General features: G+C 46.7%; 2 protein-coding genes and 3 pseudogenes across 2 annotated transcripts in view; 1 reads left to right on the top strand and 4 right to left on the bottom strand.

Annotated features, from left to right (window-relative positions):
* The window catches only part of LOC136521579 (BTB/POZ domain-containing protein NPY1-like), a 4,364-nt gene extending 1,667 nt beyond the window's left edge, over positions 1 to 2,697 (bottom strand). The window contains exons 1-3 of the mRNA XM_066515325.1: positions 2,401 to 2,697; positions 1,065 to 1,134; positions 1 to 504 (exon numbers count right to left, since the gene is read on the bottom strand). The exon at positions 1 to 504 is cut by the window's left edge and continues 666 nt beyond it. Coding sequence (XP_066371422.1) covers positions 1 to 504; positions 1,065 to 1,134; positions 2,401 to 2,462 — 636 coding nt within the window. The 5' untranslated portion in view covers positions 2,463 to 2,697. The remainder of the gene's footprint in view (positions 505 to 1,064; positions 1,135 to 2,400) is intronic.
* A 112,368-nt stretch (positions 2,698 to 115,065) lies between these two features.
* On the top strand, positions 115,066 to 234,080 carry LOC136520016 (ABC transporter C family member 13-like; annotated as a pseudogene).
* A 520-nt stretch (positions 234,081 to 234,600) lies between these two features.
* On the bottom strand, positions 234,601 to 235,319 carry LOC136520019 (hydrophobic protein RCI2A-like). Its single transcript, XM_066513421.1, has 2 exons — positions 235,004 to 235,319; positions 234,601 to 234,919 (listed from the first exon to the last, which is right to left on the bottom strand). Exons 1-2 carry the CDS (start codon positions 235,097 to 235,099, stop codon positions 234,782 to 234,784), a joined length of 234 nt encoding a protein of 77 aa, XP_066369518.1. The 5' UTR covers positions 235,100 to 235,319; the 3' UTR covers positions 234,601 to 234,781.
* A 5,324-nt stretch (positions 235,320 to 240,643) lies between these two features.
* LOC136520017 (pentatricopeptide repeat-containing protein At3g25210, mitochondrial-like) lies at positions 240,644 to 242,468 on the bottom strand (annotated as a pseudogene).
* A 9,222-nt stretch (positions 242,469 to 251,690) lies between these two features.
* LOC136523584 (uncharacterized) lies at positions 251,691 to 253,217 on the bottom strand (annotated as a pseudogene).
* Positions 253,218 to 265,915: the final 12,698 nt, after the last annotated feature.

Genomic DNA, 265,915 nt, shown 5'->3' on the forward strand with positions numbered 1-265,915 from the left:
ATCTTCAACCCACCAATCCTTAGGAACCGCCTGCGAGCTTTTGCGAGCTTCAACTATCTCATCAGAGGATGCAGATTTCCTGTTGTAGGTGTATGACCACATCACATTCGATGGGTTAACGGTAGCTTTGGTAGCAATGGAATCTATGCATCTACCGACCAACTTAAGCTCCTCTGACCATGGTAATAATGCATCAGTGGTCTGCAGTGCTATGATTGAGTCCTTCCAGCTCCTGAAGATGCCGGAATTCAGGAACACCTCAATCTTAAATATCAGGTTGCTCTTCTCAACATCCTCGGTCATCCCAAGGTACTCTGCTGCACACCTTGCGGCGACAACATTGTACGCATTGAGGGTCACCACCATGCCATAGCAGAACTTTGCACAGATTTCAAAGGTTTTCACTCCACCAGGAATGTCTTGTATGACAACTTCATCAGTGCCATTCTGACTAGCCTCTATTATCAGCCTTTGTAACAGACTACTCTTGGAAAGAAGAGGGAACTGCAAACAGACAGCAGGGTGACCAAAATTTCAGAGACTAATTTACCAAAACTCTTAACAGTGAAATGGCCATATAATTGGACAGTAGACATTTCTAGATTTGCTGTAGCATTATTATCTGTCAATCAGCCTGTTCGCTGGTTGGTTTAGGCTGATAAACCTGGCTGGTGCTGGTTTGTTGGGAGAGGAAAACACTGTCGGCTGGCTGATAAGCCCTGACTGAAACCATCAAGCGAACAGGCTGAATATATTGAACAAGAGGACATTTGTTAATTGCATGGTACGTGCATTGCTGTCACCTAGCAGAATGAAAGGTGCTCATGGGAATTGAGGCATGACCTAAAGAAACCGTGGGGAAGATTCCGAAAGCAACAAAGATCCAAATTACAAGTGGCGCCTGACAAAAGATGTTACTATTGCAGCATCTTCTAGTGTGCTGATAGCTGTATGTTGGCGGATCCATTGTTTTAACTCTCAAGTACACATGTAGCTTTGGGGCGAAACAATCAGCGATTTAACCTACTTAGGTTCATAACTTAAGTAAAATGGTACGGGATTACCTTGTGCAGATAGAACCTTGCATCGTCGACATGGATGACGATATCTGACGGAAGGTCGGACAGCACGTATCTGCATGAGAATATGGAGATTGACATGGTCAACATAACATGATTGCTAATGAACATTCATAAGAAGAGAGTATAGCATATATGAGGGAAAAAAACGCAGAAACAACATCTAGTACTAGTTAGCACAACACAACGGGTACACCTTTCAGAGCAAGTCAAGTACATGTACAGTATTCACTTTGTTTTTCCTTCAGAATTTTCTTGCACTTGTTCTCAGTTGAAGTGAATGCACTGTAGATCTGATTTCCGTGAGAAAACAGAGACAGTCATGGAAGTACCCAGTTTCTTGCGGCAAAAAAAAAAGGAAGTACCCAGTTTTTTTTTAGAAATGGTGAGTCATTGAAGTACACAAATATATATATTTTTAAAAAAAACAATAGATCTGTTCTCAAGCTGCCTGATCATGTTTTTTTTTGGAAGTCAGTCAAAGCATACTCACATACAGATACAGATTACAGAACAGGGAAAAAAGAAACATGGATGGTGGGTGGAGGGGCTTTAAACAAAAATGGAATGAAAGGATTTGCATGTTAGGAGCAATTCCAAGATCTCCATACAAAGCTGAAGAACATGGATCAATGTGGTCCTCAACACCAGTAAAAAATGTAATCTCATGATCCTCACTGCAACAACTACAACTGCTACGACTTTGTTTGCGCAGCCAAAAGGGACTTTTTGGTGGCAAAAAAGGGTGTGGCGCCCTGGTCAAATCAGCTGCCGTGCAGGGAACCACGTAGCACACGAGCACTCATGACGAGCAGCGGTAGCCCCCACATGTATACATCGCACAACAATCACAGCACGCCAGGTTCTGTAAGACCGTAACCCAACGGAAAAGGCACTCTTTTTTTCGTCGACGAATCAAGAACTCACAGACACGCGCCGAAAGATTCATGCTTGCAGAGCAAGCATTTTGTTTTCCCTCTCTTCATTCACAAGACGCAGCATTGTTTCTGCAGGCAAGAGAAAAGCAGGGACCAAGGAGGCTAGGAATCAACCAAGGAAACATGGGATTGCACTGTTGTTCTTGTTCCTACCGGAACAGAGACGCTACAAGACATGGCAAGAAGTTCACTACCCTTCCTCACTTTCTTCTACAAAGGGAGAGCGAGAACTTTCTCTGAAAGACTGAAAGTGAACGTCCGAGAGCAAAGCCAAGAACGCGCGTCTCCGTTCGATCACGACGGCAAAGACGGAAGTAAGCACGGCCTGCAATGGCGGAAGGCGGATGGAGGAGGAGGAAGAAGATGACGTGGGGCGGGATCACCTGGCGTCGTTGCCGTCGGTCTGGAAGGCGTCCGGCTTGGACCCAAGCTTCATGAACTTCATGGCGGACGGGCCGGAAATGCGACGCCGCTCTCCCTGCTACAGCTACCTCTCTCTCCTTGGAGTGGAGTTGAGTTGACGACAGCTTCTCTGCGGCGTGTCCCTCCCCCTTGCTTACATTTCACGCCTCCTCCTGCCCCGGTCTCTCTCGTTGCTCTGTGGAGGGAGCAGGCCAGGAGGGCCAGCAGGTCGTAGTCCCAAGAAACACGCACGGGGGAAGCCGAGGACAGAGGAGAGAGACGCCGCAGACGGAGTGGCGAGGAGACACGGCTGGCATTTACTTGACTGTCTCCAACGACTATTATCTGACGCCCAAACTTAGCTAAAAAAATACTGCTTCCACTGATTTTTTTTTGAGAAAAAATATTTTTCGGCTGGTTTGGTAAACAGTAACTTGAGAGGGGAAGCAGCCGACTGATTGGTCTGGTTCAGACCAGCGAATGGCACCTAAGATAAAAGACTCATTTTACGTTTTGGTACCACTATAGGTATACCTGGCCATGCAGCCCGAGGCCCCGCAGCCCGGCCCAAAGCCCGGCCTTTTGGCCGACACGAGCATGGCCCGGCACGGAGGCTAGCGGGCCTAGGCTGGCCCAACCCAGAGGGGTAGGCCGTGCTTGGGCCTTACCCCAGACACGTGGGCCGACACGGCACGGCCCGCTACAGAGCGTGCAGCCCGGTGACTACTCGGCCTGCCAACCGCCCGCGCCCCGCATACATTAGCAGGACTCCCCGCTCGCCCACCCAGTCGCCCCTCAGTGGCACCCGACGCCCCGCACCGCACCCGACGCCCCTCACTCGCCGCTCCCTCTCCCTCACCTCTCTCTCTCTCCCATGGCAGCCCCCACCCGAGGCTCCTCCCTCCTCTCCCAGATGCCGTGACCGACCCTCCCTCTCGGTCTCTGAGATGCGGCGCCCGACCCTCTCGCTCTCAGGCCCTCTCCCTCTCCGTCTTCGAGATGTGGCGCCCGGCCTTCACCCTCCAGCGGCGCGGTGGCCCCAGGAGCACGGCGGTGCTGGCCCCAGCCGACCCACGCGCGCCCTCTCTCTGCCTCTCTCCCTTCGGCGGCATGCGCCCTTTCTCCTCCCTACGGTGCCAGAACGGCGCGGGGATGCCAGATCCGGCGACGTCGCTGCGCAGGGAGGCCGGATCCAGGCATCCAACTATGGCGGGCATGGGGAGCTCTCCGGCGGCGCCCTCTCTCCTCTCTTCCATCCGGCGACACCCGCACGTGACGACGGTGGAGACTGGCCAGGTCCAGCAAGGTGGCAGCCGGATCTGGCGAGCAACTACCGGATCCAGCGAGCGGGCGACCTCCTCCAGAGAGCGGTCCATGGGCTGGCACTCAGAGTCACGGACTCGTTTCCCACCAGCTCGCCACCTCGCCGCGACCGCGCCCTGGAAGGCTGGAAGCACAGCCACTCATGGGGGGCTCCTCACCGCCGTGCGGGCGCACCTGGAAGCGCCGCCACCTGCGGGGGAATCGGCCTCGACCGCAGTGGCTTCCTCGGGAGCAAGCGCGCCGACCTAGGGGACGCCGACCCCGAGCTCCGCCCTGCTTCCTTCTCCGCTCACCCCGACGGATTTGGCGTCAAGCGCCCTGGTTGCCTCCCCTCCGCCCGCGCAGCCCCCTCCCCACCAGGGCGAGCGCGCCGATGGCGGCCGTTGCTTCCCGTGCGCCTCTTCTGCCTTCCCCACACGCGACGGCGTCTCCCTCGCACGCCGCACGACATTCGCGGCCAGATTCGAACGGCGATGGGCGGATTCAAGCACGCCAGCAACCGCCGCCTCCTTACCTCCCCGCGCGGCCCCACATCCAGCCTCCAGGGCGAGCGCGCCGGCGGCGGCCGCCGCTCCCCGTGGCTGCCCTTGCCTCCTGCTCTCCCCTTCCCTCTCTCTGTGGGCCTCCGGCCAGCCTGGTACGCTTGCCAGGTCGTGCCTTCTCGGGCCGGCCCGGCCCGAAAAACGGCCCAGCAGGCCGTGCCTGGGCCCTTGGTCAGGCACGACGCCCGGCTGGGCACGGCCCGGGAGGCCCGCGTGCCGTGCCGGCCCGACATCTCCGGGCCGTGCCTAACACGGGCTCGTGCCGTGCCGAGCCGGGCCGACCCGATGGCCAAGTATAACTATAGGTAAAAAGTTTAATATTTATTTTTGTCTTCTTCAACAACAAGATCTAAAAGAGAACTATTTCTGCAAATAAGTCTTTAAAAGAGATGATACTCAGATTTAGATTATATCTCTCTCCTGATACCCAAAATAGACCTTCTATATAAATCCAAAGCTATAAGTATTGCGTCAAACTTATTTTGCCTTACTGCTGCTGTGCTATAGCCTGCTACGCGTGCTCGTCGCGCTCTCCGTCTCGGCTTCCTTGACCTGGGCTCGCTATATAGGTCCCATTCGCTGGTCTGAAATTTGGCTGAAACTCAACCTGTTCGTTTGGCTGTGGCTTGTCGTAAACGATCGTAAATTTCCAGCCGGAACAGTATTTTTCTCTCACACAAACCAGCCAGCAGTACTTCTTCACGAACCAGCCAACCGAACAGGCTGACTAGCTGAAAAACACTGTTCGGCTAAATTATTGTGAGAGAAAAATAAAAAAAGAAGCCGAACAAATTGAATATGGGGTAAGCGCCCGGCCTCAAAATTTCTTTTCTTTTCTCCGTATCAAAAAAAGTTGGGAGTTCTTGCGCTTTGTTTCTTTGTCAGACCGAGGCATGGAAAAGTATAGTGTTTTCATGGTAGCAGTAGTACTAGTACTACTACTGTCATGCAGAATCCAGCTTTTTCACCCCTTTCCAATCCTATTGGGTGAATGTGAATCGATGAATACTCCCTCGTTCCGGTAAAAGAGCCGCCACTGGAGGTTAAACAACTTTAACAAAGTTGATAAAAAATATATGTAATATTTATATCTTCAAATAAATTTATTATAAAAATATATTCAACTATTTACATAATGGTACTAATTAGATAAGATAAATATTAATATTTTATTAAATATATTTGATCAATATTAAAAATTATTGACTTTGTGAAAGCGAGGATAACTTTTTTTTAAAGGACCGAGGCATATTTACTTTTGTGCGAGGTTAAGATCTTTATCCTGCTCGAAATCTGGAGGGTAAAAAAAAAAGGAAAGGCGAAAACCACGTGGGATGATTATGGTGACCAAAGCGGTTGTTTTTACGGCATGTCAGATGTCACCGTTGCTCACGTCACAGGCGGAAATGTGGAATTGCTCCGGACTCATGACACATTGACACTTGAGTGCCATCTTTCAGGAACCGGATTGGGAGTTCAGTGTGATTGGGCCTTCCAGTTCCAGTTGCAACCTCCCTCTCGACGCATATCTCTAGGATAAAAAAAAGCAGTATAAAAAACAAAATATCTATTTTGTACGGTTCTTATTTCCTTGAGAATAGTTTCCATGAGACTTTGAAGAAGTCCAGGACTTATTGTAGGTGATACGAGGTTGACCAGGCTTTATAAATGCAAAGAAGGGTACATAAGAGTGGAATCATAATAAACAAAAAAATGACACCTTTCTTCCTGAGCATTACCGATAAATATTCTTTTTTGCACATTAGGTTTGATTTCAGATGAAGTACGAGTCAGTTCACACTAAAAGCATGTTTAGAACCCAAGAATTTAATACGAGGATTTCATAGAAATCAGTTTAGTTTTACATAGAAAACATAAAAATAAAGCCCCATGTTACAAACACGGCCTATATCGTTATGTCTCTGTTTGAATAACCTACAACTAAAGTTTAGGTGGACTAAAGTTAAGGTGACCACTTTTAGTTAAATAGTATGTTTGGATACATGGACTAACAAACTAAAATATAAAAGATTCCCTAGGCTTTATGGACATCATTTAGTCCACGGTAGTCTATATCTGTCGATTAGTTTTATAATTAATATATATTTAATACTTTAAATTAGTGCATAAACATTCGATGTGACAGGGACTAAAGTGTAGTCCCTGAAATATCCTAATGTCTAGAGATGTGTAGAACTAAAATTTAGTTCGCTTTTAGCCTAGGCCGAATTTATATACTCCCTCGTCGTGTCCAGGTTCAAAACTAGAATTGCTTTTTTCTGGACGGAGGGAGTAGTAATTAGTGGGTGCAAGTGCACCAACACAAAAATGAAAAGAAAAAAAAATATGTTATTACGACTAAATTTTTACTATGTTCGCATTCTCATGACAAAAATCTATGTACCCACCAGGTAAATACACCATCTCAAATTTGCTCTGGCTCCACCTTCTATTTTAGCTCACATGTTTGAATACCAAGGTTTAAAGTTTATGTCGGTGCAGAAAGTGACCAACTAGTAAATATTTATAGTTTTGTTGTACGTTGTGATCGGAGGTGGTCTAGCACTCAATGACACAGGATTTATACTGGTTCAGGCAACGTGCCCTACGTCTAGTCGGCGTTGGTCAGTGACTTTATTCCTGAGCCCAGGTGCTCGAAGTCTGTAGTGGGGTTACAAACAAGAAGGAGAAAGGAGGGGGTGTACAAGAGGTTCGGTTGGCTCTGACCGGAAGGGTTGCGGTCGAAACTTGGTGGTCCTGCGGTTGTAAGGTGTTGATGTCGATCTAGTGAGTCTGAGCTTGAAGAAGTCGATCTCTTTTCGTTGGAGGGAGCGCATCCCCTTTTATAGATGAAGGGGATGGCTTTACAGGTGAGAGGGAGAGAGTACAGATGTTTCTAAGCCTTGTTGCCTACGCTAATGAAAACTGGATAATGGTTGACGCCCTCCAATACTGTTGATGTCGCTGTAGGATGTCAGATGTGCATGGGGGGTCGAGCTATCTTCTTCAGGAAGGATGGACGCCGGTACCTGTAAATACTTCTTGATGCCTAGTGGCATGTGAGGAGCCACGCTATGTTCACCCGGTATGGCAAATCCTGGAGACCATACTGCGATCGATGTCTAGAGACACGCGGGGGGCTTACCGTATGGGAGTTTTTAGCGACTCCTACAATACTTTATGTCAGGGTGGCTGCAGAACACTGTTTCATGTAGGGGTATGGTCCCTGGTACAGTGGTTTTGACTTGTGAGCCATGCCTTGCCTTTCTCCGCACGTCTTCTGGTTCCTTCCGAACGGGGAGCCCCTGGTCGGATGGCTCCAGTCGGCTCTCAGTGCACCACTCGGAGAAGAGCGGTGAGCAGGGCTCCCACGAGCCCCGGTCATGGGGTCGGAGTCACGGGGTCAGAGTAGGAAGCAGCGTTTCAGGCCTTCCGATTGGAGAAACCGCTTGGAGACGGCTGGTGCCCGAAGCGAGCGCTCCGGTCGGAGAGGTGGGCCAAAGAAGTTGACGAGCGGGCGCTTGTTCTTAAGGGTAGACCTTTTGGTCGGCGACCGGACTACCCTTCCGGCCCGCTGTGTTTTAGATTTTTGGGCCGGCCCATGAACTATATGTTGTTTTCCTGAGCCGAGCCCAGGCGTGGAAGCTGGTCCTCGAGGGACCCCGGGTTTATGAACCCGACAGGAGCCCCCGAGCCCCCGGGTGATTTGAGCCGAATCGTCCGGAGGATTTTTTGTCTTGTTGGCGAGTGCACGCGAGCGCACCCGCGGGTGCAGCCCCCAAGCCCCCGGGTAGTTTCGGCGGAACCGGCTGGGGGGTTCTTTGTGTTGTGTCTGTGGGTGCACGTGTTTTGAGTTTTAAGACGTAATTTTAACCATGGCGTCGTTGTGCAGCCGAAGTGTTTTTAAGCGTGGGGATTGGATTGAGACAGAACTTACTAATCCTAGCGTCGGTGCGCGCCAGGGATCGGGCGAGGAAGTTTAGTTTGAGACAAGCCCTGGCGTCGATGCGCGCCGTGAACGGAGATAGCTTAGTTTTGGATGCAATAGAGTTTGATCTTTGGCATCGGTGCGCGCCATGGGATCGGGTGAGGTGGAGTCGCTGGTAGACCCAGGCGTCGGTGCGCACCGTGGATCGAGAGTTAGTTTTAGTTAGTGAAGCCGTTACGTGAGTTCGGAGTCGCGATCCCAAGAGCCGTAGCTAGATGTCACCGATCCAGTCGATGCGAGTTCGGAGTCGTGGTCCCGAGAGCCATAGCCGGATGTCGCCGATCCAGTCGATGCGAGTTTGGAGTCACGGTCCCAAGAGCCGTAGCCGAATGTCGCCTATCCAGTCGATGCGAGTTCGGAGTCACGGTCCCAAGAGCCATAGCCGGATGTCACCGATCCAGTTGACGTGAGTTCAGAGTCATGGTCCCTTGGCATTTGAGCCCCCGAGCCTTGTCGGGCCTTCGCGGGGGTTGGTGTGAGTCTCTTTGCGCTACCCCATTCGGTTCCTCACAACCAGAGGGGCTGAGTTTCATCGCCTGTCCGATCGCTCGGGCTTGAAGACTAGCTCGGTGAGCTCGCTAACGGGTGTGATCGAGCGGAATCTGGGTCCGTCGTTCGTGACGGGGTCAGCATAGCCCTCTTGTGGCATTCCACTACTCCTCTACCTGTAGCTCGGCAGATGCCTAGGTCGTTCCATAGACCGACCCGGGTGGCCTAATGGCCTCCCCTCGATGGAGATTCTGTGGGCTTAGCGAGAGGTTCAGGATCGAACGAGAAGGTTGAGATGACCCGGTTTGCCAGACCGGGCGAAGGTCGCACGGTGCTCATATACGGTTTTCTCCCCTGGCTCTGTTTGGTTGCTCTTGTCGAATGAGGCAAGCCGCCGCTTCATGGCGCAACACAGAGGGTTTTTGTGCATTTCGCTGCACGTGCGATGCTTAGTTCCCGAGCCCCCGGGTGGTTCATGCCCTAACCGTCTGGGGGGTTCAGGCGTATGAGATGAATACACGTATGGATGTATGAATGATTTGTAATGAAATAGAGGGGGTTTTGGTAATGTTTACCTTGACGACTGGAGTGACGGGGCTCGGAGAGCCTTAGTCGGAAAAGTCCGATTGGGACTCTGACGACCTGAGTGACGGGGTTCGGAGAGCTTCAGTCGGAAATGTTCGACCGGGACCCATGCTCGTCGTCCGCGATGGAGTCGGCGTGGCCTACATGGGGCGCCCCTTCGCTTCCTAATCTGTCAATTGGTGTCTATCCTTACCTATCATTCTAGTTCCTTTAGGTCTGACCTGGGGAAGTGGGGAGCCACCCACGTGCGGTGGCGCTTTGGTTCCTGTGCCCGTCGTGTGGTAGTGGTTGATTGTGCGGTAGTGGTGGGCCATGGCCAGGCCACGTCCCGTCCGATCAGGAGCCGTTCCATCTAGCAGGGTGCGTCTTATCTATATTAAATGAAAGAAAGAGAAAATCTTGCCTCATCGTTCTGGCTTCCCCGATCGGTGTGTCCCTCCATAACCGCCGCTCCCTTTTCCTTAAGTAGGAGAGGGGAGAGGGTTTTTGTTCCGCTCTCTTGCCTGTTCTTCGTCTACCGCCGCCTTCTCTCCTCCTCTTTGCCGTTGGCGTTCCTGAGAGCTGCGAAGGTTTCTAGGAAAGAAAGGGAGAGAGCAAGGGAGAAGAGAGGAACTCACTGAAATGTCGGACTAGAGGTCATCCACCATGAGGGCATCGGTGCTGGAGCCGTTCATCGTGAAAGGGTTCCTGCCGCCACAGGAGGTGGCGCACTAGAGGGTCCCTAGGAAGGAGGAGTTCCCACAACCTCGTCCCAATGAGGTGGTCTCTTTCCTTACCTTCCACGAGCGTGGGTTAGGATACCCCACGCACTAGTTCCTGCGTGGGCACCTCAACGAGTGGGGTCTGGAACTGCAGCACCTTAATCTGATGGGGGTGCTGCACATCGCTGGCTTCGTCACCGTCTGCGAGGCTTTCCTCAGGATAGAGCTGCACGTGGACCTCTTCTTCTCTGGGAGAGCCATGGCGGACTGGAGTTCGGTCGAGATCGCTCAGGTCGGAGGCTTCGCCCTATAGAGGAAGCCACACGCGGGAGGCTCGTATCCTGTGTACTCCCCATGTGACTCCAACCGGGGATGGCATGGGGAGTGGTTCTACATTAGGAATCCAGTGGGGGCACCATTTCTGGCATTTACCGATGGGAGGCCGGTGAAGCAGAAGAGTTGGTCGTGGGGCTGCACCCACATGGAGAAGCATAAGGTGGAGGCCATCGAGGAGGAGCTCCAAAAGCTCGTAAGGGTGGCCTCGATGGGGTGCGGGTGTTCCACACCCTTTATCGCTGCCGGGTCGCGCCGTTGGTGGAGAGGACGCACCCGATGTGGAAGTATGACGGCCGGTCGGACCCAGACCGTGTGTCGCCGGAGGAGTTGCCGGAGCGTGCCGGTCGAGTGCTGTAGCTGAGGCCCAAAGAGACGATGGTGGGAAAACCCATACCGTTTAATGCCTCGATCATGTCCACGCTGGTATGCTCCCTTACTTTGCTCATGCTTTTTTCCTTTGCCCCTCTTCTTTTTTTATTTCGGTTCATTCGTTCCATAGGGACTTGGGAGGTACAAGTCCTGGCCGCACCTTCCCAAGGGCCGGCGGGTTGGACCCGGCAGGCCGCCTAGAAGGAGGCGGCAGATGCCCGGAAGAAGAAGAAAACCAAGGAGGTTTATCGAAAAGAAGAGAAGAAGAAGGAGGTCGCCTAGCGCATGAGAGCCGGGGAACATGCGCGCGACGTCGAGTCAGAACTCATGTTGGATGATCCTACGGATCTGGACAACATGGTCTTCTCTGATGAGGAGGAGAGTCAGGAGGTCGTTGCGACCTCGGTGGTGCATCGCGAGCCTGCGACGACATCTGCTAGTGAGGAGCAGGAGGCCACGCGACGCATGGAGGTTCCTGCATCAAGGAAGCGTGCAGCTAGCGCGGACGCCGCTGGCGAGCGAGCGACGAAGCGGACGCGGTCACTGCGCCCCTCGGCGACATTGCTAGCTCCATCGTCGCCTGTGGCGAACGCGACTGGACGAGTCGGGCGGTCCGAGGAGTGGCCCGGCGACTTTGCGGCGACGGAGCCGGTGCCAACGCCGAACTTGTGGCCGGAGGAGGCCCCGCCTGCCTTGGGTGCGGTAGAACAGTTTGGGCGGTCTGAGGGGCAGACTGGCGCCCGGTCGACGCATGACTTGCAGTCGGGGGATGCCCCGCCTGCTGCTCTGATTGGGGAGCCCCAAGCCAGAGGTCGTATGACCCGTAGGCCGGGCAGGAGCGGGTTGGGACGACTCCAACCCTATCTGAAGTGAGGGGGCATGGGTCGCAGTCTAGGAGCGGTCCTCATCCTATGGGCCCGTCATTGTCGGAGCCTATCTTCAGAGTAGTGCCGCTCGCCACCCGGTTTGTTTCCTTTTGTTGCTTCTTCGACTTTTGGTGGTCGAGTCTTTTTAGAGTGTGGCTTACCCATGATTTTTGTCAGTGGCTGGGGGACGCCGAGGTTGAGCATCACCCCGGCCTCCGTGCAGGAGGTTTGGAGGCCCACTCTACAGCGTGTTGCGGCGAGCGAGGGGGGCAGCAGGGTGGCGGCGGCAAAGCCTTCCCTCCTAGGGGTGGTGTCCCCTAGGGCAGCTGCTGGTAACATGACAGCGGTGGTGATGTTGTTGGCAGCGATCCTGATGCCGGTGGCGGAGGTAACCCTTGCGGCCCCTCCTCCGTCGATCGCGGTGGAGGAGACGAGGGGGGCGAGCTCCCCAACTCGCCAGGTGGAGGGCTACACGCCCCATCCCTGCGGTCGGAGCCGAAGTCGCAGGAGGGAAGCATGGTTGGAACAGAGTTGGGACGCCAGGTAGCGTCTCATGCGAACATGGTGGTGGAGATCCCGTCTGACGACGAGGCGGATACCATGGCGGATCCGCCGGTGTCACCGTGGGAGCTAGCAGTGGTCCGATTGGAGGCTAGGCCCTCCGATGGTTCATCAGAGGGTGACCTAGAGTGGCCCTTCCCCAAGGACCCATCGAAGGCGAGGTTCATCCTCTGCGATTCCTGGGAGCACCAGCTCTGGGACATTTTTGGGGGGCAAGGGCATGCCGCGGTGTTCGAGCTCACCGAGTTGTCCGCGAAGCTAGAGAGTGCCCGGAAGTAGGCTCAGTTTGCCTAATAGCTGGTTGAGGTTGACCTGTAGCTCACCGTGGAGGTGAGTTTCTGGTACTTCTCCTTGCCCTTTGAATCTTTCGTCGGTTGTTTTTATCATGCCCGTTTTTCATAGGAAATAAGGAAGGTGTCGTCCCGCAAGTCGCACTTCCTCTAGGCAGAACATGCCCGGATGGCCGAGCTTGAGCGCCGGGTGGAGTCCGCCTGCCGTGAGTCCCAGGCCTAGGCGGCCGAGGCGGCTGCGGCCGAGGCAGAGGAGCAGCGTGTGGCAGAGTGGGCGGCTGCTGCCGAGCGAGGACTCGAGGCGGCAAAGGTCCGCCAGGCAGAGACTAAGGCGGGGCTACGGACGTCCCTGGCGAACACCGAGGTGACGCTCTAAGAGGCCTTGGCAGCCCTTGAGTCGGAGCAAGCCGCCGTAGAGTCGGCACAGAAGGCCCTGGAGGCGGAGCAGAGGACTCGGTCGAAAGCGGATTGGGAAGTGCTCACGCTCTGGGACCAGGTGATGGGGATGGAGGACGCGAGTGCCCGACTGCGCGATCAGGCGGCTTGGCAGGCAGAGGATCTCTCCACCCATGAGGCCTCTCATGTCGGTGCGTACCTTCTTGTTTTCTTGTGGTGTTGATTTCTTTTCCCCCAGCCTGTTTTTGTGCTTGTCGCCCTTCTTGTAGAGCTGGGTGAAAAGGTGAAGACGCTAGAGCGAGACCTGGAGACAACCAAGGCGAACTTCAGCCAGAATGTCGAGGAGCTGGCCAAGTCCTATGAAGAGCGACGTGCTCTCGAAGGGGAGCTTGGCCAGATCCGCAACGCTACCTAGGTCTTCATCTCAGAAGTCTTCGGGTCGGCGCCAAGTACCAGCGCACCCACAGTTTAGCTGGCGGAGGTCCTGGACATGGTCAAGGACCTCGTCAGGAACGTGCTGTTTTATGGAGCATCGGGTGTGCTGACCTTGGTGGTGACGTACCACCCGAATCTGGACTTCGCCACTATCTGTAGTGGGTATGCTGAAGGCCTGAGCATGGAGGACATCCAGTCAATCGAGGTGAGCCTGCTGCCGCACGCGCGGTCGGTGTCAGAGCAAGTCTCTGCCGAGTGGGTGATGGATGTTCGCCATCAAGACATGGTCCGAAGCATGCGTGGAGAGGATGCCTCCAAGCTTGTAGATAGCACGAAGCCTGGTTTGGGGGGGAACGTCACCTTGGCCCTGATCGAGCCAAACGTCGTGCTGCCGGGGAGCGAGCTGCCTGCGCCTTCGTCGGTCGCGCCGTCAGCAGATGCCGCCGGGTCGGTTTAATACCTTTTTAAATATAAGTAGTTAGTAAATGTAAGAAGTTTAAGTTCATGGGGGGGGAACCCCTGTGTAAAACATTCATGTGTGTTTTAATGACCGCAATCGGTTTTTGTTTTTGTGATGGAGTTGCTCTGTTCGGGGAAGCTTGTTCCCTTTCGTTCCTTAGTCCTCCCTTAGCATAATTTTGTTTTAAATTTCTTTCTATCTTGTACCTGCCCGTTTGTTCTGTAGGTTGCAACTTTGCAAGCCTAGGGCATGGCCCGCGAGGCTCGGCCAGTCATAACCGTAGGAAAAGGCAGGGTGCAATCAGTCGGAATGTTTCAAAGCAAAGCTACGTAATGTAAAACAAAGGAACGAACTGCCCTTTCGTTCGGGTAGGAAGGAGTTTTTCCATGCGAAAGTAAAAGAGTACTTAAGGTAAAAACAAAAACAGAGGGGTAGTAGAGCCCCCTGGTGGAGCCCCCGAGCGCCCCGAGCCGAAAAGTGTTCGGGTCGGTGTGCTCTTATAGGAGCGTTCGCTAAGTAAAAGGTAAGACTGAAACTTAGAAAAAGAAGAAAAGACATAGCTATTCCAAGGTTCTCGGAGAGGGCATCGTCGTCATTGTCCTTCAGTCTACAGGCTTCCAGTCGGATCACTTCAGTCGTCTGGATCCTTGTCCGCTACGCCCCTGCCTTTGGTTGCTGCTTCCTCGCCTTTTTCTTTCCTTAGCCTGCCAGCCTACCTCAGCAGGCGCTTGAGGAGCTGGCAGTCCTTGTAGAAGTGCTTGATAGGGTAGTTGTGGTTGGTGCATGGGCTCTCCATGAGATCGTGGAAGTGGCCCAAAGGGTCTTGCTAGGGCTGTGTGCCCACGTGATCGGTCGCGACGACCGACGCGAAGTTAGCCGGTTGGCGATGATCCTTTCTGTTCTTTTTTCCCCTCTACGTGGAGGGGCCCTCATCTTGATTCTGGCGCTTGGCCTTACCTTTGTCATGGCCCCCATTGAAGCGCGGAGGAAAAGGCGCTTGCTGGGGGTGTTGGACAAAGGTCCGTGGTTCTAGGCTATCAGGGCTGGGACTCCGGTTGGTGCTGCGCGCGTCTCGGTTTGGCCCGAGCCGCGCGTAGATAGGCGGTTGACATGGGGTGGTCGTCAAGTCAAGACGAGGTGCGGTTACAGCTTCTTGTGCCACAATCGATGGTTATGGCGGTGACAGGGTGTAGTGCCCCATCTACGGCGTCCCTGTTCCTCGGACGGGGAGCGAGGTCGCAAGTCAGCGTCGCGATACGGAGCACTCCACTTGTTGAACGGCGGTGGTCTCCACTAGTGTCCAGAGGTTCTGGTGGATCGCCTGTTCACGAGGGTCGTTCGGCTCGGACAGGCTGCGCAGGAGCATTGCCACGGCGGCAATGTTCTGACTGGCCCGAGCGAACTGTGGGGGGTCGGTCCCCTGAACTAGGGCATTGTGCTAGGGCTGACGGGCGGGACCCCGAGCACCGCTCGCCGATCTATGCGCATGGGGCACAGTGTGGTGCGTCGAGCGCGCTGGTGCAGTTGGTGGCTGATGCGGCCACTGTCATCGTAGATCCTCCCTGTGCTCACGGGTGAGCTCGGGGGTCTCCGCGTGAGGGCCCGACGGGGCGTGGGTCCGGAAGGACTCCGTTACCCCTAGCGGCTGTTTCAAGGTGTCCGCCACAGTTTACTCCTGGGACCGACGGTGGCTAGGCGCCATGTCACCGATGCTGGAGCCATCGCTCCCGACGTCGTCATCCATGATGTCGAGGAAACAGGTGGGAGCATAGCTCGCCATCCCCACGAACTCAGACGTGAGAGGGTGCGGCGCCAACACCTTTTGGAGTCCCCGGGCGTATGTGTCCGTGGAAGATGCGAGGCCATAGGGGAACCGGCCGTATGGCGGCTACGACGGGGACAACGATAACCCACCGGGTATTTGGTGGAAGATAGAGCGTAGTAAGTAAATAACAGCATGTATATTACTCACAGCGGGGTTTGAGCAGAGAGTTTGCTCGGAATGAAGCGCAGATGCTGCGCCGTCGAAGTCACGCGTCCCGGAGTCGATGGAGGACGTCCCTCCGATGGGTGTCGGATCGTGAGTCTCCTCGCAAAGGTGGAGTACGCCGAGCCAGTCAGCGACGAAGTCTAGGCTTCTGAAGAGGAAGGCCTGGGATGGCTCAAAGATAGGTGGAACCCATGCTCCTGCGAGTGAGAGCGCGAGAAACTCCAACGAGCCGAAGCGAATCGTATCGCTCGAGCCCGCCACGGCGCGGGTGGCGGAAAAATGGGCCATCCGATGACCAAAAGAGTGTTGAACGTACAGCGTCTTCCCCACGGACGGCGCCAACTATCGGTGCAGAAAGTGACCAACTAGTAAATATTTATAGTTTTGTTGTACATTGTGATTGGAGGTGGCCTAGCACTCAATGACACAGGATTTATACTGGTTTAGGCAATGGCGCCAACTGTCGGGGTCGGTCGGTGACTTTATTCCTGAGCCTAGGTGCTCAAAGTCTGTAGTGGGGTTACAAACGAGAAGGAGAAAGGAGGGGGTGTACAAGAGGTTCGGTTGGCTCCGACCGAAAAGATTGCGGTCGGAACTTGGTGGTCCTACGGTTGTAAGGTGTTGATGTCGATATAGTGAGTCTGAGCTTGAAGAAGTCGATCTCTTTTCATTGGAGGGAGCGCATCCCCTTTTATAGATGAATGGGTGGCTTTACAGGTGAGAGGGAGAGAGTACGAATGTTTCTAAGCCTTGTTGCCTACGCTGATGAAAACTGAATAATGGTTGACACCCCCAATACTGTTGATGTCGCTGTAGGATGTCAGATGTGCACGGGGGGTCGAGCTATCTTCTTCAGGAAGGATGGACGCCGGTACCTGCAAATACTTCTTGATGCCTAGTGGCATGTGAGGAGTCGCGCTATGTTCACCCGGTATGGCAAATCCTAGAGCCCATATTGCGATCGATGTCCAGAGACACGCGGGGGGCTTACCGTATGGGAGTTTTTAGCGGCCCCTACAATACTTTGTATTAGGGTGGCTGCAGAGCACTGTTTCGTGCAGGGTATGGTCCCTGGTATAGTGGTTTTAACTTGTGAGACATGCCTTGCCTTTCTCCGCACATCTTCTGGTTCCTTCCGAACGGGGAGCCTCCGGTCGGATGGCTCCAGTCGGCTCTCAGTGCACCGGTCGGAGAAGAGCGGTGAGCAGGGTTCCCCCGAGCCCCGATCGTGGGGTCGGAGTCGCGGGGTCGGAGTAGGAAGCAGCGTTTCAGGCCTTCCGATTGGAGAAACCGCTTGGAGACGGCTGGTGCCCGAATTGAGCGCTCCGGTCGGAGAGGTGGGCCGAAGAAGTTGACGAGCGGACGCTTGTTCTTAAGGGTAGACCTTCCGGTCGGCGACCGGACTACCCTTCTGGCCCGCTGTGTTTTAGATTTTTGGGCCGGCTCATGAACTATATGTTGTTTTCCTGGACCGAGCCCGAGTGTGGAAGCTGGTCCTCGAGGGACCCCGGGTTTATGAACCCGACAATTTATGTGACTAAAGTTTAGTTGGTGGTGTCCAAACGGGTCTAGGATTGGAAGATACTAAGGCCTTATTTAGATCCAGATTGTAAAATTTTATGATGTCACATCGAATGTTACAAGGGATGTCGCATGAGGTGTTCGAATACTAATAAAAAAATAAATTATAGAATCAACCAGTAAAACGCGAGACAAATTTATTAAGCCTAATTAATCCTTCATTAGCGCATGTGTTACTGTAGCACTTTATTGTCGAATTATGGACTAATTAGGCTTAAAAGATTTGTCTCGCAAATTAGTCGAAAACTGTACAATTAATTATTTTTTAGTATATATTTAATACTCAATGCATGTGTCTAAATATTTAATGTGATAGGGTGTAAAGTTTTGAGGTGGAAACTAAAACAGAGCTAAAACAGTTTTTTTTTTTTTTTTTTTTTGCAAAATTCCAGCCTAGTACAGTGGACGCACACAATGGTCCTTGACCTGGGTCAACGTACCGAGGCGCGCACGGCACGGCAGGTCCAGGCCTAGGCCTCCACAGGCCATGGCTCTGGTCTCCGGTGTCCGGTGTCTCCGGTCCCTACTGCTAGTCTGCTACTGGGCACAGCCTCGGCACGCGGCGGGCACCACTGTCGGCATCCAGTGCAAACACTAGGCTCTAGGATCCGATGCGAGGCATATAGCTGTCGCCCCGCATGTGGCCGTGGCCGGGCAGGGCACCTAGCTAGCCTGGCGCTGTAGCGGGGCGGTAGGCAGTAGCCTCCCATTTTAGCCCCTGTAGCAAGGCTGCGGCCGCTGTTGCAGGCAGGCACAGTGGGTCGCTGTTGATGCAGAGGCCAGGGCAGGGCTCGCAAAAAAGCTGCCAGTTTTGCTGGGGAATTGGGGTTCGAGCTGGACCCTGCAGGCCTGCACTGCACTGGCCGCTGGGTGGTGGAAGGCACTGCAGTGGGGCGGCTCGGGTCGGGGCTGGCCGGCCGATGCTGCAATGCTGGCTGCCTGGCTGGCCATAGAGGCCGCCGCAACGGCCAGTGTGGGCGGTGGCTGGCTCAGTGAGTGCTCACTGCTCAGTCACAACACTAACGAGAGAGAGCACGACGGGCGCATCGCTTCGCGCCTTTGAGGGTTGCGGCGTTGCATGCATGCAGAATGCAGGTGCAGCGTCTGGCTGGGTCTCGTTCTTTGCCCTCCACATCCAGAGCACGGTATCGGCCATGTTCGCTTGAATTTATCCGTCGTACTGTTTTAGTAAAATCATGATGTTTTTCTTTCACTATATATCAACATCAGCATCAATATCAACGTAGCATCAGCATCAATATCAACGTAGCATCATCATCAATCGTTTTTCCAATCCACGATCATGGTTTTTGTCAGTCAGACCCCAAAGCTGAGAACGAACAAGGGATTTTACCGGCACGGAGCATCCACGGACTCCACCAGCCGGCCGGACGGGACTAACGAAAACGAAGTAGAAAGCGGGGTGTCCTCCGCAGTGGGGGGCTCGCCGAATCTCTTTTCGGATCACGCAATTGTCATTGCCACCAGTAATCATGGAGGCCACAGGGGTGGGTGGGTGGTGTGCTTGCGCAGCATGCATGCAGCCAGCCTTGCAGCCTTGCAGGAGCGCGTGCGTGCCTCATCCGTATTTCATCCATACATTCAGGGCATTGTTTAGATTGTAAGTTTTTTCATTCTCTTCATCACATCAAATCTTTAGACACATGTATGAAGTATTAAATGTAGATAAAAAAATAACTAATTACACAGTTTGATTGTAAATTAAGAGACGAATCTTTTGAGCCCAGTTAGACCATGATTGAACAATAATTGTCAAATACAAACGAAAACACTACAGTGTCAAATACTGGTTCCTAACCCCAATCTAAACAAGACCTCATCTACTATAGTAGTCCGTACTCCTAGTTTTGTTGCGTGCGTGCATGATACGTCTTGTCAAATGCCAAAACACCGAGATCAAAAAAAAAAAAAAGCCAAAACACCCGTATCCCGTGTCCGTGTTGGAAAAGATCTATCCGTGACCAATATATACTCTTCTTTCAACACGATATTACATATACTGACCAAAATGTTCGCATATATTCATGCAAACTTAGAGCATCTCCAAAAGTATCCGATATTTTCTTTCTAAAAACATGGAGTTTTAGAACTCTACAAAATTATTAAAAGAAATAAAGAAGGTCATCTAAGTATTTCTAATAATCTACTCCTAAAATATAAAAAGACAATTTTACATCAAAAATCCTATATATATTTCTAAATTATCCTAACCATTTTTATATATTCTTTCTCTCTTTTACATTTGCATAAGAAATTTTTTCTACTCTTTATTCTTTCCACGTCCTTCCACTTTTAGATTGGCCGACAAACATGCGCGGGAAGATAAGATACGCGTGACTCGGAAGCGTGTAACTTTACGCGGAATAGGGTAATTTTTCTCAAGTTCTGAAAGATTAGGAGGATGGATTAGAAGGTGTTGGAGAGGGGTTTTTTCTCATCTTGCTAAAACCAATGATTAGGAAGGGACATAGGAAACTTTTGGAGATGCTCTTACCAGGGAACCCGTGTACTAGCTCTATATAAGCGTCTTTGAGAGACTAGGCAAGCAGATTAACATACAAAATCATCACAGAGCGTTCCTACCAAAAATCTAATTGTTGGAGTATAACTTAATTGACCATCTTTCCTCGTCGGTCGGGTGCATGCAACTCAATGATATCAAGATCGAGTTGTCGAGTTCAAGTCATGGCAGCCACAGCTAAATAAAAATAACCGTAGCCGACTTCTAATTTCATGTTTGAGCCGAAAAGAAGCGTACATGTCAGGCAGTATGAGCTTTGGATCTCCTATGCAAACATCCCAAAATCACTTGCTACCAAGCTAATTTTGGTCTCCTATGATTATGAATTACCAATTTAACATGCCATGCTACCAACTTAGCCTCTTAGGCTTTGTTCAAATAATCCTCTCCATCAGGGAATTGGAGGCGATGAGAAGCATTTTGACTTGTAGAGGATTTAATCTCCGCTCAATCATCTTCAATCCACCTCCTCTCCCGTGAAACTGAACAAGGCCTTAGGGATTAAAACAGGGAAAACAGCAACCCCACCACCCACTCATGCCCCTCCTCATCACAACTCGGTTTGTTTAGAACTTTAATAAGTTTTCATACTCCAATCTCTGTGGAAAGTTTTAGATCAGGAGGTTAGAACTTGAATCAAACTTTTGAGATCCCAAACAATTTTGAATGAAAAAAGTTTGAACTAATTGGTTTTAGATCTAATCAAGTACTACAATTTTATTGAGGGTGTATCTCTTCGAGGTCATTTGAGAGAAAATTTTAAAAATGAATTTCAAAATATAAGAAAATCAAATTAAAATTTTCAGATCCTAAATGATTATAAAGGGAAGATATTTAGCTATTGCAGATCTCTTCGAGCTATATAAAAGTTTGTTTTCATTTGATTTTATTTGGAAAAGTTATGAATTGTTTTTATGCACATATTTTTAGAGACGGGACATATTTTGAACCGCCTTGAGAAATTAATTCCTAGAGATGTTAGAAACTCGTATTTCTAGATGTGGTTGGTGTTTCCACCCGTCTCTAAGAATAAAGGGCATTTTTAGGGATAGCTGAAAACACCAACCATCTTTAAAAAGTCGATTTCTAGAGTTGATTTTTTAGAAACGGTTCTTGATAGAGTTGTCTCTAAAAAAATTTAGCGCGTCTAAAAATCATGTTTGTAGTGGTGAGTATAAACAGACACCGATAATAGTGACAACTGCTTTCTCTGATAAAACATATAAATCTGGATTGGTCCTAAGTTAAAATATTTAAATAATTTATAGCAATATATGTACAAAGTGTAGTATCTTAAATGAAAAAAAATCCCTATGCAATTCTACGGTATATATAAAAGTAATTATGAACATACTCAGACTCTTGTGTTGTAAATTTAATTACAAGTTTGAAATAATGTGATTAAAATTTAAAATTTCAATGTAAAACAAATCTTTTTTTTAGATAAAACTAATAAGTGCGGCTTTATCTTTTGCAACCAAAGGGATCAAACCAATTATTGTATATATTTAACATAACAAAAACTATGTCTAACTTAAATCTCAATCTTAACATTAAAATGACATCCAAAGAAAGCAAAGAAGTACAACCGCCACTTCTAACGCTCGACACACATAGATGATGTGCTCCTTTGTTTTCTTCACATTATTCCAATCGTAAACCCATCCATCCCCCTAAATAAAACTTGTAAAAATGTTTTCGATTGACATCTGTCAATGTTAAACAAAATCTAGAGGAGTTTTATATTTCCAATGGAATATGCAGTAGAGCAGTTTCTTGTGCTGCGAAAGATGAAGCTCATGATTAACGACACCGGATAGGATAAAAAGCATTCGATTTGGAAGCGAAACAAATCGCGTCAAACACGCTGTTCCACGTACGTACGTACAAGCAGCGGTCATCACCTTATAGATTTTGCCGATCTTTCGCTGTTATAATGCATGCAGCAGCTAGCTTATAGCTAGCATCTAAATACGGCCAGATGGCCCCATACATACCACCACGCATGTACGACGTACGATTCCTCCTCTCAAACTATTCTAAATTGTCTTGAAAAGATGTTATATATATATATATATATATATATATATATATATATATATATATAATATAATATAAAAATGCATCAATCTAGCTCCACTGGATTCTCCGTGAACAAGCATATGATTAGTTCGCATCCAAGGGCACGCCGTGTCGACGATGGCAGTGCACCTATGTGCCGCTAGCCTTTAACATTTAACAGCAACTAGGAGTACTACTACTAGTGTGGTGGTGGCTGCGGCTAATCACCGGATATAATTGTAAATTATCGGGCTAAACCTATATTAGTGTTGGGTAATCGCTAGACTAATTAACGGGTTGGAAGAATCCGCTGGACCACAGGTCCAATGAGATCGAGCTACTAGCTCGTGATCATTGCCATCTCAATCTCATCACATTCTTTCCTTGTTTCCGATGATCCATGATTAGCGCCTGACGAATGACTGCCGCCGCTACAGAGGCCAGCCGGAGAGGGAGGGGACCATCATAATCAGTAGCTTAATCACTAGAGGCAGGGTCGGTATGGTTATGTTAATGTATGTGGCGACATGGTCCTCACCTCGGCCATTAAACAGTCAAACATGGGAGATTAGCGTCTGGACCACGGAGCCACGGAGGGGGAGGGAGAGGGGAGGAGGATGGTGGCCAAGTGCAGAGCAAGAGCTTTCCTGTCTCCTGCTCCTTTCGATAAAAGGGGTGCCAATGTTCCTTTGTGGATGCAGATCAGGGCTGGCCTACCTATGTGTACCCTGTCGGTTGGTGTGGTCTCCAAAACTTTACATGTTTTTTTCCTTGGTTATTGTATACTGAGTACTCTGTCCCTAAATGTTTGTCGTCGCGATTTATGTGCCGATAACTTTGACTCGATTTATAAAAAATATATGCAATATTTCTATCTCCAAATAAATTTATTAAAAAATTAGATTCAAATATCTATCAATGATACTAATTATGTATCATAAATATTAATATTTTTAATATATATTTAGTCAAAGTTGTTTCTCGATAAACGAAAACGACAGACATTTAGGGACGGAGGAAGTATATATACTACTACCTTCACACTCTTTTATAAGTGCATTCTCAACCATAGAGTCAACTTGCAAACTCATAGTACCTATGAACTAACTAAAGATAAAAATAAAGTAACACAACATGTTAGTATAGAAAAATGTATAAACATAGGCACATACATCATAAAAAAGTGAGCCAGGTCTTCTAGCATTGTTGAGGTGCGCCTTAAGGTGCACATGCATATAATAATTTAACTAACAATTTTTAATTATTATAACACAAACATGATACGGTTAGATTTGTAACTAAATGCAACATCCAGTTATTATGATTTTACGAAGTTAAGCAATATAAAATAAAATAAATAAATAGTTAAAGTGTAGTTTTGATGACCTTGTCATGTTAACCCATGTCTTCTAAAAGATAATAGAGGGAGTCTCCACCGGGCGATAAATATATGAGATTTTTAGTTGTCTCATATAGAGATAAATTAGGAAATTATATAGTTTGCTTCCTAATAGGAAGCTATATAGATGAATTAGGAAACTATATGGTGGAATGTATCTAATAATGCCAATTTGATGTTATAAATAGAACATTATACTCTCTTTTCTATAAACTTGACTTATGCCAAACTTAGATTCATAAATTTAAGGAGGAGGGAGTAATAAACTGAGTTAGAAATGTAAACACCACATGATTTGAAATTTATGGCTTTCCAAAAGTGCATCTTGGTTCTAAGTGGTTTTTGATGGATTGAATGATAACACGATTAAGGGGCTAACATATTTCATGAGATTATATGCAGGTGTTCGATCCTAGGTTGAATATTGTGATTGGACTCAAATGGAGCAAATGACGCGAATATAAGAATGGAGTCCTAGGTTAACATACGAAAAGAATGACACAGATATGTTGGAAATGGCAAAAGAGGCATGAACTGATGCATATCAGATGGTCTTTTATATGAAGCTTGTTAATATTATTTGTGAATATTCAAATTTGGGTTTCATGATTGATCTACAGGCAAGTATAATTAATGAAGGAAGAATGACAAATGAGTGATGGCATATGAGTTTGTCGGTGCAGAAAGTGACCAACACGCAAATATTTATAGTTTTGTCGTACGTTGTGATCAGAGGTGGCCTATCACTCAATGACACATGGTTTATACTGATTCAGACAACGTGCCCTACGTCCAGTTTGAGTCGGTCGGTGACTTTATTCCTGAGCTTAGGTGCTCGAAGTTTGCAGTGGGGTTACAAACGGAAGGGAAAAAGATGGGGGTACAAGAGGTCCGGTCGGACTCTGGTCTGAAAGACCGAGAGTGATGGGAGCCCCGCTATATGCTAAGTGTTCGAGCGTGTGCTCGGTATAACTTTAGAGTGTCTAAAGTTACAGAGGGTGAATCAATGTAGGTGAACTGATCGATCCCCCTGTTGGAAGAGAGCTCATCCCCTTTTATAGATGAAGGGGATGGCCTTACAAGTGAGAGGGAGAGAGTACGCATGCTGCTAAGTCTTGCTGTCCACGCCGACGGGTACAAGATGATGGTAGGCGCCCACAATATTGTTTAATGTCAGATGCACGTGGGAGGTTGCGTCGTCTTCTTCAGGTATGGCTGACGTCGGTGCCTGCCACACTGTTGATACCTTGAGGTATGCAAGGTACCATGTTCGCCTGGTACGGTAAATGCCGGCGCCCACAACACTGTTGATGCCTTAGAGGCACGTGGGGGAGCCTTACCATTTTTGTCTCGTATGGGAGTTGATGGCGCCCACACTGTAGCGGAAAATATCGGCGCCTACAACACTGCTTGAGTTCTTTCATGCTAGAGAGGTCGTAGGGTACTGTCCGGCAGGTGTACAGGGTATGGTCCTCGGTATTGCGGTTGACTTGAGTGCGATGCCTTACTTTCTCCGTCCGTTTCCTGGTCCTTACCGAGCGGGCGTCCCCGGTCGGTTGGTCCTAGTTGGCTCTGAATGCCCCAATTGGAGAAGAGCAGTGAGCAGGGGTTTGGCGCATCCCCAGTCGGAGACGCGGGTCAGAGTTAGAAGTGGTGTTTGGCCAGGCCTTCTAGTCGGAGAGGCTGTCCGGAAGCGGGCTGGAGACCAAAGCGAGCGCTTCGGTCGGAGAGGTGGGCCGGAGTCGGAAGCGGGTGCCGTTCCTCCTCGGCCAGGCCTTCTGGCAGTCGTATAGGTGTTTGGGCCGGTCTAGAAGTTGTGCGTCGTTCACAATGTTGTCTACTGGCCTGAGCCTTTTGTTGGGAAGCTGGTCCATGAGGGATCCCAAGTTTATGAACCCGACAGGAGCCCCCGAGCCCTCGGGCGATTCAGGTAGAATCGTCTGGGGGATTTTTGTGTTGAAGGCGGGTGCACGCGAGCGCACCTGTGGGTGTATCCCCCGATCCCCCGGGCGATTCGGGCAGAATCGTCTGGGGGGTTTTTTTCGTGTTTGCCGATGAGGGAGGTTTTGTTTCGTCAGCGGGTGCGCGCGAGCGCACCCGCGGGTGTAGCCCCCGGGCGATTCAGGCAGGATCGCCTGGGGGGTTTTGTCAGCGGACGTGTGTGCGTGCATTTTAGTCGAGACAGAGTCCAGTTAGTTTGGGATCGGGCGAGACGGAGCTCGCGGATCCTGGTGTCGGTGCAGCCCGCACAGTTGAGGCAGTTAGTTTGGGATGGGGCGAGACGGAGCTCATGGATTCTGGCATCGGTGCAGCCCACGCAGCCGAGGCAGTTAGTTTGGGATCGAGCGAGACAGAGCTCATAGATCCTGGCATCGGTGCAGCCCGCGCAGCCGAGGTAGTTAGTTTACGGATCGGGCGAGACGGAGCTCGTGGATCTTGGCGTCGGTGCAGCCCGCGCAGCCGAGGCAGTTAGTTTGGGATCAGGCGAGACGAAGCTCGCGGATCCTGGCGTCGGTGCAGCCCACGCAGCCGAGGCAGTTAGTTTGAGATCGAGCGAGACGGAGCTCACGGATCCTAGCATCGATGCAGCCCACGTAGTTGAGGTAGTTTCAGGTGTCTTGAGCCCCTGAGCCCCATTGGGCTTGGTAGGGGTTGGTTTGAGTTTTGTGCGTTACCCCGTCCTTAGTTTCTCACAACCGGAGGGGCTGAGCTTTATTGCTTGCCTCGATGGCTTGGGCTCGAGTGACGTGCTCGGTGAGCTTGCTAACGGGTATTATCGAGTGGAATCCGGGTCCGTCATTCGTGATGGGGTCGACATAGCCCTCTTGTGACATTCCACTGCTCCTTAACCTACAACCCGACAGATGCCTGGGTCTTTCCAGAGACCGACCTGGGTGGCCCGCTGGCCTCCTCTCGATGGAGATTCTATGGGTTTGGCGGAGGTTTAAGATCGAATGAGAAGGTTGAGATGACCCTATCCGCTTTGGGGCAGACTGGGCAAGGGCCGCACGGGGCTCATATATGTTTTCTCCCCTGGCTCTATTTGACGTGAGGCGGCCTCAAGCCCTTCGTGGGCTGGCCTTTGAACCCCGGTTGGTCATTGCTCATGTTGAATGAGGCAACTACCGCTTCGTGATGCAACACGGAGCGTTGTGATGCATTTGACTGCATACGCAATTCTTTAGCCCCCGGGCGATTCGGGGTAGAATCATTCGGGGGCCCGGGTGTATGGAATGAATGCGTGTATGGATGTATGAATGATTTATATAAAGAAAGAGCGAGGGTCGGTAATATTACCTTGATGACTCGAGTGACGGGGTTTGAGGAGCTTCAATCGGAAATGTCCGACCGGGATCCATGCTCGTCGTTCATGACAGAGTTGGCATGGCCCATATGGGGCGTCCCTCTGCTCCTTACCTATCTCTCGGCGTTCACCTGAGCTGTTCGATTGACTTAGGAAGCCCGTTGATCTCTCCTGGCGGAGATCCCATCGCTTGGGCCTTTCCATGTCCCGCTTGGGAAGGCAGAGGGCCACCTGCGTGTAGTGGCGCCTTGTTTCTCGCACCCGGTGTGCGGTAGTGGTGGGCCATACCCGGGCCATGTCTTGTCTGACCAGGCGTTGTTCCGTCGGGCATGGTGCGTCTTATCAGTCAGGGCACATCCCATCGTATCCCATCTGCATTGAAAAGGGAGACGGTTTTTTCACCCCTGTCGTTTTGCCTTTCCCCGATCACCGCGCCTTTGCCAACTATTGTGTCCCTTTCTGTAAATAGGAGAAGGGAGAGGGCTTTCACCTTGTTCCTTCACCCATTCGTCATCTGAGTGTCGCGATGGTTCCTAGGAGAGAAAAAGGGGAGAGCGAGGGAGAGGGGAAAACTCACAAATCCATTCATAAATCTGGAGCAAAATGTCGGGCTGGAGGTCATCCGTTGTGAGAGAGTCGATGCTAGAGGCCTTCGTTGAGAAGGGGTTTCTACCGCCGAAGGAGGTGGCGCACTGGAGGGCTCCTGGGAGGGAGGATTTCCCGCAACCCTAGGCCAGTGAGGTTGTTTCCTTCCTTGCCTTCCATGAGCCTGGGTTTGGATACCCCACGCACTGGTTCCTATGCGGGCTCCTTAATGAGTGGGGTTTGGAGCTGCAGCACCTCAATCTGACTGGGGTGCTGCATATCGCCGGCTTCATCACCGTGTGCGAGGCCTTCCTTGGGATGGAGCCGCATGTGGATTTTTTTCGGTGGATGTTTTTTGGGTGAACTTTGTCGGTGGGGAATCCGCCTGAGGTCGCGCCGTTGGGGGGCTTTGTGCTGCAGAAGAAACTAAGTGCAGGGGACTCATACCCCGTGTATATCCCCTATGATTCCAATTGGGGGTGGTACGGGGAATGGTTCTATATCAGGAACCCCGCGGAGGCGCCGTTCCCCCCTTTCACTGGCAAGAGGCCGGACAAGCTAGATAGCTGGTCGTGGGGCCCCGCCAGCCGCCAGAAGAAGGTGGAGATTATCGAGGCGGAGCTTAAGAAGCTCATGTGGCACGGCCTTGATGGGTTATGGGTGTTCCACACCCTCTTCCGCTGTCGGGTTGCTTCGTTGGCGGAGAGGACACGACTGATGTGGAAGTACAGCGGCCCGACGGACCCTGACCATGCGTTGCCGAAGGAGCTACCGAACGACAAGGTCTGGAGCCGCCTCGACAGGGTGCTACGGCTGAAACCCAAAGAGAACATTGATGGAAAGCCCAGACCTCGTAACTCCTCGGTGGTGTCCAAACTGGTATGCTCCCCTCTCTTTACTCCGTGTTGTTTTCCCCTTTGTTTTCTTGTTTTTTGATTGAGTCATCTGTTTTGTAGGGACTTGAAGTTTATAAGTCCTGGCCGCACCTTCCGAAGGGGACGGAGGGCGTGGCTCGGTAGGCCGCCTAGCAGGAGGCGGCGGATGCCAAGAAGAAGAAGAAAGCCAAGGAGGCTCAGCAGTGAAAGGTCCTAATGGCTAGAGGGGGGGTGAATAGCCTAATAAAAATTTCTACAACAACACTTAACAAAAGATTAGACAATTATGAGGCGAAGCAAGTGTTGCGCTAGCCTACTCAAAATGCAAGCCACCTACCACAATTCTAATTTAGATAGTGTCGATTCACACAAGAGGTATGACACTACCCTATGTTAGTGTGCTCTCAAAGGCTAACTAAAGAGCCACACTAACCAAGCAAGCAAGCTCTCACAACTAGTTACACTAAAGAGCTTGTCAACTAGTTTGCGATAATGTAAAGAGAGTGATCAAGATAGTTATACCACCGTGTAGAGGAGTGAACCAATCAATCACAAGGATGAATAACAACGGAGACCAATCACCTCGGAATCAATGAATGAACACAATGATTTTTACCAAGGTTCACTTGCTTGCCAGCAAGCTACTCCTCGTTGTGGCGATTCACTTACTTGGAGGTTCACGCGCTAATTGGCTTCACACGCCAAACCCTCAATAGGGTGCCGCACAACCAACACAAGATGAGGATCACACAAGCCACGAGTAATTCACTAGAGTACCTTTTGGCTCTCCACCGGGGAAAGGTCAAGAACCCCTCACAATCACCACGATCAGAGCCGGAGACAATCACCACCTCCGCTCGACGATCCTCGCTGCTCCAAGCCGTCTAGGTGGCGGCAACCACCAAGAGTAATAAGCGAAATCCGCAGCGAAACACGAACACCAAGTGCCTCTAGATGCAATCACTCAAGCAATGCACTTGGATCACTCCCAATCTCACTATGATGATGAATCAATGATGAAGATGAGTGGTAGGACTTTGGCTAGGCTCACAAGGTTGCTATGTAAATGAAAATGGCCAAAGATGTAAGCCACAGCCGGTCATGGGGCTTAAATAGAAGCCCCCACGAAATAGAGCTGTTGTACCCCTTCACTGGGCACACAGCGCTCTGACCGGACGCTCCGGTCTTACTGACCGAACCCTGGACTCAGTGTCCGGTCCATAGATGAATGCCATGCGTCATCTGCTTCAAATGTTGTTCGTCAGTTTTCAACGGCTATAAAGCTGACCAGACGCTCCGATAAAACTGACCGGACGCTGGAGCCTCAGCGTCCGGTCGAGTACAGTAAGGGTCGAAAGTTGGTTTTCCTCGACCGGACATAGCCCAGCGTCCGGTGGTAAATCCTAGCCTCTGTACCGCCAGTCAACGCGACCGGACATAGCCAGTCAGCGTCTAGTGCTTTTGGATCCAGCGTCCGGTCAGTTGACCGACGCCAGCATCACCTCTGTTTTCACTTCTAACTTTTCCACCCTTGCTCCAATGTGCCAACCACCAAGTGTATCACCTTGTGCACATATGTTAGCATATTTTCACAAATATTTTCAAGGGTGTTAGCATTCCACTAGATCCTAAATACACATGCAATGAGTTAGAGCATCTAGTGGCACTTTGATAACCGTATTCCGATACGAGTTTCACCCCTCTTAATAGTATGGCTTTCAAACCTAAATGTGATCACACTCTCTAAGTGTCTTGATCACCAAAATAAAATAGCTCCTACAAATTATACCTTTGCCTTGAGCTTTTCGTTTTTCTCTTTCTTCTTTTCAAGTTTAAGCCCTTGATCATCGCCATGTCATCACCATTGTCATGTTATGATCTTCATTAGCTTTTCCACTTGAAGTGTGCTACCTATCTCATGATTACTTGATAAACTAGGTTAGCACTTAGGGTTTCATCAATTCACCAAAACCAAACTAGAGCTTTCAATCTCCCCCTTTTTGGTAATTGATGACAACCCTTATATAAAGATATGAATTGAAATTCAATTGAATCCATGTTGCTTGTCCAAGCATATTTACCATGTGCAAAAGGATATGGACAAGTTTCATGAACCCTAAATGGTAGCAATTGCTCCCCCTACATATGTGCTAAGAATTTGGATTGTAGCTTGCACATATGCTTAGATAGGAAATGTAGGAGTCAATATCTACCAAATGATGCTAAGGTATAAAAGATGGACCTTTGAAGCGTGATACCAATCGGAGTGCACCAATATACCATCCTTAGCACCATGGTTAGTTCAATATCATTTGGAAACGTACTTTGAAAAGATATCACTTGTAAAGACTTACTTGGAAATGAAAGTTATCTAGTGATTTCATTTCATCATTCAATCTTACAACTAACATTCATCACACAAGCATGGTTGTGTAAATTTAATACTTATGCCATGCAAGCAAACATATGAAATGCACATTCAAATGCACCATACAAGTTCATGAGCTTGCTCCCCCTACTTGTGTGCTCAAAATTTTAGTTAATCCCTTTCCTTTTTCATATCTCTCCCCCTATGTCATATGTCAAGATAGCTTTATGTTTCTTCTTTGTTTCTTTCCCCCATATCTTTGTTTCTCTCCCCTTTGTCATCAATAACCATAAAGGTTCTAAATATAGATAGTATACTTGTAGGGTCGAGATCTTATCAATGTCAATCAATGGGGTGAGGATTATTTTCCCAAATTTGGTTCAATTCTAGATTATTTCCCAAAGATATTTAACTCGGTTTGATCCAAGGACAAGCTTCTTCACTCCTCCAAATAAGGGTTATCTTGTACCATGTTGAGTTAAACACTTATAGTTCATTTTCTAGATTAAACACTAGGTTTACAAGCCCATAAACATGTTATATGCCATCACTAGATCAAATCAAACATAGAAGCAATAGTGATACCATATAGACATCAAAATCATTTGATTTTCATGAATGAGCCTAATAAGATAGAACCACTTGCAAGGTCCTAATAAGATTGAAAATATGACTAGATGCACTAAACATGTCCTTAGCAAGGATGCATGTCATGCCAATCAACCTTTACCTTAGATAGCTCGAAGGAGAGGCATGTCATATGAGTGGGGGGGGTGCATCAACACATATTTGAGAAATCCAATATGTTCAACTTATTCCTTAGCTTGCAAAACCTTTTCTCATCCAATGGCTTGGTGAATATATCGGCAAGTTGATCTTCGGTGCCTACACTCTCAATGCAAATGTCCCCTTTTTGTTGGTGATCTCTTATGAAATGGTGGCGGACATCAATTTGCTTTGTTCTTGCATGTTGCGCCGGATTGTTGGTTAGCTTGATTGCACTCTCATTGTCACATAGCAATGGCACTTTCTTGAACTTGATTCCAAAATCACTCAAAGTTGCCTTCATCCAAAGTATTTGTGCACAACAACTACCGGCGGATATGTATTTGGCTTCGGCGGTTGATAATGCAACATTATTTTGCTTCTTTGATGACCATGAGACAAGTGATCTTCCCAACAATTGACATGTGCCCGAGGTGCTCTTCCTTTCAACCTTGCATCCCGCATAATCCGAGTCAGAGTAACCAACTAGCTCAAACTTTGCTCCTTTGGGATATCACAAACCAACATTTGGTGTATGCTTCAAGTACCTCAATATTCTCTTTGTAGCCTTCAAATGACTTTCTCTTGGTGAGGCTTGAAATCTTGCACACATGCATACACTAAACATGACATCCAGCCTTGATGCGGTCACATAGAGTAGGCTTCCAATCATAGACCGATACAACTTTTGATCTACCATGTTTCCACTTGCATCACTATCCAAGTTGCCATTGGTTCCCATTGGTGTGCTAATGACTTTGCTATCAATCATGCCAAACTTCTTGATCATGTCCTTGATGTACTTGCCTTGACTCACAAATGTACCATTTTTCAATTGCTTGATTTGAAGACCAAGGAAGTAACTCAACTCTCCAATCATGGACATCTCAAACTCATTAGCCATCATCTTTCCAAATTCATCACAAAATTCTTGATTGGTTGATCCAAATATGATGTCATCAATATAGATTTGCAATACAAATAGATCTTTTCCAATCTTCTTGATGAAAAGAGTGGTGTCAACCTTGCCCATGGTGAACCCTTTAGAGAGTAGGAAATCTCTCAATCTCTCATACCATACTCTAGGTGCTTGCTTTAAGCCATACAAAGCCTTCTTCAACTTGTACACATGGTTGGGCTTCTTGTCATCTTTAAAACCGGGAGGTTGCTCAACATATACTTCTTCATTGATATAACCATTGAGAAATGCACTCTTAACATCCATTTGATAGAGCTTGATGTTGTGAGCACAAGCATAGGCTAGCAAGATTCTAATTGCTTCCAATCTAGCAACCGGGGCATATGTTTCTCCAAAGTCAAGGCCTTCTACTTGAGTATAGCCTTGTGCTACCAATCTTGCTTTATTCCTTACTACTATCCCATCTTGATCTTGCTTGTTTTTAAAGACCCATTTGGTTCCAATCACATTGTGTCCCTTTGGTCTTTCTACCAACTCCCATACTTGATTTCTTGTGAAGTTATTCAATTCTTCATGCATAGCATTCACCCAATCAACGTCTATCAAAGCTTCATCTATCTTCTTTGGTTCAATGGATGACACAAATGAGAAGTGTTCACAAAATGATGCTAATCTTGATCTTGTTTGTACACCTCTTGAAATATCACCAATGATAGTGTCTAATGGATGATCTCTTGCAATACTTGTTGGTTGGAGCAATGGAACTTGATTGCTTGCACTTGCTAGATCATTGGGTTGAGATGATGTACTAGCCACTTGATCTTGATCAAAATCATGACAGTCACTTGCACTAGCTTGATATGTGTCATCTTGCACATTTGAGTTAGAGAGCACTTGCACTTGATCATCTTCATCATCAATCACTTGCCTAGGCCTCAATTCACCAATATCCATGTTCTTCATGGCATTTGAAAGTTGAATGCCTCTAACATCTTCCAAGTTCTCATTCTCTTCTTGTGAACCTTTGGTTTCATCAAATTCAACATCATGAACTTCCTTAAGAGTACCACTATCCAAATTCCAAACTCTATATGCTTTGCTTGTAGTGGAGTAACCAAGTAGGAATCCTTCATCACATTTCTTGTCAAATTTGCCCAATCTTGTGCCTTTCTTCAAGATATAGCATTTACAACCAAAGACCCGAAAATATGCAATGTTGGGCTTTCTACCATTCAAGAGTTCATATGGTGTCTTCTCTTTCAATCGGTGACAATAGAGGCGGTTGCTACAATAGCAAGCTATGTTGATAGCTTCGGCCCAAAATGATTGACTCACATTGTACTCACTAAGCATAGACCTTGCCATATCAATGAGTGTTCTATTTTTCCTCTCAACAAGGCCATTTGATTGTGGAGTGTACTTGGCCGAGAATTGATGTCTAATTCTAAATTCATCACACAACTCATCAATTCTAGTATTCTTGAACTCACTACCATTGTCACTTCTAACTCTCTTGATGGTTGTTTTAAATTCATTGTGAATACCTTTTACAAATTATTTGAATGTTGCAAATACATCACTTTTGTCCACTAGAAAGAATACCATGTGTATCTAGTGTAGTCATCCACTATCACAAATCTATATTTATTTCCACCGATACTAGTGTATTGTGTTGGCCCAAACAAATCCATGTGCAATAACTCAAATGCTTTACTAGTGCTCATCATGCTTTTCTTAGGATGGGTGTTTCCAACTTGTTTGCCGGCTTGACAAGAGCTACAAAGCTTATCCTTTTCAAACACAACATCTTTCAAGCCTTTAACTAAGTCATGCTTAATCAATCTATTCAATTGTTTCATTCCAACATGACCAAGCCTTCTATGCCATAACCAACCCATGCTAGACTTAGTGAACAAGCATGTAGACAATTTAGCTTCACTAGCATTGAAATCAACCAAGTATAGATTCTCATATATAAAGCCTTTGAAGATCAAGTTAGAGCCATCTACACTTATGATCTCTACATCATCTATCCCAAATATGCATTTGAATCCAAGATCACACAATTAAGCCACGGATAGCAAATTGAAGTTCAAGCTCTCTACTAGCAACACATTGGATATGCTCAAGTCATTGGATATTGCAATCTTACCAAACCCTTTGACCTTGCCTTTGCCATTATCACCAAATGTGATACTATCATAACCATCATTGCCATTGGTATTGATTGAGTTGAACATTCTTGCATCACCGGTCATGTGTTGAGTGCACCCACTATCAAGAACCCAATGCCTTCCTCCGGCTTTATAATTAACCTGCAAAAGAAGATCAATTCCTTTTAGGTACCCAAACTTGCTTGGGTCCTTGAAGGTTAGTAACCAAGCTCTTTGGCACCCAAATGGCTTTCTTCTTTGAGCCCATCCATGGTTGGCCAATGAACTTAGCCTTCACACCATTTGTACCCTTAACAAGCATATAGGAAGAATTAAACTTAATGGAGGATACATTAGCATTTTTGCTATTATTGGTGCATTCTTGCTCTTTGTGACCAACTTGCTTGCAACTAATGTAAAACCGACCATTGTTCTTCACAAAACTAGTCTTGTGAGGAGCAAAGGCCGCCTTGCCTTTCTTGGGGATATAGCCCAATCCCTCTTTGTAGAGAGAAGCTCTTTGGCTACCCAAGCACATAAGCAAGCGGTCCTCACCACCATAAGCCTTAGCTAGGTTGTGAGTGAGCTTAGTGACCTCCTTCTTGAGGTTTTCATTCTCAACCGCTAGTGAGGTATCACAAGTGAGACCATCACAACTAGATGAGGTAGAAGTGGAAGTGCTACAAGAAGGGTTAGTAGTAGCAACGATGATAGACATAGATAGTGATGTATCAATTAAATCATAAGTTACACCTACATCATAAGTTTCAACATGCTTCTTTTTATCTTGTTCATTAAGCAAAGTGGAATGAGCTTTTTCAAGCTTTTTGTGAGCCTTGCCAAGCTTCTCATGGGCTACCTCTAGCTTCTCATGAGTTGCTTTGAGCTCATCAAGGGCTTTCTTAAGGGCTTTTACCTCCTTATTCAAGCTCTTGCATTCCCTTCTCTTAATGTTAAAGTGTTCTTTAGCATCTTCTAGCATGTCAAATAATTCGTCCTTAGTAGGTTCATCATCATCACTATCACTATCACTTTCATTTTCATGTTCATTATCATCAACATGTTCTTCATCACTTTCATCATCACAAGATTGTACCTTAGTGGCCTTAGCCATGAAGCATGATGAAGATTCAAAGAGAGAAGGCTTCTCATTGATGGCAATGCTTGCAAGAACCTTCTTCTTGGTGGTCTTGTGATCATCACTATCATCATCATCATCACTTGAGGAGTCATCACTATCCCAAGTGAATACATATGAACCACCCTTTTTCTTCTTGAAGGCCATCTTGTCCTTCTTCTCTTTCTTTTCCTTCTTATCCTTCTTCTTGTTCTTCTTGTTTTCATCATCATTTTCACTATTGTATGGGCATTGAGCAACAAGATGATCTTTGCTTCCACACTTGAAGCACCTTCTTGACTCTTCTTTGTTCTTGAATGAAGATTTCTTTCTTCTTGCATGATAGCCCTTCTTCACCATAAACTTGCCAAATCTCTTGACAAATAGAGCCATCTTCTCATCATCATCATCATCATCCCATGATTCATCTTCTTCACTTGATGTATCTTGCTTTGCTTTGCCCTTGGATGATGTGGCTTTGAATGCCACGCTCTTCTTCTTCTCATCCTTCTTCTCATCTTTCTTCTTCTTCTTTTCTTCCTTCTCATCTTCATCTCTATATGTATCATCGGTCATGATGTCTCCCAATACTTGGTTTGGTGTCATGGTGTCCAAATCGCTTCTCACTAGAATGGTGACCAATGTACCAAATCTTGAAGGCAAGCATCTCAAGAACTTGTGGGAGAAGTCCTTATCCTTCACCTCTTCTCCAAGTGCTTTGAGATCATTGATAAGCACTTGAAGCCTATGGAACATCTCCGGCACACTCTCATCCTCCTTCATCTTGAAGCTTGCAAACTTTTCTTTGAGGATATATGCCTTTGCACCCTTCACGGCTTGAGTGCCCTCAAATGATTCTTCCAACTTCTTCCAAGCTTCATGTGCCATCTCAATATTCTTGATTTGCTCAAATGTTCTTTCATCAATTGCATCATGAATAGCACTTAGAGCAATGTCATTGTTTTGGAGAAGCACTTCTTCGGCGGCGGTGGGATTCTCCGGATCACCAATCTCAATTTTGGTTTCTACCACCTTCCACACCTTTCTATTGATTGACTTGATATGTGTGGTCATCTTTGACTTCCAATAAGGATAATTTCTGCCATCAAATTGGGGTGGCTTCTTGGTGTTGTTGATTTGAGCCATTTTAACACCGAAGGTTGTTAAGCCTCAAATAACGGTGACCTCGGCTCTGATACCACTTGAAAGGTCCTAATGGCTAGAGGGGGGATGAATAGCCTAATAAAAATTTCTACAACAACACTTAACAAAAGATTAGACAATTATGAGACGAAGCAAGTGTTGCGCTAGCCTACTCAAAATGCAAGCCACCTACCACAATTCTAATTTAGATAGTGTCGATTCACACAAGAGGTATGACACTACCCTATGTTAGTGTGCTCTCAAAGGCTAACTAAAGAGCCACACTAACCAAGCAAGCAAGCTCTCACAACTAGTTACACTAAAGAGCTTGTCAACTAGTTTGCGATAATGTAAAGAGAGTGATCAAGATAGTTATACCACCGTGTAGAGGAGTGAACCAATCAATCACAAGGATGAATAACAACGGAGACCAATCACCTCGGAATCAATGAATGAACACAATGATTTTTACCAAGGTTCACTTGCTTGCCAGCAAGCTACTCCTCGTTGTGGCGATTCACTTACTTGGAGGTTCACGCGCTAATTGGCTTCACACGCCAAACCCTCAATAGGGTGCCGCACAACCAACACAAGATGAGGATCACACAAGCCACGAGTAATTCACTAGAGTACCTTTTGGCTCTCCACCGGGGAAAGGTCAAGAACCCCTCACAATCACCACGATCAGAGCCGGAGACAATCACCACCTCCGCTCGACGATCCTCGCTGCTCCAAGCCGTCTAGGTGGCGGCAACCACCAAGAGTAATAAGCGAAATCCGCAGCGAAACACGAACACCAAGTGCCTCTAGATGCAATCACTCAAGCAATGCACTTGGATCACTCCCAATCTCACTATGATGATGAATCAATGATGAAGATAAGTGGTAGGACTTTGGCTAGGCTCACAAGGTTGCTATGTAAATGAAAATGGCCAAAGATGTAAGCCACAGCCGGTCATGGGGCTTAAATAGAAGCCCCCACGAAATAGAGCCGTTGTACCCCTTCACTAGGCACACAGCGCTCTGACCGGACGCTCCGGTCTTACTGACCGAACCCTGGACTCAGTATCCGGTCCACAGATGAACGCCATGCGTCATCTGCTTCAAATGTTGTTCGTCAGTTTTCAACGGCTATAAAGCTGACCAGACGCTCCGGTAAAACTGACCGGACGCTGGAGCCTCAGCGTCCGGTCGAGTACAGTAAGGGTCGAAAGTTGGTTTTCCTCGACTGGACATAGCCCAGCATCCGGTGGTAAATCCTAGCCTCTGTACCGCCAGTCAACGCGACCGGACATAGCCAGTCAGCGTCTGGTGCTTTTGGATCCAGCGTTCGGTCAGTTGACCAACGCCAGCATCACCTCTGTTTTCACTTCTAACTTTTCCACCCTTGCTCCAATGTGCCAACCACCAAGTGTATCACCTTGTGCACATGTGTTAGCATATTTTCACAAATATTTTCAAGGGTGTTAGCATTCCACTAGATCCTAAATGCACATGCAATGAGTTAGAGCATCTAGTGACACTTTGATAACCGTATTCCGATACGAGTTTCACCCCTCTTAATAGTATGGCTTTCAAACCTAAATGTGATCACACTCTCTAAGTGTCTTGATCACCAAAACAAAATAGCTTCTACAAATTATACCTTTGCCTTGAGCTTTTTGTTTTTCCCTTTCTTCTTTTCAAGTTTAAGCCCTTGATCATCGCCATGTCATCACCATTGTCATGTTATGATCTTCATTAGCTTCTCCACTTGAAGTGTGCTACCTATCTCATGATTACTTGATAAACTAGGTTAGCACTTAGGGTTTCATCAATTCACCAAAACCAAACTAGAGCTTTCAAGCGGAAGCATGAGAAGGAGAAGGAGATTACCCGACGTGTGTGGGCTAGGGAGAATAGGAGTGACGTCGAGTCAGAGGACCCCACAGAGGTGGGGGATGACATGATCTTCTTCGAGGAGGAGGAAAGCCAAGAGGTCATTGTGACCTCAGCAGAGTATCGTGATCCTACGACCGTGTCTGCTGGCGATGAGCAGAAGGCGGAGAGGCGCAGCAATGTTCTCATGCTCAGGAAGCATGCTCCGAGCGTGAATGCCGTCGATGAATGGGAGGTGAAGTGGACACGGTCACCGCGCCCTTCGTCGGCATCATTGGCCTTGTCCCCGCCTGCTGTGGATGCGACGGGACAAGCCCAGCGGTCGGAGGAGCGGGCTCGCACCCACGCGTCATTAGGGCCGGCACCAGTGTGCGACCCACAACTAGAGGATGCCCCACCAGCTGCTCCAGTCGGCGTGCCCTGAGCCAAAGGTCATGGTGACTTGTAGGCTAAGCAGGAGCTGGTTGGGTCGACTCCCTCGGTTGAAGTCCTGTGGGCCAAAGGGCACGGGTCATGGTCTGAGAGCGGTCCTCGCCCTGTGGGCCCATCGTCATCGGGTTAGGGTTTCAGAGTCGTACCGCTTTCATCCCAGTATGCCTTTTTGTTCCTTTTCGATCTTGCTGTTAGTTTTTTGGAGTGTGACTGACTTGTACTTTTTTGACAGCGGCCGGATGCTGAAGAGGCTGAGCATCGCCCCAACTCCCATGCCAAAGGATTGGAGGCCCACCTTGCAGCGCGTCGTGGCAAGAGGCTAGGAGAGTAGGGTCATGGCGGTGAGTCCTTCCCTTCCGGGGGTGGTTCCCCCTAGGTCAGTCGCTGGTACGGCGGTAGCGACGGCGATGGTGTTGGCGGCGATCTCGGTGGTGATGGCGGAGGCCATGTCGGAGGTGTCCCTTGCGGCCCCTCCTCCACCGGCTACGGTGGAAGAGGAAAGGGTGACCGGGCTCCCAGCCTCGCTAGGCGGAGGGCTCCACAGCTCACCTTCCCGATCAGCGCTGGAGATGTCGGGGGGAGATGTGGCCGAGATGGAGCCAGAACGCCTATAGTGGCCCGTGAAACCGAGGTGGTGGAGATCCCCTTCGACGACAAAGCAGATGGCGAGGTGGACCCACCGGTGCTATCGCGGGAGCTGGCGGTGGTCCGATCGGAGGCTGGGCCCTCTAGTGGGCTAGAGGAGACCGACCTAGTGTGGCCCTGCCCTGAGGACCCGACAAAGGTTCGGTTCATCCTTTAGGATTCGTTGGAGTGTTAGCTCTGGGACATCCTTGGGGGGAGAGGACTCGCCATGGAGTCCGATCTTGCCAAGCTGTCGGTGAAGCTTGAGGATGCCTAGGAGCGGGTTATGTCCGTCCAACAGTTGGTCAAGGTCGACTTGCGCCACACCACGAAGGTGAGTTTCCCGCGCTTGTCCTTGACCCCTTGGTCTCTCGTTGGTTGCCTCAGTATGCTTGCTTCTCATTTTTACAGGGTCTGTAGGAGATGTCGTGCCGCAAGTCCGGTTTCCTCCGGATGGAGCACACCTGGATGGCCTAGTTTGAGCACCAGCTAGAGTCCGCCTACCTTGAGTCCTAGGACCAGGCGGTAGAGGCAACTGAGGCGTGGGCGGTGAAGCAGCTCATGGCGGAGCGGGCGACTGCCACCGAGCAGGGGCTTGAGGCGGTGAAGGCCCGCTAGGTGAAGACCGAGGCGATGCTATGGAAGTCCCTGGCGGACACCGAGGCAGCGCTCCGAGGTACCTTGGAGACCTTGGAGACAGAGCGGAGTGCCCTAGCATCAGAGCAGAAGGCCTGGTCGGAGGCTGACTAGGAAGTGCTCGCGCTTCGGGGCCGGGTGATGGGGACGGAGGAGGCGCGTGAGCAGGTGACCCAACAGGTGGAGGGACTCTCCATCCTTGAGAACTCCCACCTCGATACGTACCTTTTCTATTTTTTGTCGTGATGGTTTCTTCCTTTAGCTTGCTTCTGAGCTTGTTGCCCTTCTTCCAGAGCTGGGCGGAAAGGTGGAGTCATTAGAGTGGGACCTAGAGATGGCCAAGGCGATGTTTGGCCAGAATGCGGAGGCGCTGGCCAAGTCCCTTGAAGAGCGACGTGCTCTCGAGGGGGAACTTGACCAGATCCGCAATGTTGCCTAGCTTATCGTCTCGGAGGTCTTGGGTCGGCGCCAAATACCAGTGCGCTCGCTATCCGGCTGGCGGAGGTTTCGGATGAGGTCCGAGCCCTCATCACCCACAGGCTGTTCTATGGAGCGTTTGGGGTGTTGACTTCGGTGGCGACGTACCACCCAGACCTAGACTTCGCCACCATCTGCAGTGGGTATGTCGATGGCTGTAGCATGGAGGACATCCAGTCGCTCGGGAGAGCTTGCTGCCACACGCAAAGTTGTTGGCTGAGCAAGTCTCCGCGTAGTGGGTGATGGATGCTCGCCGTGCGGACATGGCCAGAAGCGTGTGTCAGGAGGACGTCACCCAGCATGCGGATGGTGTGGAGCCTAGGTCGGAGATGAATGTCGCCCTACCTCTAACAAAGCCGAATGTCGTCCAACCAGGGAGCGAACAGCCCATGCCTTCACCGGTCGCACCGACAACAGATGCTACCGGGCAGGCTCAATAGCTTGTAAAGTATAAGTTGTTTAGCAGATGTAAAAAGTAAGTTCATGGGGGAGCCTCCATGTAAACGTTCTTATGTACTCAATGAATACAATCAATTTTGTTTTTTTGTGATGGAATCACTCCGTTCGGGGAAGCTTGTCCCATTCGTTCCTTAGTTTTACCTTAGCATAATTTTGTTTTTTATTCTTTCTTTTTCGTACTTGCCCATTTGTCCCATAGGCTACAACCTTAGGAGCCCGAGCATGACCCGCGAGGCTCAGCTACTCGTAACCATAGGTAGAGGCGGGGTGCGATTGGTCGGAATATTTAAAGCAAAGCTACGTAAGGTAATTTAAAGGAACGAACTACCCTTTGGTTCGGGTAGGAAGGAGTTTTACCATGTGATAGTAAACAAAAAGAGAGGTGGTAGTGCACCCTCGTGGAGCCCTCGAGCAACCCGGGCTGAAAGTGTTCAGGTCGGGGCGCTTTTATAGGAGCAAACGTTAAGTAAACAATGGTAAGACTAAATTTTAGGGGAAGAAACGACATAGCTGTTCCAAGCATTGGTGAGAACGTTGTCGTTGTTGTGCTTTAGTCGGTAGGCGTCTAGTCGGATCACCTCGACCTTCAGTCGTTTGGATCCTTGCCCGCTACGCCCCCTTTCTTGGTCGCTGCTTCTTCGCCTTTTTCTTCCTTCGGCCCGCCGGCCTATCGCAGAAGGCGCTTGAGGAGCTCGTAGTCCTTGTAGAGGTGTTTGACGGGGTAGGGGTGGTTGGTGCACGGGCTCTCCATGAGCTCGTTGAAGTGGTCCAAAAGGCCCTGCTGGGGCTGCTTGTCCGTGTGATTAGCCATGGCGACCAACGCGGAGTTGGCCGGTCGGCGACGATCTTTTTTGTTCTTTTTGCCCCTCTACATGAAGGGGCCCTCGTCCTGATCCTCACACTTGGCCTTGACTTTGCCTCGGCCTCCATTGAAGCATTGCGGGAGCGGCGCTCTCTAGATGCGTCGGGCAAAGGCACATGGTCCTGGGCCATCCGGGCTGAGACTCCAATCGTCTGGCCGGTGACCGCGCCTAGGGTGTGTTTCACCACTCCTTGCGATGGTCTGGCCGAGGTCTGTGTCGCCTGCCATCACTTTCGCTCGATGGATGTCATCATCATGCCAGGACCGATGGCGGTTGCTGATGACGCTGCGAGCGTCTTGGTTCGGCCTGAGCCGCTCACGTATAGGCGGTCGGTGCAGAGCGGGCGCTAGGTCAAGCCGGGGCACAGATGCGGCCTCCTGTGCCACGCTCGGCGGCTGTAGCGATGAGTGGGTGGAGCGATTCATATGGTGCGTCCCCACTCCCCTGGTGGGGAGAGAGGCCGCGAGTCGGTGTCATGATGCGGAGCTCTCCGCCTGTTGAACGGTGGTGGTTTCCACCAGTGCCCGGAGGTTCTGGTGGATCACCTGTTTCAGGGGGTCGTTTGGCTCGGGAAGGCCGTGCAGAAGCATTGCCATAGCGGCGATGTTTTGATCAGCCCAAGCCAACTGTGGGGGATCGTTCCCCCCATCCATGATGTAGTGCTAGACCCGGCGGGCGCGACCCCGGGCGCCGCTCGCCAGTTTATGCACACGGGGCGCAATGTGGTGCGCCGAGCGCACCGGTGCAGGTGGTGGCTGGTTCTGCCGCCATTGTTGTAGCTCCTCGCTGTGTTCTCATGTGAGCGCAAGGGTCCCCACACGAGGGTCCAGAGGGGTGTTAGTCTGCAAGGACTCCGCTACCACCAGTGTCTATCCCAGAGCATCCGTCATAGCGCACTCCTAGGACGGACGGTGGCTAGGTGCCATGTCGCCGATGCTAGAGCCGTCACTCTCAACATCGTCATCCATGAGGTCAAGGAAACAAGTGGGAGCATAGCTCACCATCCCCATGAATTCGGACGTGAGTGGGGGCGGCGCCGGCATCCTTCGGAGCCCTCGGGCATACGCATCCGTAGGGGACGTGAGGTCGTAGGGGAACCGATCGCATGGTGGTCGCGGCAGGGACAACAGGGTCCCTCCGGAGAATCGGTGGAAGATAGTGAATAGCGAGTAAATAACAGCATGTACATTACCCACAGCGGGGTTTGAGCAGAGAGTTTGCTTGGAATGCAGCGCAGGCGCCTCATCGTTGAAGTCGTTGGGTGTCCCGGAGCTGGGGGTGCCCCTCTGATGGGCACCAGGATGGTTGCCTCCTTGCGGAGGCGCAGTACGCCGAGCCGGTCGGCGACAAAGTCCAGGCTTCCGAAGAGGAAGGCCTAGGACGGCTTGAAGACAGGTGGAATCCGCATCCCAATAGGTGAGAGTATGAGAAACTACAGTGAGCCAAGGCGAGTCGTATCGCTTGAGCCCGCCATGGCGAAGGTGGCGGAAAAGTGGGCCATCCGATGACCAAAAAGTGTTGAACGTACATCGTCTCCCCTACGGACGGCGCCAACTGTCGGTGTAGAAAGTGACCAACACGTAAATATTTGTAGTTTTGTCGTACGTTGTGATCGAAGGTGGCCTAGCACTCATTGACACAGGGTTTATACTGGTTCAGGCAACATGCCCTACGTCCAGTTTGAGTCAGTCGGTGACTTTATTCCTGAGCCCAGGTGCTCGAAGTTTGTAGTGGGGTTACAAACAAAAGAGAAAAGATGGAGGGTGCAAGAGGTTCGGACGGACTCTGGTCTGAAGGGCCGAGAGTGATGGGAGCCTCGCTATGTGCTAAGTGTTCGAGCGTGTGCTCGGTATAACTTTAGAGTGTCTAAAGTTACAGAGGGTGAATCAATGTAGGTGAACTGATCGATCTTCCTGTTGGAAGAGAGCTCATCCCCTTTTATAGATGAAGGGGATGGCCTTACAAGTGAGAGGGAGAGAGTATGCATGCTGCTAAGTCTTGCTGCCAACGTCGGTGGGTACAAGATGATGGTAGGGGCCCATAATACTATTTAATGTCAGATGCACGTGGGAGGTTGCGTCTTCTTCTTTAGGTATGGCAGACGTCGGTGCCTGCCACACTGTTGATACCTGAAGGTATGCAAGGGGTTTTACCATGTTCGCCTGGTACAATAAATGACGGCGCCCACAATACTATTGATGCCTCAGAGACACGTGGGGGAGCCTTACCGTTTTTGTCTGGTATGGGAGTTGATGGCGCCTACAACACTGTAGGAGAAAATGTCGACGCCTACAACACTGCTTGAGTTCTGTCATGCCAGGAAGGTCGTAGGGTACTGTCCTGTAGGTGTACAGGGTACGGTCCTCGGTATTGCGGTTGACTTGAGTGCGCTGTCTTACTTTCTTTGTCCGTTTCTTGGTCCTTACCGAGCGGGCGTCCCTAGTCGGTTGGTCCCAGTCGGCTCTGAATGCGCCAGTTGGAGAAGAGCAGTGAGCAGGGGTTCGACGCATCCCCAGTCGGAGACGTGGGTCGGAGTCGAAAGTTGTGTTTGGTCAGGCCTTCTGGGCGGAGAGGCCGTCCGGAGGCGGGCTGGAGACCAAAGCGAGCGCTCCGGTCAGAGAGGTGGACTGGAGTCAGAAGCGGACGCCGTTCCTCCTCGGCCAGGCCTTCCGGTCGGAGATTGGATTGCCCTTTTGGCCTGTCGTCTGGGTATTTGGGCCGGCCTAGGAGTTGTGCGCCGTTCGCAACGTTGTCTACTGGGCTGAGCCTTTTGTTGGGAAGCTGGTCCATGAGGGACCCCCCGTTTATGAACCCGACAGAGTTGGTCTCACATGAAGGGCTTGCTAAAAGGAAATCAAGAATATTGATGGTGGATTTCATTGTGGTAAAGAGCAATGGTGAAAATAAGACATTCGAGGAAGGCCCGTGATATTGAAGAAATGGATTTCATTGGATGCTTAATATCGTTTGAAGACATGGTGTGACACAAAGCCCTAAGCAAAAGTGAAAGAAGCAATGGCTTGGCGCCCGAGGTACCATGACCAAGGTGAAGCAGAGAGTACTTGCATTGAGCAAGCTGAACTATAATCAAGCTACGAGTCATGTCATGTGGGGAATCAAATCTCTATTGAATCATATGATCAAGTGACTTATGGATGAATACTGTAGTCTTGATTATATGATCGAAAACATCCAATTCCACAAGCTCAAGGAGGACATGCTCACAGAAATCGTAGTGTTGCAGGCCCTCAAACGATAAAGATCCAAGTGGATAATTTCTTGGAAAATAGAATAGTTCTAAAGGCTATTATTGTTGGTGATGATTAGGAACCTATCAAATTAAAGGATATACCTTTCTGATTATCGTGTGGATTTTTAGGGTTTATCTTTTTTGCTAGCGCGTCTCATGACGATCTCTAATTAGTAATCAAGATTATTAGATAAATAAATTAGAAGTTACTTAATAGTAGGCATATATAAATATAGATATTAAGATTAAGATGTTTTTACCTTTACCCATGGACATGCGACTGCACCAAACTATATGCTTTTGTGCAGTTGATCTCAACAGTACCAAGAAATTCGGCCTGCTGCCGGTCGGCAACGATAAAATCTTCTTGTGTCCGATAAATATTCCCCGCGACGGAATCACATGCGCGAGCCCGGCCGCCCGCCAGGGTCCTGGCCGCTGCCGCCTTCCCCGCACCTCTTTTGAGGCCGCCAGGCGCCAGCCGGCAGGCGGCAGCGACGCGGCCAGGTCTCAGATGAGATGCTCGCTCGCCGCGCACGCCGCTTTGGCTGTCCGGCTGGGCTGCCGGCCGGGACTGCCGGTGCCGTAGCCCGTAGTGGCGTGGCGTGGCCTCGCAACTCACAAAGCCTGCCACGGCGCCCGTGGCCGTGCAAGCATGCACTGCACGCAGACGCAGCAGTGGATGCCTCGCTCGCTGCCTTTGTGCGCTAGTACCTGCTGCGCTGGTGGCGCAGCCAAACTATTCGGCGCCTCCTTTTCCTTTCCCCTCCGCGGCTCCACCAGCCACTGGCACGCGCGCGTAGCAGAGCAGGCAGGACGGCAGGCGGCCACCATGGCCTGCTGCCCTGCTCCTGCTGCGTGCCGCTCGATCGAGCGAGTGCTGACGCTGACGCTTCTGGCTGGCGGTCGCCTGATCTTTGACGTCGCCATCGCCATCGGCGCGGTCCAGGTCCGGCCGCCGCGGTGGACAGCTTTTGCTGTGGCCGTTCGTCACTCGCTGGGGCGCTGTCGATCTTTGCTTGGTGCGCTCTGCCGGCTCACTGCTGCCTCGGACGCATGCAGATGCAGACGGTGGGTGGAACGAATGAGAAGACGTGTGCGTGCGACCACACCCCATGTACGTATCGGCTTCGCTTCGGATACCGTAAATGTACGGTACAGTGTACTTTACTATTAGTAATACCGTGCGGGGCGTGCTCTGTCAGAAATAAAAAGCAGAAAGGGCGTGGGCGCGCTGTGTGTATTTTGTACTGGACAGAATCTCTGCCGTTTGTCTTGTGCTGTGTTGTGCCACCACCATTGCCTAGTATTCAGTCAGTCTGTTCGGCTGGGGCTGAAATGATCGTATACAATCGTGAATTATTAGTGCTGCCTAGTTTAGTGTGAGAGAAAAATATTGTTCTGGCTGAAAATTTATGATCGTTTACGATCAAGCGAACAGGCTGAGTGTCCTTTGCAATCCATCAGGCTCCTTTTAGTTTTTTCATTAGCTGTGCCATTACCACTTTAACTATGTCCATGACCATCTCAAGATTTTTCTTCGTTTCATATTAAGTACGTGTATACTATGCTCTACTCTGCTCTGCAGTACTTACAGCATAAGAATGACAATGAACTTTCGAAAACCTTGCATTGCGGGGTGTTTAATTTGTGCTTCGACCAAATTTTGGCAAAGCCCCTTGCACCGTTATTTACTTGGACAAACTCGCCTCGCCAAAACATATTAGGGCCTGTTTGGTTCGTAGGAACTGAGGCCTGTAACGATTTCTAGGCCTTGTTTAGATCCCATCAAAGTTCTAAGTTTTTTCACTCTCTCTCCATCACATCAATTTTTAACCGCTTGCATGGAGTATTAAATGTAGGTAAAAAAAATAACTAATTACACAGTTTAGTTGGAAATCACGAGATGAATCTTTTGAGCCTAGTTGGTCCACGATAGGACAATATTTGTCAAATAAGACGAAAATAGTACTATTTATCAGGTTGAAAAAAGTTTCAATCTAAACCAGGCCCTAGCCGAATTGCTTGTTAAATTTATATTACCTCTGATGAGCTCAAATTAGGCGGGAACCTTCAAAGTACAGCCATTTGATTTGAACATGATCGTGTACTCTGTGTACTCACACGGAGTTCTTTTTTTTTTTTGAATCCTCACACGGAGTTCATTAGCGAGGGGAAACAGAACATGCATGCATGGAGAATATGTGATGAATGACGTCGTCGGAGAGTAATCAGCTAGGTGAAAACTTGGACGGCAAAAGTTTGGGTGGTCACAAACCAAACAAAATCTTGTTATGCATTTGATTGCTCTAACATTTACACCGGGCGATTCTTGTCCTGACCAGCCTTGATTGCGGTGGACTTTTCTCAATACTACTGTGTTTGATTTACGCCGTGTTTAGTTTCAGGACGTTGGAATTTTGGGCTACTGTAGCACTTTCGTTTTTATTTGGCAAATAGTGTTTAAACATGGACTAATTAGGCTCAAAACGTTCGTCTCGCAATTTCCCACCAAACTATGCAATTAGTTTTTTTTCGTCTATATTTAATGCTCCATGCACGGGCCGCAAACATTCGATGCGATAGCTACTGTAGTACTTTTTGGGATTTTGGGTTGGAACTAAACATGGGCTTAGGGCGTGTTTAGTTCCGAAAATTTTTGGCTTTTGGCTACTGTAGCACTTTCGTTTGTATTTGGCAAAAATTGTCCAATTATGGACTATTTAGGCTTAAAAGATTCGTCTCACGATTTCTCGACTAACTGTGTAATTAGTTTTTTTTTTCGTCTACATTTAGTACTCCATGCATGTGCCGCAAGATTCGATGTGACGGTTACTATGCAAAAATTTTTGGGCCTCAGTAGAAAACAGTAAACCGAAAATGCACAACTGGTACGTACTACTCCTACGTACTAGGCCTGCCTTTGTTTCACCTCTTTTGGGGAGCATAATGCAGGGGGCTGCCACTCCTGCAAGAGACAAAAAGAGGACCCTACCTTGGCAACCTAGCGGGCAGGGCAGGGCAGGCTCCTCACTTCAGCTCTTCTCCAAAGCATCACCACCGGTCTCAAACTTTTGTCACTCGCAAGGAATTCACAAAAAAAACTGCCAAACAGCTTTCGCTGAAAGCTTTGTTCTTGAGTTTCTCGCTTTCTAGTTCTTGCTAGGCCAAGTTTTCCAAAAAAAAAAAATGCTACAGTAGTTCTCACATCGAATTTTGCGATACTTACTTGGAGCATTAAATGTAGACGAAAAAAAACTGATTGCACAGTTTGATTGGAAATCACGAGACGAACGTTTTGAGCCTAATTAGTCCATGATTGAATACTAATTGCCAAATAAAAACGAAAGTGCTACAGTAGCTAAATTCTCAAATTTCACCCAACTAAACAAGGCCCTAGTAGACTCAATTCTGACAGTACTAGACTTCCTTTTCAATTCTTTTGGGTCACAATATTTCCTTTCGAAAAGAGAACGTGCTCTACTATTTTTGTGAAATATGCCTAGTAGTACTCCGTATTCGTGTGTGCTAACTTTTTTTTTTGCGAGTATCGCATGAGGTAACTTTGCGTTTACACGTCAACGCCATCGAACGCTTTCTTTTTCTTATATATAAGAACTGTCCATTTTTAACACCTTTTTCCCCCTTCAGACTTGTTCTTTCTTTTGCAAATAATTTGACCTTGTTTTGACGTTTGATTGCACAAACTTGCAAAAGATGGCACTTTGCTCTGAGCCAAGGTGAGTCTTTATTTGCTGCCAAAGGTTTGTCCTCTGAGCAAAAGGTGTTGAACGATCTGTGTTTGTTTCGCATTCATCTTTTTCTAAAGAAAAAGGTGGTGTGGAGTGTCTGGTTCTTTTTGCTCGAATTTCTATGATCTGGCCTGTGAGTGTGGCTATTTAATTGTTGCACGAGTTACACTGTTCGAAATCATGCTTTGGAAAAAGCAATAAACAGTGTGTTTTATATTACATATAATTGTGGAATCAGTTCAAGTTTTTGAGTCGTGATCATGGTGCAAATCGTTTTTGGAAAGGTGGTGAATGCGATCAAAATTCTGAGAACGACTGCAAGGAAGAAAAATGGCGCACTAGTGAAGATGGGGGTGCTTACTCCCAAAAAAGAAAAAGAAACAAACACGTGTTGCTTGAATAATTAAGGAATTGTTTGGTTCCATGCCACCGCTTGTCATACCCTAGACTACGGCACAAAATCAAGGCTCACCTTTGGTTGATAAAAAGTTGAGGCAGCCACGGTAAAAGAACAGTAAGAAGTTGCACATACTATTTTAAAGTTATGTTCATTTACCCTCAAATAGTCAAATTCCCTCCGAGACACGTGGGGTGTTCATCTAGTTTATTTATTATTTAGTTGTTTGAACTAAGATGATGTTTATTGTTTTTGCATTCTCTTTTAAGTTATTAGCACTGTTTTGTTTGTTGTTACATAGCGTGGTAATGCTTTAGAGTGTTGTTGTCCGCTTGAACTTATCAGTCTAGCTTATCAACCATGGTATAATGTTTCTCTCACAATAAATCAGCTCCAACCCACTTATCAATCGTAGAAACCATCAGCCGAACGGCATGAGTTGTTTCAAATGGAGTCACATGTAGTCTATGTACGCACGGTGCACGAAACATTATTTCCGGAGTTTGAGATTGGATCGATCCAGCTACCAGTACTTGGGGCATTCAACTTGTGAGAGATGGTTTGGATGGTGAAGTCAGCATATCTTATTTTGGAAGATGAGGAATCTGGTGCTCCACACATCTTGATATACAACCGAATGTTTTCAGTTAAAAAATAAAATTGTAAATTAGACTTATTAGGATTCCCCCCTATCACAATCATGGAAGAACACTCAACCCCACTCAACCCCATTGCAGTGGCTACTTTTTTTTTTCGTAAAGGGCAGCTATGGCCTACAGAATTTGATTATGGGTGCAAAGCTAGGCAATGCTGGTACTATGCACAAAGCATGGCACTCCTTCTACCATATTAAATGATATTTTAGAATCTCTTATGGAAAACAATGTTGAAGGCAAAAGATCAAAATGCACCTCAAAAAGTAGAGGTAGAGACGTATTGAGAAAAAAGAGAGTTGCAATAGGAAGTTTGAAGGTCAAATATTTTTGAACAAAATTTGAATATAGTAAGAACATCTATTTTGAAACGGAGGGAGTATGCCACTAGCCACAAGAATAAAAACTTTACTCGCTGGTCTAGGAAAAAAAATGCATAGTTCTAGTTACGTTACTAGGCTGTCTCCAACACAAGACCCATCCGGAGACCTAAACCCAAAATAAGTCTCCAATAGTATACTTATAGCGTCTAACAGAGTACATATACGGAAGATCCATTTTAGGTGTAAAGAGAGATATAACCAAAATCTAAGTATCCTCTCTCCTGGAAACACATTTGCATAAATGGTTCTTTTTTGGGGTCTTGTTGTTGGAGAAGACTAAAAATGAGTACTGAACCCTTTGCATGTAGCGCTACCCAAACGTGGAATGGTTCTTATATTTTGGGTAACGGTGGTTGGAGATAGTCTAAGTCAAGCCATTTTAATTTGATGTTTTTTAAAAAATATTAATACTTATGATATCAAATAGATATTATTAGATTAATTATGAAAGATATTTTCATACTACTAAGGTATTAAGTCTAAGCCATATTTAATTCCATAATGTTTTTTAAAATATTAGAATTTATGGTATCAAATAGATATCATTAGGCTAGTAGTAAAATTTATTGATTCAGATGAGATATTAAATTGTAAATTTTTCATGAAGAAAGTTCCATGGAGAAATGGAGACGAGAGGGTAGGTAGGTCAACCGAAGGCGCGTGATGAGTTGTAGAAAAAACCTAAGGAGCGTGCGTAGGGTGGTAGAGGTGGCTTGCCGTGTCGCCCGTCGAGGAAGGCTACGACAACGAGCTCGGGTATTACCTAGGGGCTAGGGGTGGGGGCGGATCACAGTTTGCCGACAAGCTGATCACTCAACACTCCATCAACGTTAGGTGGTGTTTGGATGCAGTGACTAAAATTTAGGAGGTGTATTAGGAGGATGTTGCATGGGGTGTTTAGATATTAATAAAAAAATAAATTACATAATCCATCAGTACTCCACGAGATGAATTTTTAAGTCTAATTAATCCGTCACTAGCACATGTTTACTGTAGCACCACATTATCAAATCATGGGCTAATTAGGCTTAAAAGATTCGTCTCGTAAATTAGTCATAAACTATTCAATTAGTTTCATAATTAGTCTATATTTAATACTCTATGTATGTATCTAAATATTCGATGGGACAACTACTGAAATTTAGGAGGTAGCCAAACACCACTTTAGATTGTGTTGCCAACTGTGGTGATCTAAGGGCCACGTCATCCTCCACTGCTGACTGCCCTGCCCTCGATTGCCTCGTTTTGTAGTTCTTGGTAGGGTATCCTCTCACGAGTCACGAGCGAGCATCCTCCTAGGCAGGCGCAAGCATGGAAATGAACCATCGATAGGCTTGGGTCTTGTTTAGCATATTAAATATAGACTAAAAAAATAATTAATTATACCGATTATGATTAATTTATGAGATAATTTTTTAAGCCTAATTAGTCTATGATTTAACAATGTGATACAGTAAAGCTACGGTACATGTGCTAATGTTGGATTAATTAGGCTTAATAAATTCGTCTCGCGGAGTACCGATGATTTCTGTAATTTGTTTTATTATTATTATCCGAACACTCCTATGTAACACCCCGATATGACACACGTAAATTTTAGCCGCTGGATTTATTGAAGGCGTTGTTTGATTGGGAGTTGAGAAATAGTGCTACAGCCTACGTACCGGAACGAGAAAATTCTTTACAGTAATGTCCTACAGTCCTAGTAAAGAGCCCGGAATGTGTTGCTTGTAATGTTTTAGGATTTTTACAGCAGTGGTTCAAACTGTTTAAGGCGGATGACGAACTGAGAAAGCGATGGAGATCCTGCAGAAGTTAAAGGACGGCCTCTCTCGAAGTTGTAGTAGAAGTCTAGAAGCTGGTTTGCAGATTTTGTGGCGCTCCTCAAGTGATGGTGTCGTTTTTCTTTTTTTTCTTGTTTTCCTAAGATGCAATGATTTTTTTAGGTGTACTTTTGCTAGGTCTGCTGGTTTTGATGGGTAGAGGTAAGTCGTGTCCGGTGTGGTTATGATTAGTTTGTGTGGGCTTACTTTGTAAACTGGTAATCCAGTGGATATTGTCTATGCTTTCTACAAAAGCGGGATCAATGGAGTTTTTGTTAGAACTGTTGAATCGCTAGGACCATAGATTTAACTGGGATGCTTGATGAAACAAAGACCTAGAACACGTTCTAGTGCAACGATAGAGAGACAGAGAAAGGTGGATGAGGTCTGACGAACCTGACACCGTAGAGGGGTTAGATCCAGAGGCCTCCATTGGGTTCGTTGGTGAAGTCTGCGCACGGGTAGCGACGGTCGAGGAAGACGTATCGGAGATGCGGTGCCGGCGGTGAAGATCGATGATGGCACAGTACTGTGGCGGATGTACTTCCCATCACTGGCTGCGCCCCTCACTTAGATCGGGTTTAGGATTTGTCGGTGGGGAGCTCGGCTCAGGCGAACCTCGTGACTTGAGCCGCCGGCCCCCACCTCTATTTATTGCGTAGTGGTGTGACAGGGCCCTCCAGCCATAGTGGGCTGGGCGCCCCCGATTAGGACGCTGATCAAAGGCCCAACTGGGCCGTTGGGTCCAGTTTGGGATTGAGATTAATCTAACAATCTCCCCCTTGATCTCTTTCCATCTTTCACTTTCATATTATTTACTTTTGTTCATTCCATTACAGATTAGCGTATAGAGCATGTCTCATCGTCACGGTCCATTGCCGATAGACTTAACATTTACAACACACTACTCTATTCTGAAATAGATACTTATCTTTGGGCCTTCTTTTGTCCAAGAATTATAGGCTTTCCCTTAAACCCATGCCATCTACATGTTCTCTGAACACGTTGGGTGGTAAGCCTTTTGTAAGCGGACCCGCGGGCATCTTTACTGTACTTATATGCTCAAGACTTATGACTTGATCCTGGACTTTATCTTTCACAACATAATACTTTATGTCAATGTGTTTGGCAGCACCACTTGACTTATTGTTGTGAGCATACTGTACTGCCGGATTATTATCGCAATATAACTTTAGTGGTCTATAGATGTCGTCAACCATCTTCAAACCGGGTATGAACTTCTTTAGCCAGTTCACCTGCCCCGTTGCCTCATAACACGCTACAAACTCGGCATACATTGTGGACGATGTAGTGACAGTTTGTTTTGAGCCTTTCCATGAAATAGCTCCCCCTGCGAGAGTGAATACATATCCATACGTAGATTTCTATCATCTCCCGCATAATCAGAATCTAAATACCCCACTATATAGAGTGAATCAGAACTTCTATACGTCATCATGAGGCCTTTCGTTCCTTACAAATAACGCAAGACTTTCTTTACTAATTTCTAGTGTTCTATTCCAGAATTGCTCTGGAATCTGCCAAGTAACCCGGTAACAAATGCTAAGTCAGGACGCGTGCATACTTGAGCATATTGCAAGCTTCCGACAGCTGAAGCATATGGAACCGCTTTCATTTGATCGATCTCATATTGGTTCCTGGGGCATTGAAAATCCCCATATCTGTCGTCCTTGACTATAGGAGCAGGTGAGGGACTACATTTGTGCATACTAAATTTCTTTAAGATTTTCTCTATGTATGCCTTTTGTGATAGTCATAATACCCCTTTACTTCTATCTCGGTGAATCTCGATCCCTAGAACGAACGAAGCTTCACCAAGATCTTTCATATCAAATTTTGAGGACAAAAATTTCTTTGTCTCCAGTAGTAGACTGACATCACTACTAGCAAGTAAGATATCATCCACATATAGGACAAGAAAGATAAACTTCCCATTCTTAAACTTTGTATAGACACAATTGTCCTCTACATTCTTTTTAAACCCTAAATTCTTTATTGTCTGATCAAATTTTAAGTACCACTATCTTGAAGCTTGTTTTAATCCATAAATGGATTTTTTTAGGCGACATCCCATTCGTTCTTTTCCTTCCATGACAAAACCTTTCGGTTGTGCCATGTAAACATTTTCCTCCAAGTCTCTGTTGAGAAATGCCGTCTTTACATCCATCTGATGTAATTCTAGATCGTAATGTGCCACTAATGCCATTATGATTCTGAAGGAATCCTTACATGAGACTGGAGAAAAGGTCTCATTATAATCAATCCCTTCTCTTTGCGTAAAGCCTTTTGCCACAAGTCAGGCTTTATATCTCTCTATATTCCCTTGAGAGTCAAACTTTGTTTGTAGACTCATTTACAGCCTACTGTTTTGGCTCTTTTAGGAATTATCTCTAAATCTCAAACTTTATTGGCATTCATTGATTTTATTTCATCTTCCATGGACTCAAGCCACTTTGATGAATGATCACTTCTCATGGCTTCTTCAAATGAGGTGGGATCATCCTCCATTTGAAATTCCTCAGTGTTGTACACTTCATAATCAGCATGAATAGCTGATTTTCTAACTCTTTGAGACCTTCTAGGGGCCTCCACATTTGGCACATCTTCTGTTTGAGGCTGTTGTTACTCCCCCTCATTTGTGGCAATAGGTTCTACAGGATCCTAAAGAACATGTTCCTCATCATCATTCATTGTTGCCACAGGCGGAATAACAACAGGTGCTGGCACCACAGTATCCTGCACTGTCGGTGCAGCGACAACAGGTAGTGAGAAAATGGCTCATGAATCATCGGAGTGGGCGCATACACCTGCTTCTCTTCAAGGTCAATTTCTCGAGCTACCATGCTCCCCCTCATCATTTCATCCTCTAGGAAGACAGCGTGTCTTGTTTTTACAAACTTTGTATGTCTGTTTGGACAGTAGAAACAAAAACCTTTTGACTTTTCTGGGTAGCCAATGAAATGGCAACTCACTGTTTTGGGATCTAGCTTCCTAATGTTTGGGTTAAATACTTTAGCCTCAGCAGGACTCCCCCACACACGTAAGTGGTTTAGTGAGGGTACTCTTCCTGTCCACAACTCATACGGTGTTTTGGGCACCGACTTACTTGGTACTCTATTGAGAATATGAATGGCGGTTTTTAACGCCTCCATCCATAGGCTCATCGGTAAGGTGGAGTAACTTATCATACTGCGCACCATATCCATTAGGATACGATTGCGTCTTTCAGCTACTCCATTCTGCTGAGGTTTGCCCGGTGTAGAATACTAGGCTACTATGCCATTCTCCTGTAAGAACCTTGCAAAAGGTCCAAGAACTTGGCCATATGGGGTATGCCGACCGTAGTACTCCCCCACGGTCGGACCTGACTATCTTAATCTTTAAATTGTGTTGGTTTTCAACTTCTGCCTTAAATATCTTAAATTTATCCAATGCTTCTATTCTGTCTTTGATTGGATAAATGTAGCCATAACGGGAGTAATCATCTGTGAATATTATGAACGAATCATAACCATCCACACTTTTTACAGGAAAGGGACCACAGATGTCTGTGTGAATAATCTATAGAATTCCTACGCTTCATTTGGCATCTTTCTTAATTTTCTTTACATACTTTCCTTTTATGCAATCTCTGCATTGTTCTAAATCTGAGAGCTCTAATGGAGGAAGAATATCATTCTTAACTAGTCTTTATATTCTCCCCCTCGAAATATGGCCTAAACGACAGTGCCATAATTTCGACAACGCATCGTGAGCTCTCTTTCGATTTCTGTTTACATCCGCAGATGAGGATACATTCACATTGTCGCACGCAACGTTCCCATTATCGCATACAACATTCTCATCATCACATAGTGATAACAAATAAAGCTCATTTTGTAAGATAGCAAGACCAACACATGCATCATTAAATGTTATCTTACATTTGCCATTTCCAAAATGGCAATCATATCCATCATTGCCCAAACATGAAACACTAATCAAGTTCCTCTGTAACGAGGGAACATTAAGAACATCTCTAAGTATAAGTTTGAAACCATCAGCAAGCTCTAGAGAAAGATCGCCAACGGCTTCAACTTCTGCTCGGACTCCATTTGTGACTTTAACGTGTCTTTCGCTTCTTTGCGTAGTCCTCGTCGAACGGAATCCCTGTAAAGAATTAGTAACATGAACAGTTGCACCGGAGTCAATCCACCAAGTAGATTTCGAATACTATACATACAGGGATTCATTTATGAACGTAATAATGTTCTCACCTTTCTTTGCCATGATCATCTTTAGGTAATCGGGACAATCTTTCTTATAATGTTTCATCTTCTTGCAGTAGAGACATTGATCTTTCTCTACTGTAAACTTGTTTTGCTGAGGCTGATGCAGCATGAGACCTTTTCCCTTTGACTTTGAGGAGGAGTTAGCATTATTATTCTTTTTTTTATTGTCTTTCAAATAATTGATAGAGCCACCATTGGCAGCTTTTATTCTCTCCTCCTCTTGCACACACATAGCCATGAGCCTCTCCATGTCCTATTTCTCGGGTTGTATGTTGTAGTTGACTAACAAAAGTGTCAAACTCTTTTGGCAAGGAAGCAAAAATCAGATGGATAAGGAACTCATCCTTGAGAGCTAGATCCATTGGTTTTAGCTTGGATGCCAAATTGCTCATCCTTAGTATGTGCTCTCTAATGCCACCATTACCTGAGTACCTCTCTGTTACCAGCTGCTTTATCAGCTGGGTAGCATATGTCTTTAAAGAGCCAGTGAACTGACTCTTTATTCTTTCGAGATACTCGATGACGGTGTCACACTCTAGGATTGAGCCCATAATTACAGGCACAATCATGTTCTTTATCACAGCCACACACTTCTTGTTGGCAGTGACCCACTTCCTATGCTCAAGGTCATACGACATTCTTTGGGATGCAAAATCCCTCTCTCTGGTTGCCCAAGCGGCATTAGCCTCGTTTGTCTCCCTCACCGGCGCCACAGGCTCTGTGGGACACGGTGTGTTGACTACCCAGTCCACCTTAGCCAAGATGAAGGCCAGGTCGATCTTTTTCTTCCAGTCAATGTAGTTATCACCTTTGAGAGTGGGGATTTCTTTGATACAACTCATCAAGTTGTATCCGCCTGAAAACACAATTCAAATAGTGTGAGAACATAAATAATAACAATAACAATTGCATGCCTTAGTTTCAACGTTAGTCAAAATTAAAACATACAATTGTTCTCTACACTAATTCTACATCACCGTTGGGCAGAAATAGAATTAATGCATGACAAAGCATCATAATATTGCCATTAATCAATGTTGGTCAGAATAATAACAATATTATGATCAATTAAAACATATCCATTTTTCAAAATTAAATTCTCCCGTTGGTTCGAATTTAATAATGAAAATAACATCTTTAAATACGCAGCGGAATAAATGAACTCATTTTCTTGAATTTTACCCACAGGGAAAAATACTTTTTCTATTTTCTTTTGAGCCAATTTCCATTTTTCAATTTTCTGCAAAAAGAAAAATGCGAAATCGGGCTCATTCTTTACTGTTTCAGCCCAAAACCGGCAAAAAGCCGGCTCGGCCCATCACCTCCGCGTGCGCGAGCTGCCACCCCAGACCGCAACGTGGGCCTAGGCCGACAAAGCTCCGTGGCGCGCTCGCCCGCCTGGGCCGCGACACGGTCCGTTCGATCTGAGCCGTCCGTCTGCATCGGACGGCTGCGCGGCGTCTTTGGGCGAACAAAACCGCCCCCCCGGCCGTGTCCCCAAACCCTAGCAGCCATTCGGCCTTCACCTCTCTCTTTCTTCGCCGCTCTCTCTTCTCTCCTCACCGCAGCGAGGCGAGCGGCGACCGAGCGGACGCAGTGAGCAAGCGGGCAGCCATGGCGCCGTCGCCGCCCCCCCCCCCCGCAGGCGTGTGTGCCACCGTCGAGCGGCCTGGCCGTGGCGCCCCTTTGGCCGAGCCCGGCGAGCAGCGCCCCGGCTCGACGTTCTTTTCCCCGCGCGCCGGCAAGGCAGTATCGCTGCGCAGCGGCGAGGTAGGCCACCCTTTCCCCTTCTTCCCCTTCGGATTTGGTTCTCTTTTGGTGCTCGGATTGAACCGATTTGGGATGGGGATCGAAGTTAGGGTTAGGGTTTTACTGTTTCTTTTTTTGGAATTGATTGCGGGTTTTAGAGTTTGGTTTAGACGTGAAACCGAGCCCTCCTTCTTTCTTTAACCCAGTTAGGGTTAGGGTTCATCCGAACCCTCCTTTCTTTAACCCAGTTAGGGTTAGAGTTCGGCTTTCTTCCGAGACCCCTTCTTTTCTCAGATCCGAAAGGATCTAGACTGATAAGCTAGATCTATACCTAACCTGGCTCTAGTACCATTGTTAAAACTATTGAATTGCTAGGACCATAGATCTAGCCAGGGTGCTTGATGAAACAATGACCTAGAACACGTTCTAGTGCAACGATAGAGAGACAGAGAGAGGTGGATGAGGTCTGACGAACCTGACACCGCGGAGGGGTTAGACCCAGAGGCCTCCATCGGGTTCGTTGGTGAAGTCTGCGCACGGGCAGCGATGGTCGGGGAAGACGTGTCGGAGATGCGGTGCCGGCGGTGAAGATCGATGACGGCGCAGTGCTGTGGCGGAGGTACTTCCCATCACTGGTTGCGACCCTCACTTAGATCGGGTTTAGGGTTTGTCGGTGGGGAGCTCGGCTCAGGCGAACCTCGTGACTTGAGCCGCCGGCCCCCACCTCTATTTATTGCGCAGTGTGACATGGGCTCTCCAGCCATAGTGGGCTGGGCGCCCCCGATCAGGGCGCTGATCAAAGGCCCAACTGGGCCGTTGGGCCCAGTTTGGGATTGAGATCAATCTAACAGTTCAAACTCCAACCGAATGTACCGTTTTTCATGGAAATTATTGGCATCTTAAGCTGAAGCATCTGGACAGTGAGAAATAATCTGATCTTCAATGGAGTTGCGGCATCTACAGAGAATTGCAAGGCACTTTTCAAAAGCACCATTGGCTTGGTTATCCATCGTCCTAAGAAGAAATATTTCCCTGCTAATCGAGTTTATCTTTTTTTCCTCCTCCCCCCACCCCTGATTTCTCTAATCTGTTCCCTGCTTCTCCCTCTGTTTGCGCTTCTCGCGCTGCCTCTCTGTTTTATGTACTTTTTTTTCTTTCTTGTATTGTTTTTTTATTAATAATAATTTCAGTAGAGGTCGAGGCCCCTCCTATTTTCTAAAAAAAAAACAGGATCAAGATCTTTAATCTAAAAAAAAGAATCGTTATTTGACAACAAAAAAAGTTACAATTTTTCATGACGCTTGAAATCTAAATCTTTCTTATTTGACACTAAACTGAACTTCATGTCTTTTTTTGACACTTCCGTTAGTTTGCACCTCAAAAACGTTCAGTGGATAGTAAAAAGATCAGTTTGCCTTGTTAAATATTTTTATCAGTTTTTATTCCTTTGTCCAGTTCATTGGTTATGTTATTTTTGCTAGTTTTCTTTTTCAGTTTCTTTTCATGTATTTAACTAACCTTTCCCTTGTTCTTTCTCCTTGGCTGGTTTTCTTTTGGAGAATTATACAGTACAACATAGACGTCTACATTACGCACGCACACTTACGTCTATGAACATACGTACGTAACTCTACTCCTTTGAGCACCTCCAAAGGACCTTGAGCCGGTAGATCTCGAGATTCACGAAGTCACCACATGCGCCTCGCTATTGATGGGACGTCGCCTACCATTAAAAGTACAACGCCGTTAGATCCTGGAATAAATCTAGAAAAATACGAACACCTGTGCCCAGTTGTGTACTTGAACCCGGGTGGATAGGTTTCACCACAATTAACCCAACCATGGTTTTGTGTTTGAAGCGAGAGTCACTGCCTCCAGGACACAGGATCCTTTTGGATCAATCGTTCCCCATAGAAGCTTAGAGATATATTTTTTAAAACTTTTAGAAGCAAAGAGATAATTTTATGTTTTAAAATGCTTATCATGTTTTTACCAAATTTTTTAATTAAAAAGGATGTAAGATAGTTAAGAGTCTAGCAATAGTTGAAGTAGAAAAAAAACTTTACCAGGCTAGCTCCCGAACGTCCAGACAAGGGGTTAGCGTATGGACACCCGCGTCTGCTGTGCCTGCCCGCGTCCCATGCTGTTGCGCCTGCTTCATATGGGGGCCAACACCGCTCCTTTTCCCACGCCAACGCACGCCCACGTGGGGGCTGCGTCTCGATCTATGCCTGCTCTATTTCCCGCGTTTGCCGCTCATGCCCCCTCCACTCCCACGTGCGTGCATGCGGACCCAGCAGCTGCAGCAGTGGGTCTCACTGCAATATGTGCAACATCAGATCTAGTTTTGCAACATTTAGATGTAATACTTTGCAACATTCGTTCGAAACAGTTGAAACACTTGCAACATACGTCTGAAACACGAGTAAACATGTTTGTAGCCATTGCAAAACACATGCATCATCTAGATAAAACAGTTACAACATGCGTATGAAACACTCGAAACCTACGCTTAGAACATGCATGTATATGCAACGTCCAGATCTATTTATGCAACGTCTAGATCTACTTTTGCAACATCCAGATGAAACACTACATACGTCTGAAATAGATAAAACATTTGGGACATACACTTGAAAACCCCATTGCAACATGTACAACATCTCGATCAACTTTTGTAACATCGATATAAACACTTGCAACATACCTCTGAAACATTTAAAATAATTGAAAACAGAAGCTTGCAACATGCAGTTTCAGCGCAACATCTCCTTGCTGCTTGGGAGAATGGATCCTCGTTGGCTTGTGTAGTTCTATCCCGAGCGTCGTGGGCTGCACGCGGGCGAGTTCTGCCCGGCCACGTGTAAGTGCATCTAGCCCATTAGTGGGTTTTGGTGAATTAAATGACAATACCATTAAAGGTCTAACAAGTTTGCTAAGTGTTGAACAGCTAGTCCCCGAGCGCCTTGTATCCGCTGAGCAACACCGTCTTGAGCTTGTCCGACCAGTTGAACTAGGAGCCGAGCTATTGAATCAAGCATCCGACCAGTTGAACTGGTAGCCAAGCTGTTGAATCGAGCATCCGACCAGTTGAACTGGTAGCCGAGCTGTTGAATTGAGCGTCCGACCAGTTTAACTAGGAGTGAAATTAATTTTATTGCATACACTTGTGGATTGTGGAATGAGAAGTCTATATAGGTTCAACAAGAAGGCAAACTTGATGATAGTCCACATAATGTTCAAATCAAGGCCAAAATTGTGTATTGTTGTGTTAGAAGACCACAGAAACAATATAGTTCAAGAGAAAGACAATAATGCAAATGTAGTTTATGAAATGGCTTCTATGTTGAGGAATATCATAGTATCATGAGAAAGCAAGCATATTTGGCAAATGTTAAAAGAGACATGAGTTGATGATTTTAGATTGGTCTCAATAATGGCTTACTTTGCTTGAACAAGAAGAGTTTGATAGTGGATTAGCTTTGATCAAGGATTGAAGGATGAGTCAAGAATGCATAAGTGAAGAATTACCAAGCAAAGGTTTCAATGACAAAGCACACAACTCATATTGGATATAAGTCAGTCTTCATGTTGGTTTGGTTGTATGTATAAAGATTTAAAAAATCACTTTGCATTGCTTTGATCAAGCTAGAAGTATGAAGATAGATATTGAAGTGAGTATTAGGAGTGTCAAGCCAAGATGAAGAGGATAATACATGCGATGGTGGAAACCCCCAATTATAAAAGGATGCAGTGACCAAGTCAAAGGTGTTTAAATTCTTTGATGTTTTGAATTTGAGTTTAGGAAAAGCCGTACTATAAAGGGGATACAATGAGTAAGCTAATATGTGCTACCAGGTTCTCAAACATACACATGCATCCTCAGATTCATAGCCAAGACAGTCTACACTTCACTCTTACCCTTGCTGTCTTGCATGGTGCGGCATAGCTGCACTTGAAGAGACGCACTACCGCACTTGAGTCGCGGCATAAGGAAGTTAGCGCCCACGCTGACTTCCCTGGATGGCTTGAGACGTATTAAAAGGTCTCGCCTGACCCCAAGGCCGCGAGCTCCGTCTTACCCGACCTCGAGGCCGTGGGCTCCGTCTCGCCCGACCCCTTGGGTGCGGACTCTGTCTCGCCCGACCCCAAGGACGCGGGTTCTGTCTCGCCCAAAGCCATGGGCTCCGTCTCGCCTAACCTCGAGGTCGCGGGCTCCATCGCGCCCGACCCCTTGGGTGCGGTGACCATTGGGGGCTAGGGGGTATATATACCTTTCCCTTCCTCTCCAACGACTCTCTGCCTCTTCTTCCTCACTTTAGCATGTCCAAAATAGAGCAGGAGCTCTCTCTCTCCCTCCATTGTTGACCTTAAGCCCCCAAGCAAATCCATTGATTTTCCCATCAATCCTTGAGGGAAAAGGGTCTAAAACTCAATTAGAGAGCAGCTTGTAGGATTTCTAGAACACCTAGAGGGGGGGGGTGAATAGGCCTATAAAAATTCAACTCAAACCAAAGTCAAATTCACCCACGGCACCGCCGTAGTGTGAGCGCGGCACTATCGCACCTGCAGGAGAGATTAGTTTATAATTCAAAATCTACCCAACAAAATTTAGATTGGGTAAATTTCTTAGCTTCCTGTAGGGTAGTAGATCACAGATCGATAGCTGAAAGTGGTGGGAACACCACACACAAGTAGATCAGCATCAAACTCTAGAAATCACCTCAATCAACAATATGTCACGCAAGTAATGTAAATTAAGCATAAGTGACACAATAATTTATCCCATGGTACAGCTCGCCACTAAGGCTTGCCTACCTCCACATTGTTGAGGTTAGCCACTAAGGCTTATAGCTTTCCAGCCCTTCCTCGTTCTCAAGTCAAGAGACTTAACTCTTGAGATGAGGGGTGATTTACTAGCTTCAAGAGATGGTTACAAACTATCGACGAAATATGGTCGGCAGTCTACCTAGGGGTATGCCTAAGGTAGTAAATTGTCAGCAGACAGATGCACAAGCTACAAACAAGATGGTGACGCAAGACAGACACGAGGTTTTATCCAGGTTCGGCCGCCGTGAAGGCGTAATACCTACGTCCTGCGTCTGATTGTATTGCTGTATGTCAATGAGAGATGTTTTTTAGAGGGGTCCCCTGCCCGCCTTATATAGTCCGGGAGGCAGGGTTACAGATCTGGAAACTAATCTTAGCCAGTTATAATTGCCATAGGTGGCCGGACAAGGATTCCTATTCTAACCGACCAGGATCTTGCTTGACCTCTAAATCTACCTTGATTCCTTGCGCGGGATTCTGAATAGATTGGCTGGGCCGCGCGTCGTCTTCTAGTGGGCCAGACCCCCTGATCCGAGCCGGCCCAAGCCTAGCCATAAGGGTATAGGGGTTAATACCCCCACAGCTAGTCCTCGAGCACCATGTATTATGCTGCGACACGCCGTTCGATCTCCTTCAACTAATGCGACTGTCTTCATGTCATCTCCAACTGGTTGAAACATTGACCAATCGAATATGCCAGCATTCTGGTCAGAACAGAGAGCAGTAGACCATGATTATAGCCGAAGATTTCGGTTGTCCGAAGAATGCATGGTGCTCTAAAGAAAAAAGAAAAAAGATTTCTTTCCTTATCAAGTGTGCCCACTTGTATTTCTGAAAAGAAATATAAGTGACCCTTGGACAATAGTAGTTTTGGCAAACAGTCAGAGCATAGGGGTCGATAAAATAAGCACATTCACCGCAAGGTGAAGTGTGCCCACTTAGTCCCCGAGCCTGGTAGTAGGTGACGTAGGCACGCGGTGCTAGGGTCCAAAAAGAATTCCCACTGAAGTTGAAAATCCAATCGTCGTACAAGCAATACGAGATGCACCGGTAGGTGCATCGTACCGATGTAGTCCCCGAGCTTGCTGGAAGGCGAGGTATCAGTCTTGTAGCAAGGTCTAAATAAATGCCTCTCGACTATATGCGAGTGTCGACGAAATATGGTCGGCAGTCTACCTAGGGGTATGCCCAAGGTAGTAGATTATCGACAGACAGATGCGCAAGCCACAAACAAGATGGTGACGCAAGACAGACACGAGGTTTTATCTAGGTTTGGCCGCTGTGAAGGCGTAATACCTATGTCCTGCGTCTGATTGTATTGCTGTATGTCAATGAGAGATGTTTTTTAGAGGGGTCCCCTGCCTGCCTTATATAGTTCGGGGCAGGGTTACAGATCTGGAAACTAATCCTAGCCAGTTACAATTGCCATAGGTGGCCGGATAAGGATTCCTATTCTAACCGACCAGGATCTTGCTTGATCTCCAAATCTACCTTGACTCCTTGCGCGGGATTCCGAACAGGTTGGCCGGGCCGCGTGTCGTCTTCTAGTGGACCGGACCCCCTGATCTGGGCCGGCCCAAGCCTAGTCGTAAGGGTATAGGGGTTAATATCCCCATAGCTAGTCCCCGAGCACCATGTATTTTGCTGTGACACGCCATTCGATCTCCTTTGACTAATGCGATCCGTCTTCATGTTATCTCCAACTGATTGAAACATTGACCAATCAAATGTGCCAGCATTCTGGTCAGAACAGAGAACAGTAGACCACGATTATAGCCAAAGATTCCGGTTGTCCGAAGAATGCATGGTGCTCTTAAAGAAAAAAGAAAAAAGATTTCTTTCCTTCTCAAGTGTGCCCACTTGTATTTCTGAAAAGAAATGTAAGTGACCATTGGACAGTAGTAATTCTGGCAATCAGTCAAAGCGTAGGGGTCGATAAAATAAATACATTCACCGCAAGGTGAAGTGTGCCCACTTAGTCCCCGAGCCTGGTAGTAGGTGACGTAGGCACGTGGTGCCAGGGTCTAAAAAGAATTTCCACTGAAGTTAAGAATCCAATCATCGTACAAGCAATATGAGATGCACCGGCAGGTGCATCGTACCGATGTAGTCCTCGAGCTTGCTGGAAGGCAAAGTATAAGCCTTGTAGCAAGGTCCAAATAAATGCCTCTCGACTGTATGTGAGTACAAATCACATGTAGCCGAGGAGAGCGGTCTCCGAGCAGTGGTCGGAACAGTCCCCGAGCATGGTAGTGGTCGGAGCAGTCCTCGAGCACGGTAGTGGTCGGAGCAGTCCCCGAGCACGGTAGTGGTCAGAACAGTCCTCGAGCACGGTAGTGGTCTAGGCAGTCCCCGAGCACGATAGTGGTCTGGACCATCCCTGAGCACGAGACGTGCGGTGAAGAACCAAATGGCACTTGTACTATTATTTGGTGTATTTATTTATCTTCTTACTCTGTCAAGTCCAATCTGACACGTCTGGTAAAAAAAGTAGACGGGTATAGCATGTCATACTGCCTTCTTGTCCTTTCAAGCAAACAGTCACTTGGCACCTGTAAGGAGGTGTGTCAGTGTGGGCCCTCTCACACTGGTAACGAAGAGGCACATACACTGATAACGAAGAGGCGCATATATTGGCATAGATCTCGAGGTTGTGAAAACAACTGTCTGCGGCGCGTGCGCACGTCTCCCAAGAATCTCGGGCAGATGAAATGGCGGAACTCTTGGTTAAATATAGTATAGAATTGGTAAGTTACTTTTTACCGAACCCCATTACCATTCGCCGCCGCAGCCTTCTTCTTCCTCTTGCCAACCCTAATACCTCCAAAATCATCACCAATCACTCCACCGTATCCGCTTTCATCAGCAAGGCCGGATTCATGGCAAAAAGTGACGCCCAGAAGAAAGCCGGAGTCATGGCGAAGGAGTGGTGGAAGTCAAGAAGCAACGAGCATACCATCGAAGACCTCATCATCATGGGAGTACTCCACAACAAGGAACTTGCAGTATGGCGCGCACCAGAGGGTGAGGGGTACCTCGATCCACAACCAGGTGAGATTGTGGTTTTCGAAGATTTCTTCAAGCGGGGTTTTGGGGTTCCAGTGCACCCTTTCCTTCATGGGCTTTGTCTGTATTACGAGATTGGGATTTGCAATCTGCATCCCAACTCGATTCTTCTTGTCTCCACCTTCATTCATCTTTGCAAAGCATATGGCGGCTTCCAGCCCCATTTTGACTTCTTTCGCCATCTTTTCTGTCTACAGAAGAAAGGAAGGGGCGGTTGGAAGATAGCCGGAGGTGTGTACCTCAACCTTCGTGATGGGATGAAGGCCCAGTACCTGCACTGCCCTAGGAACACGTCGCTTGACGACTGGTACAAGAAGTGGTTCTACATCCACGAAGAGCCGAACACGATCACACTGTGCAACGTGGGGTTCATTCCGGAGAAGAGGACCAGCTGGCCGGAGAAGCCCGAGCACCTGGAATAGATCCCAGAACTACTTGGGATGATCCCATGGAAGAAACTGGATGGTTCGAACGTGGTTGGGAACTTCATCAGCTGAAGGATCTAGCCCTACCAGAGGAGGGTACACCCCAGCTACGAGTACCAAGGTAGCACAGACCCAACGAGGACAAGGCAAGAGGCGCTTGACATGATCGAAGTCAGAGCCAGAATTGGAGAGCTATTTAACTTAGCTGATCCAAATTATGTCAGATTGAGCGACATCGAGCACGCTTTCAAGCTCGCCCGACCTCCCCCAAAGGTAAATCATCCTGCCTTGTACCCGTAGTTTTATGTTGTAACAGAAACTTACTGTGTTATCTCCTTTGTGTTTCCTAGATTAATGGTCAGGATAGAGCAATAGTGTTTGTGTTGCCACCCCCTAGTGTAGATTGGCTGCAAGTTGCTGACCCAACTGCCCAAACCAGCACCAGGATCAAAGACGTCGACTGGGCCGTGCTCGGAGTTGGAGAGGAGGCAGTGGCCAAGGCTGCTGGTAAGCGGCCAGCGGCCAGCAAGCGTCGTCAGGTGATCTTCACTCTGTCAGATGATGACACAGAGGAGGGAGAGAATGCAGACATCTTCCGACTCGTCCCTTGAAAGAGGAGGAGGCAACTGGAGTCGATGGAGCAAGGCGGCTCCTCCGTGCCGGTGGGACCCACATCGTCAACCACGGTAGTGCGAAGGACAAGCGGTGGAGGGGTCGAGCACCAAGCCCCAGCATCGGTGCTGGATGTAGAGGGAGACCAGGTGTCACCCGCACATCACGTGGAGCAAGCACGGCCAAAGAGACGTGCCTTTGCCACATCATTCCGCGCTTCCAATATGTAAGTATTTGTAACTTTGATGTAAGCTTGCAATTTTTATTGATTATGGTTGCCTTCTGAACCATATCTCGGATATACTAGGTCGGCGTCCACCGAAAATCCAGATCAACTAGCCGGGAGCGGCATGGCTCCGCCAGCAATTGTAGAGAAGACTGCCCAACAGCCGGCCATGGAGGAAAACATAGCAGAAGGTCCACCGGAGCCTCAGACCACAAGCGGTCAGACAACAGTCCCCGAGCAGGGGGTCGACGGAAGAGCCAAGCCAAGCACAAGTGCTCCGAGCAATAACCCTGCTAAGGGTGACACTTCAGCACCAAGGGTAACGGGACAGACCAAGGAGAAACAGCCGGAGGTGATAGCATAGAGCATGTTTGTCGATGCTACGGCCCGTGGGAAGGCCATAGTGATCGCAGAAGCTACAAACTCCGGACTAGCACCGCTACCCGAAGAAGAGGCCGAAGAGGACGAAGTAGAGGAGGTCCTGGGCCGTCCATAGGACAAACGACAACATGTATATGTGTCGTGCTGGCGGAACAACTAATGGGTTGTTCATGAGGAAATCCCAGAGGTCGAAGAGACCATGAAAGTTGAACGAGCGGCGAAACGACTGGTGACAGAAGTCCAGGTATGCTTTGCTTCACCACCTGATCTTGCTATCCAGTCAAACTGTCTTACTTAGCTTTTTACATGCAGGACTTAATGAAGACCACAAGGTACCAAAAGAAGTGCTTCGACTAGATTGAGGGGATCACAGCAAGCAATAAAGAACTGGCGGCCGAAGTGGAACGCTTGCGCCACCAACTTGAAGTCGCCAACCATGAGAGGATGGAGCAAGAGGTGCAGAACAAGTAAGTAGTCACTTATCACAATGAGTGCATGACAAGTGTTGTTGCGTTGCTGGTAGTAACAGCTGTAGTGCAGGCTTAGAAGCCAAAGTAGTCCATCTCCGAGAGGAGAATAGCCGTGCGGTCGTAGAGTGTGATCGCCTGAAGGAGGACAACAAGAAACTGGCGCACGACCAGTCGCAGCTCCAGGACCACACGACCAAGATGAAAGAGGAACTGAAAAGTAAGTGTTCTAGACCCCCTTGCTCACTTTTGTTGCCCGCCTTATCTTGTCGTGGCATGACATTTTAATGTCTTGTGCGATTTGTAGTTTTAAAAGTCAATGCCAAGAAGCATCTGGAAGCCGTGATAAAAGAACATGACGGCTGGAAGGCGCAGTGCCAAGAGATCACCAAGGATCAGGATGCATGGAAGAAACGGTGCCAAGAAGTGGCAACGGGCATTTTGCCAGTCCTCAACCTTATCGATCCAGCGCTTACAGAGGACGTGCTAAGGACGCCACAGCTCGGACTGGTCGATAGATGCCGAAAGGCATGGGGATGGTTCTAAGAGTTCATGAAGGAGGCAGGTGAGTACACAGGCGCCCATGTACTAAGCATGGTGCGTGCTCACTACCCCTTGATCGATCTCAAATGCCTGGAGGCTGGATACCCGAAGGAGGTAGATCTAGACAAGGCTGAGGAGCTTCAGATGACCCAGCTGGACTTGTCGGCAAAAATAATTGGCGACATTAACCTGTGTGGAGGCGGGATAGCACCTGTACAGGGTACACCATCAACAAGTCAGCTGGAAGGGCCATCAGTTTTAAGCCAACCGGCGAAGCCTGTGGTCTTGACTAGCCAGGCATCGGTGGGGCCATCTTCTTCAGCTCGACCAGTACAAGAGTCCCCGAGACTCGAGCATGATGTTAGGACCAGCGAGCAGCAGGTGCCGCATGCCTCGACCAGCCAATAGGATAGGCTATAGCTGTAGAAGAAGATGTAGTTGTGTTATTGTAAACTTAGACCTTTTCAGGCAAGCTTGTAATAACGTTACTGTATATCATCATAAGCTTGTTTGTTTTGTAGAAAACATATTTAAGCTTGGATCTCTTGTTGGTGTAACTAAGTGAGAACATGTTAGCGTTCTGTTTAGTTGTACCAGTTTAGTCGACACGTCATCCTAACAGGTTTGTATGGCCCTGGTTTGCCCTGTGGTCGGAGTGTGAGAAGCGTAGCCTGTGCACACGTAGACGCGGACAAGTCAAACCAGAGGGGACCTGCCGATCACCCATAGCGTAGAGAGCAGATCCCATGCACGCATTGGGAGGAACCAGAGACAGGGCCTGCTTTGAAAACCTGGGAAGGAATGGTGGTCGGTTTTGACTGGTTGAGTTAGAATAACCATAGACTTCGAAGTGACACATTAGAGTGGTCGGAGAAATCATAATAGCTTTATTAAATTGAAAGTACAAAAGGAGTACATATCTTAGTAGTTAAGCATAAAAACGCCTAAGCTTGTCGATGTGCCATGAATTGGGTACGTCCGTACCGTCCAGGTGAGCTAACCTGTAAGACGTTGGTCGTGTAACTTCCTTGATCATGAAGGGCCCTTCCCATGGAGTTGCGAGTTTGTGAACACCAGCCTGATTCGTCTTCCACTTTAGGACCAGGTCTCCAACCACGAACAACCGCTCCTTAACATTCTTGTTGTAGTACCTGCACAAAACAACAAGGTATTTGGCCGTACGTACGCAAGAATCAAGCCGCTTCTCTTCTGCACTATTCACTTCTAGCTCCCGCACTTCTTTGACCTTGTCTTCGTCGAAGTTCTCTACCCGTGCTGATCTGAAGGCTATATCTGCTGGGAGCACTGCCTCAGCACCGTAAACCATAAAGTATGGTGATACGCCGGTATTGCGACTAGGCTGGGTTCTGAGGCCCCAAACCACGGCTGGTAACTCTTTGAGCCATCTTCCGGGAGCTTTGTCATTTTCTCTGTACATCCTCTTCTTAAGTGCATCCAAGATCATACCATTTGCCCGCTTGACCTGTCCATTAGCTCTAGGGTGCGCCACCGAGACGTATTTTACTACTATGCCCCTTTCATCGTAGAAGTCCCAAAAAGCGTTCCCGGTGAACTGAGTACCCAGATCAGTGATGATGCTGTTGGGTATGCCAAAGCGATGGATGACCTGGTCGATGAACGTGACAGCCTTTTCTGAAGATGCCTGTACCAGGGGCATGTACTCTATCCACTTAGAAAATTTGTCGATCAGCACAAAGACACATGTAAATTTCCCAGGAGCCGGTTTGAAGGGCCCAATCATATCCAGTCCCCAGGATGCGAAGGGCTAAGAGGCTGGTATTGTCTAGATCTCGTGTGCTGGTACGTGGATTCTCTTGGTGAAGAACTGACAACCCTCACAATGATGGACTAGCTTCTCTGCATCGGCTACAGCTGACGGCCAATAGAACCCTGCTCGAAAAGCCTTGCCAACCAGCGTTCTCGAGGCCACGTGGTTGCCGCAGGAGCCAGAGTGGATTTGGTCTAGGAGATGTTCGCCATCCTCCTGGGTTATACACTTCATCAAGATTTCCTCCTTTGTGTTCTTGCGCCATAATTTGCCATCGACGAGCAGATACTGCTTACTGCGATGCATCAGGCGCTCGTTTTCTGTCCCATCAGTGTAACCGCTGCCATTTGTTAGGTACTTGATAAAAGGTACTCTCCAGTCAGGCTCATTAGTGGTTGGAGGTGGCTCGGTGGTGCTTGACACCGTAACCGTAGCCACCAATAGCTGGTCTGGAGGCTTGTCGACCGTGGAAACTTCCTCTTAGATGGAGGGCGTGAGCAGGTCTTGAACGAATACGCCATGTGGGACTTTGGCTCGAGATGATCCTAACTTTGACAGCGCATCTGTTGCTTGATTTTTGTCCCAGACCACGTGTGTGTACTCGATGCCATAGAACTTGCCTTCTAGCTTTCTGATCGATTTGCAGTATGCATCCATCTTTTCGCTGGTCGTGTCCCAGTCCTTGTTGAGTTGGTTAATGACCAGAGCTGAGTCTCCGTAGACATAGAGACGTTTAACACCGAGCTCGACCACAATGCACAAACCATGTAGGCATGCTTCGTACTCGGTGGCGTTATTAGATGCTGGGAAATAAATCTTGAGAACGTACCGGAGCTGCTCCTTGGATGGTGACATGAAGAGGACTCCTGCTCCTACGCCGTCGAAGTACATCTTCCAATACTCATCGGGCCCCTGAGAGGCAGGCGTGCTTAAGTCTGTCCATTCGACGATGAAATCGACGAGTGCCTGAGACTTGATTGTCGTACGACTTGCAAATTCCAAGGAGAAAGGGCATAGCTCCATTGCCCATTTGACGATGTGCCCATTCGCATCCTTGTTGCGAATGATGTCTCCTAGAGGGTACTCGGTCATGACCACCACACGATATTCGTCGAAGTAATGTTTCAACTTTTGGGATGTTATCAATATGGCGTAGATCAGTTTCTGAATCTGTGGGTACCTGGTCTTGGATTCATTGAGTACCTCACTGATGAAATAGATTGGTTGCTGTACCTTGTAGGTGTGGCCAGGCTCATCACGCTTGACCACCATGGCAGTAGAGACCACTCGATTAGTTGCCGCAATGTAAAGTAGGAGGATTTCGTCTTCTCTAGGAGCAGTGAGGACCGGAGGTGATGTAAGGAATTGTTTCAATTGTGTGAAGGCAGCGTCTGCTTCCTCCGACAACTCAAACTTCTTGGAGGCTTTGAGCAGCTTAAAAAATGGTAGTCCTTTTTCTCCTAATCTTGATATGAAACGACTGAGAGCAGCCATGCTGAAAGCTCTAGTTTGGTTATGGTGAATTGATGAAACCCTAAGTGCTAACCTAGTTTATCAAGTGATCATGAGATAGGTAGCACACTTCAAGTAGAGAAGCTAATGAAGATCATAGCATGACAATGGTGATGGCATAGCGATGATCAAGGGCTTAAACTTGAAAAGAAGAAAGAGAAAAACAAAAAGCTCAAGGCAAAGGTATAACTTGTAGGAGCTATTTTGTTTTGGTGATCAAGACACTTAGAGAGTGTGATCACATTTAGGTTTGATAGCCATACTATTAAGAGGGGTAAAACTCGTATCGGAATGCAGTTATCAAAGTGCCACTAGATGCTCTAACTCATTGCATATGCTTTTAGGATATAGTGGAATGCTAACACCCTTGAAAATATTTGTGAAAATATGCTAACACATGTGCACAAGGTGATACACTTGGTGGTTGGCACATTGGAGCAAGGGTGAGGAAGTTAGAAGTGAAAACAGAGGAGATGCCAGCGTCGGTCAAGTGACCGGACGCTGGATCCAAAAGCACCAGACGCTGACTGCCTGTGTCCGGTCGCGCTGACTGGTGGTACAGTGGCTAGGGTTTACCACCGGACGCTTGGCTGTGTCCGGTCGAGGTGGACCGGACGCGTCCGGTCGAGGAAAACTGGTTTTTGACCCTTACTGTACTCGACCGGACGCTGAGGCTCCAGCGTCCGGTCAGTGTTGTCGGAGCGTCCGGTCAGCTTAGTAGCCGTTGAAATATGACAAACAGCGTTTGAAGCTAGTGACGCATGGCGTCCATCAGTGGACCGAATGCTGAGTCCAGGGTCCGGTCAGTATGACCGGAGCGTCCGGTCAGAGCGCAGTGTACCCAGTGAAGGGGTACAACAGCTCTATTTCGTGAGGGCATCTATTTAAGCCCCATGGCCGGCTATGGCTCACATCTTTGGCCATTTTCATTGACATAGCAACCTTGTGAGCCTAGCCAAAGTCCTCCCACTCATTTCCATCATAGATTAAACATCTTTGTGAGATTGGGAGAGAATCCAAGTGCATTGCTTGAGTGTTTGCATCTAGAGGCATTTGGTGTTCGTGTTTTGCTGCGGGATTCGCTTGTTACTCTTGGTGGTTGCCGCCACCTAGACGGTTTGGAGCAGCGAGGATCGTTGAGCGGAGGTGGTGATTGTCTCCGGCTCCGATTGTGGTGATTGTGAGGGGTTCTTGACCTTTCCCCGGTGGAGAGCCAAAAGGCACTCTAGTGAATTGCTCGTGGCTTGTGTGATCCTCATCTTGTGTTGGTTGTGCGGCACCCTATTGAGGGTTTGGCGTGTGAAGCCAATTAGCGCGTGAACCTATAAGTGAGTGAATCGCCACAACGAGGACTAGCTTGCCGGCAAGCAAGTGAACCTCGGTAAAAAATCATTGTGTTCATCATTTGATTCTGAGGTGATTGGTCTCCATTGTAATTCTCTCTTGTGATTAATTGGCTCCTTCCTCTACATGACGGTATAACCTTCTTGATCACTCTCTTTACATTACCACAAACTAGTTGTCAAGCTCTTTAGTGTAACTAGTTGTGAGAGCTTGTTTGCTTGGTTGGTATAGCTCTTTAGTTAGTCTTTGAGAGCACACTAACATAGGGTAGTGTCTTTGCTATTGTGTGAATAGACACTATCTAAACTAGAATTGTGGTAGGTGGCTTGCATTTTAAGTAGGCTAGCGCAACGCTCGCTTTGCCTCATAATTGTCTAACCGTTTTGTTAAGTGTTGTTGTAGAAAATTTATTAGGCTATTCACCCCCCCTCTAGCCATTAGGACCTTTCACATGCATCTGGTAAGCTTCTAAACATCCTTCACCTTTTTGGGTGGCTTCTTGTCTAAGACAGCTTTGACTTTCTCTAAGTTAGGGCGTATGCCATCGTGACTGACGACGTTGCCAAGCAGTATACCAGAAGGAACACCAAAGATGCACTTCTTTGGGTTTAATTTCCATTGGAATGTATTAAGGGCTGCAAAGGTGCGTTCCAGGTTGTCAACAAGGGTATGTGCTTCCTTGGTTTTGACGACTACATCACCAACATAAGCCTCGACGAGGTCGTCTTTTATCTCATCTTTGAGGCAAGCCTGTATGGCGCATTGGTAGGTAGCCCCGGCGTTCTTGAGCCTGAACAACATGGTCGTGTAGCAATAGGCACCGAAAGGCGTGATAAAAGATGTCTTGATCTGGTCGTCCTTTTTGAGAGCGATCTGGTGATAACCAGAGTAGCAATCGAGAAAGGAAAGTAGCTCGCAACCGGCGGTTGAATCTATGACCTCGTCTATGCGAGGTAAACCGAAGGGGTCCTTAGGGCAGTGTTTGTTGAGATCAGTGTAATCAACGCACATTCTCCATTCATTATTCTTTTTGCGTACAAAAACCGGGTTGGCTAACCTCTCCAGATGATACACTTCTTTGATAAATCCGGCTGCCAGTAGTCATGTAACTTCTACCCTAATCGCCTCCTTCTTATCGCGAGCAAACCATCGTAGCTTCTGCTTGATAGGTTTGGCCTTGCCGTTGACATTCAAGGAGTGCTCAATCAAGTTCCGAGGTACACCAGGCATGTCAGCAGGTTTCCATGCGAACACATCCACGTTGCTCCTCAAGAACTTGAAGAGCGCGTCTTCCTATTTGGGATCCAGGTTGGCCCCGATAAAGGCCGTTTTGCTGGGGTCACCGTCGACCAGCTGGATCACCTTGTGCTCCTTGGACTTGATGTTCTTGCATGGAGCCTCGAGCTCTGGGATCTCTAGGTGGTCAGCTAAGGTCTTCTTGGCGTCGAGCATGGTCTTGGCCATGCGAATAGAGAGGTCGTGAGCCTTTGCTATTTTGAAGCTGTCGTCCTCGTAGGTATAAGCTGCGTATACGTTGCCCCTGAGAGTTAGAACCCCTTTCTCGGTAGGTATCTTGAGCACTAAATACCTGTAGTGAGGTATGGCCATGAATTTGGTGAGCGATGGTCGACCAAGGATAGCATGGTAGGTGCCGTCGAAGTCAGCGACCACGAAGTTGACGTAGTTGGTGCGGAAGTGGTCCGGGGTACCAAATTGCACAGGTAGCGTGATCTGTCCGAGAGGTGTAGAGCTCTGTCCGGGGAGGACACCCCAGAACTGTGCCTCATATGGCTTGAGATCCGCCTGGGTTATCTTCAGGGCTGGTAGACTGTTCTTGAACAGTATATCGATGGAACTGCCGCCATCAATCAGCACTCTGTCGAACTGAACCTTGTTGATACATGGATCGAGGACCAGGGGAAAATGTCCTGGCTTAGGTATTGCAGCCCATTGGTCCTTTCTGCTGAAGGAGATCTCACGGTGAGACCAAGGAGGGAGCCGCGGATCGACGATGAGGTTGTCGGTGTTGGCCACGTTCAAGCAGGCGCGGGCGAGCAGCTTGCATTCTCATTTGGTCTCGATGGACACTTTGCCTCCAATGATGGTGTGGACACGATCAGTTGGCTTGACGTACTTGTGACGGGGATCTGCGTCTTCATCATCATTGTTCTCGTTACGCTGTTCCCCTGCGTCGTTAGGCTTGTCAGATGTATCCGGAGCCTGTTGACGCGTGTAGATAGACTTGAGAACACGGCAATTCTCCATGGTATGGTTTTACTTGGGATGGAGCTGGCAGGGCCCTTTCAATACTTTGGCGTCGTCTTCTTCGTAGTTATGACGTCCGCCACCTTTTTTAACGGTGTTGACCTCGCCGTCGTCTTCCTGAGCACGCTTGCCCCTGTAATCGTCACAGCGATTACACCGCTGATTACGTTGGTCGCGGTGGTCGTGGGAGTCGTTGCGCTGGTTACAGCGGTCAAAATTGTTGTTCCGACCATGGTTGCCGTGGTAGTCGTCACGGTGTGGATGGTGGTCGGAGCGTGGAACCCTTGCTGCTTCTTCGATAATTATCTTTTTAGCATCATTGGCATCCGCATATTTCTTAGCAGTGGCTAGGAGCGTTGTGACTGATTCCGGTCTCTTATAGAGGAGCTTGTCCCTTAGGGCATCATGGAAGCGGAGACTAGTGATGAAAGCCTCGATTGCCTCGTTATCGGAGATTGACAGGACCTTGATGCGCATCTCCGAGAAACACCGGACGTACTCGCGTAGTGGCTCATCTTTGCGATCTCGGATCCACTGTAGATCATATTTGTTGCCCGGTTGCTCGCAAGTAGCAATGAAGTTGTCGATGAATGCTTGCTTGAGCTCCTGCCAAGAATCGAAGTAGTTCATCGGCAAGCTAACCAGCCATTGGTGGCCTGCGTGGCCGACAGCGACTAGGAAGTAATTGGATATGACGTGCTCGTCAGCCATGGCTGATCTGCACGCAGTTTCGTAGAGCATGACCCATAATTCGGGGTTCTCCTTACCGTCGTACTTCTAAAGTTTTTTGAGCTTGAAATTCTTGGGCCATATGACTTGGCGAAGGTGTGGAGTAAACTGCTTTAAACCCGGAGGGCCATGGGCAGTATCATATTCCATACGGCGATAGCTTTCATGGGATGCACGATCGTTGGCTCTTTGGTTAATGTGATCGCGCAGATCACGTTCTCTGAGGTAATGGCAGAGATCGTTATTGCCATCACGGCGATCCTGGTTGCCACAGTGGTTAACCCTGCGACCGCGGTTATCACAGCGATTACCGTGATTGTCTCGGCGATTGTCATCCCGGTAGTTGCGGCAGTTGTCGTCCCGACCACCATCATGGCCACCATTTCTGCCTTGACGGTTGTCTGATAGGTTATTGTTGCACGAGCCACGTTGGTTGGGTGGCTGTGAGCAACTTGAGTACTGGCGGCTATGACTCGATTCGACTGAGACAGATGGAGCCCAGGCTTGATTTACAATCTCTACGGTCTGGGCCATAGCAGCCGTTAGGTAGGCTTGTATATCATCATGAACTGCCTAGGTTTCTAGGGTATTGGGTAGTCATTGCATTGTCGCCATAGCAACAGCTACGTTAGTGCTTGGAGTCCTAAAGACCTGCTTGTCCCCCACCCTATCGAAAGCATTGTTAAGGTCACGTGGCTAGACCCTTATGCGTCGTGCCTCCTCTTCTGCCTCGGCTTCGGTTTGTCGGTGATTAAACCGGTCAATATTGCGTGCTTCGTGTGCTAGCCTTTCTTGTTCTATTTCACCAACTGCCGGTGGTTCATCATTACTGACAACATTGATCAAATCCCCTCACCTTGGTGGGAAAGATGGGAATCGTGGGAACCCCAGGGTGTGGTATGGGATACCCAGATTGTATTCAATGCCTTCATCATCATGATGCTGGAGCTCGGTGTGGACGGAGGCATTAGATGCGATGTCGGACGAGGAGCTTGAGTCACCCTCTTGAACTGTGTGGACGGATCCTTCTTGATAATCCTCAATCCAAACCATGTTGACGAAGTTGCACAGGCCGTAGGGCTGGGCCTGGTAGTTCTTCATCGGGGCTTCGTACTCGGAGAGCCGGAGACCCATCGCGGAGGCTGGCCAGCGACGAGTGCAGCGCCCTTCAGGAGTAGATGTGACCACGAGATCCGTACCGAGTCATGCAGGACGACCGGCCCAAGCTGGTCAGGTAGATCTGTTGTGGGTAGTGTTTACCTGCTCATTAGGTTGACTTTGAATCAAACTTACTAGAGCTAGGGTTTCAGCAAGTTTGGTGCCAACCCGATAGATGAAGTCGAGCAGGTCGGTGTTGTCGATCTGCCTCCCTTTGTAGGGAGGAAGCGGACGACGGGTTGTCGGCGTGGCTGAAGATGATGCAGGTGTGGCCGGAGCCAGATCCACCATGGTTGGAGCCGTAGCCAATGCAGGTGAAGCAGTGGTCGACGCAGATTGAATCCGTGCCTCCTCTGTGGTCATGGCGATGAAGTCGTTGGAGCTGGTGGTCCAGGTGATCTGGCCGATGGTGAACGTGAGGCCGTTCGACGTAGCCATGGAGCCGGGGATGATGACCATCTTGTTTGCTTAGAGAGCAGTACGCACACCCCCTACCTGGCACGCCACTGTCGATGAAATATGGTTAGCAGTCTACCTAGGGGTATGCCCAAGGTAGTAGATTGTCGGTAGACAGATGCGCAAGCTACAAACAAGATGGTGATGCAAGACAGACACGAGGTTTTATCCAGGTTTGGCGCCATGAAGGCGTAATACCTACGTCCTACGTCTGATTGTATTGTTGTATGTCAATGAGAGATGTTTTTAGAGGAGTCCCCTGCCCGCCTTATATAGTCCGGGGGTAGGGTTACAGATCTGGAAACTAATCCTAGCCAGTTACAATTGCCATAGGTGGCCGGACAAGGATTCCTATTCTAACCGACCAAGATCTTGCTTGACCTCCAAATCTGCCTTGATTCCTTATGCGGGATTCCAAATAGATTGGCCAGGCCGCGCGTCATCTTCTAGTGGGCCAGACCCCCTGATCCGGGCTGGCCCAAGCCTAGCCGTAAGGGTATAGGGGTTAATACCCCCACACAAACCTCCTGGGGGTGCCACACAAGTTGGCAAGCTCCACAGGCGATGCTCTAGCCGGCTAGGAGCCAAGCTCCAAGAGTAACAAACACAACCGCCAGCTAAAACGTGAACCAAGTGCTCTTTAGAGTTTGGGAATCAATGGAGCTACTCTCTAATCGAGTTTTAGACCCTTATCCCTTATGGATTGATTGGGAAATCAATGGATTTGCTTAGGGGATTGAGGTCAACAATGGAGTGCGAGAGAGAGCTCCTGCTATGTTTTGGGTGTGCTAAAGTGAGAAGAATAGAGCAGATTGGTTCCTTACTGTTGGGAAGGACGGGGAAAGGTATATATACCCCCAACCCCCAATGGTCACTTTAAATCATAGATAGCCATTGGCGAGGAAAGAGAAAGGTATATATACCTCCCAGCCCCCAACGGTCACTACACCCAAGGGATCGGGCGAGACAGAGCCCGCGGTCTTGAGGTCGGGCGACGCACCCGCAACCAAGGGATCGGGTGAGACGGAGCCCATGACCAAGGGGTCGGGCGAGTCGGAGCCCTCAACCTTGGGGTCGGGTGAGACGGAGCCCTCAACCTTGGGGTCGGGCTAGTCGGAGCCCGTGACCAAGGGGTCAGGTGAGTCGAAGCTCGCACCTAAGGGGTCGGGCGAGTCAGAGCTCACATCATGCAAGATAGCAAGGGTAATAGTGAAGTGTAGACTGTCTTTGCTGTGAATCTAAGGATGCATATGCGAAATGTCCTAATATGGCTAGAGGGGGGGTGATAGCCTATTTAAAAACTACAAATCGACTAGAGCAATTTGATTAGTATGACAAATAGCGAAATGCAAACTTGCTCTAGCTCTACAAGGGTTGCGAGCCACCTATCCAACAATTCTAGTTGCAATGATTACTAGGCACACAACTTGCAATGTTACTACTCACTAAGAGCTCACAATCTTGTTACTCTAAAGAGCTCCACTAGATGAACTTAAAATAACAAAATAAGCTCTCAATTCTAATTACACTAAAGAGCTTGCCACAACTAGTTTGCAAGAATATAAATGAGTGAGTAGGGTGATTATACCGCCGTGTAGAGGAATGAACCAATCACAAGATAAATACTAAATCAATCACCGGGAGAATACCAAAGGGCAAGAGACAACCATTTTTTCTCCCGAGGTTCACGTGCTTGCCGGCACGCTAGTCCCCGTTGTGTCGACCAACACTTGGTGGTTCGTCGGCTAAGAGGTGTTACACAAACCTCATCCACACAATTGGACACCGCAAGAACCTATCCACAAGTGAGGTAACTCAATGACACAAGCAATCCACTAGAGTTACCTTTTGGCTCTCCGCTGGGGAAGGCACAAGACCCCTCACAATCACCATGATCGGAGTCAGAGACAATCACCAACCTCTGCTCAACGATCCTCGCTACTCCAAGCCATCTAGGTGGCGGCAACCACCAAGAGTAACAAGTGAATCCCATAGTGAAACACGAATGCCAAGTGCCACTAGATGCAATCACTCAAGCAATGCACTTAGATTCTCTCCCAATCTCACAATGATGATGAAACAATGATGGAGATGAGTGGGAGGGCTTTGGCTAAGCTCACAAGGTTGTTATGTCAATGCAAATGGCTAAGAGAGTGAGCTTGAGCCGGCCATGGGGCTTAAATAGAAGCCCCCAAAAAATAGAGCCATTGTACCCCTTCACTGAGCACAACTCGGGGTGACTAGACGCTCCAGTCAGTTCGACTGGACACAGGACCCCAGCATCCGGTCGCCCGATGTTTGCCACATGTCATCGGCTTCAAATGCCGATTGCCCAATCTTAACGGTCAAGTGATGACCGGATGCGCTGCTACGAAGTGACCGGACGCTGGACCCCTAGCGTCCGGTCGTTTCTAGTGAGCATCCATTCATAGAAATCCACGACCGGACGTGTCCGGTCATGCATGACCGGACTCACCCGGCGTCCGGTCACTCAACGTTTCCTTTGTGCGCCTCACATCAGCATACGTTAGCACTGACCGGACACACCCAACCAGTGTTCGGTCACTCTTCACGCCAGCGTCCGGTCACAAGACCGAGATGTGTGCTCACTGCTACTACTAACCAGACTCTAAACCCAGCGTCCGGTCACTGCTCCACCAGCGTCCGGTCACTCTGTGAACCCCTGTCTTTTCTGTGTAGGGCGCCGATGAATTTTCTAACCCTTGCTCAAATGTGCCAACCACCAATTGTATCACCTTGTGCACATGTGTTAGCATATTTTCACAAATACTTTCAAGGGTGTTAGCACTCCACTAGATCCTAAATACATATGCAATGAGTTAGAGCATCTAGTGGCACTTTGATAACCACATTTCAATACGAGTTTCACCCCTCTTAATAGTATGGCTATCTAACCTAAATGTGATCACACTCGCTAAGTGTCTTGATCACCGAAACAAAATGGCTCCTACTATTTATACCTTTGCCTTTTGTTTTTCTCTTTCTTCTTTTCAAGTTCAAGCATTTGATCATCACCATGCCATCACCATCGTCATGATCTTCGCCATTGCTTCATCACTTGGAGTAGTGCTACCTATCTCATAATTACTTTGATAAACTAGGTTAGCACTTAGGGTTTCATCAATTAACCAAAACCAAACTAGAGCTTTCAATCTCCCCCTTTTTGGTAATTGATGACAACCCTTTCATAAAGATATGAGTTGAAATTTAATTGAATCCATGTTGTTTGCCCAAGCATATTTACCATGTGTAAAGGATATAGACAAGTTTCATGAATCCCAAATGGTAGCAATTGCTCCCCCTACATATGTGCTAAGAGTTTGGATTGTAGCTTGCACATATGCTTAGATAGGAAATATAGGAGACAATTTCTACCGTATGATGCTAAGGTATAAGAGATGGACCTTTGAAGCGTGATACCAATCGGAGTGCACCAATATACCATCCTTAGCACCATTAGTAACTATATATACACAAAAACTAGAATACCCCATGAGATCAACATTACAAGAAAGGGTCTAGTTTCCATAAAATGAACATAAGTCTAGTTACTTTAGCCTATGGATGCTAGTTTTTTATTTCACCATTCAAGCATATGACTAGCATACACCACACAAGCATGGATATTGAAATTTAGAACTTGTGCTATGCAAGCAAGTATATGAAATGCACATCAAAATACAACATACAAGTTTATGAGCTTGCTCCCCCTACTTGTGTGCATTTTTTATTGATCCCCTACAATGTCATTTCATTTGTTTGCTCCTCCTATCTTATTATCTTTGTGAATTTCTCTCCCCCTTTGTCAACAATTAGCACAAAAGGTGAGCTCCAATTATAGATAGGTTGAGGTGAAACCATGTGAAATGAGGATCATTTTCCCAATTTGGTTCAATCTAGATCACTTGCAAAAGATATTTAACTTGGTTTGATCCAAGGACAAGCTTCTTCACACCTCTAAATAAGGGTTATCTTGTACCATGTTGAGTTAAACACTCATAGCTTATTTTCTAGATCAAATACTAGGTTTACAAGCCCACAAACATGTCATATGTTACCACTAGATCATTTCAAACATACAAGCAATAGTGGTACCATACAAGCATCAAACTTATTTGATTTTAATGAATGAGCCTAGGACATGATAGGAATGACTAGATGCACTAAACAAGCCCTTAGCAATGGATGGATGACATGTCAATCAACTTTACCTTGCTTTGCTCGAAAGAGAGGCATGTCATATAATGGGGGTGCATCAACACATATTTGAGAAATCAAGTATGTTCAATTCATTCCTTAGCTTGCAAAACCTCTTCTCATCAAGTGGCTTGGTGAAGATATCGGCAAGTTAATCTTCGGTGTCCACACTCTCAATGCAAGTGTCTCCTTTTTGTTGATGATCACTTATGAAATGATGGTAGACATCAATATGCTTTGTTCTTGAATGTTGAACCGGGTTGTTGGTGAGCTTTACGGCACCCTCATTGTCACATAGCAATGGCACTTGCTTGAATTTAATTCCAAAGTCACTCAAAGTAGCCTTCATCCAAAGTAATTGAGCACAACAACTACCGGCCAAAATGTACTCCGCTTCGGCGGTTGAAAGTGCTACACTATTTTGCTTCTTTGATGACCAAGACACAAGTGATCTTCCCAATAGTTGACATGTGCCCGATGTGCTCTTTCTCTCAACTTTGCATCCACATAATCAGAGTCCGAATATCCAATCAACTCAAATCTTGCTCCTTTGGGATACCACAATCCAACATTTTGTGTATGCTTCAAGTACCTCAATATTCTCTTTGTTTGCTTTCAAATGACTTTCTCTTGGTGAGGCTTAGAATCTAGCACACATGCATACACTAAACATCACATCCGGCCTTGATGCGGTCACATAGAGTAGGCTTCCAATCATAGACCGATATATCTTTTGATCCACCATGTTGCCACTAGCATCACTATCCAAGCTTCCACTTGTCCCCATTGGTGTACTAATAGCTTTACTATCATCTATTCTAAACTTCTTGAGCATGTCCTTGATATACTTGCCTTGACTCACAAATGTGCCATTCTTCATTTGCTTGATTTGAAGACCAAGGAAGTAACTAAGCTCTCCAATCATAGACATCTCAAACTCACTTGCCATCATCTTCCCAAACTCCTCACAAAAATCTTGATTTGTTGACCCAAATATGATATCATCAACATAGATTTGCATTACAAACAAGTCATTTCCAAGCTTCTTGGTGAAGAGAGTGGTGTCAACCTTTCCCATCTTGAATCCCTTAGAGAGTAGGAAATCTCTTAATCTCTCATACCATGCTCTAGGTGCTTGTTTTAATCCATACAAAGCCTTTCTCAACTTGTAAACATGGTTGGGTTTCTTCTCATCTTCGAAACCGGGAGGTTGCTCAACATACACAAGCTCATTGATGTACCCATTGAGAAATGCACTCTTCACATCCATTTGGTACAACTTGATATTGTGGGTAGAAGCATAGGCTAACAAGATCCTAATTGCTTCCAATCTTGCAACCGGGGCATATGTTTCTCCAAAATCAAGACCTTCAACTTGAGTGTAACCTTGAGCCACTAATCTTGCTTTGTTCCTTATTACTATCCCATCTTGATCTTGCTTGTTCCGAAAGACCCACTTGGTTCCAATCACATTATGATCCTTAGGCCTCTCAACTAACTCCCATACTTGGTTTCTTGTAAAGTTGTTTAGCTCTTCATGCATAGCATTGACCCAATCAACATCCTTCAAAGCTTCATCTATCTTCTTAGGTTCAATGGATGACACAAATGAGAAATGCTCACAAAATGAAGCCAATCTTAATCTAGTTTGCACACCTCTTGAAATATCACCAATGATAGTGTCCAAGGGATGATCTCTTGCGACATTGGTTGGTTGAAGCACTTGCACTTGATTGCTTGCATTTGATAGATCACTTGGTTGAGATGATGAACTAGCCACTTGTTGATCTTGCACTTTGTCATCACTAGTTCTTGCTTGAATTTGATCATGAGAACCACTAGCTTGCACATTTGAGTTAGAGAGCACTTGATTCTTGTCATCTTCCACATCAATCACCTCTCTAGGCCTTATATCTCCAATGTCTATGTTCTTCATTGCATTGACCAATTGAGTGCCTCTTACATCATCTAGATTCTCATCTTCCTCTTGGGAACCATTTGTTTCATCAAACTCCACATCATGAGCCTCCTCAAGAGTACCACTAGCCAAATTCCAAACTCTATAAGCCTTGCTAGTAGTGGAGTAACCAAGTAAGAAACCTTCATCACATTTCTTTTCAAACTTGCTCAATCTAGTGCCTTTCTTCAATATATAGCATTTACATCAAAAAACCCGAAAGTATGCTATGTTGGGCTTTCTTCCATTCAAAAGCTCATAAGATGTCCTCTCCATCATGGGGTGACAATAGAGTCGGTTGCTATAATAGCAAGCCATGTTGATTGCTTTGGCCCAAAATGAATGGCTTACATTGTACTCACTCAACATTGATCTTGCCATGTCAATCAAAGTTCTATTCTTCCTTTCAACTAAGCCATTTGATTGAGGAGTGTACTTGGCCAAGAATTGATGTCTAATTCCAAATTCATCACACAACTCATCAATTCTAGTGTTCTTGAATTCACTACCATTGTCACTTCTAACTTTCTTGAAGGTTGTTTCAAACTCATTGTGAAATGATTTGAATGTTGCAAACACATCACTCTTGTCAACAAGAAAGAATACCCATGTGTATCTAGTGAAATCATCCACAATCACAAATCCATATTTGTTTCCACCAATGCTTGTGTATGTGGTTGGTCCAAACAAGTCCATGTGCATGAACTCAAAAGCCTTAGATGTGCTCATCATGCTCTTCTTAGGATGTGTGTTACCAACTTGCTTTCCGGCTTGACATGCACTACATAGCTTATCCTTTTCAAATGTGACATCTTTTAAGCCTCTAACTAAGTCACGCTTAATCAACTTGTTCAATTGTTTCATTCCAACATGACCAAGCCTTCTATGCCATAACCAACCTGATGAGGACATGGCACCTTCGGATATGAACAATGATTATAAGGTGCGCTCGTTCCTACATTTGCATAGTGGCTTTGGTTATAATTCACTTGGTTCCACATGTACATGTCACTATTTGATTGTAGGTTCAAATGTGTTTCATAATGGAAGTTCATCAAAGTTGAACTTTTGGTTCATCGGCAGCCCGACAGTGCCTCATTGGGAAGGCCATAACTCATCCATACGGAGTGCGATCGAGGTGAATGAGCACTTGATGGAAAGCTTGTTTGATAAGCTTTCAAATAGATCTGGTCTTATCTCAATATCACATCAGCAAGTCCTCCAAATCACCAATATATTCTGTCACTATTTCTGGCGGGAGCTACACTGTCGTCATGGGCTTGTTAGACATCCTTGGGACCTAGGCCCAAGTTGGAGCATGCCCCAAGAAGATGGAGAACACCTAATAGATGGCCTTGGACGTCCTCCTCCTTGGCCACCACCTTAGGAGGCCAGCAAGGACGTTCAAGCCAAGCCAGAGGCCCAGTCCAATCCGAGTTCGAGTCTGCCTCGGCCGTCAGGACCAGTCTGCCTTAAACTGGTCGCCCAGGACGCACCCGAACTCCGTTTTCGATGATCCACATATGGATGGAAATCTAATTTGATAAGTAAGCCAATCCAAGTGGTTTCACGTCAATATCTATTCGGAATCAACGGGAATCGTCGAAACAAGTCAGCGTCCAGAATCTGCCAGGGTGCTGCGACACCGTCTTTTGGTCCGTTGGACCATGTATCGAGTTTGGGCCCATTAGGGGCGCGTCCAGGGGTCTTGCATGACCCTAGAGTCTTCATAAACAGCTGCCGCCCCTCCATTAGGGTTGGGTTTTGCTTAGATTATTCTGTCAAGAAACAGTTTCGCCGTTCTTCGGTTTGTGAGACCCCAACTCGTGAGATTAATCATTCATCTGCAATTTGGTTGCTTTCTTTCTTGTTCTTGCTTGTGTTCTTCATTGTGCAGGCAGGGATTAGCCTTCTTGGCGAGGTCAACCTGGTCCGTGACTTGGTTGATAACCAGAGGAGCTATGGTGCTAAGATTGCAGAGTTCGATCTTTCGATCTAAAGCCGGATCGGTGTGTCATTCTCCGCCACAACGATAGTTACCATCACTTGACGGAAGATCGGGATCCCCATCTCCATTACAACCCATGCTAGACTTAGTGATCAAACATGTTGTCAATTGAACTTCTCTAGCATTGAAATCAACCAAGTATAGATTTTCATATCTAAATCCTTTGAATATCAAGTTAGAGCCATCTACACTTATAATCTCTACATCATCGACACCAAATATGCACTTGAAACCAAGATCACACAATTGAGCTACCGATAAAAGGTTAAAGTTCAAGCTCTCTACTAGTAGCACATTGGAAATGCTCAAGTCATTGGATATTGCAATCTTACCAAGCCGTTTGACCTTGCCTTTGACATTGTCACCAAATGTGATACTATCAATCCCATTGCTCTTGTTTTCATTGATTGAATTGAACATTCTTGGATCACCGGTCATGTGTTGTGTGCACCCACTATCAAGCACCCAATGCCTTCCTCTGGCTTTATAATTGACCTACAAAAGAAGATTAATTCTTTTTAGGTACCCAAACTTGCTTGGGTCCTTGAAGGTTAGTTACCAAGGTCTTTGGTACCCAAATGGCCTTCTTCTTTGGGCCCATAATTGGTGTACCAATGAACTTAGCCTTCACACTATTGGCACCCTTAACAAGCATGTAACAAGCATCAAATTTAATTGAGGATACAATAGGTAGCTTGTTCTTGTTAATCTTGCAATATTGCTCTACATGCCCAACTTGCTTGCATCTATTGCAAAACCGACCATTGCCCTTCACAAAGTTAACTTTGGGAGTGACAAAGGCCGTCTTGCCTTTCTTGGGGGTATAGCCTAATCCCTCTTTGTTGAGAGAAAACCTTTAGCTACCCAAGCACTTTAGCAAGCGGGCATCTCCACCATAGGCATTGCCTAAGGCACGAGTGAGCTCATTCACCTCCTTCTTGAGGTCTCATTTTTCACCATTAATGAGGCATCACAAGTGAGACCATCACTCAAAGGTGAAGTAGAAGTAGTAGTGCTACAAGAAGAGTTAGTGGGAGCAACTATAATGGGCTTATAAAAAGATTCATCAATAAGATCACATGTTAGTCCCACATCACATGATACAATCACTCGCTCCTTCTTGGCTTCCTCTTTGACTTGCTCGATGAGAGAGGAGTGAGCTTTCTCAAGCTTAGAGTGAGCTTTGCCAAGCTTCTCATGAGCTTCCATTAGCCTCTCATGAGTGGCATTGAGCTCATCAAGGGATTGCTCAAGAAATTTGACTTTCTTGTTCAATTCCTTGCACTCCTTTCTCTTCATCTCAAAGCAAGTATGCACTTGCTCACACATGTCCATGAGCTCCTCCTTGGAGTACTCATCATCATCATCACTCCTACAAGCATCACTTTCACATTCATCATCATCACTCACATCATATTTTACCTTGGTGGGTTTTGCCATGAGGCATGTCGAAGGAGTGTCAAAGATGGAGGGCTTGTTGTTGATGGCGATGCTTGCTAGTGCTTTCTTGATAGATTTCTTGCCATCATCACTAGAGTCATCACTATCCGAAGAGCCATCACTATCCCAAGTGACCACATAGCCTCCACCCTTCTTCTTCTTTTGGAAGGTCATTCTCTTCTCCTTCTTCTCCTTCTTTTCTTTCTTATCCTTCTTGTGCTTCTTCTTCTCATCCTCATCATTGTCACTATTGTAGGTACAATTTGCTACAACATGATCGAGACTTTTGCAATTGTAGCATCTTCTCACATATTCTTTGCTTTTGGTGTGATCTCTTCTCTTTCTTGCACCATAGCCCTTCTTTTTCATGAATTTTCCCATCTTGCGTACAAAGAGAGCCATAGCTTCATCATCAATATCACTAGATCATCATCATCACTTGATTCTTTCTTGGACTTGCCCTTGTTCTTGTATGATGATGAGCTAGCCTTGAATGCTATACTCTTCTTATTCTTTTCTTTTTCTTCCTTCTTGTCATCCTTGTCATCCCCCTCCCTTTCCACACGGTATGTCTCTTGGGTCATGACACCACCTAGTACTTGGTTAGAGGTAATCTCCTTCAATCCTCCTCTTATGATAAGCAATCTCAACATCTCAAATCTTGGAGGTAAGCACATCAAGAACCTATGAGAGACATCATCATCCTTGATCTTCTCTCCCAAGGCCTTCAAGTCATTTACAATCACTTGCAACCGATGGAACATTTCTAGAATGCTCTCATCTTCTTTTATCTTGAAGCTTGTCAACTTATCCTTGAGAATGTACAACTTAGCACTCTTCACCGCCGGTGTGCCCTCATATGTTTTCTCCAATCTCCTCCACACCTCATTTGCTCTTTCACAATCCTTGATTTGCTCAAACACCTTGGAATCAATGGCATTGTATATGGTGTTGAGAGCCATTGTATTGCATTGCTTGTTGGTCTTGTCTTGGTTGGTGGGGTCATCGGGATCAATGATAGCATAGTCATTCTCGGTCACTTCCCATACTTGATCATTGATTGAACCAAGATACATCCTCATCTTTCTCTTCCAATAATTATAGCATGTGCCATCAAAGAACGGTGGTTTGCCCCCCACATGGTTGAACACAACTTGAGCCATAATTTGACACCGAGGTTGTTAAGCCTTCAATCAAACGGTGACCACAGCTCTGATACCACTTGAAAGGTCCTAATATGGCTAGAGGGGGGTGAATAGCCTATTTAAAAACTACAAATCAACTAGAGCAATTTGATTAGTACGACAAATAGTGAAATGCAAACTTGCTCTAGCTCAACAAGGGTTGCAAGCCACCTATCCAACAATTCTAGTTGTAATGAATACTAGGCACACAACTTGCAATGTTACTACTCACTAAGAGCTCTCAATCTTGTTACTCTAAAGAGCTCCACTAGAAGAACTTAAAATAACAAAACAAGCTCTCAATTCTAATTACACTAAAGAGCTTGCCACAACTAGTTTGCAAGAATATGAATGAGTGAGTAGGGTGATTATACCGCCGTGTAGAGGAGTGAACCAATCACAAGATGAATACTAAATCAATCACTGGGAGAATACCAAAGGGCAAGAGACAACCAATTTTTCTCCTGAGGTTCACGTGCTTGTCGGCACGCTAGTCCCCGTTGTGTCAACCAACAGTTGGTAGTTCGGCGGCTAAGAGGTGTTGCACGAACCTCGTCCACACAATTGGACACCGCAAGAACCTATCCACAAGTGAGGTAACTCAATAACACGAGCAATCCACTAGAGTTACCTTTCAGCTCTCCGCTGGGGAAGGCACAAGAACCCTCACAATCACCACGATCGGAGCCAGAGACAATCACCAACCACCGCTCAACAATCCTCGCTGCTCCAAGCTATCTAGGTGGTGGCAACCACCAAGAGTAACAAGTGAATCCCACAGTGAAACACGAATGCCAAGTGCCACTAGATGCAATCACTCAAGCAATGCACTTGGATTCTCTCCCAATCTCACAATGATGATGAAACAATGATGGAGATGAGTGGGAGGGCTTTGGCTAAGCTCACAAGGTTGCTATGTCAATGCAAATGGCTAAGAGAGTGAGCTTGAGCCAGCTATGGGGCTTAAATAGAAGCCCCCATGAAATAGAGCCGTTGTACCCCTTCACTGAGCACAACTCGGGGTGACCGGACGCTCCGGTCAGTTCGACCGGACGTAGGACCCCAGCGTCCGGTCGTCCGATGCTTGCCACGTGTCATCGGCTTCAAACGCCGATCGCCCAATCTTAACGGTCAAGTGATGACCGGATGCGCTGCTGCGAAGTGACCGGACGCTGGACCCCTAGCGCCCGGTCGTTTCTAGTAAGCATCCATTCATGGAAATCCATGACCGTGCACGACCGGACTCACCCGGCGTCCGGTCACTCAATGTTTCCTTTGTGCACCTCACGTCAGCATACGTCAGCACTGACTGGACGCACCCAGCCAGTGTCCGGTCATAAGACCGAGACATGTGCTCACTGCTGCTACTGACCGTACTCTAAACCTAGCGTCCAGTCACTCTGTGAACCCCTGTCTTTTCTGTATAGGGCGCCGGTGAAGTTTCTAACCCTTGCTCAAATGTGCCAACCACCATGTGTATAACCTTATGCACATGTGTTAGCATATTTTCACAAATACTTTCAAGGGTGTTAGCACTCCACTAGATCCTAAATGCATATGCAATGAGTTAGAGCATCTAGTGGCACTTTGATAACCTTATTTCAATACGAGTTTCACCCCTCTTAATAGTACGGCTATCTAACCTAAATGTGATCACACTCGCTAAGTGTCTTGATCACCGAAACAAAATAACTCCTACTATTTATACCTTTGCCTTTTGTTTTTCTCTTTCTTCTTTTCAAGTTCAAGCATTTGATCATCACCATGCCATCACCATCGTCATGATCTTCGCCATTGCTTCATCACTTGGAGTAGTGCTACCTATCTCATAATTACTTTGATAAACTAGGTTAGCACTTAGGGTTTCATCAATTAACCAAAACCAAACTAGAGCTTTCAATGTGGTTGTTTGAGCACTTGGCAGCACATATTAGCTTAAGCATTGTGCCCCCCTTTATAGTATGGCTTTTCCTATACTCAAATTCAATATATAAAAGAATTTAAACCTCCTTTGAGTTTGAAGCCATCTACATTTATAATTGGGGGCTCCTCCATTTTGTGTAGCATCCTCGAATATAAATTCCCTGCTGTCATCTTGATAAATCTTATTAGTTCTCTAATTGCATGGTCATTATTACCAAAACCCACAATTTAGACTTGATTGTACTTTCAATCTCCCCTTTTTGGTGATTGATGACAACCCAATTAGAGCTTACAAAAGATATGAAATAAATATTGAGATTTTGGAGCCATGGGTGTAGAGCCTCCCCCTAAGCATGTGAATAGAGAATTGAATTCTCAAATTGACATAAGAAGCCAAGATTCATATTTTAGTGAAAGTGATGGGCCTCCCCCAACATCCATGCTTCTGTGGGGTGCTGCATACTGTGTCAGATTTGTAAAACATGATGCAAATGATAGTTTATGCACACATGTGCTTGCTGCTGTATGACAATGCCGCATCTGACTGTACGAGCAAGATAGAGTCAAGCAGCGCACAACTAGCTCAGATAAGAAAGATATGCAACTTAGCACAATAATATGACTTCTAATCCACACAACGATACATGTCCATATCCGATACACAAAGAGTCAAATAGTAGCATTATTTTATAATTTAGAGTTACTTTCCACCTAGCGAAGAATAACACTCATCGAATTGGACATGAAGCGCAACTGCTGCGAAAAGTTGTGTGTTGACCCCTCTAATTTTCTCTCCCTTTGGCATAAAGCACCAAAAAGAGAAGAAAAGAAGAAAGATAAACATCTACTCGTCATCTCCCTAGATGTCCGTCCAATCAATATCATCACCTCCTGCAGCAGTCTCGGCACCACAATCACAATCATCATCGTCGGAGTCAATATGTGCACGGCCCTGATGGTGAGTAGTGGCGGTGTAGCGAGTGGAACGCCTTGGCTCCTGTCTCTGATGGTATCCCTCTAGGGTCTCATCCCAATCTGTTGCTCGTCCCTGCTCCTCCTCCTTATCATCATCATCCTTATCATCTGAATCTATGTCGAAGAGACTTAGAAGGTCATACTATGGAGGAGGTGGAATAGGAGGAAGTGGTGGTAGGTCCTATCCACGCTGCTGATGTTGCTCAAGCTGTGTCTCATATGCTCTATCAGCTGCATAGGTGCACTTGCCGAAGATTGCCTTCAACCACTTACCAAACTTCTTCATCTTGACTCCTATGTGAGACCTAGAGTGGGAAGACTCAGGGATATCTACAAGAGCATAAGAGCTCCCTACTTTCTGAGTAGCTACAGCTGGCTGGGTCTTCTCAATTTAGTAGACAGTATGCATCTCATCCTTCAGAAAATAAAATCCAGTGACCCTCTCAATCATGAACATGAGGTAAGGGCATAGGGCAGACCCCTCCTCCCATCCTCCACTACAAATCTCAACTTAGTCCACATGAATCTAGGGACATTGAACCTGTCCCCACCTAGAGCAAATCTAGCCAACACATTTCCCACATAGCCATTAATATATGAGGCTGCTCTATCCTTTAGGTTAATGGTGTTCCTAATGAGGTTGTTGAGGATGTAATAGAAGCTATGTAGACCACTCCTCTTGCCATCTACAATCCTTCTATCTCTCTACATGTAACTGATGTCACGAATCTCAGCTCGAGGCTCATCATGAATGTAAGTGTAACCTCTGTGCTCCTCCCCAAAGCCAAGAATCTAGCTGAAAGTGACAAAGTCGACTCGGTAGTGCCGACCATTAGTCATCCAGTGAATCTCATCAAAGGTCTAGTCATAGAAGTATGTGGCATGAAACTATGCAAGGACCTCCTCATTCTAGTTATACTAGAAACCCATGATGTCTGAAAGCTAGAACCTATCATAAATTTTGATTACCTTGTCAAACTCAGGCTCCTCCTTCTTCTGCATCTGATCCCAATTAATATACTGCATCTTGATGATCTTGGTTTTCTTGGATGCAAGAATGATAGTGGCATAAAAGTTGGAATGAAACTCATTCCAGAATCTATAATCAATGCCCAAATCCTTACGCACTGCATAGGGATTGATCCTCCTTGCCTCTTCCACCAGCTTCCAACTCTTGGAATAGTTGACAACTGCATGCTGGCGGGAGTCATCTGAAGGTCTCATGATGATCTCACCCTCAAAGTCTCTCATGTATCTACCATCAAACTCAGAGAGATGCTATGGGGTGTCAGGAATGACATTAGTGGTTCACCTATCATCTCAAGCCTCTCCTCATCTTCAATGTATTGAATGCGCCTCCCCCTATCACCAAGTCCCCTTAGAACTATGCTACTGTCTGCTTCTGTTGACCTCCCTTGACCACGGCGAGGTGGATCCTTGTCTCTTTGCTCATTCATCTTCCTTTTCCCCTTTGGTCATTAACTCTGTGCTCCATCTTCTCAAACGAGGAATGGAGAGGAGAGGGAAGAAACTACTTGGGCCAGGGGCAGTAGCAGCCGTCAGCGATGTTGAGGGAGTGTTGATAGCTGCCGTGGCACTGCTAGAGATAGGAAACGCGTGGCTAAGCTACGGTGATGGCATGGGCGCGAGAGGAGAGAAAGGCGCATGCGTCAGCGTTGGTGGGAAGAGAGAGGGAAAGAAGTTACTGCGGACCTGAGGATAAGAGGAAGAATAAATGGGCCCCGTAGTAAAACTGTTTGGGCCGAATCTCAATTGAGATTTAAAGTGTGGCACTGCCGCAAGCTGAGCCTGGCACTGCTGCAGAGCGGCACTTCCACATGGCAGGCACGGCACTGCTGCACTCCCCAAAACAGTGGGAGTTAGGTATAATCTATATGACTCTCTCTGTAAAAGATATGGACACATATCACCTATATACCATGACCAGAAACAAATAATCAATATAGACCATGATTATGATACATAAGTTGCCTTTTATAAATCATTTTCATGTACAATATGAAAATTTTCAACTCTTTTGCCTAGATACTAGTTTATCAAACAGAAGCATGCTAAAATTCAAACCACGTTACGAGAATCAAGTATATTTAGCTCACTACGCAAATTACAAAACCTTGACTCGTCGAGGGGCTTTGTGAAGATATCGGCTAGTTGCTTTTCAGTGCTCACATGGCGAATTTTGATATCTCCTTTAGTTTCGTGGTCTCTCAAGAAATGATGACGGATGTCTATATGCTTAGTTCTAGAGTGGCTTATGGGATTGTTTGCAAGCTTAATGGCACTCTCATTGTCACATAATAATGGAATTTTGGTAAAATGACTTCCGAAATCATGAAGAGTTTGCCTCATCCAAAGTAGTTGGGCACAACATGCACTGGCTGTAACGTACTCAGCTTCGGTAGTGGAAAGGGCTACACAATTTTGCTTTTTAGAACTCCAAGACACCAGGGATCGTTCAAGGAAATGACATGTCCCTGAAGTTCCTTTTTGATCTACTTTGCAACCAGCGTAATTGGAATCCAAATGCCCAAGTAGATCAAACTTAGAGCCCTTAGGATACCACAAACCAAGGTTAGGAGTGTGTACTAAATATCTCAAGATTCTCTTAATGGTCACCAAGTGACACTCTTTCGGGTTAGCTTGAAATCTAGCACACATGCACACACTAAGCATAATATCGGGCCTAGATGCACACAAACAAAGTAGAGAGCCCATCATAGAATGATATACCTTAGTATCCACGGCTTTCCCTTCAATATTGAGATCAGGATGTCCATTGGTTGGCATGGGAGTTTTGATAGGCTTGGCATTCACAATGTCAAACTTCTTTAGCATACCATGGGTGTACTTCATTTGACTAATAAAAGTTCCATCCTTCACTTGCTTGATTTGAAATCCGAGGAAGAACTTCAACTCACCCATCATGGACATCTCAAATCTCTTCGTCATGATCCTACTAAATTCCTCACAAAAAGTATGATTAGTACTACCAAATATTATGTCATCGACATATATTTGGCACACAAATATATCTTTACCAACTTTGTGAGTGAAAAGGGTAGGGTCAGCTTTGCCTATTTCAAAGCCTTATTTAAGCAAGAATTCCTTAAGGCATTCATATCATTCTCTTGGTTCTTGCTTAAGCCCATAGAGTGCCTTTTGGAGTTTTGTAGACTTGGTTGGGGAACTTGGGATCTTTAAAACCCGGTGGTTGCTCAACATAGACAAGTTCTTGAATGGGGCCATTGAGGAATGCACTCTTTATGTCCATTTGATATAGCTTGAAATTGTGATGAGCGGCTAGAAGCATTCGAATTGCTTCAAGTCTTGCCACCGGTGCATATGTTTCCTCAAAGTCCAAGCCCTCTACTTGAGTGAAACCTTGAGCAACCAATCTTGCCTTGTTTCTTGTCACCATGCCATTCTCATCTTGCTTGTTGCGGAAGACCCACTTGGTGCCAATGCCATTGGTGTTGGGTCTCTCCACCAAGGTCCACACTTGATTTCTTTCGAAATTGTTGAGCTCATCTTGCATGGCCATCACCCAATCCGGGTCTCCAAGTGCTTGTTCTACCTTAAGAGGCTCTAAAGAGGAAACAAACGAGGAATATTGGCAAAAGTTTGCTAAATGTGAATGAGTTGTTACCCCCTTTCGAAGACTCCCAAGGATGTTGTCAATAGGATGATCCCATTGTATTATTTGCCTTAGCCTTGGATGATCAATGGCCTCTTGTCCATCTTCTGGATCTTCATTATTTTCTTGCTCGAATATGGGTTGTAGGTTATGTCCTTGAATCGGAGTTGGACTTGGTGCTGCTGTCAGAGGGAGTGCGGCACTGCTGCTTTGCTGATTTGCAGTAGGGGTCAGCTCCCCCTCAGCATCAGGTATGTCAGCGAAACTTTGTTCATCAGCAGCTTAGGAACCTCCACTTCAGTGACTTCATCTTCATATGGTCTTATATCACTAATAGCCAATTGCTTGATTGCTTCACATGATGGATCCTTCTTTCCTACAACACTTGAATCAACTTGCTCTACTTGAGAGCCATTAGATTCATCAAATGTCACGTCTACCGCTATTTCAACCCTTCCGGATGTTTTGTTGAAAACATGATAGGCATGCTCACTTGATCCATAACCAAGAAGAAAACCTTCATCAACTTTAGGTGCAAACTTAGAGGTTTTGGGTTTCTTATTAAGTATGAAACACTTGCACCCAAACACTCTAAAGTAGGACACCTTTGGTTTGTTGCATGTTAGAAGCTCATATGAAGTTTTCTTCAACTTCTTGTGTAGGTAGAGTTAGTTGATGGCATGGCAAGCGATGTTGATGGCTTCACACCAAAAGAGGTCCAACATCTTGTACTCATCTAGCATTGTCCTTGCCATGTCAATTAGTGTATGATTCTTCCTTTCTACTACACCATTTTGTTGAGGGGTGTATGGAGTTGAGAACTCATGCTTGATGCCTTCTTCATCAAGAAACTCCTCAACTTGGGTGTTCTTGAATTCGGTCCTATTGTCGCTTCTCATTTTCTTGATAGGGAGACCGAACTCCTTTTGAGCTCTTCTAACAAAAGTCTTCACTTTGTCTCTAACTTGACACTTATCAAACAAGAAAAATACCCAAGTGAAACGGGAATAATCATCAATAGTAACAAGACCATATTTGTTACCCCCGATACTTAAGTAGGCGACCGGTCCAAAGAGATCCATGTGTATGAGCTCCAATGGTTGTGTCGTGGTCATGATGCTCTTTGGTGGGTGAGGTACGCCAACTTGCTTTCTAGCTTGACAAACGCTACATATCCTATCTTTCTCAAAGTGAACATTTGTTAGCCCAAGGATGTGTTCGTCCTTTTGAAGTTTGGCCAATTTTCTCATCCCAACATGGGCTAGTTGGCGATGCCAAAACCACCGCATGCTAGATTTTGCCACTAAACAAGTCTCAAGATTAGCTTTACTTTTGTTGAAATCAACTAGGTAAAGCTTGTTCTTTAAATAACCTATAAAGACAATAGAGGAATCCTCCCTTCTAAAGACTTCCACACTCTTATCTGTAAAGAGACAATTAAAGTCCATCTCGCATATTTGAGAGATGAACAACAAATTGTAACCTAATGAATCAACATATAAAACATTTGTAATTGAATGTTCAAGGGTTATAGCAACTTTACCGAGACCAATCGCATCCCCTTAGAGTTGTCTCCAAAGAGAATATTTTCATTTGAGTCCATCTTTGAGGTATATGATGAGAACATACTCCTTTCTCTGGTCATATGATTTGTACATCCACTATCAAGCACCCAACTTGACCCACCGGAGGAGTATGCCTGCAAAACAGATTTAGTTGCTTGATTTAGGTCCCTAATTAGACTTGGGGCCTTACATGTTAGTCACAAGAAATTTTGGAACCCAAATAGAAGTATGCCTATATGTGTTGGCTTCCTTTCTAACATATTTAGCAACCACTTTTCCACTGATGTTGTTCCTTAAAACAAAACACAAAGTTAAGCTTTGTCGAGGTGGTTGAAACTTTGGTTGGTAGGCATACTTGTTCATAGTACCCCACACTGAATCCTTTGGCTTCTGTTGAACCTGTTTTTGCTGGGACACCTTCTTCTTGGGCTTAATTTGATTAGGAACAGAATTGGTAGCCTTCCCATTTTTGTGGGGCGTGGCACTGCCGCTATGCGATAATGCTACTCGGGGATGCTACACTATCGCGGTCTGTGCAGGCTGATCTGTACCAATTTTGCCCTTCTTTTCAAATTGCACACACTCATAGCCATTTACTATCCTTCTTCCATTTGTCTTGGCTCCTTTTGTGTGTCTAAGCCCATGCTTGATTGAGGGGTGTCTCCCTTGCTTGAATTAAGGCACTTTTGAATCATTTGCCTTCTTGTCACTTACTTGATCCTTACCACTCAAGTAGCCCTGGCCAACGATCTCATTGAGTCTAGCAATTTCTTTTCTCATTGCCTCCATGTTTGCAAGGTTAGTGGAATAAGCATTCAAATCAATATTATAATATTTTCCACAACCTTGACTAGTGGAGGTAGTAGAGGCATCCTTTACCTTAGAGAGATGTGAGTTGCTATTCCAAAGCGTGTTATATTGCAGCTCAAGTTCTTTGTGCTTTTCATCTAAGTCACAATACTTTTTCTTGAGAGCAATATTTTCTTTCTTTATGATAGTGTGGTCCCCTTATTCTTTGGCCATGGCCTTGCGTAAGGATTCCACCTCACTTCTCTCTAATGCAAGAGCTTCCTTGCTAGCAATGTAGAGATCCTCTTGTTGGATAAGAGTTTCCTCTCTAGATTCTAGCTCGGCTTGGACACTCTCTAAGTCCTCCATTAGTTTAGTGATGAATAGTTTGGTCTTTTCATCTAAGTTCTTAGTTAATTTATCAATTTCTTCATCACTAGATTCATCATCACTAGAGCTATCACTAATATCACTACTAGAGATATCACTAGGAGGTGGAGGTGGAGGAGCTTTGGCCTTGGATTTAGATTTTACCTTCTCACCCTTTGCCATAAGACAAATGTGAGGGGAGTAGTAGTCATCATCAGACATGTTGATGAAGAGTCTTGGTGAAGACGATGGCTCATGGATATCAATGGTTGCAACTTTCTCATCTTCTTCACTTGAGCTTTCAATAGATGAATCCCATTCATGCCCAATGTGAGCTTCTCCCATGTTTTCTTACTTTTTCTCCGGTCGGCCTTGTCCTCCTTCTCTTTCTTATACTTGTTCTCCTTGATCTCATGTGGGCACTTGTCAATAAAATGATTAGTGCTTCCATAATTGTAGCATGTCCTCTTCTTCTTATTTGGAAACTTTCTCTTTACTACCTTGTACCCTTGCTTCTTCAACCCTTTATGAAACCTCCTCATAAAGAGAGCAACATTATCCACTTTCTTATACTGTAGGATCTCTAGAACACCTAGAGGGGGGTGAATAGGCTTGTAAAAATTCAACTCAAACCAAAGTAAAATTCACCCGCGGCACTGCCGCACTGTGAGGGCGGTACTGCCGCACCTGTAGGAGAGATTAGTTCACAGTTCAAAATCTACCCAACTAAATTTAGATTGGGTAAATTTCTTAGCTTCCTGCTGGGTAGTAGATCACAAATCGATAGCTAAAAGTGATGGGAACACCACACACAAGTAGATTAGCCTCAAACTCTAGAAATCACCTCAATCAACAATATGTCACGCAAGTAATGTAAATCAAGCACAAGTGACACAATAATTTATCCTGTGGTATGGCTCACCACCAAGGCTTGCCTACCTCCATGTTGTTGAGGTTAGCCACTAAGGCTTAGAGCTTTCCAGCCCTTCCTCGTTCTCAAGTCAAGAGGCTTAACTCTTGAGATGAGGGGTGATTTACTAGCTTCAAGAGATGGTTACAAACCTCCCCGAGCTACCACATAAGTTGGCAAGCTCCACTGGCGACACTCTAGTTGGCTAGGAGCCAAGCTCCAAGAGTAACAAACACAACCACTGGCTATAACGTGAACCAAGTGCTCTTTAGAGTTTGGGAATCAATGGAGCTGCTCTCTAATCGAGTTTTGGACCCTTATCCCTCAAGGATTGATTAGGAAATCAATGGATTTGCTTGGGGGCTTGAGGTCAACAATAGAGTGAGAGAGAGAGAGCTCCTGCTCTATTTTGGGCATGCTAAAGTGAGAAGAAGAGAGCAGATTGCTTCCTTACTGTTGGGAAGGAAGGGGAAAGGTATATATACCCCAGCCCCCACGGTCACTTTAAATCATAGATAGTCGTTGACGAGGAAAGGGAAAGGTATATATACCTCCCAACCCCCAACGGTCACTGCACCCAAGGGATCAGGCGAGACGGAGCCCATGACCTTGAGGTTGGATGAGGCGCCCACGACCAAGGGGTCGGACGAGATGGAGCCCGCGACCAAGGGGTCAGGAGAGCTGAATCTCGCGACCTTGGGGTTAGGCAAGACGAAGCCCTCGACCAAGGGGTCAGGCGACTCAGAGCCCATGACCAAGGGGTCGGACGAGTCGGAGCTCGCACCCAAGGGGTCGGGCGAATCGAAGCTCACATCATGCAAGACAATAAGGGTAATAGTGAAGTGTAGACTGTCTTGGCTGTGAATCTAAGGATGCATGTGGTTGTTTGAGCACTTGGTAGCACATATTAGCTTAAGCATTGTGCCTCCCTTTATAGTATGACTTTTTCTATACTCAAATTCAATATATAAAAGAATTTAAACCTCCTTTGAGTTTGAAGCCATCTACATTTATAATTGGGGGCTCCTCCATTTTGTGTAGCATCCTCAAATATAAATTCTCTGCTTGTCATCTCGATAAATCTCATTAGTTCTCTAATTGCGTGGTCATTATCACCAAAACCCACAATTAAGGCTTGATTGCACTTTCATAGCTCCATTGATTCCCTAACTCTAAAGAGCACTTGGTTCACGTTTTGGCCGGTGGTTGTGTTTGTAACTCTTGGAGCTTGGCTCCTAGCTGGCTAGAGCGTCGCCCATGGAGCTTGCCAACTTGTGTCATAGCCCCAGGAGATTTGTAATTACCCCAAATAGCTAGTGAAATCACCCCTCATCTCAAGAGTTCATTCTCTTGACTTGAGAACGAGGAAAGGGTTGAAAGAGACCCAAAGCCTTTGTGGCAACCTCAATAACGTGGACATAGGCAAGCCTTAGTGACGAGCTGAACCACAGGATAAATCGGTGTCTCACTTGTGTTCTTATGATTTGCATTGCTATACTTGTATTTGTGGTGATTCTAGGGTTTGGTCCCGATCTACTTGCTCGTGCACTTCTACCAACATCTAGGTAGTGGAATAGGCTCTGTACTACCCCAGGAATATCAGTAATTTGCTCGATCTACTTTTCCTTGGGCGGTTTTTGAATTGTAGTTTGAGCTTGTCTGTAGGCGCGGCAGTGCCACACTTTTGTGAGGTAGTGCCATAGTGCAGCAGTGCTGCACCTTGGGAACAGCAGTGCTGCACCTAGAATTTAACTTCCGCTGCGAGTTTGTTTCAAATAGGCCTATTCACTCCCTCTAGGCGACATCAAGGTCCTTTCAATTGGTATCAGAGCAAGGCTCTCAATTTAGAGCTTAACCGCCTTGAGAGACAACATCAACAAGTGAGGAGGTATCTCTAGAACTTCTACTTTTAGATGGCTCAAATTATGCATCTTGGTCCACTAGTGTGCTTGATGTTTTTAGGGCCAAGAGTCCTCATATTGAGCGGATTGTAGATGTAAGCATTTTACCACCTAGTGATGATTTGACCATCTTATCTAAAGAGGAAGTGAAATGCTTACAACACAATGCTCTAGCTACTACTGTCTTATTTAGTGCTTTGAGTGAAGATGTTTTTGATTTTGTCATATTTGGAGATGATAAGCCACTTGATGATGCTCATATCATTTGGACCACACTAAAAAAATTGACAAGTCCAAATGTAATGAGAAGTTGCTCTCATTCGAGGAACCACTTGAGGAGTGCTCAACTTCACCGACAAATGAAGAGCCTCAAGTGATTCTCCCAAAAGGTCCAAGTGATCATGCCACATACACTTCCTCACCAACATATGACTTAATGGAAGGTAATGAAATGGTTGGTGAGAACAATGCTTTTACATGTGGTACTTCTACTTCCTCCAGTTCTTGTGAGACTAACATTTTGAAGGAAGAAGAAACTTGTGATCAGTGGAGGCCAAATGACGAATCCACCTCACCAAGAAACTCAACTCTCTATGCCACTCCTCATTTGGGTCTCATGGCAAAGAAAAAGAAGAATGTGGCAAGTGAGAGTGAGAGTTAGAGTGAAGATGAAAGTGATGATGATGAGTTCAATCAATACTTGGCATGTCTAACAAAGAAAGATAAGTTGATGGTGCTCAAGCTCATAGAGAAAATTCAAGAGCAAGAAGAAACACTTCACGAGCAAGAAGAGGTTCTCATCAATAAGATCAAATGCTTGGAGAAGTTGACCAAAAAGCATGAAAAGCTTAAGTGCTCTCATGCTAGTTTGGTCAAAAAGTATGAGAACTTGTCAATTGAGTAAACTCGTACTATTAACTCTCTATCTTGTGTTGCCAAATTAGAAGATGAGAATTATGTGCTCAAGGACAAGGTGGAAAGGCTCACTAGCAAGAATGAGATCTTACAAGAAGATCATGATGAGCTTTTGTGCTCTCATGAGAAGCTTATGGATTCTCATCTCATGCTAGAAATTGCTCATGAGGTTGTGGTAACAACGGTAAAATCATACCAACCTCACACTCACAAGTGCACATGTACACAAGTTCCATTTATTTTATCATGTGCTAACAATTGTTGCTATCAAGCAAGCCAACCTTCCGTTGAGCATGTACTTGTAGAAATTTATGATGATTCCATTACAAAAGAAAATGAAGAGATCAAGGAAGAAGTTGAGAGGCTAAGAAGGGACTTGATTCGATGGAAGGGCAAGTGCAATGCTCAACCTTCTCAAGATAACCATAAAGACATGGTGAAGAAGCTTGAGAAGGGATCAACTGAAGCATGCATCAAGCCCCATCAAGAAGGACACAAGTCCAACAGCGCCAAAGTCAAAGGGAAATTTGAAGAAGTGTAATCTGTCCAAAATGCAGCAGTTCAGCTCAAGGCTACAGAGGTTCTAGGATGCGGTAGTGCCGCATCACAGTGTGGCAGTGCCGCACCTAGGTAGAACAGCAAAGCCCCCATGGCCACCAAGGTGCAACTTCAACCAAAGAAGACTCTCATCACTTGCTTCAGGTGCAAGAAGGAGGGTCACCTTGTAAGAGATTGCTCCTTGAAGAAAGAAAACAAAGGCATGAGTAAGATTCAAGAGAAGAAGAAGATGGCTCATGTCAAGTGCCTCAAGTGTTCCAACATAGGACACAATACCTCTATGTGTTCCAACAAGGTTGATGACCAAGCCACACTTCCAAAGAAGAAGACAAGAAGAAACAAGAGGAAGTGTTATGGTTGCAATGAGAAGGGACATGAAATTGGCTCATGTTCTAACAAGAAAAGTGAAAGCCTTGTGTCATCAAGAAAGAGGCTCATTAGCAAGGTAGCAAACAAGAAGCAAGATAAAAAGATGTCTTACAAGATCAAGCGCCGTATTTTCTACACTTGTTGAGGAAAGGGACATCTAAGTATGGATTGTCCCGTGGGTAACACTCCTAAGCTCAACTCATCAATTGATTCAAATTTGCTTAGGAGACCCAAAAATGACACTTGTGCTAGAAAGGTGATTTGTTCACCACGTGCTAGCACAAAGGCCATTTGGTTGCCTAAGTCTCTTGTGACTAACTTTGATGGACCTAACATAGTTTGGGAACCAAGTTGTGCTTGATGAGTGTTGTAGGTACTTGGAGGTGGTATGAAGCTTTGGGGTGCTTGAGCAAGTTAATTGAAAATATCATCTCAAGCTACCAATCTTATTCATAATGTCCATTTTCTCAAGATTGACCCAAGGACAACTTCATGGATATATTTCTAACTTCATACTCACCTCGGTAACTAGTACCTAACCCTTCCTAGGTAGCCACTTGACTTGTGTAGTCTCTAGTAGTTCACAAATATGTGTGTTTGTGAATTGTTAAGAGTGGCTAGAGTATTTCAAGTTTAATGAATCTTTTGCCATATGATGCTTTTAATAGCTCTCTAGTAGAGCAAGATCTTATTCATGTTGTAGGTATGAGGAACCACCTTGCAAGGCAATCAAGCTAATGGCTATTGGTGATATTAGACCACAAGAAATCCAGGCCACTACAGAGGAGGATCCTCAAGTTGTAGCTGCTCCAAAACCAGTTGATGCAGCATCTGTGGCAGTGCCGCACCTCTGAGCGGCAGTGTCACGTAGCAACAAGAAACAACAGTTGACAACAGTCCAGTTCAAGGACAAAACCTACAACCCATCTTTGAGCAAGAAGAAGATGAAACACAAATGGAAAGGTCAACTCAAGACCAATCTCTAGTGCCACAACCAAGAGTTCACTGAAACATTGAAAATGAGCGTATGCTTGGAATTGAATTGATCATCCACACCAAGCAACATACATGACTTGGGTTTTCTTTGTGGACTTCAAACCAAGAATTGCAACAAAGCCAAGAATAAAGAATCAAGCTCAAGTAGAGGCACTTATCACTCACAGTTCAAGAACTCTCTACTTGATGGAATCTTGTCTTATGTCTCACTAAATGAGAACGTGTTTCTCAAATGGAGTGTGCTATCATAGGAAGATCATCAATCAAAACTATGTGACGTGCTCTCTTTAGTTAATTTGAAATTAATTCATCTATTTTAGCCACTCACCATAATATGGCTTAAATCTACCCTTTTGGACTTAATTGACCAACCATGCACATTTACATTTCCATTCCCCTCAAAAGAATGTGCATGAGGATTTAAAGGAGATTTAGTCCATGTTATGAGGTTTCTCTATTTTACTAACCCATTTGCCTTTCACACATAAAAGGTTACTAAATGAGAAACTAGTGTTTGTGTTACTAATGCCCTCTTATGTTGAGCTTATTTATAGAAAATTAAGAAAAAGAGGTTGTACTTGTTTAACTAAATAAATCACAAGCCTATGGTTACTCTTCACCTAAAGAAAGATGAGGTTGCTAGAGGCCAAAGAGACCAAATTTTCAGTTTGGATAAAATCAAGTTTGAGGTTGAGTTGGATAAGCTATATTGGAAGAATTCACAAGACTCTGAGTATCATAAGAGAACTGAATGGAAATAACATCTTGTGGTTCAGCTCAAGATTGGACAAGAAGAAGAGAAGAATAGGAAATTATCAAATCTATCCAGAAAATTGAAATTCTGAATTGGCTGCTTTCAAGCATGGATTTGGAAGTTCAAATACTGATAAATTAGCCTACAATTTTGTGAGCATGCTATAAACACCTAGTACTTATTGTTATACAGTTGGCATGAAGATTGGTTTAGAAGAAAGTCAGTTTTGAGTTGAATTCTGTCAGCTTCAGTAATGTTGTTTTCAGACTCTAGCAGTTGTGATAGAAAATTGATTTGGCTGATCAAATAGAGTCCAAATGAGCTGAAATTTTCACATCAGTTAGAGGATTCATGGTGCACATCTCAGCCAAATTTCATGCATATTTGACTAGTGGTCTGAGGGATATGAATTTTTCTCCAAGGAAAACAGAATCTGAAAACTCATTGTATTGAATTGGATTGCATTGTAACAACAAGATTAAGTTGGCTCTCAAGTTGGTTGTGAAGAATCAATAAAAATGATAAGCATCAGTTTGGTCTAAAGAAGTTGCAATGAAAGAGAAAGACTCACACAAGGGTCCAAATAGTTGCAATCAAAATACAAGAAGCAGCAAGTAATTACAACCGATTGGAACTTGAAGAAATCAGTTGCGGGCTTTTAGAAACAACAGCTGGGATAAATTGAAGCTAGTTGACTTCAGTAGTTACAAGTAGCAGTAATGAGTTACAATCAGTTGGAATTATTTAAAATTAATTGGAAGCAACTAGAATCAGCTGAAACTAATTGGATTACAAATAGTTTAAAGGAGTTTGAATCAGTTGGGGTATAGTGTAAACTTCTCCCTTGACCTTATAATTATTGATGTGCATGAGTGTACTTTGTGTACTCTTGTATGCACAAATTGAGGGGGAGTTAAGCCTATATCTTGTGGGACTAATGGTTTCTTTCAAAGTTAATATTGAGTAGTCTCACACAAATTGGAAAAAGAAGAACATCAAAGGAGGATGGATGGTTCCAATGGAATCCTTGGGTGCTTGAAAGGTTATTCTAGGAAGTCTTGGTCTTTATAAACCAAGTGCTCCTGGTTTATTGTCGAATGCCCTAATCCTTTGGTGAAACTAGATTTGAATGAGTTGGAGAAAAAAATTGAAGAGTGGGCTTTCATTGCTATTTCTCTTCTCTAGAGCTCATCATATGCACATGATCCATCCCATTGACCACCCAGGATCTTATCAACAAAGAGTGGTAACTCCTAGTTCACTATTTGTAAAATTCATGAATTTTACCTTTGCTCTCTGTGTGAGTTACTTTAGGTAAAGAAAGAACTAGGAACCAAATATGGATCTTGGATGATCATAAGAGCTCTAATTCACCATGAGTCATCAAGTGAAGAACTATGGCTATCCAAATCATCAAGTCTCACTTATGATGGTCATATCAATGTGGTGATCTATCTACCTTGGTGGTGGTATGTTCCCTTGGCATAATTTCAATTGTTGCAAATTTATCATGCCTTGACCAAGATATAGGATGAACTACTCTTGATTCTTAAACCGATTAAAGTGCACTTCACAAAGTAATTCGAGTACTTGATGCACATATTAAGGGGGATCCCATTCTATGTCTTATGTCTTTTGAGACTAATCTTTTCTTCTAGTGAATTTATGTAGTCTCTTGGTGAAAATGAATTTCTCATAGGTATGCTACATTGACTCAATCCAAATTGATAAAGTTATCTCTCATATTCATTTGGATTGCATTTTTATCTCTTAAGTAGCTACTCTCCACAATATAGCTTAAACTCCCTTGTTTGGACTTAATTGACCAAAAGTGTCCATATTCTTGCCTTCCACATATATATGTATGCACTATCAAAAAGGGATAATTTAGTCTATGTTATAAGGTTTTGCAATTAGTGATCTACATGCCTTCCACATCCAAAATGATCACTAGTTGTGAAACTCTAGCTTGTGAAATTTAATGCTATCTCTTGTCTTTATGAGCATTCCCTAGGTGACATTATGAGATACAAAAATCCATTCTAATTGGCATCAACTTGTGAAGACTCTCCTTCAAGTGGTGTTAAAACTGTAAAGATCATATTTCAATTGGTATTAGTGGATAATTTTCAATTCAGTATATCAAGAAATATGTCTTTAGTTGATATCTCAAAATGACAAGAAGAGCTTAAAATGGAATTTCAAACCAGATCAAGCACAAGTTTGTGAAATCTTCATGAAGGTCATGATTAAAAGAGATGGGCACAAATACAATCTTTTTGCATTATGCCAAGCCCCTCAAAGCACTAAATTCAAAATATCATGATCACAGTGAAGATTATGAGGCTTAGAACAAAGGTATATCGCTCCATGAACTCTTGTACTACTTTTGTGCATCTAGGCCCTTACATGCTAGTGTGTGCATGTGTATGCAATATTTTAAGTCACACCATGAGTTTGTTCTTGTGGCGACGATTAGAGAATTATTTAGATATTTGGTTGATATCTCTTATGGTGATGGCATGAGTCAGTCTCATGTTAAAAGTGTCATCTAAGTGAGGTATGAGCCAAATATGCCGACTTCTCAAGAATCTTGACTTAACATGATGCATACTTTGTTTGGCAGAAAACTTAGGAGAGAAATCGTATATGCTAAACTTTTACCTACCTCTTGCCCTCACTTGTCTATCATTATTTCCTCCTTTTGGTGGAGAGATCCTTTTGGGAGATTAATGCCAAAGGGGAGAAATATTGGGAGAGAGTGTAAGGGAAAGAGACTGATATGAGGATTCAAAGGGGTAAAAGGGAGGCATATAAGATTTTTCATTTTTATTGTGTGGTGTGTGCAAGGATAGTTTAAATTGATGCTATTGATAAGGACCATATATGCTAATGTGTGATGTTCATGCCTTTAATAATGTGTTGTTTATTTTCTCTGACTGCCACTGTGCCGCAATGTCGCACTCACTCGTGGAAGTGCCGCACATGACAGCTTCTGAAACTTCTTGAATGCATGAACTGCCATGAGCATCACGTTTATCATGATGACACCTTGCACCCCACAGATGCTAAGATAAAGGAAAGTTCCCACACTTTATCTTGAATATGTGCATTTGGCATTTGAGGCCAAAATTTGAATTCCTTTCAATGCACACATTTAGGGGAAGCTCACTATATCATAGGATTCAAAATCTTATTATTTATCAATCTCTTGTAAGCTTTAATTGTGTTGTCATCAATCACCAAAAAGAGGGAGATTGTAAGTGCATCTAGCCCTTTAGTGGGTTTCGATGAATTGAATGACAACACCATTAAAGGTCTAACAAGTTTGCTAAGTGTTGAATAGCTAGTCCCCGAGCGCCTTGTATCTACCGAGCAATACTGTCTTGAGCTTGTCCAACCAGTTGAACTGGGAGCCGAACTGTTGAATCAAACATCCGACTAGTTGAACTAGGAGCCAAGCTGTTGAATCATGCATCCGACCAATTTAACTGGGAGCCGAGCTGTTGAATCAAGTATCCGACTAGTTGAACTGGTAGCCGAGCTATTGAATTGAGCATCTAACCAGTTGAACTGGTAGCCGAGCTGTTGAATCGAGCGTCCGACCAGTTTAACTGGGAGTGAAATTGATTTTATTGCATACACTTGTGGATTATAGAATGAGAAGTGTATATAGGTTCAACAAGAAGGCAAACTTGATGATATTCCACATAATGTTCAAATCAAGGCCAAAATTGTGTAATGTTGTGTTGGAAGATCATGGAAACAATATAGTTCAAGAGAAAGACAACAATGCAAATGTAGTTGATGAAATGACTTCTATGTTGAGGAATATCATAGTATCATGAGAAAGCAAGCATATTTGGCAAATGTTAAAAGAGACATGAGTTGATGATTTTGAATTGGTCTCAATAATGGCTTGCTTTGCATGAACAAGAAGAGTTTGATAGTGAATTAGCTTTGATCAAGGATTGATGGATGAGTCAAGAATGCATAAGTGAAGAAATACCAAGCAAAGGTTTAAATGATAAAGGACACAACTCATGTTGGATATAAGTCGATCTCTATGTTGGTTTGGTTGTATGGATAAAGATTTAGAAAATCACTTTGCATTGCTTTGATCAAGCTAGAAGTATGAAGATAGATATTGAAGTGAGTATTAGGAGTGTTAATCCAAGATGAAGAGGATAATACACGCGATGGTGGAAACCCCCAATTATAAAAGGATGCGGTGACTAACTCAAAGGTGTTAAAATTCTTTGATGTTTTGAATTTGAGTTTAGAAAAAGTCGTACTATAAAAGGGACACAATGCTTAAGCTAATATGTGCTACCAAGTGCTCAAACATACACATGCATCCTCAGATTCACAGCCAAGACAGTCTATACTTCACACTTATCCTTGCTGTCTTGCGTGGTGCGGCACTGCCGCACTTGAAGAGAGGCACTACCGCACTTGAGTCGCGGGACAAGGAAGTTAGCGCCCACACTGACTTCCCCGGATGACTTGAGACGTATTAAAAGGTCTCGCCCAACCCCGAGGCCGCGGGCTTCGTCTCGCCCGACCTCGAGGCCGTGGGCTCCGTCTCGCTCGATCTCGAGACCGTAGGCTCCGTCTCGCCCGACCTCGAGGCCGTGAGCTCTGTCTCGCCCGACCCCTTGGGTGCGGTGACCGTTGGGGGCTGAGGGTATATATACCTTTCTCCTTCTTCCCCAATGGCTCTCCGCCTCTTCTTCCTCACTTCAACACACCCAAAACAGAGCAAGAGCTCTCTCTCTCTCCCTCCATTGTTGACCTCAAGCCCCCAAGCAAATCCATCGATTTCCCCATCAATCCTTGAGGAAAAATGGTCCAAAACTCGATTAGAGTGCAGCTCCATTGATTTTCCAACTCTAAAAAGCACTTGGTTCACATTTTGGTCGGCGGCTATATTTGTTACTCTTGGAGCTTGGCTCCTAGCCGGCTAGAGCATCGCCCGTGGAGCTTGCCAACTTATGTGGCAGCCCCGGGAGGTTTGTAATTATCCCAAATAGTTAGTGAAATCACCTCTCATCTCAGGAGTTCATTCTCTTGACTTGAGAACGAGAAAATGGTTGAAATAGACCCAAAGCCTTTGTGGCAACCTCAACAACGTGGACATAGGCAAGCCTTAGTGGCGAGCTGAACCACGGGATAAATCGGTGTCTTACTTGTGTTCTTGTGATTTGCATTGCTATACTTGTATTTGTGGTGATTCTAGGGTTTGGTCCCGACCTACTTGCTCGTGCAGTTCCGCCAACATCCAGGTAGTGGAATAGGCTCTACACTACCCCAGAAACATCAGTAATATGCTCGATCTACTCTTTCTTGGACATTTTTTGAATTGTAGTTCGAGCTTGTCTGCAGGCGCGGGAGTACCGTACTTTTGTGAGGCAGTGCGGCAGTGCTGCACCTTGGGAGCAGCAGTGCCGCACCTAGAATTTAACTTCCGCTGCGAGTTTGTTTTAAACAGGCCTATTCACCCCCCTCTAGACGACATCAAGGTCCTTTCACCATGGCAAACTGGGTACGCGGACGCGAGATTTGCGTGGACGGGCTCCGCCCGAGCTGCCGTGAGCTCCACGCGGGCGAGTTCCACACCCGGCCACAGCGAGCTTGGCAGGTGGAGGCATAGGTCTTCTTGGCCGCCGACTAGGCGTTTGACCCCCGTGGTGGAGGCGGCAGTGGTGGAGCTCACCACGGCGGGCGGCGCAGCGCGGCTGGTGGAGCTCGTGCGTATGCGGACGGCGGCGACGCTCGTGCGGACGTGGGCGCTAGCTGAGCTCGTGCATATGTGACTGAAGGGCGGGCGGTGTGGTGGAGCCGATGTGAATGGGGAAGATATGATGTCACTCTTTTTATTTTTGGAGAAACCATGTATGCCGATGAGGAGAGCAAGCCTATGGGTCGGTCCGCAGCCCAGCTAGCCGTGTCGGGACTTACCAACGCGAGAAGGACATGCGTGATATAGCATTAGCATAATTTTTTTGGTGCAAACTACTTTTTCCGTCTAATAGGCGGACGAGCTCGCCCTTGCTAGCCCACAAGGCTCGCGAAGCAGTCTTGGCCGAGGCGGGCCAAATGTAATTAGGAATTGTTGGATGCGTTGGGCTAAACTCTAAGCAGGTCTACAGGAGGCGAGGTTGGGTTGGGTTAAGTCTAAGCGGGTAGACATGTGTCCCTGACGCTGCGCGCTCGTGAAAACAAGTTTGAGCCTGGGCCAGCTTGAACACCTTTCTTTTCTTCCCTGATTTATGCCTTCCCTTTTCTCCTTGGGATTTCTAAATATCACTCAGTCCTTGGAGTAGGTTTGTTCTAGGATTGGTATTGGACGAGACGAATTGGTGAAGTCTGTTTGTTCTTTTTAGCAAATGGTGAAGTCTGTTTGTTGTGGGGATGTGTCGTTTTCTTGCAGTCGGCCCAATATATTGTGGTGTTCAGTTATTCGGCCTGTTTTGGTCTGGTGACGGCTTGGGCGCTTAGCGGTGGCCGGTGGAACAGCGCGGACTCCGCGGAGGCATCGCCACTCGCGAGAGATGCATGTCGTTCGTTTTCCGATCTCCCCGTTTCTCCGATGTGCGCGCCACGTGAATGAACAGAAACGACAAAGTGGAGATCCTCATGCGCGACGCGACCCTCTTCGCCTTCAGAGTTCAGATGAAGCAGGCGATCGGCGATCCTCAAGTTAAGACCTACACTGACGGTGGGTCCGTCATTGCACTTGACCCGCATGCCGTGTCACCGTCGCCGCGCTCCACGCCGTCGCCGGCACTCCGGCGCCTCCCCACTCGCCGGCCGCGCGCTACGGCGCTAGTGCGATCGCCGGTTATGCCAAAAGGGGCGCTGCTCTTTATATTACTGCGTGTACTAATCACCTTTAGGACGTGGACTAGATAGTGTGCTCGTGCGTTGCTACGAGATAGCTACTATTTTATACTAAAAACACACGGATCACACGATAAGATAACAATACTGTAAAAATTAAATACCAACGTTAAAGTGACATTTAATCCAAAAAGCAAAGTTTATGAATTTAACACAGTCACGGATCGCGTGACGTCACATGCTCTACTATATAGATCTTTCCGTGATACAGCTAAGATAATGTTTTATATCGGCAGGAAGAAATCGTTAATATTCATTTCTCTCGTGCGCCAATAAATCCACGAATGAGTTCTACCGTATCTCCATATCATCCTGTACATAAGTTCGAGTATATATGTAAATATAGGTAAATGCTCGTGCATTGCAACGGGAAAAAACAATGTTACGATAACATATGTATGAACATGTGTTGTACTATTACCTATAAGTATGATGTAAGGAACACCAATATTACATAAGTCTTCATGTTATATAGACCATTATAAAGTTTAAGAAATCATTAGTATTTTACCTTCTAACTTGACTATAAACCATCAGTTTAAGGGCCCTAGCATGCATGAAAAAAGACAAAAGGTATTATCTTTCAGAAGATAATTAGATTTGGACAAGTAACTATAAACGTATCATACAACCATTTGGACCAATTCCCAACCTACAGAAGTATATATCATGTGTTAACAATCAATAGTATAAGGGAGGTGTCATGCATAGTCCCTATTCTAGGTTATTTGTTTGTTCATCATACAATTGTAAGCATTTCATAATTTAAGCACATACAAAGTTCTTAAGCTGTGTGCCTGATCCAAAGCTTAAGTCGCCAGCTTTAATCGGCAGAACTCTTGAGTCCACAATTGGGTCAGATATAATATCCGTGGGTATCTCATTCTCTGATTCACGAAGGATGGCATTAAATATAGCAATATCTAAATAAGTTACGCAATGCTCCATCACCTGATAGAAACATAAAAAATTTCATGACTTCACATAAAAGATACCATTACCAAAGAAACAAAAATCAGCATCTGAAAGCATACCAATTTTGCCAACACTGGTAAACATCCACACTCATGTCCACCAGCACGAAGAGGACAACTTCTGCTGAATGCATCATCAAATGCAGTTTTCGAGAGAGCAATAGAAAAACTCCTATGATGTTGATCACCCAGAAAGCCCTAACAACCTCCCAATCTTTGGAGTTGACAAATCTTCTATAGGGGTTTGCATCTGGGGTGTCATTGCATGTGAAATGAAAATCCTTCAGAAAACTAAAAAATGAATTAGTTTGCAGTAGGTTTTACTCATCACTGTTTTACAGGAGCCATACTCAGCTTACATCAAAATTAGATTCTTACTTCTTAAATTTTGATCTGAAAGAATTGATGCTAACAACAATAAGGGAAACAAACGGTTGAGAGTAGTCATAATTTACCTTGAAACATCATTGCCATGAGATTTTGAAATAAGCAGAAGTCTAGAAACTGATTTTTTTTGCAATTGAAGCTTTCCTATGTGAGGACCAAAATTTTGATGCACGAATGTAAATCCTAGATAAATGGAGAGCTAGCGTATGAAACTTATGTGATGAACAACTATGCTCTAGCACCACAGAGTAGAGAGAAACCTCAAGAGCAGCCTCATTATTTTTATACGAAACTTAGTTGCCATTATCAGCTAGGTTTTCTTCAGTATTAGTAATTCCATAGTCAGTGCCCCAAATCTGATCACATTTTGGAGTTTCATCCAAATATCGATCTCCTTTGCCTTTTCAGTGGCTTTACCTTCAATCTCTCTGTCCTCAATGGCATTACCATTAGTTACTTTGCTCTGAATAGGTTTATTATTAGTGACTTGACATTCAACGGCCTTATCATCCTTTATTCCGTTCTCAATGTCCTCATCATTCTTTGCTCTGTCTCAACAGCTTTGTCATCGGTGGCTCTGCCTTCAACAGTGCTATCATCCTTGATTCTGCCCTCAACTGTTTTATCATCTGCGGGTTATTAGTAAAAAAAGAAAAATCCATCTCAAAGAAAAAAGGAACAAAACTTACACCATTTAAACATGAAAAGATCAGACAAATATTAAAGCAATGGATATTAGAATGATTGTTATTTTACATCTACAGGCAACAAATCACGAATGAATCATTGATGTCTAATGGAATGCATAAATAACCAGCGCCATAGTCATAAATTAAGTCTGTTGAACTAAAAAAAACAGGGAGACAAAAACAACCATTTCTCTTGCTTATCTGAACAATCCAACAGTTGATGCTGCTTTCACTTCACCAACAGAAGATAAATATCAAATCACTGCTAGTTTCTTCCAAACTGTCATGTCTGCTTGTTCACAGAGATGGGAACATCATCACAAGATTATGTAAATTCGATTAGCATTCTATCTCTTTCTAGCAAGAAGCCAATTATGGCTACCAGCTCAAGATTATGATTTAGTAGTACATACTACCACCTTATTAATTATAGAGCTAAGAGAAATGATGTGGTAAGATATTTCACTTCCTTAAACAGTCCCTGTTTGTATTGTTACCAGCAATAATTTTAGTATTTTTTTTATAAAACTATCCGAAGATACAAAATTACACGTTACAATCGAGTCATGCAAAGATTAGATAGAAAATATCAACGGTGTATGAACCCCATCATCTTCTTTCTCATCATCATCCCCAACATCATCCTGCTCAATGGCTTGCCATGGTACAACGGCAGATTAAGCACCATACAAAAATAGGAAAAAAGATTATCAAGGTTGACTGAATTTTGACACTGGTATGTACACTCACAATCACCGATTCAATGAGCGCCATCAGCCTATCGGCAACGTCGAGCTCCTCGGTGTCCTATAGGGGGCACGCGAAGGCCTTGAGATCACGTACTCGCCACCGACAGCATCATGTATGCCCGTTCCTGCAAAAAGTAGGAGGAATCAGCAGCGATCAGCGAAGTGCCCGGCCTGAGCGCAATCGACCCCACGAGATTGTCCTCTTGCTAGCTCCTGGACGATGCGGGCGAGGGCGAGATTGTCCTCTTGCTAGCTGAGGCAAGTGAACGGCCACCTCCCATCAGCCAGCGGCGCGACCGCCACCGCAGGGATCGACCGCCACCACAACGTGGTAGATAATCATGTTCGGTTGTTTTGCATGAAGAAAAATCATAACCTCTTGATGAGAATAATTTCTTATTTGATTTGATTTGATTGATTGATAGTAGTTTCCTTTTACATGCAAGAAAGTTATATCACAACAGGCGTGATGGTCGTGCGAGAGAGCACTTCCTTTTGCATGGAAGAAAACTACCATGATTGCCACCGCACGCGGGTCTCATGCAAGGAAAATCAACAACTACCGTGATTGTCGTACGAAGGTGGGATCGATCGCATGAGGTGGTAGACGGATGAACCAAGATAATTGTTGCACCGAAACGATGCCACACTTTGTTCTTTTTATAACGGAAAAGCGAAGCCAGACTTTGGTGACCTTTGTCTTATCTCCCACATCCACCGTACGAGAACAAACAGACGGTGGATCACGCGCGTGGCACCACCCCACGACGGGGTTAAATTAATTTTTTTTAGAATGACGAGACGGGGACGGCGCGACGCGCACACCACACCACTCCTCCTCCGGTCTCCGCTCCGCTCGCCACCCGCCCGCCTGCCTCGGAGTCGAGGCCGGCCCGTGCTTGTGAATCCTCCGTCGGGCGCGCGCGGCGGCGTTCGTCCGCCGTGTGCCGCCTCCCTCCATGGATTTCGTCTGCCCCAGCGATCCCGCGGTGCGGTTCCTAAAACCCCGCTAAACCCCTGCTTTTTTTTTTCTATCCCGGGCGTGGGACGCTGAGGTTTTTGAATATTATCGATCGCGATGTGGTGCTAACCCGCGAGGGTTTTTGGGGGGAGATCTCTCGTTGCAGGTATGGGACGACGACGGGAGGCATTTCGGGCCGTGCTTCGCGGATTTATATCCTTTGCTTTTTGATTTTGATCTCGAGTGGGTTGCAGTTCTGACTTCTGAGTTGGTTGTTCTCGAGTGTGGTTTGCTGTTGGTGTTGTTCTGAGGTCTCCTTAATACTTTTGTCGCGGTTGTACGGTGCTGGGGTTCGCTGGGAATGCGATCGCCACGGTTGCTGCACTCGGGCTCTTCCTCGCCAAGAGGAACACAACCAGGGCTCAGGTACTTGATTTTTGCTCTGCATCATCTAGTGCTTCTTTGTTTCATAAGTAACCGATCAATTTTGCGATTATTTCGAAGAGCATTTCGCTGTCTACGTTCACGCTATGTTGAAGTCCAACTTATGCAATCACTATCAAATGTATGAGTATGATACAGAGTAGGTGCGGCAAGTATGTCTAGTGCCGTTTGCATTTGTTTCACCTGTTACAGAGTCACATGACTAGCAGTTTACTCTGGTGTGGCTGTGACTAACCGCCATTGAATATTTGGAATCTGCAGGGAAGTTAGTTGCTAACCATCATTTCCTCCAGATTCTGCTTTTGCATTTCGTTCAAATAGTGTAAGCGATTAGACAGCCGAGATACATTTTCTTGTTTCTATCTGCATACTTTGACCTGATGTGACTCGCATTAATAACGGAGATAGTTCCCTTTTTCTGTATCAGTACTAAGGGCCTTGTTTAGATCATCTCCAAATTCCAAGTTTTTTCACTTTCTTTCCATCACATCAATTTTTGGACGCATGCATGGAGCATTAAATGTAGGTAAAATAAATAAATAATTATACAGTTTAGTTGTAAATCACGAGACAAATCTTTTGAGCCTAGTTAGTCCATGATCGGATAAAGTTTGTCAAATACAAACGAAACGTGCTACAGTGTCCAGATTGCAAAAATTTACAATCTAAACGAGGCATAATTGTCTAGGTCTAGTGGCTTGAGACGTACTCCTCCGTCCACAAAAGAACGTAACACTCAAACTGATTTAAGTTTGATCAAGTTTATAATGAATAGTATTAATATTTATGTCTCCAATAAACTTTACTATAAAAATATATTTCATAAATAATCTAATAATACTTATTTCGTATCATGAATGCTAATACTTTTTAATATAACTTTAGTCAAAGTTCAAATTCTTTGACTCGAAAATCGAGAATTTCATTCTTTTGGATGGAAGGAGTATGTGATTGCTCATAGAGGGGGTAAAAATAAGGGCGGCATCTACTATACTGCTGCTAATTTTGAATTATGATAATTTCTTTTTGTGCTTACATTCTATGCGTGCAAAGCAATATGTTGTTGTTAATGTATTAGGCATTATTCAAATGCCTGTGATGCTCCCAATATCGCATTATATGTTTCACATGTTTATTTTTGTGGTAGACCATTTGGAGCATTCAAGTAAAGCTTGCACTAATGATTTTGTCCTAAGTAATTGTAGGGTTAGCACCTTCAGTTACTTATGGATAAGTGGATAATTGAAACTGGATCAAGATTTCAGAAATTTGGTGCTCATACTAACACTAGGAGAATTCAAGCAGCTGGAAGCACAATATACCACCCAGTACTACATGTCTACATAATGATATTATATGTTCTTGCATTAAAGTACTAAATAAAACAAGATAACTTGACACAAGGCAAACCGTAAAAACAACAAATAACATTTTAACACCATATAGAAGCAATGCCCGAGGAGAGTGGCTCTGTTTACATTTAATGGCTGTTACCTGACAATTGTCTTATTTAATTTATGTTCTTCATTATTTGCACCTTGTTATGTGTAATAATAGTTCTACTATTTTAGAACGTCAGGAGAGGTTTATCGGAGAAGTTGTTTGCATTCGGTGTGCCTGGTTTTGCAGCCTGCCTTTGGTCTGGTTGGATTAACTATGCTAGCTAAGAAGAAATTTGAAGGGAAGGATGTTGCGAATTATGAACTATTGTTCACATGCTCCCAGTTTATTGCATGGGTAAGAACTCTGTTATCATAATGATCTTGGTTCTCTTCCGAGTCATATAAATGTTTGAACAAATGTCCTTACGGTTGGTGCTAAACATTCCTTTTCATAGATGTCTGTAACTCTTGTCCGTGTCAGTGGGGCTTGGTTTGAAGTTCTCTATAACCCAATAATGTGCTTCTGCTGGATCTTGAAGACTATTCTAGAGATACCTCATTTGCAATACAGGCTTACCTTACTAAAGGTATCCCATTATTTTACAAAACGATTTCCTTTATCTTCGACATGTTAATAAAGCTGTGGAAGGCTTCTACAAAATTCTGCTGTTTTATTATGACTGAAACAAAATATTATTATTTTCGTCTTTAAACATCTATTCTAAGCTTTCTTTGATCAATAGGCAATGTCATCTTTTATGGAGATTATCTCATTTTGTACTGCAACCACATTTGGACTCTTTGTTATTGTGGCTGCTGTAGTAGGCCAATCAGGCAACAAAAGGTACCTGATTCCCCAATTTGCCTACGTTTCTGAATATTTTTTATATTTTCATTGCCTAAGATCTTGTGAACTAATACATTTTCCCTTTTTTTATTTAGCAACTAGTACATACTGTTTCATTATTGTCCTAAAAGTAATGTGCAACTGTTCACACTTTCAGAGAAGTGAACTCTATTGAAGCCCCACTCATTCTAAATGATGAAAAAGCTGAGGGTGAAATTACAAACATGGTATGTGATTTCAGTAATAAGCCTTTGGTTTTCTGTTGTACATTCAGGATGGTGCAATTTCAGTCTGTGACCTGTGTAAGAAGTTTTACTTTGGTTATGGTATTGCTGTGATAATCTCATCTTATGCATGTTTTTTTTTCCCGAACTCGCATGAGAGGTGGGTATCATTATATTAAGTAGAGGTCATCTTATGCATGCCATAAAGTTGCTATTAGCTTGCAATTTGAATACATGGTCTTGTAATACATTGTAAATTTCTGTGTATGAACAACTATATTACCCACAAATTTTACAGGATCTGTGCTAACTGCTTCATGCTGATGTGCATTGACTTCCTTATCGTTCACTATTTGGAGTTGATCATCAATATTCGGATCCTGTCCAATCTTTCTTATTTGTTTTCCATCACCAAAAGGTAATTGTGACATCTTCCCTTAATGTTATTTTTTCAGATAAAGGACTACAATTTGTGGGAACTGTTGACTTTCAAATTCGTTAATCCAGTGATGGACATTGGTATCACAAGACAACTTGACTCAGATTTGCTTGAGTTACCAACTGAGCTTAGAGCTACCTCCTGTTATGACAAACTTCTGTCTTCCTGGACTGCTGAATATCAAAACCACCATGACAACTCATCTCTACTTAGAGCCATGTCTTATTCTTATGGACGGACATACTTACGTTTGGGCCTTCTTAAGGTATCCTTTTCTTTTCATTGAGGTTGTTGAATTGAGTAAAAGGATGTTGCTAGATGTCAACTCTGGGATTCATGGCATATAAAAGTTGGCGTCCTTTTGTTCTCACCTCTTTTATGGCAATTAGAAATATATCCTTTTTTTGGCAAGGAACAATTAATATATCCTACAATGAGCAGATTACACAAGTGACCTGAAACATATTATCATAGTATTACCTGAAATTCCATGAACGGCAACATGGGATTAATTATCTTAGAACAACTTTTTCATGTTATTACCCTTATTTCAAAGTCAAGCATTCTTAAATTGAAGTTCACACTGATTGCCTTTTAGTTTCTAACATTCTATTCATGCAGGTATTAAATGACAGCATCAGTTTTGTTAGCCCTCTGTTGCTGAACAAGTTTATAAGGCTTCTTCAGCAAGGTATTAATTCCTCAAGAATAGAAGAATCATTATTAAAAGTTCTCCCAGGCAAATAGATACTCTGTTCATTCTTGGCACTTGAAGCAATTTTCTATTTGGGAGCAAAGATACTCTGTTCATTCTTGGCACTTGAAGTGATATTCTATTTGGGAGCAAAAGACTAACAACAGATGTTCTTACTGTTGCCCAAACATAGAAATGGATCTCAGATTTGGGGTAAAAGCCCAGAGGGCAGCTTGGCCATAGGCCACTTGGATTGTATTGAATTGCAAATGACTTGAGATACAAGAAGATGCTTAGCCACTGCTTATATAGGCAAGTGGTGTACCTACTGCTTAGCATATTCTAACTGCATAAAGCAGATGCTATGATTCCTACTTGGAAGCCAAGGAACCTGAAAACTATTTGTAAATGCATAAAAGTAAGATACAAGCAGCTAGGCTTAACTATCAATCTCCCCCTAAGCCTAGTGCTGAATGATTTGCCTTGGACCAATTCTCCTCCTCATCTCCTGGAACTTGGCCTTGCCCAATGACTTTGTGAGTATGTCTGCCAGTTGATCATTAGTGGCGATGTGGTTGGCCTTGATGCTCCCTTCCTCCAAGCAGTCCCTGATGAAATGGTATTTGATCCGAATGTGCTTGCTCCTGTCATGGAAGACTGGGTTCTTGGCCAGAGCTAGAGAGGACTTGTTGTCCACCTTCAACTCCACCGCATCAACCTTCCTACCAAGAAGCTCGCTGAGCAACCTGGACAGCCATAGAGCTTGTGTTGCTGCAGTGGTGGTGGCAATGCACTCATGCCTCGCAGCTTGACGATGCCACAACGCTCTGCTTGATGGATTGCCAACTGACCAAGCAATCACCCAGGAAGAACATTGTTCCACTGGTGCTCTTGCTTGTGTCGATGTCGCCGGCTAGGTCACGGTCGCAGTAGCCGACGAAGCGCGCCGTGCCGGGAGCCCTCTTGTTATGTAGACCGTAGTCCAGGGTCCCGGCCACGTAGCGAAGAACACGCTTCACGGCCTGTAGGTGCTCCACCGTGGGCTGCTCCATGAACCGGCTCACGTACCCGACCACGAACGCTAGGTCCGGTCGGGTGTGCACCAGATACCGGAGGCTGCCGATGAGCTACTGATAGTGCGTGGAGTTCACCTCCTCCGCCGTGCTGTGACGACTGAGCCTAAGCTTCTCCTCCATTGGCGTGTGCGCCGGATTGCAACCGACCATCTCGTCGAGCTCGAGGATCCGCTTGGCATAGTGAGCTTTGCGGAGGGTGATGCCACTGGCATCCTGGCGCACTTCGACACCGAGGTAGAAGCAGAGGAGGTCGAGGTCGCTCATGTCGAACTTCTCCTTGATTTGTGCCTTGAACTTCACCACTTCTTCCTCAACGGCCATGATGATCAAGTCATCGACGTAGATGCCAACGAGCAGGACAATGCGCTTGCTACCCAGCCGTACATCGCCGCCTCATGCGCGCTCTGGTGGAAGCCCATCACCTTGAGCGTGGTATCCAACTTCGCGTTCTAGGCGCACGGTGCCTGCCACAGGCCGTAGAGAGCCTTACGCAGGCGGCTGATGTACGTACACCTCTTCCTTGAGGTCATCTTTGAGGAACGCAGACTTCACGTCCATGTGGTGCACCCACCATCCTTCTTGGGATGCTAGCACGAGAAAGACGTGGACCGACTCTATGCGTGCCACCGGAGCGAACGCGTCGTCGTAGTCGATGCCCTCTTGCTGGACAAAGCCACGTGCCACTAGCCACGCCTTATGCTTGGTCACCGCTCCCTTCTCATCCTTCTTTAGCTTAAAGACCCACTTAAGAGTGATTGGGTGGTGATCAGCAGGCAGATCAATGAGCTCCCACGTCTTGTTCTTCTCCATAGACTTGAGGTCCTGCTTCATGGCGGTTTGCTAGGCTGGATCGCCTTGCGCTTCAGCGTAGTTGGATGGCTCGCTGGCATGAGTCAGGTGTAGCTGGGTGAAGAGGTGTGGCGCTAGCCCTAGTGGAGACTCATCGCCGATGATGTTCGTCACCGTCCGATAATGGAGAGGTTCGTCGTCGTAGAACACATCTAGACGGTCCTCGTCGTCCTCCAGCGGCGTGGCGAGCTTGACTGGGAGATGATCGGTGGGCGGTGGCGTGGCAGTAGGGGAAGCAGAGGAAGCAGATGAAGCCAGATGGAGTGGAGGTGGAGTGGCAGCCGCCGCCGTCGGGCTCCCGGGCTCCCTCGGAGCTGGTGACGGTGAGCATGGCGAAGCTAGGGATGCGGATGGAGATGCACCTTTTGCTCCCCCAACTCCCGCACTCCATAGGTACTCGATGGTGAACTCTTCCGCCACCGATGCAGAGCTCTCTCCCACCTTGGTCCAGTCCCAGCCATGGCTCTCGTCAAAGACGACGTTGCGCGTCACGCGCACGCGCTACGGTCATCTAGTTTCTTCACCTAGTTCAGCTCCTTGGCGAAGGCGAGTGACGAGATCCTAACATATGGGTATGTTAAGCCTTAGGTCCAGCGGTTCCCGAATGATGAAGACCCCCTGACCGACCCCTCTAGGATTGCCCGGAGGCTCAAGGGCTATACCCATCGGGTATGCTCGCGCACACCCTTTGAGAAGAAACCCGGCTGAGCCTGACTCCACCGCGACCTCCGCTTGGGGCTCGGGGGATTGCTCAAGCCCTAAGGCTCCCGATCTATGATGACACTCTGGTCCGGCCCTTGGCTCCTACCCCGCCAACGACGCCAGCTAAGGCCCGGGCACAAGAACACAAGCCCCAAGCTACTGAGGCTTAGGGGCTCCCCTAGCACTATCCCTTGGGCACGGCATTGCCGACCACTTTCCCGACAAGGTCACGCATGGGGTGTGACACAAGAAGACAAAGCTTCTTCATGGCCTCCAGGGGCTCGGAAGCTTCTAGGCCCACGCGTCAGTCCCTAGAGCCGACCTTCTTTGCCACCAAGAAGACTCTAGAAGGTCCACCCGAGGGAGGCTGGTCCAAGCCGACATAGTTTGACACGCAGAGTGTCAGAATAGAGGAGCCAAACGACGCCAAAGGCTTTTACCGCTCCACAACACTGCCACGGTCCATAGCGCATCGCTATAAGGCCCTCCTGGACTCCAACGCATGTAGATAGTATATTTACCTCTCCAAACCACCATGTACCCGACCTATCTCATTATATAAGGGATAAGGTCAGACCTTGGGGGAGGAGGAGAACTCAGATCATTCAACTCCATTCCATCCTTTGGCCTCTGCTCAGCATCGAGAGCAAGGTGACCCATGAAGGGGCATCGAGAGCTCCTCCACCACATCCCGTCGTCTTCCTCCTCTCCGACGAGGGGAAGTCACCGCCGGTGGCGAGGCAACCTTAGGATTAGCACTGAGCTACCCCCTATGGGGGGTATGACCCTAGATACCCATGGTAGACCACATGGGCTGCACCCCTAGGGGTGGCCTAGCCCACAAGATGAAGCCTTGCGGGGCATGACTCTGCTCGGCGCCTCCCGCAAGACATCGGGAAGATATCCTGAAGATACTACGAGATCTGTTAGGATACGTATGATCCTAAGATTCCTGTAATATGTTATTACTTTCCGGTTATCTCTCAGATCTAACCGACTTGTAACCCTGCCCGTCGGACTATATAAGGCAGGTAGGGACCCCCTCCAAACACACGCAATATCATACGATAGCTAATATAAACCAACAGACCACAGGAGTAGGGTATTACGTCATACTGACGGCCTGAACCTATCTATCTCATGTGTCTCTATTGCCTTCTTGTTCTTGATCACATGCTTATCTGCCGATCAATCTACCTTCGTGGGATACCCCTCGGAGGACTGCCAATGATATTCTATCGACAGTTGGCGTGCTAGGTAGGGGAGTGCATGTTGTTTCCTTATCAAACAAGATGGCTTTTTCCATATGCTCTTCATCCCTCCCATAGCCCAGCCAGATCTTCATGGTTGGATCAATCTCGTGGATCATCAACGCTGACGGAGTTAGAGAGCTCCTTGAGCCGGTGCAGATCAATTCTACGCCGACCACCCCCGCACCTGCGACTATAGATCTTATCTTGAAGCCACCTCTAAGGTCACCTTCATCGACAACTCGCCCCGCTTCCTCGCTACTAGAGGAGACAGATCAATAATGATAATCTGATCGCATCTATTGATCAGGTTGGTCTAAAGCTCGCTGATTGCCTCTCCATCGCCGAATCGGCTCTGGATACTCTAGTTCGGTGTCGACCACCCTCCGATCCGGATCTATCGGTGGCTGCTTGGGAAACTCCAGGGGCTACGGCCCTACCCTTTGGGTTCACCAACGCCACCACAGCTTACCAAGATGCCTTAAGGGACAGATTCACTGACTAGGTTGGAGATGTCCATCCTCCCACGGACTAGATCGCTAACTAGCTCCGCCAGCCATCAACATGCTCCACGTTGACCGATGCTCCGGAGCATCCCTCTAGACCATCCCGGAGGAGAATTCAGACTCCGAGTCCTAGGGCTCTATGGAGACCATCGCCGAAACAACCACCAAGCTACTTCTTCCCCCTCCATTCCATGGCAGCGCAATCTTCAATGTCAGCATCGATAGCCCCCTCAGAACGGTGAAACCAAGGAGGAACACACCACCCGTGAGAACCAGAACGTCAACCGTGCGTCGCGCCGTGCAAACAAGATTGCTCTCGCAACGGCCAAGCAGCAACTTGACTCGCAAGGAAGGACACTCCAACGCAACCTCGACGATGAGTTTGTCCGCGTTGATAGCCACGACGTCTATAAGACCCCAAGCGCCAATCTTGCAGTGGCCGCTAATGAGCTCGCTTGGCTCCCGCAAACACCCGAGGTCACCAAGGTTGCCGCCATGCTTAAAGCAGCACACTGTCAGGTCAATGAGATCCGCTAGGATCAGAGACCTTCATACTCCATAACCTCAATTCGCCAATCAGCCGTGACAAGAACCGATCGCCGCCAAAGTCACTTCACCGACCAGCACCGCGACGATAGGCAACTCCTCTAGGGCAGAGCTAGGGGCAACCGCATCGAACATCACCGCCAACATGACCAGGAGGTCGACCAGGACGTCCGAGTGCACCTCAACAATCTCCGAGATGCACAATGACTTATCGACGAACGCCTCTTCGGTCGCCATGAAGAAGTACGGCGCCGCCAGGAGTACAAGCAAGAGTACGGTAACCTGGACTCAGCTCTCAAGCCGCTCACCACTGGCAACGCCGTAGATGATGGCGCCGACAACCCCAAAGGCCCCCAGTATTCACAAGGGCGCTCCGAACACTTCAGTGACCCCGTGGTTTCAAAATCACTGGGGTCAAGCCCTATGAAGGAAGGATGAACCCTGACATAGTGGCTATAGGCTTACGCCACTGCTGTCCGCGCTGCCAGAGGAGACACCAGTGTCATGGCGAACTATCTTCCTGTCATGCTCACGCTAGCCGCCATGAGCTTGTTTACAAGCCTTGCCTCGGACTCCATCGGATCCTAGGAAGAGCTAAAAAAAGTCATCACCGACAACTATATGGCTACATGTATGAGGCCGGGCACCAAGCACGATCTCAACCGCATCAATCAAAATCCATCCGAGCTCCTCCGTAGCTACATCAGACGCTTTTCTGAGATAAGGAATTCTATTCCCAACATCACAGGAAGCAGAGGTCATCACCGCCTTCATCAGAGGACTCCATCACCACGAGCTTCGCTCCAAGTTCAACCGCAAGCTGCCCACAGGGATTGGCGAGATGATCACGACCACCAACCAGTATGCCGACACCGAGGAAGCCGAGGTGCGCTTCAATGAAGATGTGGGCACTCATCGCCCAACATGCCGCTACGACGACCGCCTCGACGATCGATGCCACAACAACCACTGTTACAATGATCGTAGTTACCATCGTGACAGCGGCCAGTGGTCAGCCAGAAGGACCCAAGTCTGGTCAAAATCACCGCCGTCGGCCAGACCACATCGTCGCCGCCATCAATGAACCTCGCGCCAAGCGCAACTACGACGAGCAATACAAGAAGATCCTCGATGGCCCATGTCCTCTCCACAAGAACGCCAGACATAAGATGAAAGACTGCCTCAGCTTGGCTAAGGAGTTCTAGGACAAGAAGCTAGACGACGACACCAATGATGGAGCCGGAGGCCACCGACCACTTAGGGGCAATAACAATGCCTTCTAGGACCACGACAAGGTGGTCACCACCATCTTTGAGGGCCTCGCCTCCACCGAGAGCAGAAGAGAATGGAAGCTCGCCACCCTGGCGGGTGCTCACCATCACTACGGAAGACATCACCGCCAACCCTAGCTATCGCCCATGGTCCAAGGTCCCAATCACCTTCAGCAGAGCCAACCAGTGGGCAGACATCCCCTACATAGGGCATTTCCCCCTCGTCCTCGAGGCAATCGTCTAGAAAGTGCTTTTCAGAAAAGTGCTCATCGACGGTGGGAGCGCTCTGAATCTCCTCTTCGCTGGAGCCCTAAAGGAGTTGGGCCTCGGGATAGCAGATCTCACACCTTCAGACTCCTTCTAGGGGTGTGGTACCTGGTAGGGCATCCAATCCACTTGGAGAGATCACCCTACCAGTATAGTTCGGCACAGCAAGCAACTACCGCGTCGAAGCATATCAACTTCTACAGTCATCGACTTCAACACTGCCTACCATGCCATACTTGGTCAGGTCAGCTCTGGCCAAGTTCATGGCTATACCGCACTACGCGTATCTGGTGCCGAAGATGCCTTCGCCTACAGGAGTCCTAGCCCTATGGGCCAATCTCTCCATCGCCTACTGCCTATGAGACAGAGAGTCTCGCTCTCACCTGAAGCCACCGACCTCTCCATCCAGATGGCTAGCTGTGGTCACCGAAGCCAAGACGGTGCCCACCGACGACATGGAGATCCTAGAGCTGGAGCCTCCTCATGCCTCCGCCAAGTCCAAGGAAACCAAGGAGGTCGGCCTTGGCCTCGACTGACCCCTCCAAGACCATGAAGATTGGGGCTCACCGTCGACCCCAAATAGGAAAGCACGTTCATCTCCTTCCTATATGCCACTGTCGATGTGTTTTCCTAGAAACCTACAGACATGCCAGGGGTACCATGGGAGAAGATCGAGCACTCCTTGAATGTCTCGCCGACCGCTAAACTGATCAAGCAGAAACTCCACCGATTCACGCCAGACAAGAAGGCGGCTATTAGGGTAGAAATAAAATGGCTCCTAGCGGCCGGATTCATAAAAGAAGTGTATCATCCTGAGTGGTTAGCAAACCCTGTTCTCGTTCAAAAAAGAATAAAGAATAGGAGAATGTGTGTTGATTACACTGATCTCAACAAACACTACCCTAAAGACCCCTTCGGTCTGCCTCAAATAGATGAGGTTGTAGACTCTACCGCCGGCTGTGAACTGCTCTCCTTCCTCGATTGTTACTCCGGTTATCACCAGATCTCCATCAAGGAAGAAGACCAGATCAAGACATCGTTCATCATGCCCATTGGTGCGTACTGCTACACCATTATGTCCTTCGGACTCAAGAATGCTGGGGTGACTTATCCAAGGGCAACCACGTGGCCTCAAGAACCCTAGTCAGCAAAGCTTTCCGAGCTGGTTTTTACTTGCCCATGGCCATCTTCGATGCATAAGACCTCATCCGATGTTGTGAAGGATGACAATTTTTTGCCAAGCAAATACACGTGCCGGCACAAGAGCTGTAGACCATCCCAGCCTCCTAGCCCTTCGCATGCTGGGGACTAGATATGATTGGGCCTTTCAAGCCAGTGTTAGGTGGTTTTTGATATGTATACGTCACCATTGATAAGTTCTCCAAGTGGATCGAGTATAAACCACTCGTCTCGGCTACTGCAAAGAAAGCAGTCGAGCTCTTTGAAGATGTCATCCACAGATTTGGTCTCCCGAACAGCATCATCACCGACCTTAGAACTACGTTTACTGGCCATCACTTTTGGGACTTCTACGAAGACTGGTGCATCTCCGTCAAATACGTCTTTGTTGCCCATCCTAGAGCCAACGGCCAGGTCGAACGGGCGAACAACATGATCCTTGATGCCCTCAAAAAGAGGCTATATCAGAAAGAAGAAAAGCATCCGGGCAGATGGCTCAAAGAGCTACCAGCTGTGGTCTGGGGACTATGCACTCAAGCTAGTCGCAGCACCAGTGTGTCTCCATATTTCTTGGTCTATGGCTCAGAAGCCATACTACCAGCGGATATTGCCTTCCAAGCACCTAGGGTGGAAAATTATGATGAAGAGCAAGCCGCAGCTGTTCAGACAGAGGACGTCGATAGGGCCAAGGAAGAACGCCTAATCACCAGCGTCCGCACGGCCAAATATCTAGAAGGCTTGCGGAGGTACTACAACCGCAACATCAAAGGTCATTCATTTGCTGTCGGCGACCTCGTTCTCCGTAGAAAACAAAAAACCGAAGGGATGCACAAGCTCTCCTCCCCATGGGAAGGGCCTTACGTCGTCAAAGAGGTTACCCGACTAGGGTCTTATCACCTATGTGACTTAGACAGAATCAATATCCCCAATTCATGGCACATCGAGCACCTCATATGTTTCTATCCTTGAAACACCCCAGATATGTACTCTCCACTTTGTGACAAATAAAATTTTGGTCTCCATAATTTGTCTCCACTTTTTCTCCATTACGATTTAATCTCCACTTACGGTCGTCGAGCTCTACGCTACTCCATAACGAATTCCAATACAAAATCGCCAACGTATATCGTCGAACACGTTTCTCCAAATCGCCAAACACGTTTCTCCAAATCGCCAAAGTATATCGCCGAACACGTTTCTCCAAATCACCGAACACATTTCTCCAAATCGCTGAACACTTTTCTCCAAATCTCCAAGATATTTCGCTGATCAACGAGCATCATACATTTTGTTCTATTCTCTATGGAAATGACCAAGTCTATGATCTCTCCCTACACGTGCTATGGGCTTCACGCTCTGTGTTATGGGTGGTCGGTTGCGGTTCCTTGGTCACGCTTGTTCCTCCTACACGTGCACGGGCTCCGCGCTCGACGTTATGGACTATGGGCTAGCCAAGGCCGAGAGCTCAGTAAAGAACTAACTGCTCGGACGCCACTTATACTACGTTTATCTCCAAGTTATTTCGCCAACCGCCGAGCAACACCCGTTCCGCTCTGCGCTCTATGGAGAAGACCCAGACTCCGATCTCTCCCTACACGTGCTATAGGCTCCGCGCTCTGCGTTATGGGTGGTCAGCTACGTTTCCTTGGTGACGCCTGTTCCTCCTACACGTGCACGGGCTCCACGCTCGATGTTATGGACTATGGGCTAGCTAAGGTCAAAGAGTTCAGTAATAAACTAACTGCTCGGATGCCACTTATACTACGTATAATTGCATTAGGGTTATTACTACAATGATTTTTTGCCACAAATACAAGCAAGCTGCATAAACATGCACTTTATAACATTTATAAAAATGCATAAAATGTTTTCTGCGCTCTCACGCGCTCTAACTACCCTCTCTAGATGTTACAGATAATACTCTCTGAGCAGATCACCGAGCTCCACCATCGTCGTCCATCTCGCCGAACAGGTCTATGTCGCCGGCCAACTTTTTTGCCGCGTCCTCCACCTGCTGGGTCTTCACCTCGCCCATCCCTTCGACGAATCCGGCCCCTATTGCCTGAAGGTCAACGGATTGATAGTGGGATCGAACCACCACAAGGGCATGTGTAATGGCGGTAACAATGGCATCACGGTTGAAGCTCTCCCACGCCGCCTTGCACCTATGGATCATAGTGTCTGAACACGGCGACCTATCGTCAGGCTGAGGAGCCGCCTCCAGGTCGACATAGTAAAGCACCAGTTGAACTCTAGCGACTACGACATCGAACTTCTCCCATTGGGTCCTAGCCTCCTACACTAGCACATCAAACTATGCCTTGACCCTTCGATGGTAGTCTACAAGCATTACAAGGTCCCATCAAGCAAGGAAACTACTTCAGCAGTAACTCCGACCAGGAAGTACTCACCGTTCAGCTCCTTGGCCAGTTTATTTGCTCACCCTATCTCCTTTGTCTTCTCCTCTCGGAGTTGTTTGATGGCTTGGCATAGCTGGTTGAGCTCTGCATCTTGCTCTACAACCACAACAGTCATCACCAAAGATATAGCTATTCAGCAATACAAAGCATATTCGTCGATATACCGTACCTACTTTCTGCTCAGATAAGCTTTTGAGCTGCTTGGACTTCTTCTCTAGTTGCATGGAAACACTCACCAGCTGCTCAGACTTGCCATGCAGCTATTCGGATGCAGCTACCAGCTGCTCGGATAGGACGCCCTTCTGGTACTCCAGGTCCCGTGCGTTGGACTCAGCAAGGTCTCGCTCACGCTGGGCCCTCTGGATGTTTTCTCCATAAGGTTCATCGCCTCCTTGAGTTTTTCATTTTCCTCGGTGTGAGGCTCCATCCTTTTGATCGGCTGGTGGTGCTGCTCGGCAGTCCGAGTTATCCCCTGCAAGCACACAATGGTAATGACGAACCCCGATCTCCAACATCAAAGATGAGGATCCCAGATGCAGTACTGACCTTGATTTGCTTCATCACTCTAGCAAGGGTGGACTTTAGTCTCCTCATCTCCCTGGTGGTGTCCTCCTTGACAACCACCACCTCGTCGCCGCATTTGTAGAGGATTCAGATGGCCTGGGGTCGAGAATCCTCACATTCAATCTCTTCCACCTCATCCTCCTCCGCCGCGACTAGAGGCACCACCAGGGGGTTTCGTGTCCAGACAGCGGGTCCGACCACGCTCTATGATGCCTCGGGGGGCGTCGTCTGCTCCTCAGGCGTGATCTGCCTCACCGCCCTAGACTTAGGTGCGGCATCGACGTCTCTCGCATTTGTCGCTGAAGACCCGGTGGCTTTTGCCGTTGCCCTAGGCACTGTCGCCGACTCGTCTGCCGTCGGTGCCAACTGTTCGCTACCACCAAGTTCACCAGTAGTGGCAGTTGACTCCTCCATAGATCGCCAAGCACCCAGGGACTCCAGAATAGGGTCTACCGCCTCCTCTGCTCTGAGACCAGCCTTCATTTGCTCGACAGTCTGGATGGGCGGGGTCAGATCCTCTGCACGCCTTGCACTGCATCAGTTCAGCTCGTCAGTCAACAAAAAAACTAAGGAACGATAGTAAATTAACTCTAAGACAAGGATACTTATGGTTTGGTCTGCCAGTACAATTTCTTGAACCAGCGATGCCTACTCGAGCCCCCAGCCACAGCCTTGGGGTCAACGCCTACATCTTGGGGTGGAGGTCCCGCAGTCTCTGCCGTTGGCCTTTCCTCCACCTGCTGCTCCGGGGCTCCCCTCACCCGCTGCTCGGGGACTTCCCCTGCCTGCCACTCCGGGGCTCCCCTTGCCTGCTGCTCAGGGACTTCCGTTGCCCATTGTTGGGAAACTTTCTCCCTTTCCATCGACTATTCCTCCGCGCACGTGCTGTGCGGATGCGCCTTCATGCTCGGTGGTGGAGCCACCGGAACTTCGTCATCATCCGACCACTCGAACACCGTGGTCCTTCGCATCCGAGTGATCTGGTCGCCAGCAAGCGAGATGCCGCCTGGCTTGAGGGGAGCGGCACTCGCCGTCTTTCTCTTCTTCCAGGCTGGCTCTTCTGCCGCTGCCCTCTTCCCCCGAATTTTCTCCGACATCGAGGATGGACTCTCCGATGAGATGCTAACAGTTTCCTCCTCAAGCTGCGACGGTGGCCGGGCATCTAGTCCCTTTGGCCAATCGCTCCTTGGCACGCCCGAGAAGTACACTGCTCTTTCCTATGAATGGATCTTTGCATGAGAAAATCAGTCAACTGCTCAGCAATGACAAAAGATAAAAAGGCATCAGGAACACACAACTGAGATATTTACCTGAGGAGGCAAATTTTTGCAGTGAAAGAGTTTTGTCTGCCCTGGCAAGTTGAATGAGGCAAGTGGAGCGAACAGCTCTGTGTCCCGCTCCTGCACAACATCCCTCGACAACATCTCTGACCTCTCCCGGGTACCATTGCCCCCCCCTTGAACTCAAAGGTGGGGTGGGCCCTCTCCTTGTAGGGCTAGATACGGTGCACTATAAAGCTTGCCACCACTAATCCACTGTTGGTCTTCACGCCCTTTATTAAGCCAAGGAGCTCTCTCACTTGCTCCATATCAGTGCTGCTTGGCGTCTCCGACTAGCTTTTCTGGCTCTTCGGTATGTGGTCGGCGTTGCAGCGGACTGCAGGGTGGCTCTACTTCATGTAGAACCACCTGGTGTTCCACCCCTTCAGCAATGTGCTTAACAGAACAGTAAGGTATTCTCCCGCCATTCCATCGTGCAGCTAAAGATACACTCCACCGACAACCTTGGAACCGCCGCCGCCTCTCTTCTTCAGCCAAAATAGGTGATAGAAGAGATTGAAGTGTGGAAGGATTCCGAGATACGCCTCACAGAAATAGATGAAGATAGATATGTGCAATATGGTATTTGGGTGGAGGTTGCACAGACTAACCGCTAGAGCTCCAACAGATCCCTCAGGAATGGATGAATAGGAAATCCCAACCTGCGCTAGAAATAGTCCTAAAATACCACCACTTCGTCGATATGAGGCATGGGGAAGGGATCACCAAGGGCCGGCCACCATCCGGTAGTGACGCGGTTAGGCAGAACGTCTGCCTCCACCAATCTGTTGAGCTCCGCCTCTCCCATTCACGACAGCACCCACTCTTCGTCACGCCGAATTTCAGCGCTCGCCTTCTGGGGGCTCGTCGTCTTAGGTTTCACAACTCCCATCTTTGGCGCCATCTCTCAGATCTAGCTATGGTTTGGCGGTGGAAGCAGGAGTAGATGTGAATCTAGAAATGCGATGGTGGAGGAGGAAGACAAAATGACAAAGGGGCAAAGGTATGAGCGTGGGGTGCGGCGGTGCAGTTATAAAGCACTCCCCCACCTTTTCGCATTCGAGGGTTTTTGGGCAACCATTCCCGCGATTTGCGTTTCTCTGAATTCCCCGCAACTGAAGGTGGGCCGTTACCTAGGCCTTCGCGCAGCCCTAGCCCGTATCGCTGATTTATCTCCACAATTTGTTATGGCTCGCCGAATATTCACCAATATTTCCGCCAACCGTTACGGCTCAGTAATTACTACTGTACAACCATTACTTTGTTGTTTTCTCCGCGATTCTGTTTTCTCGAAGTTGACTGCTGTTTCTAACCCTAGCACCATGTGACCATGTCACCTACTGTCAAGCTTGGGGACTAAGTGGGCACACTTCACCTTGTGGTGAATGTGCTTTTCGAGGATACACCAGGGGACTGGTTGCCTGCTTGGCTGGTCTACTACTTTTCTTCTACTTTGGACCCTGGCACCACATGACTATGTCATCTACTGTCAGGCTCGGGGGCTAAGTGGGCATACTTCACCTCATGGTGAATGTGTTTGCTTTATTCTAGAAGACACCACGCCTGTTGAAGTTGAAGAAGACTATCTCCTTTTCTCGTGGTCGGACTCAAAGTGGGCACACTTGGTCCACTACGAAGAAAATTTTGGATTCTGAATGTGAGCTCCTTACACCCTTATGGAAAGCCATACTTGGGTTATACTTCTCAGCTATGGTTCACGCTGCTTAGCGATGGTTCATGCTGCTCGGCAACTACTCACAACTGCTCGGCAACTCATCACGGTAGTTGGACCATGAGTTTGACTGCTCGGCTTTGTTTGCACCAGCTCGGACAAGCTCAAGACGGCGTTGCACAACGGATACAAGGTGCTCGGGGACTAGCTGTGGGGGGTACGACCCCGGATACCCATGGCAGACCACATGTGCTGCGCCCCCAGGGGCGGCCTAGCCCACAAGACAAAGCCTTGAGGGGCAAGACTCTGCTCGGTGCCTCCTACAAGACACCGGGAAGATATCATGAAGATACTACAAGGTCTGTTAGGATACATATGATCCTAAGATTCCTGTAATCTGTTATTACTTTCTGGTTATCTCTCAGATCTAACCGACTTATAATCCTACCCCCTAGACTATATAAGGCGGGCAGGGACCCCCTCTAAACATACGCAATATCATACGATAGCTAATACAAACCAACAGACCATAGGAGTAGGGTATTACGTCATACTGATGGCCTGAACCTGTCTAACTCATGTGTCTCTATTGCCTTCTTGTTCTTGATCACACGCTTATTTGCCGATCAATCTACCTTCGTGGGATACCCCACGGAGGACTGCCGATGATATTCTATCGACAGTTGGCACGCCAGGTAGGGCAGTGCGTGTTGTTTCCTTGTCAAACAAGATGACTTTTTTCATAGGCTCTTTGTCCCTCCCACAGCCCAGCTAGATCTTCACGGTTGGATCGATCTTGTGGATCATCAATGCTGATGGAGTCAGAGAGCTCCTCGAGCCGATGCAGATCAATTCTGCACCGACCACCCCCGCACCTATGACTGCAGATCTGATCTCAGAGCCACCTCCGAGGTCGCCTTCATCGACAACTCACCGCCCGTTTCTTCGCTACTAGAGGAGACAAATCAACAATGATGATCTGATCGCATCTATCGATCAGGTTGGTCTGAAGCTCGTCGATTGCCCCTCCATCGCCGAATCGGCTCTAGATACTTTGGTTTGGCGCCGACCACCCTCTGATCTAGATCAATCGGAGGCTGCTCAGGAAACTCCAGGGGCTATGGCCCTACCCTTTGGGTTCACCAACGTCGCCACTGCTTACCAAGATGCCCTAAGGGGTAGATACACTGACCAGGTTGCAGATGTCCATCCTCCCATGGACCAGATCACCGATCAACCTCCGCTAGCTGTCAACATGCTTCGCATCAGCCGACGCTCTGGAGCGTCCCTCCAGACTATCCCGGAGGAGAATTCGGACTCCAAGTCCTAGAGCCAAAATGACCACCGAGCTACTTCTTCCCCCTCTGTTCTGTCGCGGCGCAATCTTCAACGTCAGCATCGATAGCCCCCCTCAAAACAGTGAAACCAAGGAGGAATGCACCACCCGCCAGAACTAGAACATCAACCATGTGCAGCGCCGCGCAAATGAGATTGCTCTCGCAACGGCCGAGCAGCAACTTGACTCATAAGGAAGGCCACTCCAACGCAACCTCGACGATGAGTTTGAACGCGTTGACGGCCACGACGTCTACAAGCCCCCAAGCGCCAATCTCGCAGTGGCCGCCAACGAGCTCTCCTAGCTCCCGCAAACACCCGAGGTCGCCACCAAGAAAACTCCAGAAGGTCCACCTGAGGGAGGCCAGTCTAAGTCAACACAGTCTAACACGCAGAGTGTTAGAACAGAGTAGCCGAACGACGTCCAAGGCTTCTTCAGCTCCATGACACTGCCACGATCCACAACGTGTCGCTATAAGGCCCTCCTGGACTCCAGCGCATGTAGACAGTATATTTACCTCTCCAAACCACCATATACCCGACCTATCTTGTTATATAAGGGATAAGGTCAGACCTTGGGGGGAGGAGGAGAACTCAGATCATTTGACTCCATTACTTCCTTTGGCCTCTGCTCAGCATCGAGAACAAGGCGACCCACGGAGGGGCATCGAGAGCTCCTCCACCGCATCCCGTTGTCTTCCTCCTCTCCGACGAGGGGAAGGCACCACCGGCAGCGAGGCAACCTTAGGATTAGCACCGAGCTACCCTTCTATGGGGGGTATGACCCCAGATACCTATGGCAGACCACATGGGCTATGGCCCTAGGGGCGGCCTAGCCCGCAAGACGAAGCCTTGTGGGACACGACTCTGCTCGGTGCCTCCCGCAAGACACCAGGAAGATATCCTGAAGATACTACAAGATCTGTTAGGATACGTATGATCCTAAGATTCCTATAATCTGTTATTACTTTCTGATTATCTCTTAGATATAACCAACTTGTAACCCTACCCCTGGACTATATAAGGCGGGCAGGGACCCCCTCCAAACACATGCGATATCATACGATAGCTAATACAAACCAACAAACCATAGGAGTAGGGTATTACGTCATACTGACGGCCTGAACCTGTCAAACTCGTGTGTCTCTGTTGCCTTCTTGTTCTTGATCACACGCTTCTCTTCGTGGGATACCGCTCGGAGGACTGCCGATGATATTCTATCGACACCCCCTACTAAATCTCTCTACAACCCTATTATAAGCCCCTAATTTTGGGTGCTTTTGAGTATAAGGATCATTAGCTGCTGGACGTAGAGAATTGATTGGCCTAAACCAGGATAAACCATTGTGTCATCTCTATGATTCTTGTGTTTTTGAGTCCACCCGAGCCACCGGAGACCCATACTCTGACACTGACTCGAACAAAAATGTTTGCCATGGTTCCAACCCTGTGACAGCTGGCGCGCTAGGTAGGGGGCAGCGTCAAGTGTGATTCTGGCTCTATGGTGGCTGGAGCCACCTGCCTCATCACCGGAGCAAGCGGCATCACCCTAGACGGCGGTGTCCACTTCCCCGATGTGTTCTCCATCATGGCCGGTGCATTCGCTCCTGGCTAGGTCCTCAACTTTAGGAGCCTGGCCTACGTCGCCGACTGCTATGGGAACTTCATCCATTCAATAGGGCTGCGTCGGTGGGCAACGAGCCCCCGACATCGCCCCCTCTGCTAGGACTTCTAGGAGCAGATCTCAAGGTCCTGGCTCGATAGATCTAGCGCTGATCCACTGCAAGACGGGGGCCGAGGGGACCACCCCTTGTGTTCGAACTCAGATCCCCCTTCTTTCCTCTGGCCTGCCAAGACAGGCAATGCTCGGTCAACCTAGCATCCACCGACAGTCGGCCGGGGGGCACTGCGTCTCCATCGGGGTGCCATGGACAGGTGCTCCCCCCACCCACGACAAGACGGATGATGGGGGGACATGCCCACGACGCTACATAATTCTGCCCCATGGTCTTCGGAGGAGGACCGATTCGGGCGCCCCCACGACCTGCTAGGGGTATGCTGTGGGGGGCCAACATGGTTAGTAGGGCACCCCAACTGCGCCTTCGCTGGTCGGAGGTGCCCATCACCTTTGGGTCACCAAGACTTCCCCCAGCACGTCCCCCGTCTAGGTCATTTGCCGCTCATGGTCAGCCCCATTGTCAAACGGGCGTGCCTCATGTAGGTGCTGATGGATGGCGGGAGCAACCTCAACGTCCTCTACACCGACACCCTTGAGTACATGGGGTTCCTGAGGGAGGAACTTCATCCTAGCAGGGCCCTCTTCTTTGGGATCATCCTCAGAGTCTAGGCCACTCCTCTTGGGAGCATCCGGATACCCGTCATGTTCAGAGACCCCACCAACTTCCAAAAAGGAGGTTCTTGACTTTGAGGTGGTTGATTTCGCCAGTCCTTACCACGCTCTATTGGGGTGGCCATGTTACACGAAGTTCATGGCCATCCTGCATTATGGTTGCCTGAAGCTCAAGATGCTCGGCCCGTGGGTGGTCATTGTGGCTGCCACCTCCGCGGCCGAGGCGTATCACTACGAGCAAGAAGGCACAACCCTTGCCGCGACCGACATTGCTGCCGCTGATTTCTCCTGAATCTGGCGATGACCGGGTGAAGAGCCTCGAAGCAGCGCAAAAGGGACCCCGGCGGCAGCCTTCCGCCTAGCCGATGACACCAAGATGATCCAGATCTATCTCCAAGACCCCAATAAGCAACTCTGCATAGGCACCGGCATGTCTCTAGACATGGAAGCGACCCTTAAGAAGTTCCTATGCGACAATGCTGACATCTTCGCGTGGAAGCCCTCTGACAAGCCCGGCATCCCTCATGAGATCGCTGAGCACCGCCTTAACATCAAAGCCGATGCCAAGCCAGTTCAGCAATGCCTCCGCCGCTTCGATGAAGAGAAGCGCAAGGCGATCGACAAGGAGCTCACCAGGCTCTAGGCCACTGGCTTCATCAGGGAAGTCCAGCACCCGGACTGGTTGGCCAACCCCATCCTGATCAAGAAGAATGGGAAATGGAGGATGTGCGTCGACTACATAGGCCTCAACAAGGCCTGCCTGAAGGACCCATTTCCCCTTCCTCAGATTGACTAGGTCATTGATTCCGTCACCAGCTGCGAGGCCCTCTGCTTTTTGGACACGTACTCCGAGTACCACCAGATTGCAATGGACCCCTCTAATCAGCTGGCCACCTCATTCATCACCCTGTTCGGTGCCTTCTGTTACACCTCCATGTCATTCGGCCTCTGAAACACGGGGGCTACTTTCCAATGGTGCATGCAAAAGTGTTTTAGGGAGCAGATTGGCAATAACCTAGAGGTCTATGTTGATGACATCGTCATCAAGTCCCATGTAGCTGTGCGATTGATCGATGACCTAAAGGAAACCTTCTCGAACCTCCGCGCCAACCACATCATGCTCAACCTAGAGAAGTGCATGTTTGGAGTCCCCACCGGGAACCTAGGCTTCATCATCTCCGAGCGTGGCATTGAAGTCAGCCCTAAGAAGATCTTCACGATCGTGGACATGGAGCTGGTCAAGAACCTAAAGGGAGCCTAGAGGCTCACCGGGTGCTTGACAGTGCTCAGCCGCTTCATATCCTGCCTTGGGGAATGAGGTATGCCACTATACAAACTCTTAAAGAAATCTAAGCGCTTTGAGTGGACGTAGGAGGCTCAGGAAGCACTCGCGAGGCTGATGGACTTTTTGACTACACCGCCGGTCTTGACCTCCCCTCCGTGGGGGAGACTCTGCTCCTCTACACTGCTGCTATGCCATGCACTATCAACATGGCTCTAGTGGTGGAATGCGAGGAGGGTGGCCACGTCCTCAAGGTCCAACAGCCGGTGTACTTCATGAATGAGGTCCTCTCTGACTCGAAGTCTCGCTATCTGAGGGTTCAGAAGCTCCTCTATGCCGTACTTATCACCAAGCCCAAGCTTCGGCATTCCTTCAACAGCCACCCCATGGTGGTTGTGACCTCCAGCAGCTTAGGGGACTTCCTCAACAACAGGGTGTCCACCGATCGCATCACCAAGTGGGGGCTCATGCTCATGGGCCTCGACATCACCTATGCCTCTACACCGCGATCAAGTCCCAAGCCCTTGCCGACTTCATGGCAGAATGGACCGAGGAGTAGGCCTCCACCGCCCTCATGAGGGTAGAGTACTGGACCATGTACTTCGATGGCTCTCTCACCCTTGAGGGGGTGGGTGTAGGGGTCCTCCTCATATCCCCCAGTGGTGACAAACTAAGGTACACCCTCCAGCTTCACTTCTGTGCCACTAACAATGTTGCAGAGTACAAGGTGCTCCTCCATGGCATTCAGGCGGCCATCGAGCTCGGTGCTCAATGCCTCTTCATATGGGGAGACACTAAACTGGTTATCAACCAGGTCATGAAGGAGTCAGCCTATCATGATGTGAGGATGGAGGCCTATTATGCAGAGCTTTGGAAATTGGAGGACAAGTTCGACAACTTCAAGCTCCATCATGTCCTTTGATGGGATAATGAGGAAGCCAACTCCCTGGCAAAGCTGGCATCCTCCCGGAAGTCCCCTCCATCAGGGGTCTTCCTCGACGCCCCCTCCATCCACCTCGAGAAGGGCAAGGCATCGACCCTGACCGACGCCACCTTGACCTCAACCTACGTCACCAAAGGGGGGGTCGATGCCACCTCAACCTCGACCTACATCACTAAAGGGGCTCCACCTCATGAGGGGTGCATGCTCGTGGTCACCACGCACAGCTAGCGAGGCACTAAGCCACTGGCTGGTGCTCTCCCTAACCCGCCAGCATGTCCCATGAAACATAGAAGATAGGAGTCAGCTACCCCTAGTGGGGGGCCAGCAGCTTGCCTGCGAAAACTCCCAAGGTGACCCCAAAGCCGACGGCTGACACTCCAAAACACCAGGACATTCCTCCATCAGACCTGGAGTCAGCCCACCAAGACATCAGGAACGCACTGGGCGAGAGTTCCGTCTGGCCCCCCAAGGCGCCAGAAGATTGGAGGGCACCCTTCCTTGACTTCCTCGAGTGAGGGATCCTCCCTGTTGATGTCGTCGACACTCATAGGCTTGTCCGATGCGCCAAGTGCTATCAAGTCATTCACGGATAGCTCTATCGCTAGAGCGCCTTTGAGGTGCTCCTTTGGTGCATCGCCCTAGAGGACGGGGTGACGCCGCTCCATGACATCCACAATGGCTTCTATGGGCACCACGCGATGCCATCAGCCCTCATGGGGAAAGTTTTCTAGCATGGCTTCTACAGGCCGACCGCCCTCACCGATGCCTAGGACCTCATCAAGACTTGCAAGGGATGCCAATACTATGCCAAGCAAAGTCACCTACCAGCCCAAGCGCTCCAAACGATCCCCATCACCTAGCCGTTTGTGGTCTGGTGCCTCGACATGGTTGGGGAATTCAAGAAGGCCCCCGGAGGCTTCGACCACCTTCTAGTCGCCATCAACAAGTTCACCAAGTGGATTGAAGTCTGACCCATCGTCAACCTCGAGTCAGAGTGGGCGGACAAATTCATCGAGGACATTGTCCACAGGTTCAAAGTCCCCAATCGCATTATTACTGATAATGGCACCTAGTTCATAGGTCACAAATTCATGCACTTCTGCAATGCCTGGTGAATCTAGGTGGATTAGGCTTCGGTCTATCACCTCAAGTCTAATGACCAAGTTGAGCACGCCAATGGGCTGGTCCTCTAGGGGATCAAAGCCTGCATCTACAAGGAGCTCAAGATTCATGCTGGACGGTGGGTGGATGAGCTCCCTTCCTTGCTCTAGAGCCTAAGGACAAGCGTGAACCGCTCAATGGGTACACCCCCTTCTTCCTCATCTACGAGGCTAAGGCGGTCATCCCTTCCGACCTCGACTTTGATGCCCTATGCGTCCACTTCTATGACGAGCAACGAGCCAAGGAACAATGCTAGGTGGACGTTGACATGCTCAAGGAGGTACAGAACACTGCCATGTTGTGATCTACCGGCTACCAGCAGGGACTTTGCCGCTATCACGCCAAATGGGTACACGAGCATTCCTTTGTTGTGGGTGACCTTGTCCTTCGCAGAGCCGCCCCGTCCAAGAAGGACCACAAGCTATCTTCACCTTGGGAAGGTCCCTTCTGCATCTCATGGGTGATCCGGCCGGGCGCCTACAAGATCAGCACCATGACAGGGAATAAATACGACAATGGGTGGAACATCAAACAACTATGTCATTTTTATCCATAGCTCATTCCTTCCTATTTTTTAATAATCATACCTCTAACCCCCTGGCAGGAGCCTGCCCCTCAGTGGGGTAGAAGCGGCATCCCCCCAGAAGGGGGCGTCGCCCAGGGTTCAAGGCCAGCTCCCCCAAGCTTCAAGGTCGACCCAGGACAAAACCGAAGTGCGAGGGACGCACGGGAGGCGAACCCATGTGGCTATAGTCGAGATGCCCAGAAGCGTCCCAACCTTCTGGACGAGCGATGTCCAAGTATCGGCCTCAAGCCGCTCGTGGTGACCCATCGAGGGAGGCAGCATGCCCCTGAGTACCGATAGACGGGCTCAGGAAAAATATGAGTGGCTCGGCCAAGAAGCCAAGAATCTCCCCCGTGGGGGACATGACCAAGGCTCGGAATGACCATAAACTTGGGGTTCTCACAGACTTACCTGCTCGTAGCATGAGCGTGACAATCTTGGCCAATGAGGCTATTGTTGTGGCAGCCCATCCCACCGAGGGAACAACAGCTCCGAGCTATAGGCTCATCCGAGCCCTTGAAGACTCCAAGGCCCCACAATGGCCTCGAGGGCTGCGCTAGCTCCCCAGATGGAGCAACCTGACCCCCTGATCGATGGGCGCTCGGGTGGAGCATCCCCAAAAACTAACCAACTCCCTAGAGTTGGGGCGGGAGCCACTAAGTGGTGGGCCCAACGAGGGCCTCTATTCAAGGCTCGGCGTGCTCCGGGCACCTCGTCCCATGGCTGTAGAAGGTCAGCCCTAGAAGGCCGGCTCAAGAGGACCAGGACTTGCTACCGTAGCCCTCAGAAGGGCATGGTGCTCCAGATGATCGGTTGGCCCCAAGCCAGACCCCAGACACTCTCGATCACCCAACCCATGGTAGGCCCTAATCAAAAAGGGGGTGCCCCTAGGCCCAAGGTCGGCAGCTTCTAGATGAGTTCATCGAGCCCTCGCTCGAGTCAAAGACCTACATGACATAGACTCATGAAGGGATCAACACCATCATCGCCTGGCCCCAATAGCCGGGCAACACCCATCGCATGGGAGAAGAAGGCCCCACGCAGGGCACACTATCCTTGTTAGCAGAAGCCGTCCCTGCCAAGGAGAGTTCGGTCACTAGAAGATCAAATTCAGCCCTTTGTCGCCATTACGCCAAGTGAGGCCACGAAGGGCTTGGGGGCTCCTGACGAGATCCTAACATATGGGAATGTTAAGCCTCGGGTCCAGTGGTTCCCAAACGATGAAGACCCCTCGACCGACCCCACCAAGATCACCCGGGGGCATGGGGGTTACAACCATCGGTTACGCTCACGCGCACCCTCTAAGAAGAAACCCGGCCAAGCCTAATTCTACGCGACGTCCACTTGGGGCTCGGGGGCTTGCCCGAGCCCTGAGGCTCCTAATCTACGATGACACTCTGGCCCAGCCCTTGGCTCATGCTTCGTTAATGATGCCAACCAAGGCACGGGCATAAGAAGACAAGCCCCGAGCTACTGAGGCTCGTGGGCTCCCCTGGCGCTGTCCCTTGGGCACGGCATTGCCGGCCACTTTCCCAACAAGGTCACGCATGAGGCATGACACAAGAAGACAAAGCTTCTCCGTAGCCTCTAGGGGCTCGAAGGCTTCTGGGCCTATGAGTCAGCCCCTGGAGCTGACCTCCTTCACCACCAAGAAGCCTCTAGAAGGTCCACCCAAGGGAGGTCGGGCCAAGCCGACATAGTCTAACATGCAGAGTGTCAGAACAGAGCAACCAAACGATGCCCAAGGCTTCTTTGGCTCCATGACACCGCCACGGTCCACAATGCATCGCTGCAAGGCCCTCCTAGACTCCGACGCATGTAGACCATAGACTCACCTCCCTAAACCACCATGTACCCGACCAATCTCGTTATATAAGGGATAAAGTCGGACCTAGGAGGGAGGAGAAGAACTCAGATCATTTGACTCCATTCCATCCTTTGGCCTTGCAAGCTCTCGTCGGCCATTGGTTCAGCTGATGGACTGTAGTCACCACTGCCTCCCCCCAATACTTGGTCAGCATTCCACGTTGCTTGTGCATAGCCCGCGCCATGGCCAACACCATTTGGTTTCTCCCCTCCATGACTCCATTTTGCTGCAGCAAGAAGGGGGCGCTGAGTTGATGCTGGATGCCTTTATCCACGCAGTAGATGGCGAACTCTACGGTGGTGAAATCCTAGAGCTTGCGCCCGCTCTTCTTCTCCGCCACCGCCTATAGATGCTTGATGGCATCTGTGGCGGCGTCCTTGGTCATTAGAAGAGCCACCCACATGTACCGCATGGTGTCGTCTACCAGCAGTAGGAAGTGGCGCCTACCACTGGGAGTCACCAGCATCATAGGGCCACAAAGATCACCATGGATGAGCTCGAGCAACTCCTACGCATGGTACTCTATTTCAGCCAGGAATGAGGCCCTTCGCTGCTTGGTGATGACGTAGGTGTCGCAGAACCACCAGACATGCTTGATTGCTGGCACCTCGTGCACCATGTTGTTCTTGGCAAGCTTGTGCAGCATGTCGAAGTGGAGGTGGCCGTAGAGCTCATGCCAGCGCCATGCTTCATCATCCTTGTGTGCGGCGAGGCAGAGCGTTCGGGCCATCTCGAGGTGGAGGACGTAGAGGCAATTGGCACCACGCTGGATCTTGACCTGAAGATGGCTGCGCTGATCCCATATCCTCAACACACCCTTGTCGATCTCCACCTTTGAGCCACCTTCATCCAATTGGCCGAGACTCATGATCGAGTTGCGGAGTGCCAGGATGTAGTAGACGCCGTGAAGCACCCGATGCTCACTGGTCTTCCCATCAAAGATGATGGAGCTGACACCTTGTATCTCCACCTTTGACGCGTCACCGAACTTCACCGTGCCTCTGGCTCTGTAATTGAGGTTGGTGAACAGCTCACGACAGCCGGTCATGTGGTGGGTGGCACCACTATCGAGGTACCAGCTCTCAAGCTTGTCCTCGCTAGAGCTAGTGTTGAGGAAGACACAGGCTCGTGGCTCCTCGATGTCGAGGTCAATGGTGGACTCGGTGCAGAAGGTCAAAGCTTGCGCCTTGCCACTGCTCCCTTCCGCATCCATCTCCAGAAACCCATGCACGAGAAACAGAGCAGCCTCCTCTGCTTCTGTGACATTTGTCACGCCACCACGCTCGCGCTCAAGTTCAAGATGGGGGCAATCCATGGCCTAGTGTACAGCGTGGTTGCAGTTGAGGCAGGTGTCGTCACGGTTCGCCTTGCGTTCACCGCCGGTGGCACCTGCCTTTTCTGCTTGTCCGCCGCCGCCATCATGATCACCCTTGGGTTCTTCTTCTTACCACCATGGGGATGCCACTGATGGTCCTTGGATGATCTAGCACTTTCCTCCTTCTTGTTCTTGAAGGCGTGCTGATGCTCAGCGGTGTACAATAGATTGCCTTCGACAGCGCCCGGCTCGAGGTCTAGTGCTTGCTTGTGGTCTTGCACCGTCTTGAGCCTCTCGGTGACGTCCTCGACGGTGAGCTGCTTGAAATCAAGGAGCGTCTCGATCGAATTGATGATCTACGCTTACCTCTTTGGCATGCAGTAGAGGAATTTCTGCACCTCATGTTCCTCCATCAAGTCGGTGTCGCTGTTGCGCGCCATCTGCTCCATCAGGTTGGTTAGCCGCACGATGAAGTCCTCAACTTGCTCGTCGGGCAGAAAGGCAAGAGCTTCCCACTCCTTGGAGTCACTATAGTGTCGCCTGGCACATGCGATCACCACCAACATGCGCCATAGCGATCGCATCCCATGCCAGCTTTGCTGTGGCCTTATTGGTGAGGGAAGCTAAAAGCTCTAGTTTGATTTTGGTGAATTGATGAAACCCTAAATGCTAACCTAGTTTATCAAGTGATCATGAGATATGTAGCACATTCCAAGTGGTGAAGCAAATGAAGATCATGACATGATGATGGTGTTGCCATGGTGATGATCAAGTGCTTGGACTTGAAAAGAAGAAAGAGAAAAACAAAAGGCTCAAGGCAAAGGTATAAATGGTAGGAGCTATTTTGTTTTAGTGATTGAGACACTTAGAGAGTGTGATCACATTTAGGATCGATAGCCATACTATTAAGAGAGGTAAAACTCGTATCAAAATGCGGTTATCAAAGTGCCACTAGATGCTCTAACTCATTGCATGTGCATTTAGGATCTAGTGGAGTGCTAACACCCTTGAAAATGTTTGTGAAAATATGCTAACACATGTGCATAAGGTGATACACTTGGTGGTTGGCACATTTGAGCAAGGGTGAAGAAGATAGAGTTGAAAAGGAGTTAGTCGTGCTGGCCATAGAGTGACCGGGCGCGTCCGGTATGGTGACCGGACACGTCTAGTATTAACGACGAACTTAGTGACCGGACATGTCTGGTCGCCACACCGGATGGTGTGAATCAGCTAAGTCGTTGTTCGGTGAAACAGTTGATCGGACGCGTCTGGTCGACCATGGGTGCTTACTAGACTCGACCGGACGCTAAGGCTCAGCGTCCGGTCAGTTTCTAATAGACGTGTTCGGTCGGCCTCGGGTACTCTCTAGACTCAGCCGGACACTACGGCTCTGCGTCCGGTCATTTCTATTTCAGCGTCCGGTCTGAGCGACCGGTTGTCAGCAAGTGTGGGCAGCAACAACCACTTTGGTTTGAAATGAACATGTGGTGGTCTAGGAGCGATCAGACGCGTCTGGTCGACCTACCGGACGCATCCGGTATTCACAAATGGTGCATCCGGTGCACTCGAGCAGCGCGTCCGGTCAATGCGCAGTTAGCCCAATAATTGAGCCGACGGCTCTATTTCCTAGGGGCTTCTATTTAAGCCACATGGCCGACTTAAGCTCACTCTATTGGCCATTTGCATTGACATAGCAACCTTGTGAGCTTAGCCAAAGCCCTCCCACTCATCTCCCTAATAGATTCCTCATTTTTGTGAGATTGGGAGTGAATCCAAGTGCATTGCTTGAGTGTTTACATCTAGAGACACTTGGTGTTCATGTTTCGCTGCGGGATTTGCTTGTTACCCTTGGTGGTTGTCGCCACCTAGATGGCTTGAAACAGCAAGTATCGTCAAGCGGAGGTTGGTGATTGTCTCCGGCTCCGATCGTGGTGATTGTGAGGGGTTCTTGACCTTTCCCCGATGGAGAGCCAAAAGGTACTCTAGTGAATTGCTCATAGCTTGTGTGATCCTCATCTTGTGTTGGTTGTGCAGCACCCTATTGAGGGTTTGGCATGTGATGCCAATTAGCACATGAACCTCCAAGTGAGTGAATCGCCACAACAAGGACTAGCTTGTCAGTAAGCAAGTGAACCTCGGTAAAAAATCATTGTGTCATCATTTGATTCTGAGGTGATTGGTCATCGTTGGTATTTATTCTTGTGATTGATTGGCTCCTTCCTCGACACGGCAGTATAAACATCTTGCTCACTCTCTTTATATTACCACAAACTAGTTGTCAAGCTCTTTAGTGTAGCTAGTTGTGAGAGCTTGTTAGTTTGGTTAGCGTGGCTCTTTAGTTAGCCTTTGAAAGCACACTAACTTAGTATAGTAACTTAGCCATTGAGTGGTTAGAAACTATAGAAACTAGAATTGTGGTAGGTGACTTGCATTTTTAGTAGGCTAGCGTAACACTTGCTTCACCTCATATTTGTCTAACCGGTTTGTTCAGTGTTGTTGTACAAATTTTTAATAGGCTATTCACCCCTCTCTAGCCATTAGGACCTTCCAAGTGGTATCAGAGCTGAGGTCACCGTTATTTGAGGCTTAACAACCTTTGGTGTAAAAATAGCTCAAATCAACAACACCAAGAAGCCACTCTAATTTGATGGCACAAATTATCCATATTAGAAATCAAAGATGACCACACATATCAAGTCAATCAATAGAAAAGTGTGGAAGGTGATAGAAACCAAAATTGAGATTGATGATCCAAAGAATCCCACCGTGGCCGAAGAAGTGCTTCTCCAAAACAATAACATTGCTCTAAGTGTCATTCATGATGCAATTGATGAAAGAACATTTGAGCAAATCAAGAATATTGAGATGGCTCATGAGGCTTGAAAGAAGTTGGAAGAATCATTTGAGGGCACTCAAGCCGTGAAGGGTGCAAAGGCATACATTCTCAAAGAAAAGTTTGTAAGCTTTAAGATGAAGGAGGATGATTGTGTGCCAGAGATGTTTCATAGGCTTCAAGTGCTTGTCAATGATCTTAAAGCACTTGGAGAAGAGGTGAAGGACAAGGACTTCTCCCACAAGTTCTTGAGATGCTTGCCTTCAAGATTTGGCACATTGGTCACTATTCTAGTGAGAAGTGGTTTGGACACCATGACACCAAACCAAGTGTTGGGAGATATAATGACCGATGATACATATAGAGATGATGATGAGAAGGAAGAAGAGAAGGAGAAGAAAGATGAGAAGAAGGATGAGAAGAAAAAGAGTGTGGCATTCAAGGCTACATCATCCAAGGGCAAGGCAAAGCAAGATACATCAAGTGAAGATGATGGCTCATGGGATGATGATGATGATGAGAAGATGGCTCTCTTGGTTAATTGATTTGGGAAGTTTATGATGAAGAAAGGATATCGTGCTAGAAGGAAGAAATTGTCATCCAATAACAAGGAAGAGTCAAGAAGGTGCTTCAATTGTGGAAGCAAAGATCATCTAGTTGCTCAATGTCTATACAATAGTGACAAAGATGATGACAAGAAGAACAAGAAAAAGGACAAGAAGGAAAAGAAAGAGAAGAAGGACAAGATGACCTTTAATAAGAAGAAGGGTGGTTCATATGTGGTCACTTGGGATAGTGATGATGATGAGAGTGACGATGACAAGACCACCAAGAAGAAAGCACTTGCAAGCATTGCTATCAATGAGAAGCCTTCTCTCTTCGATACTCCATCATGCTTCATGGCTAGGGTGTAACACCCTCGGTGTTACGTTGTACTATTCTTTCTAAACATCGCATGAGCATCATAATTATGTGCATATGTGTACGACGTGAGTTATAAATCAATGTTAGGCAATTGTAACATTTATGCGAAATGTGAACAGGCATACGCGTCATGTCACTTGATTGCATCTTGTCAAACAAAAATGTATATAATGTTTTGCGAAAGGCAATGTAACATGTGTGGTCGAGTACTGGATGACTCGCTAGTGCATCCCGTGGGTCGGATTTGGGTTTCGACGCGAAATCGTTCAAACCGATGTCGTTCCGCGTAGTTTTGAAAGGTCAACGGAGCCACCTTTGGCGATATTTGTAGAATGATCGGCTTAGGAAGTGGTATGATATCTTGACTCCGATCGATAGCCCAATGTACCCTCTGGTGCATCGAATAGTTGGTTCGGCTTTTGGAGCATCGTGTACAAGTTTTTGGCTGCTTTAAAAAGCATGCACGACACATGACTTAGCCCTAGGTGCGGTCACCACTTGGCCTGGCACGCTGCTGGCTTGCCAGCGCTCTATCGCACTGGCCGCGCACACAGCCATGCAAGCTGCGCCCACCACCGCACCTATACACGCACGCGGCTCTTGCGCTGCGTGCCTAGGCCGTCTGCCTCCGCTACCGGCCGCATCCACTGCTGCTGCTCACCTACCACCGTGGCTGGCTCGCCCAGCGCGCCGAGGCGCAGGCCACGTAATCATGCCACCGTGATGTGACACGAGCAGGCCCTATGTTGCTGCCTTGGCTACTTGCTGCCCTCGCAGGCGCGTGGGTCACCTCGCTGGCGGACGCGCTGCGCCCAGGACGCCGATCGTGCTCTGCCGCACCATGTCTGCCCAGTTTTGGCCAAAGTCGCACCGGGCCATGCGCTTCACGCCGCCAACAACCAAGCTCGGTACTGCTCCGTTGACTCCCCTTGGCTGCTTATGCAGAGGACGTCAGTCTGCTCCGCCATCCCTTCCACATTGCATCGCATTGTCCCCTTTTGTCTGGCACTGCCCGTTGCGTCACCATGCCAAGTCTTGTCGGCTTGCCGCCACGGCCATGCGGACGGTAGCCTAGGACACGTCCCACTGCCCCCCATCGTGGTACGAGTTGGCTTATTGCGTTGATAGCCGCAACCGGACCGAGCCAAGCCAGGCCTGGACTCCCCTGCCTCCACTGTCTCCATGGCCACCGGGGCAGCTTCTTCAAATTCGCCGTGGCAGCTATGCCTTATTTCTCATTGAGCGCGTTTTCAACTCTGCTAGGTAGCCTGCAGTCATACCGACCCCGCATCGCTGCCTGTAGCTCCGTCCTATGCTCCAATTTCTCAATGTCGTGCCATCGAGTCCTTAAGACCGGATGGACGCCCCCCCGATGGCAAAAAAGCCACTCTGAGCACCTTGTAGCAATTCAGTGCGCCCTTAGCTTAGCCGTACCCTCCTGAGCACCCCGCGCACCTTAGTCGTAGCTTTTCAGCAGGCCAACCACCACCGCCGCGGCCGTGCCATCACCGGGCACTGTCACCTCGTTGGTGCGCATGTGGCCAACTCAACTCAGGCCTTCTCCGGCCAGACCGTCATCTCTAGGGCCTCCGTGGGTAGTACTCGAGCTTGCTGGCTATTGGGTTTGCTTCGTTTTCACTGTGGCTCATGGGAACGTATCCGCCATTGTAGGTCCAAGCTCACCGCCGGGGAGGGAATTCAGGACTATGCCTCCACTCGCCGTATCACCCCCAGTCTCTGCACGTGTCTTCAAGGTAACCATTGGCCCCTTAGCTAGGCCTAGGAGACTCGGGTGGCGCCGACATTGTCGCTCAGTGCCCGCGCCATCGCGCCAGCGCACGCACGGCTGCCGAGGACTTCGCCATGGTGAAGAATGTGAAAGGGGAGGGTGTAGCTATAAAACCATAGACTGGTGAAATAGTGTCCTAGAGCTCGCTGCGAATACATAGTAGTTTGGGGGTGTTCGTGCATTTCTGCCATCATGCGCGGGCCTTCCCCCGTCGTGGGCCGTTGGCCGGCTGGGCCACGCCCTTGCGTGGGCCGCGCTATGGTCTACTGGCACGTGCGGGCGGGAAGGCGGAGTGGGCCGAGCCAGCGCGAGTTGGGCCCAGGAGTAGAATTCGGTTTTCTTAATTCCAGTAAATAAGAAATGTTTATTTATTTTAGTTATGAATTGAACTTCAATAAATCATAGTAAATTGCGTAGTTGTCCAAAAATAGTGAGACTAGTTTTGTTAGGTTCGCAAAAATACCATCTACTTGTTAGTACTAGTTAGAATGCAATTAGCTATGGCGAGTATTGGATCATAAATTCAAAACTAGGGTACTAATATTAGGTAGATTAATACTTGTAGGAATATTGTGGGTAATTGGTGATAGCTATGGACATGAAAATTTTACAGTAGACTTGTTAGGTTATTAGGTAATTGCTGTAAATTTTGTAGCCATAGAATGGGATGTTAAATAAAATAGCTATCACTCTTGTTTTATCGTATCTCGATTAAATCAGTATTAGGAGTAGCAATACCTGAAGTTGCTATAAGAATGTAGGTTATGTTTCATACTTGTTAGTAGTGACGGTACATAGCTTAGCCTTTAGTAGGTAGACCCCACTTAGTAGTTTAATAGATGTACTTTTGGGTTAAGAATTGCTGTTGTCATATTGTTAAACATTGCATCATCATTTCATGTAGATCACGAACTGGTAGACTTCGTGCTCATCGGTGAGCCAGAGTACGACGAGGCAATCAAGGAGTACGAGGAGGAGATCTTCGCACAGGAGGAAGCCTAGGAGCCTGTTGGTGCTGACCCTGCTGACCCTGGCGCCTACCCAAGGCAAGCCCCGGTGCATAACCCATATTTTTATGATCCCTAAATATATATACATGTGATGTGCATTTAAGTTACAGGCATTTTATGGAAACTACATGCATAAATATATCTACCTATGAGTCCTTACTAGTACAGGTCGAGTAGCTGCTATGCTCAGGGTATCGGTAGCGTGAGTAACCTGCCATTACTCACAAATAGGTGATAAAATATGATCACTTATGATAAAATGGTGGAAAGGAAAAATGGTGACCGGGCAGGGATATGGTTGGGTACTGGTGCGTGTAAGTGGTTGTGTCCTACAGCTAACGGGGCATGACTGGTTTGCACTTTTTCCTATCCGTGTCGATTAAGGACCGGTCATTGCAATGGACGCTAGGCAAGTCATAGATCTATTGTCCCGAGTGCATACTTGGGTATGGGCGTAGGGAAGACTTGTTGCTCTCTTGTCACGGATCCTGCTCTTTTCGGACCAACTGATTGGAGGCGGGGATGGTGGAGGTCCTTGCACCGCACTGAGTCCGGGACTCAGGGGCGGGGGCTTGGAGTCCAAGTTTGGACAGGGACCTAGACACCCAGGACAGGAGAGTAATGGGTTGGTCCTGCTTGTGCCTAGGGTACAAGCGGGGCGTGTGTTTTGGGGCACCCAGCTGGGCACATTGGTTCGCGAATCGCTACCAAGTCGGTACGACTTGTCTTAACTCTAGCATCGTAGTAAGAACTGAAAGTTGAAGGGAGAAGACATGGAACTGATTGCTCAACTCTTGCTTGAAAGTAGAACAGGTGCTTATATAGACTGGCTAGATGAAAAATTAATACGGCTGAATAATAATAATACACAAATAAGGACTCACTATTTGTATTGTTGTCTGCTAAAGAAAACCAGCAAACCATAAAGCCTATCATATCCCTTGGAGTCAGGAAAGTATTCCCACTAGTCGGGTAAGTCTTGCGAGTACATTGTGTAATCAGGGTTTATTTACCCCTGTTGCAGGTAATGCTTGAAGAGTACCATTGTGTGGAGGATCCTTCTAGTGGGCTCAGACGGAATCCTCACCCCTAGCCGCTAGATGTTATTTTTAAATTCGCTGTTTATCATTCCGTACTCTGGTATTTGGTATTGTAATAATGTACTTTTTAAGAAACTCAGATGTATGAAATGGACTTGTATTGTAACTCGTTCTCATTATTGGATCCTCGGGAAAAATGTGGATCTTTCAGGGTTCTCCCTCGGGGTGTGCTCGACGGACACCGCTCGCTGTAGCTCGCTTTCGGGTGCTTAGTGTCTGGTGGGAGATGAGCGCCTCTGTAAGTACGCTATTTTGGGTGGTTTTGCCACAGTTGGTACCAGAGCCAATAATGATTATGAGTTCATCATTCTTTTCAAAAACTTAAAAATTTTGACCAACAAAAGTTTTGCGAAAAGTAGGATGCGATTATATTAGGTAAATAAAAATAAGCCCTAGCAATATGGTATATCTAGGATAGCGGCACTGGTTTATCTAATCAAGTTTTCTGCAGGTACACTGACTTATGTTGCGTAAGAAACTGTTTAGTATATGGAAAGTGAGTGTGCGATGTGCTGAAAATTTTACGAATGCCGCTATATTCCGGCTTGAGTGAACGTATAGGTCGAGCATGCATCATGATAATAGCATCTTACTTGAACTAAATTCCCCTTTCACGTATAAGTGAGTAGTAAATTGGTAGGACTAACTAAATGAATGCTTTAATAATTGTGCTGCCATCTCTCTAATCCCTTGATTCTGATTGGGAGGGTGTTCTAATGGATGGTTCATCTCTCTTATAGATGAATCTAAGGTCTGGACGTGGGAGCACCAGTTTGTGGGTGGCTCATGAGGGCCAGGGTGACAGTGGCCGGGCCATTGAGCGTGACAACGGGGGAGGTCAAGAGGTTCCACCTCTAGCTCCTCATCCTTTCCTGCCGCCACCATCACCTTCACCGTTGACTCCCGCAGAGATTATGGCAGAGCTGTTGGCTGCTCGCCGGGAGTCAGCTGCTGCTCGCCAGGAAATAGCCCATGCCATGGACATTATGGCACAGGCTGTCGTGGGCCTCGCCCATGGAGCCCACAGGGGTCATAGTGGGAACGGGGGTGTTGCTCGTCATCCTGAGGGATTGTCCTCTTACCAGACTTCCTCAAGACTCACCCCCACGTTCACCTCATCGGATGAGCCTCTAGTGGCGGAGCACTGGCTTCGTACTATGGAATAGAAGTTTCAGCTGCTCGAAGTGGCCGATGAGCCAAAGGTGTACTTTGCGGCGCAGCAGCTTCTGGGGTTCATAGGTGCCGGGTGGGAAACTTTTTAGGCCACGGAGTAGCCAGATCATCCAGGAACATGGCAGGAGTTCTCCACTGCCTTCCAAGAATTCTTTATCCCTACTGGTGTCATCAACCAAAAGGTGACTGAGTTCCTAGAGCTGTGCCAGGGGAACAGGACAGTAATGGAATATGTGACCAAGTTTAATCACTTGGCTCAGTATGTTGGCAGTCAGGTGGATACTAATGACAGGAAGAGGGAACACTTCTTTCGTGGTCTAGCTCCCCTCCTTTAGGAAAAGCTCTACACGGCGAACTATCAGACATTTGGGGCTCTGATGAACGCCGCCATTGCTATTGAGGGTTTTCAGCGGTAGTCTCAGGCTGATTGGAAGAGGAAGCGGGTGGTAGGTGGATCCTCTAGCCACCCTCACACATAGAAGATACAGGTTGTCCGACAGGGGCCCTATCAACCATCTAGTGGGCCTTTGTTCCGGCCACCCCAGCAGACTTCGCAAGTTTCCTCTACGCAGTACCGTGCACCTCACAGCAGGTGTAGCCTCAGTAGTCTCAGGGATAGTAGGTCCCACCTCGCCGGGGATTCGGGAACAAGCTAGGGGGCTTGTTTCAAGTGTGGCAAAGATGGCCACTATGCCAGGGAGTGTCCACAACATCAGCCAGTTCAGTCAGCTCAACAGTCCACAAATTCTAGGCTTATAAGAGGACCATCATCAAGAAGAAAGTGCCCAGCAGGTCTAGGTCAGGTGCACTTCACGGATGCTTCAGTAGGTTGTGCAACAGGAGGCAGTCATGGCCGGTATGTTTACCATCGACTCCCATCCAGCTTTGGTGTTGTTCGATTCTAGTGCATCACATTCCTTTATGAGCATGAGGTTTGTAGAGCGGTGTAACTTATCACTTGTGGCTATACCGTATGCCTATAAGATCCATACTGTGGGGTCACAAATGTTCATCAATACCTGCACGGATACAGTAAGTTTGGTATTAGCCACCCACACTTACCGCCTATAGTTCATGATAATGCCTGGGCAAGGCATTGATGCTATTCTTGGAATGAACTGGTTGCGGGTGTATGGGGTAGTATTGGATATGCAGAGGAGAAGTGTGGAGTTATAGCTTCTTTCTTCTGAGGATAGGATGTCTCTTATTGTACCCTCAAAATCAGTCTTACCTGTTGCTGCCCATGCTGAAGCTGCTCCTGATCTTACCTCCATTCCGGTAGTATGTGAGTTTTTGGATGTTTACCCTGAAGATCTTCCTGGGTTGCCACCGGACCATGAGGTAGAATTCTCCATTGAGCTAGAGCCCGGTACTGTTCCTATCTCTAGACAGGCCATACCGCATGGCTCTAAGGGAACTGGTAGAAATGAAGAAGCAACTGGAAGAGTTGATGGACAAAGGTTTCATCCATCTGAGTTCTTCACCATGGGGTTGCCCAGCCATTTTTTGTGAAGAAGAAGGATGGTACCTTGTGGATAGTGTGTGGATTACCACCCCCTTAATGCGGTAATAGTTAAGAACAAGTATCCCTTGCCTCGCATAGATACCTTGTTTGACCAATTAGCTGGTGCTAAGGTGTTCTCAAAGATCGATCTCTGATCAGGCTATCATCAGATCAAGATCAGGCCACATGATATACCAAAGATAACTATCTCTACTAGGTATGGGCTGTATGAATACCTAGTGATGTCTTTTGGTCTCACCAATGCTCCTACCTTCTTCATGTATCTGATGAATTCAGTTTTCATGCCGAAGCTGGATAAGTTTGTGGTGGTTTTCATTGATGACATCCTGATCTATTCCAAGAATGATGAAGAGCATGCCCGACACCTTCGGATAGTGCTGACTCGACTAAGGGAGCACAAGCTATATGCTAAATTCAGTAAGTGTGAGTTTTGGTTAGATCAAGTACAGTTTTTGGGGCATGTGTTGACACCAGAAGGCGTTTCTGTAGATCCTAGCAAGGTGTAAGATGTATTGGATTGGAAGTCTCCCAAGTCTGTGCACCAGATCCGTTAGTTCCTTGGTCTAACTGGATACTATCAGTGTTTCATTCCTGATTTCTCCAAGATAGCCTAGCCTATGACCAAGCTACTCCAGAAAGAAGCTAAGTTTGATTGGGGCCCAGCTTGTGAAGAAGCTTTTCAATCTCTAAAGACTTTTCTGACCACTACTCCTATGTTGGCTCAACTAGATATTAAGAGTCCCTTTGATGTATACTGTGATGCCTCGAAGATGGGGTTGGGGTGTGTGCTTATGCAAGATCGGCGTGTGATAGCTTATGCTTCATGCCAATTGAAGAAGCACGAGGTGAATTACCCCACTCATGACTTAGAGCTGGCCGCTGTGGTCCATGCTCTAAAGATTTGGAGGCACTATTTGTTGGGCAACAAAGTACATATTTTCACTGATCACAAGAGCCTCAAGTATATTTTTACTCAGTCTGAGCTAAACATGAGGCAAAGGAGATGGTTAGAGTTGATAAAGGATTATAATTTGGAAGTCCATTATCACCCAGGAAAGGCCAATGTTGTAGCAGATGCCTTGAGCCATAAGTCACATTAGGTTGAGGAAATACCTTTGTCTCTCAACCACACAGAGGTGCTAGCTCATATTGCATTGACCTCAGAATTGTTGGAGCAAATTATTCGGGAACAGAAGGAAGACCCTGAAGAGATTCCTCACATCAGGAAATTGATGGCCGAAGGTCGTGGCCCTCACTTTAGCATTAATGAGCAGGGGGTCATGAGATACAAGGATAGACTGGTGGTTCCATCCTATGAAGAGCTAAAAAGAAAAATTTTGAATGAAGCTCACTAGTCAAAACTGTCTATTCATCCGGGCAGTAACAAGATGTACCACGATCTATGTCACATGTACTGGTGGTCCAACATGAAGCCAGACATTACCTGGTATGTCATTGAATGTGACACGTGCAGTAGGGTTAAGGCAGATCATCTGCATACCCCAGGATATTTGTAGCCCTTGCCCATTCTAGTTTGGAAGTGGGAAGATATTTCTATGGATTTCATTGTGGGTTTACCCCGCACAACCAAGGGTTATAACTCTATTTGGGTCATTGTGGATTGCCTCACCAAGTCCGCTCACTTCCTCCCAGTAAATTCTAAATACTCTGCCAGACAGTATGTCGAGCTATACCTAGACCGGATTATGATCCTACATGAAGTTCCACTAACTATCGTCTCTGATAGGGGATCGGGTTTTGTATCTCGCTTCTAGGAGCAACTCCAGGAGTGTCTTGGGACAAGTCTCCTTCGTAGCTCAGCTTATCACCCCTAGACTGATGGTCAAACCGAGAGGGTAAATCAAGTGCTTGAAGATATGTTGAGAGCCTATGCCATTTCTTTCCCTGAGAAGTGGGAGGCCTGCTTGAAGCTAGCAGAATTCTCTTACAATAATAGCTACCAAAAAAGCATCCGCATGGCACCCTTTGAAGCTCTATATGGAAGGAAGTGTAGGACTCCACTCAACTGGGTCGAAGTGGGAGATCGTGGATACTTTGGGCCAGAGTTCATAGAGGAAGCTCAGGAGCAAGTCCTTATTCGGAGTCATTTGAAGGCAGCTTAGAGTTGGCAGAAGGCATATGCCGACAAGCAAGAAGGCCTTTAGAATTTGAAGTTAGAGATTATGTGTACCTCAAGGTGTCTCTTATGAGGGGAGTGCATTGGTTTGGTATCCATGGTAAGCTAGCTCCCCAGTATGTGGGCCCTTACAGAATTTTGAAGCGGTGTAACCCAGTTGCTTACCATCTATAACTTCCAGATATTGTCTCTGTAGTACACGATGTGTTCCATGTATCACAGCTGAAGAAATGTTTACGGGTTCCTGAGGAAGTGGTGGAAATTGAAGGACTTCCTCTCCAGCTCGATTTGACTTATGTGGAGCACCCTTGTAAAAATCCTAGATGAGAAAGAAAGAGTCACCAGAAAGAGAGTGGTAAAGTTCTACAAAGTGCAATGGCAAAACCATTCTGAAGATGAAGACGCCTAGGAGCAGGAGAGTTACTTGTTGGAGCATTATCCCCATCTCCTCTCCAGCGCTGGTAGTTAGTGCGGCGTCAGAATATACTCCCTGTCTCTTTCTCACACTAGGCACACGAAATCTCAGGTCGAGATTTTGTTTTAGGGGGGTAGATTTGTAACACCCTCGGTGTTACATTGTACTATTCTTGCTAAACATCGCATGAGCATCACTAATTATGTGCATATGTGTACAACGTGAGTTATAAATCAATGTTAGGCAATTGTAACATTTATGCGAAACGTGAACAGGCATACGCGTCATGTCACTTGATTGCATCTTGTCAAACAAAAATGTATATAACATTTTGCGAAAGGCGATGTAACATGTGCGGTCGAGTACTAGATGACTCGCTAGTGCATCCCATGGGTTGGATTTGGGTTTTGACTCGAAATCGTTCGAATTGATGTCGTTCCATGTAGTTTTGAAAGAAGGTCGACGAAGCCACCTTTGGCGATATTTGTAGAATGATCGGCTTAGGAAGTGGTACGATATCTTGACTCTGATCGATAGCCCAATGTACCCTCTGGTGCATCGAAATAGTTGGTTCGGCTTTTGGAGCATCGTGTACAAGTTTCTAGCTGCTACCAAAAGCGTGCACGACACATGACTTAGCCCTAGGCGCGGTCACCACTAGGCCTGGCACGCTGCTGGCTTGCTAGCGCTCTACCGCATTGGCCACGCACACAACCACACCGCCTGCGCCCACCACCACACTTGTGCACGCGCACGGCTCTTGCGCTGCGCGCCTAGGCCGTCTGCCTCCGCTGTCGGCCGTGTCCACCGCTGCTGCTCGCTTGCCGCCGCGGCTGGCTTGCCCAACGTGCCGAGGCGCAGGCCACTTCGTCATGCTGCCATGATGTGACGTGAGCAGGCCCTATGCTGCTGCCTTGGCTACTTGCTGCCCTCACTGGTGTGCGGGTCACCATGCCAGTTGACGCGCTGCGCCTAGGACGCTGGCCGTGCTTTGCCGCGCCATGTCTACCCTGTTTTGGACGAAGGCGCACTGGGCCAGTGCTTCACGCCGCTAATGGCCAAGCTCGGTACTGCTCCATTGACTCCCCTTGGCTACTCGCACGGAGGACATCAGTCTACTCTGCCATCCCTTCCACGTCGCATCGCACTGTCCCCTTTTGTCTGGCGCTGCCCGTTGCATCGCCGTGCCAAGTCTCATCAGCTTGCAGCCGCGGCCATGCAGATGGTAGCCTGGGACACATCCCACTGTCCCCCATTGTGGTACGAGTTGGCTTGTTGCGTTGACAGCCGTAGCCGGACCGAGCCAAGCCACGCCTGGACTCCCCTGCCTCCATTATCTCCATGGCCACCGGGGCGGCTTCTTCAAATTCGCTGTGGCAGTTGTGCCTTATTTCTAATTGAGCACATTTTCAACTCTGCTAGGTAGCCTACAGTCGTACTGACCCCACATCGCCACCTGTTAGCTCCGTCATGTGCTCCAATTTCTTAATGCCGCTGCCATCGGGTCCTTATGACCGAACGGACGCCCCCCCCCCCCCCGATGGCAAGCCAGCCACTCGTAAGCACCTTGTAGCAATTCAGTGCACCCTCAGCTTTGCCGTACCCTCCTGAGCACCCCGCGCACCTCAGCCGTAGCTTTTTAGCAGGCTAGCCACCACCGCCGCGGCCGTGCCATCACCGGGCACTATCGCCTCATCGGTGCGCATGTGGCCAACTCAACTCGGGCCTTCTCTGGCCAGACCGTCATCTCCAAGGCCTCCATGGGTAGTACCTCTGTAACACCCTAGGTGTTTGGCTTCCACAAAATTGCATTTCATTTCATAAACATATGCATCATCTATGTCATCATGCCATTGTCACTGAAACATACATATGCAACTATTCGCAAATTCTGTTTGTTTCATACTTGATTTGCTTGTGAATGGTAGTAGTGAAACATATGAATGCAACATGAGTCTCTCATACCTTGAAACATGGCAACATGGTAGTAATGTGGCAAGTTAAAATTGCAACAAAAGTAATGAAACATGTGAAACATGGAATTGCAACATTTGAGTGAATTGATTGTTTTGTGCTTCATCACATGTGATCATTAGAAATTGGTATAGCACTTGTGTAAAGTGGTTAATTAGGGCTAATACACCTTAACTACACTTAGGGTAATTGATGGGACATTGTTCATGTAGATCAAAATGACTAAATTGCCCTTAAGTGGAGGTTTGACTTTTAATGACCCTTAGAGTGACACTATTTGACTAATTCAAAAGTCCAACTTAGAGATCTTGCATGGCTGTGCACTCTTTACCAAAGTTGTAGCTAATTTATCAAGGAACAAAAGTTGTTTTATGATCAACTCATGAAAATGTGTGGAACAGGCTCAAACATGGCCCACAAGTCATTATTGATTGTGGATTCAACACTGAAAAAATATTTCTAAGTCCTAACTGCATTTTCAGTTTGATTGAGCCACCTTTGGCTTGATGTAACTGCTGATCCATGGCGAATGAGATGATGGTCCTTGAAAAGAAATTGTAGATGGATGGTAGACATACAATTTTCATGTACACTGTTTTTGCAATGGATCAATGGTTTAGCCGTGTTGACACGTCGAATTCGCGCTGTCAGTCATCGTCATTGAACACTTAATCGAAAATTTTAGAAAATGGACAGAGCTCGCTGTGGCCGACCGGCGTAGGAGCTGATCACCACGTGGTGCGCATGCTCTGCCAACGTCTCCACGTCACGCGTCCGAGTTCTAGATAAAGGCCAGCATCTCGCCACTCGCTCGTTCACTCGCCATTTCACCCTACCATCTTCTTCCTCCGTGAGAGCATGGCGACCGGGACACTGTGGCAGCTGCTAAGCCAAAAATCCACCTCAACCGAGCGCCTTGGTCCGATTCATCCAAGCCACAGCCCCATCGTGAGCTTCTCCACATCTGCGACCCCACCGTCATTCCATTTTCGCCTCAGGTAAACCTCCCCATGAGCACGGCTCCGCCGGGTCGCCATGACCACCGCCGGTCGAGCTTGCATGGGGCTGTGCCACTCGAGCCCCTTACCGTCCCTTCTCTCCCTTGCGCTTGGTGTGGTGAATGCTACTGATGCTCGTAGGGTCACCCACTAAGGCCGTGACGCAGTAGCCTCAACGGAGCCGGCCAAGCCGTGGCTGTGCGCCGCCATGGCTGTCACCACCCCCTCTAGCTGCGGTAATAGCCAAAATTGATGGCACCGCTAGATGCGCATGGGTGAGGCAAACACCGTAGCACCGATGGACTCGACAGAGATGTCACCGGCGACGAGTTGCGCCGCCGTCTTCTCTTCCTCCCCTGTCCGACTCACTGTCTCACGGGTCCCGTGCGTCAGCCACTGAAGCGGAGGCGGGAGCCAGCCTGGGCCGCGTCGTGGCTGGGCTGCGCTTGCGCATGCACTATGGGCCGCCGTGTCCTTCGGGCCGGCCCAGCAGTAGAGTTAGGGTTTCAAATTTGTTTTTGTTTTATTCTTTTCACAGATTTGTATATATATTCAAAAATATGTATCTCCTAGTTGGTAGCTTCAAATGATGCGGTTCCAATTTTGTTGAGTTCATGATAATGTCTAGTTTATATTAAAAATATAATTTATGCCATGTTCTGTTGTGAAAAATGGAGTTGCTAATTATCTCTTTTAATCATGGAGGAAATAGGGGTAATTATATATTTTTCTGTGTAGCTCCAAATGGCATGAAATGTTTATGGTGTACTGCTCATATCATGAATAGCTTGTAGTTAAATTTTCATACATTTTGGACACAGTATGTAGGAGTTATAAAATTCTCTTATTTGCATGGATAGATCTTGTGTGAATTTTCATAATTTTTCTATAGATCCAGTAAAGGTAAAAATTGGTGAGTGCTATTCTTATGCTAGAGTGATACTAGGAAAAATAAGAAATCTATTGCTTGACACTTTTCAGTAGGGTTTCCTAATTATGCTCGAAATAGACATGCCATCTGTTATTTTGGATACAGCAAGTTTTGCTTGCCCAATTGCTTTGAAATTTTTATGGTAGTCTATGTGAAGCATGAGATAGCTACTGTAATTTTTGTAGATTTGTCTAAATAGTTTTACTATATATTGCTTTAATCACCTAATTAACTAAATAAATTAGAAAAGGATATTGAATAATTTATTTAGAAGTTGGCACTATACTTTCTGATGTTCCTCTGGTATGCACAACAAGTTAGTAAACTTGGTTTGGTCCAATTATGCTTTTGCATCATCACTAAATATTTAATTTAGTAACCCTGTCATTTCTAGGACAGATTCTAGGTTAACTTGAATTAGATTTGGTTAACGTAAGAATCATGCTTTCATGTTTACAAATGATTTGTAGAGAATTTCATAAGCTTTCCAGAATATCCTCATGCAAGTCATTTGGAATTGTAGAACTCTTGTTGTGATTGAATTAAGGGACTACTTGTGTGCATATGAAACTTTAAATGTTAATTTAAGTATGCCTTTACTATTTCTAAGTTTGTGGCAATGTTCCTAGGTGTTAGGCCTTTAACTGAAGATGAGCATCTTTATCTTAGGTTATGCAAGTTAGGTAAGTTGATCTTGTTCTTCAAGTTAAGTTAGATACATGTTTTAAAGTGATTTGAATAGAGCTATTCTTAATCGGTAAACGAGTGTCCAGTGATGTTTTCGTTAAACATTTACTGTGATTCATTCATCATGAGCATCATGTCATTCCTTATGCATCCATGATATTTATCCTGTGCATCGGCATGCAATAGGTGTACCGGAGGGAGTGACACTACTGGAATTCAAGGAACCGAGCGGGGAGCAGCAGCAGCCAACACCGGAGGTTCAAGAGGTGCAGCCCTCGGGAGAAGTGCCAGACGAGGTCGCCATTGAGTGCCCAGATCATCAGTCTGTGCAACTTTGTGAAAGGCAAGCCCTGGAGCATATTAAGCTTCCTAATTTCTGAAATGCAGTTAAAGTATTATTGTTACATATATATATTATTGCATTAAGTTTAGGTGTTGGATGCAAACACTTGCTGCATTGGTTATCCAATCCTAGTCTAGATATTGATACCCTGAATCCTATGTAGCTCAGGCTCATGTAGTGCCTTAGCCCTGCTTAAACACGGTAGAAGTCAAGGTGATTTCCTAGTCACCTGCGAGATATAGGAAGATACATATGGCACGGTAGACTATATTTGCTATCGTGGAAAAGAACCTGTCTTAATTTGAAATGAAGACTGAGCGGAGGCTTGCCGGTTTATAGTGACTCCGTCTATGTCGCTTAAGGACTGAATCTTGGAGCCTTTCCTATTCATGTTGAACGCATGCCTCTCTCTTAGTTGGTCGTGTCCGAAGACCGACCACTGAAGCCGAGTAGCTCACCTCGGCCAAGAGTCGATAAGTATAAAGTGTGCCTTGGAAGGGAGCCGTAGGCGTGAGTCTAAGGGCAGGTGATCTAAAAGTCCTGATCGTCCTGGCAAAAGAGTAATCCCTGAGAGTGCTGGCGCTGATTGAACCCACGAATTTAGTTCTTGAGTTGTTCCAAAGGTGACCCACGGCTACCCTTGCAAAGTATGCCAGGGTGAGAGTTAGGAATACCCCCTCAGCTGAGTTGCAATTCGATTTGAGTCGCCGTCTCTCCCAGTTAGTGAGAACTTGACGGGCTTATCTCCAATGTAGATACACTAAATAACATAATGGTTCAGAAATGATGATATGATGATGACAGCCTTATTATACCTGCTATGGTTAATATTGTTTGCTCCTAATAAGTGAGTGCTCTAGTACAGGTGCAAATCTAGTGGACAGGTAAATGATGATAAACTTGATGCGAAGTTTAAATTGGTTACTATATTCATAAGCTCTTTTATGCAACTGTGTCCAACTAGCCCACCTCATAAGCCTTACATGACCCTTAGTGTCTTTTATTTCTGGTTTTGACGGGTAAGTCTAGCTGAGTACCTTCTCGTACTCAGGGTTTATCTCCCTCCTGTTGCAGATGACTAGTTCTACTTTGGTTGCTGCAAGTATTGCCTTCTCCCGGCTGGGGATGAAGACTAGACCGTTGGGCGCGGTCTCTCCTAGTTCTTGTACCTGATGATGCTTTTGTGGGACATGACTCAGATCTAGCAATGTATTTGAAACTATGAAGTTATGTACTAAACTATGTTGCTTCCGCGAACTTGAACTTGGTTTGTAATATTTTATTTGAACTCTGATGGATGTAATCCGAATGCTACTTGTGAAATGTTGTAACGAATGATGTGTTGTGTTGAATCACTACAGTCTTGGTTTGTATGTCGAGAGTTGGATGAAATCCTTTGTGATTTCCAGACTACCGGGATTATGGGAGCTTAAGTACCGGAATTTGATCACTTCGGTGATTGTTTTTGTACTTACGTTCTTATGATTTGGTCGGTTCTGTTATAGCTGGTATCAGAGCAAGATTCGACACTAAACATGTCATTTGTGTATTTAAAACAAAAGTATTTGTGAAAATCCTAAATTAAATACTAAGTGTTGCCAGTGGTCATATCCCTTATGCCCAAATAAGGACTCTTAGGTGGCTTATTAAAGTACTAACTTGGGGGTCCTACTTGTTTCTGTTTCATTGTCCATACGACGTGCTATTGTATGGATGCCATCCACTTGGGTGGTAATGTATGGATCAAAATACCTCTACGCTCTGGTAAGTGGGAGTTGTGAGAGCATGACCGTCCAACCGTCGATCTAGGAGAGAGTAGTTGTGGTTGCTCGTATACTTACATGTTCGATCATGTATCTATGAGAGTACTTAAATGTGGGCATCTCTGTTAGGTAGCTGTGATACTAGAATATATACATCAGGGGGATGTATGTATGAAAGTATTTAGTTTACTGCTTACTTTACATGCCTTTTTGGGAATTTATTGGGCTGAAATGAAATTTTCTACAGGTACACTAACAACGTATCAGTTGTAGATCGACTAGCTACCGTATATGAGAGAACATATGTATGCCACTGTATATTTCGCTAGCCTTTAAATTTTTCTAGGTTTGTGAGGACGTACGGATCGTGCATGCATCATGTTCAAGCATACATAGCATTTTTGTATTACTCCCTCCTTTAAAATATGATTGTCCCGACTAATTAAATTTCGTATCCCTTAAATGATTCTCCCCTTATGTTGCAACTTTTTGCTACAGATGGCGTGCACAAAACTCACTGCTCGCAAGTTCACTGGAGGCAAGGCACCTTGTCACCGGTTAGCTCCTCATGAGCCCCGTCCGGAGCCTACTGAGGTGGAAAGGCTGAGGGCAGAGCTGGCCCGAGTGACTGCTGAGAGGAATGCGGCTCAGCACCGTTTGGAGCAAGTAACACAAGAATAGGACCAAGAGACTCTAGAGATTCAGAGGTTGACAGTTGCTCACCGCAACTGTGAACGTATGTTGATTCACATGCTGAACCAACAAAATGAAGCCTGGCACAAAGAGAATGTGTTGAGAGCGCGACAGGTGGAGCTAGAGCAGCAGTTGGCAGTTGCCGAAGAGTACAATGACCATCTCCATGAGGAGGTTCACCTGTTACATAATCAGCTTCACCCTCTCCTACCACCTAATGATGAGGATGAGATGGGCTCTGGTGTCATCATGGCTGAAGGTGATGATGACATGGAGGTCAATGGACCTAAGGATGTTCCACCTAAAGAGGAGGAAGATGAGGAGTTAGAGCCTGCTAGTGATGAAGATGGAGGAGAGATCTTCGACACTGACTCTGAGGACTGATGCGTAGTTTAGCTTACTACTTAGCTAATGCGCTAGAGCTAGTCTTTTGTTGATCCTCATGCATGAACGAGTAGCTTTGTAATAAGTTAATCATTGGGATGTAATATCGAACCTGAAGTTATCTTTGATGTCAGTTTGGAACCGCTATGGCTTGGATGTAACCTATCAAACGTGTTATGCTCCATGTATGTGAGCCTTTGTTAAATTTCAGTCTTTGCGGTCTATAGATCTCGTTGTTGGTTAAGTTCATTGCATTACTATGTCAATTGATGCGCTTGATGAGTTGTGTGATTGTGATGAATGATTGTGCCTCTGTTGATTATATAAATGCATTCTCTCCAATGGAATCAGTTTGGCATAATTATACAATTATCTACAAAAATTTCCACATCGTCAGTGCTCATTGGCTATACATTTTGCAGATGGCCTATAACCTTCATCGCGGTCAGTAGCATGGGAGATGAGGAACAACCACCTCCTCCACCACCCACACCAGCTGAGCTAATGCAGATAGTTGTCGAAAGTCAAGCGCATGCTAGCTGAGGCTATGCGCCAAATGGCTAACCGCGAGGATCGACATGTCCGCTAGGGACCCGAGCCGAACCAGTACAGCAGCTTTAAGGACTTCATGGACACAAAGCCTCCTATCTTTAGAGAGGCAGAAGAACCATTACAAGCTGATGAATGGTTGAGCACAATAGAGCAAAGGTTTGGATTACTCCGTTTGACAGAAGGTATGAAGGCCTCATATGCAGGACACCAGCTCCAAGGCCCTATAGGCATCTAGGTGGACCCATCACTAGGACCACCTTCCCTGCAACATGTCGAGATAGTTTGGGACCAGTTCCAGGCAGCTTTTAGGGGACATTTTATCCCTCCTGGTCTCATGGCCATTAAGCATACCGAGTTTATGAAGCTAACCCAAGGCAACAAGAGTCTTAATGAATACCTCCAGGCATTCAACAACCTAGGCAAGGTATGCTCCTCGAGTTCATGTATACTGACTGCCAAGAAGATAGCTAGCTTCAAGAGGGCACTTTCCCCTAAACTGATGAAGTCTATGGGCAACTGCAAGTGTGTCACCTTCAATGAGTTTATCAGTGACACCCTGACTCAGGAGAATAATGATAAGGTATATGCTGCTTCCAAGACCCATAAAAGAAACTTTGAGGTAGGTGCTTCTCAGTCTAAAGCACCTAGTGGTATCCAAGACCCTAGTATCGTCCACCCAATGCTAATGTCCGATACCGCCCACCTCAGAAGAAGAATCAAGCTAAATCTAGGTTTCCGCAAGGGGTACATAATTTCCTTACCAAAGAATACCTCTGGGCAGGGCAGCTCCAATGTTCCACCAGCAAACAGGCCAGTGCTGGAACTGTAACCAGCCTTGGTCACTGGGCTAATAAGTGTCCCTATCCTTCCAAGCAGAATGCTCAGGGAAACGTCCGTCAGGGGCATGTTCACTACACTACTATGGAGGAAATTCCTATTGGTGAAGTGGTCACCGCTGGTAAGTTCCTTGTTAATGATCACCCTGCAGTTGTGCTCTTTGATTCGGGTACTTGCATTCCTTTGTGAGTTCTACTTTCGCATCTATGCATAAGATGAATGTGATTACAATTGTCAAGGGTGGTTATTGTATTAGTGCTGTTGGAAATAATATCATGACTAACCAAGTAGTTAAAGATGTAAAGATTGAGATTGGGGATCGAGAGTTCCTTACGGATCTAGTAGTTCTACTGGGGGTAGGAATCGATGTAATCCTAGGGATGAAGTGGATGAGCGGGAATGGAGTGTTGATCGATACATCAACCCTTGTGGTAATGTTGAGAGATCCTGTGGATAAGAAGGGTTTTCTAGTGTAGTTACCTCATGATATCGCTATCCACAATACAACCAATGCTACCATAGCCAAAGCCATTGAAGATATACCGGTTGTCTATGAGTTTCCAGATGTCTTCCCTAATGACTTGCCTAGATTACCTCCGGACCATGATGTAGAATTCAAGATAGAACTCATCCCGGGTATGGCACCTATTTCTCAAAGGCCCTATAGAATGCCACCCAATGAGTTGGCTGAGCTAAAGAGTCAGTTAAATGAGCTATTAAAGAAAGGTTTGATTCAGCCTAGTTCTTCTCCTTGGGGTTGTCCGGCTATCTTTGTGAAGAAGAAGGACAAGTCTCTGTGCATGTGTGTGGATTATCGCCCCCTTAATGCTGTTACTATCAAGAACAAATACCCTCTTCCTTCGCATCGATATTCTGTTTGATCAGCTCTCCAAAGCTAAGGTATTCTCTAAGATCAATTTGAGGTCTGGCTACCATCAGATCAAAATTCATCCTGAAGATGTACCTAAGACAACTTTCTCTACTCGTTATGGCTTGTTCGAATACCTTGTCATGTCCTTTGGGTTGACAAATGCTCCGGCACACTTTATGTACCTGATGAATTCAGTATTCATGCTGGAATTGGACAAGTTGTCATCGTGTTCATTGATGATATCCTTGTATATTCTCATAATGAAGAAGAGCATGCTGAACATCTGAGAATTGTTTTAACTCAGTTACATGACAACCAGCTTTATGCTAAGTTCAGCAAGTGTGAATTCTGGTTGAACAAGATACCTTTTCTAGGTCATTGTTATCTGGAGATGGAATTTCGGTTGACCCTACTAAGGTGCAAGAAGTCCTAGAGTGGAAGGCACCTACTACAGTCACGGAAGTCTAAAGTTTCCTGGGTTTGGCTGGCTACTATCATCTGCTTTATCCAGGATTTCTCAAAAATCGCCAAGCCCATGACTCGCCTACTTCAAAAGGATGAGAAGTTTGTGTGGACCCCGAAGTGTGAAGAGGCTTTCCATACTTTGCGGACCCTACTAACCTCTGCTCCTATATTGGCATAACCTAACATCGAGAAGTCCTTTTGATGTCTACTGTGATGCATGTGGCACCGGTTTGGGGTGTGTTCTTATGCAGGAGGGCCGAGTCATTGCTTATGCTTCGTGCCAGCTTCGAAAACATGAAGTCAATTATCCTACCCATGACTTAGAGCTAGCCGTGGTTGTTCATGCCCTGAAGATTTGGAGACATTACTTGCTAGGTAATGTGTGCAACATCTATATGGACCATAAAAGTCTCAAGTACATCTTTACTCAACCCGAGTTGAACATGCTGTCAACGACGATGGTTGGAATTAATCAAAGACTACAACCTTCAAGTGCACTACCATCCTGGTAAGGCAAATGTGGTTGCTGATGCCTTAAGCAGAAAGGCCCATTGCAATTCCTTAGTTAGTGAAGACTTTCATCTGGCACACCTCCTTCATCCTGTAGTACTCCACAATATCACTGTGGATTGCTCTCTTAGAAGTCGAATTATCGAACTCCAGAAGACTGATGTGGGTGTGTTTCACATCAAGCGGAAGATGAAAGAGCATGAGACCAAACACTTTAGGGTCGATGACAAAGGAATTCTCTAGTTTAATGATAGGCATGTAGTACCCAAAGACAAAGAACTTAGAAATCAAATTATGGCTGAAGCCCATTCTTCTAAATTGTCCATCCATCCTGGTAGCAGTAAAATGTATCAAGATCTCAAGCTATATTATTGGTGGACCAAGATGAAGAAAGAAATCACAGCCTACATGGCAAGGTGCGATAACTGTTGCAGAGTCAAGGCTATTCACATGAGGCCCGGATTATTGCAGCCACTCTCTATTCCTGGCTGGAAGTGGGAAGAAATTGTTATAGATTTCATTGTTGGATTACCCACTACCAAAAAGGGTTGTGATTCCATCTAGGTTATCGTAGATCGTCTAACTAAATCTGCTCACTTTATTCTGGTCAAGTCTACCTATCACCCTCACAATTATGCTAAGATTTATTTTCAACAAGTGGTATGTCTCCATGGTGTACCCAAATCCATTGTTTCAGATAGAGGACCACAATTCATGGCTCGCTTTTGGGAGTGCTTACATCAGAACCTTGGCACTCATCTAATCCGTAGTTCTACCTATCATTCCACAAACGTCAGGACAGACTGAGCGTGTTAATCAAATTCTTGAAGACATGTTAAGAGCTTGTCTTATCTCTTGCAAAGGCTCTTGGGAGGAATGGTTACCTCTCACTGAATTCTCTTATAACAACAGTTATCAAGAGAGTATCAAAATGGCTCCTTTCGAAGCACTTTATGGCCGCAAGTGTAGAACTCCTTTGAACTGGGTGGAACCCGAAGAACGAAGATTCTATGGTATTGATTTTGTAAAAGAAGCCGAAGAGCAAGTCCGAACTATACAGAAGAATATGATTATCAGCTCAGGCTAGACAAAAGAGCTATGCTGACAAGAGAAGAAAACCTATTGAGTTTGAAGTAGATGATCATGTTTATCTGAAGGTATCCCCTATGAAAGGAGTAAAACGTTTTGGAATCAAAAGGAAGCTTGAGCCTCGATATGTTGGACCTTACCGCATTATCGAGAAAAGTGGAAGAGTAGCCTATAAACTCGATCTACCACGTGAGATGGGAGCTATATTCCTGGTATTCCATGTGTCCCTAGCTGAAGAAGTGTCTCTGTATTCCCAAGGAAAGAATAGCAACAAGGAAAATCAACTTGAAATCTGATCTTTCTTATGAGGAGAAGCCCGTACAAGTTCTAGATACTCAAGAAAGAGTGACTCGTAGGCGAGTCGTTAAGTTGTACAAGGTAGTTTGGAGTAATCATAGTGATCGGGATGCAACATGGGAGCGGGAAGATTATCTAAAAGAAAACTATCCGGCTTTCTATACTGATTGGTACACTTTCCAAATCTCAGGACAGAGATTTTTCTAAGGGGGGAGGGCTGTAACACCCTAGGTGTTTGGCTTCCACAAAATTGTATTTCATTTCATAAACATATGCATCATCTATGTCATCATGCCATTGTCACTGAAACATACATATGCAACATTCGCAAATTCTGTTTGTTTCATACTTGATTTGCTTAGTGAATGGTAGTAGTGAAACATATGAATGCAACATGAGTCTCTCATACCTTGAAACATGGCAACATGGTAGTAATGTGGCAAGTTAAAATTGCAACAAAAGTAATGAAACATGTGAAACATGGAATTGCAACATTTGAGTGAATTGATTGTTTTGTGCTTCATCACATGTGATCATTAGAAATTGGTATATCACTTGTGTAAAGTGGTTAATTAGGGCTAATACACCTTAACTACACTTAGGGTAATTGATGGGACATTGTTCATGTAGATCAAAATGACTAAATTGCCCTTAAGTGGAGGTTTGACTTTTAATGACCCTTAGAGTGACACTAGTTTGACTAATTCAAAAGTCCAACTTAGAGATCTTGCATGGCTGTGCACTCTTTACCAAAGTTGTAGCTAATTTATCAAGGAACAAAAGTTGTTTTATGATCAACTCATGAAAATGTGTGGAATAGCCTCAAACATGGCCCACAAGTCATTATTGATGGTGGATTCAACACTGAAAAATATTTCTGAGTCCTAACTGCATTTTCAGTTTGATTGAGCCACCTTTGGCTTGATGTAACTGCTGATCCATGGTGAATGAGATGATGGTCCTTGAAAAGAAATTGTAGATGGATGGTAGACCTACAATTTTCATGTACACTGTTTTTGCAATGGATCAATGGTTTAGCCATGTTGACAAGTCGAATTCGCGTTGTCAGTCGTCGTCATTGAACACTGAATCAAAAATTTCAGAAAACGGACAGAGCTCGCCGTGGCCGACCGGCGCAGGAGCTGATCGCCGTGTGGCACGCATGCTCTGCCAACATCTCCACGTCGTGCGTCCAAGCTCCAGATGAAGGCCTGCGTCTCACCACTCGCTCGTTCACTCGCCATTTCACCCTGCCATCTTCCTCCTCCATGAGAGCACGGCGACCGGGACGCCGTGGCAGCCTGCCGAGCCAAAAATCCACCTCAACTGAGCACCTTGGTCCGATTCATCAAAGCCACAGCCCCACCGTGAGCTTCTCCATGTCTGCGACCCCACCGTCATTCCATTTTCGCCTTAGGTAGACCTCCCCATGAGCGCGGCTCCACCGGGTCGCCATGACTGCTGCCGGCCGAGCTTGCACGGGGCTATGCCACTCAAGCCCCTTACCATCCCTTCTCTCCCTTGCGCTTGGTGCGGTGAATGCTACTGATGCTCGTAGGGTCACCCACTAGGGCCGTGACGCAGTAGCCTCGCTAGAGCCAGCCAAGACGTGGCTGTGCGCCGCCATGGCTGTCACCACCCCCTCTAGCTACGGTAATAGCTAAAATTGATGGCTCCGCTAGATGCGCATGGGTGAGGCAAACACCGTAGCACCGATGGACTCGACGGAGATGTCACCGGCGATGAGTTGCGCCGCCATCTTCTCTTCCTCCCCTGTCCGACTCACTGTCTCGCGGGTCCTGTGCGTCAGCCACTGAAGCAGAGGCGGGAGCCAGCCTAGGCCGCGTCGTGGCTAGGCTGTGCTTGTGCATGCGCTGTGGGCCGCGGTGTCCTTCAGGCCGGCCCAGCAGTAGAGTTAGGGTTTCAAATTTGTTTTTGTTTTATTCTTTTCACAGATTTGTGTATATATTCAAAAATATGTATCTCCTAGTTGGTAGCTTCAAATGATGTGGTTCCAATTTTGTTGAGTTCATGATAATGTCTAGTTTATATTAAAAATATAATTTATGCCATGTTCTGTTGTGAAAAATGGAGTTGCTAATTATCTCTTTTAATCATGGAGGAAATAGGGGTAATTATATATTTTTCTGTGTAGCTCCAAATGGCATGAAATTTTTATGGTGTACTGCTCATATCATGAATAACTTGTAGTTAAATTTTCATACATTTTGGACACTGTATGTAGGAGTTATAAAATTCTCTTGTTTGCATGGATAGATCTTGTGTGAATTTTCATAATTTTTCTATAGATCCAGTAAAGGTAAAAATTGGTGAGTGCTATTCTTATGCTAGAGTGATACTAGGAAAAATAAGAAATCTATTGCTTCACACTTTTCAATAGGGTTTCCTAACTATGCTCGAAATAGACATGTCATCTGTTATTTTGGATACAAGCAAGTTCTGCTTGCCCAATTGCTTTGAAATTTTTATGGTAGTCTATGTGAAGCATGAGATAGCTACTGTAATTTTTGTAGATTTATCTAAATAGTTTTACTATATATTGCTTTAATCACCTAATTAACTAAATAAATTAGAAAAGGATATTGAATAATTTATTTAGAAGTTGGCACTATACTTTCTGATGTTCCTCTGGTATGCACAACAAGTTGGTAAGCTTGGTTTGGTCCAATTATACTTTTGCATCATCACTAAATATTTAATTTAGTAACCCTATCATTTCTGGACAGATTCTAGGTTAACTTGAATTCGATTTGGTTAACGTAAGAATCATGCTTTGATGCTTACAAATGATTTGTAGAGAATTTCATAAGCTTTCCAGAATGTCCTCATGCAAGTCATTTGGAATTGTAGAACTCTTGTTGTGATTGAATTAAGGGACTACTTGTGTGCATATGAAACTTTAAATGTTAATTTAAGTATGCCTTTACTATTTCTAAGTTTGTGGCAATGTTCCTAGGTGTTAGGCCTTTAACTGAAGATGAGCATCTTTATCTTAGGTTATGCAAGTTAGGTAAGTTGATCTTGTTCTTCAAGTTAAGTTAGATACATGTTTTAAAGTGATTTGAATAGAGCTATTCTTAATCGGTAAACGAGTGTCCAGTGATGTTTTCGTTAAACATTTACTATGATTCATTCATCATGAGCATCATGTCATTCCTTATGCATCCATGATATTTATCCTGTGCATCGGCAAGCAATAGGTGTACCGGAGGGCAGTGACACTACTGGAATTCGAGGAACCGAGCGGGGAGCAGCAGCAGCCAACACCAGGAGGTTCAAGAGGTGCAGCCCTCAGGGAGAAGTGCCAGACTGAGGTCGCCGTTGAGTGCCCGGATCACCGTCCAGTGCAACTTTGTGAAAGGCAAGCCCCAGAGCATATTAAGCTTCCTAATTTCTGAAATGCAGTTAAAGTATTATTGTTACATATATATATTGTTGCATTAAGTTTAGGTGTTGGATGCAAACACTTGCTACATTGGTTATCCTAATCCTTGTCCAGATATTGATACCCTGAATCCTATGTAGCTCAGGCTCAGTGTAGTGCTTAGCCCTGCTTAAACACGGTAGAAGTCAGGTGATTTCCTATCACCTGCGAGATATAGGAAGATACATATGGCACGGTTGGCTATATTTGCTATCGTGGAAAAGAACCTATCTTAATTTGAAATGAAGACCGGGCGGAGGCTTGCCTGGTTTGTAGTGACTCCGTCTGTGTCGCTTAAGGACTGAATCTTGGAGCCTTTCCTGTTCATGTTGAACAGCATGCCTCTCTCTTAGTTGGCCATGTCCGAAGACCGACCACGAAGCCGAGTAGCTCACCTCAGGCCGAGAGTCGATAAGTATAAAGTGCTGCCTCAGAAGGGAGCCGTAGGCGTGAGTCCAAGGGCAGGTGATTTAAAAGTCATTGATCGTCCTGGCAGAAGGGTAATCCCTAAGAGTGCTGGCAGCTGATTCGAACCCACGAATTTGGTTCCTGAGTTGTTCCAAAGGTGACCCACGGCTACCCTTGCAAAGTATGCCAGGGTGAGAGTTAGGAATACCCCCTCAGCTGAGTTGTAATTCGATTCGAGTCGCCGTCTCTCCGGTTAGTGAGAACTTGACGGGCTTATCTCCAATGTAGATACACTAAATAACATAATGGTTCAGAAATGATGATATGATGATGACAGCCTTATTATACCTGCTATGGTTAATATTGTTTGCTCCTAATAAGTGAGTGCTCTAGTACAGGTGCAAATCTAGTGGACAGGTAAATGATGATAAACTTGATGCGAAGTTTAAATTAGTTACTATATTCATAAGCTCTTTTATGCAACTGTGTCTAGCTAGCCCACCTCATAAGCCTTGCATGACCCTTGGTGTCTTTTATTTCTGGTTTTGACGGGTAAGTCTAGCTGAGTACCTTCTCGTACTCAGGGTTTATCTCCCTCCTGTTGCAGATGACCAGTTCTACTTTGGTTGCTGCAAGTATTGCCTTCTCCTCGGCTGGGGATGAAGACTAGGACCGTTGGGTGCGGTCTCTCCTAGTTCTCGTACCTGATGATGCTTTTGTGGGACATGACTCAGATCTGGCAATGTATTTGAAACTATGAAGTTATGTACTAAACTATGTTGCTTCCGCGAACTTGAACTTGGTTTGTAATATTTTATTTGAAACTCTGATGGATGTAATCCAAATGCTACTTGTGAAATGTTGTAATGAATGATGTGTTGTGTTGAATCACTACGGTCTTGGTTTGTATGTCGAGAGTTGGATGAAATCCTTCATGATTTCCGGACTACCGGGATTATGGGAGCTTAAGTACCGGAATTTGATCGCTTCGGTGATTGTTTTTGTACTTACGTTCTTATGATTTGGTCGGTTCTGTTACAACCTCGAGCTCGCTAGCTATTGGGTTTGCTTCATTTTCGCTGTGGCTCATGGGAACGTATCCAGCCATTGTAGGTTCGAGCTCACCACCGGGGCAGGGAACTCGGGATTGTGCCTCCACTCGCCTGTATCACCCTTAGTCGCCGCGCGTTGTCTTCAAGGTAACCATTGGCCCCTTAGCTTGGCCTAGAAGACTCGGGTGGCACTGGCGTGGTCGCTCGGTGCCCGCGCCGTTGCGCCATCAGCGCGCACGGCTGCTGGGGACTTCACCGTGGTGAAGAATGTGAAAGGGGAGGGTGCAGCTATAAAACCGTAGACTGGTGAAATAGGTGTCCTAGAGCTCACTGTGAATACATAGTAGTTTGGGGGTGTCCAGTGCATTTCTGCCATCGTGCGCGGGCCTTCCCCCTGTCACTGGGCCATTGGCCGGCTGGGCCACGCCCCCACGTGGGCCACACTGTGGTCTACTGGCACGCGCGGGCGGGAAGGCGGAGTGGGCCAAGCCAGCACTGAGTTGGGCCCGGGAGTAGAATTCGGTTTTCTTAATTCCAATAAATAAGAAATGTTTATTTATTTTAGTTATGAATTGAACTTCAATAAATCATAGTAAATTGCGTAGTTGTCCAAAAATAGTGAGACTAGTTTTGTTAGGTTCACAAAAATACCATCTACTTGTTAGTACAGTTAGAATGCAATTAGCTGTGGCGAGTATTGGATCATAAATTCAAAACTAGGGTACTAATATTAGGTAGATTAATACTTATAAGAATATTGTGGGTAATTGGTGATAGCTATGGACATGAAAATTTTATAGTAGACTTGTTAGGTTATTAGGTAATTGCTGTAAATTTTATAGCCATAGAATGGGATGTTAAATAAAATAGCTATCACTCTTGTTTTATCGTATCTCGATTAAATCGGTATTAGGAGTAAGCAATACCTGTAGTTGCTATAAGAATGTAGGTTATGTTTCATACTTGTTAGTAGTGATGGTATGTAGCTTAGCCTTTAGTAGGTAGACCCCACTTAGTAGTTTAATAGATGTACTTTTGGGTTAAGAATTGTTGTTTTCATATTGTTAAACATTGCATCATCATTTCATGTAGATCATAAACTGGTAGACTTCGTGCCCGTCGGCTGAGCCGGAGTACGACGAGGTAATCGAGGAGTATGAGGAGGAGATCTTCACATAGGAGGAAGCCTAGGAGCCTATTGGTGCTGACCCTGCTGACCCGGCCCCTGCCCAAGGCAAGCCTCGGTGCATAACCCATATTTTTATGATCTCTGAATATATATACATGTGATGTGCATTTAAGTTACAGGCATTTTATGGAAACTGCATGCATAAATATATCTACCTATGAGTCCTACTAGTACAGGTCGAGTAGCTGCTATGCTCAGGGTATCGGTAGCGTGAGTAACCTGCCTGTTACTCGCAAATAGGTGATAAAATATGATCACTTATGATAAAATGGTGGAAAGGAAAAATGGTGACCGGGTAGGGATATGGTTTTGGGTACTGGTGGGTGTAAGTGGTTGTGTCCTACTGGCCAACGGGGCATGACTGATTTGCACTTTTTCCTAGTCCATGTCGATTAAGGACCGGTCGTTGCAATGGACGCTAGGCAAGTCACAGATCTATTGTCCCGAGTGCATACTTGGGTATGGGCGTAGGGAAGACTTGTTGCTCTCTTGTCGCGGATCCGGCTCTTTTCCGGACCAACTGATTGGAGGCAGGGGATGGTGGAGGTCCTTGCACCGCACTAGAGTCTGGGACTCAGGGGCGGGGGCTTGGAGTCCAAGTTTGGACTGGGGACCTGGACACCTAGAACAGGAGAGTGATGGGTTGGTCTTGCTTGTGACTAGGGTACAAGTGGGGCGTGTGTTTTGGGGCACCTAGCTGGGCACATTGGTTCGCGAATCACCACCGAGTCAGTACGACTTGTCTTAGCTCTAGCATCATAGTAAGAACTGAAAGTTGAAGGGAGAAGACATGGAACTGATTGCTCAACTCTTGCTTGAAAGTAGAACAGATGCTTATATAGACTGGCTAGATGAAAACTTAATACTGGCTGATAATAATAATACACAAATAAGGACTCGCTATTAGTATTGTTGTCTGCTAAAGAAAACCTAGCAAACCATAAAGCCTATCATATCCCTTGGAGTCGGGAAAGTATTCCCACTAGTTGGGGAAGTCTTACGAGTACATTGTGTACTCAGGATTTATTTACCCCTGTTGCAGGTAATGCTTGAAGAGTACCATTGTGTGGAGGATCCTTCTAGTGGGCTCTAACGGAATCCTCGCCCCTATCCGCTAGATGTTATTTTTAAATTCCTATTGTTTATCATTCCGCACTCTGGTATTTGGTATTGTAATAATGTACTTTTTAAGAAACTCAGATGTATGAAATGGACTTGTATTGTAACTCGTTCTCATTATTGGATCCTTGGGAAAATGTGGATCTTTCGGGTTCTCCTCTCGGGGTGTGCCCGACTGGACACCGCTCGCTGTAGCTCAGCTTTTGGGGTGCTTAGTGTCTGGTGGGAGATGAGCGCCTCTGTAAGTACACTATTTTGGGCGGTTCTGCCACATAGGGCCACTAAGGTACAAATTTGTGATGATGGAAGTGATGAAGAACATGATAATGAAAATGAAAGTGAAAATGATAGTGATGACGATGAACCTACTAAGGATGAACTATTTGACATGCTAGAAGATGCTAAAGAATACTTTGGCATTCAGAGAAGGAAATGCAAAAGCTTGTGTAAGGAACTAAAAGCCCTTAAGCAAGCCTTTGATGAGCTCAATGCATCTCATGAGAGGCTAGAGGAAGCCATGAGAAGCTTGGCAAGGCTCACAAGAAGCTTGAAAAAGCTCATTCCTCTTTGCTTAATGAACAAAATAAAAAGAAGCATGTTGAGACTTGTGATGTAGGCTTAACTTGTGATATAATTGATGAATCATTATCGATGCCTATCATTGTTGCTCCCGCTAACCCTTCTTGTAGCATTTCTACTAACACCTCATCTAGTAGTGATGGTTTCACTTGTGATACCTCACAAATGGTAGAGAATGAGACCCTCAAGAAGGAGGTCAATAAGCTCACTCACACCTTGGTTAAGGCCTATGGTGGTGAGGACTGCTTGCTTATGTGCTTGGGTAGCTAAAGAGCCTCTCTCTATAAAGAGGGATTGGGCTATATCCCCAAGAAAGGCAAGACGGCCTTTGCTCCTCACCAGACTAGTTTTGTGAAGCACAATGGTTGGTTTTGCACTAGTTGCAAGCAAGTTGGTCATAAAGAGCATGAATGCAACAACAAGAGCAAAAATGCTAATGTATCTTCCATTAAGCTTGATTCTTTTTATATGCTTATCAAGGGTGCAAATGATGTAAAGGCTAAGTTCATTGGTAAACCATGGATGGGCTCAAAGAAGAAAGTCATTTGGGTGCCAAAGAGCTTAGTCACTAACCTTCAAGGACCCAAGCAAGTTTGGGTACCTAAAAAGAATTGATCTTCTTTTGTAGGTCAATTACAAAGCCAGGAGGAAGGCATTGGGTTCTTGATAGTGGGTGCACTCAACACATGATCGGTGATGCAAGAATGTTTAACTCAATCAACACCAATGACAATGATGGTTATGATAGTATCACATTTGGTGACAATGGCAAAGGCAAGGTCAAAGGGCTTGGTAAGATTGCAATATCCAATGACATGAGCATTTCCAATGTGTTGCTAGTAGAGAGCTTGAACTTCAATTTGCTATCCATGGCTCAATTGTGTGATCTTGGATTCAAATGCATATTTGGGGTAGATGATGTAGAGATCATAAGTGTAGATAGGCTCTAATTTGATCTTCAAAGGCTTTAGATATGAGAATCTATACTTGGTTGATTTCAATGCTAGTGAAGCTAACTTATCTACATGCTTGTTCACTAAGTCTAGCATGGGTTGGTTATGGCATAGAAGGCTTGGTCATGTTGGAATGAAACAATTGAATAAATTGGTTAAGCATGACTTGGTTAGAGGCTTGAAAGATGTTGTGTTTGAAAAGGATAAGCTTTGTAGCTCTTGTCAAGCCAGGCAAATAAGTTGGAAACACACATCCTAAGAAAAAGCATGATAAGCACTAGTAAAGCATTTAAGTTATTACACATGGATTTATTTGGGCCAACACAATACACTAGCATTGGTGGTAACAAATATGGCTTTATGATAGTGGATGATTACACTAGATACACATGGGTATTCTTTCCAGTGTACAAAAGTGATGTGTTTATAACATTCAATCATTTGTCAAGGGCATTCACAATGAGTTTGAAACAACCATCAAGAGAGTTAGAAGTGACAATGATAGTGAGTTCAAGAACACTAGAATTGATGAGTTGTATGATGAATTTGGAATTAGACATCAATTCTTGGGCCAAGTACACCCCACAATCAAATGGCCTTATTGAGAGAAAGAATAGAGCACTCATTGATATGGCAAGGTCTATGCTTAGTGAGTACAATATAAGTCAATCCTTTTGGGCCAAAGCTATCAACACGGCTTGCTATTGTAGCAAACGCCTCTATTGTCACCCATTGAAAGAGAAGACATCATATGAACTCTTGAATGGTAGAAAGCCTAACATTGCATATTTTTGGGTCTTTGGATGCAAATGCTATATCTTGAAGAAAGGCACTAGATTGGGCAAGTTTGACAAGAAATGTGATGAAGGATTCCTACTTGGATACTCAACTACTAGCAAAGCATATAGAGTTTAGAATTTGGAAAGTGGTACTCTTGAGGAAGTTCATGATGTTGAATTTGATGAAACCAAGGGTTCACAAGAAGAAAAATGAGAACTTGGAAGATGTTAGAGGCATTCAACTTTCAAATGCCATGAAGAGCATGGATGTTGGTGAATTGAGGCCTAGACAAGTGAATGATGATAAAGATGATCAAGTGCAAGTGCTCTATAACTCAAATATGCAAGATGATACAAATCAATCTAGAACAAGTGGATCTCATGACAATGAACAAGATCAAGTGGCTAGTACATCATCTCAACCCAATGATCAAGCAAGTGCAAGCAATCAAGTTCCAATCCTCCAACCAACCAATATTACAAGGGACCATCCGTTGGACACTATCATTGGTGATATTTCTAAAGGTGTACAAACAAAATCAAGATTGGCTTTATTTTGTGAGCATTTCTCATTTGTGTCATCCATTGAACCAAAGAAGATAGATGAAGCATTGAAGGATGTTGATTGGGTGAATGCTATGCATGAAGAATTGAATAATTTCATAAGAAATCAAGTATGAGAATTAGTAGAGAGACCAAAGGGACACAATGTGATTGAAACCAAAAGGGTCTTTAGAAACAAGCAAGATCAAGATGGGATAGTAGTAAGGAACAAAGCAAGATTGGTAGCACAAGTCTATACATAAGTTGAAGGTCTTGACTTTGGACAAACATAGGCCCCAGGTTGCTAGATTGGAAGCAATTAGGATCTTGCTAGCCTATGCTTGTGCCCACAACATCAAGCTCTATCAAATGGATGTTAAGAGTGCATTTCTCAATGGTTACATCAATGAAGAAGTATATGTTGAGCAACCTCCTAGTTTTCAAGATGACAAGAAGTCCGACCATGTGTACAAACTGAAGAAGGCATTGTATGGCTTGAAGCAAGCAATCAGAGCATGGTATGAGAGATTGAGGGACTTCCTACTCTCTAAAGGGTTTATGATGGGCAAGGTTGAAACCACTCTTTTCATCAAGAAGATTGGAAAAGATTTGTTTGTGTTGCAAATCTATATTGATGACATCATATTTGGATCAACCAATCAAGACTTTTGTGAAGAATTTGGAAAGATGATGGCTAATGAGTTTGAGATGTCCATGATTGGAGAGTTGAGTTACTTCCTTGGTCTTCAAATCAAGCAATTGAAGAATGGTACATTTGTGAGTCAAGGCAAGTATATCAAGGACAAGATCAAGAAGTTTGGCATGAGTGATAGCAAAGTCATTAGCACACCAATGGGAACAAATGGTAACTTGGATAGTGATGCAAGTGGAAATATGGTGGATCAAAAATTGTATCGATCTATGATTGGAAGCCTACTCTATATGACTGCATCAAGGCCGGATGTCATATTTAGTGTATGCATGTGTGCAAGATTTCAAGCCTCATCAAGAGAAAGTCATTTGAAGGCTACAAAGAGAATATTGAGGTACTTGAAGCATACACAAAATATTAGGTTTGTGGATATCCCAAAGGAGCAAAGTTTGAGCTAGTTGGTTACTCCGACTCAGATTATGCGGGATGCAAGGTTGAAAGGAAGAGCACCTCGGGCACATGTCAATTGTTGGGAAGATCACTTATTTCATGATCATCAAAGAAGCAAAATAGTGTTGCATTATCAACCACCGAAGTCGAATACATATCCACCGGTAGTTGTTGTGCACAAATACTTTGGATGAAGGCCACCTTGAATGACTTTGGAATCAAGTTCAAGAAAGTGCCATTGCTATGTGACAATGAGAGTGCAATCAAGTTGACCAACAATCTGGTTCAATATGCAAGAACAAAGCACATTGATGTCCGCCACCATTTCATAAGAGATCACCAACAAAAAGGGGACATTTGCATTGAGAGTGTAGGCACCGAAGATCAACTTGCCGATATATTCACCAAGCCATTAGATGAGAAAAGGTTTTGCAAGCTAAGGAATGAGTTGAACATATTGGATTTCTCAAATATGTGTTGATGCATCCCCACTTATATGACATGCCTCTCCTTCGAGCAATCCAAGGTAAAAATTGATTGGCATGTCATACATCCTTGCTAAGGACATGTTTAGTGCATCTAGACATCTTTCACATTTAATAGGCTCATTCATGAAAATTAAATGAATTTGATGATTGTATGGTACCACTATTGCTTCTATGCTTAATTTGGTCTAGTGGTAGCTTATGACATGTTTGTGGGCTTATAAACCTAGTGTTTTATCTAGAAAATGAGCTCTAAGTGTTTAACTCAACATTGTACAAGATAACCCTTATTTGGAGGTATGAAGAAGCTTGTCCTTGGATCAAACCGAGTTAAATGTCTTTGGCAAGTATTCTAGATTGAACCAAATTTGGAAAAATGATCCTCATCCCATTGATTGATATTGATAATCTCAACCTATCTATTTTTTAAACCTTTGTGGTCATTGATGACAAAGGGGGAGAAAAACAAAGATATTAGTACTATGGGGAGAAAAACAAAGATATTAGTGTACTAAGATAGTGAAAAGACAACAAAGGGGGAGAATTTGACATAGGGGGAGAGAAATGACAAAAGAAAGAGATCAATTAAAATTTTGAGCACACAAGTAGGGGAAGCAAGCTCATGAACTTGTATGGTGCATTTGAATGTGCATTTCATATATTTGCTTGCATGGCACAAGTTTTAAATTTCAATATCCATGATTATATGGTGTATGCTAGTTATAAGTTTGAATGATGAAATGAAAATCTAGCATGCATAGGTTATCTAGTGATTTCATTTCCAAGAGGTATCGAGCTAACCATGGTGCTAAGGATGGTATAATGGTGCACTCTGATTGGTATCACACTTCAAAGGTCCATCTTTTATACCTTAGCATCATTTGGTAGACATTGTCTCCTATATTTCCAATCTAAGCATATGTGCAAGCTACAATCCAAACTCTTAGCACATATGTAGGGGGAGCAATTGCTACCATACGGGGTTCATGAAACTTATCCATATCCTTGTACACATGGCAAATATGTTTGGGCAAGCAACATGGATTCAATTGAATTTCAATTCATATCTTTGTGAAAGGGTTGTCATCAATTACCAAAAAGGGGGAGATTGAAAGATCTAGTTTGATTTTGGTGAATTGATGAAACCCTAAGTGCTAACCTAGTTTATCAAGTGATCATGAGATAGGTAACACATTCCAAGTGGTGAAGCAAATAAAGATCATGACATGATGATGGTGCTGCCATGGTGATGATCAAGTGCTAGGACTTGAAAAGAAGAAAGAGAAAAACAAAAGGCTCAAGGCAAAGGTATAAATGGTAGGAGCCATTTTATTTTAGTGATCAAGACACTTAGAGAGTGTGATCACATTTAGGATCGATAGCCGTACTCTTAAGAGGGGTGAAACTCATATCGAAATGTGGTTATCAAAGTGCCACTAGATGCTCTAACTCATTGCATATGTATTTACCATCTAGTGGAGTGCTAACACATGTGCACAAGGTGATACACTTGGTGGTTGGCACATTTGAGCAAGGGTGAAGAAGATAGAGCTGAAAAGGAGTTAGTCACGCTGGTCATAGAGTGACCGGACACGTTTGGTATGGTGACAGGACGCATCCGGTATTAATGACGAACTCAGCGACCGGACGCGTCCGGTCGCCACACCGGACGCGTCCGGTGTGAATTAGCTAAGTCGTTGTTCGGTGAAATAGTTGATCGAACACTGACTGTGTCTGGTCCGGAGTGACCGGACGCGTCCGGTCGACCGTGGGTGCTTACTAGACCCGACCGGACGCTGAGGCTCAGCATCCGATTAGTTTCTAATAGACGCGTCCGATCGGCCTCAGGTACTCTCTAGACTCGGCCGGACACTGCGGCTCTGTGTCCGGTCATTTCTATTTCTGCATTCGGTCTGAGCATTCGGTCGTCAGCAAGTGTGGGCAGCAACAACTACTTTGGTTTAAACTAGACACGTGGCGGTCTGGGAGCGACCGGACGTGTTTGGTTGACCTACCGGACGCGTCCGGTGCACTCGAGCAGCGTGTCCGGATCGATGCGCAGTCAGCCCAATAATTGAGCCAACGGCTTTATTTCGTGGGAGCTTCTATTGATGCCCCATGGCTGGTTCAAGCTCACTCTCTTGGCCATTTACATTGATATAGCAACCTTGTGAGCTTAGCCAAAGCCCTCCCACTCATCTCCATCATAGATTCCTCATCTTTGTGAGATTGGGAGTGAATCCAAGTACATTGTTTGAGTGTTTGCATCTAGAGGCACTTGGTGTTCGTGTTTAGCTGTGGGATTCGCTTGTTACTCTTGGTGGTTGCTGCCACCTAGATGGCTTGGAGCAGCGAGGATCGTTGAGCGAGGTTGGTGATTGTCTCCAGCTCTGATCTATGTAATTGTGTGGGGTTCTTGACCTTTCCCTGGCGGAGAGCCAAAAGGTACTCTAGTGAATTGCTCGTGACTTGTGTGATCCTCATCTTGTGTTGGTTGTGTGGCACCCTATTGATGGTTTGGCGTGTGATGCCAATTAGCGCGTGAACCTCCAAGTGAGTGAATCGCCACAACGAGGACTAGCTTGCCGGTAAGCAAGTGAACCTCGGTAAAAAATCATTGTGTCATCATTTGATTCCGATGTGATTGGTCTTCATTGGTATTCATTCTTGTGATTGATTGGCTCCTTCCTCGAACATGGCAGTATAAATATCTTGCTCACTCTCTTTACATTACCACAAACTAGTTGTCAAGCTCTTTAGTGTGGCTAGTTGTGAGAGCTTATTAGTTTGGTTAGTGTGGCTCTTTAGTTAGCCTTTGAAAGCACACTAACTTAGTATAGTAACTTAGCCATTGAGTGGTTAGAAACTATAGAGACTAGAATTGTGGTAGGTGGCTTGCATTTTTAGTAGGCTAGCGCAACACTTGCTTCGCCTCATATTTGTCTAACCGGTTTGTTAAGTGTCGTTGTAGAAATTTTTAGTAGGCTATTTACCCCCCCCCCCCACCCTCTAGCCATTAGTACCTTCCAGAAGCACCAAGCTCGGTGGGGAGGGCGGTGCACAGAGCCTCCAAGGCTCAGCGATCGTCGTCATAGTGGACACCATCGACATGGACCGCCTCCCAAAGCCGTCGAGCCTGCAACTTGACCTTCATCAGCAAGCTCCACTCGTGGGTAGTTGGACTTTGTGAGCATCGGCCATGGCGTTCTCGCCCTAGAGTCATGGTAGATGGTCTGCAGCACCGGTGAACGTCCTGCGACGACCACAATGTCGCTCTGGTGATGGCGGCTGGCGACGGCGTGGGCTGTGCGATCCTCCTCCTGCTGGCTCTGGCTCCTCCCGCTCCATCTCGGCAAGCAGCGCTGTAGCAGTCAGCCACCGTGGCCTGAGCCACAGCCGCTGCCTGCAGGGCCATCTCGACTGCCACCACAGCCGCTGCCTCTACTGGCAGCAAGGCGTGTCGCGCGTTCGCTGGCTCTAGCGCCTGCTGCACCGCCTCGAGGGTTGATCGCAGCTCCTCCTCCGGCGGCGGCGCGCGCTCTGGCGATCTGGCTCTCGGTGGACATGGCACTCACTCACTAGAACCCTAGGCTCCTAATACCAATTGTTGCCCAGAAATAGAAATGGATCTTAGATTTGGGGTCCAAAGACGAGAGGGCAGCTTGGCCATAGGCCGCTTGGATTGTATTGAATTGCAAATGACTTGAGATATAGGAAGATGCTTAGCCACTGCTTATATAGGCAAGTGGTGTACCTACTCCTTAGCATATTCTAACTGCATAAAACAGATGCTATGATTCCTACTTGGAAGCCAAGGAACCTGAAAACTACTTGATAGTGAATAGTAAATGCATAAAAGTAAGATACAAGCAGCTAGCCTTAACTATCACTTACATGCCTCTTTTCAATAATTTTTAGGATTCTTGTATCGCTCATTTAGAAATTTTGTGTAACATACGGACATTTATAGTTAAAAATATATAGGTATCTTATATAAAATAGAAGTGCATGCAAATACTGCTACTTGGGGCCTGTTTGGATGCATTAGCACTAAATATTAGCTAGCTAATAGCTAACATCTGCTATTTTTAGCTAGCTAATTTTTAGTAGTGAGATGTTTGGATCCACCTGCTAATAGCTGCTAATTAGTGGTTGGATAGTGAGTTGAAGGTACATATAAACTATTAGCACCTATTAGCAACTTTAAACCTGCTAATGGAACTAATAGTTAGCAGTCCTCTAGTTAATAATTAGCAAGTCTGTTTGATCCACTAGTACTAATTTTACCTGCTAATTTTTAGTGCTAATGAATCCAAACAGACCCTTATCTAGTCAAACCCATCCAATTCAGAAATTGTGATTCAATTTTTTTCAGCAATCTAAGAAACTAATCTACATTTGTTGGTTTCTGCACGACTTTTCAGGTTCTGATGGCATGGATGGATATATTCTTGCCATTTCCTTGGGATTGACTTCTGTTATCAAGTAAACCATCCTTACTATATGATTTGCACTTTTTCACATCCATTGAAGTGTTTATGATTTCTTTTATACTCAAACCTTTGATAATGATGAATGCATCTCCTTTCCGTGTCATTTATTTTTCATGACGTTTAACAGACTATTCTCAACCTATATATTGGAACTATAAGTTACATTATGGGTGTTAAACTGGTGCTCTCATACTAAGGCTGCATCACTGCAGCTGTATCATGTTCTACATTCGTACTAGAGTTACATGTTCATGTGGTTTCAAGTTGCAACCTATCTTATGATGAGCAGATAATGCACTTAGTCATACCAACAGTTGAATTTGATGATAATAAAGATGAATTTAGCAATTACGCGTCTCTGAGCACCTTGTTGTATTCTGGGTGTTATATTTTCTTGTTATAATATATTGTCATTCGAAACACTGAAACAGAATACCATATTAGTGGACCTTTGCCTGTCGAAAGAGAATTACCTTGGTGGTTCCTTGGATTATATGTTCTTAGTTCTTAGTATTAACTAGCATTTTTTCGTTTTCGTTTTGTTTTTTATGGTAGGTCCTTTTTAGATAGCCAGTACTTTCGTCTAGCAAAGCTCAAGTTGATGTTACGATCAAGCATCATGGGGATAATTTATCGGAAGGTATCACCATTCCTCTCATGCACTGTTAGTATCTTTCTGTATTTTTTTTAAAAGAGTATTTCAAACATGTGAAGTCAGCTTGTATTGTACAATGTTTTTCCAACTTGACAATGAACCCATACTATCGAGATGTTCTTAAGCATTTGTACTCTGATATCACAATGCAACACTGATTGGATCCAGTGTCCATGTAGTGGGGTGTGTGTGTGTGTGTGTGTGTGGGGGGGGGGGGGGGGGGGGGGGGGGGGGGGGGGGGCGTTCGGGTCTATGTATGACTCTCTTTTCTTCTATTAATACAATAATACGTAGCTCTCCTGCGTGTTCGAGAAAAAAATTGGTTAGCTATTATCCATAACAACATATTCACAAGCATTTGTATGTTAGTTCATATGCCGTTTATTCCCATATCGATGTCATTCCGACAATCAAAATGGTCTGATTTACTTTAATCTACGGTTGTTTCGCAAATTATATGTTGTAATATAATTGATAAAATGCAATCATGTGAAAATACTTTTAATAAAATATCTTGTGACAACATTTCCATTTGAAAACTTCAATTAGTTTTTGATATGATAGCTAACAATACTTTTTATTTTTTTTAAAATTGAATGCACGTTCAAGGACGAAATGTATTTGGAACATACTTGCTAATTTTGATATAGCGTAGAACTTCTGCTGAGTATTCTATATAGCTTTTGTGGAAGCTCGTTTTGATCTACCAATTTGACATTGTATTTTGTAACAAATTCAATTTTGAAGCATGTTATAACTTTACTTGACTTTTATTTGTTGCTTTTTAAATTTGGATGGATCTTTCTTAAAAAAACAGTGCCTATGTCTCAGTCTAGCTGAGCGTTCTAGGTTTTCTGAAGGTGAGATACAGACCTTCATGTCTGTTGATGCTGACCGGACAATAAACTTGTGTAACAGCCTTCATGATGCCTGGAGGTACTTCCCATCTCAATCTCACATTTTTGTGTATGAAAGACTTAGATTACTATATGTATGCACATGCACTCCATTATCTAATTATTTGCATGATTTGGCGTTTATCTAGCTTGCCACTGCAGATTGGAGTTGCTCTTTATCTGCAATATACACAAGTCAATTATGCTTTTCTATCTGGGCTTGCAATAACAATCATACTAATACCAGGTATGCTTACCTTTTGCTTCCTTGTTATGTATTAGGCTTCTTAGTCATTCAAAGATTTTCGGCCATGCATGGCCTTTTCCCCTTCCAACAAATGATTTTGAATTCTATCATCTCTTGGTTTGCCCTTATTGTCTTGTGAATATTGATCTATTGACCAAGGCATTGCTTCTATACTAATCCAAATACAAATAGATGTATGTTATAAGAACCTGATGGTACTAGGGACTGAGATTTTATTGTGTAATACTAATCCATGTTTATAATCTAATCATAACTTCCTCGAATTAAAATTTCTGCTCATATTTTTTACTTTTAACCATGTCAGTCTCTTTTTCTTGTAACCATGTACACGTGCACAGTGAACAAATGGATTTCTACAAGGATTGCTGGTGCAACAGAAAAGATGATGAAGCAAAAAGACAGGAGGTAAGAAAACTGGTCCTCCATTGCATTTGATGAATAAAGAAAACATCCCTTTGTTTCATTTTACCATATTCCCATATCACCTAGGTGCTTTCTCAAACACCATTACATTATACCTCAGCTTCACTGGCATATACTGTTGATTTGTTTTGGGTCATGAGGCAGGACGAATCATGCAAAAGTTTGCTAGTCAACACAATAATTATAGAACTTAATACTCCAAAATTTATCCATGAATAGGATAAGCTGTGCAGGGGAGCTCTTAGCACATATTAGAACAGTGAAGATGTACAGCTGGGAGAAATTATTCACTGAACGTTTGGTGGAAAGAAGAGAATCAGAAGTGAAGCATCTCGCGGTGTGCAACTGCTCATGATTAATCTACATTTTATAATAAGTTGCACATCTTGAACCTGGAACTAACAAGGGCCTCTTATTTCCCAATAGACTAGAAAATATCTGGATGCTTGGTGCGTCTATTTCTGGGCAACCACACCGACATTGTTCTCCCTTTTCACCTTTTCTATTTTTGCAATAATGGGACACACATTGGATGCTGCCACGGTAAAACAATATCATGAATGATATGCTTAGGATATGCCTTTGGACCAAGAAACATCCTACTAATATCTGGAATCCTTATTACAGGTATTTACTTGTGTTGCACTCTTTAACACACTAATATCACCGTTGAACTCATTTCCATGGGTTATTAATGGGATGATTGATGTAAGTGGATAATTAGTTTATGTCATTATACCGTTACATACATTTGCAGCTGCACTAACATTCCATGCTTTGGTTGCTGCAGGCTGTTATCTCTAGCAGATGGCCTGAGTAATTATTTATCTACTCCAGAGCATCACTCATCCGAGTTAAGTGCCTCTGCTGACCTTTTAAACCACCACTTTAAGAGAGACACCGAAGTAACTCATAATCCAATGGCCGTCGTCCTTCAGAATGTATCCCCTTCTTGGTCTAGCAGCTCTGTTGCTGAGCCGAGCATAGTTCTCAGAGATATATCTTTGCAACTGCAAAAGGGCTATTTATAGCAATTGTAGGAGGGGTAATTATTCTGACCGTCACATTTTCGTTTTTGTACTAGGGTGTTCTAGGCTGGTTATGTGGTGGGGGTACACAATTTCGTTAATGGTTTTGTCGGTGCGAAAAGTGACCAACAAGTAAATATTTATAGTTTTACCGTACGTTGTGATCGGATGTGGCCTAGCACTCAATGACACAGTATTTATACTGGTTCAGGCAACGTGCTCTACGTCCAGTTCTAGTCGGTCGGTGACTTTATTCCTGAGCCCAGGTGCTCGAGGTTTACTCTGGGGTTACAAACGAGTGAGAATAGAAAGGGGGTGTTAAAGGTCCGGTCAGGCTCTGAACCGAAGGGCCAAGAGTGATGTGAACTCCAACGTGCGCTAAGTATTGGAACTGTATGCTTTGTGTAGCTTTAGAGTTTTAAAGCAGTGGAGCCTATTCCAGTGCTCAGAATATCTAAAGCTTAGCAGAGAGAGTCGGAATGACCAGTTCCCTGTTGGGAGAGAGTGCATCCCCTTTTATAGGTGAAGGGGATGGCCTTACAAGTGAGAGAGAGTGTGTGTACGTATGCTATTAAGTCTTATTGCCCACGCTGTCGGTGAAAGGTCCTAACATGGCTAGAGGGAGTGTGAATAGCCTATTTAAAAATCTACAAACCGACTAGATCAATTTGATTAGTATAACAAATAGCGAAATAGCAAACTTGCTCTAGCTCTACAATGGGTTGCAAGCCACCTATCCAACAATTCTAGTTGTTATGATCACTAGGCACACAATTTATAAGGTCACTACTCACTAAGAGCTCTCACAATTGCTACACTAAAGAGCTCCACTAGATGAACTTAATCCACAAAGCAAGCTCTCAATTCTAGCTACACTAAAAAGCTTGTTATAGCTAGTTTGCGGAAATAGTAAATGAGTAAGTGAGGTGATTATACCGCCGCGTAGAGGAGTGAACCAATCACAAGATGAATACTTTATCAATCACCGGGAGAATACCAAAGGGCAAGAGACAACCAATTTTCTTCCAATGTTCACGTACTTGCCAACACGCTACGTCCCCGTTGTGTCGACCAACACTTGGTGGTTCGGCAGCTAAGAGGTGTTGCACGAACCTCGTCCACACAATTGGACACCGTAAGAACCTACCCACAAGTGAGGTAACTCAATGACATAAGCAACCCACTAGAGTTACCTTTCGGCACTCCGCCGAGGAAGGTACAAATCCCCTCACAATCGTCAGAGATGGCCACGAACAATCACCAACTCGTGCCAATCCTCCTCCGCTGCTCCAAGCCGTCTAGGTGGTGGCATCCACCAAGAGAAACAAGTGAATCCCGCAGTAAAACACAAATACTAAGTGCCTCTAGATGCAATCACTCAAGCAATGCACTTGGATTCTCTCCCAATCTCACAATGATGATGATCAATGATGGAGATGAGTGGGAGGGCTTTTGCTATGCTCACAAGGTTGCTATGTCAATGCAAAATAGCCTAAGAGAGTGAGCTTGAGCCGACCATAGGGCTTAAATAGAAGCCCCCACGAAATAGAGCCATTGTACCCCTTCACTGGGCACAACACGGGGTGACCGGACGCTCCGATCAAAATGACCGGAACACTGGACCTCAGCGTTCGGTCACGCGATGCAGTGCCACGTGTCCCCTCTCTTCAAATGTTTATCGCCCGATCTCAGTGGTCAAGTGATGACCGGACGCAACAGCTCAAAGTGACCGGACGTTGAACCCCAGCGCCCGGTCGTTTCCAGTAAGCATCCAGAGATGACTTTTCACGACCAGGACATGTCCGGTCATGCTTGACCGGACACACCCAGCGTCCGATCACACTGGCAACTCCCCTGTGCACTGCCACATCAGCAGGACCGGACGCAACCTTCCAGCGTCCGATCAGACATTGACACCAGCGTCTTCATCCTTCACCTGACTGGACTGCGCCGGTCCAACCGAGACCAGCATCCGGTCACTTATAGTGACCTCCATCTTTTCTGTCTAGGGTGCCGGTGGCACTATCTGACTGTTCGCACTCTATGGGCGGACACTCCGCCGGTGAAGTTCCTAACCCTTGCTCCAATGTGCCAACCACCAAGTGTGTCACCTTGTGCACATGTGTTAGCATATTTTCACAAACATTTTCAAGGGTGTTAGCACTCCACTAGATCCTAAATGCATATGCAATGAGTTAGAGCATCTAGTGGCACTTTGATAACCACATTTCGATATGAGTTTCACCCCTCTTAATAGTACGGCTATCGATCCTAAATGTGATCATACTCGCTAAGTGTCTCGATCACTTTAAACAAAATGGCCCCTACTATTTATACCTTTGCCTTGAGCCTTTTGTTTTTCTCTTTCTTCTTTTCTAAGTTCAAGCATTTGATCATCACCATGCCATCACCATCATCATGATCTTCATCATTGCTTCATTACTTGGAGTAGTGCTACCTATCTCATAATCACTTTGATATACTAGGTTAGCACTTAGGGTTTCATCAATTAACCAAAACTAAACTAGAGCTTTCAGTCGGGTACAAGACAGTCATTGGCGCCCACAATACTGTTTATGTTAGACGCATGTGGCAGACTTTACCGTGTTCGCCTGGTATGGCAAATGACGACGCCCACAACACTGTAAGGCAAATGTCGGCGCCTACAACACCGTTTGGGCTTTGACATGCCTGGAAGGTTGCAAAGCACCCTTCTGGTATGGCCTGGTGGTACTATCCTACAGTTGTATAGGGTACGGTCCTCAGTATTGCGGTTGACTTGGGCACCTTGCCTTATCTGCTCCACCTAATTCCTGGGTCCTCACTAAGCGGGCATCCCCAGTCGGTCGTTCCTAGTCAGCTCTGACCATGTCGGTTGGAGAAGAGCTATAAGTAGAGGTTTGGCATATTCCCGGTCAAAAAAGCGCGTCAGAGTCAGAAGCGAGCGTCGTCCCCTCCTTGGCCTGGCCCTTTGGTCGGAGACTGGATCGCTCTTCCGGCTTGTCGTTAGGCATCTAGGCCAGCCTAGGAGTCGCGCATTGTTGTAATGCCATCTGCTGGGCCGAGCTTTTGCTGGAAAGCAGGCCCATCATGGACCCTGGGTTTATGAACCCGATAGGAGCCCCCGAGCCCTTTTAGGACTTCTACGAAGCTGTGAAGGGGCTGTTTATACTTGTTGTACGAGAGTAACGGGTGGGTGTAAGATCGTGAGTCGGCGTCGGGCGTGGTCGAGGGGTCGGGTGTGATGGAACGTGGACCTAGGCGTCGGACCGATGAACCAGCATGCTGATCAGCGGTCGTACAGGGAGTAGGTAGCATAGTGACCACGCATTCGTCACTGTGGGTCGATGTGAGTCCCCTGGAACAACATGTCATGGAGATAGGTCGTGCTGAGACATGACCGCTCCCTACACAATGCCAGAAGTTTGCCCTAGGGTTGTTCTTTCTGGCCCATAGAGTTTGGCGGCAGCATGAGCTTTCATTAGGAAACATGTTCAAGGGATTAGGCAAAGTGGAGCTAGCCCTTAGACGTCGGGTGAGGCAGAGCCAACCCTCAGACGTTGGTCGAGGCAGAGCCTACCCTTGAGGGTCAGCTGAGGCGGAGCTAGCCCTTGGACGTCGTGTGAGGTGGGGCCTACCCTTGGGGTCAGCCAAAGTGGAGCCAGGCAAGAGGTGTAGCCTTGGTGGTCCTAGAAATCGTCTAGGGGATTTTTTGACTTGCCAATGGGTGCGCGCGAGCACACCTGGTGGGTGCAGCCCCCAGGTGATTCGAGTAGAATCACCTAGGGGATTTTTTGACTTGCCAGCGGGTGCGTGCGAGCGCACCCGATGGGTGTAGCCCCCCAAGTGAGATCTGACCCCTTGCCATTGCTGGGGTCAGGTGTCACTAAAGATCGAGGAGAGGACAGTGGAATTTGTAGGAAAAAACATCTCTTGTTTTCACACGTCTCCCCTTCCTAGGTTCTGAGCCATCGTTTCTAGGATTGTGGACCCAAGCTTTAGGAGCCAACTGAAACATCAGGCGCGACTAGGGGGTCAGGCATGACGGAGCGTGGACCCAAGTGCCAGGCATAGCTGAGGGGTTGGTCTAGTTTCACGTGTTACCCCATTAGTGGTTTCCACAACCACAGGGGCTGAGCTAACATCGCTTGCCTCGATGGCTCGAGTGACGCGCTCGGTGAGCTCTCTAATGGGTATGTCCGAGTGGAATCTAGGTCCATCGTTCATAACGGGGTCAGGATAGCCCTCATGTGGCATTCCACTGCTCCTTAACCTGCCTCCTGGCAGATGCCTGAGCCATTCCAGAGACCGACTCATGTGGCCCGCTGGCCTCGCCTCGATGGAGATTCTGTGGGCACGGCTCAAGGTTAGGATCAAATGAGAAGGTCAAGATTACCCTATCTGCTTCTGAGCAGATCGGGCGAGGGCCGCTGGGGCTCATCTGCGTTTTCTCTCCTGGCTCTATTTGACGTGAGGCAGCCTCGAGCCCTTCGTAGGCTGGCCTTTGAACCCTGGTCGGTTGTCACTCATGTCGAATGAGGCGACTACCACGTCATGACACAACATGAAGTGTTGCAATGCATCGACTGCGTATGCAATGCTTTTGGATGTATGGGATGAATGAATGATTGTATGGATGAATGTGTGAATGCATGTATGAGAAAGGATGAATGAATGATCGTGCATTAGAAAATAAAATAAAGTAAGAAGGTTTGGTAAAGTTACCTTGATGACTCGAGTGACGGGTTAGAGTAGCTCTTATCGGATATGTTCGAATAGGATCCATGTCCATCATTCGTGATAGAGTCAGCATAGCCCGCATGGGACATCCCACTGCTCCTTAACTATCTCTCGGGTAGTCACCTGAGCCTGTCCGATCGACTCAGGTAGCCTGTTGGTCTATCCTTGATGGAGATCCTATTGGTGGGCCCTTCCAAACCCTGCCTAGGAAGGCGGAGGGTTGTTTGTGTGCGGTTGCACCTTGTTTCCATTGCTTGGGTTGTGGTAGTGGTGGGCCCTACCTAGGCCACGTCCATGTTTTAACCAAGCAATGTTTCATTGGGTAGGGCACGTCCCATCAGTCAGGACATGTCCCACCACATGCCTATCCGTATTAAATAGGGGGAAGGGAGAGGGTTTTCTTCCCATTCCTTTGCCTTTCTCCAACTGTTGCCTCTCCTCCTTGTTTCTTTTCGCCAAGCCCATTCGTGCGTCGCGATGGTTTCTAGGAGAGATAGGGTAAAGCGAGGGAGAGGAGAACTCATAGATTCATTCATGAATCTAGGGCATGATGTCGAACTAGAGGCCATCCAACATAGATGAGGAGGTGCCGGCCACCTTCATCAAGAAGGGGTGGCTCCTGTCAAAGGATGTGGCACATTAGAGGGCTCCTGTGCCAAGGGAAGCTGTTCCGCGACCATGGGCCAATGAGGTTGTCTCCTTCCTTGCCTTCCACGAGTGTGGGCTTGGATATCCCGTGCACTGGTTCTTGCGCGGGCTCCTCAATGAGTGGGGCCTGGAGTTGCAACACCTCAATCCAACTAGGGTGCTGCACATCACCGGTTTTGTCACCATTTGTGAGGCCTTCCTCGGGATGGAGCCGCACATGGACCTCTTCCAGTGGATCTTCAGCGAGCAAGCCTTGTCTGAGGGGAAGCCACCTAGAACCACGCCGGTTGGGGGTTTTGCCTTGTAGAAGAAGTTGAAGCCATCGACCTCCTACCCCGCCTACTCCCCCTACAACTCCAATTGGGGGTGGCATGGCGAGTGGTTCTACATCAGAAACCCAGCAGAGGTGCCATTCTCGCTGTTCATCGGAAGAAGGCCGGAGAGGAGGGAAAGCTAGTCGTGGGGTCCCTCTAGTCGGTGAAACAAGCTAGAGGTCATTGAGGCGGAGCTTCAGAAGTTGGTGCGGCATGGCCTCAATGGGTTGCGTGTCTTCCACACCTTTTTCCACCATCAAGTCGCCCCACTGGCGAAGAGGAGGTGGCCAATGTGGGCATACTCTAGCCCAACGAATCCTGACCGCGCGTCGCTGGAGGAGTTGTCGAAGGACGAGGTCTGGAGTCGACTTGATCGGGTGCTGCAACTAAGGGATAAAGACTCCCCTGAAGGAACACCTGAACCTCTTCATGCCGTGAAGCTGTCTAATCTGATTTGCTCCCCTCTTCTTATAACATGACCTTTTCCCTCTTGCTCTCCTTTCTTTTGATTTTGAGTTGTCCATTTCATAGGGACTCGTGAGTTACAAATCCCGACCACATCTTTCGAGGGGGCCAGAGGGTGCAACTCGGCAAGCTTCCCAGAAGGAGGCAGCGCTTGCCAAGAAGAAGAAGAAGAGGGCTGAGAAGGCCTAGAGGAGGTTTGAGAAGGAGAAGGAGATCGGTCAGCGGGTCTAGACAGGTGAAAGCCAGAGTGACATGGAGGCGGAGCTCAAGTCAGAGGAGCCCACAGAGATGGGTGGCGACGTGAGTACCTCCGAGGACGTAGGAGACAGGGGCATCGTTGTGACCTCGGTGGAGCGTCGTGAGCCTATGGCCGCATCCATTGGTGGTGGGCAGGATACGAAGAAGCACAGTGATGTCCCTGAGTCAAGGAAGCATGCCATGAGCGAAGATACCATCATCGAATGAGAGGCAAAGCGAGCGCGGTCATCGTGCCCTTCAGAGGCATCGTTGGTTTCGTACCCCCCTACTCCGAGCATGGTAGGGGATGCTGGCCGATCGGAGGAGCGTGTTCATCCCCTTGCATCTTTAGGGTTGGCGCATGTGCATGACCCACAACGGGGAGATGCCCCGTCAGTTGCTTTGGTGGGTTCGCTATGAGCTGGCGGTCACGGCCATTTGTGGGCCAATTGGGAACCAGCCGAGTCAGCTCCTCCCTCGGTCGATACAAGGGGCACGGGGCACGACCCATGAGTGGTCGTCGTCTGGTGGGCTTGTCGCCAGTGAGTCAGGGCTTTAGGGCTCTACCGCTTTTGTCTAGGTATGCATTTATGTTCCTTCTCAATCTCACAGCTGAGTTTTTTTAGCACAACTGACCTACACTTATTTGACAACGGCCAGGGACTAGCGGGACTAGGAATCGCCATGCCTCCCATGTAGGAGGTGTGGAGACCTAGCCTGTAGCGAGTCATGATGAGTGGTGGGGAAAGCAGATTGGCGGTGGTGTGACCTTCCCTTCTAGGGGTTGCGTCCTCCTGGCTGGTCACGAGTACAGCAACAGTGGCGGTGGCGATCCCTTTGGTGATGGCGGAGATTGGGTTGGAGGTGACCCTTGCGATCCCTCCCCCAATAGCTATGGTGGAAGAGAGGAGGGAAACCTAGGCTCCCTGTCTTGCCCGGTGAAGGAGCACATGGTTCGCCCTCCTAGTCAAAGCTGGAGGGTTTGGGAGGAGATGTGGCCAGTCCTAAGGTTGAACATCCACCGGTGAGCCATGGAGTCCTAGATAGTGGAGATCCCCTGCTCTGGTGAGGCAGGCACTAGGGTGGAGCCGCCAACCATTCTGCCATCGTAGGAGTTGGTGATGATCCGGTCGTCGTATGATATTGTGATGGCTAGATCTTGTAGTGATTCGGGGTGACCCACGAGCTGGTGTGGCCCTACCCCGATGACCCGAGTAAGGCTCGGTTCATCCTTCGTGATGAGGAGGAGGTGAAGCTCTGGCACCTATTTGTGGAGAGCGGACTATAGATGGAGTCCGATCTCACCCAAACCAAGGCAAGGCTCAAGAAGGCCTTGGAGCAGGTTGAGCTCGTCCATCAGGTAGTTACAATCAACCTGTTCATCCTTCGCGATGAGGAGGAGGTGAAGCTCTGGCACCTATTTGTGCAGAGCGGACTATAGATGGAGTCCGATCTCACCCAAACCAATGCAAGGCTCAAGAAGGCCTTGGAGCAGGTTGAGCTCGTCAATCAGGTAGTTACCATGCATCGCAGAGGTAAGTTCTCTATGTTTTTAACATTTGTCCTTGACTCCTTGGTCTTTCACTGGTTGTTTCAGCATGTTTGCTTCTCGCTTTACAGGATTTAGAGGCGATGTCGATCCACAAGTACCGTTTCCTTCGAGAGGAACGTGGTCAGATGGAGTAGGAGGCAATGATGTCATGGTGGGTTGATGAGCTTCGACGCTAGCTAGAATCCACCCGCCATGAGTCCCAAGACTAGGCGGCCAAGGTGATGGGAGCGCGGGCTGCAGAACTACTTGCGGCTGATCGAGCGACTACTGCCAAGTGGGAACTCGACGGAGCAAAGGTCCACTTGGAGGAGACCGAGGTGATGCTTCAAAAGTCCTTGGAGGCTCTAGAGACAGTGTGGAAGGCCCGGTCAGAGGCTAAACAAGAAGTGGTCACGCTCCGGGGGCAGGTGCTTAGGGAGGAGGAGTCGAACGCTCGACTACTTGAGAAGGTGACACGACAGGAAGAAGGACTCTCCATCCTTGAAAGCACCAGCCTTGGTATGTATCTGTTCCACCTATAGTTGATGCCTTGGTTTTTTCTTTCTTTTGCTTCTGAACTTGTCATCTTTTTTCTAGAATTGGGTGGAAAAATTGGTGCTCTGGAGTGAGAGCTGGAGACAGCCAAGGCGGCGATCAGTCGGAGCGTGGAGGTGCTAGCCAAGTCCCTTGAAGAGCAATGTGCTCTTGAGGGGGAGCTCAACCAGATTCATAACATCACCTAGGTGGTCGTTTCCGAGGTGTTTGGGTCAGGGCCGAGCACCAGTATGCCTGCCATCTAGCTGGCAGAGGTCCTGAACAAAGTTTGGGTGCTCATCTTCGATGGTATGTTCTACTGGACGTTAGGGGCGCTGACCTCAATGGTGACACACCACTCGAATCTAGACTTTGCCGCCATCTGCAGAGGGTACACCGATGGGTGGAGTGCAGATGCAATCCATGCGCTTGGGGAGAGCTTGGTGCCATATGCACAGATGGTTCTCGAGTAAGTTTCCACGTAGTGGGTGATGGAGGCTCACCGTTTGAGCGTGGATGAAGGCATGCACCAGGAAGATGTCATCTAGCCTATGGAAGGAGTGGAGACTAGGTTAGAAGTGAGCGTCGTCCCATCTCTGACCAAGCTAAATGTCGTCCTGTCTAAAAATGAGCTGCCCTTATCCTCGTTGATCGTGCCGTCAGCCAATGCTGTCGGGCGGCCACAATAGAATTTAGAGTAGAAACAGTCAGTATATGTAAAAGATAAGTTTGTGGGGGGAGCCCCTGTGTGAATAGTTTTTTACATTCATGAATACTTCAATTTTGTTTTGTGATGGAATCACTCGTAAGGGGAAGCTTGTCCCATCCGTCCTTGTTTTTACCCTAGCATAGCTTTGTTTTTTATCCTTTCTTCTTTGCACCTGCCCGTTTGACCCATAGGCTGCAACCTTAAGAACCCGAGCATGGCCCGCGAGGCTCAGCTGCTCATAACCGTAGGTCATGGCGGGGTGTGATTGGTTGGAAGTTTAAAACATAAGTTACGTAGGGTAATTAAAGGAGCAGACTACCCTTTTGTTTGGGTGAAAAGTATTACTACACGATAGTAAAAAAGAGGGGTGGTATCACACCCTCGTGGAGCCCCCGAGCGACCTAGGCCGAGAGTGCTCATGCTGGGGTGCTTGTAGGAGCAAACTTTGAATGAAAGAAAATGATAAGACCGAGCTTTAGGGGAAGAAATGACATAACTGTTCGATGTTCCATGTGTTGGTGAGAACGTTGCCGTTGTCGTCCTTCAGCTGGTAGGTGCCTAGTTGGATCACCTCGGTCACCATATAGGGTCCTTCCCATGGTGGAGAGATTTTATGTTTGTCTTTGGTTGATTGGGTTCTCTAGAGCACGAGATAACCGACCTCAAGGATCCTCCCAAAGATTTTTCTTTCATGGTACCTATGGAGAGTTTGCTGGTAGCGAGCAGAGTGGATGATGGTCATCTCATGAGCCTCCTCGAGTAGGTCAACCGCGTCCTACTGAGCCTCTATGACTCGGTCTCGATCGAAGGCCTTCACTCTTAGGGTGCCGTGGTCAAGGTCGGAGGGCAGCACTACTTCAGCTCGTAGGCTAGGAAGAAAGGTGTGAACCCTGTGGATCAGTTCGGGGTCATTCTCAGGCTCTAGAGGATCATTGGGACCTCTGCAACCCATCACCCGGCATACTTATTGAATCCGTCAAAGATGTGTGGCTTAAGTCCTTGGAGGACCATGCCATTGGCCCACTCGACCTGACCATTAGTACGCAGATGTCCGACTGAGGCCCAATTGATCATGATGTCGTATCCTTCACAGAAGTCTTAGAACTTCTTCCCGGTGAAGTTAGTTCTATGGTCAGTGATGATACAGTTATGAACACCAAAACGATAGATGATGTTAAGGAAGAACTTGACCGCCTCTTCTGAGCATATGTTGATGATGGGCTTCGCCTCTATCCACTTGGTGAATTTGTCCACCGCTACTAGTAGGTGAGTGAAGCCACCCAGGCCCTTTTTGAGGGGTCCGACTGTAACACCCTAGGTGTTTGCCACCAGTTAAGCAATGGGTTTGAGCTCAAACATGGCATATTAAGTGATGATGAAGATGTCAAGGTCCAACCTATAGAAACGAGCCCCAACCTAAACTTGGATATTGCACCTTTGCTCGCCTATAGACACCTTTTTCAAGATATATGCTTGGGTGGTGTGATTGGGATATCTTCATGTGTCTCACATCAATACCCATCTATATTGGGCACTTGAAAAGTTTCATGAAGTTTGGAATCAAAAAGTCACATGAAATGATAAGTTATATCCTTGTTGGAATGATTTTACTAAGCCCATGTTTAGTTCCAACCCAAAATCCCAAAAAAGTGCTACAGTAGCCATCACATCGAATGTTTGCGGCCCGTGCATGGAGCATTAAATGTAGATGAAAAAAACTAATTGCACAGTTTGGTGGGAAATTGTGAGACAAACATTTTGAGCCTAATTAGTCCATGTTTGAACACTAATTGCCAAATAAAAACGAAAGTGCTACAGTAGCCCCAAAATTCCAACTTCCTGAAACTAAACACGGGCTAAGTGCTTGAATTGCACTATTAAGTGAATGAGAACATGAGATGTCAACCAAACCTTGCAACCTTGCCAAAATGACTCTAGATGAACTCTACAACAAAAGTCAGGAAAGGTTCATGTTGGGCAAATGCCAAGAAAATGCTCCAATGGATCAAAAAGGATAATTTAAGCTTCATCGTGATCCTACTTTGGTCAAAGTAGAACAGCAGGTTCTATACTAGTTTTGAGGTTGGACCTTAAATGAAAGTTGTAGTCCATATCATGTAGAACAAACTTTGTTTTGGACTAAGAGCTAGATCAGCTTGGAAGTAAGTCAAATCGAGGTCACAAGATCGAATTTGCTGTTGTTTTCAGCACTTAGAAATATTCTAAGTCTAGAAATTCATTGACATCGGCATTGGCATCTTGCGTTCTCCAAATTTCGTTAAGCAACTTGACTTGATCCCAAAATAAAAGTTGGAGCATACATAGGGAAGAAGAGCATGCAAAAGGATGGCACTCGTTGGACCTTGTCTTGACCATCGATTTTTGGAGTTTGGTAACCGCTATCAAGACACTGACACTATCATTTTGTGGCTTAATTACCTACTGATGAAGAGCCCTAATGACCATATAGCCTTAATCAAGTTTGTAGAGCATCCAGAGTAGAAATTGCTACTGGTGCCAAGGTTTGAATGTGCACGGAATATGCCGAAAACGGACTCCAAGTCGGGCTCCATCGCGCGCGCCACATGCTCGACAGTGTCTTCATGGACGCCATGCACCAGGGCATGCTCCCACCATTGCCGTGTGGCCGCAGCTTGCCGACGCGCGTCCTAGCCCAGTGCCACATGCTGCTGCATGCCCTACTCCTCCTTAACCGAGCGCCAGAGCTGCCCCGTTCCTTCTCGCTCTCTCGCTCGCGCTCTGGCCGCACCAGAGTGGAGCCGCCATGGCTGCCGGTGGTGCTCCCATGGCCACGGTGCACTCGCTCTCTCTCTTTTACCTCTGCCCTGCTTGCCACACCTTCAACCTCCCCACCTTGCGATGCCTCCCCAGTGTCTCTTCTCCGGCTTCCTCCACTGTCGTGGGCACCGCCGCGGGTGTGCCCGTCGCGGGTGCCGCTGTTGAGCGCGGCCATGCTGCCTTAGGCTATCGTGGACCATGATGTGCCACTACGTGTGTGCGCATGGGCCTGGGCTAGCGTCTGCACCACCGCTCGTCGCCGACGCCCCTCCCCAGCTGGCCAAATCGGCCACCGGCCGGCCTTCGCCGACGTCCTCCTCAGCTCTCTGTTCTGGAAGAAGGCGAAGGACCTCGCGCTTGAATAAGGGAAAAGGAAGGGGGTTAAGTGAATAGATAGTGACTCTGATGAATAGTGCAGTAAGGATATATTTGTCGGGTTTAATTTGTGTAAATTCCAGGGACCTTGATGCAAGATTTAAATTTCCTTTCTCTGATTTTTGCAGATTTGAATGCTCCACTTTGAAAATTCATAGTAATTCGTACAAAAATCGTAAACTAGAAAATGAGGAATTTTTGGAATCCTTGTGAAATTGTATATGCAGTAGATCTATAATGTGGCATGTTTTAGTTTAAATATTTTGCTGTAAAAATAGATCTATGCAGCTAGGTTCCTGTTACTTGCCATGTCTTGTCTTTTTCATAACTGCAGTTTTTATGCTCAAATAAATGTGAAATTTTTGTGGAGTGCTACTAAGGTGATTGTTGTTGTCTGGTAAAAATTTCAGAAGTTTAGGATTTATAATTTAAGAGTTATAAAAATAACAAATACCCTATATTGCTTTGCTTCTACTCTGAACAGTTCTGCATGTTTGAATTAATTGGCTCAGTTAAGTTATGAATAATGACTTGGTGAAAATACATGAGTTGTGGTACTTTTCTTAAGATTTCCAAAAAGTTAAATATCATGATTTTTGACTAAGTAGATCTTGAGTTATACTTACTTAAATCTTTGTGGCTGTTTCTGCCCAAAACCAGAGAGGGTTTCCTTGTTCTTATTGTGGGGCCTTCTTAGTAGTAGAATTAGCTTTATGTGTTTACAACAAAGTTGTTTAGAATTTGCTAAGCTTTCTAAAAAGTCTAGAACCACATTTATTGGACATGTATAACTCCATTTATAGCTGTTTAAAGTGGCATGTCAGTTTCTGTCTATGTTTTGGACAGAGGTGCAATTATTGGATTAATTAACACTTCTAACTGTAGAATCATCTTAATATGAGAATAATAAAGTTGTAGGTAACTTCCTAATCTTTTCAAAAAGTTATGGTTCATATTTGTTGGAGGTCTAGAACTCTAGTTATGCTTCTCTGAAGTTCCTATCAATTTTCTGTACCACTGCTGTTGGGCTGGATTTGCAGTTTTGGCTTGTGCAATCATTTTCGTGGTGTAAATGATGTTTGATATGATTGTAGTGAATACAAAAGTTGTAGCAAATTTCACAATCTTGCTTGTGTTCAAATTGTAAGACCATAGGCCTGATAGTTTAGGAGTTACATGACTTTCAAGTCTTCTGTCAAAGTTTTGATTGTATTCGGAGCAGATCTGAAAGATGCTAGTGTTTTATTTAGTTAGGATTTGAATCACACCTAGATGATAATAAGGAAGTTGTATATAATTCATGTACCTATCTACTGTTAAAATTTGGTGTTATTTGGCCAAGTAGTTTGTGAGTTATGCCTGTTTAAAGTTGGGTGTCAGAAATGGCTGCTCTCTGTCAATTGTGGACTAGTTTCTGTAAATGAGTATATTTGACTTAGTTAACTTGAGAATCATGATAAGATGATTAAAGGTTAATTGTAGAAAATTCCATAAGCTTTCCAGATTGTCTTGTTGCATGTCTTTTGGATTAGTACAACTCCTGTTATGAGTAAAATTAGCTGCTGTTGTTGCAGCCTTGACTCTGTGATTGCCGTGAATAACTTGTTTGCTTGATATGAGTTGATGTGATGATTTAGATGCTAGGCTAATTAAGATAACTTGTTAGTTGCAGGTGCCAAGCCTTAACTGAAGATGAGCAATTGTATATTAGGTTGTCTAAACCTAGCAAGTTAAAGTAATTTGAATAGAACGTAAGTAAACTAATATGCCATGCTTGTTGTACTTGCTATCTCGATGTTTGGTTTGATGTGAATAGCTTGCTCTCTATAGTTAGTTGTGTGAGGTTAGTTAAATAGCTATTGATGTCTATGTCTTGTATAATCTTGTGTTTGTCTTGAATGTTTATGTGGTGCCGCTTGTATTACCATTCTTCATATTCATACACATGCATCTTGCATCTCATTTAGGTACGCTAGATGAACCACGTGAAGGACGTGATGTTGGAGCCGAACCCGAAGACGGTGCAAGCTAACTGAACTGACTTGTGTCAGATCCCAGGCAAGCCCCGGAGCATTCTAAGTCTCCTACTTTATAAAAGCAATTCTTTCTATATATGAGTTATATATTGTTGCATTAAGTTGTAGGAGTTGATTGAAACCGTTGATGCATTTATTACTATCCTTGCCTACCTTATTACCTTTTTACCCTGTTAGGTCGGGATCGAATAACTGCTTAGCCTTGCTTAGACCGGTAGCGATCGGTGATTTCCGGTCACCTACATTTATAGGGGGTTACTGGAAGAATTTAGCTATGGAAAGAATGATATCCTGGAATTAACCATGTGCGATGGATAATTGGAGACCGGACGGAAAAAGTTGGAGGCAACCAGACAGGGTTCTGGGGTGCTGTTAGTTCCATCTGTGTCGATTAAGGACCGACATTTAGCTAGCCGAATAAAGTACCTTTTGACCGCAAAGCTGGGAGATTATTCGGGCTGAGTAGATTGCCTACAGCGCACTGTACCAGAGCAGGTGTGGTAGGACACGGGGGCGCGATGATAAGACCAAAAGATAGTCGGTCGGCCCTCAGGTACATGTGGTTCCTGGCAAACTCGAGATTTTTCCTGGATAGTTGACTCGGTGACCGATACCTCACTTTAGCGGGTGAGTGAGGTTTGTGTAAGGAATAAATCACCAGCTGGTTAGAAATCGATTCGAATCACCATCGCTCCTGGATAGTGAGCACTTGACTCGAGTTACGGCATCGTAGTAATTATTATGGAACAATGATGGTTATCTGTATGGTATGGGACATGCTAAATCTAAATTGGTAACTGGATCATTATTGGTTAATCAAGTGATTGCTATAGTACAGGTGCTTACCTAGATGGATAGGTCATAATAAAGATGATGCAAAGTACTTAAAATGGTTTCTTCATGATAGCTTATGCTTTTCGCAAACGAGTCAGCTAGCCCACTAAAGAAAGCCTTGCATAATCCTTGGTGTCGCTTTATTTTGGTTTAAGATGGGTAAGTCTGGCTGAGTACATTCGAGTACTCAGGGTTTATCCCACCATGTTGCAGGTGAAGTTTTTGGCTTGTTGAAGATGGTGGCTAACCGCCGGTGGGGCTCGGTGATTCTATACTTACTTCTCATCTATATGCTTTTGTCGGATGATGTCACTTATGCTAGCAATATATTTGGAACTTATATTAATGTAATCATTTGAAAGCTATGTTGTTTTCTCTAATCGGTTTTAAAACCCAAACTTGTACTATTATTTGTGAACCCAATCGTAATATTATTTCTGCTGCAACTCTGCGTATGTGATGTGTATTTGCTTAATCACGCGATCTTGATTGTGATGTTGATTTACCTCGGCGGACTACCGGGTTTGTATAAGTGAAAGTATGCGTGTGTCAATGTGTTAGCGGGGACAGCCATACTTGATCTTGTATAAATTGGGCGGTTCTATCACACCGACCATGTCGAGGCCCCAGACCATGAATGGCTAGGTGATGGGGATGGTTTGAAGCTCCTACGTCGGCAAATGAGTTTGCCGAGCGTAGAACTGGCATCCCTCACACCTGTGGACGACCTCCTCTACATCTCGCAGCACAGTGGTCTAGTAAAAACCTTGGAGAAAGGCTTTTCTAACCAGCGACCTTAGGGCCACGTGGTGTCCACAGATTCTGACATGGACCTCGAGGAGGAGTTGTTTCCCTTGGTCGGTAGGGATGCACTTCATGAGTACTCCCGACGGACTTCGCTTGTAAAGTTCGTTACCGAATGTGATGAACATCTTGGCGCATCGAGTGATTCATTGCGCTTTAGTCCTTTCTGGTGGGAGAATCTCCTCAAGGAGGTAGGTGAGTAGTGGTGCTCTCTAGTCAGCTTGATCGAGTGCTACCACAGCGATGTCGGCAGGTGATGTCATCATGGAGGCACCAAGGTCAGATCCCCTAAGTGCATGATTGGCGTCAGAGTGTGTCTGGATTGGACCTTCTAGGATGTGGGCAGACGGCTCATGAAGGTCGTTGATGAAGACCCCATCTAGAGATGGAACCCACCTGGCTACCAATTTTGTGAGAAAATCGGTGGCATCATTGTCCTTTTGGGGGACAAGATGTAGTACGATCCCCTAGAATTTGTCCTCAAGCTTGCGCACCTCCTGGCAGTATGCTGCCATGAGGGGGCTTTTGCAAGATGACTCCTTCATAACTTGGTCAATGACCAACTCTGAGTCACCGTAGAAGTACAGTTGCCTAGCACCGAGCTCTATGCGATGCGAGTCCATTGATGAGGGCCTCGTATTCTGTGGCTTTGTTTGAGGCCAAAAAATGGAGACGGATCATGTAGCGAAGCCTGCTACCATCCAGGGAGATCAGAACCACTCCAGCCACTGAGCCGGGCGCCATCATGGACCCATTAAAGTACATGGTCCAGTACTTGTGGGTAACATCTAGGGTCGGGAGCTAGACCTCTATCCATTTGGCGATAAAGTTTGTGAGAGCCTAAGACTTAATAGCGGTGCGGGAGATATACCTGATGTCATGGCCCATTAGTTCGAGTGCCCACTTGGAGATCCGTCCTGCGGCATCGTGGTTGTGGACGATGTCTTCGAGCAGGAATGAAGTGACGACCATGACTTCGTGGTCGGTGAAGTAGTGCAGGAGCTTTTGGGTTGCCATCAGCACGACATATAGAAGTTTCTACACCTAGGGGTACCAAACCTTGGTGTTGGTGAGTACCTCACCGACAAAGTATATGGGTCGCTGAACCTTCAGGTGGTGTCCCAGCTCCTCCCTTTCGATGACTAGGGCGGTGCTCACCATGTGGTTGCTAGCCATGATATAGAGGAGGAGGGGTTCTCCCTATTTAGGAGCGACGAGGATTGGGGCTGACGTCAGTGATGCTTTGAGGCTTTCCAAAGCCTGATGTGCTTCTTCAGTCCAGATGAATGTGTCTATCTTTTTGAAAAGTTTGTAGAGAGGCATGCCCCGCTCGCCTAGCCAAGAGATGAACTGGCTCAGGACGGCCAAATAGTCGGTGAGCCTCTGTATGCTCTTAACGTTGCGTATAGGGTTGGAGATGGCTATGATTTTTTGGGGTTGGGCTCGATGCCGTGTTCAGACATGATGTATCCAAGCAGCTTCCCCTTCGGAATCCTAAAAACATTTTTTTGGGATTCAATTTGATGTTCAACCTTCAAAGGTTCATGAACGTTGCGACCAAGTTTGCGATTAGGTTGCAAGCTTGAGCCATTTTGACCACTATGTTATCTACATAGATGGCGATTGTTGGTCGAGCGGGTTGATTTGGTTGGTGATGCATTGCTGCATGCACCATTGATAGGTGGTGCTAGCGTTCTTCAGACCGAAAGGCATGGTTACGTAGCAGTACGAACCATACGAGGTGCTAAATGAAGTCGCGAGCTGGTCGAACTCTTTCATCGTGATCTGGTGGTAGCCTGAGTAGGCATCCAAAAAGGAGAGGATTTTGCTTCCTAAGGTGGAGTCGACAATCTGGTCTATTCGTGGCAAAGGAAAATGGTCCTTTGGACACACTTTGTTGAGGCTAGTATAATCAATGCACATTCTCCATTTCTCGGTCTTCTTTTTAATAAGAATAGGATTGGCTAGCCAGTCGGAGTGGTATACCTCCTTGATGAATCCAGCTGCTAGGAGTTTGGCGATCTCCTCGCCTATGGCCCTATGCCTCTCGTCGTCAAAGCGACGTAGGCATTGCTTGGTGGACTTTGATCATGGGACGAGGCGTAATGCATGCTTGGCGACCTCCTGCGGTATGCCCAGCATGTCAGAAGGTTTCCATGCGAAGACATCATGATTGGCGCATAGAAAGTCAGTGAGCTCACATTCCTATTTGGCCGGGAGCTTGGCCCCAATCCGTACCATCTTGGTTGGGTCAGTGGGGTCGATCCCCACCGCCTTAGTTTCCTTGATTGGGTGGAAGGTAGTCGAGGAGGTTGGCTTGTTGCAATCTGGGACTATAGGAGTCGACGAATTTCTAAGTTGAGGGAGCTCGACTGAGTTGATGATGGTAGTGGCGAGCTCGTAATGCTCGTGGTCGCACATATAGGCATGCAAAAAGGTGCTACCTACAGTGATGACGCCTTTCAGTCCTATCATCTTCAACTTGAGGTAGGTGTAGTTAGGGATCGCCATGAACTTGGCGTAGCATGGTCACCCTAAGATGGCGTGGTAGGACCCTAGGAAGTCCACCACCTCGAAGGTGAGGACCTTTGAGCGGAAGTTGGCTTGGTTGCCAAACATGATGGGTAGGTCAATCTGTCCGAGCGGGTATGCCTATATCCCTAAGATCATGCTGTGGAAGGGAGAGCTCATTGGGTGGATCTCCGACCAAGGCATGCGCATGGCATCGAGGGTGTCAACGTAGAGAATATTGAGGTCACTGCCTCCATCCATCAGCACCTTGGTGAGGCACTTCTTGTGGAGAACGGGGTCGATGATGAGCGGGTAGTGACCCGGTCTGGTGACATGGGAAGGATGGTCCCTCTGATCAAAAGTGATAGGAGATTCTGACCAGATAAGGAAAGAGGGGACGACCATTTTGGTGACACATGCCTCTCTGTAGCGCACCTTTGCTGGCGCTTGGAGTAGATGGCATCGGATCCCCCAAAGATCATGAGGCATTCCTCGAGGTTAGGAAAGCCATCATCATCTTTGCCTGCCATGCCTCCTTTCTTGGCCGCTGCCTCCTTGCCCTTTTCTTCCATCGGCCCGCCGGCTTGTCGCAGAAAGCGCTTGAGGAGTTTGCAGTCCTTGTAGAGGTGCTTGATGGAGTAGGCGTAGTTGGTGCATGGGCTCTCCATGATCTTGTCGAAGTGGTCAGGCTGACCCTACTAGGGTTGCTTGCCCACACGATCGGCCACGGCGACCAAAGCAGAGTTGGCCGATCAGCGCCGATCCTTCTTGTTCTTTTTGCCCCTTTGCGTGGAGGGGCCCTCTCCTTGGTCCTCACGCTTGGCCTTGCCCTTGTCCCAGGCTCCGCTAAAGACCGCTCTGACCCCCTCCTCACCGGAGGCGTGGTTTGTGGCAATGTCGAGCAGGTCGTGGGTGGCATGGGGCTTCAGACAGCCGAGCTTGTGGATCAAGGACTCACAGGTTGTCCCGAAGAGGAACACGCTGATGACGTCTGTGTCAACGACATCAGGAACGAAGTTGTATCATTTTAAGAACCTATGGATGTAATCCTGTATGGACTCATTGGGCTCCTGCTGTTAGCTCTTGAGGTCCTAGGAATTCCCAGGTCGGACATATGTCCCCTAGAAATTCCCAATGAAGATCCTTTTGAGATCCGCCCAGTCGTGGATGCTGTCAGGCGGGAGGAATTCGAGCCATTCTCAAACATGCTCCCCCACACAGATGGGGAGGTATTGAATGATGAAGTGGTCATCATCCAGTCCTTCGGCTCGGTAGGCAAGCCGAAAGTCTTTGAGCCATATACCGGGATTCATTTCCCCGATGTATTTGGCGATGTTGGTGGGTGGTCGGAAGCGTTGTGGAAACGACGCTTTCTGGATGCGATGGCCAAACGTGGTCCCGGGCCATCCGGGCTAGGACTTTGGTCGTCTGGTCGGTGACCATGCCTGGCATGCATGTCCCTGCTCCCCTCGATGGTCCTGTCGGGGCTCGTGCCGCCTGCTCTCACTGCCCCTTGATGGACATCATCATCATGTGGGGCTTGACATTGATTATTGATGACATTGTGAGCATCGCGGTTCGGTCCGAGCCTTTCGCACACAGGTGATTGGTATGGAGCGGGCACTGGGTCAGGCCATGATGTAGCTGCGACCTCCTATTCCACACCCGACGACTGTAGTGGTGAGCGGATGGAGCGATTCAACTAGTGTGCCCCCATTCCCCCAGTGGGGAAAGAGGCCACGAGCCGGTGTAGCGACGCGGAGCTCTCCGCCTATTGAACAGCGGTGGTTTCCACTAGCGCCCTTAGGTTTCGGTGGACCGCCTACTCCTAGGAGTCGATAGGCTTAGGAAGGCCCACCGAAGCATCGCTGCTGCGGTGATGTTCTGGCCAGCCCGAGCAAACTATGGGGGATCATTTCCTCCATCTAGGATGTTGTGCTGGACCTGACGGGAGTGACCCCGGGCACCGCTCGTTGGGTTACGCGCATGTGGAGCAGCGTGCTACGCCGAGCGTGCTAGTGCAGGTGGCAGTTGGCTCTACCGCCTTTGTCGCAACTCTTCGCCGTGCTCCTGCGCATGAGTGAGGGCCTTCGCACAAGGGTCCGGAGGGGTGTGAGTCTATAGAGATTACGCTACCACCGATGGCTGCCCCGGAGCGTCTGCCATAACGCACTCCTAGGACAGAGGGTGGCCAAGTGCCATGTTGCCGATGCTAGAGCCGTCGCTTTCATCCTCGTCATCCATGAGGTCGTGAAAAGAGGCAAGAGTGTAGCCCGCCATCTCCATGAATTCGGATGTGAGAGGGGGCGGTATCAGTGTCCTTCGAAGCCCCCATGCGTAAGCGTCCATGGGGGACGCGGGGCCATAGGGGAACCGGTTGCACGGCGATCGTGGCGGGGGCCACGGGGCCCCTTCGAAGAATTGGCGAAAGGTATTCAACAGCGAGTAAAGAACAATATGTACGTTACTCACAGTGGGGCTTGAGCCCAACGTGGGCTCGAAGCGAAGCGCAGGTGTCTCGTCGTTGAGGTCGTCGGGTGGCCCGGAGCCGACAGAGGGCGTTCCTCCTCCGATGGGTGTCGGGACAAGTGCCTCCTTGAGGAGGCGAAGTACGCCGAGCTAGTCAGTGATGAAGTCTAGGCTTCCTAAGAGGAAGGTCTGGAATGGCTCGAAGACGGGAGGAACCCACATCCCAACAGGTGGGAGCGTGAGAAACTCCAGCGAGCCAAAGCGAATCATATCGCTTGAGCCCGTCATGCCAAAGATGGTGGAAAGATGGGCCATCCGATGACCAAAAGCTTGAACGCATGGCGTCCTCCCCATGGACGGCACCAACTGTCGGTGCGAAAAGTGGCCAACAAGTAAATATTTGTAGTTTTGCCGTGCGTTGTGATCGGATGTGGCCTAGCACTCAATGACACAGGGTTTATACTGGTTCAGGCAACGTGCCCTACGTCCAGTTCTAGTCGGTCGGTGACTTTATTCCTGAGCCCAGGTGCTCGAGGTTTACTCTGGGGTTACAAACGAGTGAGAATAGAAAGGGGGTGTTAAAGATCCGGTCGGGCTCTGAACCGAAGGGCCACGAGTGATGTGAACTCCAACGTGCACTAAGTATTGGAACGTATGCTCTGTGTAGCTTTAGAGTTCTTGAGCAGTGGAGTTGTTCTAGTGCTCAGAATGTCTAAAGCTTAGCAGAGAGAGAGTCAGAATGACCGTACCCTATTGGGAGAGAGTGCATCCCCTTTTATAGGTGAAGGGGATGGCCTTACAAGTGAGAGAGAGTGTGTGTACGTATGTTATTAAGTCTTGTTGCCCACGTTGTCGGGTACAAGACGGTCGTTGGCGCCCACAATACTGTTTATGTCAGACGCATGTGGCAGGCTTTACCGTGTTTGCCTGGTATGGCAAATGACGGCGCCCACAACACTGTAAGGCAAATGTCGACGCCTACAACACTGTTTGGGCTCTGACATGCCTGGAAGGTTGCAAAGCACCCTTCTGGCGGTACTGTCCTGCAGGTGTGCAGGGTATGGTCCTTGGTATTGCGGTTGACTTGAGCGCCTTGCCTTATCTGCTCCGTCTGATTCCTGGGTCCTCACCGAAAGGGCGTCCCCGGTCGGTCGTTCCCAGTCGGCTCCGACCATGTCGGTCGGAGAAGAGCTATATGCAGAGGTTCGGCGTGTTCCTGATCGGAAAAGCAGGTCGGAGTCGGAAGCGAGCGTCGTCCCCTCCTTGGCCTGGCCCTCCGGTCGGAGACTGGATCGCTCTTCCGGCTTGTCGTTAGGTATTTTGGCCGGCCCAGGAGTCGCGCGTTGTTGTAATGCCGTCTGCTGGGCCAAGCTTTTGCTGGTAAGCGAGCCCATCGGGGATCCTGGGTTTATGAACCCGACAGGTTTGGTTGGGGAAACTGAATAGCATGTGTTTGGCATATTATATTTTATCTCAATTTGCCATTACTCGCAAAGAAATGCAACCAGATGTCCAGATTTTTTTTTATAATCGTCTAATCTGATGCTATTGCTATTTTTCTCTGAATTGAGGAAATTTTATGTCTATATCAGGTTGGTTCTGGTAAATCATCTTTGTTGAACAGTCATTGGAGAGACTCATGCCATCAGTGGTTCTATTAGCTCCTGTGGTTCAATTGCCTATGTACCACAGATAGCACTTTATGACCTGGAAATTGCTTAAGATTTGCATTTGAAATGTCTGGAGTCTAAAAATGGAACTGGTGTTCTGTAGGTACCATGGATATTATCTGGCTCTTTACGAGATAATATTTTGCTTGGGAAAGAATTTGATCCGAGGAGGTAGTTTATTTATGTCTGACAGATATTATCACAAGTTTGTTTTGTTATGTCATTGCATGACATTAGAGCAGCTAACATGAACCATTGGAGATGCTCACACACCATAGAATTTATTGGTTCCCTTTTAATTAGCATTCTGTGTCACAAAATTAATGCAGATACGAAGAAGTAATAGAGGCATGTGTGCTTCGTGTTGACATATCAGCAATGGCCAAAGGAGATTTGTCACATATTGGAGAGAAAGGTACCAACTTATCTGGTGGACAGAGGGCTCGTCTGGCATTGGCAAGGTCATGTTTTTTACAACTTTGTGGACTTTCATCCTTAAGCTCGCTAGCTAACATTATGATCATATACTTGCAGGGCTTTGTACCACAATTCGGATGTATGACATCCTTAGCGCGGTTGACTCCCAAGTTGCTTCGTGGATCCTGGAAAAGGCTGTTATGGGGCACCAATTAGTGAAGAAAACAAGATTACTAAGCACACACAATCTTCAGGTAATATTCACTGAATCTTATCCAAACTAAATGCGCCATATTGGTATTAAATGTATGAATCATATTTAAGGCTATATCTGTTACTACTAGGCTGTATGCATGGAATAAGCCGAGTGTGCTGAAAGAACAATGTAATTTTCCTTTCGTTTCCTTTTCTGTTTCCCACGCCACTGCTGTTGCAGATATGATTGTAGTCATGGCTAATGGGCTCATTAAGTGGTTCGGGACACAGGAATCTTTCTTGGCAACTCCATATTCAAGAATCTCTAAGCCAGATAATTCGAGTCCTACCTCATTTGCAGCTTCTGTGAAAGATAAAACACCAATGGTAACATGTGAACTGAAAACTGATGATATACTTGAAGATTCAGTGGTTTCTTATGAAGAGACAAAAGATCAGGTAGAAGAAGAGGCAAGGAAACAAGGCAAGGTTGAGCTTGGTGTCTACAAGTGAGTTATTTTGTGAACTGGAGTGCACTATACAATAGAATGGTAAAAATATTTCAGTCTTGTGTGATCTATTATTCATAATGGTTCTTTTTTTTTACAGAAAATATGCAGCATTTGCGGGGTGGTCAGCTGTTGTTTTAATATTCCTAAGCGCATTCTTAATGCAAGCATCTCGTAATGGCAATGATCTTTGGTTAACTTACTGGGTTGATACCAGCACAGGCACCAACAACACAAGATTTTATCTGGTAAGAGTACTTTCTACTAAGTGAACATGAATCATAATAATCAGTATGTTGAATTTGGTGTTCCATTGTTCACAAAGAAATAATTTCAGCACATTTATGCTGATTCAAAAACTTGCCTGTGCAGATTATCCTTGCTATGTTTGGCATCATCAATTCTCTTTTCACTTTGGGAAGGGCATTTTCTTTTGCATTCGGTGGCCTCCGTGCAGCAATCCATATTCATGCATCTCTTCTTGAAAATATCATCAGTGCACCGATTTGTTTCTTTGACCAAAATCCCAGTGGTCGGATCCTAAACAGGTCTGGTATCTTATTTGATAGTTAAGCCTAGCTGCTTGTATCTTACTTTCCTGTTTACTATTCATTGTCTAAATAGTTTCAGGTGTCTTAGCACCCAAGTTTGGCATCTGCTTTATGCAGCAGAATATGCTAGAGTAGGTAAAGCCACTTTGCTATATAAGCAGTGGCAGACCATCTTGTATTCCAAGTCATTGAAATTTCAGATTCAATCCAAGCGGCCTATGGCCAAGCTGCCCTCTGGGCTTTACCAAATCTGAGATCTACTTGTATTCCTTGGCAACAATTGGTATCTAGAGCCTAGGGTTCTTGAGTGAGCAGAGAGCCATGTTTACCGCTAGCCAAATCGCGAGAGCACGCGCTGCTGCCGGCGCCAGGGTTGGCGCCGAAGGAGCCGATGACCACTCGATGCGCCTTGCTGCTGCAGAGGCAGCGGCTGCGGCAGCGGCTGCGGCTCAGGCCGCGGTAGCTGCAGCCGTGGCGCTGCGTGCTGAGATGGAGCTAGAGCTGGAGCCAGCGGGAGGAGGATCATGCAGCCTAATCGGGTGCCGCCGCCACTCGTCATCACTAGAGCGGCGTTGTGGTCGTCGCGGGCGCTCGCCGGTGCTGCAGATGGTCTATCGCGACTCCGGAGCTGGGACGCCATGGCCGATGCTCACCAACGGGAACTACCACGAGTGAAGCTTGCTGATGAAGGTCAAGCTATAGGCTCGACGGCTATGGGAGGCGGTCCACGTCAGCGGCGTCGGCTACGACGACGATCGCCGGGCGCTAGAGGTGCTGTGCGCCACCGTCCCCATCGAGCTTGGCGCTTCCATCGCCAACAAGGCCACAGCGAAGCTGGCGTGGGAGTCGATCGCCACGGCACGCGCCGGCGGTGATCGCGTACGTCGAGCGACGCTGCAGCGCCTCCAAGGGGAGTAGGAAGGCCTCGCCTTTTAGCCCGGTGAGGAAGTCGAGGCCTTCACCGTTTGGCTGACCATCCTGATGGAGCAGATGGCGTGCAATGGCGACACTGACCTCATGGAGGAGCACGCGGTGGAGAAGTTTCTCCGCTGCATGCCGAAGAAGTATGCGCTGATCGTCATGTCGATAGAGACGCTTCTCGACTTTGAGCAGCTCACCATTGAGGATGTCACCAGGAGGCTCAAGGCAGTGGAGGACCGTGAGCAGGCGCCGGACTTTGAGCCAAGCACTGTCGGGGGCAAGCTGTTGTACACCGCTGAGCAGTGGCGTGCCTTTGAGAAGAAGAAGAAGGAGGAAGGCTGAAAGGATCTAACAATGCCTAGAGGGGGTGAATAGGCGCATCTCAAAATTTATTGCAAATACTAAGTTCAAATTTATCAGCCACTGTTGGAAGTCCCAACAGTTTGGGTCGGAACTCCCGGCGTCGTCAGAAGTTCTAGCATAAACTGTCAGAAGTCCCGATGCCTACGTGAACTACAAAAGAAGTGCCAAATTTAACTTTGCGGATAAATAATCTTACAACCCCACTTCCTAGTGGTAAGATAAAGATGTTGGGTCACCCCCTTGACGCCGAAATGCCTCCAAATTGTAGATCGAGTCCAAACCCTAAAATGAAGCTTGGGAGACAGAGAGACAAACAAATACAAGTAGTTTTGAGCAAATCACAACAACAACAAGCACACGGGACACAAGAATTTATCCCGAGGTTTGGCAACCCTACAAAGGAGCTCCTACATCCTCATTGTTGAGGTGACCACAAAGGTCGGAGTCTCTTTCACCTCCTTGCCTCTCTCAAGGCAACCACAAAGGTCACTTGAGCTTTCCACTAAGAAATCAAGGGTAATACAAACTTTCCAAGGCTCTTCCACAAGATGGAAACTCCTGGGCGACGCCTAGCTGGCTAGGGGCAAAGCCCTAAGAGTAATAGACGCAAATCCAACTAGCTTGATGAAGAAATCAAGTGCTCAAGCTTGCCAAAGTGATTTTCTCACTCAATCCACTCTCCTATCACACAAAGGGGAGAGGAGAGGAGAGCCTTGAATTCTTGTGAGTTGTTTTGGCAGTGAGTAGGTCGCAATGAATGAGTGAGTAATGGTTAGAAGAGAGGAGAGAGCTATTTATACTCATAGTAGAAATCTAACCGTTCAGATCTATATCAGAAGTTCCGACGCAGATCTCGAGACTTCTGACCTCTATAGAAAATAGTGTTCACAGCAAGGTCAAAGTCAGCTTGAACAAGTCAATGTCGTAACTCCGGGCGTACGTCAGGACTTTCGATGATCGGGACTCCTGACGTACGTTGGGACTTTCGACGAAGGCGGTCAGCAGGCCAGCCAAGGGTCTAGGCATCGGGACACCTGACCTGAGTCAGGACTTCTGACTGTCGGGAGTTCTGACTCACATCGAGACTTCCAATGGCCGCACTCACCGCACAGGCTAGTGACTAGGTGTCGGGACTTCTGACACCAAAAGTCTCCAAAAAATATTCTACAGGCTCATGAAGTGCTAGAGTGTCTCTCTTTTGATTTTATTTTTATACTTGAGCACTCTATCTTCCTCAGACCACTTAGACTTGCATCCCTCTTTATATTACGAAGAAACCTAAACTTGAAAAGAAAGATAAAAACTTTGAAGAGCGCTTTGAGTTCATCCGCCTTTTCAACTTCAAGAATTGAGGGATATCATTTCATCTTAGATCAACACTTTAATTCTTATAAGGGACTAAAGCTACAATATATCTCATTAAGATCTCATTAGTCCCTAATTTGGATGTCATCAATGCACCAAAACCCACTAGGGGGCAAATGCACTTTTAATCTCTCCATTTTTGGTAATTGATGACAACCAACTTAGGCTTTTATAAAAATGAAAGAATTTAAGCTTTTGAACCCCAAATTTATAGAGCTCCCCCTTTATATATGTGATGAATTTGAATTTCAATGATAATCATTTATTCATCATTTGCATATATCAAGACACAAAAGCTCCCCCTAAATTTTTGCAATTCGTGGGGTGCAATAAGTGTATGTAAATAAGTATATATCCATGAAAAAGATATGCAATATGACATGATATATTCACACAAGTAAAAGAGAATTTGATGGCCAAGATCTCAAAATAAAAACTTGAACAACACATGGCCATCAAAAATAACATCCACCATCACAAGTAGAGACAAGCACAAGGTAAAACGATAGATAGATAAACATTACTTGTCCTACAATCATCCATCACACACACAAATATATAGTTGTCCATCACGTAGTGCCACCACACGACATAGTTAATACAAACCACTTAGTTCAAAGTCTCATAAACTCTAAGCGATCAACTAACCTATTACATGATATAATCAAAGTCTAACACTCCCCCTTTGTCAACAAGTGCCAAAAAGGGGTAGGCCACGGGAGAGAAACAACTACTCATCCTCGTAGTCCTCATCATCATCGTGGTCACCACCATCATCGTTGTCGTCGTCATCTTCATCTTCCTCGATGTAGTCCTTGTCCTCTTCAGTAGCCTTGCTCTTGCCATGAGGGAGAGAAGAAGCATTGTCCTCATATGCTGCACAAACCTCATCATAAAGCGCCAAAGGATTACGGGGAGGCACAAGCGGCGGCGGGTGAGGACTCAATACCAGCGCGCTGCTCCAAATGGTAGAGCCTCTCTTACATGTCATGCTCACGTTGAGAACTAGCATAGCATTGTCCAAACATGTAGGTCATGAGAAACTTGAACTTGCTAGGCTTCTTACTAGAGGAGGAGGAGAGTGGCTTAGCACTAGAAGCACAAGAAGCAGCAGGTGGTGAAGCACCATGGCGAGAGCGAGAGAACGAAGCATGAGAAGTAGCAGAAGCCTTCTTCAGTTCCCTAGTAGCTGTAATAGATGTCTTGTTGGTAATCTTGAGAACCTTATGAGATGAATCAGTGGGGAACCGAATGCCTGACACTTGCTCAATCACATGCATAAGATAGGGGGCATATAGATAGTGCCTCACAGGATCCTCACTCACATCATGAATCTTGTTCTAAATGTAGCGACTAATGGAGAACTTGTTGAAATCATGACCAAAGCACTGAAGCACCTTTTGAGAATCATCATAAAGATAAGTGGAGTCACCACCCTTCGGATATAGTATCTGACAAAGAATGTTGTTCAGAACATAAAAGTAGGGCTTCAGATACACTGTCTGTCCATTAGCAGAATAACCATCAAGATACATGTACTGGTACTCCTCTATAGCCACATCCTCATACTTAGTAAGCTCAGGTGAAGTGCGGTCATAATCATTCAAACCAAGAAGGCAAGAGAAAATGATGAAATCCACCTTGTAGTGCTTGCCTTCAGTGGTCCAATGGATGATGTCAACGGCACCTGTAGAGTCTCTCTCATGGTGATAGGATGCATAAAACTAACAGATGATCTCATTATTCCAATGCTTATGAAACTCTAACAAGTGGTTTAGCCCCATTGTGCGCAAATCATGAACCAGCTACTCCAGCTCTAGCTCCTCGAATAGACTAAGGGAATAAGCATCAATGACCTTCATTTGAATAACCGGTGGCTCACCCTTCCGTAGAAACTTGTGATAAATCAGCGAGTGATAGAAGTCAAAATGGAAGGGATGTCAAAAATGATACTCAAGCTAAAGATCCTTCTCATCCTCATTATAGAGATTCTAGCCTTGCATTGTCCTGATGTCCTGGACCCTATGATGGTAATCAACCGACAATGGAGGAATGAAGCCGCCATAGGGATTAGGAGCAAGCTAGGGCTCCCAGAGGACTGGCAGAGGACCCTCAAAAGGAACGAGATCACTGACAAAGGTAGGACCGCTACATGGTGTATGTAGAATCTGGGTAGTGATGGTGCGGCCAGTGCGCTCTAGGGCTTCTTCTTCTTTATCCACTATCGGATCATCACCAACAAAGGCACGAGCTAGATGAGGAGGAGAAGCAGCCGACCCTTGACCACTATGGCCATGTGCAGCGGCCTGAGCACGTGAACCACTGGCACCATCATGGGGACATGCCACCTTGGTGCAGCCAGATGGCTTGGGAGCAGCAGTGCGATCTTGGTTGCGCTTAGATCTCTTCTCTTTACGCCTTCGAGGACTGTCGTCAGCATGGGATGCCATGGCTGCAGAGAGAACAAGGAGTAGGGCTAAGAATAAAGAACAACAAGGTGAAATGAAGGTGCAGAGGTGGAGAAACAGGAGGGGAAGGGCAACTGAGGGTCAGGAGTTCCAATGTAGGTCGGGACTTTTGATGGTCGGAAGTTCCGACCACCGTCGGGACCTCCGACGCACAAGGTTGCAATCCCCCGCATGAGGCTCCAGATCTATGCAGACATTCACACAGGGAGGGAAGAGAGAGGGGTAGAAGAGAAGAGAAACGGAGACAAGGAAGGTACATTGGAAAATAGGGTGAGGAGAATAGTTGTACCTTGAGAGAGGAAGGAGAGGGAGAAAGAAGACATAATCCACGATAGTAGCGATGGCCTTGAGCAGATCCACACCCACCACGTCACTCGGAGGTCACCATATGGATGAGGAAGAAGAGTAGGACATCAGCAATGTTGGGACTCTAGGGGGGCACGAGGGGCCGACGGACATTGGGACTTCCGGGGGCGTGGTCGCCGAGACTCTCGAGGAGGGGCGCGGGCGTCGAGAGGGTGGCGCAGCATACGGGGATAGCAGGGAGCGTGGAGGTGGCGGTGCACGAGCAGTGCGGGGAGGGAGAGCGTGAGGGGAGGGGCGGAGAGTAACTGGGCTAGGCCAGTCAAAAAGGAGTTTAACCCTAGGTCAAGTCACGCGGACAGTCAAAACAGGGTTAAAATAAAGGATGTGAACCAGCCAGTGTCGGGAGTACCAGCATGAGCCAGGAGTTCCGGCGGTGGCGCCGGGACTTCTAGTCGTCGAGAGTTCCGACACACGTCGGGACTTCTGACCCAGGCTAATTCAGCAACTAATTAGTTTGAACTAACCACATAGTGCAGGGCACATATATGATGGAAAAGACCATTTTCAAGTGTGAATAGGTTTTAAACAGGCATCACAAAGCAATAGTCACACATGAAAAATATAAAATAGATTTTGAAATTTCACACAATGTTTTCACAATCCTTTTTCTCCTAACTAGATCAAACAATTGTATGTGCAAGACATCAAGCCATGTTACGAGAATCAATGATATTTAGCTCACTCCTCAAAGCACAAAATCTTGACTCATCTAGGGGCTTTGTGAAGATATCGACTAGTTGCTTTTTGGTGCTCACATGATGAATTATGATATCTCCTTTGGCTTCGTGGTCTCTCAAAAAGTGATGCCGGATGTCTATATGCTTTGTTCAAGAGTGGTTTACAGGGTTGTTTGCCAACTTAATGGCACTCTCATTGTCACACAAAAGAGGAATCTTGGTTAACTCACAACCAAAGTCTTTGACAGTTTGCTTCATCCAAAGTAGTTGGTGAAAGTGCATCAAGCCCTAAAGTGGGTTTTGGATGATTGAATGACAATGTGATTAAAGGTTTAACCCATTTGCTAAGTGTTGGACAGGAAATGGGTTATCTCACATGTAATTGATGAAAGCCAAAATGATGCGTTGTTGTATAAACAATATAGTTCAAACACAAGACAACAATGCAAATATAATTCGTGCAAGGCTTATTCATTATGGGATTTCGGTGATTCATATGAAAGCAAGCCCGTTGACAAATAATTAAAGAGACATGAGGGATTGCATATGGAATGGTCTCACCTTCTAAAGCTTGCTACATTGAAAGACATTTATACAAATGATCTTGATGAATGATTCAACACCAAGTGTGACTTGATGGCTTGAGATGGTGAAGATAGCAAGGAAAGGCTTTGAGGTACTAAGCAAGGGTGAAGGGCAAGCGATGGCTTGGTGACTAAGGAACCTAGCTAGGGTGAAGCAGGAAATACTTGCATTTAGTTGAGGTACCAATCAAACTATGACGGTCACATTGAAGTGAAGAATTAAACACATTGGCTGAATTATAGAAGTGACTTGATACATTTGGAGTTAACTCACATTTGTTGAATGGAATCAAGTCACATGCTCAAGATGGCTTTACTCAAGGAGAAAATCAAGATCGACATGATTGACACCCTCACTTGATGATCATTGAAGTATATGGCATTTCAGTTCAAGGGAAATCAACTCAAGCGCTTCAAATTCTGTTTTCATTTGATCTTGAGTTTATAGATATGCCATACTATTAAGAGGGATGCATCATGTTGATAGATATTTATTCTTAAGTGCTCAAGCCAACCCATGTGAGGTTTGAGTGTTTGAGAGCTAAAAGAGCTAACCTATTTTTGGTGAGTCTGGTTGTCTGGTATTGATACTGGACATGTCCGGTATTTGCCCAGCCAAAGCAACCTTCTCGGTGTTCTCGGTTTGGTTGGTCGGGAGTTCCGACTAACGTCAGAAGTTTTGGGGGTCAAGAGTTCTGTAAACGTCAGGAGTTCCAACGCCTTGCAGCTTTACTGACATTGTGACCGTTGGGGTTGTACGGCCAATACCGGACGTGATACCAGACGTGTCCGGTATTCTCCAATGGCTACATAACGGCAAGTTTTTCAAAAGGGCTATAAATACCTCTTAGCCTCCAACTTTGGAGGCTGCTAATTCTGCTGACATTCTCACATGTTTTTTAGCCTTGAGAACACTCTCCAATCCTCTCTTAGTGAGCGATTGATTCAAACTTGCAAAATCCATCTTGTGGGTTGAGTGAGATTCAAATCGAGAGCAAGCCACCCTTGAGCACTTGTGCATATTTGTCGATCTCGTGATTTGCATTTTTTACTCTTAGACTCTTCGGTCCTTGATGGCTAGGCGTCACTGGAGAGCAATTAAGAGCTTGTGGTGTGCCTCAAAAAGTTTGTAACGGTTTGATTCCACCACCGCAAGGGAAGGAATCAAGCTAGTGGAAGGAGGAAAAAGGAGTTGGAAAAGACTCTGGCTAGAGTGGCCTTCGTGGTCCTCTAGAGTTGACCTTTGTTGGGTTGCTCGTAGCCCCCTCAATAGAGAGTAGGACTCAACAGATCCTTGTGTATTGATTGAGCTTGTTTACAGGTTGCCCGACAGTGCCTGTAGCTTGGAAGCAAGGGGAATCGAAAGGAGCATTTTGGGGTTTAAAGTGCCCAGCCCGTGAATACCGAACGTGTCCAGTATTTGCACTCTGTGCTGATTTTATTCATTCTCAGTTCTAACTCTTGTGTTGTAGGTTTGTGGCTCCTAGACATATTATTACTTGTTAGATACTCAGTGGTTGACTCGTGAGGGGTTCATTTCTCTGATTTGGGATTTCCATGACATCAAAAATTCCTTCACTAATCATTTATGCATTTTGAAGGGTTGAATTTTTAAAAACGCCTATTCACCCCCCTCTAGGTGGCATCCTCGGTCCCTTCAGTTGGGCATAGCATGCACGGCCGCCACATACTCGGCTTCAGTGGTGGACAAAGCAATAGAGTTTTGCTTCTTAGAACTCCAAGACACCAAAGACCGACCAATAAATTGGCAAGTCATGGTAGTACTCTTTCGGTTTACTTTGCAACCGGCATAATCCGAATCGGAATAGCCAAGTAACTCGAAAGTGAAGCCCTTATGATACCATAAGCCAAGATTAGGAGTGTGCACTAAATACCAAAAAATTCTCTTAACAACCATCAAATGACATTCTTTTGGATTAGCTTGAAATCTTGCACATATGCATACGCTAAGCATAATATCGGGCCTAGATGCACAAAGGTAAAGGAGGGATCCAATCATGGAGCGATATACCTTTTGATCGACAACCTTTCCTAATTCATCAAAGTCAAGGTGCCCATTGGTTGACATAGGTGTCTTGATGGGCTTGGCCTTGTCCATGTCAAACTTCTTCAACATGCAATTGGTGTACTTGGTTTGACTTATGAACATGCCATCCTTGAGTTGCTTGATTTGAAATCCAAGAAAGAACTTCGACTCTCCCATCATGGACATCTCGAACCTATTCATCATAATCCTACTAAATTCCTCACAAAAAGCCACATTAGTGCTACCAAATATTATGTCATTGACATATATTTGGCAAACAAAGATATCATTATTGACTTTGCGAGTAAATAAAGTAGCATTCGCCTTTCCTATCTCAAACCCTTGTTTGAGTAGGAAATCCTTCAAGCAATCATACCATGCTCTAGGAGCTTGTTTGAGCCCATAGAGCGCCTTGTTGAGCTTGTAGACGTGGTTGGAATACTTGGGGTCTTCAAATCCCGGTGGTTGCTCTACATACATCAACTCGGATAGAGGGCCATTGAGAAATGCACTTTTTACATCCATTTGATATAGCTTGAAATCATGATGTGCAGCATAATCAAGTATAAAATGAATTGATTCAAGACTTGCCACCGGTGCATAGGTCTCCCCAAAATCCAAGCCTTTAATTTAAGTGAACCCTTGAGCCACCAACCTTGCCTTGTTCCTTATCACCATGCCATGCTCATCTTGCTTGTTGTGGAAAACCCATTTGGTTCCAATCACATTTTGCTTGGGCCTTTCCACAAGGGACCAAACTTCATTCCAAGTGAAGTTGTTCTGCTCCTCTTGCATGGCTATCATCCAATCTAGATCATCAAGTGCATCCTCCACCCTACGAGGTTCCAAAGGAGAAACAAATGAGTAATGTTCACAAAACCTTGCTAAACGGGAACATGTCATTACCCCTCATCGAATGCTCCCCAATATGTTATCAACGGGATAATCCCATTGAATGGAATGATGAACTCTTGGATGTGGCACTTGAGTTGATCTTTGGATGGGACCATCATCTTCATCATCATGATCTTGACTGATTGGAGGATCAAAACCATGGTCTTGTGGAGGGTTGTCTTCACTTGTTTCTTAATTGTTGAGTTGAGGTCGAGCTTGCTCATCACCATTGTTAGCACCATCTTGATGTGAATGACCTTGTGCATTATTTGATCTTCCATCTTGATTATTTCTTGATGTGGAAGCTTCACCATGTTCATTGCTTGGAACATGATGAATGGTAGGATCATGATCAACATGCACAATAGTGTCTTCATCTTCATCTTGTACTTCGATGGGCTTTACTTCACCAATGGCAAGCTTCTTGATAGTTTTATGCGGAGCTTCTTCATTACCTACAATCTCAACATTGACTTGCTCCTTTTGAGAGTCATCGGTTTCATCAAAAGTCACGTCTACCGCGATTTCAATTAAACCGGTGGTTTTATTTAAAACATGATATCCATGTTCATTAGTACCATAACCAAGCATGAAACCTTCATCAACCTTTGGTGCAAACTTTGAGCTTTTGGATTTCTTATTAAGTATGAAACACTTAGATCCAAAAACTCTAAAGTAGTGCTTTTTACCAGTTAGAAGTTCATAGGCGGTCTTTTCTCTTTTCTTGTGAAGGTATAGGCGGTTGATAGCATGACAAGCCATGTTGACCGCTTCCACCCAATAATTGATTGGAGTCTTGTACTCATCCAACATTGCTCTTGCGGCTTCTATGAGAGTTTGTTTCTTTCTCTCTACAATACCATTTTGTTGTGGAGTGTATGGAACCGAAAACTCATGCTTGATTCCTTCTTCATTAAGGAACTCTTCAATGTTGGACATCAAACTCATTTTGGGCTCTCCTTGCAAACTTTTTGAAGATGCCTTGCACTTCACTCTTTTCATGCAAAAAGAATACCCAAGTGAAATGAGAATAATCATCAACAATTATGAAACCATATTTGTTACCACCAATGCTTATGTAAGCGATGGGTCCAAATATGTCCATATGAAGCAATTCCAATGGCCTTTCGGTTGTCACAACATTCTTGATGGGATATGTTCAACTTGCTTTCCCACTTGGCATGCACTACAAATTCTATCTTTCTCAAAAGAAATATTTGTTAGTCCAAGGATATGATTATCCTTTTGAAGTTTGGCCAAGTTCCTCATCCCAACATGGGCAAGACGGCGATGTCATAGCCAACTCATGCTAGATTTTGCTATTAAACAAGTCTCGGGATTTACTCTATTTGATGTGAAATCAATTAGATAGAGTCTCTCTTTTAAATGACCCGTAAATACAATAGAGGAGTCCTCCCTTCTATAGACTTCCACACCCTTATCTGTAAAGAGACAATTGTAACCCATCTCACAAAGTTGTGAAATGGACAACAAATTATATCTTGATGAATTCACAAGTAAAACATTAGAAATAGAATTATCATTTGAGATAGCAATTTTACTCAAACCGAGAACTTCTCCTTTTCCATTGTCACCAAATACAATGTTTCCACTTTGGTCATAACTAGGTAGGAATGATGTGAACATGTCCTTCTCTCTGGTCATATGATTGGTGTATCCACTATCCAACACCCAACTTATTCTGCCAGAGGAATATTCCTACAAAGACAAATCAAGCTTTGGTTTTAGGTACCTAAAAAGATTTGGGTCATAGGGGTTAATCACATAAAATTTGGGCACCCAAACACTCCTCAGAATCTCCTTCCTCTTATGGGCACTAACATACTTCACCATGATCTTGCCATCCTTGCCCAACAACACATATAATCACTAGCATAGCATCATGGGAGTGGTGCTTGTGGCTTGGGGCCCTCCACTTGCTTCGTCTTGTTTGTCTTCTCACTTGTAGGTGCAACCTTGAGAATGTAGACCTTGTTTGCCTTGCATATGAGCTCATCAAGGGTAACACCCTTGTTGAACTTCACACAAGGCACATCATTAATCATGTTCCTTCCATTGGCCTTGCCATCATACCTATTGTAGCCAATGCCTTCCTTGATTGATGGGTGCCTTGATGACTTGTATATTGTCTTGTTGGATTGCTCTTGACACTTGCACCCATTCTTCAAGATCATCTTCAACCTATGTATCTCCTTGTCTTTCTTCTCTAGCTCAACAAGGTTAGTTGCATATGCATTTACATCAATTTTATAGCATCTTTTACAACCATTACTAGTGGAGACATTAGAGTCTTCGGTTGCCTTAGGAGAAGTTGAAGTGCTATCCCAAAGAGTGATATAGTTTAACTCAAGATTATGGTATTTTTCTTCCAAGCTTATAAGGCTTTCTTGAGCTAAACTTTTTGCATTCTTGACTCTAGCTATTGTGTCATTAACCGAAGAATGTTCGTTAGTCCATTTCCCAATTAAGTCATTGGCTACAGATAATTCTACTGTTAACTTCTCAACCTTCGTTCTTTCCTTGGCGATAGATGCTTGAAGTACATGGTTTTTATCTCTCTCTTGAGTGATTATTTCACCTTGCAACTCCAAGCACCTATCCCTCTTCTCTAATTTCTTCATTAGGGTTTTTATCTTGGTGAAGACCATTTTACAAAAAAAAATTATCATGGTTGCTTCAATTTCTTCTATATTCTCATCACAACTATCATACTCATCAATAGAAGGATCGGGTGAGTCATGTACCTTCTTCCCCTTAGCCATGAGGTAAGTTGGAGTGCAGTATTCATTATCGATGAGGTTGGAGAAGAGCCTCGGTGATGAAGATAGGGAAGAGTTTTGGTGGTGAAGACGAGTCACTGAAAATCATGGTTGGTGATGAAGAGTGATGGATGGTGATGTTTGCGGCTCCTTTCTTCTTCTTCTCATCATAACTTGAATCACTATCATTTGACTACGATTCTTCACCAAGATGAGCTTCACCATTCTTCTTGCATTTGTTCTTCTTGTCATCATCCTTGTTGTACTTGTTCTTCTTCTTCTCTTTGGGACAATCGGCAATGAAGTGACCGGTTTTACCACACCCATAGCAAAACCTCTTCTTGTACCTCTTCCTTCCATCACCATAGGTCTTGTGTCTTCTTCATTTAATCTTGGAAAAACTTAGCTTGCTCAGCCATCAACTCCTTTGCAATTTGCTTGGCCATCTCGGTGGCATCGACTTTCATCTTTTTGGTGTCCGATATTGTTTCTTCTCACACGGTGAAGCGCTAAAAGAAGACCAAGCTTTGATACCAATTGAAATGATCTAACAATGCCTAGAGAGGGGGTGAACAGACGTATCTAAAAATTTACTACAAATGCTAAGTTCAAATTTGTCAGCCACTGTCAGAAGTCTCGACAGTTTGGGTTGGAACTCCTAACGTCGTCAGAAGTTCCAACACAAACTGTTAGAAGTCCCGACGTCTACGTGAACTACAAAAGCAGTGCCAAATTTAACTTTGTGGATAAATAATCTTACAACCCCACTTCCTAGTGGTAAGATGAAGATGTTGGGTCACTCCCTTGATGCTGAAATGTCTCTAAATCATAGATCGAGTCCAAACCCTAAAATGAAGCTTGGGAGATAGAGAGACAAACAAATACAAGTAATTTTGAACAAATCACAAAAACAACAAGCACACGGGACACAAGAATTTATCCCAAGGTTCGGTAACCCCACAAAGTAGTTCCTACATCCTCATTGTTGAGGTGACCACAAAGGTCAGAGACTCTTTCACCTCCTTGCCTCTCTCAAGGCAACCACAAAGGTCACTTGAGCTTTGCACTAAGAAATCAAGGGTAATACAAACTTCCCAAGGCTCTTCCACAAGATGGAAACTCTTGGGCGACACCTAGCCAGCTAGGGGCAAAGCCCCAAGAGTAATAGACGCAAATCCAACTGGCTTGATGAAGAAATCAAGTGCTCAAGCTTGCCAAAGTCCTATCACTCAAATCCTTGGGGGAATTGAAGTTAGGAGCAAAGGGGAGAGGAGAGCCTTGAATGCTTGGGAGCTATTTTGGCCGTGAGTAGGTTGCAATGAATGAGTAACAGTTAGAAGAGAGGAGAGAGCTATTTATACTCATAATAGAAATCTGACCATTCAGATCTACGTCGGAAGTTTAGACACAGATCTCGGGACTTCTGACCTCTATAGAAAACATTGTTCATAGCAAGGTCAAAGTCAGCATGAGCAAGTCAACATCGAAACTCCTGGCATACGTCGGGACTTCTGATGGTCGGGACTCCCGACATACGTCGGGACTTCTGACGAAGGTGGTCAGCTGGCCAACCAAGGGTCTAGGCGTTGGGACTCTCGACCTAAGTCAGGACTTCTAACTCACGTCGGGACTTCCGACAGCCACTATCACCGCGTAGGCTAAGTGATTAAGCATCGGGACTTCCAACCTAATTCGGGACTTCTGACACCAAAAGTCTCCAAAAAAATATTCTACGAGCTCGTCAAGTGCTAGAGTATCTCTCTTTTGATTTTATTTTCATACTTGAGCACTCTATCGTCCTCAAACCAGTTAGAATTGCACCCCTCTTTATAGTACGGCAAAACCTAAACTCAAAAAGAAAGATAAAAACTTTGAAGAGCGCTTTGAGTTCGTCCTCCTTTTCAACTTCAAGAATTGAGGGATACCATTTCATCTTAGATCAACTCTTTAATTCTTATAAGGGACTAAAGTTGTAATATATCTCATTAAGATCTCATTAGTCTCTAATTTAGATGTCATCAATATACCAAAACCCACATAGGGGGCAAATGCACTTTCAAAAGCATTGGATCATCCAAGGACCATCGTCGGTGTCCCCGTGGCGGCAAGAACAAGCCCAAGGGAGATCATGACAGCGACGGAGGATAGGTGGACAAGGCAGGCGCCGCCACCGGTGAACGCAAGGCGAACCGTGATGACACCTGCCTCGACTGCAATCACGTCGTGCACTGGACAGGGATTGCCCCCATCCTAGGCGTGATCACGAGCGTGGCGGCATGGCAAACATCGTAGAAGTAGAGGAGGCTGCTCTATTTCTCATGCATGGATTCCTAGAGCTGGACGCGAAGGGAGCAGCGGCAAGGCGCAAGCTTTGAGCTTCTACATCGAGTCCATCGTCGACCTCAACATCGAGGAGCCATGAGCCTATGTCTTCCTCAACACGGGCTTCAGCAAGGACAAGCTTGATGGCTGGTACCTCGACAGCAGCGCCACCCACCACATGACTGGCCATCATGAGCTGTTCACCGACCTCGACTGCAATGTCCAAGGCATGGTGAAGTTTGACGACGCCTCAAGGGTGGAGATTCAAGGCATTGGATCGACCGTCTTCAAGGGCAATACTGGCGAGCACTGGGTGCTTCACGACATCTACTACATCTCTGTGCTACATAATTCGATCATGAGCCTCGGCCAGCTAGATGAAGGTAGCTCAAAGGTGGAGATCAACAAGGGCGTGCTGAGGATCTAGGATCGGCATGGGTGGCTTCTGGTTAGGGTCCGGCATGGCGCCAACTGCCTCTACGTCCTCTACCTTGAGATGGCTCTTCCGCTCTACCTCACCGCATGCAAAGATGATGAGGCGTGGCGCTGGCACAAACGCTATGGCCACCTCAACTTTGACGCGCTACACAAGCTTGGCAAGGAGGACATGGTGTGTGGACTACCGGTGATCAAGCACATTAGGTAGTTCTATGACACCTACGTCATCACCAAGCAAAGGAGGGCCCCTTTCCTAGCTAAAGCCTAGTACCGCACACTGGGGCTACTCAAGCTTGTCCACAGTGACCTTTGCGAGCCTATGACACCGGCGACTCCTGGCAATAGGTGCTACTTCCTATTGCTGGTGGACGATGCCACTCGATACATGTGGGTGGCCCTCCTAACGACCAAGGACGCTACTACGAACGCCATCAAGCACCTACAAGCAATGGTAGAGAAGGGGAGTGTACGCAAGCTCCGAGTGCTACGCACCGATAACGGCCGAGAATTCACCGCCGTGGAGTTCGCCGTCCACTCTGTGGATGAAGGCATCCAGCGCCACTTCACTACCCCTTACATGCCACAGCAGAAACAGAGTCGTGGAGAGGAATCAGACGATGGTGGCCATGGCGCGGGCATTGCTGAAGCCGCGTGGCATGCCAGCCAAGTACCAGGGGGAGGCGGTGGTGACTGCAGTTCATCTGCTGAACCGATCACCGATGAAGAGCTTGCAAGGTAAGACCCCGTACGAGGCCTAGCATGGAAGGCCACCGGTGGTCGCTCACCTATGCACGTTCGGCTGCCTCGTCTTCACGAAGGAGCTGAACCAAGTGAAGAAGCTCGATGATCATAGCCGGCCCAAGGTCTTCATCGGGTATGCCGAGGGTGCCAAGGCATACCGCGTCCTCGACCCAGAGTCCCAGCGCATGCGTGTGACGCGCGACGTCGTCTTCGATGAAGGACAAGGCTAGGACTGGACCAAGGCGGGAGAGAGCTCGGCATCAGCGGTGAAAGAGTTCATCGTCGACTACGTATGGTCTGGAGGAGCTAGGGGAGCACAAGGTGCATCTTCATCGACGACCGAGGCATCAACACCGCCGACGACGTCCCTAGCTCCACCACGCTCACCATCACCAGCTCTGAGGGAGCTCAAGAGTGCGACGGCAACAGCTGGCACTCCACCTGTGCCCCAGCCGGCTTCACCAATGGTGCCATCGATTGTGGCATCACCTGCCTCCCCCACTGCTACACTGCCACCCACCGATCAACCTCCGATCAAGTACACCATGCCGCTGGAGGATGATGAGGACCATCTGGACGCATTCTACGACGATGAACCTCTTCGCTATCGCATGGTTACCAACATCATCGGTGACGGGACTCCACCAGGGCCGACACCATGACTCTTCGCCCAGCTACACCTGATGCACGCCGGTGAGCCAACCACCTATGCTGAGGCGCAAGGCGATCCAGCTTGGCAAGCGGTGATGAAGCAGGAGCTCTAGTCTATGGAGAAGAACAAGACCTGGGAGCTTGTTGATAAGCCTGCTAATCATTGCCCGATCACCCTAAAATGGGTCTTCAAGCTAAAGAAAAATGATAAGGGGCGGTGACCAAGCATAAGGCACGGCTGGTGGCATGCGACTTTGTCCAGCAAGAAGGCATCGACTACGACGTCACGTTTGCTCTGGTGGCACACATGGAGTCGGTCCGTGTCTTCCTCGCGCTGGCAGCCCAAGAAGGATGGCGGGTGCACCACATGGTCGTGAAGTCTGCATTCCTCAATGGTGACCTCAAGGAAGAGGTGTACGTGCGTCAGTCGCCTGGCTTCGTCGTCGATGGAGAAGAAGACAAGGTGTACCGCCTACGCAAGGCTCTCAATGGCCTACGGCAGGAACCGTGCGCCTAGAATGCGAAGTTGGATGCCATGCTCAAGGCTATGGGCTTTCAACAGAGCGCGCACGAGGCGGCGGTGTACTAGCGGGGCAGCGGGCGCATTGTCGTGCTCGTCGGCGTCTACGTCAACAATCTGATCATCACCGGCGCCGAGGAAGAAGAGGTGGAGAAGTTCAAGGCGTAGATGAAGGAGAAGTTCGACATGAGCGACCTTGGCCTTCTCTGCTTCTACCTTGGCGTTGAGGTGCGCCAGGATGCCAGCGGCATCACCCTCAGTCAGGCTCACTACGCCAAGCAGATCCTCGAGCTCGGCGAGATGGCTGGCTGCAACCTAGCTCACACGCCAATGGAGGAGAAGCTTAGGTTCAGCCGTCACAGCATGGCGGAGGAGGTGGACTCCACGCACTACCGGCGGCTTGTCGGCAGCCTCTGGTATCTGGTGCACACCCGGCCGGACTTGGCGTTCGCGGTCGAGTACGTGAGTCGGTTCATGGAGCGGCCCATGGTGGAGCACCTACAGGCCGTGAAGCGCGTTCTCCGTTACGTGGCTGAGACCCTGGACTATGGTCTGCACTACAAGAGGGCTCCCGGCACGGCGCACTTCGTCGGCTACTGCGACAGTGACCTCGCCGGCAACATCGATACAAGCAAGAGCACCAGTGGAACTATGTTCTTCCTTGATGATTGCTTGGTCAACTGGCAGTCCATCAAGCAGAAGGTTGTGGCGTTGTTAAGCTACGAGGCAGAGTACATCGCCGCCACCACTACAGCAACACAAGCTCTGTGGCTGTCAGGGTTGCTCAGGGAGCTTCTTGGCAAAAAGGTTGATGTGATGGAGTTGAAGGTGGACAGCAAGTCTGTTCTAGCTCTGGCCAAGAATCCGATCTTCCATGACAGGAGCAAGCACATTCGGATCAAGTACGACTTCATCAGAGACTGCTTGGAGGACGGGAGCATTAAGGCCAACCACATCGCCACTACTGATCAGCTGGCAGACATATTCACCAAGTCGCCGGGCAAGGCCAAGTTCATGGAGATGAGGAGGATTGGGCTGAAGCAGATCACTCAGCACTAGGCTTAGGGGGAGATGGATAGTTAAGCCTAGTTGCTTGTATCTTACTTTCCTGTCTAAGGAGTTTCGGGTATCTTAGCACCCAAGTTAGGCATCTGTTTTATGCAGCAGAATATGCTAGAGTAGGTAAAGCCACTTTGCTATATAAGCAGTGGCAGACCATATTGTATTCTAAGTCATTGCAATTTCAGATTCAATCCAAGCGGCCTATGGGCTTTACCAAATCTGAGATCTACTTGTGTTCTTGGGCAACATTATTCATCAGATCACCTCTAGTTTTTAGTAAGCTTAAAAAGGTTGAAACGCCCCTTCGCCTTGACGACGCTTTATGAACTTTCAGATTATCGTCAGACCTGTACACCGTTGATGATTCTCTTCCTTTCATCCTCAATATATTTGTGGCCAACTTCTTCAGCTTACTCGGCACTCTGGTTGTTTTGTCTTATTCACAGGTAAATTATGTAAACAATAGTTTAGGGCCAGCCTTGTACTTCAGAAAAGAGACTAAACCATGTTTCTTGTATTTCATGAATGTTTGGTCTGAAGGTTTCCTTCTTACTCATCTTACTTCCACTCTGGCTTATCTATAGGAAGCTGCTGGTACCAATTTCACTCATTTATTTCTGTATTGATGCATTAACTGAGCCCTTTAGACTATATAAAATCCATACTTTAATACAGCAGTGTGTAACAGTTAATCCTCTTTTTCTCTTAGTTAACACAGTGCATCACGGTATATATCTAGGCTGTACCTTATGGAGAAAGAAACTAATGCTATGTACAGTTCTATTACAGGTCTACATCACGTGAAGTACGGCGACTTGATAGCGTTGCTCGTTCACAAATCTATTCATCTTTCAGAGACACTTGATGGTTCATCAACAATAAGAGCTTTCCAGAATGAAGTAAGCATTCTAGTTGCATTTAGACAAATTCAGAAGGATGTTAAAACATCAAAACTTTCCTTTTGAACTCAAAAGCATCACATATCAAAGGCCCTAGTGCTAGTGCTTGTGTGGTTTGTTCAAGATACTGACAGTACACTACACAGGGGTTCTTCTTGGAAAGATTCATCCAACATGTGACACTATATCAGAAAACATCCTACTCTGAGCTCATTGCTAGTTTGTGGCTCTCGTTGAGACTCCAGGTACTTTTTTTTTTTTGTCCTGCTATAATAAAATCATCATGTACGTGGAATTAGTTACTTTTATCCATCAGTGAGGCCTATAATCAGGCACTGCAGTGACGAGCAAACTGTCCAGTTGTTGGCAGGTTTTATCATTCTGTTTATCGGCATGATGGCCACTATCAGCTTCCATAGCAGTTCTCTTGTCAACTTTGCAACACCTGGACTGGTAGGTTTTATTGGACACAACACAATTGCTGACCTTGTACTTACGCATTTCCATCTCGATGGAAATTGTAAATGTTCAAAGTACTAGATATTAATCATATTAAAAAATCTACTGCAGGTGGGCCTGGCTTTATCATATGCAGCACCTGTAGTATCGTTGCTGAATGGCTTCTTAACCACCTTTACAGAGACAGAAAAGGAAATGATCTCCGTGGAAAGGGTTGATGAGGTAACCCGAAGAATCACTTTTATCCTTATTCATCAAGCATCTCTCGAGCTTTAATAGTTTGATGATGATTGCAGTACATTGGCATACCTCAAGAAGAACTCCAGGGATCAGAACCTCCACCGAGAAGCTGGCCAATGGATGGGAAGATTGAGTTTGAACATGTAACACTGAAGTACAAGGCAGAGCTACCCCCTGCTTTAAGTGACGTTTCGTTCCTTATTGCATCAGGCATGCAGGTACGTGCTTCCAAGACTTCCACTGAGTCATTTTGATTTGTGAAGCTATCCTGAAATCTGCTCTGGCTTTTAGGTTGGAATAATAGGAAGGACTGGAGCAGGCAAATCAAGTATACTGAATGCACTTTTCCGCTTAGTTCCAATTTGCAATGGCCGCATCTTAGTAGATGGCATTGATTTGGCTAAAGTTGCCATCCGAGAACTACGTGGACATTTTGCAGTAGTTCCACAGAGCCCCTTTTTGTTTGATGGGTCTTTGAGGTAACTACTGAGTGCTCTTTTTCACAGTTTTCAGGCTGGCTTTTCACTGTTTTCATTTCATGCCGACTATTATCATGCTTGCACTGATTAGGGAATAAACAAAAATCAATGTTCAATATTCAATATTTAATCGTGAATATACATGATAGGGAAAACCTGGATCCTTTCAATACAACAACAGATCTCAGGATATGGGAAGTTCTTGAAAACTGCCATATGAAGGGAGAGGTAGAATCAATAGGTGGACTTGACATCCATGTGAAAGAAAGCGGTGCATCTTTTTCAGTAGGGCAGCGACAGCTCCTATGCCTTGCCTGTGCCATCCTAAAATCGTCCAAGGTACGGGCTACCATATCATTACAGTATTGCTTATAGCAGATACACAACTGTGCAAAAGCCTAATCAAACCCATTTGGTCAATTCTATCAGTTTTCATGTGAGTTATAAATCTCTGTCAGAGATGATCAAATAAGTGATGCATGTAACTGTAAGTGATTCTGCAGGTGCTTTGTCTAGATGAATGCACAGCCAATGTTGACAACCAAACAGCCTTCCTGTTGCAAAATACTATTTCTGCTGAATGCAAAGGCATGACTGTTCTCACCATAGCACACCGTATTTCAACAGTGATGAAGATGGACAATATTCTAGTTCTTGATCAAGGAAAACTGGTAAGTTGTGCTACTAGGATCGACATTTTGAAGGACCATTGCAAAAACCAAAGAGGAATATGGGAATGAACTCAGAACATATGTACCAAAATAACATTTCACAAGAATGATATATCATAACAATACAAATGGGAATGCCACATTTGTTGAAAATTACTGTTAAAAACACTACATAAATAAAAACAGGTCTTAAACCAAGTGACAAACAAAAATGGATCAACGTTTTAATTCCTATGGTAAATGACAGACCTCCAGGTCATGAGTATGCTTTTGTTCAAATGCCTTATTATCCAATTAATGTAGGATAGTATCTAACTCTATACCGCTCCACTTTAGGTTGAAGAAGGAAACCCAGAAGCCCTTATGAATCACAGACTCTCAAGATTCGCTCAGTATGCCAAGGCATCTCAGATGTGATTATGGGAGCATGGTTTCCTACTATGTTATGCTAGGCCTTTTTACCTTTTTAGAGTTAGAACTTACTTCCTAGACATCAGACAATATTTACTTACCACCGACCAATGAGCTTGTAAGAACAGCTCCAATATGGCTAACAGAGGCTCTGACCCTCTATTCGAATCATTGAATATATGATGATCATCTAGCTGTTAAAATTCCATGCTCTGGTACTAACAGGGAAATGGATCACAGAACTTGTTTCTAAACAAGTGCTGTTCATGAAAACCTTACTTCATTGATTGCTTTTCAGTTCTCGCTGTTTTGTTTTGGTAAGGGGTAGCTATTTTCAATTCTAGCAGCATGGTACTTGATTGCTCACTGCAAGTGAGGCACCGCCAGGATGGATTGACATACAAAGCACTAAGCTGCCTCGAATTGATCTCAGCTGGCAATGAGGGAAAATGCAGGTGGTTACTAACCATCTGCAGTTTCATTCATAAGCAAAACTGAACGTGGTAGCAAAGCAACCCTGATTAACTGCACAGATCCCACAATAGCAGATCTTTATGGAATGAATTAGTCCAGATTGTCAGATTGGACACACGAAATAGTTTACAGACGGCCATAGGACGGATTTAGTCTACTAACCCAACACAGAGATGCACACAGCAGAGGCACGGACCAGACCACCACGGGGACCTGGGGGATCCGTCCATCGGTCAGGCGACGTAGACGTAGTCGTCGTCGTCGGGGTCGCGGTGGCGGTGGGGGTCGACGGAGCAGATGACGTAGACGGCGTAGAGGACGCCGGGGAGGTAGCCGAGGATGGTGAGCACCACGCTGATCCAGAACTCCAACTGCCCGGACCCGGAAAGCCAAACGGGCTGTTAGCGCAGAGCAAGGAGGGAAAGGGATCAGGAAGAGGAGGGAGGGGGGCTCACGGAGCAGCAGCCGTGGCGGAGGCAGACACCGAGGGGCGGGAGGAGGACCGAGCACAGCAGCTCCAGGCACCGGCAGCAGCACGAGCACAGGCCCATCTCCTCCTCCTGCGGCCGGCCACGCGCGTGCAGTTGCTGATTGATGGCGTCTTGGCCTCCGATCCTGGCGCGCTGCCCTGCTCGCTTGCTTCGGGAACTGGAAGGTGGGATTCACGGCAGCCGAGCGCGGACCGGGGAACGAGGTTTTTTTCTTTTCTTTTTCTTCCCCCCTCTTCGAGCGGAAGGAACTGAACTCGGCCAATCACCACGGGCGGCACGACGCGGTCTCGCGCAAGCTGAGGGCGTGATTGGATATTTTTGGCTGATCGGATCGGATGCCTGAACTAGTTACTGGGCCTGGCCGGTCAGGGGCAGAGTGACTAAGGGCCTTTTTTTTTTTTTACACGGCTTATATCGGCTTCGGCTTTATCTATTTTACGTAAATCAAGGTACTGTAGCGTGAAGTCATTTTGTAAGTCAGGATTAAAATGAACTGAAAACAAAAAAAACTAATTTTTCTGGTTTCATCGACTTTGGCTTCACCGATAAAGCCGTTTTGAATGAGCCGTTCCAAAAGGACTTAACTAGTTCTCGGCATATGCCTCATTTTGTGAAAAAAAAAAAAGCTGAGGGCGTGATTGGATATTTTTGGCTGATCGGATCGGATGCCTGAACTAGCTACTGGGCCTGGCCGGTCAGGGGCGCGAGACAAGCTGAGGGCGTGATTGGATATTTTTGGCTGATCGGATCGGATGCCTGAACTAGTTACTGGGCCTGGCCGGTCAGGGGCAGAGTGACTAACTGACGCCTCATTTCGCGCGTCCAGGCGAGGGCCTGCGACGCTCGGACATGCCTGCGCCTTCGTGCGCCGCCACCCAGACGTCGCCTGCTCCGCGCGCCCGCGCGTGGTCCGCTCGCGCGCGTCGTCTCCGGGTGAACACCGGATCTACTTTTTAAATATCAACATATAAAATAAGACATAAAATACTTAAAACATATGTGTCTGAAATATTTGTAAAAACATATTAAAACCATTAAAAATATATACAACATTTAGATAAAACACTTACAACATACATGTGAAACATATACAACGTCAAGATAAACACACTAGATACGTCTGAAAAAATAGATAAAACATTGGAAACAGACGCTTGCAACGTACGTATACAAACCATTGCAACATATGCAACATCCCAATCTACATTTACAACATACGTATAAAACACTTGCACATACCTCTGAAACATTTGGAACATATTTGTAACACGCGTTGCTCAGTGCAACATGGCACGGGCGGCGCGGTGAACTGACATAATGGAGGCGACCGCAACAGCAGATGACGGCACCCGACACGATGGAGGCGGACACGACAGCAGATGGCGACACCCGACGAGGTGGAGGCGCTCACGATAGTTGAATGGAGGTGCCCCGCGACACTAGAGTCAGCCACAGCAGGCCTACTTGGGCGCTGTAGCTCGAGGATGGCGATGAGGAAGAACAGGGCTGACGTGGCCGAAGAGCTTGGCGACGAAGACGATGGAGTGGCCCTACGCCTAGGCGCCGTCGATCTAGTACAGCGCACGGGGTGAATCTACGCGGGCAGGAGCGAGCGACACGTGTCTGTATGAAACACTTGCAACCAGTGACGGACCTAGCACTAGGGCCACTAGGGCTATGGCCCTAGTCTTAGTCCTTAATTACAGTGGACAAAACACTATTTTTTTATAGCCAAGCACAAATATCAATGATCTCTAATGTAATGGCCCTAGTCTTGGGTAAATCCTAGGTCCACCCCTGCCTGCAACATACCTCTAAAACATCCAGAACATACGTTTGCAACACGCGTTGTTCAGCGCAACATGGCACGGGCGGCGCAGTGAACTGACACGGTGGAGGCGGCCGCAACAGCAGATGACGCCACTTGACGCGGTGGAGGCGACCACGACAGTAGCTGGTGGCACCTGATGAGGTAGAGGCGGCCGCAATAGTCGGATGGAACCACCCACCACGGTGGAGTCAGACGCAGCAGGCCTACCTGAGCGCTACAGCTCAAGGACGACAGTAAGAAAGAACAAGGCCAACGCAAACGAAGAGCTTGGCGACGAAGACGGTGCCGTCGATCCACTACAGCGCGCAGGGCAAATCTACGCGTGTGAGGGTGCGCAACGTAGGTGGGAGCGAGCGGCGCGTGTCCGTATGAAACACTTACAACATACCTCCAAAAAATCTAAAACATACGTTTGTAACACGCGTTGTTCAGCGCAACATGGCGCGGGCGGCGCGGCGAACTGACACGGTGGAGGCGGTCGTGACAGCAGATGGCAGCACCCGGCGATGTGGAGCCGGTCATGATAGTCGGATGGAGACGCCCCGCCATGGTGGAGTCCGTAGCAGGCCTACTTGGGCGCTGTGACTCGAGGACGGCGGTGAGGAAGGATAGGGCCGATGCGGCCGATGAGCTTGGGTGGAGTGGCCCTACGCCTCAGCTCCTGAAAGGTCCTAATGGCTAGAGGGGGGTGAATAGCCTATTAAAAATTTCTACAACAACACTAAGAAAAATGTTTAGTCAATAAGATGGCGAAGCGAATTTTGCGCTAGCACTATACTTGGGGTTACAAACCACCTACCCAATTCTATTTTCTATGATCTCTAGATCTCACAATAAAGCTATATCACTAATATACACCTAGGTGATCAACCTAGTGAGAGTAATACAATTAAATGATACACTATCTAGTCTTAACTACCACTAGCTCTATCCAAGTGAATGTATAATGAAATACAAGAAAGTGGTAGAGAGGTATACCGTCGTGGCAAGTGACCAATGAGTGAATACCAATAAATACCAAGGAGACAATCAAGACACGATGATTTTTCCTTCGAGGTTCACTTGCTTGCCGGCAAGCTAGTCCCCGTTGTGGCGATTTACTCACTTTGAGGTTCACGCGCTAATTGGCATCACACGCCAAACCCTCAATAGGGTGCCGCACAACCAATATAAGATAAGGATCACACAAGCCACGGGCAATTTACTAGAGTACCTTTTGGCTCTCCATCGGGGAAAGGTCAAGAACCACTCACCATCACCACAATCAGAGCCGGAGACAATCACCAACCTTCGCTCGATGATCCTCGCAGCTCCCAAGCTATTTAGGTGGTGGTAACCACCAAGAGTAACAAGCCAAAACCCGCAGTGAAACACGAATATCAAGTTCCTATAGATGCAAACGCTCAAGCAATGCACTTAGATTCTCTCCCAATCTCACAAAGATGAAGATGAGTGGGAGGGCTTTGGCTAAAGCTCACAAGGTTGCTATGTCAATGCCAATGACCAAGAAAGTGAGCTAAAACCGGCCAAACGATATTTATAGACACCCCAAACAATAGAGTTGTTGGCTCAATTATTAGGCTGACTGCGGGACGACCAAACGCACAGGTCGTGTGCACCGGACGCGTCCGGTGTAGTGACCGGACACGTCCGGTCGCAGCTTGACTGCCACGTGTCCCTTTCAAATAGTTTAGCCATTGGCACCCAACGGCTAGCTCTGTGCACAGTAATACTACGTGATCGGACACGCTATTAGAAAATGATCGGTCCCGGGAGACACAGCGTCAAGTCAAGTCCAGAGAGCTCCTAGAGCCGCTCTGGGACGACCGGACGCGTCCGATCACACCGAACCGGATGCTCCCAGCGTCCGATGAATTATTGCGCTGAAAACCCGAGATTTGTTAGTTCACACTGCAAACCTGCATCAGGCTATATCACTTTTACCTAACACTAAACAGTAACTCGTCAGCGTCAGGTCACTCCACTAAGCCAGAGTCCGAACACTTTCACTTAGTCGCTCACCTCGGGTCCAAATATCGGACACGTCCGGTCCTGATTCCGGACATGTCTGGACACTTCTGTCTGACTACCCCAAGACTAGATAAAATATCGGACGCGTCCGGTCCCAATTTCGAACGTGTCCAGTCACTCTGTGACCAGCGCGACTAACTCCTTTTCAACTCTATCTTCTTTACCCTTGATCAAATGTGCCAACCACCAAGTGTATCACCTTATGCACATGTGTTAGCATATTTTCAAAAATATTTTCAAGGGTGTTAGCACACCACTAGATCCTAAATGCATATGCAATAAGTTAGAGCATCTAGTAGCACTTTGATAACCGCATTTCGATACGAGTTTCACTCCTCTTAATAGTACGGCTATCGATCCTAAATGTGATCACACTCACTAAGTGGCTCGATCACCAAAACAAAAAAGCTCCTATCAAATTTCACATTTGCCTTGAGTTTTTTTGTTTTTCTCTTTCTTCTTTTCCAAGTCCAAGCATTTGATCATCACCATGCCATCACCATCATCATGATTTTCACCATTGCTTCATCACTTGGAGTAGTGTTACCTATCTCATAATCACTTTGATAAACTAGGTTAGCACTTAGGGTTTCATCAATTCACCAAAACCAAACTAGAGCTTTCAGCGCCGTCGATCCACTACAGCGGCGCAGAGCGAATTGGCGTGGGCGAGGGCGCATGATGCGGGCGGGAGCGAGTGGCGCTGGCGGAATGAGGCTGCGTGACGCGGGCCAGAGCGAGCGGCGCTTGCGGAGCGAGGCTGTAGCGAGCGGTGCTTGCGGAGCGAGGCAAGCAGAGCTTTTGTCTGTGTGGATGGTTTGATGCGTTCGATGAGAACGGGGCATCCGAACGCCCTAAACATAGCATTTTCCTTCGTTTCCACAGGCACAGCCGCACAAGGGGGCGCTTACGCTATGGCCGAACTGCTAAGCATGTTCATCTTTCTTCTTATTTATATTTATCATGTGCGTGCGTGTCGATAGAATATCGTCGACAGTCCTACGAGGGGTGTCCCACGAAGATAGATTGATCGGCAGAGGTGCGCGTAATCAAGAACAAGAAGGCAATAGAGACACAAGAGTTGGACAGGTTCAGGGCCGTCGGTGCGACGTAATACCCTACTCCTATGGCCTGTTGGATTGTATTGACTGTTGTACGATGTTGCGTGTGATCAGATGCCTTAGGCTAGGCCTAGGATCTGTATGGGGATGTCGACTACGGAACCCCTGCCCCTCTTTATATGCTCTAAAGGGGTAGGGTTATAAGGAAAGTATCTTATTTGATATTATACAATGTCTTATTGTAGCCTTGCGGTGCACGCCTTGATCTTGTGGGCTGGACCATCTCTGATGGTGCGGCCCATGTCTTGTCTTATAGATACCGGGTGTCATATCCCCCACAGTGCGCCCAACCGAACATCGGCTGAGTCTAGCCAGGACATGTGTGCGCTTCTGTTCAAACAAGGCTCTTTTACATGAGCTTAGCTAGGTTAGTGAGACCCTGGTTCTGCTCATAATCAAACCAATCACGCCCTAACATTTTCGCTTGTTTGCAACTAGTAGCAGCTCACAGTTATGGAGGTGTCTTGGGCTGCTCAAGTAGTGAAGATGGGTTACAGGAGGCAAGTAGGGGATGACAGGCAGGTAAGACTTTGAGAAGACAATTGGCTGGGCTTGATCAGCCTTGTCATCTTTTGAGATGTGTATACCTTTGCTAATGAACAACATGCATGTGCTGGAGCTGAACATTTAATCCATTATGTGATGGGTAAACACAGATAAACATCTCGAGTTCTCGAATATGCACTAATGTACTAACCTTCTATCAGTCATCCAGGCTATAAGCTTTTTATTTTAAATACCAACACATAAACAAGAGAAACATAACGCCAAGGAACATATAAGACCCATTCCAATTTTGCACTTTATGAGCTAAATATAACATGTGTAAACCACTGAAATTTTATGCAGCCATATGTCACATATAATACCTAGAATAATTTTCCTGAATGGCTGCGCCAGGATTTACTTCAAATGTTGCCATTGAAAGTGAGCTGCTATCCCGACAGTGGTCACCGCAACTTGTAGTATAATCACATCGGATGGACGCATACCAACAAGGCAACAATGCAAGAATTTTGATGCCACACCTCCCATAGGTATTCTCCAGGTCTTCTATGAACCTTGAGCCGTGCATCAATCATGCTAAGCGCTTATGTGAATTGGGTGGCTCCTCGGCGTCAATTCATCGTAAATCTTCAAGCAGATCTAGCCAGCCTTCTCAAATAAAACCAACCATGCATTTGATTTTGGATGACCATGACCACCAGAATAATACAGTACAAGGCAATATGTCAAACATTTTTAATCATCAGAACCCTTGTCGAGGACAGGTTGGCTGTTTTGATGAGGCTGGGAAATCCAGTGCAGCCCATCGAGCAATTCTGAGTACATCCTCTGATCCAATGCCCCTCGCTTCCTCCCTTTGAGTTCCTCTAGCACCTCAAATGCCTCCTCTGTCCGTCCAGCCCGACACAGCTCCTCCAGCAATGTCCTGTAGGTGATCATATCTGGCTTCCTCCTGCAATCCAACATATCCAGTAGCACCCGCCTTGATTCCTCAAACCTCCATTCCAATGCCAATGCCGACACGGCGATCATGTACACGCCTCCAGATGGCACAAATCCCTTATCCCTCATCTCTGCATAATACTCCATCCCCTTGTCCGACCTGCCCTTCTGATACATGGCCTTGACAATATAGCCATACGTGAACTCGTTGGGTTCACAGCCATACAGCGGCATTTCACGGAACACCTTGAGCGCCTCGTCTATCTCCACACACCGTGCGTAGGCCTTGATGATGAGGTTGAGCAGGAAGGTGTCCGGAACTACGCCGGAGGCCTTCATCTGGCGGGAGAGGGACCGGACGGCATGGAGGTAAACCATCGACGCCGGTGGGCGGCGCACGCGGCGGACGACAGCGGTGAGGAGGAGCGTGTAGGTCTCGACGTCCGGGCGGCATCCTGCGGCGGCGGGCATGGCACGCATTTTGTTGAACATGTCGAAGGCGAGCGGGAACAGGCTGCGGCGCGCGCAGCAGAAGCGGAGGCATGCGTTGAAGAGCCGGAGGTCGGGCGCGCAGGCCCCAGCGAAGACGTCGTGGACGAGGGCCTCGGCTGCGGCGGGGCGGCGGCCGGACGAGGCGGCGGTGAGCGCGGCGAGGTAGGATTCGGGCACGTGTCGGAACCCCGGGCGCAGCGCGGCCCAGCGAAAGAGCGCGAGCGCGAGGTCCGGGTCCTCCTCGGCGGTGATCGCCGCGGCGAGATCGGACGCGGTAAAGCCCGGGCGCAGCCGCGTGACCCACGCCGCGAACTGCTCGTCCGGGGGAGTGCGGACGGGGGACGGCGCGGGGGTGGATGGGATATGGGTCGGGAGGGAGAGGGTGTGTGGAGGAAGTGGTTCTGAGAAGGCGGGTATGGAGGAGGATGAGGTCATGGCGGCGGGCGAGGCGGCGCGCCGCGGCGGCGGCGGCGGTGGCGGCGAGCAGCGCCATGGTGGGGTGGGCTTCGTCTGAACCGCGTTGGGTTCACTGGACTCAACGAGGAGATAGGCAGCCAGCCGGCGACGGTGACGGTCACGTGGGCCGAGACAACCAGGGGCTTGCGGAGGCCCAGCTTTGGTGATAGTTGGGCGAGACCTCGTGACTATTGCGGCGACATGCTGCCACCTCACGTGGGCCGCCGAGCCTAATGCTCGCTCCCCCGGGCGGCCACACCAAGGGCCCGCAGATTCTAAAAAAAAAAGAGTAGACTTGTGAGCGTGTGACGCGGTTCAGCCTGACAAAAGGAAGAAAAAAAAATCCTTTAGTACTAAGACAGAAGGCAAATTATCCTAAATTTTACTCAATTTATGAAAAATATTAACACTTATAAAACCAAATAGGTGTACTATGACAATATGCTCTTTGAAAAATCTAATAGTATCAATTTGCTATTATAGTATTGATAGTTGTCTTTAATAATTTAACCAAATTTAAATAATTTGGCTTATAATGGCAGGCACACTTAGAATACGCTTGAACTTGCATGCTCTGATACGCTTTCTTGTAAATAAAGCGAGGGGAACCTTTTTTTTTTATAGGGCGAGGGGAACCTTTTCTCTGTAAGGTCTTGTTTAGTTGGACGAAATTTGGGAATTTGGCTACTGTAGCACTTTCGTTTTTATTGGCAATTAGTATTCAATCATGGACTAATTAGGCTTCAAAACGTTCGTCTCGCGATTTTCCAACCAAACTGTGCAATTAGTTTTTTTCAGTCTATATTTAATGCTCCATGCACGTATCGCAAGATTCGATGTGATGGATACTGTAGCACTTTTTGGGAAAACTTTTTGAAACTAAACAAGGCCTTAAAAAAAGGTTTGGCTTAGAACAACACTAGAGGATCAAATCTTTTGAACGAAGTTGGTATTTTTTTAGAATAAATAAAAAACCGCGTAAGTTCCTACTGATTATTAGGGCCTTTCCATGAGATAGTTGTAGCTTGAATGATTTACAAGTCACTTAAAGTGTACTCTAAAGCTAGCTTATTCAATGGTGTACATATAAGCTTGTATGTTGTTGTTATTAATAAGGGTATATCTTCAAATTCCCTACTCCTCACCTCCCTTAGTTCAAATTATAAGTATTTTTTTGTTTGGTTCTAAATCAACCATCTATAACTTTAATCATGTTTATAAAACAATATAATATCTATAGATTTCTTAATAACTTTTAATAAAAGTTTTATTAAATTCTTTATGAACTATTGTCTTGATAACGACCCCAATATTGTTCAAATTTATAGAAATTTGACTGCAAGATAAAAATAAAAAACCTATAATTTAGAATGGAGTAATAGTTCAGGCCCTGTTTGTCTTCCCGTACATCCCATGTCAACTAGAGCAAGTATAAAAGATGAGCTCTGAAATGGTTTATCTATGGGCGCCCTACTCAAAATCGACATGGTTATTTTAGTTCACATACCGAGATTAGCTTTTCTGAGCATTAGTCTCTCCCCTGAGCGTCCCAACGAGCGACTCGGGGGGGGGGGGGGGCGCTCATCGGCACCGCTCCAGGACCGCCCTTTCCTCCTCCTCTCCGACCGCCGGTGGCCCGCGACGGCCTGAAAAAAGGTCACCGTCGCAGCCTCCCTTCTCCCCCTCCACCGACCTATGTTTTGCATGAGCTTCTTCGGTGAGCCGGCCAACCGGCGGGCCAGATCTAGGACGTCCAGGGCCGGATATATCCTCCCCCTCGTCGGATCTGTGTCGGCCATGGCGGTGCCCGAGCGCGGTCCACGAGCTTCTCCGGCGAGCCGGCCGGCCGGCGGGCCAGATCCGGGATGTCCGGGGCCGGATCTATCCTCCCTCTTGCCGGATCTGTGCCAGCCATGGCAGTGCCCGGGCACGGCGCGCGTCTTCGGCGCGGCGTGCATCTTCGGCGCATCGCAGCGGACCTTTTCCTTGGCGGCGGATTCATGCGGCCATGGGTGGTCATGGCCGCCTACGCTTGGCGGGGCTACGGCCTTAGGGGTCATGCCCCTCCTCGCCGAATCTTCTGGGCGGAGCATCCTGGGCATCGGTGGCGGTTGCCCTGGCCTGGGGCTACGGCGCGTCGGGTGCCTGCGGGCTCTGGTCGGTCCACGGCTTCGGGAGCCACCTCCTGGGCTTCGCTAGTGGCAGTTTGGGGTCAGCGCCTGCTCGGGCCTTGCGGCCGGGGATACCAGTGACTGTTGGTGCGGCTGCAGTGGGTGCAGCAGGCGGCCTGCTCTTGTCGACGTACAATATCTAAGTGAAAACTCTGCCTGGTTCCTCTGGGCCGGTGGCGGTGGCGCAGCCACGCCATATGCCTTCTTGAAGGCGTCGTCGAAGTTCATGTTCGTCCGAGCAGGCTAGGGGTCAAAAGACGTGCTCTTGTGCTTCCAACAAAGTTGGCGTCCGCGGATGTCATCACCTTCATGAAGGCTTCGTTGATGCACTCTGCTTGATCCCACCGCGCCGTTCGTCGGAGTCAGCCCGTACTGTTGTGTGTCTGCATGTGCTTCACTCTACTCTTCGCATCGGTCTGCCCTGCCTCAGTGATGTTGCCGCTGCAGTCGCTCAGCTGTTCATAGCGGCTACCTGGTCACTGTTGATGTTGCCGTCATAGTCGCACGGTTCACAGTGGCTACCTGACCGATGTTGATGTTGTCGTTGCAGTCGCTTGGTTCACAACGGCTACCTGGTCGCTGTTGATGTTACCGATGCAGTCGCCCGGGTGTTCACAGCGGCTACCTGGTCACTATTGTCGCCATTATCTTGGTTCTTATCGGTGGATGCTTTGCCACCACAACTTCGTCTTCTGAGGGGGCAACCTTTGTGTTGATTTTTTTTCCGCAGGATTTAGTCAGTTAGGTCTATGGTGGAGGGTCCTCCCCCCTTCCACCTTTCTTGCTCGTTTTTCTTGTTTTCCTGTATCGGGTGCTTAGGGGTCTAGGTAATCTTGGGATTACCAGGATGCTTGTTATTGTATCTGTTTAACGACCTCTACTTTCTCTTAATGAAAAACGAGCTATAATGTCTGATCGAGAAAAAAAAATTAGTTCACATGGCACATTGGCGCTGGAGTGGCGCTTAGAGTCAAGAGAATCAAACAAATCTACTCTGAAAAAAACTCAAACAAATCGGGTGTTTTACTTTTCGACTAGGTAAATGCCCGTGCGTTGTAATGGAAACACATAATACCACGATAACATATGTATGCACGTGTGTTATACTGTTATCTAAAATAGATACTGCAATCATAATGTTTTAATCAATATTACATAAGTCTTCATAAAGATAGATAATTAAAATATAACTCTAAATTTATATGCAAAACTAAAACATCAATTTAATTGTCGCATCACTTCATGCCTCCTGATACGCGAAAGATAAGCTTGTACTTCTTTAGGGATCAAGTGCTACGGAAAGATAATCATAACAAGTTTGTATTTCACAATACATGTTTTAGAATCTATTCTACAATTAAGAATCTAATCTCTCAATAGTTTGACTAAGAGAACGTGCTTTGCATGAATACCAAGCTGTAGTTGGTCACCAATCAATGATGATCAAGAAGATTTTCTAGTCTAAGATGCAGCGTCTGACTTCTTGCAGCTGAAGCATGCAAATGGATGAAGTTGTAGTTAGAAGTATCCTGCATATAAGTTGTTTGTTCATTTTTAAAGATAAAGTATCATTTGATATCTAAAAAAATATGTATCGATATGTGATGTATTACCTCTTTTATGGAGTTAGAACCTCTTTTATATACGATATTCTCTGTGAATATATCTTTTGTCGCTTTCTTCTCAGGTTTAGGAGGGTTAGGGGCAGAGAATCGAACTTCCTTGTCTTCGAAACAAAGTATTCTAAAAGATTATCATACAAAGGAAATTTTATTTGCTCACGCAATAAATAATTATACCTCTTTTCAGTCTTCTTGGTAGTAAATAAAACTTAATAAAATCGAATACCTTAGATTCATTCTAAAATTCAGAAGCTTTGGTGGCCTTTCTATTTGATTCTATTCAATAAGTTTGATGAGCAGAAAAAATAGGGTACTCGCCTTCTATTCTTTGTCGAAGAAAAGCATAATCTAAGTTCTTTGACTAACCCCTCTTCGGCCCTGTTCGCTTGTCTTATAATTCATATTTTTCAGCTTATTTTTTTAGCCGGAACATTGTTTTTCTCTCACAACAAATCAGTTGGAACAGTGTTTCGACTTGCTTTTTCATCGAAGCGAACGTGGCCTTCGTTTGTGATCTCTAATAGCTGACCGAAGGCGTGGTTGTGGATAGGGATGCACATAGATGGCATCAGGATTTGATTATTGTTTTTTTCCCTGTGATTTGTCCGATTTTCCTTGAAAGAAAAAAAAATACCGTAGATCTTGGAGCGCTGGGGTGCACGCAATCGGGCATAACAATGTCCTGCCAGTGGACGTTAACATTTCCCTTATTATTGATTTTTTTCCGTGATTTGTGCTTTCTGGATTTGCTGAAAAGATAAGAATACCGTGGCTGCATGTTGGAGCGGGGTGCACCAGCATGCCTCCATGCATGGAAAGACCCGAAGGAACCTGCGAGGGAGGAGTGTGGGATAGAGCCAAGCAGAGCAGCCATGCAAGGGTTGGGGGAATTTCCTTTTATGCGTCGGGTAGTCATGGATCGTAAGAAGATTTTGGTCCTGCCGGGAAGACGTTGATAATCCGTATATTTTAGTTGTAGAGATTTGGACACACCTGCCGAAAAAAAACGATTGTGCAGATCAAAGAGAGAGCCTCTCCGATACATATTCTTGGGATGAAAAATCTGTTGCATCAATCTGGGCAGAACTATTAAAAAGATGGGTTACTACGGTTACTAGATCAGTGACAGTAACCAAAAGCCTTAACAGATCGAAGCAGTTCCCGTCGCAGACCTCGCCGTCACACTCACACAATGGAGATGGAGACGACGCCATCTCGTGCGTCCTCGTCCTGGCGTGCCTTCCTCTCGCGGCAGCGCCGGCGGCAGAGCAGGGCGAGTGCCAGCGTGGCGGCCGCGATGCCCAAGAGGTCGGCAGCGGCGGCCTTGGGCGAGGCGCCGGCGGAGCCGAAGAGCCCACCCTCGTCCGTGGCCTCCTTGGTGGCGCCGGCCACGAGCGAGGCCAGTGGAGCCTATGGCCTGCAGCGCGGCAGGCGGAGGCCGGGGCGCGCGCTGCGGCCGGCGAGCGTGGCGGCGAGCAGGGCGATGAGGAGGCACGCCACGGCGTGCTGCAGCTTGTCCGGGGCACACTGTAAGGTATTCGATTTTAGAATGATGGCCCACTCATCGTCTCACTCCATCCGCCACCAGCCCACCACTGATTCGGTTCAGAATGTTTGTTTGTGTCCCCCGACCCCGACGGTCCGACCAACACCGTCAGTCTCTCCCGTCTCTTGCAGCTCCCCTTCCGCCGTTAGGCCTTCCCCAATGCACCTTTTTTACTGGTAGCTCCAAGTGATAAGTAGGATTGGATAAAAAAAAGTAGGTGATTTACATTTATCATAGTGGCTTATAGAAGCTACATATGCTTGGGGGAGAGAGAATATGGTCCATGCTAAAAAAAAGAGGGAGAGAAAACAAAGGTGAGGCATGATGAAAATAAAAAGTTTCTGGATGAACCATAAGTAGTGATAGTTTGTATTATATGAATAGTAGTCTCAATATTTTCTAGTCTACGTGGACCACTTTCCTCCATTGGTGGTGCCCTTACGCGGCTGGGTTGGCCGTTGCCCGTTGGCAGCAAACGGAGGGCACTGTTGCGATCTTTGGTGGATCTGTGGGGAAAGAAAAGCGGCTCAAGGAGGCACGAGATTCGTTTTTATGCTTTTTTTGTTGCCTCTCATCTGGGTACAGCAGTAGCATCTGTTCGTACACACGCACGCCCACACAACACACGCACACTACTCACACTACCGTGTACAAACAAACCTATAACTACACCCAGATCTTGAAGACCGCGTCCTTCTTGAGATCACCGAAATCCACTGATTTCGTAGGCGACGGGCACGTCATAATCCCATTGTGGCATCACGCGCGAGAGGCATAAATCCCGGAAAAATCCCGAGCAACGGTGAGGCACGTGAGTCGATTAGGGATTGAACTTGGGTGGGCTGCTCGCACGCCGGCGCAGCTAGCCAACCGAGTCATGTTGCTTATACTGATTTGTTGTGAGAGAGGAAAACGTTGTTTGTCCGCTGAAAAGTGTTGCTGAAGTAATTCGAGCGAACGGCAAGGTATCATACACAATGCCTCAATTCCATTGCAGGCACCCCAAAAATCAAACTAGAACCATATTTTTTGTGTGCCACTGGTACCAAAATGAAACGGTCGCAGACCGTGCCAAAGCTTGCTAGTTTATTTATTCCTTCTGTGTATCCATTGGTTCATGCAGGTTCTTCGATATGGATTCCGTGAATCTCACAGGCGGGGCCAATTGCTCTTCAGTATTATTTGTTTTTTATATGGACTATAACGTCAAGATTTCAACACCTACTCCAGCTAAATTGTCTGACTTTACTACTCTCTCTGTCGTTCGGAAAAGAATACAGTTAGCATAGTAGTAAATCAAGTCTAGAGTTTCAGGCCTTACAAGGACTAGTTCATTTTCACAAAAAAAAAAATTCCATCATTTGAAAGGAGAGCCTTATAATTAAAATTATTTATTTATGATATTTAATAAGTTAGTTAGATTCGTCAGAGAATATAATTATATTTATCTGATATCATAATGTCACTCTCTTTTTCATATACTTAGCTTGATATAAAAAAACAATACGCAGTTTGACTAAAGACCTTTTCAGGATGGACAACAATAGATGTGAGTGATGAATGTGCTCACGCAGAGATAATTAAAAAATGTGTCCAACTCCACCCTGCTGGATTCCATCTACTCGTACTTTATTTTATCTGAGAATTTGCTCGCTCCTAAGTTCATTTTAAATCTCCGTGATACAGTGATAATCTTGTTAATATTATTAGTGTGATCCATAATAGTTAATAGACCCTTATAACTTGTTAGCAGGAGTTGTTGAACCACAACCAAAGTTAGATCAACACTAGTTAAACCGGAGACCGGAGCCGTATGTTTGGAATAACGACGGTAACGCCACCCTAATGTTCGCAATTCAGATAGCACTTTAATTTGGTCTTCTGCTCAGGATGGGGGAAACATGGTATAAGCACATTGATGCTACTCCTGGGGGCGTCCGTTCCTGTGCCTCTCCTTTCAGACTTGCTGGCTTTTACGGGTGAAAACATTCCCCATATAATTGGGCTAGCGTTGTCGCAGCGCCTTTGGTGTCATCTCCTTCTGGAAGGCTGGGCTTGGCTTCTAGCTGCTGTCCTGCTCTTGCTCGACCATGGTGGTGCACGAGTTCTATAGGCGGCTTTGTGAGTGGTGTTCGACAACTTGTCGAGTGGTACCCTTGTAGCTTTAGTTGTTAGGTAGTTGTTAACGTATTTTGGGTTGCTAGTTGGGTCGTTTCGACCATATTACGGTGCTAGTTGAGTCTTGTCGATCAAGTTGAGGTGTTAATTGGGTCGCTTTGACTAAGTTGGCTCGATGAAGTTCGTCGGAGCAAATAGTGACGTGAGTTGTCAGTGGGCTGATCTATGCACTAAGTCGTCGTGTGGGACGAGTGACGTACTCTCCTTAGTTGTGTGGTTTTTAAAAATCGATTTTCACTCAAAAATAAATTTGATCAACACTTGCTTTTCTTTTCTTCCTCTAATAAAAATCGCGATAAATTTTTACGGTCCTTTCTAAAAAAAAAAGAAGAGATGACGACATCAGTGCTGACACTGGCCTTAGCCTAGGCGCCTAGCCCAGTAGAGACCCAGTATCCTGTAATTGTAACAAGACAAGGGCTACATCTACGCGTTTGTGCCGAAATTCCGGGTCTGCCGGCCTGGTCTGTAGCGGCGTGGCGCGTAGTACGTGTGTGATTGTGGATTCGTGGGAAGGTAGAGCCAATGCGATGTACTACTAGACCACACGACACGATGCCCATGGCCCAGTTTAGTTCCCAAAAATTTTGCAAAATTTTTTATATTCTTCGTCATATCGAATCTTTAGACGTATATATGAAGTATTAAATATATATAAAAAATAAAACTAATTACATAGTTTAGACGAAATCCACGAGACGAATCTTTTAAGCTTAATTAGATTATGATTGGACACTATTTATCAAATAACAATGAAAATACTACAGTATCCATTTTGCCAAAAATTTTGGAACTAAACTGGCCCCAGGTAGAGACAGTACACAGTTAGCATTAAGTTAAATTCGGGCCTTGACTGACTCACACGGTCACACCAAGACACCAACCCAACCCAACTATGATGACGAAGAGAGACAATATGTTTTGACAAGTGGTTAGGTAGCATAAAATGATTTTTATACATCATCTTTTGGAAATTATAGATTGTTTTGACTTTTCTAGGTATATAGTTTTTGCTACCCACTTAAATATACAATATGTCTAAATATATAATAAAATTATGTATCTAAAAATGCCAAAACAACCTATAAATTAAAACGGAATGAGTACTTTATAAAAAAATGAATCATGAGAAAGTTAGTATGTTAAGCTTCCGGCCTCCGGTTAATTTTAGATAATCGATTCACAAAAATATCATATAGTCACTTCTTTATTAAAAAACATGTTTGATAGACCTCTTCCCTAGGTTCAGTTTAAAAACTGCTCTGGAAGTTTTATGATTCTATCTACATAAAAAAACAAGCACATATGAGTAGTTACCAATGAGTTGCTTCCGTTCCAATTCTATTTAGAATAGCTTAACTAAGGATAGAGTAAGAATTTTTATTTTTCTGGACGGATCGGAGGTATATATAGTACATGTACACATGAGTATACATCGTCCATCTATATTCGTCGTTCTTCTTCCTCTTGCTTTGCCGCTGTGTTTTTTTTTTGTTTGAAAGACTTTGCCGCTGTTGTCTTCGTCCCCACACCGTACATTGTCCCACCATTTCTCGGAAGCACATCACCCGTTTTTTTTTTGTTATTGGGATTCTTGGCATTATAATTTCTCAAGTTTTGAAGAACGTTATTACTATTCTTCTTATTAGGAATTTGTCATTCCTATTCTGCTTCCCCCTCACCCTTGCCCTTTTCTACGTATGAAGCGTAGCTAGGCCCGTCCTGCAGGTGCTGTATTTCGGTATGGGCCCGTATTATCCCTGTACAAGAGGATAAGGCTGAGCAGAACGCCCCGTTCTTCTGTGCCGCCCCCGTTCTTCTCTTGCACTCTTCCTCATTCTTCCCCCTTCTCTGCCGCACGCCCGCGCCTGGTCGCGCACGGCCTCCAGGTCGCGGTGCTCGTCCACGAGCTCCAGCCTCTCCGCGAACGAGACCGACCGATCGGGCTTCAGCTTCAGCGTCAGCACCAGGTGCGCGCGATCCAGCTCCGAGCGCATGCACCCGCGCCGCACCCCGAGGAGGGTGTAGTAGTCCACGCTGCACCCCTCGCCGGCGGCGATGTGGCCGCGGAGCTGCTGGATACGCGCGGTGAGCATGCGGTGCGCGCCTGCGATCTCCCCGAACCGGATGCCGCCCTGCGGCAGCCAGCTCGGCCCCCGCAGCTTGCCGTCCCGGAGCGCGGCGTCGTACAGGAGCTTGAGGTGGTCGAGGTCCTAGAGGCAGTCCGGGAGCGCCCCAACTGACTTGAGCAGGTCGGCTCGCGCGCAGCGCCGGGATGAAGGCCGGGTCGAGCGCTAGCGCGCGGTTGCAGTCCGCGATGGCGTCCGCGGGGAGCCCCGCCGAGCGGAACGTGGCAGCACGGCCAACGAGGTAGGCCGTGGCGAAGGGGTGTGGCAGCACGCTGCGGTGCGTGTCGAGCACCTTGTTGAAATGCCGCACGGCCTCGCCGGGGAGGCACGGCGGCGGCGGAGGAGCTTCACGTGCGCGAGCAGCTATGACACGGACTCCGCCTGGGACACTGTTGTAGAGCTGGACTTATTGGAGGACGACGTCCTTCTGTTGGCGGGAGCGGCGTTGTTGGCCGTCAGCAGGTTCGACGGCAAGAAGCTGTCCTCCGACAAGCACACGCTCTCACACCGGAACACCACGGTGGCCAGGCGGCGGCCGGTTTGGAGGAGCACCACTGCGTCATCCATCAGGCCGAGGTGGAAGTAAGCTTGGCCTAGGACCAAGTACCTCCAGTGGGCCTCGGTGTTGGAGCTCCTGGAGAAGCTGGCGACGAGGCGACGCTTGAGGTCGGATACGTCGAGGCAGCAGAGGAAGCGGGTGGCGCCGGCGTCGAAGTAGTCGCGGTCCGGGGACAGGAGCTCTGCCCCAGAGCCAGACGAGCAGGACGAGGTGGTGGTAGTGGCGTCGTCGCTCGAGGACGACTTGGCGCAGCTAGGGATGTAGTCATGGAGCATGTCGGCGACGTCGCGGTAGCGCCTGAGCGTGAGGAGTGCGCGTGCCCGGAGCTCCAGCGCCGCCTCGGCCCAGGGCGACATCTCCAGAGCGGAGGTCACCAGGCCGAGCGCCGTCACCGCCGCGTCGTCCGCATCCTCGGTGTCATGTGTTGCCTCAGCGAGCGTTGCCAGCGCCTCGCCGAGGTACCTATCGATCACCCGTCGCAGATCGCAATCACCTGCAGGGTGGCGCGGGCGTGCGGTAGAGAAGGGGGAAGAACGAGGAAGAGTGCGAGAGAAGAACGGGGGCGTGCTGCTCAGCCTTATCCTCTTGTACATGGGCAATACGGACCCATACGGAAATATGGCACCTGCAGGTGGGTCTAGCTACGCTTCAGACGTAGGGCAAGGGTGAGGGGGAAGTAGAATAGTAATGGCAAATTTTTAATAAGAAGAATAGTAACGTCGTTCTTTAAAACTTAAAAATTATAATGGCAAGAATCCAAATAACTCTTTTTTATGCAGGCTAGTGGAACCGAAACCACACATGTTAAACCCCTCTTGTTTAATAACGCTCCCATCCACGCCAAACGTGCACACCAAGTACACATGTTCGTACCTACTTCATCCATCCCAAATTATAAGTCATTTTAAAAATTTTGGAGAGCCAAAAGATCTCAAGTTTAATCAAATTTATATGATAAAATAATAATATTTATGATACCAACTAAGTATCATTGATTATTCATTAATTATATTATCATAATACAACTAAGTAGTATATTGAGGCCGGCCCGCTGCTTCCGGCTAAGATTCAGTAAAAGAAAGGAGATTAAAGAACAATTCACTCACCACTGGTACTACTTGGTGTAAAATGAAACAATAAAACAAGAAAAGGAAATAAGAAAACAAGAAATGAGAAAAGGAAAGATGGAATAAAATGAAACAAGAAAAATGTGAGAAAACCACTCGTGGATGAAAATTCGCTAAGTTAGATTTATAATTGAAAATAGAGGGAACGTTGAGAGAACATGTCAGATGCTCCGTCTAGTAGGGCCTATCATGTGACTAGTGCCTTAGTTTGGAATCGAACGAACGACCACGGAAATGGAATTGGGCATTTTGGACAAAAAGTCAAAAAGTAATCGTACCTACCCTACGCAATGTAGACGAAAGAACGAAGGTGGCTGCTAATGTGTTTTTTTTTTTTTCTGCGAGACCCAATTAGAGACACGTAGACGATTACATATACGAGTATATACTCACCTATATGAACATACGCATGCACACTCTACTCTTATGAGCACCTACGAAGAACTAGGTTGAACTGACAAATCTCGAGATTGATAAAGTCACCACAGATGTCTCGCTGTCAACTTGCAAATAGCCTACAACTGAAAGAATAGCGTCGTTAAATCCTACAATAAATCCTGAAAATACAAGCTTCGGTATCAAATCGAGAACTTAAACTTACGTGGGCAAGATCCATCGCAACTAGCTGAGCTCGCTCAGTTCGCGGCTGCTAATGCTTTTACTGAGAATGTTTGCAAATTTTATTTTCTTGCCAAGCGATGCAAGGAAGGTAGACATATAACCGTGTCCGTGTAGGAAAACAAGATGACCTGCATGGTAGCAATGCAAGGTCAACAAAAAAATAACACACTGTGTCCATTGCTACTAACTACTGTTCCTGTATACCGCTCCTGCTGACCATTTTTTAAACTAATTTTAAAATTAACACTGTTTATTTTTTTCTTCAAATCTAACACTTTTTTGCCATGCCTATTCGCACGTCACGGCGAATTAACGCTGTCGCGCCATGCATGGGGGCGCGGCGAGGCTGCCCACGTGGCAGCGACCAGGCTGTTGACCGGTGACGTGGTCGGCTCTGCTGCGCCACCGATCAAGGCGCGGCGGTGACGCGCCACGATCAGGGCGCGGCAGAGCCTAATATAGGCCTGCGGCCCAGTCCCAGCCGCGCCACGCCACCGCCCTGCTCGTCGCGCTCAGCCCACCCTCCTGCCCTGCACGTGGCCGCCGCGCTCGCCTCGCCTAGCGTCCTGCCGCGCCTGCCGCCCCCGTGCCGGCCGCGCCACGGACTGCCGGCGTGCCACGCCCACCGCGCTCGCTGCACCCCCGCCCACGCACGCTGGCGCGCACTTCCGCCGCCCCCGCCGCGCCCTCCGGTCATGAACGGCAGCTACCCGCCACGCCATGGACGCCCACCACTGTCCTCACTGTCGCGCTGTACACCGCTCCAAACTGCCACACGCCCCTCTCTCTATCCCGTGTCCACCCCGCCAGCACCCGCGCCTCCTGGGCGAGTCTAGCGCGCCACTGCCGCGGAGGTCGAGCGCACGCTGCTGCCGCGAGGACGAGCGTCGCCACCGCCGCGAGGACGAGCGCCGCTGCCGTGAGGTACTCTCCGAATCGATATTGTTAGTATAGTAAGTTAGTACAATAAGTAAAGTTAGTAAAGTATAGTTAGCATAGTTAGTTAGTTTAGTTAGTATAGGCAATATAGTATGTTAGTATAGTTAGTACAATTAGTGAGTCTAGTTATACATTGTATTTAGTATAATTAGTTGTTGTAGTTAGTCTTTTATAGATGTTAATATTAGATTAGTTAGTATAGTTATAGTTAGAATAGGTATTAATATTACTATGGACAGTACGTACGACGATTTTGACGACTTGATGAAGTTTCTTGAAATGCTTTTGTAGATGGATTGTTGTTGAAAGGATCAAGATGCCTAAAAGCGGGAGTAAATTGGGCTAATTCTAAAATTCTTTGCAATAATTAAACCCTACATTTAGTCAACTTCACCCCTTGTGCCTAGAATGTGTTTCTAATGTTCTACCGCACAAAAGTTTTAAAACCTAAGTTTTAATACTACTCTAGCATGACAATTCTAGGAATGTAAAGATAAGAATTGAATTGCTCAAATATAAATGCTTAAAGCAAAGAGAGTCGTCACTCCCCACTAGTCCTCGTTGGAGCACCCACGCAAGGGCATAGCTCCCCCTTGATCCATGCATGGATCAAGTGCTCTCTATGGGTTGATTCTTCGACACTCCATCACGGTGAATCACCCATAACCGCTCACAACTTGAGTTGGGTCATCCACAAGCTCCGCCAGATGATCACCAAACTCCTGATCACCACCAAGCCGTCTAGGTGATGGCGATCACCAAGAGTAACAAGCACGAACTCTCACTTGATCACAACAAGCCTAATGAGAAGGGTGGATGCACACTTGCTAGTCTCCTTGCACTAATGGGGTCTTAATCTTGGATTCTCAAATCTCAATCACCTCACTAGGCTCTTGCTCTCCAAAGCACTCTCAAGGGTGTTTCTCAGCTGATCAAATGGGTAAAAGACCTCCCTTGGATGAATAGAGGAAGTATTTATACTCCCTCATTCAAAACGAACCGTTAGGGGGTGGAAACACCACTCCGCGGGTGACCAGATGCTCCAGTCAGTTCTCCCCGCCATAGAGCTGTTAAGTTGTGATCGAACTCTGACCAGCATCTGGTCAGCACTAACCGAACGCGTCCGGTCACGAAAACTGCTCTCTGGAACCTTACTAATGTTGACCGGACGCTGGCGCCCAGAGTCTGATCACTTTGCTGTTTAGCGTCCGGTCATTAACCGGAACCTGACCAGCATGTGGTCAGCACTGACCGGACGTGTCCAATCAGGATTCTCCCTCTCTGAAACCTTACTAGAGTTTACCGGACTCTAGCACCCAACGTCCGGTCACTTTTCACTCAGCGTCCGGTCGTATCCAGATGTCTTCACTTTGATCAAATGAACTAACCGGACTCTACTACCGGCGTCCGGTCACACCGAGACCAGCGTTCGGTCAACATTTGACCCTCTATTTACTTCCAACTCAAAATTATATGTGAATGAAGTTTTCTCCAAGTGATCTAAGGGCTACTTTGGAGCTTCCTAGTGCTAGATTTGATAAGTGTGCACCACACCTAACCCACTAGACTTACCTAGGTCAAGCTACTAGTCCATACCCCCTTAATAGTACGGCCAAAAGAAGAACAAAGTCCTAAACTACTCTAAGTGTCTCTTCAACACCAAACGACACTTAGAACTAGTCCATCCTTAACCTTGTCGTCCATCCTTTAAAAACCGAAACAATTTCCACCATAGGGGCATGACAACCATGATTGCCCTATCAATTGCCATTACAATGACCTAACTTAATTATATATGCAAAACACACGTTAGTCACAGTAATCTCATATTGTCATTAATCACCAAAACCCAATTAGGGGCCTAGATGCTTTCAATCTGCTCCTTTTTGGTGATCGATGACAATACAACCTTGAGTTTGTAAAAGAGATGAGGTTTTCAACATGCTTGGTTCATATAAGCTTTTGACAATAAGAACAAAAGAGTTAGGCAAGCTTATATGACCCAAGCCAACATGATGTACTCAATAGATATGAAATAAGCATGAGTACAAGAAATAAAGCTCATTTGCATTAGAGTAAAACACGGAAGCAAAGCAAATGAGCATAACCAAGTGACATGACATATATAAAGATCAAAGTAGAGAGCACACATGTCACATATCACATAAATATCACTATCACATAAATATCACGATCACACGTATGTAGTTCAATCCATGAAAGTAAACATGAATGCATAATAATGTATCACACATAAAAAGCCAAATGTAATAAATAAGCTCCCCCCTATCATACTCGATCTCTCTCCCCCTTTGGTGTCAAACACCAAAACCTAAGGGTCTATCGGTAGGGCAGCAGCGAATGAGTCGAGTGCTAAGGTGCGATGAGCGATCTGGAACTAGGTAGCATCATCATCTGATTCGGAGTTCTAAGCTATCTGACCCTCTGTTGCTGGAAGTGATGCTGAAGCGGTCTAGGTCTGCTGTGGAACTGGTGCGACCTATGACTCTACAGGTATGACTGTAGCAGGTGGCTCTAATGATGTAACTGGTGATGGGAGCATCTCTATAGTCCCAGTAACTAGAGCAATGGTGGAAGGTCTAGGGACACATAGCTCTTGCAGTGTAGGCTACCCTATCAACTCACTGAAAGTAGCACCAAGGCTCCTAAAAACTGGGGTGTCTGTCACAAGCATCGATGAACTCTGAGCCATTGTGAAGCCTGTAACAAGCGGTGTGAAGGAAGGACCCTGGGCTAGCACTGGCAAAGCAAACCACTGGGACACTTGCTCTATCGGTGAAGCAAACTGCATAACTGGCTATCCCTGACTCTAAAGCCCACTAGGCTAAAAAGCTAGAGTCACTATAGTGGTGGCAGGCTGACCAAGCTGAGGTGTGAGCTGTGGTAGTGGAGCTCCAATAGCAGTGACAACATGCTGCATAAATCCAAGTAACTGCTGCTGAATAAGGAGTTGCTACTGCTGCATGGCCTACTACTGTTGTATAGCCTGCTGCTGTCGCTGGAACTCGTCTTGTCTGGCCTGAACCTATGCTAGTGTTGCTGCTATCTCCTAGGCCTGACGAGCCTGATCCTGCCTCATCTGCTCAAGAATAGCAAGTAGAGCGGGGTTTGTCTGTGGTGGCTATGGTGGAGTTGAGCTGGAGCCACCAGCCTCACTATCATGTCGTCGAGGAGGCATCCAAGGGATATCTTGGTAGTCATCATCTAAACTGTCACTGGGGTCGCTCTCGACCATACCCTCTGGCTGTGTATCTAGCTCCTCCTCCTCTATCGCTGTAATGCTCCTAATAATCTCATCCTACTGGGCTACAGTCTCTGGCACCTCTAGGCGATGGCGCAGCTGGCTAGGTGTCCTTGCTCTGCTATGACGGAGCATCTGGGTCATATTGTATGTAGGGAACTCTGTAGTAGCACCAGAATACTCTACTAATATCTCAGGAGACCTCACTATAACTGCCCTATGAATTAGAAATGTGATCCAGTGAGCATACAACAGCTGCCTGTGACCTCTGAATCCCTCTGCAAGTGTATCCTCCATCTCATAAAGAATGATATCCCATATATCAAATACTGTATGCTGCATTAGAGAGTTTAGTAGCCACAACTGAATGCGAGTCAATCCCTCATGATATCCCATCCTTGGGAGCAGGGTCCTCCTCATGATAGCATCAAGCAGTCTAGCTATAGGAGTAAGATCCCTAGCTGTAGGAATGGCTCTATGAAGCAAGGTCGGACCAAGTCTGTGGGAGGCATAAGACCGCCGTGAGGGTGTCTAGGAGGCTCTGTCTGACTGTAGCACACCTCGTGAAGGCGAATGGGTGCCTCTAAAATCCTAAGGATCTCTTTGACCCTGTAGCTCATCAGCCTATAGTCACAGCCTCTAAAGCAAAGTGTATGAACCTATGTCCTGGGTCAATCCAAAGTATAGCATAGAACTCATGGACCCATGATGGTACATATCTGCCAGTTCATCTAAGTAGGTCAGTCAATCCTGGCAAGTAAGAGAGATGAGGACGGATCTGCTCTCCAGCTGCTACTATAATAGCCTCAATGGAGCAAACCCTCTGAGATCAGAAAGCCACACCACTGTTCAGATAAGCATTGTAGAAGTCCTCCTACAGTGGTGTATAGAATCCATCTGAAGCATGCTCATCCCTTCTCAATGGGAACCAGTCCTCGAACTGCATGAACCTGAGCTGCTGCACCTGCTTGGCTGTGGTGGCCCTCAAGTCTAGGTGAGTCACTAGAGGCGGACCCTGTGGTCTAAGAAGCAGGCGAGAACCCCTCCGTTGTCTCTGGCCTCGGTGTCACCTAAGCACGGGTACGACTAGAGCGGCATAACTGGGGATGAGGTACCTGCTCTATCTCCTCTATCTGCTCTGCCTGCTTAGTATCCTCTGGCTACACTAGTGGCGGTGTCTGCTGCTGTGGCTCCCCCTAAGACTGACTCTCCTCTAAAGCAACACGGTGTCCCTCAAGCATGACAGTCCTAGCTAGACTACCATGATGATGCTCAACCTGCTCAATGGTTGCCCTCTATGCTGGTAAAAGCTAATCTACAATAACAACACCACTACGAGCACCTCCTCTCTCTGCTCGCTCTACGGTGGCTACAACTACTGCTGCTCTCTCAGTATGAGCATCTACATACTTCCTCTTCTTCGTCGCAAGCTTCTTCGCCTTGCCTTTCACCTCAGCAGGCAAGCGAGGTGGAGGCCTCAAATCCTCATCACCTGGACCACCTCCGGCGTTCTTGACATGTGCCATTGTTGGAGCTTGAAAGAACAACTGCCACTAACAAGAATCAACTACCAACTATCACTTCCGAGGCTTGACCTCAATCCATACTCACGAGCTTGTAGTAGAGGTGAATTTCTTCTATCAACCACTTGAGGGGGAGGTTGTGGAGCATCAATATCTTGTGCTTATGCCACCATTTGATCATGAGAGACATGAGTATCTTCATTTTCTACTCTCTCATCTTTATCATCATCTTGTGGCACATTTAATAAAAAAGGTAGATCAATCACTTGTACATCATCTTCATCATCTTTGGGCTTGATGTCTCCAACCGGAATATTCTTCATGGCCTCCCTCAATGGTTCATCACCTACATCATCAAGATTCTTATGTGCTCCTTGGGAGCCATTAGATTCATCAAATTCCACATCATATGTTTCTTTAACCAAACCGATGGCATGATTAAATACTCTATATGCTTTGGACTTTAATGAGTAACCAACAAGAAAGCCAATATCACAACGTCTTTGAAACTTCCCTAGGTGTTGTCGCTTCTTGTAGATGTAGCATTTGCAACCAAACACCTAGAAGAATGAGACATATGGCTTCTTCCCATTGAGCAACTCATAAGGTGTCTTGCCAAGAAACTTTTGAAGAAATAGGTGGTTGGATGCATAGCATGCGGTGTTGATAGCTTCCGCCCATAGAGCTTCAGGTGTGTTATACTCATCAAGCATTGTTCTTGCAAGTGTAATGAGTGTCCGGTTCTTTCTTAACTACACCATTTTGTTGAGGAGTGTATGTTGCGGAGACCTCATGCTTGATTTCAACTTCTTCATAATAAGCTTCAATGTTTGTGTTGTCAAATTCTTTACCATTATCACTTCTAATCTTCTTGAGCTTCACTTCAAACTCATTTTGTGCTCTCTTAGCAAACTTCTTAAAACATGATGCAACCTCAGTCTTATCATGAAGGAAGAACACCCATGTATATCTTGAGTAGTCATCAACAATCACAAGACAATAAAGATTTCCTTCCAAGCTCTTGTAAGTTGTTGGTCCAAATAAGTCCATGTGAAGGAGCTCTAGCACTCTTGTTGTTGATATGAAAGCTTTTGTAGGATGAGTGTTTGCAACTTGCTTGTCGGCTTGACATGCACTACAAAGCTTGTCCTTCTCAAATTTCACATACTTCAACCCTCTCACCAATTCATTCTTCATAAGCTTCTTGAGTGAACTCATCCCAACATGAGCAAGTCTTCTATGCCATAGCCACCAAGTAATGTTTTGGTGAATAGACATGTCTTCAAGTTAGCATCTTCGGCGGTGAAATCCACTAGATATAGGTTGTTGTATCTAAATCCCTTGAATATAACTTGATCATCATCTTTATTAGATACAACCACTTCCTTCTCGGTGAACAAGCATTGGAAGCCAAGATCACACAATTGTCCAACGGATAGCAAGTTAAAGCTCAATGAAGCAACATATAGCACATTTGAGATTGAATGATCATTTGATATTGCCACTTTACCCAATCCTTTGACTTTGCCCTTTGAGTTATCACCAAATGTTATCCTTTCTTGGCCATCAACTTCTTCATCTAGTGAGGTGAACATATAAGGATCACCGGTCATATGTTGAGTGCAACCACTATCGAATACCCAATGACTTCCACCGGTCTTGTAGTTCACCTACACACAAGAGATCAAGCTTGTTTAGGGACCCAAACTTGTTGAGGGCCCTTGACTTTCTCAACAAGTGACTTTGCAACCCAAATTTTCTTAGGCCTATTCTTGTTGGAAGGTCCTAAGAACATGACTTTCATTTTACCACTAGAGTCCTTTCTAAGCATGTAATAAGCATTGAAAGCAAAAGGTCTAGCATGCTTGGGCAAGGGTTGTGGTGGTGGAGTTTGACACTGATGGGTAAAGTGACCTTCTTGTCTACACTCAAAACACCTCTTTGGCTTTGGCTTTGACTTGTGCTGATGTTGAGCTTGAGCCTTCTTCTCTTGATGTGCTAAGTACCCAATGTCACTTCTATCCATCTTCATGACTGATGTTCATGAGTAGTTCACTTTAAAGATGTTGACCTCTTGTGAATTTGCTCAACCTGGTCTTGAGATGTTCTTTTTCTAACTTAAGCTTCTTGTTCTCTTCTTTTGGCTCATCATGATTTTTCTGTTTCTTTAGTCTCTTGTTCTCTTCTTTGAGCTTCTCATTCTCAAGAGCTAGATCACTATCATGGTCAAGGTTCTCTATCACAATAGTATTGGTGGTTGAAAGCTTTTCAAGATCTTTCTTTAGCCTCTCATTCTCATTCTTGATCTTGACATACTCATCATAGTTATTGGACTCAACCACTTGCTTGCCTTTGCTACTAGAACCTTGCTCAATGCTCTCAATAATCAAATCATCACATGATGTAGCTATATCAATCTTAACAACATGGTTAGTAGCATCATGTGGCTCATTGAATAAAAACTCATGAGAGATAACAAGATTATCATGATTGATCTTGAGATTTGTCTATTCTTCTTTTAGCATTTTGTAGCTAGTGATGAGCTCATTATGTATCCTCTCAAGTTTATCATGTTTATCTTTAAGCTCTTTCTTAGAAGATTTGAGCTCCTTAAGTTTGGATGACATAGCATCATTTGCTTCTCTAAGCTCAATACTAATCTTTTCCGCTATGTCACATTTAGCTAAAAGAGAATTATTCTTAAGTTCTAGCTTTTCATTCTTAGCTCTTGACTTTCTAATGATCTTAGTGTATTGATTTAGCAATTTAACACGATTATCATATGAAGGTGATTCAAATTCATCATCATCACTATCACTATCATCATTGCAGGCATGTTCATCACCACTACTTTCATCATCATTTGATACCTTTCATTCACCCTTGGCCATAAGATATAGGTGTGTAGAGGATGATGGAGGTGGTGTCATTGAAGATGATGAGGAATCAATCACAATAGCGGCCACTTTCTCATTTTCACTATCATCATCGGATGAGCAACTTGATGAATCAATATCTGTGATCCAATCACCGATAATGTATGCCTTGCCATTCTTCTTCTTCTTCTTGTGGAAATCCTTCTTCTTGCCATCCTTCTTCTTGTATGGCTTGTTTTTCTTCTTCTCCTCATTATCTTCATCACTTGAGTCATCTTTCTTGCCCTTGTACTTCTTGTATTTGTCTTTCTTGGGCCTTGGGGTATTGATGAGTTAGATGACCAAGTTCTCCACAATTATAGTAATCCATCTCTCAGATTGGCTTCCTTCTATTGCTAGTGAAGAACTTCTTTTTCTTAGCCATCAAACTTGACACCATTCTTGTTGAGCTTCTTTAGCATCTTGGTGGTTCTTCTCACCATGAGAGCAAGACTTGCATCATTAATTTCATCATCACTTGAGCTCTCATACTCAATTCTTGCTTTGCCCTTCTCTTAGGCTAGCCTTGAATGCCAAGTCTTTGTCTTTCTTCTTGTTAGAGGAAGAGCCATCTTGAGGTAGTGATGTGCATATACATCTCATGAGCTGTTGATCTTTCCCAAGATTTGAGTTGGTGTAGCGGTGGAAAGATCACCCTGATGAAGCACGGTCACAATGTAGTCCATATTTGTCAATAGGGAGGACACTTAAGATCTTTCTTACAACATCGGATTGTTGTATTTGTGTAAGTCCTAAGCCCATTGACTTCCTCTACAAGAACATTTAAGCATGAGTACTATTTCATTTGCACTTTCTTTAGGAAGCATCTCGAAAGAATTAAGCTTTTTCATGACAAGATGATAGCGTTCCTCATGCTCACTCTTAGTTCCCTCATAGAGCGCACAAATGTTCGACCATAGTGTATGGGCAGTCCTTGTGATTCCTCACACGGTTAAACACATCTTTGCAAATGCCTCTAAAGATAGGTGTTTCTAGCCTTTAGCATTCCATTTTTCGTAATTCACTTCATCGCCTTGAAGATGTGTGAGATCCCTAGGTTTTGGGAAGCCTTGAGAGGTGGCTCTAAGAATTCCAACATCTAGAGCTTCTAAGTAAGTCTCCATGCGAATTTTCCAATAAGAAAAATCAGTCTCCCTCAAAGATAGGAGGAGATCCATCCTCGTGAGACATCTTTCTCTAGGCAGGTTAAGCCTAAATACGTGAGCACGAGGCTCCGATACCAATTGATAGGATCAAGATGCCCAAGAGCGGGGGTAAATTGGGCTAATTCTAAAATTCTTTGCAATAATTAAACCCTATGCTTAGCCCACTTCACCCCTTGTGCCTAGAATGTGTTTCTAATGTTCTACTGCACAAAGTTTTTACAACCTAAGTTTCAATCCTACTCTAGCATGGCAATTCTAGGAATGTAAAGATAAGAATTGAATTGCTCAAATGTAAATGCTTAAAGTAAAGAGAGGAGAAGGAACACGGTGGATGTTTTGTCTGAGGTATCGAAGAGTCGCCACTCTCCACTAGTCCTCGTTGGAGCACCCGCACAAGGGTGTACCTCCCCCTTGATCTGCGCAAGGATCAAGTGGTCTCTACAGGTTGATTCTTCGACACTCTGTCACGGTGAATTACCCACAACCTCTCACAACTTGAGTTAGGTCATCCACAAGCTCCGTCGGATGATCACCAAACTCTCGATCACCACCAAGCCATCTAGGTGATGGCGATCACCAAGAGTAACAAGCACAAACTCTCACTTGATCCACAACAAGTCTAATGAGAAGGGTGGATGCACACTTGCTACTCTCCTTGCACTAATGAGGCCTTAATCTTGGATTCTCAAATCTCAATCACCTCACTAGGCTCTTGCTCTCCAAAGCACTCTCAAGGGTGTTTCTTAGCTGATCAAATGGGCAAGAGACCTCCCTTGGATGAATAGAGGATGTATTTATACTCCCTTATTCAAAACGAACCGTTAGGAGGTGAAAACACCACTCTACAGGGGTGACCAGACGCTCCGATCAAGGTGACCGAACGCTCCGGTCAGTTCTTCCCGTCATAGAGCCGTTAAGTTGTGATCGGACTCTAACAAGCGTTCGGTCAGCACTGATCGGACACGTCCGGTCACAAAAACTGCTCTCTGGAACCTTACTGATGTTGACTGGATGTTGGCGTCTAGAGTCCGGTCACTTTGCTGTTCAGCATCCGGTCAGTAATCGGAACCTAACCAGCGTCCGGTCAGCACTGACCGGACGCGTCTGATCAGGATTCTCCCTCTCTAAACCTTACTGGAGTTGACCGAAACTCTAGGCACTCAGTGTCCGGTCACATCTAGACGTCTTCTGCTTGATCAAATAAACTAACTGGACTCTACTGCCAACGTTCGGTCACACCGGGACCAAGCGTCTGGTCAACATTTGACCCTCCATTCACTTCCAACTCAAAATCATATGTGAATGAAGTTTTCTCCAATTGATGTAAGGGCTACTTCGGAGCTACCTAGTGCTAGATTTGACAAGTGTGCACCACACCTAACCCTACTAGACTTACCTAGGTCAAGCTACTAGTCCATACCCCCCTTAATAGTACAGGCCATAGGAAAGAACAAAGTCCTAAACTACTCTAAGTGTCTCTTCAACACTAAACGACACTTAGAACTAGTCCATCCTTAACCTTGTCATCCATCCTTTGAAAACCAAAATGATTTCCATCGTAGGGGCATGACAACCATGATTGCCCAATCAATTGCCATTACCATGACCTAACTTAATTGCATATGCAAAACACACGTTAGTCACAGTAATCTCGTATTGTCATTAATCACTGAAACCCAACTAGGGGCCTAGATGCTTTCAGTTGTGTTAGAGTTTTTTAGGGAGGAAGTGTTAGGAG

Source organism: Miscanthus floridulus, chromosome 18, assembly GCF_019320115.1.
Source record: "Miscanthus floridulus cultivar M001 chromosome 18, ASM1932011v1, whole genome shotgun sequence".
Taxonomy (NCBI): domain Eukaryota; kingdom Viridiplantae; phylum Streptophyta; class Magnoliopsida; order Poales; family Poaceae; genus Miscanthus; species Miscanthus floridulus.

Bases quoted from the DNA above. Each gene is read 5' to 3' on its own strand.
- LOC136520019 (XM_066513421.1), bottom strand. From the start codon at position 235,099: ATGGGCCTGTGCTCGTGCTGCTGCCGGTGCCTGGAGCTGCTGTGCTCG. The intron at 234,920-235,003 runs GTGAGCCCCCCT...GGGTCCGGGCAG, and splicing joins TCCGCCACGGCTGCTGCTCC to TTGGAGTTCTGGATCAGCGT.